Below are 270,010 nucleotides of genomic sequence, written 5' to 3' on the forward strand. Positions count from 1 at the left end.
AATACGAATGCAAAATTCGTTTTATTCTCGCGATCGGATATAGAAGCATTAATAGTTCGAGGCGAGTGCCGGGCTGCCTAGCGACAGGCGCAGCCCCGGAAACCCCCGCCACTCGAGGTAGGCGCAAATATACCCGGAAGTGGGGGTAAAGGAGGGAATTATTGTGGTACCTCCCACTCCACCTACGCCCTCGCGTACTGCAGGTCGGCTATGACTGCAACGCCTCGCGTCGAGTCGGTAAACGATGAGGAAAAAAGGAGTTTTTCATTCGCACATGATCATCCCGAAGGCCTTCGCCGTTTTTCATAACCTCTTACTTTTGCTTGTTTTTAATTCGTCGATTCGATCGGGGTGATTGCGCTTCGGAAATTGGGCGATACGTCTAGCCAGACATCGGGATCAGGTTGTTTACTTGTTCTATTTGCGACAGGTACGCCAATACGCCTCCGTATTAAATATTGAATAATAAAACATCGCCGACTCGACACGGCGATGATCGTATCGTTAACGGCGCCTTTAATAACCGGGTGTCCGCCCACGGTGCAATGCACTTCGGGAATAAACGCTCCTGTACGTCATCAGGCAGATAGGAAAGTGCAGATAGCTGTCTAGTTGGTACGAACATCCACTCCGGCATTGCCAATAAACTCCTCTATCTCACCTCCATCTTGTGTCACAGGATCGCAGGAACATGGCGCTGAATATAAGAGGACAAGTCGATCGAAGATACCCTCATGCGACTTATGTACTTCATGGAAATGAAACTTACGACCGCCGATTCGCGTTTCTTGTAATCTACTTTTCTGCTCTTTCGCTGCACTGTTACAGAGCCTTAATTTCAAGTCAGGAAGCATCGTTTACCAGTCATCGGGAATGACTTTGAGTCACTTGAAGTGTGATGTCAAGTGTGGTATGTTTGAGAGGTTAGTCACCCGTCTGGCCAAAATAAAATCCCCTAGGAGTGTTCATATTGCAATGAATAATATTCATTAATGAATAACATTTCTTCACATTACGTGTCTCATTACCAACGGAAGTTGGTTGGCGTCAGCCATAGAAAGTTGGTTGTTTAGAGAGGACGTTCATACGCATGTGTGTCTAACTTGTCCATCGGACCTTAGCCTAACTATTTTGCATTCAGGTTACGAATAAAGATGTAAGTGGTAAACGTGACTGGCAAATTTACCGTATTTTCACAGTCACAAATTGGTAATGTGACTGCGAATAAAATTACCACATATTGGTCACATCAGAAAATCGCCATTTGGCGCAAGGTCATTGACCTACCAACATTGACTCTAATTCGGTCCAATGTTCTGGACTTTAGATTACTTTTGAATAACTATAGAAAAATAGATTTTTCGAAATTCCTCAGACTCCGGTCCTCTAAGGGTTAATAAGCATCGACGTACTTGAAGCTCATTTGAAATCCTCCGGAATCCCAAGCAGCTCAGAGTTTCCTCGATGGCTAAAACATCCAGTCGGCAAAGTATTTGACCCTGTGTTGAACCGGATAGTATAAAACACGGTTCTTCAGCTACGGTTACACCGATATTATATATAATAAATACCCGCGGTGGATAGTGTGACCTCCTATTCCTTCCATCTTTGGCCTGACTGACGTCGAAACGACGCCTTTATGTGCCGCCAATTAGATTCTGTACTCGTACCGATCGATCGGTTCTTGTAAGTAGGTTGTAATAGTGAGAAACTAATCTGCAAAGCCGATCGAGTTAGAACTATGCGTTGCGATATTCGTACAATGCGGATACTTGTGTATTTATAGCACTTGTGTTTGTGCATCTGCGTGTGCGAGGGTACAAACCTTGGCGGTAATTTACGCACCAAGGGGTAATTACCGCGCAATCAAACTGTCAAAAGGTGAACTCTGACCCGTAACGAATTGACGGTTGTGCAGCGGGGCCTTGTGCAGCCGTCTTGTAACACACTCCGAACTGCTCTCTTGGCACAGCTTTTGCCATATTATAGGTATGTGTGCTTGTGCGATGGTGCATGAGTGTTGACACATATTTTACCTTATATGTCCTAGCTAGGCTCATCATCGTTGGAGAGGAACGTCTCTAAGGTCTTTACAAGTACGGATTTTTCTTATTATAGTGTATATGCGTGTTTAGTCGGTCACCTTTTTGGTCCATAAATGACGATTTGTTACGCAACAATTTGAAGTTAACAATTAATGACCATTTCAACTGATATCGTACTTCAGGAGCTCGACGTACCTACATTGTGCCTTTTGGTTCATTCAACCAACGTTTTGCAGTGAAATTTTATTAGTTATTTTATTCTTACACGGTTAAAAAAAGAATGTCCCAGTAGTTGCATTATTTAACCATGTTTCAATGTATTACCAAGTTTCGCATTCACGAACAGAAATGTAACAAATAATGCAAATCTAAAGTGGACCTGCTGGGACATTGTGTTTAGTTACAATTTTCTGACAGTGTATTTACACTATTTTCAGGCTTGTTTTAAATTTTATTTTTTTTTTATTTCATACTCCTTGTGCTGTCCATTTATGTTACATGTGTTTAAGCTGTCAAGCTACGTTTGTTCGCCTGCAGCGAGTAAGGTTGTTTCTTTCGTTTTTATTCGAAAATTTAAACGACATAAAATTATAAACAACTACATGAATAAATGAATGATCCATTTTTTTTACAGTTCTCTAAAATATTTATATACATTATTATACGCCCATTTTATTCTATCTTACGATCTAGATAAAATGTGGCATTATATTACTAAATCAATTTGCAGTCCACCTCAAAAAAAAATTTTTTTTTAAATAAAACAATGCAATTATTGAAAAATTTACAATCTCATTGTCAGTTTACTTAAAGCATTGTTTATTTTGTGTTACTTCGGTGAATATGTGCTTGAAAAAAAAAGTTGTAGACATATCGATATCTGTTTAAGAAGCGACGAATTGACCGACACGTGCAAAATAATTTCGTTAAAAAATTCTATGTATTATGGGATCATCCAGACTATATAAAAAGATGGAAAAAAAATCCTCCCCGGCGGGGAATCGAACCCCGGTCTCCCGCGTGACAGGCGGGGATACTTACCACTATACTACCGAGGACATGTTTATCGTGAAATTATAGATATTTTTTTGCACTTTTAACCTGTCAGGGCCGAGTGGATTCAAATGCTGTGGAGATAAAGTAAATATAACCTAACTTTGATATTCACTTCTAGAAATTGGTACACAGAGACAAATCTTGAGTCTCTGTGTATGTGATGCATTAGAGGAAGATGAACTGACGATGGATTATATGTGTAAAATAATCATTCGTTGAAATCTCGATTTTATGTTACTTCTTTTTTAATGCTATCACTTCGAGTACGGAAATAACACGAAGAAAACTATTCTCCCCAGCAGGGTTGTAGGTTAGGTTAGAAATTTTTATTCCCAGGACATTTTCCAAAGCCTTTGTACATTTTTCTGGGCAACGTTGACTCTACGGATTAGCGAAACATGCGGTTTTTTTTTTTTTTTTTTTTTATTTGCCAAATAAAATATTTTAAAAAATTTTGGCCACTCACCAAGGCGCTTATTCAACTTCAAAATGAAAAAAAAATCCTCCCCGGCGGGGAATCGAACCCCGGTCTCCCGCGTGACAGGCGGGGATACTTACCACTATACTACCGAGGACATGTTCAACATGTGATTACAAAAATTTTTGCCCACTTCTAACATATCAGAGTGAAGCGCAAATATTATCTAACTTCAAATCGATATCTAGTTTCAGCGGTTGGTATATAGAGGCAAATTATGAGTCTTTGTATATGGTGCGTTAAAGGAAAATGACCTGACGATGGCTTATTTGTGTAAAATAATCATTCGAACTCCAGGTTAAAAATCTTCATTCCCAGGATATTTCTCAAAGTCTTCGTTTATATTTTTACACATTGTCGGACGTGCGACTGATAATAAACGAAACCAGCATTTTTCACCAAATGAAATGTCGACGAGGATATACAGCAGACTAGTGCTGTACGATTTAGCCGGCTTAACAGCCGTGGCGATTAACTTGGCTAATTAGCTGAAAGTTTGCTGGTTAAAGTATTTAGCTGGCTAAAATAGATAACCGGTTAACCGGTGAAAGCGGCCAAAAATAGATAATCGGATAATTTTAACCGACCTAACCTAAAAATGCAGAAAATTAATAAGCAAATGAATTTTTCACCTTTTAAACTCGAACTTCTAACTGAAATACCACATGAATAAAAGTTTGTTATTGACAAGTGGAGAAGTTTTTGAGCGAATCCAATTTTAATATTACTGAATAATGTATTGACTATAGTTGAGAAATAATACGTATCAAATTACTCGAAAATATCCGGAGCTTGATAAGTGACTGAAAAGTTAACCTAAACAAGTATCACGATTTGCCGGACGTTAATTTTTACTCTCAGTTTAGCTAATTATTTTTAACGATCAACTTTTTAGGTATCTCAAACATTTGGATGACAATAATTTCTTTTCCTCTGTGTACAGTTCTGATTTGCCGTATTAGAATTCGAGCCAACGTTGCGTTGTAACTTAGTGTTTGACTAGTAAACACTCCTGGGCTGACTTCTATGTATATAATGTGTTGTAGTATAAATAGTTACATACGTAAAATTGGGTAGCTGGCTCGAACTGGGATGAGCGGTTCGTTAGAATCGCTTCTAATAAAATGGCTTTTCGAATTTTCTGCTGATCAGTGTCACTTTTCTGATATTTTTTACCACCCTAGATTAGTTTACCATCCAAAAATTAATTAACTCTATGCAAGGAAGAGAATTTTCTTCAAAGGACCGTTTAATTTTCGAAATTTGACGGACGGATTAGAATAGCTCGTTATCCGATTCAGAATAGAAAAAAAAAAAAAAAAAATGTCTCAATACTTAGACCTCATGGAACACATTTGCATAAAAATAAACGAGAAGTGCTAGAATATTCGGCTTACAATTAGCCCACGTTTAAACGCCCCGTGAGGTGAGTTACACGCTCAACTCGACGTTTGGCGCGATGCCCGAGTGGTAAGGCGAGTATCGCTCTTATCGATAGTTATCGATACACTGCAAAAGACATATTATGTGTATATGAATGGAACGCAGTTAGAAGAAGTCGCGTATGTAAAATAATCGTATCGTTCAAATCTCGATTTTCTTTCGTGTTTGTTTTTTATGCGATCATTTAGACTTAGGCAAAAACATGAAGAAAATTACTCTCTCCGGCAGAGTTTTACGTCAGGTTAAGACTCTTCATTCCCAGGATATTTCTCAGTTTTCGGTCATTTTTTTTCACTCTGTTGAACGTGCGGCTATTGATAAACGAAAAATGCCCTTTTTTTTGTTAAATAAAATATTTGAAAAAATTCTGGCCACTCATCATGGCGCTTATTTAACTTAAAGAATGAAAAAAATATCCTCCCCGGCGGGGAATCGAACCCCGGTCTCCCGCGTGACAGGCGGGGATACTTACCACTATACTACCGAGGACATGTTTAGGAAGGAATTATAGATATTCTTCCGTGGTTTTAACCTATCAGTGCAAAGCACATTCGAGTGCTATAGCGGTAAAATGAATATCAAATACCACCGAGGACATGTAGGAACCTGCTTTATGTCGGTACATAAGTTCTGGCACTCACATGTCAATTGAAGTAGTTAGAACCAGTTTATTAAAAGCAGACACTATTAGCCGCAGCGATGAACTTGTATATTTATAAACCTTAGAAAAGTACATCGCAGGCGTTGAAACAGTCTAGAAAATAGTCTGTAACAAGTTCGAATGCTCGAAGGAAACACGACGGAATAATAAAAATTCTGCTTGCAAAATTTATTTTCATTATAATTCATGTGGTCACAATGGAATTATCTCTTCAACTTTGAGGTGAGTATAGTAATAATTATAGTAATCAATTAGGCCGCATTGGTAAAAGTAAGAAAATCGAGAAAGTATATAAGCTTTTCGTTGTTCTTTTTCTTGCCTCAATTTTACACTTTCATTTCAAGTGAACTGCGTGCTCGTGCAATGTTTTATGTCAGGATACAGTAGCCCTAGAGATTTGGAGTACGTATTTTGCTTATAATATTTTCTAAACACCCTCGTTCCTATACCTTCGATAGCTCAGTTGGTAGAGCGGTGGACTGTAGTTGGTAAACGAAGATCGTACAAAAGAGACATCCATAGGTCGCTGGTTCAAATCCGGCTCGAAGGAGTTTTTTTTTCATTTAACTATTTTTCATCAGCCGTTTTGTTACATTTTTTGCTCAATCTTGAGCTCCAAATCGACAAGACCTTTTCTCTGCATGAGCAAAAACTGCAAAACCATGAATATTCAAGTTCACCGTCTTTGTACAATTTTGTGAAACTTGTAACAAGCATATCGAACGTGAATTTATCGTTCGAGAATGGTTACTTTTTATTGTATGAGAAAAAATCGCGGTTAAACTTTACCATATTGTAGATTAAAAAAAAAAAAAAAAAAAAAAAAAAAAAAAAAAAAAAACTATACATTTAGTCTTCAAGGGTTAAATTCGAAGCATTCAAAGCGGCGCGGATTGTTTCGTTTTACGTATACTCCGGAGCAATGGTATAAGAATAAGTAAAAGAAAAAGGGTTGATATTAGCCTGGGAAAAGACAAACGAGAATAAAAGAAGCTAAAGAATCGGAGGATAGCCGTGTACGCCTTTTGCCTTTTGAATATCCGGAGGATAGGAGGCGAGGCTCGCGTTTTACCCGTCGCGCCAGAGGAGCATAAAGAGACTCACGCATGCGTGTTCCGTACGTGTGTTCGTTTCTCTCTTTTCGAACTCGGCTTCCCCGCCGCGCCATGCCGCGGCCCATTCACTACGGGGTATTTCAACGCGAACGGCAGACACAGACAGCACAATGAGCCCAATTACTTTAATTGTAGTCTCAGTCTGCTGGATGCGAATATAACGCCCACCTTTATACCGGAAGAGACGAGGGGCGAAACCGAATCCCCCCTCTGCGCTAAACAATTTGCACAATATCAATTTTTTTTTTATTTTTTTTTTAATTCATTTTTTTCTCTTTCTTATCCCCTAAATTTCTTCTTCCCGATTATTCACATTTCGTTTTCGCAGTTTTTGACTTTCTCCGTTTTCCTCGTTCCTTCGATCGCTTGTTCAAAGTCGTTGCTGAACAGTTTGTTTTTTATTTTTATTTTTTTTTTTTTGTTTTTACGGTAGTTTTTTCTGATTTTCGTTCATTTTCAACACAACGCGGTGGAAACGTCAACGGGTTTCGTTGATGCAGTTGTAACTAAGACCATTGTCAGCCGAAATAGCTCAGTTGGGAGAGCGTTAGACTGAAGATCTAAATGTCCCCGGTTCAATCCCGGGTTTCGGCAGTTGTTTTTTTTTTTTTTTTTTTTTATTGTATCTCTTTTTACTCCCTTTCTTTATTTCTTTATTCCGAAATTTTTATAACGATTTACATCGCAGAATGAAGGATTGGCTAAAAGTTTTGTTGAACAGGATTTATATGGAAATATTTTTTGCAGACAAATTGGATTTTTGATGTATTTTTCAATTTTTAATATTTTTTTATTCGGTTCGATGAATTGTATTTAACTGATATTATATCGACATTCGAATACCTGATAGTTGAAATTAACGTTATCTTATATATTCTGGAACAGCGAAAACTTAATATACCTACATATATACACTTAGATTAGATTGCAAAATAGTTTTATGACTGATTGTTAATACTATACCTGATTACTTGGACACTTATCAAAATTTAATTTCCTACGTCACGCTGGCGATAAGTAAATAATTAAAAATCAACTTTCGGTATCCACGCACTAAAATTAATTATCCAACTGATCGATTTAGCTCAATACAAGAAAGGTGGAAATATTGCAGGTTGCAGTGCTGATAGAGTATAAAATGTTTCAAAGTAACTAGTATATAATTTTTTTTTTATTCATTTTCCATCATTCGCACGACAGTTTGGTATAAATAATAATAACATTCTAGTATTCGGTATAAATATTAAAATATCAGTGTCGCACGAGACTATGAGTGCGACAAGAAGTGTCCGAACAAGTTTTCCTGCCGAGTCGTTTGTACGGTCGACCGTAAGAACAGCTACCTTCAGACCTGGTGGAACTCGGGGAACAGGATGTGGTCACCGGCCGATTTCCGCAGACGGAGTTTTCCCCGGAAGAAGATTGCCTCCGCATAACGTAAGCCGTCGCGCAGCAGAAGAGAACCACGAGGACTCCGAGTAACGCTGCAATCTGGCCAAACGCGTTCAGGAATTTTCATCAAAGGACCATCCTAAGGCCAAGTGCCAACTTCGACACCGAGTCCGAGGACCTTTTTCTGAAAAGGATACCACCGTCAGGACGGTCTTCAGTCTGTTCGCTCTCAAACGTGGCCATGGAAGCATTTGGACGTTGCAGAGATGGATCAACTCGGTGCTCGGCTCCAGGTTGTCCACCGACTTCGAGGTCCATCCTTCGTGACAGATGCAGAAGCCTGTAGCGTTGTCGGTCTTGCCGTGATGACAGTGTATGTTCTGGTCAAAGAGTCGATTAGTAATTAAAGCTTGAGGTATCAACTGTAGCAACCCATCGACGATAAGTCGTGGTAGATTCGATTTCGTTGAGATTTAACACCGCGTGTATAATTGGGGTATTTCACGTCAACTCGACCGATAATTTTTTCTCACTATTTTTGACTCTCTTCAATTTTTTTTTTTTTTTTTTTTTTTCGTACTATTCAACAGTCTCAAAAAAGCAGTCGTGAATTTTTTCAGATATTTGTTTTTTTTCTGCAATCGTGAATCTTTTATGTGATTTATGCAAACTTGTCACAGAATTGGCATTTTTTTTTAAAGATCTCGAAAAATTCTCAAAAATTTTACTTCTCATTCCGTTTATTTTTACGATCATCACGTGATGCGGGGTAATTTTTTGTTCTATTTTCGTTTTTAGCACTTTAAACATTTTGAACAAACAAAACACGAGGTTTCAATGATTTCCAAAAATTACCAAAACCTTGTACAAAGAAAAATAATTCTAAGAATTCTCTGCAGAATTTTTGATAATTTTTTGAAAATTAACAAAATAGTAAAAAAAAAAAAAAGAGAAGAAAAAATCACGCCATCGTTGAACGGGTGTCAAAATGAACGGAATTGACGGTAAGATTTTCGAGAATTTGTCGAGATGAAAAAAAAAAGATGCCAATTTTGAGATGGGTTTGAATAACGATAAAAAAAATTCAGAAGAGCTTTTTGAGACTGTAGAACCGTACGAAAAATTGTGAAAAGAATCAAAAATAGCGAGGGAAAATCACTGGTCGAGTTGACACGGAATGCCCGAATTGTTTTCAGTACCGATAAGTACGGCCGTGGTTCCGACCTCCAAGCCGTCTCCGCTGTTCCTCGACTCAGGGCGCGAACTTCAACCTCGTTCACCGCGTTCTCCAAATCTCGACAGGTGTTGCTAGCCGGCACGTAGGCCTGTAGTCAGGGTGAAAGAAGAAAGACTTTTGGAGGATAAATTATACTCTAACAGTATACGGATAGGGATTGGAATGAACGCGTGGATTTCTTTTTGCTGGAAGCCAATCGTGACCTGCACGACTGTGAAGTGGGTTATAGACAGACGCTTTTGCATTACGCTTATACAGGGTATACATGATAGTCGTAGAAGTGCAAAACCATCAAAAGTAAGAGTTATAAATTCCTGTCAAATTAAGCCGTAGCAGGGCGTGAGTTACACGCTACATCGCATGCTGTGTATAGCAGCCAAGTAGGTATAAACCTCTGGATCGCAATAAAAATTCACCCGCGCCACGTTTTGTTGCACCTATATGTATAGTGTAACTTATAAACGTTGCGCGTATATTTATAATGCAAGCAGCTTATCAAAGGCTTACGTGATTTACGTATACCTAACGTACGTGAAACATATAGAAGGAAGAAAGAGTATATCTGTTCGAAAGGTTCTTTCGCAATTTTTTTTCTCATCATTGCACGGAACATACCGGTTTGAAAATGTCGGAAATTTCAGTTAACGAAGCCTAAGGAAGACTACCGAACTTGAAGTTTCGATGCAACGAGTTCTTCAAAAGAAATTCTTTTCACTGATTCAAAGCAGAAATTGCGTAATTGACATATATTTTACTAGAAATGAAGTTAATTCAAACCCACGGAATGTAAAGAATGGGAAAATAAGTTGCGTTTAATTCTTGGTCAAGATTCAAACCCACAACGTCAGGCAGTTCTTTATTAGTATCAGCGATGCAGACTGGAACTGGCTGGCACCGCCGATGCCGACGGTTGAAGAAATTCCTCTTCCCGTGGTACTTCATGTGACAATTAACCGGACGACAGTCGTCCAGAGTGTCTAGATCGACGGTAGGACACGTCCTGGCTTCACCTCTGGTGTAGTATCCTGATTGTGAATGGAGAAAATGAGCTTTTCGGTACTGAATTTTTCATCTCAGATAAGAAGTCTCCTTCTGTCGTGCCAAATTCCTCAAAACCGAGTAAACTTCATTGGAAATCAACGAAAGTTATGAAAAATTTACGACCAAAACTTACCTTGAAGAACTGGACGTACGGCTGATCGCGTCGATACGCTGGTGTCGAATTTAACCTTCTGACGTATCTCGCCAGTCTGATTGTCCCTGGTGGTGTAACCGATCGCGATCATGCATTCCCCGACCCGGTCATGAAGGTACTGTGTAATAAATGAGCCAAGTCTCACAACCATCCGACAGACGATACCTTACCATGCATGGTTGCAACAAGTTGAACGATTTCTGTCCATTGATTCGATTCAATGTCAGGAATAAATGAAGAGGATCGTCGAGAGAAAAAAGCTTCCACATCACCAACAGAAACGGTTTTCAAAAAATGCAAAAACTCGAAGTGCCCGCTATGTGAACAGCTCGTACAAATCATGATGGCGTCGACGATCGCGATCATGAGGCCACGTGCGATGATGGCTGTGTGGGTCTCCGTCTTCCTTCCGTTCGAATTCCCCCAGGGTTTTTGTGAGCTCGGTGTAGGTGGTGTTTAGTGATAATATGTTTGGCCATGGTGGTGGCAGAAGCACACAAACTGGTGTGCTGGTTGGTGCGAGACGGCTCCGCCCAGTCCGCAGGATCACGATAACTACCGGCATTACGTCACCACGGTACACCAGGGCGACACCCCCGCCTTCTCATTATTTCCCTTTTTTCCCACCGTTTCAAAAGCGGACAAAAAGTAATCCATCCCCATTTATACCTGCCCACCCCCAACTATCTCCACCCCGTAAACCTACCTACCAGATCTCATGTCAAGGTAATCAGGCACCGTTTATGAATATTTCAACATTTTCACCAGTTTTACACCCTCCTGAGGCAATTTCATGAATTATTCTCAACAATAGTGACTAATCGTGACGAATAATTCAGCGATATAATCATTTATGTGGTAGGAATCCAAAATTTTGTCCGGAGAGATTTTGGAAAAGGATATTGTGGAACCATTCTCCAATTACTGAAGGGAGCTTCTATCTGTAACGCTAACTGAAACGAAGCTTATCGTCTAGATCTAAACTGCAAAATGCTGATGTTAAACTTACAAGAGTCGGCCAAACCAGAGTCACGTTTCTGGAGACATTTGGAATCAGGACACCCATGTCACCTCCGACGAGTTGAATGTGCTGGGGGTGAGAAGATCGGGAGTCTTATAACACCGGTCAGAATCGTTGGTCTCCGAGTGCCTTGGTATTGGTACGAAACTGTGAGGTACACAACCCTTCCAGCTTCGAGGTATACAAGACGACACGCATAAATTACACAACCACACGTTACATTCACGTGTCACATTTACCTCGCACTCGACGTCATTCGGGCAGATGGTCTCGCAGCACTTGATCATCCGAGCATTTATCGCGCACCACTCCTTCCCCTCGTTTTTGATATCGATGTCTGAAAGACACGATGGACTATTAACGCGTTACACTCTCTACTTCCACGAGTATATGTAGAGGAACTTCCTACGCGGTATCGCACCCTGGTGTAGACATTCGTCGTGACGTCAAGGTCAAGGTACTTCTTTGGCCTAGTATCACCATGCATCGTGATTTTCCCGGCGTCGATAACGTCCCAGGAGTGACATGAACCATGAACCAAGCACTAAAATTTTAACCCGTTCCAGCCCCAGACAACAGTCTGCGACTAGTGAGTTCTTCTGGTAGCTAATTCGAGGAGCAAACCTTTCCGTGCGATGGCCAGAAAGAAACTAATCCGCGCCCCTGCAGGTGGACTTCGTTAAGTTTCTTGCCCATGAAGTTCCCGTGCAAAGAACCCAGAGCCTGCCTTCCTCTTCGTGTGTCGGATATGTCCTGCTGTCAGTGTGCCGTCACTCAGCCGCAGACCGTGCGTAATAATTATTCCCTGATGCACCCGACGATCTTTCGAGTAGCCCAAGTCACCCGTAGCCGAACCGTCGTTGGCCGTTAATCGGTCGGATCGAGATCCGGGTATCCTTCTCCTCCTCGTCCTCCTCCTCAAGCATCGGCTGATCTTATCCTCGAGATAGAAGTGACGGGGCGAGACTAAATCCGTCCTCGTCACATTACGAATCTCAATTTCTTTGCTATCGTGACTTGTTCATGGTTTGGAAAAGAGACCGACGTTGGTTTTCAGTCGCCATTTTCAACCACCGCGATGGGGTGAAGGTGACCGTCGTTCGGACCAGATCGGTGCGACGGTACGCGCGCGGAGAGAGCAACTCGACAAAACTGAACTACGTTCCACAGTTTCAACTTTCAGCTGGTCACGTTGCGTTTCCGAGACTCTCTTTTTGCATCAGGAGAAGAGTGCGGGAAACGCCACGTTGCGTGTAGAATTGCAACGATGTAGTCCGCCGCTCGAGCAGCTGGGCTGTTCAGTATGTTCCAGATATTTCCTGCCCTCACACGTCGCGATCGAAACCCTCTCCCCGATCATCGGTGACCCCTCAAAACCACTTCTTCCCCGGAAATGGTCAGGCCTTGTATTACCAGTTGCAAATATTGGCAGAGGATTAGAAACCAATGTGGAATATATTGAAGATCCTAGGAACTTGTTCGTGTTGACGAGCAATTGTTCTTACAACGATGGAGATGCATGGTTAGTTTATCGAAACCGTAATTTCTTGGGTTATTTTATCATGGTTGATGAATTTCGAGTGTGAATAAGTATGACGGTTCTACAAAGGAAACGCTAACGATATTCACAACAACTTTTAGGAGTACATTCGCAACCATCAAATCTTGAGAGAGAGAGTACTTTGATAAAAATTTCAGAATGTCTTCACCAGGGTTACGTACTTTGAAAAGTTGGCGGTAATTTCAGATGATCATGAATGTATCTTTGTCGAACAGGGTGAAAAACGAGGGATGAAGAGATGATTTTTGGATTGCTACCAAATCAGCTACTCACAGAAAACCATGCCGATGTCCTTACGCTCGATGTGGCGAATCCCGCAGCCCTGAAAGAAAGTGAGAAACAGTCAGAGGGTTGGTAACGGAGCGACGGCGGTGATTGTGGCAAAAAACCGATCCCAGCGAAGCCTTGAAGGAATTAAGAGAAGAGGGCAGGATGCATGGAGCTCGGTCTGCATGGTCTCGAGGGATTAAAGAATCGGTGAAGCTGGAGGACGCGCATAAGTGGTCTCGGTAGGTACCATTTTCCCACCGGTACCAAGGCTAGGTTGGGATCGTCCGCAGTCTGGTCTTTGTTGTAACGACCTATCGGCTGTATCGGCATTATACAGAACGTGGAGCAGCTTGGCGCAGGGCATCGTGGCAGCGATCGCCCATCCTTGGCCAATTTACATGTCAGTCTGTCAGGGTGTAATTTGACCGCAGTTGATTCCTCGCCCTCCGTCTTCCTCCTCCTTGTCCTCCTCGTCCTCCTCGTCCTCTCCTCCCCCGGGACGAGACACAAAAACAGCTACGATCATCCTCTGACGGAACGGCGCGAGGATAATTGCGACCAGAAACTCGCGTCGATTTCAAAATATCGGAATTCTTAAGGCTCGTTCTCATACCTACCCCACCCTCGAGACTCCGGGCCATAGTCATGTTCATTTCTAAACACGGTATTGTTACATCTCTCTGGACAATGATGCCAGAACTTCGCAACCTTTTTGTTACAACCGTATAATCGCCTTCCGATGACCTCACGAGATCGAACAAGATCTCAGCGAGTCTCGTCCTTCACGAATGTCAAATATAAAATGATCAACCCTGTTCGAAAGTGATACACCGAGTCACTTTCTCTTTCGCGAATTTGGACTTGCCAGATCCATGTAACCCAATGAAACTGTTTCCCAGAAAGTTTCGGTAAACGCCTGATGATCCTGGTGCGAAAGGTAGCAGGAAGTAAAGCCCATTCCGTGCTGGTCCCAAAAAACGATGAGAGTAATTTAAAAATAATCGTACGCACTGCACTGCTGAGTGGTTTAGTATTTTTGGACCGCGAGCGAGCATGAAAAAGCAGACTAAAAGATCGCGTGCGCGGACGACAGTTGCAGGTAACATCAGCTATTCCCCAAACCCCAAGAACCGGGAAGGTGCGGAGCGTTGGTTCCATGAGCAGGACTGAAAGTACGCAGGGAGAGGAGCAAGCGGACATCAACCGGTGCCGGAGAAGCTTTTTTTTATTTTCAGTTTAATTACTCCAATAGGACGTCGCGGCCCGAGTGATATCTATACCTATATGTATATATATGTGTATATATATATATTTATATATATGTATGTGTATATACTTTCTGTTTATGAAAATAACTCTAGACCGACAAACGGCGATCTTATCTACTTGAATGACGTCCCCGAGACCTGCAACGCTCCGCCAACTTCAAAGCGGTTTTATTTTAACCCCCACCATGCAGCCGGGGTGTCATGATGCACGACGTTCTGTATTTCCTTGTAATTTTTTATTTGCCCTCCCTTCCTTTTCATTCTTTTTTCGCAGACGTTTGAAATTTTTCACTCACCCTCGCTACCAGATCTCCGAATGCAATCACCGAGTTCGCCAGCAACCAAATACACGCCAAGATATGTCGACATGACATGTTTGCAAGAATGGTAACCGGTGACTGTCTGAAATCACTAATTTCATGCAGATGTCAAATCTTCTTCACGCGCTGGTTGGACAGTTATCATTGGAAATAACAGAACGTCGGGACAAAATTTTCTGGATCTTCTCAATGTATCAAGTCTAAAAAGATACTCCAAATATGAGATAAAAAAAAAATTTCGTCACAGTTTCAAATTTAAATTTCAATCAGTTTGATTGAAACTCGTTTATTTCTTGTCTGCGTTAGAAATTAAAAAAATTATTTAAATACTTGGAATCTTAATAATTTCGTTCACGTTTTTTCAAACGAAGGTTTTGAGATTCTATATTTTTCTAAATTTGTTCCGATTTGCTACTTTCGAGCTTTAAATTCTTCAGGATATGATATCGAATGCAATATATGGTATCGTGAAACCGGTGCTTGAATGTATTACGAAAAAGGCGCCACTGACTGGCATCGACTTTAACGCTGTTCTACGGCGATGGTACGAACCACTTTTCCTGCAGGTCGGTAAGCCACGGCCAGTTCGAACCTTCTGTACCCTCAAGCGTGAAGAAATTCCTTACCCGTCACATTTACCACCGGTTAACCGTTACCTGCGAAAAAACGAATCATTACATTTGACTAAAAACACGTAAGAAATAACGAATCTTTGCTGCAGTTAGTTGATTATAGTCCTTGTCAATTTTGAAAATGCTTTTAGTCAACTTCAACGCCCTTTAATACCTATCGACCGAGCCCTCCATCATTCAAGCCGTTCGCTAGCGTCATCCTTCGTGGAATTAAGGCATATTCCTGTGAAAGATGCTGCCTAGAATAAGGCGCATGAAAGAGTATTTTTAATACGGTGATAATGTCAAAACTGAAAAGCTGTCTAAAGAACTGCTAATTCCAAATTTGAAAATGATAGTTATTGATACTAAGTCGATTTCCCTCCTTTTCCTTTTTGAAAAAGTCTGTTTTTCAAACCCCTTGCAGGTGTTTTGAGGACATAAAAATATCCCGATTGTACGTCTGTGGCATTGAATAGCGAGTGGAGGCGAGAGAGAAAAGAGAAAAGGGCGAGCAAGAGAGGGGGGGAGGGGGGATTTAAAAAGTCATCAAAAAAAAATCCGGGGAGCAGTCGAGTCTTGGGGCAAACACAGCTGCTTGCAAGGCCAGCTACTACCTACCGTCGGGGTCCGACTCTCCTTCGAATCTATAATCCCTGGAGTCAGGCATCGAGCGTGCCGCAGGATTTTTATTACATACACACGCAGGAACTGAGGCCGATAGCCTGGCGTCTGCGGCTACCGGATGAGGTAAAAAGCTGCTCGATCCGGCTGCAGACCTGCTCTCGCGTCAGTAAGAAGGAGAAAATTCTCGACAGAAATTATAGAATTCAACTACACGAAAATCGCTGAACCCAATTATGTTGGGTTGTAGAATTTTATAAGCTGATAAAGTGTTGATCATTCGCTCCAAATATTTCACGTAGTATCTCGGTTGTTGTACGAAAAAATTTTTTATTCCCTCGGCTGTACAAATTTTTTGCTTATGTACCTATAAGATTGCTTTATTTTCAAGCCATCGTTTTAATTAAAATTTGTGCAATAAACATTGTAAGTTCGTTCAATTGATTGGAGAATATCTTTTCCGAATGAATCTCACATCCCTGAAATTTTTAAGAAGACGAAGAACTGCGGCAGCAATAACGTAAATCGATATGGAAGAGAGGCGTGCGAAGTATATCATGAATCGGGGACCAATTTTATTGCCTAACATACTGCTGACGTTATAGCGCCATCTGATTGTGCTGATACTTGCAGGGCGTGCCTTGTGGTTCGCCTCGAACGGATCATTGACACGAGTAAAACCAGGCCGAGATTCTTTTTGTGCGGTGAACCGCACATGTGCGTCTTCCGAGCTTGAGAAGCGAAGATCCACTCGTGTGAAGCGGCTTTTGCACCAATAGTTTTACTCCATACTATACCTCATACTACATTTTCGCAAACCATTCAAAGAGAAACTAAGAAATCGACGATCACTCTTTATCTGCACATTTAACAACTGATTGATGCACAAAGAAGTTGTACAGTTGTAACAGTCCGGTGAAATTTGACGGAGAGATTAAGAGGCGCTCGAACGATGAAGAGCCCAAAGATTCGCCGGTGAAATTCTCCTCACAAATCATTACTACTGAGATATAACTCAAACCACTGTGTAATTGTGTGTATTTACCAGATATTCACACACATACACACACGCTTTGCGGTTAAGTGAAACCACGCTGCAAAAGTACATAAACAATCTAGTTTTAAACACCGCAACGCTGGCGGCGGGTACGAGAGAAACCGTTGAAGAAACTGTCGATTCTGCACAGTTTTGATCCGTGCTCTTTTCGCTACACGCACATATTCGCAGGATATGCGTATAAGGTATAACATCAACGTACGTAATCAAGACAGGAAGACTCGCCTGCAATATGTTCACCCACCTCTTGGGTCGAGCGAACTTTTTGGCGGTCTTCTTTCGCCCGCAGGCCATACGGTGAAAGTTTGATCAGTATTATAAATGCGTAAGTACGCGCATCCTTAAACGCGTGGGTATATAACGATTACTGCGCAAATATATGTGTACCTAAGTATCATCGATAAGTATAAGTCGTGGGATGTTGGATCAATTCTAAAGTATAACGATATTCCCGGTAATTCGAGGAAGCTGATAATCGAACGGCTCCAACACGAAGCCCTTGAAATCTCGTATTAGGCGGTTCGATTCGGTCTTACGCTAATTGGTGGAGGATATCTCCACTCCACTCGATCAGATCGCTGATTCCACGCCGATGATGCGGTCTAAATGCGGTTAAATTCGACTTTCGGTTAACGCGTGGACCCCGCGATTTGGAAATTTTGGAAATCTTTTTCACGTGGTGAAAACTTTTTCCTCAAATCGTTGGTAAGGGATAAAAACAAGCTTGCGGACCGTCGAGCGCGGCGCTCGAGAGACATAAATTGCAACAGGGACTGTACCGGTTCCATGAGCGTCCATTTTGTTGTCCGAAGCAGCCCCAGGACCGGGTAACGGATCGTGTTGCCTCGTCAGGTTTGTACAGTGTGTGTTTTACAGTATGCAGATACTCGTCAGGGTTCGGCGTCGTTGACTATAAAAGCGTCTCGAGTCCGAGTCGTCGCTTCCGGTGAGCGCAATTACGGCTTGTTTTCGAGCATAGCGCCGCCGCTCCCTGACTTCGGGCAGGGATTTTCTCAATCATTCCTCATCGGACTCGATCGATAACGAACTGCTCCCGAGGTAAAGTAGAACCCGGGAGGCGACACACGCATTGCACTCTCGTCGAGGTGGTGCAGATAGGGAAGGAGGAACGCAGAGACTTGGCTTCGGCTCACCTGCACTGAAACCTGATGCGCCCAATAAAAATGAGAACAGGTTAGCCGCGCCAGCAGCCTTCCTGTCCCTCTAGTCCCGGCTCTCTAGGACAGTCTTGACAAACAGCGAGCTCACAAGTTCCTTGGTCTGCATTAGAGTCCCTTCGACTGCTTCGTCGTTCATTCATCCGTTCGCTCGATCACCGCCTGCATCTACCTGCGCTTGCATACTAACGCTGGAAGCCACCGTCTGCACGTGCACTCGACTGTCTTATACCTATGCCTATGTAGATGCAGCGTATATAAACGTACTTTCAACCGTGCGGTGCAATGTCTCTCTAGTATACCAGGTGGCTCCGCTAACAAAGATAAGCGAGGAACAGGGTACCCCATGTATTTGTGTACGTCTAGGAGTCAAACGGATGTTGCGTCACGAATTTTTACCCCAATGGTTAAAATGTCGTGACATCATGGCCGGTACTTTTATAGAGTCATAATGCAGCTCTTTTCTGACAGTTTCGTAATTTTTTCTCGCCCCTAATAAGCAACGTGCTCCACGCTTTGAACTTCTTTGTTCAACCTACCGTTCCTTTCCATCATTTTCAGGTTATCAGAATCGTCCTGTGATGGTCATAAGGTTCAAGTTAAACTATGCTGAAATTTGCAAATGTGAATATCAATAGTTGTAATGCTGAAGTTATATAGTCCGAACTATTCGAGACACTTTAACCATCGTTCAAAAGCGTGTCCATCATCGTTGTTTGTGAAAAGATAAAAGCTAATCGTTATGAAGCGTGCGGTTTTTATTCGCAACAACTTCCTAAACTGGATGTCGGTATGACATCATGACCTCGTATCACATCCACGTTTAGGAATGATTACACCAGTTTACTCATACCGAGAAAAAAGTCGGTTAGATATAAATGGTTGGATGAATGTTTACTCGGGAAACAGGCAAGAGATTTATCTCACTTATGATCTCAAGTGATTCCCGCATTACGGTTGTGTTCTAGGATATCCCGAATTACTTGCTCCATATCGTTCCAGAGTCTGCCTGACTTCCAACGTTTGGGTAGCAGAGACTTGAAATGATGATTTCAAAGAACAGCACTTGACGAGTGAGAAGTTGATCCAAATCGAGAAGATTATCTTGTATGTGATGAATTTCGTCGTCTGTTTTCAATCTCGGAGTATACGTGTCGATTGAACAGGCCTGAAGCAACATCGAAAGTTCCGTGAATAGAACACTTCACGAATTCCTACTGAAGTCCGATGCCATTTGAAGAGACTTGTGAAACTGGTGCATGTCCTGTTACTTCTTACCCATCATCAGCTGTGTCGCGGTTTCATGGCCTGATTAAAGTTCTCATTAATGACTGTGCAGATTAAAAAATGCACAATAAACGGTGTTCCGAGATTCGGACAGAACATTTTTCACCATAACACGTTAAGCATGGAACGTGACCTTTTCTAAAAAGAGTTTCTCGAGTATGCATCGATCTGTACCACCTTCGGTCCAGCTACTTTCGCAATGTTTTCCATTCAAACTCTACGGTCAGGGAGTGCGGACTGCTGCAGTCAGTACTTAGCTCCATTGTCTAGTCAGCGCCCACGTGCTCGGGTGCATTCCGAAATGCGATATCTCCCGACTGCAGTGGTCCGTTGGTTATAATAGTTATATCATATTGGTTGAAAAGATACGTTATACGTTAGGTATGCGCGTGCGAGCTCTGCGGAAATGCTTATCTAATTTTTGCCTTTCCATTGTCCGTGTAATCTATACCATGCATATGATATATGAGTGTACTATACTATGTGGAACCCATTCTCGAATCGGTACAGGAAATTGATAAATAGTGAAATTTCATCAGCCTGTCATCGAGTTCATCGCTTGTCACAGATATTTGTCAAGTTACAACACTGCTTTCAACTTCCTACGTAAAATTCGCGCCAAGTGTTTCCTCCGATTTGCGGAGGCGTATTATTGTGCATATGAATTTTAAACAAGTTATCCACGATTTATTATATATGGTGGCGAATAAATATTTGCAGGTTGAAGTAACGTTTGTCGTTGTCTTTCTTCCTCCGCAGGTTTTTACTGTCCCCTTTTTTTCTTCATCTTTTTCAACAAATTTACAACCACTTGACGAAAAAATATCTCATCATATATCAACCAAAGATACATTAAGTTGATCAACATATTTGAACGTATTGCAAATATCTCGAAAGAAAATTACTGTGCATATATATATATATATTATTACACTCTCTTTCGATCCATAAAATTTTATCTATTATTCCCACTTATGTGAGGGAATTATAATCACATTCATAATGGACAGATTGCGAATTACATGCTCGGACGATTTAAAACGTCAGGTACTAAAAAAAATGCGAGATTTGCAATATACCACATGCAGTATATATCTAGTGTGTGAGTGTGTGTGGAGAAGGATACGCAACGTGGCAAATCCATAGTGAATTAATTATTTCTCGTATGGTGCGTCGCCGTATAGAGTTGGAATCGGTTGGGCCGCGTGCCAGCAGCTGAGACAGCAGTTCCCTTCTGCAACCCATCTTCTCCTCCCGCAGTTAAGGTTGTATGTATTCAATACGTGACACACACACACACACACATTCACCTGGACATACGTACATATAAGGTATACGTAGAGGAACATTAACCAATCTCCTGAGCAGTGGCGGGTCTCGCTGAGACACCAGAGAGTTTCTAAACCTAGAATCACGGCGCGGACATACCACGTGCAGCACGTCTATGGCATCAATGACCGAGAGTGAAACCTTCGTTTCTCCTTCCGCGCGTCGAGTACCTCACGGTTGTATAATGGTGCGTAATTTTATGCGAAACGTAGAAACGTCGCGAAGCGACATTTGGAGAGAATCTATACACATTCACTTCCGAGTAGGTATGGTTGAAGAAATCGATGAACAATCGATTGTACGAATGATTAATGTAGTTAATCGACGTACCAAGTTAGTGTGGAAAATAATTTTTACTAAAACGATGTACGAACTGTCTATGTTCTGTTTTTATATTGTCGAGACATCCGGGTAATCGGAATATGCTCGTGTGTTATAGACACGATTATTTTTAGGGAATTCTAGGAATATTCTTGAGTCCGTGTGTCATGGCGGTTTGGCGATGAAATCTTATTATATGAAAGTTCTCCAAGAATTTTAGGCGATTGTTCAAATTCCCATTTTGAAACTCTATGTCGAAAATGTTTATATAACCCAAGGCGCTTTGCTCGGGGAATCGAAATGACTCCGGTATCACAGTTCCGTCATCAGTGAAAATGATATTACAACTTGATGGCAGATACGTCTGATGTCAGGTTGCCATTATAATGATATTGTATTGATCACAGAGTCATTGTGATCGTGCAAGGGTTATAGTTGCGTCGATAGGAAATCACGATTTCAGTCAACTATTTGAAGCATAAATTTTTCTTGCCGGGGAAAGATCTGGATGGGGTCAGATCTGAGAAATTTTCGATATTCAAAATAGCGGATCCAATACGAGCGAATAGGATAAATTTTTATATTTTTAGTTCACCATATTGGATCTGCCGTCTTGAATTTTGAAATTCAGACATCGAATTTTGTTTCAGCGACCTCGAAAACCCTCGAGTAACAAAATTTCAATCGGATCAATTTTTATATTTTGAGACTGTCATAATGGATCCACTATTTTGAATTTTGAAATTCTGACGTCAGATTCGTTTTTAACGATCCCAAAACCTGTTACCGAGTTCCACTTTTCTAGTCCCCGAATTCTAGTACCAGAATTATCTGTTGCGATGGGGAAAAAAAGAAAAAAAAAAAAATCTAAGTTGAATTGCATAAATTAATTTAAACTAATCCAATTGCAAAAATGATCGTGTCACTCAAACCCGAAGTTATTTCACCCTCGGTAAAAATGACTGATCATACTATACCTATAGCAATACAGGCTACTATAAACGACGATAGTGTGCGGGTCCATCCATATGGATATGAAGAAGACAGGCTGGGCTAGAGAGTTGGAAGTGGACATACATAGGTAGGCAGATCCCTACGTGGCGTCCCATGCGAGTCATGCGACCACCATACCACCATGCACTCAACTAGACTTTACTACAGGGTTGAAGAGTGGGGGTAGCGTCAGCGTGGCGTCGAGTTGGAGGGAGGGGGGGGGGGGAGGGAGGGGGGGGGGGGGAGGGACGCACAGACGCTAGTCAGTCAGTCGCGAGCCGACATCCGCGCGCGTGGCGTCAGATTTCGACCGTGTTGAAGCGATCTTACCCGAAAAGTACGTGTCGCGAGTGATTTTTAAATAAACAAAGTTCAAACCGAGGATCGATACTGTCGATATCGAACGATTCGAAGGAGATCCCGAGGGGAAACTAAAAGTGCATCGGACGACGCCCCTCTTGTGTTCTGCATTATCCGCGCGGCGGTTGTGCGGTGCGTTCTAAGAATACGAATACACACCGACGCGTTTCTTCCTCCTATTCACATTGTTCTTACTATTATTGTTATCATAAATCTTTTCCTTCGAGCAGCCTCGACTTAAGGAATACCGAAGGGGAAAGAAATACGGTAACTGGGGTAGGACGCTGTAATATCGCCAGTTCTATACGCGTGTTTATTTACCCCTCTGTTTACCGTATAGTTTCGGGCGCGACAGAGACGGTCGCGAGTGTTTCGTGGATGTGTGTGCATGTGTGTGTGTTCGTGAATTACTAGCTTTCTAGTAACCAATCGTCGCATTGTTATTGTCCCCCCCCCCCCCCCCCCGCGCGCCATCTTTCACCCGGTGTTATACAGTTTATTATCATTTTTTGTCATTCCATTGATACAGCGAGTTGTTGTTTAGTTGACCGCTGTCGAAATAAGTGTCAGATTGTGCGGTTCCTGTGTTTGTTCATCGAGCACTGACCCGGTGTGTTTGGATGTATTATACTTACGTACATCGTGGATCGAGGATTTGAAAATACCGCTGAGGAAGCAAAGTGAACGACCGTTTTTCAAAATCCGTTTATCGTTAATCGTTTCTGTGAAAGTTTTACAAAAATATTCTTCGCCCGATTTTCATCAGTTTTATCTGATCCGTCAGTGCAGAGTCGAGTGTAAACTGTACGATTGTACATACAAGTGTCTACCTGTGCCAGGACGAATAACAAAACAACATCGCCGATCAGGATGAAGCTGGTCTAGATGCGCGGCAACGCCGGCCACGAACTACGCGAGTAGGCTAGACGGCTCTACTCGATCCTACGAAGGGTGAGTTTCGTCAGTAAATTTTGTACCATTTCCTTTGCCGTTCTTTTTTTCGATTGAAAGGTATCGGAAGTCGAGAAGACGAAGGAAGGAGAAGCATAGATTACACAGCAATCTAGAAGAGTATCAATCGATCATCGTTTCTCATGTATTCGAATCGTATTAACGTCCGTTTTTATCGTTCTGTGTAAGATGCTGTTCATTCATCAAGAATGTTGTTAGATAGTTAGCTGACGAGGCTGCCCGATCGTGCAAATTGTTACACGGTGTTTTGAAACGTGTGTGGCCTTGATGAACGCGAACTTAATATTATCCTAACGTATAACGAATGACTCTGTTTTACTGTGGATAATATGTAATCGTTTCAAAGCTCATGCGGGGATCTAAAAACTTGATTCCGTTTTCATAAAGGATTTCAAATACAAAACTTAGACAGAATGTTTTTACAGTGATCGTAAACAATTAGGTATATTCATTCCTTTCCATTACTCTCCACCACCGTTTTCATCAAATTTTCGTTTTTGTCCCTAAAAAATGTAAACCGTGTATTTATGTATGCATATATTACATATGTGTGCATATGTTTTATATGTATATGTATACAAGTTGCGACAGGGAGGTTATAACATTCGCCGTCTAACAGTCTAGCTGATACATTCACTCCGCTGCACTTTCAGGGACAAATCGAGCATAGTAGTTTAGCCTCTTATATTATTATACATTCCCTGACAAAAGACAGGAGAGTAATGTCCCCGCGAATAAATTGGTTCAGGCTAGATTCAAAGTTCACGACGTAGATTCAATGCCAAAATGAAAGTCATTATAGCTACGATAGTTTTTCATTGTTTGCCGATGATTGAAGAAAAATTGTATCCGTCGTAACAAAAACTAAATGAATCGACAATCTTTCAGTTGTTTTATCACGCTAGCGTATTTTACATCTCGTCGTGAACTCTGATATCAAGAGCTAAAAAAAAACAGAAAAAAGGTAAACAAAAAACATAGAGATGAAAGAAGAAACACTTGTTTTATAACAGCAGTCGGTGTGTTTGCCTGCATGTGTATGGAAATCGAGATTTATCGTATCAATATCGAAGTATAATACGTGCTTATATTTATAGAATGATACTACTGGCGCACTGCCATGTATAGCATGTATGTATGTATGTATGTATGTATGCATAAGGTAAACGTGCATGTATATCTAATCGAGTTGCTGATGGATCGATCGATCGATCGATTGAAAAAACAAAACGTATATGAACTATTACTATTAGTTTTATACATATGTACACAAAACAATCGTTGTGAAAGATAAAGAAAAATGAAACTGAAAACAAAGAAAGAATTAAAGAAAGAAAGAAAGAATATAAATGAAAACAAAATTGCGTGCCGGCAGCAAACGTAGTACATACATACATGTAAATCGTAATATGTAGTCGCTAGTGTGTCCGTAGTACACACGTTATACATCTACTTAGCGTCGAGGTTATTTCGGTGGGCTTAAAATGGCTACGACGCTTTCAAATTCTCGTCACACACGACGTAGTACGATTTACGTTGTACGTACACGCGTGCTTAGGTATAGCTAGGTGAACGTAAAACGTGCGTGTAACGTTCTCGCGGTGCGTAGTATGAGTGTAGAATGGGAAAGGTACAGGCACTGGTATGTACATACCTATGAGTGAAGACGTACATACCTATCGCTGTTGGAAAGAGAAAGAAGATCGATTTCGAACTTCATTCTCTCTGTCTAACATGCGCCAGTAGACATAGAGAGAGAGAGAGAAAGAGAGAGCGAGAGAGAAAAATAGTTGTCTTGAGTGAGGTTCGAAATCAGTTCTACAGAGCGAATGTTCTACAGAATATGTTCTATAGACTCGTTTCTACATGAATATTTGTTTTTTTTTTTTTTCTACAGGAAGGAACTTGAAATTCGCATCAGAAATTATCCTGCACGATTTATTCTACATGAGAATTGTTCTACAGAACATTTTTTTCATGGAATATGTTTCTGCCGAATCATTAAAGGCATATATTTAGTCGTCAATTAATTTTCTTTTCAATTTATATATATTTTTTTTTATAAATGTGTGTTGTGTCGAACGAGTACTGGGTTGAGTGTTCGAAACTAGAAAACTATTCTGTAGAACAGTTCTCATGTAGAATGAATCATGCAGGATAATTTCTCATGCAAATTTCAAGTTCCTTCCTGTAGAAAAAATATTCTATAGAAAAATATTCATGTAGAACATTCGCTCTGTTATACTGATTTCTGTAGAATCGACCCTTTCCCGGTGTCTTATATTCTCTCTTTCTCTTTCTACAGGCCGGACGCCTTAGAGTCGCCTTTCATACTCTATCCTTCTTCTTATACCTCTATACGAGTATAACGTACAACGTACAACGTAATAAAACGAAAGAGTGAGTTTCTTAAGGCAGTCAATCGCAGTCGGCAACACAGTGCAACCCCCCCCCCCCCCAATCTGCATTTATCGCCGTCACGTTCAACATCCCGTTCATACAGCTACAATACGCACCCATCAATTTGCTTCGAACTTTTTTGTTATAATCCGAGTTGGGATCGAGTTTTTATTATACGTGATGTTGGATGGTAACTGTCGAAGTTGGGGTAAAAATGTTGAAAGATGAGGAAATTGAAGGATCATAGTATGGAATTTTCAACGACCTGAACATTTGTTTCATAAGATTTCAAAATTTAGATTGGTCAAAGTGTACAAAAGGTATTGTAAAATTATAGAATCGTTAATGGAATGAATGAGAATCTAGCAATCCAATACATGGAATCGTTGAAACGTTCTCACGATTCTGTTTTGTGCTTTGGTTTTCTATGCTCAAGCTTTTCTACATTCTGCCTTTTTTTCTACTTTACTTCTGCACAGTATATATTTAAATTGTGCTAAACAGATTTTTCCCCTTTTTGAAAAATCCACGCTGCGAACCTTCTGTTATGTGGTTATTATATTTTTTAACCTCCAACCCAACAGCGGTTACGAATACACGCGTTGGTTTTACCGTCTCTTATGCACGCACAAGTGCATTCAATTTGTATGCGGTAGGCATGTAAGATGCGCGCAGTGCGCATGCGCTAGCCGGTTTATTACCGTGGTGCACTAAAAGAAGCGAGGATGAGGAGGGAGACTTGACTTAACCAGACGCGTATGAACGACGCCAGCGCCGCCTGCACGCATGCATGTGCTTGCCCTCTTCGTTTGTTTCGTCTCGTTTCGTTTCGTTGCGTTTGTCGACATGTGCTCGATGCAATAGGGGTAAAAACGTGTTTATAGATGTAACAAACGAACGAGCTCTGTCGGTAAAAAAATCGTTTATGTTTTACCTAAGGATGTGTACGGCTATATGTTGTACATTATATCATGTTCGCACGTGCTTCGAAGAAATCGTCGGATGGATTATATCGTTTATTGTTTATAACGCGATTTAGAAGAGAATGAAAAAAAAAATTGGAAGGAACAAAAAATTTGAAACTTGAAAGAAGAAAATTTTCTTATTTAATTCACTTTATATTTTCATTCATCACGATACAATTTTCGTCTTGTTATCATTACATACTACTCATCGGATATGATAAGTATTTTTAATGATTGTTTTTGAGAGAAAATTTTATCGAGATTTTCTTAGATTTTATCTAGATTTTTCTTTCTTTCAAGAGTCGTGTGTTACACATTATGGGAAAATTTACTTTTTTTTAAGAAAATTATTGAAAAATGAGCATAATCTTCACGGTTTAAATTATTGTTTGTTATTGATTATATTTATCCATATCTTTTGATTTTTGTTTTTATGCTCCATTCTTCAGTTATTACAATATTTATCAAGCAAATTGTAGCGGTGCGAGGGAGCAAAATACAAGTGACTTTGCGCAATTTATGCAATAGACGGTTACAGAATCGTTGCGGTATAGAAAATATCTTTTTTTAGTCTTCCTGTGTCCGTCCTTTGTCGTTAAAGCTGACGAACCATAACAATCGACGTTGTAATTGTATAATAATTTATGGAATACAATTATAACTAATATCGATAATAACTTACATACCGCATTTATAATCAAACTTTTTGTTTTTCGTTTAATTTTATTACCTCATGCGTTGCATCATATACTTATATAGGGCGTCCAGTATTCGTAGAAATTATGGAATCAGGGAATTCTCAGAGATTTTTAATATCTCGTGAAAAAAAGCCGGAAAACTCAGGAAATTTCATGTCGTATATGGAATATATAATAATTTTCATTCTAGGTTAGTGAAAATTTAACCATTTGGTGAGAAAAAAAAATTTTCTTTCAACTTTCTTGCAGTCCTCAAGAACCAAGCCTTGGTTTCTTAAAAATTACACGTGCTAGGAAATTCTTCGTGTAGTAGTTTCGTTTTTCTTTCCTGTAATCAAATAATAGAAATAAGAGAGGTTGGAGGAAAAAGAAGATTGAAACAAAAAAAAAAAATAGAAATATAAAACGGTACAAGGAGGCTAGAAACTATATATATACATAGCGAAATAAATTACAAATGTTTCTTGTCGTTCAAACTGACGTCTGTAATTTGAATTAACGTTTGTGGAAGCAAACAAAGTAATGAGCCGGCGAGGAAGTAAAACCTGAATCATCTTTCACAGATTATATATAATATATTTACGTATACATTATGTATCTGTATATATATATATATATATATGTGTGTGTGTATGTGTAAGATATGATGTTGATAGATTCATTCAATGATTCATATCGTTTGATAGAATTTAAATTGAAAATTCAAACTCGACGTAGCTGCTAATAGAAACTATTCATTCGACAATCCTGTGATATAATATGAGATAATCGTGTTTTGCACATTCTATAACTGTTAAATATAAGTTAATTTTTCATGTCTATAATATGAAAAAAAAAAAAAAAAAAAAAAAAATGAAACAAACTAAAAAATAAAGAATGTGGCAACAATAAGAAAACAATAATAATTTTCTACAGTCGCGTGTTCAAATATAATATATATATATATATATATATATATACATCTCTTTCAATTATATTGAAACATTAAACGAAGTTTGTTTTGTGTATAACGGTATTCCTTGTTAATTATTAGACTGAAGTTTGTAAAGTTATCGTAACGTTGCATTTTTAAAAAAAAATTCATTATTTCTCAACCTACAACAAAAACCGTTGACACAAAATCACCAAACTCAGATTATATAAATTCAACATTTTCAGTTATTCTAAAGGTACAGAATACTAATTTTTGTTTCAACGTTTCGACACGTTACTATAACTTCAGTCTCGTTGTTATTTTCATTGCAACAAAGTTTAGAGGATGTACAAAGAAGAAAAAAAAAAAAAAAAAAGAAAAAAAAATTAATTAATTTTTAACGAGTAGATAAAGAGAAAAGCGCTTGGCAAGAAAGGCGAGGAGAAATAAAAAAAATTTTTGAAATCCCGAATCTGAGGAGGATTGACGTTTCGGTATAGGAGGTGACGGGTTCGACGTTTTCGCGCGGCAACGGCGTATCGTCGAGGCTGTCAATAACAGGGCATGACATTAATTGAATGTTATTGACGAAATCGACGAGAGCCCAATTATTGGCTTCCACCAACGTCCGTACCATCGAATCCACGTATCGTATATACATATATGCATTCAAACACGTACGTACTCAGCCATTACGTAACCTATACATATATATATATATATATATATATGTATAATGCAACCTTTATGCAAATCCTCTTACCTTTGACGGGGGAAGAAAAAAAAATAAAAAAAAATAATGTTGCTGCCTGACGATTATGACGATGATGCTCGTCAATTCTGTACGTGTAACTACGTGTAATCTATATTGAGAGAGAAAAAGTGATGAAAAATGTAAAAGAAGAATTTAATTATATATGTTACATACATATTATGTATGGGGCGCGTTTCATGCGAAATCGGGCGGTTTGAAAAATTTTGATTTTTCATTTCATCGATATTTTTTTTTTCAACTACCCCTCAAAAGAGCCTTTATGGCAAATTTTGAGATATTTTTTTCCTTTTTTTGTTTTTCACTACTTGTTCAAAAGATATGAAATTTTTCAAAAAACTTGCACTTTCTTTGGATTTTTCTTTATAACTTTCTTAATAATGGTGCAAATTGAAACTTTTTTTCTTTTAAATCTTTGTATCTTTGGATATAGCCTTTACGGAAAGAAAATACAGCGAAAAAAAATATTCACAGTGTTTTTGATTCAGATTTTTCATTTTGAAACGTTGAATCTTTTTTTTTTTTTTTTTTTTCAATTTCCAATCACCATTGTTTTAACAACTTTGAATATTTATGTATGTCAAAAAAAGAAACAGGGCGGATAATAGAACAAACAGGGGAACAATGAGAGTAAAAAATATCCAATCAAAAATCCGCCTTTTTTGTTTTAATTCCAGACTTCTATTTATGCGTGTATATACATATATATATATGTATAAGGTACACTGGGTATATTTCGCCTGGAATTGATCCGTGATTGAAAAATAATAATCCCCATTTCTTTGCTTCTCTATATCGGATTACCGATATTATATATTCTATAGTTATGAAATTTTTTTTTTTTTCTCCCTTCTCGTTTCAATGTCTCATTGTAATCGGATTAAATACGATAATAATTTAGATAACATTTGATGTTGGTGGATTATTGATTCGAAACTATATCTATTGGAGTAAATATACACGTGGATAACACTAGCAGATCAGGGGGTACTGATCCGGCGCCATATTGAAAACTATCGTGCTCGAATTTTACATTTCGAAAAATAATAGTGAATCAATTGCTTCATACGCTATATCGACGCAATATTTTTTATTACAGAAAACGATTGTCTATGTATTAACCTCAAGTCGGATAAATTTAACTTGAATATTTTGTGTCATTTAGTTAATTATGTAAAATAGCCTTCGAAAAAGTAGTATTTAAAATGTTCTTAAATCATTTTTGTTACGTCAATTTCATTCCGTTTCATATGTGTTTAATTACAATTCATGTTATTAAAATTGAAGACTTTAAATACGATATTTATACTTGAAATTTATCTATCGTAACCATAATTGCTGATAATTTTAAGTAAGGCATTTAGGTCAAGTGATGAGAATTTCATCGAAACTAGTGGAAAGATTATCTCGAAGTTAACTAGTAACATTATTGCAAGGGATGCATTTGGAGTAAAAAATATTATATAAAGTAAAACTTTATATTCGTATTTTGTAAACTACACGGATCTTTGAGTAATTTTAAATTTGCAAAATAGTGCAATTTCTTTCTTATGCTTGGTTACTTTAACGCCCTGATAGTTCAACATCTTGTTTATGGAAAGCTATAATAATACTATGACATTCTAGAAAATCTCAGGCGTCAACCTTAACGAATTATCCTATATATAAATTTATAAAAAGTTTATTGCATTTCGCTGATAGCATATATCAGCTTCTTTGTAAATATAATGTCTTTTTGTTTATGGAATAAAACTGGGATGTGTTTCTCTGTAATAAGATTTTTTATATTCTATTATTTATATTAACCAAAATTATATTTAATTAAAGGTAATGGAGAAATCTAAAATATCTAGGGAGATATTGTCTATGATCCAGATAGATCGTGATCGATTTTTACAATTAAATTATCACAAATTACTCTCACTACCGAGCCGTCGACACCACCAATCATGGTTGAGCGGTAAAACTTGAACTTCTAAGAGGAGAAATAAACTTGTATTTCCTTACTAATATATATGTATATATACATGTACATTAGGGTGGCGCAAAAAAACCGACTGTTTTTTTTTTTTTTTTTTTTTTCTTGAGTCTCGTGTGACAAAATGTTAGTTTTTGATGTTTTAAGAGCCCACTCCAAAGGACAGCTCGAAAAAAAAATTTTTAAGAGGTCGCTCCAAATTTTTGAAAATGCCAAAAATCGTCATAAAATTAAATTAAAAAAATTATATTTTCAGTATATTGTTTGATTTTTAATTCATGTCGTGGTGTAGTGTTATCGATTCTTCCTTACTAAATTGAAGAAAAAAAATTTATGAAATTTTAATATGAATATTTAAAAGGTCGCTCGAAAAGATCTAAAGAAACGCACCAAAAAATTGAAAAAAAAATTATGAGTGACCTTTCAAAATTCAAATTTTGAACTGAAACTTTCGGAAACTTATTTTTTTTTTTTTTTTTTGTCTATAAAATTATACCGTAACGAGAAAAAAATTAAAAAAAAAACAATTGATTTTTGACGATTTCTGACATTTTAACAAATGTGGTGCGACTGCTTAAAATTTTTTTTTTAACTCTCCTTTGGAGTGAGCTCTTAAAACATCAAAAACTAACATTTTGTCACACGAGATTAAAAAAAAAAAAAAAAAAATTTGTTTTTTTTTTGCGCCACCCTAATATACATATATATAATACATATTGTAAAACTAGACCATCGTTGATATTTATCATCTTTAACGAGCCACCCTGTATAACCTACCATGTAGCTATTTTAATCTGTGTATCTAGGTGGCGAAGTAGGAGGCGGAAGGGTATAACCGTTGTAAACGTGCAAATGCATAGGAGGTGCCGTTTTACATGATTACTTGTGTGTGTGTGTGTGTGTGAGTAGACCTGCTTGCAGCCACCCTTCTTTTCTCTTCTCTTCCTGCTCCTTTTCCGCCCCTTCAAATCCCGTAAAAACTAGGTATATACATATACGCGGGTAGGTGCTTGTACGATATTGCGCTGAGTTATCGTTGCACTTGAAGTTTTGCCGTTATAAGCTTGGCGAAACTTTTTTCGCACTTCCTCCTTCACGCTCGTATTATATGCACGATCTATCACATACACTGTGTGTGTGTGTGTGTGTGTGTGTGTGCGTGTGTTTCTTGCGGATTATTACGTGTATAATAAGATTTTACAATAACACGTTTTACCGGGACTGTGACTGTTACAAGCATGCAAGCAGAGTAGCGGCAGATCTAGAAAACCGGGATCAGTTAGGAAATTTCATTGGTTTAACACGAGCATGTTTTACGCGTTTTTCCATGCAGAAAGTAATCGTTTCTATTACTGTCGAGCTAATTTGCAAATCCGCATGCGCGGAGTACGGAAAAAACCACTTTTAAGTCCTGGGTGTCGAAAGTAGTCTTTTCTGTACTCCGCGCATGCGCCGTCGCGAACAAATCTTACATTACGCGACCCTAATCTAAATTTCGCGTAATGTACTATTATCGGGTAAGTTCTGGAAATTATGATTGCCTACATGGAAAATTTCTGAAGTTTTTGGTCGTAAAAGCCGCCCAAGATTACATAAATTTCGTTGGAAAAGGTCAGGAATTGTTAACTTTTGTCAAAATTATCGCTACCCTTGGCGAGTACTTCGATTCTTGGTAAAGAAAACATGAAACGAATATGACTTTTCTAATGTCTTTTCTTACGTTGCTTCAAGTAAGAGAATGACGGTATTACGAAGATAAGAATGAAGTAAATAGACGAATGGAAAATATAAATTTATGTACATGAATATACTTATTATAGAAATCGATTTATCCTTTCTAGTGGATTAATCTTTATGCACGTATCTAGCAGGTGTAGATATATATATATATATATATATATATTTAGAGTTACCCAGTGAGTGACACTTCAGCGTCCTGACCTTTACGCAACTTGTCGTCGTTTTTATTTAGTTTTTTTCTTTCTCTCTACTTTTATCTTTCTTCTGATTGAATTAACGCCGGGGCCGCGCAGTCGGAATCGCTATACCGAGCATTATTATTGTTCTTATCTTGTCGGATCTTATTTAATACGTGGTATTATATATATATATAGAACTTTCACGTCGATTGGAACCGAGGAAATAATTGGGCTCTTTCTGTTTTAACCTTTTCATAACCTTTTCGTATTCCCGTTTTGTAATTTTTCGTGCGTAAGTCTGTACAGGTTTTTATTTTTTTATTTTTAACTTTGTCAATATAAAATAAAAAAAAATTCTCGCACTTTCTAATGACTATTTTACTATTAATCCAGCTAAAATGAAAATATGTAACAGAAATAGCGTCCCCGATAGTTTCTAGCCCAAATAAAGGCTTTTTCACAAAATGAAAGCAAATATAATTTGATCGTTAACGAGAATATTGTTAATTAGGAACGCCGCATAAATACGCATAGTGCATATCATGTCTACAAAGTACGTGTGTCGGGTGTAAGTCTGTATGCTAAAAATACGCAGGTAGTAGTGGTAATAATAATAATAATAATAATGTTGTCCATGGCGAGAGCACGTTTCTCGAAATATCACGCTTCCAGGAACCGTGACGGGTTTAGAACAGGTACAGCCATCGAGAGAAATCTCGAATGGTCAATATTTCCTCAGAATACAAACAGGAGTGAGAAGGAGAGAGAGAGAGAGAGAGACATATAAAAGTGTTGCGTGCAGGAGTCCTTCGATTTTTGTCCTCGCAATTATCTCGCCTTATTTTGTATTTCAACCCAATTATGACTCGTCGTGTAGTTAAAATCCGGAAACTGACTGGACATTCCGTATGACTGATCCCAGGCTTCCTTATTCATCATCTTCGGGGAACCCATTCTCCAAATTGTATCCTACTCACGAAACTTGACGCGTTGTATGATTGGTCTCGAATGTGCCGCCCACAAATTGTTTCCATTTCGTATCCCCGCTCTCACGGTGTCGTAGCTGACCTCGAGCCGAATCGATCTAGCCCTCGCGGGTCAATTTCCGATCAGCCGATCCCGAGATATCGGAGTTTGAAGTTCGCAGCTAGCGCGAGTCGTCGTAAGTGGAGTTGCGTGAGCGTCGCTACTCGCGCTAGCGGGGCAGTTCGAACCGCGATATCTCGGAATCGGGTGATGGGAAACCGGCGTGCGAGGGCTCGTTAGACTCGTCTCGAAGCCGGCTTCTCTAATGCAGACCCGAGAACGTCGTAGAAGTAAATTCTCTGAAACCACTCTGTCTCCGGAGCCGCAAAAATCGCCCGGGGCCCGATATTTCCGACAAAAACCTCTACCGACCGAGCCCAAGTATAATAACATCCCAATGGAGTATATAGGAAAAAACCGCACCAAAATCACCATTATCATTATCATTATCATCGACGTCATCGTCGTCGGTCGTGTAGGCATCTCGCAATTAGACACGCATACTCGCCCGTATATTCTCGACGGTTTTGCCTACGGCGAGTGATTGTTCGTACCGAGTAGTATATATATATCCTAGGGGAAAAGAGGGAAGACGGAGAAGTGGGAGGCTGAAAAAACTCTCCACGTAAACTCGACGGCGACGACTTGTTATACTCGCTGTGCTGGGCCCGCGGGACGAACGGTGCGGTGTTTAGCCACGTGCATCAAGCGAGCGAGAGAGAGAAAAAGGAGGGGAGAGAACTCGCTTTATACCTGGGCCTAGGGCCCCGGTAGCCGTAGACACGCGGCTACAGTCGGACCCAGAAAAGCTTATACGTACTCGAGCTCCTTGCTGCGACCTGAACGCGTACGCACGGATCCAAGATGGCCGCTCCTTCTCCGGGAACCTAACGGAGCCGATGCTCACACAATGGCCCACAATGGCCGAGCCATGATGCTCTGTACGAAAGTTCGTAGTCCTCTCTCTCTCTTTCTGTCTCTCTTCTCTTCTCTTCTCTTCTCTTCTCGACGAGTCCGCCCTTTCACGCACGATATTGCGTAGGGACGACGGACTTGTACTTGCCGCTAATACTACATGTACGTATAACGCGCGTGATGTTATTATACGTATTATGTCGACGTGTATAAGACACGCTTGATATAGGTGTGCCAATGTATTTGTAACGTTCGTTCTGAACTTGACGCTACTGTAGCTGTAGCTACGTCGACTCGTCCAAGAATAGCCGGGCTATGTTTCAGATTCTAGATCCTAGATTACTCTTGGATCGATTCATTTCATTGCCGTATTATAATATGTAGACCGGACGGTGAACGAATAAATGTGAGTGTGTGTGTGTGTGTTTTTTTTTTGTTCTGTTCTGTTTTTCTAAGTATAATCTATCGTGAGGAAAGTATGTTTTACGTATACCAAGTATAGCCGTATTTTTCATAATTGAATGATAATAAAACCTGACAATTATTTTTTCTCAATTGTAAACAAACGAAAAGAAAAAGAAAAGAAAAAAAAAAAAAATCAATCGTTCCCAATCTTACGATTGCGAAACTTTGTTTAACGTGATATAGAAGAAAAAATAAACGTACGTCATGCACCAAAGAACGAGAATATTTTTGAATGCGTGGTAACCGAATGACGATTCATTTGTTTTGCTTCGCGAAAATAGTTTTACGTTTTGTTTTACGTTGAGAGAAGATAAAAAAAAAAAAAAAAAAAGAAAAAAAAAACACACAAATCGATCGAAAAATTCTTTCAAATATTATTGGAAACATTTTTTTTTCTCATTGGTATATATATAGTTGTCTCTTTTTTCCGGTGTTTCCGTGGTAGAAATTGAAGATTGAATCATTTATCGTACGGACGGGAATTTTGTGTATACATAGTACATATATATATATATATATATATATATATATATACATACAGCAGACTCTCTTGGATTTGGGTAATTCTAACGGTTCTATAAAAGATGATGAAAAAAATTCAGTCTCACAATATTTGAACTGTCGAGCAAACGCTTCAAATTACTGCAAAAAAAAAAAAAAAAAAAAGAAAAGACTCAATACCGTCTGTAATGACTTTTTGATCTCGGGTAACGGAATACTGTTTAACAATAAAAAAAGTTGCAAAAATATTGTAAAATCGTATCACGAAAACGTGGAAAACTGTTGAAAACGAGATTGAAAACATTAATTAATATACATAAACCTAATACGACACACCGCCGGGTTTTGTTCTGTACATGATGAATATATTAAAATGAGTACACGTGATATTTTTGATACAACCTTCTTTTGCAATGGAATATTATATTTAAATACGATTCAAATTCGGGTATTTTTTTTTTTTTTTTTGTCTCTTTTCTTGCCTCGTTTTTCCTTATTTACGTGCGCGAATGAAGAGAAAAACGAGAAAAAATCGAAACAATCGAAACAAATAGTACATTGTGTAACGATGTAGGCAAACTCGGTCTTTCCGGGCCGAGCGTATGTTTGCAGTATGGGTCGTAGGTCAGCCGATGACGAATATTCCAAATACGCGAGGTGAAAAGACTGTTTATATAACAAGAATATGTTACACGTTTTTTCACGAAGCGCGAAATCGAGGTTAGGATCGCATGATGTCAGGTTTGTTCGCGACGGCGCATGCGCGGAGTACAGAAAAGACATCTTTCGACACCCAGGGCTTAAAACTGACCTTTTCCGTACTCCGCGCATGCGCATTCGCAGACTCACTCGAGAGTCGTAGAAACGCACGGAACTACTTCGTGCACGGAAAATAGGCATGGAAAAACGTTTTTTATACAAACACCTTATCACTTAGTTCTTCATATCTTCTCTCTGTCTCCCTATCTCGCCTACTCATATTTTTTTTTTTTGTTTTCCTATTCACCTGATGTTTACTTGTCTGGTTTTTTCTTTCTCGCCTTTTTTTTTTGTTTTTGTTATCTAAATGGCTTGGGCTATAATCTTCGAAGAGTTCTTTCACTTCGTCCTCACTCTGAAGCAGCAGCTAGGGTAGATGATGTATTAAGGTATACAGACAATACACGCATTCACCACGTTAAATTCTTTTCCGGCTCTGGTTTTTCTCTGTTTCCAGTTCTCTTTGATTCTCCTTCTTTCTCTCTTTCTCTCTCTCTCTTTCCTCGTTTTCTTCCTTTATCCTTTTTCTCACTCGCCCCGCGGTGAACATCCGTAGAAACGCGCTTGACAAACTCTGTATTCTTACTCTCCTGCAGGTTGTATGTACTTTATGATATGTACACACGTACCTACGTAAATTGATGTTTGCAATGGCGCACCTCGCATGCACAATACATCATTGCGTATAATATGTATAATGATTATGCCCCCAGTTCACCTTCTGTTATACTTCCTTTTACCCTTTTGTTATATATTATCAAATTATACCATTCTTTTCTACTCTGTTACATTTTGTTTCTGTTTTTTTTTTTTTTTTTTTTGTCAATGTTTTGTCATTCGTGTTGTAATTTTTTTTTTCTTCTCATTCTTTCTTCTTTCTTTTTTGTTTCATTTTGTTCTCACATTCTATTATTTTACATATACGGATATAATATAATATGAAGTTAATGCGTGCATCTGCAAACTACTTCTGTGTAGATGAAAAACTTCAATGCAAGGGCAAGTTTTTATTTCTTTCTACTCTTCACCGAGTTTGTTTCTTCGGTATTAAACATTCGTTGAAGAAAGACGCTTTTTTTTTTAGATATTTTCTTAGTTGGCTGATGATTTTTCGTTTCCGATTTAAATAAGGGAACCTGATTCATGCAAAATCTCTTACCAATTCGTCGCGCGTGTGATAAAATCGAATTCGAACATATAACGACGAGTAATCAATAAATCATCAAATTAATTACATCGACAGTCAGGGTGGCCACACGTCTGGAAACGTCAGGGAATTCTCAATTTGGTCATGGAAAATACTGGAAAATGTCACTTTTCTATCATGGGAATTAGAAATGATTTTTTTTTTTGAGGTAATAAATTTACTTTTTTTCATCGAGAAAACAAATTGGCTAAAACTGTCTTCTTTTTTTTTTTACGTTACATCTTTCCTCAATTCGAATTGAATTTTAACCGAATATAGAGTTAGCAATGAGAAAGATTTAGGCTTTAGTAACTTACTAGAACTTGGAAAATTTCAGGGGAAAACTAGGTTTTAGGTCCTGGAAAAATTGCAAATGTCATGGAATTTTTATCCCGAAAATTTGTGGTCACCCTGATAGTAGCATCGTCCATCCGATCAGAGAATAACTATAGATTGTATCAAACTAGTATAGACTTGAATAAAAAACGTCGAGTATACATTTTTCATTAAAAGAAAAGATCAAAAAAAAAAAAAATCTTTTCCGTACAATTTTTCGAAAATGTTTCGATCAGGCGTTACTTACGTATGTAACCTCAATGCAAAGAATTATTACCCAAGTAGCGTGAATGAAGATTGAGAATCCTGACAGGCGGAGAGGAGGAGGAGGAGGAGGAGGAGGAGGGAGACCTCTGGAGTTGGTTTCTGTGTTGGAAAAGTCTATAACCTTAGAGAGCGAGTTCATTGCCGTTTCTTCACAGCGGGTACAGTAGACTGGATGGCTGGAGAGCGAGCTCGAGGGCACGTTCGGCAATTTTTCCTTTTTTTTTTTTCCATCACTTTATCTCTTTACATTTTTTACCTTCGACTCGACGTAAAAGTAATCATTTTTTGTCAAAAAAAAAAAAATTTTCTTTCTTTTTTTTTTTTTTGCCTCCAACAACAGATTTCTTTTTCTACATATGTAACACAGCACAAATATACGCAGACGATACGTTTCGTAATAATTACGGTACCGTGAAAGGAGAAAAAGAGAATGTAAAAAAGAAGAAGAGAGGCACGAATATAAAACTAAATTAAAGTAACGTACTTGTGTTATATATATATATATATGTTTTTAATAGGATTTATCGAGATCTCGTTTGATGTAAAATATCTTGTGATTTTCAATTTTAATCACCGTTACATATATACGGGGAATTGCAAGCGAATCGAAAAAACGTCCGAGATCCTCACCATTTTTCATTTTGCTCAACATTTTTTTTTTTTTTTTTTGACAACCATTCCGAATCTAAAATCGTACTCTGGTTTTTTTAAGATTTTTTTTTCAACTGATTAATTGCTTACAAATATTGAGAGTGATTTTGAAAAACGATGTTTTATTTTTAAATTTTCGAAAACTTCTTCAAAATTGTGTTTTCTTTTCCAAAACATGTCAAGACTGTGCCCATTATGGACCGATTTTTTATAAAAACATTTTTTTTTTTCTTCCTTGTGTTCAGCACTTTTAGATTTTTTTTTTCTATATCAAACAAAACACTGTTTAAAACATCTAAAAGTTCCCTAATATTTTCAACCCAAAAGTTGATGAGAAAAGTTGAATGTGCCGAAAATAAATAGGTAAAAATCGTTCCGTAATGGAACCGGTCCGAAAATGTTCTAAATGAAAAACAGAAGTTTTGAGAATTTTTTTGTAAATTTTCAGACCGTTTGAACCACGTTCTAGTTGACTGAAAAAATTGAAAGTGCTGAAATCTAATTGAAGAAATCTCAGCCAACTTTTATTCTTTTTGTTTAAACTTGAGATTAAAAATGATAAAACGCGATGAAACGAATTTAAATCAATACTAAGCGGCTTTTATTATATTTCACGTTCACGCGAGTGAATTCTCTGAAAATTTGAACAAATTCTTTGCTCGCTTCAACGTCGTGAGAAAAGAGTGAAAATCTTCTCTGATTCCAATCGGAATATCTTTTATTCCTCAAATCAGAACTGGCCAACTTACGGAGTGCAATATCTCCCGGTATATCCTAGATTCTCTCCTGATTTCCTCTTCCATTCTTTTTATTCCTCTTTATCCAGGGTGGCTACACACCTGGAGAATCTGAAAAACCTGGAAATGCTAGGAAATTTAAAAGGAGTCATGAGAAATCTGGATTTATCAGGGAATTTTTAATTTGATCATGAAAAAAAACTGAAAATGTCACTTTTCTATCGTGGGAATTAGAAATAATTTTTCAAAGTAATAAGTTTACTTTTTTTCATCGATAAAACAAGTTGGCTCAAACTGACTTTTTTTTTTTTCACGTTATATTTTTCCTCAATTCGAATTGAATTTAAGTAAATAATTTAGTAACTTACTAGAACTTGGAAAATTTCAAGGAAAACTAGGTTTTAGGTCTTGGAAAAATTTTTCTTTCCCAAAAATTTCTGGCCACCTTGATTAATCATCATATCTCGTGCCTATATTTTCTTTTTCTCTCTTTCTCTCTCCGTTTTTTTAAACACTGAGGCACAGCTAGAAATTTAACAACAACTGCTGATGCATTTCGTATCTTCTGCAACGCCCACGCAATGACGCCGTGGTCCAGCGGTGCAGGAGAACGATGAGAAAGAGGATGAGGAGAAGGAGAAGAAGGAGGAAGAGGAGGAGGAAGCGGCGATAAGCCGACTCCAATGCACAACTACAATCTCGAGTTTAGCACCGGTTATTGCATCGCCTAAACACGACGCCTACATTCACACATCGCGCGTATATCTTCCGTACGTCCATTCGGAGATGAATGAATGGAAATCTCTTTTCTACGCTGAAACGTTAAAGGTCGAACCGACCGACGATTTCTACTACTATCGTATCGTATATATATGCATTATACATTATATACAATATATATATATATATACACACATAATTATGATGTTACGATTATAACTGGAAACGTGTCGTGGTTACATTATATATATATATATGCTGTATACGCATAATTTAGTTGTTTTGATTACGTTTCGGTAACCTCACAAAATTGACGAAATGAAAAAGTAAATGAAAATAATGAAATGGTTTTTTCAAAGTACAGAATTATTCATGCCCATAAAGAAGAGAGTTGAATTGAATTTCGGAAATGGTTGAAAACAATTCCCGATAACCCATTCAGGTATGTGTTACATATAACAGATTATCACATGTATGGAAATCGTTTGAAAAATCTCTGAAAAAAACCTCTCGAAATGATCTTATTTATAACATTTCATCATATACGTTAGTCGATGAACGAAAGACAATGAAAAAAGGAAGAAAACTAAAGAGAAGAAAAAAAATCCATGCAGCATCGGTCATAATTTTAAAAGACAAGAAGAAGAAGAAGTAGAAGAGGAAGAAAACGACGTCGTGAGCGTAACGGTGTGAGAATAAGGCGCGACAGGAAGAAGAATAAGAAGAAGAAGAAGAAGAAGGAAGGGAGTGACCGACCTGCACATGGGCATGGTGCAGAGTGCGTGAGTACAAACGGTGACCGGCAAGTATTTGAAGGGGAACGACACGGCGACACCAACGTAAATATTACGAACACATTCAACTTAGGCCGCGATACGCAGTCCAAGGTACATACGAGGTATGAGATAGTCGTGGAAGTGACTGTACACGCTCCGAAGAGAACGGTTAGCCTTGAAGTTGGCGATAGTCGGGTCGCCCCGTGTTTTCCGTTATGTAGGTACTTGGCTGTAGGCGAGCGTGTACTCGACTCGACTCGAACTGCGCATGCGCATGCGCAGCGGCGGGTTTCGCTTCTTGGCGCTGCCTACTTGGACAGCTGTAGCGCCTGCACTTCGGTACGGCTTGACTTCCTCCTCCTCCTCCTCCTCCTTCCTTTCCTCCCTTTCCTCCACCTCCTCCTCTTTCTACTAGTCAGACCTGGACCAAGAAGACCGGGCGAGAGTGGAGATCCACGCTCAGCGTCTCACTCACTTAGTCGTCGGATGAAGAGTCAAGTCAAGACTGACTCTGACGCCGCTGCCGCCTCTCCTTCCCTTTTTTTTTTTTTTTTTTTTACCTTTTTTTTCGTCTTCCCTTTCCTACCAGCGATCCAGCATCACGGACTACGTCAGCCTGCGGTACCTTCTACAGTTTTAAATTGAAGAGGATTGGTGGTGGTTGCCTTTTTCGTCTTCGTCTTCGTCTTCTTCTTCTTCTTCTTCTTCTTCTTTTTCAATTTTTCATTCTTCTTTGAATTGTGTTTTTTTCTGACTTTTTTTTCCCATTTTCATCTTCGACCAACATGGGGCGAAAGGAAATTTTTTTTTTTTCCTGACTCGCGGTGCAAAGTTAAAATATTACACATAACCTGAATATAAACACCATTTTTTTCAATTTTATTTCACGCGTATTGCACGGATTGCTCAGAGATTTTTCAAAATCATACTTTATACATGATATATCGTCTGATGGGCTGATATAGGGTTAAACCGTTTTCTCATCGGTGCACCGAGAGGTCATAAATAACAAGCATAGGACCCAAAGGGCAACAAGACCGAAATTAAAGGGGTCATAAACTCGATGAGAGTATCGAGTGCTGCCTACTTGTGCAACTGGAACGTAAGATGACTCACGGCTATGGTGGAGGCTTGCAGAGTTTGAACTCCTTGTACTATTCCTTGCATATTCAACTAAGTCCGCAAAACTGAGTGGCGTTTAGAGGGTAAGGGAAGGAGGCGAGGCGAGGGGAAGCCCCGAAATCGTGTCGGAGAAATGGTCTCGGTGAAAAAATAAAGAGCTAAAGAGAAAAAGCATGCAGAAACTAAAAACAAAAACAAAAGGAAATGAGGGAAAAAGCATAAAACGACGCCTCGAGACTCGCTTTTCGCTCTTAACTTCACGTGCCCCATTGGAAGTACACCCACTTGTCTCACACGTCGTGAAAAATGAGTGAGCGAGCTTCACCGAAGCTGGATAATCTCTGTGTAACCGTTCGCCTGCCGTGATCGACGGGCGAAGAGCTGCAGCATCTTCTCCGCGTTCCCGGACCGCAAGCTCCGATCTTCTTCCGCTTTTGTAGCTTGTAATACTTACGGACAGGAAGACATAAAAGACGAGACTATCTTTGAAAAATAACGAACATCGCAGCCGGAAGAAGATTCAGGCTACATCTTGGCGCCTACTGTTTACGGATGTTAGTACACTTGTCCGTAGTGATTATGAGACGCCGAATTTTTTTCGCTCAGTTGGTTACGTTGGTAATGCAGAATCAGACCGCAGCGCCAACGACGGCCGGATGTGAAAACGGTTCAATATTTGTAAACATAACCGTTGAAGACGGTTAACCTGATCGAGTTTTGTATGCTTATGAGATTACGTGTCGAACGGCTCCGCCGATAAAGAAGCTGCCGGATCGGTAACACAGATTCTTATGACCCTAGACCCACTCGATCCGACTTACCGGCGGAGTACTGGTCACGACAATTTGGAAGTAAACCATCACCGTCGAATCTAACTGAAAAGTACAAAATTCGACGTTAATGGGTTGTGTTGTGTTTAAAAAGATTGAGTCTGTTTCGGCGCTGGCCGGCGGTGGCGCTGCTGTCTGATTCTGTATTGCCAACGTAACAGACTCTTCGAAAAATTGAACCGTCCCAGAATCACCGCGGACAAGTCCATTCAGATATCTACCGCAAAAACTGCGAGTAGAGTAGAAAAAAATCTATAAAAACGAAGCGAGGATAAAGAAAAATTCAATCAATCAACGTTCCTGTCAAAAGTAGAAAAAATTTTGAAGAAAATGAATGGTAATAAGTTAGTCATTCGTTATCGCAATTTGGTTCAAACAAGATTTATGGAAAATTATCTTCAAGGATTTTTTTTCTTTCTATCTCTTGTCCTTCAGCCGTTAATGTAACACTTTATTTTCTGCATTGATATGATAAACTGCAGTAGAGACTTATGAAATTTCAAAATAGCTTCTCGGATTTGAAATTATATCAAAGAAAAATTCAATTTCTGCGATTATAGACGACAAGGTCTCATTTTTTTATCTTCTCGTTATTATTTCAGCCCAACTTTTAAACGATATTAATTATTAATTGTTTCAAATGAAATTTTCAGTTTTTAAATTTCTTCATGGCAATGGCACGAAGGGCACAAAGCATGCAACTGTAGTGAACATGTTAATTCCGCCCGGCCGAGTGCAGAAGCGTTTAATCTTCCCTCTTCCCTTTTCTCTCTCCGTCCTTCCTCCACTCTCTCTCTCCCTCTTTCACCGCGTTTCCACCGACTTACCGCCTTTGCGGCCGTGTGCCTTATATCTCCACGTCTTACGCTCCCTCTCGCATTGTTCTCTGTCGTCTCAATCTCCTCCCCCTTCTCCACCCTTTGTTTCACCGGTTTTCTCATTTATTTTCGTTTGAAATCTCTTTTTTCAATTTTTTCATCCCTTTAACCGCCTCTCCCCCCCCCCCCCCCTATCCTCGACAATCTTCTTCTGCTTCTTATATTTTTTCTTAAAGCTTCATTTTCCATTCTCTCCTCGTCTCCCTCTATTCTCTCTCTTTCTCTCTCTCTCTCTCTTTTTTTGCCACTGAAAAATATCTGGATAATATTTTATATATATATATATATATATATATATGCGAAAACCGTGATGAAAATTGGGAAAGACCACCAGACCAGCAGCAGCAGCAGCCCTGAGATTTTACCGGTTATATCTGGCGCCTCTAACGGGTGGTGGTTTTGCCGTAAACCTGCGCGGGGCAGGTAATTGCCACGAAATTGCTGGGGAACAGATGCCTCACAAGCCTCTCGATTTTCGTCTTCCCACTCCTCTTTGCCCTCTTATTTTTATTTTCATTTCTCTTTCTGCTATTCCTTTTTTTCACCCTTTTTCCGTTGTACTCGTGTACTGTACAAGGCGAATGAAAGGTTAAGAAATTGTTTTATTCTTATACCCTTTTTTATATAGATGAGCGAAAATGGCAGCGAATCATTATCTCCTCTATGTTCAAACGGTTCTATATTTTTTTTTTCTCCGTCTTGTGGTTTTTTATCTTCGTGATTCTTTCTTTCCTTTGCAATTTATTTTTCTAACATCATAAGAAATCACATATCGCGAAATTGGAAGAAAATATTTGACACATTTTGTTGTTTCACTTTAGTCAGGAAAAATAAGAATTTACAATGTGTCCGTATATGAATGACTACAATATTGTTAGCCAGAGAAAAATTTTTTTTGCAGCAAAGAATAAGATTACTTACTCCAAGATTGATCGAAGGAAACTTACACCCGCCTTTTCTATTCTTCGTGTTTTCTTTCTCGCCAGAGGTAAGAGAAAAACGAATAACTCGGCGGTTTCATCTCATCTTTTCAAACCAAGGGGAAAAGATTCTTCTTTTATTAGATTTCCAAGCTAAACCATAATTTCAATGTATCCGAACAAATTTCGAACCTCGATCGCGTCATATTATATATTACATCTCTTCTTTCAGTTTTATCAAGTTTCCTTTCTCTTCCCAATACATGGTATAATAATGGATTGTAAAAACTGTATACAACGTTCAATCTTTCACACATGCCGGTAATTTTTTTACCGACATTACACGCCTGCATTACCGGCACGCGCGTAATGTCGGTAACAAATCTCGCCAAAATGAGATTTCGATGCACTTCGTAATCGAAAACCAGATCAGCTGCCATTTCGTCATTTCACCATCAAATCTCATGGGACTTGGCTCAAAATGTGTGTTTCATCACCGCCGAGTGGCATCATACCGGATAGTTCGACCCATTCCGTGCAACTGTGAAAATTTGGCCAATTTCTCTGGGTGGTAACCAATCTGTAAATTTTTTTTTCCAAATTTTGAAAAAGTCAAAAGACGCTCCACTTTTTGCCAAAATAAGGCATTAACTGCCCAAGTTTCACTCTGATCGCTTAAGCGGTATAGGAGTTTTGCATCCCCGCGTTTTCGAGGTGTACAACGCGTCTTTATAAGCACCTTAAGTTAATTCCCTGGGCTCACTCACTCACCTTCTTGTCATCAAATATAATTCCGTTCCGTTTTCTCGAAGTTACGATTGTTGTTGACGAGCAGAAGTAAACTGCGAACGGCAGGTATAAAATGTCGCGATTGTTATAGCGGCGTGTTTGCTTACCTGGCTGTCTACCTGTCTAACCTGTCTACCTGTCTGCTTATACAACCCTGAAAACCGACTTTGAGGATCTCCCTCTGGGTCCGTGTGTCTCAAACGAGGCTGAAGCTGAGCCAGAATCAGCAGCCAAACGGTGTAACGTTCATTCGAATAAGGTAGTGAAGTCGGAAAATGAAAATTTTTTGTGCAATAGCTTAAACCCAGAATATTTTATAGATTTTTTTCGTTTTCGATAAAACTGGACGGGATTTTTTTGAATAAATAATGATTCTTGTCTAGAAAACCTGGAATTCTCAGGGAATTACGTTTTCACAAATAACTGAACACCCTGTAATAAAAATATGTCGCAACATTACGAAGAAATTCTTAATTTCTATATCGTAACAAAACAGTGTTCAGCAAAAATCAAATTTCTAAATCATTTTGATCCTCGTTATCAATTTTCGTCTCACTTCAATCCTGCAAACCAATCTATAAACAGACAAGTAAATCAAGATTCTACAGAAAGTGAGAGAGAGAGAGGAAATTTCTGACGCAATGTTCTTACCTCATGATTCTGATTGTATAATAATCATTTAATGCGGTTTATGCCAGCAGCTGCAGACTGCGCGTCGTGCGTTATGCCTGATCAATTATAATTGCTTGCGGAATATCGTAAACCTACGCTAGACTAGCTGCACAGATGTTTCACGACATCGTACGTCGTGTTTATTCCATAAGAATCCTGGCATGCGAACACCTGTCGGGAGAGGCCGAAGCCCCGACCAGAGACCTTATTTTCTTCCTTTATTTTATTTATTTATTTATTTTATTTTATTTAAAAAAATTTTCGTTCTTTTTACCACCCGAGCAAATATTTCGATCTCGAATTCCGCACTGCCTCAAATTTTTATTCATATTTCTTATTAATTCCCACACGTTTTTAACGAATTTCGAAAATTGAAGAGAAGAATCGTAAAAGGCGGTATGTGCCTCATTTTTTTCTTCTTCTCTCATTTTCTTTTTCATTTGAGAACACTAAAGAAGAAAATCGTTTGTTTTTTCCTTTTTTTGGTTTTTTTGTTTTTCAACTTTTCATTACACCCACTACTTACGGTCTTCTTTTCTATTATCATATTAAATTTTTCATTTATTTATTATAGTTCTTCTTTTTCAATGGTAAAAAGTTTTATCTTGTATTTGATGGTAACATAAAAAATTTCACCTGTAATCGAAGAATCGTGTGTATATTTACAAAAGAATCTTTTTTCATCGTTCGTTGATTAATTATTCTATAGTTTGACGATTGACGATCTTTGGATATACTGTATATACATATATATATTATACTCTTCTGATTTTTACTTCCTACGTAACTTTTTTTTTTTTCAATCTTTTTTTCGTTTCTTTTCTTTTCTTTTTCTCTTTTGTTCATCAGATCTTTACAGTCTCACATTATCCTCGTATATAATATTATATATATATATATATATATATGTATATATGTACTATACATACCTATTATACGTATAATATTGCGATTACGATCAACTGTTTGCGCAATTACGTAATAACGAAAGAGCATTGTCACATCGATAAATAGTGGTCTCAATACTCTTGCGGTGCGTATATCGCCGACTAGCGATCGACATACATTATATACATATATATATATTATACATATAATATTTATACAGTTTCGTAACGTTTCGACGACGAAGCGTACGTTTAATGCCCTCGCTATGGGAGGGGAAATTTCTCTTTCGTATTTCGTCGGCGTTGTTTTTCTGTAGCGCTGGAATAATTCACTCTCTGTGTCCAAGAAACGGGCAGGTGCGTGTGGGCAGTTAAAAACTGTACCGAGAGAGGAATAGAGAGAGAGAGAGAGAGAAATAACCGAGCAGGGATCGAGCCAACCTGTCTGCCTACTTGATTTTCTCAGCCTCACAGGCTGCACAGTATCTACATGTGCATATATGTAGACATATATGTATACACAAAACTCGTAACCAGTACTTTACAGTCATTATATATACTACTGCACAGTTCGTTCAGATATTACTACGCAGCTGAAATTTCGAAGAGGATGATAAGTTTGTCCGTAGGTACCGTTTAAAATTGCAAAATGTTAACTGCTATTGGGTATAACTAATTTTTTTTCATTGGATTAAAAATAATTTTTATTATTCATTCGCATCCATATATATCCAGCGGCAGGTAGATGAAATTGTAAGTGCAAGTAACGCGTCGATTGTTGAGTTGGTTTTGTTTTTTCTTTTTTTTTTTGAAATCTTTTTCATCCAACGTTGTGCATGTAAAAAAATTTTTAATTTTATTTTACATACATATTTTGACATCGAATCTTTATTTAACTTCGTGTTGTTACGTCTAGAAATCATTGCTTGTCGACGATCAGGAGAATTTGGAATACAATTTTTTATTGTAAATTGTACTTGAGAATTGATGAAAAAAAAAAAAAAAAAGACTTGAATGCCGTTTAGAAAAAAAAAAAAAAAAAAGAAAAGACTTACGGCCAATTTTAATTCTTCTATTTAATTCATGTACAGCAGCTGTTGGTGATATTTTAACGATCGTAAATCGATCGGTTGTATATATATATATAAGAGCGAATATATTATTGTAATAACTAATTATAGAATTAGAGAATTAGAAAATGCAAATTGATTGTTTAAAATCAATTTAATTTCCTCTCCAACTTCTTTGTCTTAAAATACACTATTGAAGGTACAAGTGCGCACGGAAGTAAATAGGAAATTTTGTTGAGAAAATTACAAGTCAATTTTACCGTAACCAATCCGACAGACAACCTTGGCTTTTTTAAAGAGCATCGCTCTTTGAAACGGAATCCGATGTGCAATGCGACTACGGCGTCGAGGAAAAGCGGCGGCGACGGTGGCGGCGGCGGCGGCGGCGAAGGGAAAAGTTGATAGGAATAAAGAGAGATTGCAAGTACGCGAATAGAAATATACACTAAAGTATAGAGAAAATCGTTGCTACTGTATGAAAGGAATTGCTATAGCAGGGAAAATGCGAGGCCAGGCGATATTGCATAATTGCATCGGACGACTTTTTTTGCCGAGGAGATGTGTGACGGTGGTGGAAAAAGTGACGAGCGCCGAGTAAAAGGGACGAGTCGAGTGAAAATGGCGTCTTGTATTGATGTACTGTCTTGTATTGTATCAATTTGTCTTCATCGTAAGCACTGATCGCGAATATATTACTAGATGTAATATAATATATATATATAGCGGTTCTAGATTTAGTTACTATTTCCGCCACCAGATGGCGGGGCGTGACACCAACTTATCCAGAAACAAGAGAAAGTTTTACAGAAATGAAGAAAAAAAACAAAACAAAAGAACGAAAAGTCTTTGGAAAACCATTTTTTTTGGGGGGCTTTCACGGGTATTAATCAAATGGAAATTTGATATTTGAAAAAAATTTTATCTTCGTTTTCGGAAGAGTAGGTGTCGCGCCTCACTCTGGTGGCGGAAATTGGAACTAAATCCAGAAACGCTGTATTTTATTGCTAATTTTGTATCACAGGTTCACAAAAATGAAAAAATTTGTGTGTCTTGGGGGTTGGATTGTATTTTTTTCTTCCGAAGTCCGAATCTAAAGTCAGAATTGGCGATCGATGTGAAAAATGTTGAAAAAAAACCCATGAAAACCATTTTTTAGCAATTTTTTTTTTTTGTTATGGTTCCTGCATTCAAAGTTATTTCGTTTGTTTCTTTCTGTAACATGGGGTCATGGTTCCGAGATTATTCATGGTTAAAAACATGTTTGTGATTTTTTTTTTTTTTACACACGATACCATGAAATGTTGACTGGACGAAGGATTCTACACATCCCGTTAAAGGGCAGAACTTTTTTATTTTTAAGGACCTGTGTATTTATTATACAAGTTAGAATTGTGTTTAATTTGTTATAAAACATATTGTATATATATATATATATATTCGTATTGATGATGATCAGTTTTTGAATCGTTTATCCTGATAAAATTTCGGTGATATCGAGGCGGTTGTATAAATTTTATTAACAAACGCAAGTGAAATATATGTCACATGAAAGGGAAACGCCATAATCGAATGACTCGAATATAGTAGGTATAATAATGTTCTTTGAAATCATACGGAGGAGTAATTATCCGGATAATTGAAATTATTGGAAACGATTGCGAATCGCTTGGCATTTAATGGCGGATCAAAGGAAATCCTTGGTTTAATTTCGAAATGAGTAACCATCGGGTAATGTTTTTTTTTTTTTTTTTTTTTTTTTTTTGCATAACAGCTGGTTCTTGAATAAGTTATCGGTTAGTCGAATCGATCAAAGTCTCTAATGCAATGTTCGAAAACACTTTGCAATTATTTTTCGCACGAGTGTTTTTTTTTTTTTTTTTTTTTTTTTTTTCTTACTGAATTTTCAAAACTTTTTGAGGATAAATTTTGAAACAATAAATCGAGTCGTACGGATAGTAAATAATTGATAACTTTGGGAAGCTTTCGAAGATGTCGAAGATACGACTTTCTGCAAGATATTAAAAATGACAAATGAAAAAAAAAAAAAAATATAATAATTTCTAATTTTGCATACTATTAGAATTTTTTGTCTAATTTATTATTATATTTATTTATAAGCTTCTCTCCGCTGAGAATATTGGAAATTCAACTACTATATATATATTATGAGTAGGTATACGTTTGTTTCTTAAACTTTTGTGAAAAGAAGAAGAAGAAGAAGAATCGGAAAAAGGTATACGGACAGGAAGAAAGGGGGTTTGGAGTAGAGAAAATTTCGACAGATCGCGAAAACGTCACGCCTTGGCCATACATCATTCCTTGAGATTGAATTAAAGGCCTTCCACCCCGGTACCGAGACCATCTCTTCTCTTTCTTCATCTCCTTCTCTTTCTCTTTCTCTCTCTCCCTCTCCCTCTCTCGATGGAGACGCAAGCTTTCCGCTTTCCACTTTCCACTTTCCGTACGTAGGTAGCCGTGAGATATATATGACTAGGTGTGGCTGTGTGCACTTTATAACCACGTTTCGGTGAACTTTGTCCGTGGATGGGTGTGCAAGGATGTGTGTTTGCGCGCGAAACCCTCGATCCTTCCATCTCCTCTTTCTATTCCTTTGGCGCTTCCTCTTCTTCACGGCCTTTTCCTATTTTAACCCTCCATCAACTCCTTCTGCAGGCGTCGCTTCTTCGGCCCCAACGAATTTCTCGCCTCGCTTCGCTCATGGGTCGCGCTCGTACTTCTCATCCTCGGCCTCACCCTGATGAATTTCCAATACATTCGCAGTCCGGAACCCCTTCATGCATATATCTACTCGAATCTTGATTGTTGGCGAAACGAAACGGCGATTCGTGTTGACCCCACTAAAGTGGAAGTAATTCGGGGTAAGTTATACTCGAGCCAATGTCAGTACTTGACGCTCCATCATCTTTCATAAGCAGATTTTTAAGAAACACCTTTTAGATGGATGAATGCTACATCGTAGGATGGAGAATCACTTTAACATTGCCTTTGGAAATGGTGAAAAATATTGTATATACAATATATTTAAAGAAACTCTTAACAACATCGATCATCGTTGACTTACTTAAGCATTCCAATGACACGTTAAGTATTCGTCTATCGATCATGAAAGTTAACTTCTGAAACTATAATTTCACATTTTCAGCGGTACCGTACGGTTTTTCATGAAAAAATTTTCAATTCCAAGCATTATATTCACCGATACTATCTCTGTGATCGAGTTCTTCCGTCTTTTGTACTCTTCAATTTCCCGCATCGTCGCGCTGCTCTTTATACAGAAACGGAAATTCATTTTCCTGAAGAGAATGACACCGTCCAAATTTTCCATGACTGATAAAAGATTTTTGAACATTTTTTTACACTGCGACGAAAATTCCGCAGACGATCGAATTACATGTGCGAACAACTCTACCAACGTCCGACACTCAGAGTTTCTGGTTTTATTAAATGAAATTTTTACATTTTTCAGATTTCTTATTCAACTGCTCGATTATTTATGAATATGTAACTGATTTTGAAAAGAATGTTTTTAAAATTCTCAACAAGTTTTCAGAAACTGGATTTTCCTATTCAGACATTTTAAGACCATGCAGGCCCATGATGGGACTTCGTTTCCATTTTTTTTTTTTTTTGGTTCGCATGGAATTCCAGGCTTACGGTATAAAAGCAGTGACGAGGGCGAAGTTCTGCAAGGATTGGTTCTTCAGGGTATATTGATATTTCTTTTTTAGGGTGTCGGATGATTGAATAGCTTTTGCAAGATTTCTGTGTGTGTATGTATCATACGAAGCTGCGAAGTTACGACACTTGAGGAGACGAAGGTAGACGATGGGCTTGTTGAGTTTTGAATACACGGGTTCGACGAATTAGATTGAACCGTCGATTGCGTGCCTCGATCAATTTCCTTTTCCTTTTTTTGAATAGAGAGTGAGAGAGAGAGAGTGAGAGAGAGGCGGTGCCTTTGGGAGTGACACTTTTATCCCGAAATCCGGACGAATTTTTTCTTACATTCTTTTCTTTTTACCCAACATCTCCCAACGAATATATTCCACCTCTGCACCCTGCGACTTTGAAAATAATATTCCATATACCCAGTTGCAAATCTCGTTATTCTCCATCTATAAATATATAAAAGTATCCCCCCTATATCGGACAGATCTTCTAAGGCACTCGGTATCAGAAGTAGTTACATAAAAGTAATATGTGATTAGAATAGACTTCCAATTGAAGTGAAAATCTTAAATAACTAAAGGTTGAATGAAAATTGAACTGAAAAATTGGGTTTTATTTAATCTTAACAAACTATAATGTGACAAATGTAATTATAAGAATATTCAATTATCATAAAATTGCAGTTCTAGGATCTTAAATCATTAGTTTCTTTTTTCAAGTTACTGTACTGATTACTTCTGCGGGGTTCACTTCATAATTCTGTAATTATTATGTAAATCTTGTTGGTTTAATAAATAAATAAATAGACGGAGACCAGAGACCAGTGACATCTATATCGGGTAGAATAATTTCTTGGTGTCAGTGCTGCGGATCCCGCTGACCAGACTAAGTCGAAACTTTGGAATCCCGGAGATTTTCGGATAGCCTGGATTATCCTGGAAGGGGAGAAAAACTTCTTCTTCAACATTGAGCTTTATATACAAGCTGCGAGGTTCAACGATGGAAAGAATTTCTGTTTACGGACGAGAGTCGACCGAGCGAAAGAGAGAGAGAGAGAGAGAAATAAGGTGTGAGGTATCAAAAAAGGACAAATAAAATGAAAGTGGAAAAGGAACGAATGGTCATTTATTATAATCGTCCTGGGATACGGAGTAAGTCCTGTCAGGATGAAACACCAACCTGTGTGATGGATATGAAACTACGGCATCCAATCCCAAGTGGCTGAAGAAGGGAGGGTGGGTGAACGTAGGGTGAGAAAAGTAAAAGAAGAAGTCCAAAAGGACTCTTCGTCTGGCTGGAATGAGTGTTTATTGATCAGGATTTATGGACTTCCCATAATATCCGCAGAAAGAATGAAGTCTTGTGGTTAGGACACCATGTGGTGGTCATCCTACGTCATGAGAAGTTCATACCTACCAATATTCTCCGTTCTTCATCATGCTCTTCGACACGTCCAAAGGTCTTCGGATATTCGCATTCCGGGCATTTTCCTCGTGGAGTTTCGCCTTAGCATTGGTAGGACTGACGTGAGTACTGAAAGAGGACGTTATACGTCTTAAGAGTGTTTAACGCGAGGTTGCCGCAAGTGCGATTCGAGGACCCGGCTCGACGTGTTGCAATATCGCGAAATTATACGACCCTGGATCGCATTGACCTTTTCCTTGGGTTCAAGCTAACTGTCCGAAGGTTGGACACGTACGCGTTTATCGTGTTATATAATATTTTATCGCACCCCCTCGGAGGGGGAAAACCACGGAAAAAGGATTTCTTCACCCTCGTTTTGGTCTTGGGGTCCTTTTTATTACTAATCAACCTCGCACTTTGACCATTTCCGGTTATTTCTTCACCATTATAATCCAGGAGGAGGAGGAGGATGAAGACGTCGATCATGCGACTCACCTTTGGCTCACGTCAGCCTGTCTTTGACGCTATTTCAATACTTATATGTAGTCACAGACTTGCAGGCATACCTTGACCCTGCAGCTTGTACCGTTGCTTGCAGTATCATCGCCTATTCCGTACGGAATCCCGTATATTCGCGACTTTAACGGTCGTTAACTCTCCGGTTGCTGTTGTTGTCCTCGCTGGCCGCTTAAGCATTGCAGATCTGTTGCTTCTACTTGGCTCCTTGGAATGCACTTGATAGTCACTGCAGCGTTATCCTTTCGAAATGGTTTTACTTGTGCATTCTGGACACTACAGATATCATTTTACTCCCTTTTCAATGGAAGTAAAATGGAATTGGATAACTTCGTGGTGGCAATTTTGTAGGTTAAAGGTAACCGATCAGTTATCGATATCTCGATCTGGATTCTCTTTGTCTTCCCCGTCATTTGTGTACCGAAAATGTGATTCCTACGGTGTTCTTTGTATGCAAGAAAAGTCCTATCACCCAATATACGAGGTTAATTTCATTTTTAGATAGATTTTACAAAACAGTGGTAAATTAACCTCAACTTTTGGAAATATGAGCTGCTTAATCATATTTTTATCATGAAAATTACAGCTGAATCGAAATTTTGATCACTATTGCTTACCTTTCATTGAAAAGAACTGCCCGTGCATATCGTCTGCGGATTAAAGGCAAATTCGAAAGTAAAGATGAGACCGAGACGATAAAGAAGAAGGGAATAAAGTCTCCACGCGATGAGGAGAAATAATTACTCCCAAGCTAACACTGAATAATTTATGTACCAAATCTCTGAAGACTGGATGTCTACCCTCGTTTCAATTTCACAGACTCTTCTTTTCTCCCTTCTTCTTCTTCTTCTTCTTCTTCTCAAGCTTCTTATTCTTACTGTATTCTTCATCTTAAGGTTCAAAAATCTTCCGTAATTTGACATGGGACCGAAAGCCACGTGAAACTTATTAAAAATGAAGGACCTTCGGATCCATTTCAATTGGTGTATACGACCTCTGGAATTGTAGAGAAAAGCTAGCGGAGTGACGTTGCTTTGAGGCTATACCGAATCAAACTTTTATTCCATTTAATTCAACATTTCTCTCTATTTCCCTAGTTCACCGCGAGCGATAAATTTTTCTCCTCCATTAAATTCCGCCTTACAAATTTACATGTCGCCATTGTTGCAGAGGATATCTTAGCGTCCCTGTAAATAGATTATATCCGCTTCTCGATTTCGCCAGCACGGTCAGCCGGCTTTGCATTATCAGATCCAAAATATTTGTCCAGCTGGGCATCGGACGAAGGGTTCCATTCGTTTCATGTTGTCGTTGAAACTCTGTTTGATTGGTATTTGCACTTTGTCGAGTGAGAGTTGAGTCATTGTACTACAATTGCTTCGTTCGGCTGGGATAAGCCAGGATATCCGTCGTCCTTCTCATGGTCTAGGAGCTTAAAGGAGGAAACAAACGGCCTGAATGGTCAACCAGGAAGATTCTGACGCAGAATTACGCCTATCAGTTCCCAGCTTTCAGTCCTAAAACACTGCCTCAGTACGGTACGTGATTCCGATACCTTAAGGTGCTTATAAAGACGTGTTGTACACCTCGAAAACGCGGGGATGCAAAACTCCTATACCGCTTGAGCGATCAGACTGAAACTTGGGCAGTAAATGCCTTATTTTGGCAAAAAGTGGAGCATCTTTTTACTTTTTCAACATTCGGAAAAAAATTTTACAGATTGGTTACCACCCACAGATATTGGCCTAATTTTCACAGTTGCACTGAATGGATCGAATTATCCGGTATGATGCCACTCGGTGGTGATGAAACACACATTTTGAGCCCAGTCCCATGAGATTTGATAGTTAAGTGACGAAATAGCAGCTGATCTGGTTTTCGATTACGAAGAACACCGAAATCTCATTTTGGCAACATTTGTTACCGACATTACGTGCATGTCGGTAATGTATGCGTGTAATGTCGGTAAAAAATTACCGGCATGCATGAAAGGTCGGTAACAAATGTCGCCAAAATGAGATTTCGGTGTACTTCGTAATCGAAAATCAGATCAGCTGCCATTTCGTCATTTCGCCATCAAATCTCATGGGACTGGGCTCAAAATGTGTGTTTCATCACCGCCGAGTGGCATCATACCGGATAAGTCGATCCATTCAGTGCAACTGTGAAAATTTGTCCAATTTCTGTGGGTGGTAACCAATCTGTAAATTTTTTTTCCAAATTTTGAAAAAGTAAAAAGACGCTCCACTTTTTACCAAAATAAGGCATTAATTGCCCAAGTTTCACTCTGATCGCTTAAGCGGTATAGGAATTTTGCATCCCCGCATTTTCGAGGTGTACAACGTGTCTTTATTTATAAGCACCTTCTGGCTTCGTGAATTGCGCAGGGTCCAAATTAATCCGCCGTCGCTCTTAGACTCCGGAAATATTCACCCTCGTGATTACGAATGCTGGTTAAAAACCGGTTTTTTTTTTAACTACCGCGATATTCTTTCAAATTTGTTTGAAGCGGTTCAAAGTGGTTCGTGACTCTTTTTTACCGTCTCGTGTCGTGTCGACGCGACATACTAACTAGACTTCTTTGAAGTCATTTTTATTCTGGATTGGTATTACAATAGCATACCTGATTTTGCACTTGAATTATTATACACGTAACAGATTGTCTGAATGTTTTATCACTTCTTTTGGTGTAAATAAAGATTATGAGATGTCATGTGATGTAATGAGAAGTGGAAAGGAAAAAGAAAGACAGCTCGTTAAATGCTTACTCTGATCGTTGATGATTCAAGATCCAGTTTCGACTGATGATTCTTCTGCATTAAAAGAGCGACTGTACTTTGAATCTGTGTCGTTTTTTTCTTAGCTTGTTATTTTTTACATCTCGTGTATTCGGTTCGTGCGCCGATAATGCGAAAAAGATGTAACGATCCGTGGAAAAACGTTATGCTCTCGATACCATCGCGCGTTCATTCTTCCTCTCACTCGGGATAATCGAATTCGAACTTTCTCCGGCTATTCCACCGCTGTACACGCATACATGAACAATTGTTAATGAACATTTGTCAGAAAAGGTAAATATTTCGCATTTGTCGATTTAGACAGTTTCAAACAAATTTCGAAACCATTTTTTTTATAAACAAAATTGAGTAAATAAAGAAAAACTGATCGGAATATTGAAATCTTTTCATTTCTATGATTTTAAAATTGGCAACTCTAAGCAAATTTTTTATGAAAAATCATCGGTGATTAAGTTCTTTTGGGTCTTTTAATGGTTTGATGAAAAAAAATAAAAATAAAATAGGAAACAAATTCAAAACAAGTTACAACTTCAAAGATTTATCCCTAGATCATGACTGCGAAATTGTAGTAAAATCTTGAACGATTTTACTTACTTTTAATGACTATTACAATATCAAAATAATAGGTGAAAAATTATGAAGATTTCTGACACGCAGATCTCGCAAAGCACCTGCCTCCATACTCTTATATTATAATGTACATAATACCGTAGTATTTTTGCATTATATATACCTATATACGTAGATCGAATAATTTTCCTGAGAGAGATCGGCGAGTCTAGGCGGTCTGAAGCATCAGACGGACGGAGGACTGCCGGTTATGTAGAACCTGAATAACTCAAGCGCAGTTGCAGACGTCAGAGTTCTGCTTGATATTTCAATATGAATGGAATAATGCATTTTGGCGGTGGGTGGCTGGATCTGGTGGACGACGACGCCGGGCGTCGCGTCGCGTCGCGTCGCGTCGCTACGACGTCCCTTATAACGTATAGCACGGTACAGTAAGTCGGGTTCATTTGAATTCAGCGCTTGGACTGAATTTTAAATTAACCCGAATTATCTTAATAAGGATCCGTCGCCGCGACGCTGCCATGCCGCTTCCTCCTCCTCCTCCTTCCCCTCCTCCTCGTCATTCCATTGCTGCACTCACTCCCTTCCTACCTCAATTTGTATGCATTGAATTTAAAGCAATGCGCATTTCCAGCCAATCAATTACACCCCCACCCCCACCCCCACCCCACTGTTCAACCTTTTACCGGACGTCCAGGCAGCGTAAACCGCGAAACGACCGCGAGACACCAACGCGGGAAAAATTTTATTATCCCCAAATTTCGACGCCCACGGTTAGATGATGGAAAGCTGAGCCAGACTCGTTCTCCGATTTTTTAAATGGATTTTCATCGCACGTGAAAAAAAAAAAAAAAAAAAAAAAAAAAACTTTTGCTTCCGTCGAATATGGCGCTCTAGAATTTCGATCAATCAATAAATTTTATTCAATTTTTTACACACTCTCGCGATAATATTGAAAACGGTTTAGATAATAAAGTTATCGAAATTTATACGAACTTACAATCAGACCATCGGGCATTAATACTTATGTCGAAAAATATTCATAAAATGGATAGGATAAAGATTCGTAGAACATTTATATACAAATTGCTGTGAAATGAATAAAATAAGAAAGTAGAAAAAAATTTTATGAAAAATAATGGAATCTATTTATAAATAACAGCTAATAATAAAAAATAATAACGACGTGTAATTTTAATCGTACTTTACGGTACTTCCAGTAATTGTATATACATATTGGTTTGTAAAGTTTTACGGCTTGTCATTTTTTTTTTGTTCTTCTCTTTAGTCTGTCTTCTGGTTCAATAAAGATCCGTCATTTCTGTTTTTTCAGATTTAGCATATCTCGCATTTTTTCCAACCCCCCCCCCCCCCCCCCATCGACCTTCCGAATCAAACCGGCTGCTCGTATAATCTTGTGTTTTTTTTCCCCGATCGTTATTCGCCGTATTTGGCTTCTGTCGTGGATTCGCTGGCTAGCTTTCAAATCACGTCGGGGCTTTTCCACCCCCGGGTGGCTCATCAACATGTACATCAGGCATTGAAATTTAAAGACATTGAAATTTAGCCTCCGGGACGACGAAAATAATTTTTGCGATGTCCCCGTGGCGTATTTACTTCTTTGATTAGGACTTTTTCGTTCTTACTCTCTTGTCGTAAAACGGAAGAGGAAACAAGTCAGAATAGGTCTTACTGACTGAGTCAAGAGTTATAGAAAGAAAGAAAGAAAGAAAGAAATGTCCAGCAATGTTATTTTGTTTACGCGCAAATCGCAGTGGATATGAATAAAAAAATATTTCTACTTTGCAACATGGAATCGACGTGAGTTCATTGAAACTACACAAGCAGCCAAAATCATTTCTCCTATACAGTAAGAACGTTGTTTCATTTTTTAGTTTTTTCTCTTTTCTCTCCTTGCCCAACTTTCGGTTTAGATTATACGACTCGTTCTTCTTTTATGATAATGCATTCGTCATTCGATGGAATCATTCTACGTCAATTCTCTGAGTGATGTATGTCCGATGGTATTTGATTCGGAAATTCGAAAGACATGAGGGATCGACAAGTCATGGATCGACGCGGAAATAAATCAGTTGAAACACCTCGAAGGGTACGAATGTCTGTTCCATCCATTCCAGAGTCTGACGAGACCGATGGTCGATGATCAATGATCGTTGATCACTTCTCTCGGATGGTTTCTTGCTCGCAGGCTGCAGGATCGTATCGTGATACTCAAGCAAACTTGGACGGATTATGACGAAACGGAAATGGCAAATGGGACGGTGATTACTACACTCGTTAACTGATTACTAACTGCAGTAGTTGTAGTAGTAGTAGTAGCAGCCGCAATTGCCAGTAGGTCGAAGTTTTGGAACTTGTAAGTGAGTGAGATTTGTTCGGCTGTCAAGCCTCGAGCGATTCCCGACCTTTCCGACGTCCATTTATCCCACGCTTGGTTCACTCCACTTTGGGCTCGATGGATTCTCGTTCTTTTTCTCTCTGTCAGAAACTGTTTGGAAGGGAGTCGGTAAGTCGGATCACAAATCAAAAAACCCCGGAAGTCCAGGGACCTGTTTCATACTCAGGCGTGATCCCATTTTCCAAGGAGCTAGGATACGTGATATGTATATACTTTTCTATCTCAAAAGACCCTAGAAGCTTTTTACTTTTTATATTTTCATGCCCAACGCGAATTGTTTTCAACCATTTCACTCTTGTCAAATGTACACTGTTAAACCTGACTCCATTCATGCGTCTTTGAACTGATTTTGCATCGGTACAAGCCTTTTCTGCAGATATTGAAGGTAACCAACCAATAAAAGTATCTCTAGATTGAATTTAGGACGATAGTTTTCCCAGGATGTATTCGGATTCGGATCATCCCACGTGTATCAACGTTCCGAACCTATTTGACGTATCATTGTATCATGTAAAAATAGTTTTGGGGACTTACGAAGGATTAGGAGACGGTCATGGTGTGCAACGATGGTTTAAGGTGCTTATAAAGACGCGTTGTACACCTCGAAAACGCAGGGATGCATAACTCCTATACCTCTCAAGCGATCAGAGTGAAACTTGGGCAGTTAATGCCTTTTTTTGGCAAAAAGTGGAGCGTATTTTTACTTTTTCAAAATTTGAAAAAAAAATTACAGATTGGTTACCACCCGCAGAAAATGGACAAAATTTCACAGCTGCACGGAATGGATCGAACTATCGGGTATGATACCACTCGGCGGTGTTGAAACACACATTTTAAGCCCAGTCCCATGAGATTTGATGGTGAAATGACGAAATGGCAGCTGATCTGGTTTTCGATTACGAAGAATACCAAAATCTCATTTTGGCGACATTTGTTACCGACATTACGCGCATGCCGATAATGTATGCGTGTAATGTCTGTAAAAAATTACCGGCAGGCGTGAAAGATCGGTAACAAGTGTCGCCAAAATGAAATTTCATTGAAAACCAGATCAGCTGCCATTTCGTCATTCCATCATCAAATCTCATGGGACTAGGCTCAAAATGTGTGTCTCATCACCACCGAGTGGCATCATACCGGATAGTTCGGTCCATTCCGTGCAACTATGAAAATTGGTCAATTTCTGTGGTTGGTAACCAATCTGTAAAATTTTTTTCAAAATTTTGAAAAAGTAAAAAGACGCTCCACTTTTTGCCAAAATAAGGCATTTACTGCCCAAGATTCACTCTGATCGCTTGAGCGGTATAGGAGTTATGCACCCCCGCGTTTTCGAGGTGTACAACGCGTCTTTATAAGCACCTTAAATACGTATACCTAGGTAACTACGTATACCTAGGTAACTACGTATCGCATTATAGATGATCTGCAGCTGCGACGCCCGAGGTGGAAACCAAGATTGTAGAAAGTTATTTTCGGGAATCGTACCCAGCAACTCATGCTACGAATAATATCGCACGTCACACACTCACACACTCACACAGCGGACAGTATGGCGACCTTTTCTTCACGTCTACACCACCATGATGACGACGCACGAGGTGTGCAGTGTGTTCATACCTACCTACATGCCCATCAACCTGCCTATGACTAGCGTGAAAGTCACCTTACAGGCACATCGCGTGTGCGTTTCTCCGATTCTTTCGACTAACCCCGATTCTCTCTCTAGTGTTTGATGGTGTAACCTGTCTTCAACAAAATTGTTCGTCCATGATATTCGCGCGTTGTACGAGCAACGAATAACGATGAATTGTTGAACGACCTCTCGAAATCATTGCAGGGATGACGAAGAGGTCTGTTTTAAAAGCCACTTACAGTAGCCTCACATGCAATGGATCATGCATATTGGAACTGATCGATGACCCGAGAGAGGCAAATGCCACGCGCATCTTCAATGATCCTGCACGTTCTCTTATAATCGATTGTTATTCTATCCGCAAACGCGGCGTACCAACTCGATGAAATACCTCCAAACGGTCGAACAAGTATTCAATATTCATTGCCGTTTGGGTCGAAACGAAGCGGGCATTGAATCCCTGCGCAACGAATTTTTAAAGACATTTGTGCTTTAGGAGAGAAGAGAGAGTGAGAAGCCAACGGTGAGGAATGGTTGTGCAGGTTCATTTCTCGGAAATATGGTTGAGGTTATGTGGTGCGAAGAGGGCAACACATCGGGTTGAGATAACATAGCTCGATGGGCAGGATAATGTTTTTACTCTCGTTTCGGGGCTTGGTGCCGGTGCCAGAGGAAGACAATCGACGTGTTGATTTACCATCGGGTTGAATCCCCATCCTCTTTTCATCATTCTCGTTCTCTTCGGGTTCTAATATGCTCGGCAAATATTCCCGTCCAGTATTCTGTTTCAGACAACCGCAGATACTATACAAGCTTTACTTGTCTGTTGAAACGATGATGTGCGGAGATGTGGTTGTGGATCAAGCAAAAGGAAAACGAGAGGAGACTGCGAGAATGTTCTCAAGGATCCTCCTTGATCCTTGGAGCGTCAAGTAATGCCTCTGAGAGCCCGCACGAAATCTTCTCTTTATTCATGACGCATTGTAATTTCGGTGAAATGGTATATAATGCATATCAGCAGTGTCTCCTCGCTATGATGGCTTAAAAGTCTGCCCAGCTGAATTATGCCCACCTACAGTTCCCTAATTACCCGGCTGGTTGGATTTACACATCCCTACTGCCGATCCTGACTTGCGACATCTTTTTTTATCACCCCGGTAGCTTTGTACGGACCGAAACTTGAGCAGATTAATTATTTGCCAAAGCAGAAAGGGGAACCCTAAAAGAAAAAAAAGTTGGGAAACGAACCTGACTCCTTCTACAGATCCTTTCATCACCCTATGTTCGAACGGAGAGAGCAATAATACTTTTAGCATCTTTCTCTTTGGATCGAGATAATCTCGTTTGATTTTGAATTTTTTTATCAAGTTGATAAAATAAGGAACTTTTCAATTTATTCCTTTCCTTCTTACTCCCAAGTTTCTCGATTCATCACGCGCGCTGTTACCTTTGAAATTGAAATTTTACTCGAGCCTAGGTATATCCACCTGCCCACCTTTTCATCTAGTCCTCGCGTGACAAGCTGTTCCAGCGACAAGCATCGAACGTTTGTATAGCACAGGAGCAGGGAGTAAATAACGTTGTTGTTATATTGCCGTGTGCGGTGGTTTACAGATGCTTGGCTGCTTTTGCAATCGACGCAGTGAACAAGCGATAAATAATCCGAGGAAATGTACGCGCGTTTAGCAATAAAAGAAGAAGAAAAAAATTTTAATAAATAAAAAAAATTGCGAATCAATGGGACAAAGTTTTTTATACATCATGTACTAATTTTTTCTCTTTCTTGTTTTCATTTTCCAGGTAGAAAAGGGACAGAAAGTAACAACAAACAGCGCCTGGATCAGAGGCATCCGGTGGACTGCGGAAACGGAAAGGGAATCGAAGAGAAGCCCTAGGATGACGCTTTCAGCCATTAGCGACAGTTAATCCCGGAGCTCGTCTTCGCCCGGTCGTTTCTTTCAGTCCTCCTCTTCGCCATCCCTTCCACCCCTCCAGGATGTACACCTTCGCAGTCTTCTTCTTGGCCGTGGCCATAATCTTGGCCGGGACTTTTGCCTGGCCCCAGGAATCGGTGTCGCGGATCCACATCAAACACCGTGAGTTGATTTAAAAAAAAAAAAATGTTCATTTCTTCACGTCTTTGTTATCGATTATCTCAAGTACCGATTAACAGATTTACACGAAATTTTCACGGATAAGGTATAATTTGATCTATAAATTTATACAGATCTACGGATGTGAGAGAAACTCGCTGACGAAAATATCGACGAATTTCATCCTGCCGAGAAATTACTTCACTCTATAAACCCCGGCTCTCTTTTATTCAATTCAGATTCATAACTCTCGCGTTTCTCTTCGCGACCTTAGACTTCTCTCCCTCATAATATAACTTATACACCTTATTATATCCCGTTCGTTAGTTCGTTCGTTCGCCGCTATTCCTCCGGGGGGTGTAATAATGTGCTTTATATATACATACATACATACATACATACATACATACATACATATATATATATATATTTACCCGGTTATTACTATATATATCGTTCTATTCACATAACGCGACCCTCGCTTATGTACAGTCTCCTACTAGCTTGCTGTAGGAAATCGCGAGCTGTGCAAAAAATAAACGAGGATCTTAATTATCTCCTCTCATCGATCAGGCGATTCTTCGCATTCTTAATTGATCCAATTGCTTGCTGAACTTATAATATTTTCAGCGGTTTTTCTTTTCTTTTCTTTTCTTTTTTTCTTGTTTATATTTACAATTATATTTAGATATAGGTACTGCAGCTATCATTATTACTGTTATATACTATCATCGTTAGTATATATAATCATTTAACAGAATTTACTTGCGTTGGGGGGAGGGGGGGGGGGGGGGAAAGAAAATTAAAAGGTTATATCCTACAGCGGAAATCGACTTTTATTTCATTTTTTCGTGCTGAAAATTGAGATAAAATATTACCGTCCGTAATTTCAATGGATTTTTTTTTTTTTTTTTTTTTCTATACTCTCTTCTCTTTCTTTTTCTTTGCATAGGTATCTCATTTGTGCTATGGAAAAATTTCTATACCGACCATGCTGCGTTTGTTATTATTACGGGGTCTCATTTATATATATATGTAAAAGGTATAGAAAAAATAAAATAAAAATAAATGAAAGAAAATAGAGAGAGAAAAAAAAAAGAAAATTGAAAAAGCTTTCGCCCCCAGCTTCTCTCCGTTTGCATAATAATAAAGGTAATATAAATTGCTACCGCTATATGTAAGGGCTATGATGCAGAGAGAGGATTACTCGCTCGCATAGGTTACCTATATGTAATATATATACCTTCGCCGAGGTTGGTAGGGGAGTGGGTAGGTTAGAGGAACGGAATTGAGTGGCGTTATCGTTAAACGATAACGAAACGGGACGCGGTGACGGGATAGAAGGGTGCAAACTATTTTCATCTTACATGTGGTTATTATTTCATATCCAGCAGGCGATAAATTTCAAATGTGCCGCGTCATTAGCGATGAGTCACATCGATCTCAACTGTAGAGATTTGTTTTTCTTTTTTCTTTCTTTTCTTCATTTTTGTTGTTCCTTTTTTTTTTTTTTTTTTTATGAAATAAAAGACAAGTACAAGAACGCGAAATTCTTCAGTAGTGCAAACTTTTTTTTCTACACAGTTTGGCAAAATTTTCCAAGTTTCATTTTTGGATTTGAATTTAATATAGCTGTACGTGTATATATATAGGGGAGGGGTGGGGGTTCAAAATACTCAAATATGACTTCTGCAAGCATTATTGTACATTGTTTTGAATTTTGAAAAATTTCGAAAATTTTTCTTCCTTCCCCCGTCATCTGAAAGTCGTTTTTATTTTCTTTCGTTACGGTTGAAAAAAAAAAAAAGATTCAACGTATTCGAGTCCTTGAAAACTAAGTATTTCCTCAAGTATCCTGTTTTGCCCCCCCCCCCCCCCCCCATCCCCTACGTACGTACTTACACCCTCCATCGTCTATTAACGTTGTAATAGAAAAACAGCGCGGTGCGTGTATGCGGAAGTCGAGGGGTGGGGGTGGGGGTGGGTTGCAGAGCTGGGAAATGACTCACTCGCCGCGGTACAGACTTTCAACCCTCTTCTTCCTCTTCCCCCGGAGGCAGGAAGCGATGAGTCCGCGGAAAGTAGGCACGCCCTGAGGTTAGGCCGAACTGCTGACCGATGTGACCCGCCTTTGCCTTTGCCTTCCCTCCTCTGCGGGCTTCTTCACTCGGAAACTGAACCCCTAAATTGTCCTAACCGATTGCGGGGTAATTTCCTTACCCCCCTGTACCATTGGTCGCTTTTCGCTTTTACCTTTACATGCAATAAATTATGTTTTTTGATTTTTTTGCCATCACTTTCCGTTTCCTGTAATATGATCTAGCAAATTTGTCGTCGAGGAACAAAGTTGGGGGAAAAAAAAAAGTAACGAATAGGACGTTTTTGTGATTTTTAATTCTGTCATGTAGATTATTAATATATATGAAAAATGAAAAATTATACGAAGAGAGATTGAAATTCTTTGAGAATATATTATATTATCTAGTATTTATACGGAAATCGTTTATAAATACTATTCTATTCGGAGAATTGTATACGATCGTTGTGTCATTGTTAACTTTACCGTGCGTTTACGGTTTCTTTGGTGTGAAAGAATTGTCGGTTCTGAACAAAGAAATTATATTACAAAAGAGATGAATATACGTATGTATCTACGTATAAAAACGAAAGGAGAAATAAAGTGAAATAAAAAATCTTACTTGTCAAAGCTTATTGTTGTATTGACATTATATGTATATTTATACCCTCGAGTTTTTATCTCGCGTTATTTGCCGCACATGTCTTATTATTATTATTATTATTATTATTATTATTATTGTACAATTTCTATATTTATCCTCATTATACGTTTTGTTCGCGAGAATTTCCCGGCGAGAAAGAAACGTTCGGACGTATGAAATTCAACGTCGACCTTCGAATTCCGTTCTGGTGGTGATAAATGGTTTTTTATTTTTTTTTCAAATTATTATCATTGTTCATATTATTAGCGCCGTATTTGCGAATCTTACAAGTTTCATTCCGCGTATGGAAACAGGTTTTTCGTTATCGTAACCACGTACAACTTGAAACAATGAAATTCTTCGAAAGGAAACCCGAATACTTTTGTTCACCGAAAAAGGATACAAATAATCTAAAAAAAAAGTGATTTAACAAACAAACATCTTGTAGATGTAACAGAAGTTTCATTTCACAGGCAAGGTCTTAATAATTGCTGATCGAAAATAGATAGTTTAAAAAAAAAAAAACGTATCAGGGCTTAATAGCAACTCGTTTGGGGAAATTTTATATAAAATGGAGAAATCAAATGCGATAAAATTGCATATCTCTATGCATGTAATACGTATACCAACTATGTACATTGTACACATAAGGACATTAATTCAGAGACGGTTAGTTTTCCGGTTAGTATCACCTCCAAATTGGGCAGCGCCGGTGACTATATTCTCCACTAATTTGATTTTGCCCCCCCCCCCCCCCCCCCCCCCCCAATCTCATTTTCGATACATACTCGTTTTTTCTCTTCTTGACTTGCAAAACGCGACAAATTATACAATCCTTGAATGGTAAAAACGAAAAAAAAATTTAATTGTTACAAAACATGATCGATTTTTCCAAAATTTGAGAATGATGAATTGAAAATCACCCGAGAAATTATCGCCACGTTGATAAAGATGGGCGTGAGGGTTGGCCGGAAATGCCTAACCTTTTTAATACATGTACAGAAAAGTTTGTGTGTGCACGACCCTTGGAGGAGGTTTCGACCCTTGAACTATTAGAGCCGCTCGATGCTGGTGCTACTGCCGCTCGAGTCGACTTACAACCTTGCGATCCAAACCTGTGCAACGGTTGGTTTAACGGCTGATTCATCCGGCTAATAAGCGGGCAATCTATCGCAAATCTTCGTCACGCAGTTGGGTCATAACAGAGGAGAGAACAGCTCAGTCAGAACTCGCATATCGATCTCACAGGCATGGCTTTATGTCGAGCATCGTCGTGACCGGGAAGTCGTGACTCCACGAGACTGACTCTTGACTCGTGACTAATTTTCATTACGTGGCACCGTGCTTCCGAGTATTTCAACCCTCCCCCACCCCTCACACTTATCGTGTATTCATAATTTACGCCAACCCTCTGGTCACGTATGTGGGTGGTATGGTTCGGTTCCAACCGTGCATGAATTACGATTAGAATGATTATAGGAACGACGATGGTGAAGAAGGAGTATGACGTCGTGTCAAGCTAGAGACTCTCTGCAAACCAGCAATTAGCGAAGAGAGTAACGCGCTCTTGTCATCATTCTATTCATACTGGTTCGTTGGTTGGTGGTATGGATGGTTTTCCGTCACCGTAAATTCCCGCGTAAAGTAAGAAAAGAGATGAGATGAGGAAGCGAGAGGTAGAGATAGTGGAGCTGAAATCACCGCCTGACTTTGCTGGGTGGTTACATAAACCTTCCCGCTGAAGCAAGGCAACACCTTACGATTAGATCTCTCTCTCCCCCCCCCCCCCCCCTTTTGTTATCGCGATCGGTACACACGTCGCTGATGCAGCCCTCGTACTGTATGTGTGTATTAAGGTGTAGCTGGTCGTCTTCCCAGGGAACTTATGACTGAGGACTACGCCTCCGTCGCCTTCATGGGCATCTATGTTAGGTATACACGATTTTAGGCACCAGATAATACACAAGTCTCTACCGTCTGACCTAGGCGTGTAGTAGAATTGAACCGGCAAAAGTAGGTCGTCGTGTTATTAGACGAACAAACTGGATCTCAACCTTTTTTAATGACGTGTGCGACGATTGAGAGCTGCACCTTCTTCGTCTTCCTCACGCGCATACCAAGCTGTTTAAAACACCCGCGTCAAAGCTAGACTAATATTGCTGAACAAGTGTCTTCGTTTGTCCTGTAACTGGAATCATCATCAAACAAGATTCAGGCCATTCATGGAAACTTTGAATTGTTCAAAGATAGAGCCATTCCGAATGCTCATTGTCTTGGACAGACAGTCAGGAATTAGCGGAATGTCGTTTCTGGACGGTACAACCAATCATTCGTCACTAGTGTCTGTAATTTCTAATGGTACCGCTCCAGCTACTCCAATTCATGATCAAGTCCGAAGTTATGCGCTGACCAGAAAAACAGCTGCGCTAATATTTGGCCCCCAAGATGCATTAACGCGGGTTTAACCATCGGGTAATCCACTTGACCGTAACCCAAGTAATTTTACCTACACACACGTATACGCATGTACCTATATATGTAAGCTCGACTGGTGTGCAGAGTGAATAAGTGTCGTAATTATTATCACTATACTGGAGTTAGAATTTGTGATGTTCTGCTTCTCCTCCCGCGGGATGGTGAACGGCGAGTGACATGCTCGTGTCATCAGACGTGTATGTGTGTGTGTGCCTGCGTGTAATGATGGTCTCGACGCCACTCCAGAAGCACACACTCCATGCCACGCATGGCTAACGAATTCCACCTGCACGAGTTATGCGGTACACTGGGGGACCAGCTTGGCGAGATATTCGCGACAAGCCGAGGACAGCTGACTGACTGACGTCCTGGTATGCGACATCCTTCCTACTACAAACACGTGTTGCCACAATCCTCATGCCCCGCCGCAATTCCGGTGGTATGACGCCTCAGGCAGGACCAACGTTCCGTTGTTCTTCTCGTAGCCCTTTTTTATTTCATTTCATTTTCATCCGGATCCGAGTAAGCTGTGACTTCTTGGCTCTCACTTAAGAAGATGAAGATTGAAAAAAGCTGACGGAAATCGTTTATACTATGTACTCGGAATACCGCAATTGGAGTCACATACGGAGATGAGAAGACCATTTAGCAAGTCCCGATGACACATCGAACCGACTGCTTCCTCGATGAAAAATTTAACTACACAGAACTCTGATCCGGCAATTGGCACAAGTGATATTCAAACATCATGTGCTTGTTGTGTGCAAGTGACGCGTGTGACAGAAATTCATTTGCGAATTAGCACGTCATTCGGAACGTGCAGCGGGTAATAGTATCTCTTTATGCTTTGTTGTAGATGCGGCCTCAACGTTTCTGAACGTACTACAAATCGCGTCCTGATTACCCTTCGACGTATGGTAAAGACAGTAATTCCTTCACGGATGACCTAAACATACTATTCATTATGCATTAGGTATGATCTAAGTGTCTTTGAAACTCTGCACTTAAGTCACACTGACGGTAGATTATTGTACATTGGAATTTGACGAACCTGTAGAAATCATTTATCGATCTATCGCGAGATCCGTGTGACACATCGCTGCACGATGGTCATGAGTCAGAGAGTTCTGAAGATAGTACAGCGAATTCTGAATTAACGACAGTAATTGCCGCTCTATTACATTCTTTTCATTCGTGAGCCGCTGAACAGAGCTCGAGGAATTATTTGATCGATAGCCCGCTGACTGGTGGAGGACAAATTATTGTTCGCCTCCTACGTTCGTTGTCCTTTTTGCTGGCTCGGTGACACCACATTCTCCACGGTCACATATCTGCGAGTCTGGTATACATGAGGTGATGCACAAAGCTCAAGCAGCTTACGTCGCCGGACCTCATGGTATTCTCTTCATTGGGTGCTGGTGGCATCTCTCAGAAATTACGTGACGCTGGCTGGTAGTGGGAGAATGTCGAGAGCAAGAATTCGTGGTTTCATACCGCGTTAACGCAGCAACGTTCAGGTCGTAGGTCAGAATTGCTTTTGTAAAGGCGGTCGGTTGGTCGATTGGTCGGTTGGTCGGTCAGTCGGTGGGCCTCTATTCATCGACCGCAGTCTTACGACTAGGTTCTTATTGAGGCCGTGTCTATAGTACCAGAAAAATAGACAGAGATGTAAAGAAAGAGAGAGAATTCCAGATTAGATTAGATTACATTAGATTAGATTGGATTGGATTAGATCAGAGATCGAGTTGGATTGGATTTGCCACGATATTCTGGGAATTGATTCCTCACTGCAGATAACACAACGACGATGATTTCAATCCATGCCTACACGCATGATACAATTTTAAGAATTCTTTGCCTGAAGCACCGCAGTGCGGAACAATTAATGGAAGATAACGCGTTGCAAATACCTGAAGATAACAGAGATACGGGATTGCGATATAAGAGAGATATCTCAAGGTCGTGGAACGTGTCGCATCGGTGTCGTCGCTCAATTCTCTGTGCCATAGACTGCAGAGTTCGCGATAATAAAGACGGCGAACAAATGTGGCCTTTATTCTCCTTCTGGTTGTTATGAATTCATTGTAAAAAAATTCAGACGAAATTCTTCTATCCAAAAACTTGTGGGTCCTACGGTATTCAGATGGCGGACGCACTGTGTCGTCCAATCATGCGAGTGGCGTAGTCACCAGACGCCACCGACAGATGGCGCGTGGTTCGTTGAAAACGGAATTGTCCCTGGTTCGAAAGAAGCCTGAGGTTCGACGTTTTTGCTTGTGCCATATTGAGTCAATTTGTTTTTTTTTTTTTTTTGCCACGCTCATCGCGCGTCTACCGGAAGAGTAAAGAGTAATTGTAATTTTTTGTAATAAAAAAGAAGCTATCACCGAATCAGCGTGTTAAACGCGTGTTCGTATGACGAATGTACGGATGCAGTGCCACTGACTTGTGGCTGCTAGTGGAGAAGTTAAAAATACACCGCTGTAACCGCAATTGATCCTAATTGAGACTATTCTCGTATAATTTAATATTCACCCCTCTCACTCACTCTCATTTGTCGCGCACAAACTAGTGCTGAGCGCTCAACCAGCGTGCCTACGAAATTAGCAACGAGTTGAAATAAATGTCCCGACATCCACCGCACACGCTTAACATAAATACAGCATTATTTCCCACTGACGATGAGTCTACGTGTATCTTCACAGCCAGGGGTGAACAACTTTTCGCATTCTCGGTGCGCCTAATTCGAGGGGCCCGTTAAACTTGTTACCTGAGTCAAGGGAAGGTCCTCTATTCTTCTTCGAATTGAGTATGAGTATGAAAGTGCGGTTGATTGCTTCGAGAAATTTGAAGTTTGAACTTACTTTATACAGGGTACAAGTACTTCTCGGCTTTCACCTTTGTAATAGGCTCATTGACTAGATAATGTGCGCTAGTGTAACTGCTCGGTTGCTCACCCCTGACACGTCACGTGATGGCAGACTTCTGCATTTAATATCAACTAATTCTTACGGCTAAAATTTTTCATTTGTTGCCACCGGTATTTTACAGGCGTAATGTAGGTACGACGTCCATCATTATTTCACTCGTTGTCATCAGTCACACTCTTGGCGCAATCATCTGACTAACTACCTACTCACCTTATGTCTAACGTTATTTCACTCAATTTCGACCAATTTCGCGATGATGTAAGTGTAATTGGAACGTGCGAGCTAGTCCACGTGACGCCATATTGGTAGGATGATTAATTTCAAGGTTGAATTATTTCGAAACTTTTGTATCAAGAGATTTTTACTAGTAGTGTCGAATTGAACGTTGATTTCTGGTTTTCTTTTTATGTTTTTAGCCTTGAAATATCAACTTTATCATGGTTCAGCCGTAATGACGGATGTAAAAAGGAACGGAGGGTGAAAAAAATTGGGGCAATTTACGTAATTTGAAAATGTGATGCATTTTATTTCTTTATTACAGGTAGTGTTCTGCGTCGGCGAAGCGCACTGCGCAATTTACTCATTAGATTCTATTGTGGTCGTCCCGTAGGATGGCAGACGTAGGTGTATCGTGGTGTCTACCTACTGCTGCCGCGGACACGTAATACATATTTGCAACCCCGAATACATAGACGACAATGCGTCAGCGTCAAATTTGTGGTTCGCAATTCAATTTTGCACACCACTAGAGGGATTTTTCGATGTTTTAACCGTCCACTCGTTAATCCGTTCATCGACTCGTTATCCAGTTTTTACATTGTCTAGATAATGCTGCTGGTGTTTCGTGACGGGCAAATTCAGTACCCGAGCCTGAATCAGTCTGATATGAATTTTCTCACGTTGGGTTTAAAAATTGAATCGTTGAACGATAATTCAGAAGCTATGCACGGACCAAACCATCTTCCTTTGTATTCTATGTTTCATCTGACGATAAGACGAATCTAACGAGCCCTCGCGGATAAATTTCGGACAATCCAGTCCTGAGATATCGAACTTTGAAGCGCGGGACTCGCGCGAGTCGCGGCCAGTTGAGCCGCGCGATTCGCGTCACTCGCGCTACTCGTTACCTTCAAAGCTGGATATCTCGGCAATGCTCTGACCGATTTGAGGCTGCAAAGACTTATTGAATTCACCGCGACGTCAGTTATGAGGTGAATAACAAGACGTTTCTGTCACATGGTTTCGAAAACAAACGAGTAAAAATCGTCTCTGTGATGAAAAACCACGTTGTGTCGAGAACATCTGTATGTAGACATTCGGAGAGAAGGCTTATGGCTAGGGTTTTGAAACCATCCGGTGACCTTTTGCGCGATGAAGCCTCGATTGCATGGGGAAAAACGTGTTCATATTAACCAGATAAAAAATGTTTTCTTATTTATCATGCGTGTACCGCAGACGCGGCTCGTTTCTAACTCGCCGCAACTAACAGCACGGCACTTTGGGCGATAATCCCTCGGGATTTGACAACTGTGACAGCGTAACGCTGCCATTTTCCTAACCGTCAATTCAGCCTCGACGTAGTCGTTGTCATGATGTCACTAGCTCGAAGGCTGCCGCGTCCTTGCCGGAAGCTTTGTCTCCGTGCCGCCGAGATTCTCGTTCTAATTGAATCGCTGATTGGTTCGAGGAGACTCAAACATCCTCCGCAATTAAGCCACCGGATTCAACCCCCTTAGCTTCTCCCTCCTCTTCCCTACTGCGACTGGAGGATCGCAAATAATTGGAGCCCGGTCGTAATATAGGTACCCTGTCAATTCGATAAACATTCTCTTCTGTCTAACCGAAACCGTGACCGCGTGACACTTTATTAATTGTCACGGTTAGTTGCGTGCGATTCGTATTGCTTATTAGTGAAACACGCAAATTTTATTATTTTTATTCTACCGGGTAATTTTTTTTTTCCATGTTTCTTTCCAGCCGAATATATATCACAAATTTTTTATTTATTTATCACGTCGATTTCTTCTTCTATATATATTTCGAACTTTTTCATTCTTTATTATGTCACTTCCTCATAGAAAAATAATTTTTCAAGTCAATCAAAATTTCATTTATCATCCTCATGCAAAAGCTTTCATATATTATATGTATATGGGCTATTCCACGCCAACTCGACTAGTGTTAAACCCCGACCAACTCAAAATCATTTCATTTTTTTTTCTAACATTCTACTCGATAAAAAACGTGACTTGAATTTTTTTCAAATTTTTTTATTAAATCGTTTATTTTTTATAAATATTTGAAGTTGATTGCTTATGCGCATTTTTAAAAATCCAGCGAATGACACAAAACAACCCCCGTTAAGTAAAACGGGCCGAATTTTTTTTCTATTTTTCAATCACCTAATTCGGAATTTCGAAATTCTGAAACCCAAAATTATCCTTACTAACTAGAGTGGTGCATCATCGAGTTGGTGAAACCGAACATTTACAAGTAAATTGATCCTTATTTGACGCTTACGATTTTATCCGGTGTTAATTTTGGGTTTAAAAATTTCAAAATCTCAAATTAGGTGATTGAAAAATAGAAAAAAAATTCGGCACACGTTTTCCTTAAGAGAATATTCCTTTATCTTCCTTTGAGAATATTTTCAGACTTTTAAAAATGGGCATTTGCACTACCCTATATACATATAGGTATATATATAATTACACACACATGTATTGGTTTTCATTCTCTGCCAATCCCAATTAATGTCGAACGGTTCAAAAACAACAAGGATAAAAATGTGAAAGAAATAATCGGCTCGTTCCGTTCGTTCCGTCAATATAAAAGACAATGCTTCGATCGTATACTGTATATATACCTGTATACTATATACCTACGTGTACAACCTATGGTATACATATATAATGGTACATTCATCTGTAGAGACGTGTACTGGGATACGGACTTTGGAAGTACGGCGGGAGTAATTAGCGTGAAAATTGGACGTGAAACGAAAATCATAATTATAAAACAAGTAAACCGTTTGGAAAAAAATTTCAATTTCCTCGTTTCGGACGAAACTTTTTTACTTCTCGCGAAAATTTCTCAATTGTGGGAAAAAAGAAGCACCTCGTAAATGAAAAAGAAAGAAAAAAAAAAAAAAAGCAGAGAAGAAGCAAAAATTGAAAAACGCTAAAAACGCAAACGTTTCTCCACCCTAATTTGGAAGAGCGGAATTATTATCGAGATTGCGTCGATCGTTTTTGGCCGGACCCGTATAGTGATATAAATTGGCGTGCCTCGGGTTACATACTCAATAATAATATCTTCTCTCGGGTTTCGTGCAGGGCTCTGGGCACGTTTTATCGGAATGATAGCTACGTGTTTGCCTTGTGTGCCGTTTGTGCGTGTCGATGTAGCGTTTCCTGCAGCAAATGTTGCGAACCGGATGTGTGTTACAGAGTGCCCTGCAAGTGATGGTGGTGATGGTGGTGGTGGTGCCTAGGCAACACCAAGCAAAAGCCATTAACGGCTTTCGCTTAACTACAAAAGGTTCCATGGTGCAGGGTGCACTTTCCGCCCGACTCCTTCAGCGCATTTCGAACCCATTTCCATTCCCGTTCCCATCCCGTTCCCCTCCTCAAGCTTTTCTTCCTTCACTCCTTCTCACAATCGTCTTTAATTTTAACCTGCAACGGCACCGCTGTACTGCACAACCATTGTGTCTCTGTTGCTGTTCATCCAACTTTTTACATTCCATTTAGCAACTTATTCCCTCGCTTTCCTTTCATGATACGTATTACACGCTATCCGGACAGCATAAGACTTAAAGGCGTCGAAAAGACGTCTAAAGGTTGTCTTTAAGGTGCTTATAAAGACCCGTTGCACACCTCGAAAACGCGGGGATGCAAAACTCCTATACCGCTCAAGCGATCAGAGTGAAACTTGGGCAATTAATGCCTTATTTTGGCAAAAAGTGGAGCGTCTTTTTACTTTTTCAAAATTTTGAAAAAAATTTTACAGATTGGTTACCAACCACAGAAATTGGCCAATTTTCACAGTTGCACCGAATGAATCGAACTATCCGATATGATGCCACTCGACAGTGATGAAACACACATTTTGAGTCCAGTCCCATGAGATTTGATGGTGAAATGACGAAATGGCAGCTGATCTGGTTTTCGATTACGAAGTACACCGAAATCTCATTTTGGTGACATTTGTTACCGACATTACGCGCATGCCGGTAATGATGCGTGTAATGTCGGTAAAAAATTACCGGCATGCGAGAAAGGTCGGTAACAAATGTCGCCAAAATGAGATTTCGGTGTACTTCGTAATCGAAAACCAGATCAGCTGCCATTTTGTCATTTCACTATCAAATCTCATGGGACTGGTCTCAAAATGTTCGATCCATTCAGTGCAACTGTGAAAATTGGCCAATTTCTGTGAGTGGTTACCAATCTGTAAAAATCTTTTTCAAAATTTTGAGAAAGTAAAAAAACGCTCCACTTTTTGCCAAAATAAGGCATTAATTGCCCAAGTTTCACTCTGATCGCTTGAGCAGTATAGGAATTTTACTTCCACGCGTTTTCGAGGTGTACAACGCTTCTTTATAAGCACCTTAAGCGCTATTTTCGGGCGCCTAAAAGATAGCTTCATGTCCAAAACTTGTCCTTGGTGCTTCATAGAAAATGGTGCGTAAGACATCCTTTAAACGTTTTTTTGACGATTTCAAGTTTTGTGCTGTTTGGGTGTATTCTTTGCAGAGAGAAATTTCGACATTCCTCTTCGTTATTTTGACGCTTATACAAGTTCGACTTTCTTCTTGCAGGCGGGCTCGAATGTACGCGGCATTTTCATACAAAGTTAAACCTGTTTCTTTTTCCTTCTTCGTTTAATCTATAATATAATTCGATAAACTGAAATCCGTTTTAAATCGAATTTCGTTATTCATATTGAAATTATTATAATCCCGACACGTGTCAAATAAATCAGTATGCTTATCCATTCTTTCCATTTTTCGTATCTTCCGCTTATCTGTGTGTAAAAAAAAAAATAATGTTACAAACTGATGTTAATTTATCATTTTTTTTCTCTCTCTCTCTCCTCTTCCCCACCTGTTATTCTTATCGGTTTAACAAAATCGCGAACGTTTTATCGAACTTGATTCAAAATCCTTAATATTCCAATAATTTTTACCGAGTTTATAAAAACTTCGAATCATATGAAAGCAAAAAAGAAAAACAACAATTTCACGGTATGTATTTAAATATGTTCTGCTCGATGTATATAACAATTAGAAGTATTTTCATATTCTTTCTTTTCTTTCTTCCCCCCCCCCCCCCCCCCCCCCCCTTCCTTATGTTTCAAATGCGTACATACCAATGGATGAAAAAGGAATGATTGTGCCTGTGGGTTAGCTCATGTCCGCATAGTGAAAGCACGGCTCGTTAAAATCGTGAAGATATTATAATATGCAAACGTAGTAGACATTTACAGGCATACCTTGAGAGTTCGTGCATTGCCTTATTGGCTTATAGACTGCTTATAATTATAGGGGTAATACAATGTATAGTCGCGCTAATATATCATCTTGTGTAAAGTGGCCTGTAGTAGCTTACTGCATAAAACACTACGTGGGGTGGTGCTGCTGCGCTATTTGCGGAGTTGCCTTCGCCTACGAGATCTCGGTCTCTGCCTGTGTATGGGGTAGACGTGTAGAATAAGAATAAGAAGAAGAAGAAAAGAATAAGAACGAGATGAAGGTTGAAAGGGAGAAGAGAAAATGAAAATTGGAATAAAAAACACACACACGTACATTCTTTACTCTTGATCGCGATCGGGGCTGGATCTCGCTGCATTCACCTTCTCCATTTTCTTCTTCTTCTTTTTCTTTTTCTTCTTTTTCTTTACTCTAGGATTCTGTATACTTGTAGCCACACTTACATCTTGCTGGCTAGCTAGCAACCAGCTCGAAGAAAGATATACTTGGGTGATAGGGGGTGATGGAACGTAGGTAGAGGTACCTGGCTTTGAGATATAACCAACCGACTCTTTCCTCCTATTTCTCTCTCTCTCTCCTCTCTCTCTCTCTCTCTCTCTCTCTCCCTGCACACCTGGGTACGTTTATACGTAAATGGGTGTACACCGGGCAATGTTTTATTTCCGCTCATTTATTTCTTACTTTTCCCACTTAGTTAAGGGAAAAGGTAAATAAAAGAAGTTACAGTATGTGTATGCGCGTGTGTGTGTGTATAAAAACATGCGTTAGGAATTTAAAAAAAACGGGTAATTGCAGGGTGAAGAATAAGCAACGAAATTAACGGTGTGTAATTTTATTGTATCGTGGATAAAGCGTTTGTGTAAAATTTTTTTTACAAAAGTCGAAGCATCGAAGTGGGTGGAGAAAATTGGGAACTTTTATCTTCTTTTTTTTCTCTTTTTCGACTGAAAAGTTAATTCAATTATATTGGCAAAAAAATTTACCCATCGTAAAGGATGTAATTGGGGAAACTTTCAACTCGGCTGGCGATACACTGGCGAGTTTGTTGTTTTCATTCACGTTTTTTTTTCTTTCTCAAAAACCTTACGGGGATTCTGTATATATCATCGTATATATTAAAATCCTAAAATTTCATCTTTATCCACACGTTGTTCCCATAATTTTTCACAGTGTTGAATTCAAATCATTTCGTTACGAGAAAAACTTACCGAGTGATATTTCAGTTCTTGATTAAAGAAACGATTCGACTAATTCCGATCAAAGGACTTACTATACAAATATATATATATATATGGGGGGTTGGTTTACGACCCCCCCCCCAAGCCGTTTATTACTTTTTGTGCCTTTTTATCATCAAATTAGATTTTTTGTTCTTCTACTTTGGTCAAATTCACCGAAACTTTACCAAAACTTTAAGAAAAAAAAAAAAAAAGAAGAAAGTTTGGTAAGAATTTTTTTTTTAATTTTCAAGATTTTCCTCAGGATACGGTAAATTGGCCTGAAATAGCCTGAGTGAAAATTTGTTGACCCAACTTTTTTGGGTGGTTGTTCATTACGCCTCAGATATCTCACACTGGCCTATAATTTGGCAGAAAACTTGGAAAAAAAAATTTTTTGGGTAAATTTTTTAAGGGGGTGCCTCCCACCATCCTCTATACTAAAATAAGTTAAAGGAGGAGAGAGAAAAATGAATAAATATACAAATACAGAGTGTTATGGATTTATTTGATGTACAGTGCAGACGAAAATTCGAAAATACAGGATCAGGAAGGGTCAAAAAGTCGGCAATCAGGGGTGTGAAAATTTTTTTGTCGTACGTGGGGATCAATCGGGGATAAAATTTCGCCAACTTTCCTTAGTCGCCGCAGGTGTTACGGTTTCACCGTATACATATAAAAAAACTTCTCGATAGTCCCGAATAAGGCGAGGCGACATATGAAGGAAGACGTCAGACTGCGAGCACGATCCGGTATCGGTTTTGACCGGAATTAAATCCGATACGAATATACAGGGTGAGTCAATTGAAACACCGAGAACGAGACAAACTAAGGTTCGATGTCTAAATACGCAGGTACATTCAGTGAGAGTTAAAGTCACGACATGACGACAAGTGAGAGAACGTAACGAGACAAACGAACCTAATTTTTGTGTCATTTCGTGCTATCGTCTGCTCTTTGTTTTCACATCTTCATTATAGAATCTTATTCACAATGCTTACCTACATGTAAACTTCGAACCTTACTTCGATCGACACAACTGATCGTGAGTTCCTCCCCCATTTTCAATTTCGTTTCAATTGACTCACCCGGTATATATATATATATATACAGATATACACACATCTACATTTCGCCAAAAGACGACGCACATATGTTATTGGATAACGTCATGAGAGAAGGGGAGAGATTCTCTCCTCGTGAATCATGAATGAAGTTGTAAAAAAGTACGCCTCGTTTCCCTCGTTTCCTAGCTCACGGGTCAACTGGCGCTAGTTGACACTGCTAATTTCGCAGAATCAGCGGTGACGCGTTGCGGAGAACGAAGATCGAGGGGGGGGGGGGGGGGGGAGGACGAACAAACAACCGCGGAGTGGAAGTAGAGGTGACCCCCCCCCCCCCCCCCCCTTCCGCACCGTTCAGCGCCCTTATTCCCCCTCTCCGCCGCCCGTTGGCCCGTTAACGAGGGTGCTGCCCTCTAGGCAACAGCAGAGTCACGTGACACCGGCGATCGACTGCTGCAGCGCAGCGGCTCGAACGACGCGCGCCTCAAATTAGCCGAACAATTTTGCTACTCGGTCCTCTTTCTTGCCTGTTATTCCCACCCGTTGCATCCCCCTTGAACCCCTCGCCGCGCGATTCGGCGTCATAAAAATAATTCTCAAAGCTCTGAGGACCCGGGGATAACTGGCTTGCCTCATCCCACCCTTACTGTAATAGACCTTAATGGGTCTCTTTCACCTCTCCACCCTCTGCAACGTGTATTATTATAACACGCAGCCTGTGGACGTGTGTGTGTGTGTGTGTGTGTGTGTGTGTGTGTGTGTAGAAGGTTTTTTGCGGTAGCGATACGAAAATCTGGAAAACATATGCAAATTAGAGGAGATTTTAATTTGGTTGGATTTTTTCTCTCGTCTTTATTCGTTTTTCCCGGTTTTACCGGCGATTGATTTTTTTTCTTTTTTTCTTTTTTTTTTTTTTTTTGTTCTTCCTTTGATTTTCTTTTCTCCCTTCTTCTCTCTCTTGGATAGAAAAAAATGTGTGTAAAAGTTGTATAAAAAAAATTGCTGTATTGGTTTCGGTCGAAAATGAGGTTTCGATGTTTTCAACGAACCTTCTCGAGTTTTTTTTTTTTTTTTTTGTTCATGAAAAACAGACTTTCAGAAGTATCTTGGTCTCTCTCGCGATATCCTGGACGAACTTCTGCGATAATCTTGAATACTTGTCTTGGAAAAGACTGAAATTTTTGGGTTACAAGACTTAGCGATCAAATTATAGATATACCTAACGAAAAATCGCTGTATCGAGGTTTTTTTTTTTTTCTTTCAATGCTTATCTTCTACCGCCGAAAAAATCTACATTTACGAACAATTGCAAAGTATATGATGATGCACCGTTGTTATGAAAAAAAATTTCAGAAAACAACTCATGGATTGTTATTATTGCCGTGATTTTCTTTATAGAATTTTTTTCAATTAATAAACATAATTTTGCCACGTTATGTTATCCAGGGATTGTTTGAATAAAATGTGAAGTAGTTACAAAACTTTTTACATTCGGTATAGACAGATGAAAAGTTTCGCGAAGAAAGTCTTTTAATGATACAAGATTTTTTATCGTATACTTGATGATACAATTTCAGTAATTGAATTGACTTCCGAGGCGTGGTGAAGAATAAAGTTTTTACAGATTGTTAATTTTATTTGAACATTTCATGCCATATCATTTGGATTTGATCTCTCGATTTTTCAACTTCAACTTTTTATCCCATTACCCTGAAAAAGAAACAGAAAAAAAAAAGTAAAAAAAAAAAAAACTGCCAGAAATTATTTAAATCAAGGCTAATTTTTTCTCTCTCTCTCTCTCTCTCTCTCTCTTTTATTAATATTAACGAGATCGTTAAAATTCATAGACGCGTATTGTTGAATTCTTCATGTTATAATTATAGCTTATATTATGACTGTGATATTATGAAAGTTTTTGTGGCTTTTGTGTTTTTTTCGGGAAACATAATAAACACAATTTTACGAATGTAGGTAGATATATTATGCATTTATAGTAAAAAACATAAACGCGCGCAGACACATGCAAAATCCCGAGTATTCTCAGCACTTCTATTTTATCTCATTTCAGTAGTTTGGGTTCAGTTTACTTTCCTTCATTCCATTTCATTTCGTTTCATTTCGCTTCATTTCATTTCATTTTTACTGCGACTAATTTTCTTTTATTACATTACCCTACTTGTTTTCCGCCCCTCTCTCTTTCTCTCTCGCTCTTCACTTTCCTCCTCGGCGTCCCGTATTTTTAATATTTTTCATTTCTCTTTATTTTTCTTTTTTTTTTTTTTTTTTTTTCTTCTACTCGTTTACTGTGATGCAAATTAAGTAACTACTGATAATATGTATATATGTGATCGGAAAAAAAGAAGAAAAAAAAATACGTTTTAGGTATAATGTCAGCTCAACTTGTTCCACTTTGTCCGCATGCTCATCGAATCTTATTTATATATGTAACTACCTACTTTTCAATTCAATCGATTCAGTCAATTCAGCTCTCGCTTCCAGCCCAAAAGATTTTTGATTCGCTTCGTGATTTTTTCTGTTGTTATCCTTGCTCTGAAACGTTTTTCTCAATTTTTTTCAGATTTTTCGGCAATACCGTTTCTGTGTTACGATTTTTTAAATGTGAAAAAAACTGAAAAAATTTACAAAAATTGTATAACAAACAGTCTCTGGCTCGCGAGAAGGTGGTGAAAATTTTTCTTATATTTTTGTGATTTTTTCCAGATTTTGAAAAATGGTTGTTTTTTTTGTCGATTTTTTCAAATTTAAAAAATCGCAACTCAAAAACGTTTGTTCCGAAAAAATTTTCAGAGCAAGGACAACGACAGAAAAAATTACGAAGCAAATCAAAAATGTTGTAGGCTGAAGGGCTAGTTGAATTGACGTGGCCAGCCCTATATATATATATATATATATGTATATCTACGCACTTTCTTTTCCCGATTCCACGGTAATCTTCAATCTTCTTGTATCAATCCCGTTTAACCGAGTCGTATCCGGTGGTAATAACGAGTCTTATCTCTATTGCCGAGGCCAGTTTAAGCTTCACGATCGAATCTTGACTGTTGACTCGCGCTTTGAAGTATATGTATATTGTATATACATATATATTTTATACTAGGGTGGTCGTTATTTAGGGTGTTGACGAATTTTTGCCTCCACATCCCTCGAAATAAACTTGAAATAATTAAAAAAAACAATTGACTAATTTTTTCAGATTTTTTATCTCAACTTCAAGATGTTACGATTTGATTCAATTGAATTTTCTTATGGAAATAATAACATGGGAAAAAAAATTTTCTCTGAGTATATATATATATATATATTTTATTGTAAAGGTAATGATGTTGAAAAAAAATTTTCAATTGTGAGGTTTTAGTCAGTCGACATTTGTGCTAATGTCTGAGAAAAAAATTACATAATTATACAAAGCAATCTCAATAAATTCCTTACCCTCGAAATTTGACTTTTTTTTTCTTATTTAGATGAAGTGTAATTCGTCTAGATTTGTTGTTATCGTGATGTAAATTTTTTTTTTACAGATAGTAGCACTAATGCTCACTAAAACCTCGCAGTTACAGTTTTTTTTTTTTTTTCAGTATTATTACTCTTACAACAATATATATATATATATATATATATATATAGCGAAGAAACAACTTAATTCTTCTTCCCATGTTATTTCAACAAAGTTGAAGTAGAAATTTGAAAAAATCATGCAATTCTTTTCGAATTTTTTGAAACTGATTGGGGGGGGGGGGGGGGGGGGGCCGCAAAAATTCTTCAACACCCTAATTAAGAACCACCTTAAATTGTAATTTACCTACGTATCATACGTCGAGGGGCTTAAGGTTTGCATAGACACGGGGTAACCTTATAAGCACTCAAATAAAATCTATACTTACCTAGATAAATGCTGGCTGCTGGGTGGCGTTGGTGTGCGGAGGCCAACGAAGTGCGCCTTTTTAACCTATATTATCAGCTCTTCTCTACCGTCTATCTATAATGTATATACTTTTACGCAGCGGTTATCAGACAGATTGTTTTTTGGAACAAGTAGGTTAGGTTGGCAATAAAGAATCAGACCGCAGCGCCACCGTCGGCCGGATGCGAAACATGCGAATTTTTAAATTTCGAATTAGATGATAAAAAAATTTAAAAATAAGCTCGGCCCACGTTTTCTTCGACGGCGCGGGGGGGGGGGGGGGGGGGGGGGTGTTATTCGCCTGGATTTTTGAGAATTTTTTAGAATTTTTGAAAATTTAAAAAAAAAATGGTCATTTCCAATCGACTTCAGATATTTGTAAAAAAAAATTAACGGCTCGATAAAAAAAATTTAAAAAATTTCAGGCCGCGTTTTTTACCGAGTAGAATGTCGAAAAAAAACATGAAATGATTTTGAGATGGTCGGGGTTTAATACTGATCGAGTTGGCGTGGAATACCCCATATATATATATATATATATATATATATATATATGCATACGTGTACACTGTTATACGCGTTTTTTGTCACTGAAAGCGGAAAATATGTAGGGAGAAGGAAGGAAATGAAAAAAAAAGAGAAATACAAAAAAAAAAAACAAACAAACACGTGGATAGCTCGAAGTAGAAAATAGAGAAAAGTTGAAGAAAAATATCTCGGGGAATTCACTGATAGTCGAGAGAAGAAAGATTCTCGTTGTTTGTATATGTATATGTGTTTTTATGTAGTTGTGACTTTGTGCAGTATCAAAAGCAATTCCCAGTTTTAGTTTTCACATACCGGTGGTCGAATTCGATTAATTGGAGCGTGAAAAAAAATTTATTCAACTTGAAGGTTTTTGTAACAAATTTTATATCCTGTATCGTTTGAAATGGTATGTATGTACATATATATCATATGCATGCAAATATACGATATGAAAAAAATTCTTCTAAGAAAAAAAAAACATCAAGAAGATTTATACGAAGAATATAAACGAACATGATCTTGCAAGATTTTTCTTATCCTGCAAATGGAAGGGAAGAAGCAATTTTTCTTTCCACTAATACGTCAAACATTGTACGCAAGTTTCTTTTCACTTTTTTTCTTCCCGTCTCGACGGATGGGAATTTTCCTTCTTTCTCTTTTTTTTTTTCCTTTTTTTTTGTTTTTCAGTGTAGTATAACGATGAAGTTTTGCCAATTTTATTCAGAAAATATATCTTAATTATTTCTTCGCGCGTAAAAATGAACGAACAAAGAATCATCGGAAAGAAAAATAGAATAAAGTCTGAAAAAAAAAAAAAAAAAAAAAAAAGGACAACAACAAAATAATTATTTTCGGCTAATCAAACTAGCTTGTGTCAAAAATTGATTTTCATTTTTTCTGTCCTTTTTTTTTACACGTGTAAGATTTCAATCCCTCTGTCGAAAATCACTTTCATTTTATCCCTAATGAAATGAAATCTAATGAAATTTACACGTCGTATCTGGAATATAATAATTTTTTATCCTAGGTTGGTAAAAAATTTAGCCATTTGATGAGGAGAAAAAAAAAAAAAAAAAATTTCCTCTCAACTTTTAGGCAATGGTCAAAAACCAAGCCTTGATTTTTTTAAAAAAATTACATTTTCACAAATAACCGGACACCCTGATATATACGTCAAAAAAACGTACGTATTTAAACTCAAGAATTTCGAGTTCAGGTATCTTCTGTATTATATAAGAACGGACTTTAGACGGGGGTGGGAGGAAAAGGGTTGAAATTGTTGAATCAAGGGCTTACGCAGTGAATGGCTCGGTTTAAGGAGGCGAGCTTTATCTCGGCTTTCCCAGTTCTTGGCTGCTGGCTGGTTATAACTTCACCGCTAATTGAGCGTCTCGGCGCCGTTTATTTTGGGTTATCGCGTTATTCTCGGCGGCTAGGCGCTCCCTGTTCGCGAGTTCCTGCTTCCTTGCTAAACGCGATCAGCCCTAACACACCGACACCCTGCCTCGTTAAGGGGTTGAACCTTCCCGCCTCCCGGAAGGGAGAAAAAGCTGCAATCAAAGAGGAAAAAATTTCTAAAAAAAAAAAAAAAAAAAAAACAAAAGTAGAAAAAAAAAAAACGAAGAAGAACAGAAACGCGGAAAGACGGGGCAAAACTCGTCGCCTGTTTCCATCGTTTTTTACTCCGACGTTCTTTTTTCATTCACTCCCATTTGTATATAGGGTGGGCCCAAAAAAAAAAAATATATATATATATATATTTTTTTTTTTTCGTTAGTTATTGTGAAAATATCGTTCAAAATGACGAAAAAACATTTTGTAAAAGTTTAAACTGTTAATATTATTGCTGTTATTTTTCATTTCCCGTTTAAATGACACAAGAAATTTGTTTGTTTTTTATTTTGAATTTTTATTACTCAACAACGGATCGGCGTATTGTAAAGAGCAGTGTATGTTTTTGTAGGAAATTGAACGATCTACAAGGAAGGTATGTTGCGTTTTTTTCGTAAATCTACTGCTTCAAAAGTTATTCAAAGTTAAAAATTAGTTGTTTCAAATTTGACGATATTTTGTCATTTCCACTATGAAATGATGATTAAAAAATGGAAAAAAATGTAATATTAAATACTTAAAGTTCATGTTATCTTCTTTACAAAATCATCGAATTTTTCCGAAATTCCCGATTAGTAAACTATTGTACAAAATTTATATTTTTTATCAAATTTTGAACCAGTATAGATTCACGAAAAAAATGCAACCGATCTTTTTTTGTAGAGCGTTGATTTTCCTACAAAAAATATGCATTGCTCCTTACGATACGCCAATCCGTTATTGAGTAATAAAATTTCAAAATGAGAAAAAAAAAAAAAAAAACAATTTCTGTGTTATTCGAAGGGAAAATGAAAAATCGAAAATAGGCACCTCTTAATATTAATATTAACATCTCAAACTTGACAGAATTTTATTTCTTCATCTTGAACGACATTTTGACGTTGACCAACGGAAAAAAATAGTCATTTTTTTTTTTTTTCTTTGCCCTACCCTAATATAAAAATGTGACCTTCGGTTGCAGCAGCTGCCGTCACACTTGTCACCCTGAATTACGGTCACCCCTGTTTTTTTGGTTCTCTCTCTCTTTCTTTCTTTCTTTCTTTCTTTCTTTCTTTCTGAAACCGCCCCTTTTCCTCTTCTCGAATATTCTCAAACTCCTGTACAAGGCGGTATAATTTCATTGCGATAAGAGTTATTTCGTCGCGTTTATAATGTTTCACATCCGTGTGCAGCCGTTACGTCCTTTTAATTACCAAATAGGTATAATCAGACATTCTCGAAATGAAATGAAAAGTGAAAGGTATAGGTTTATAAAAAATACGGTCGTCTCTATACTCTGTAATTTCTTAAATTAAAATTATCTTTTTCGCTATGATTTTACTATTCTAATATGAAATGTTATCCCATAAGATTATAAATACGATTCGACCGTTTTCTTTCCTTATTTTTCTCAGTACGAAAATCGTTGTTTTTTTTTTTTTTCATCCTTATTTATTTATTTATCTTTTCGTTCTTGCCTACAGTACATGATTTATCCGACTAAAATTGAATCTTACAACACAATGTTCGATCAGATCTCCGGAGATCGCTTTGAATGAGGAAATTCGGTGTTAAAAAGGGTCAAATTGGTGCATTAGAAGGGAAAAAAAAAGGTAAAAAGGAAAACAAGGGAAAAGAAGGATGAGATACGAAGTTTCTGAGTAAGCAACAATATGTCTCCCGTATTACATATAATTTTATAGAAAAAAAAAAATACGTTTCCGAAAGTTTCAGTTCAAAATTTGCATTTTGAATTGTCGCTTATAATTTTTTTTTTAATTTTTTGGTGCATTTCTTTAGATCTTTTCGAGCGACATTTTAATATTCATATTAAAATTTCATAAATTTTTTTTCATCAATTTAGTAAGAAAGAATCGATAACAATACACCACGACATGAATCAAAAATCAAACAAAATACTGAAAATATAATTTTTTTAATTTAATATTTTGACGATTTTTGACATTTTCAAAAATTTGGAGCGACCTCTTAAAATTTTTTTTTTTTTGAGCTGTCCTTTGGAGTGGGCTCTTGAAACATCAAAAACTAACATTTTGTCACACGAGACTAAAAAAAAAAAAAAAAACAGTCGGTTTTTTTGCGCCACCCTAGTGTATATGCATGTAACGTCGAGCGTGGGTGAAGCAACTGGACGTTGGGTTATGCTGCTTGCTTCTGTAGGCCGCATGGGACGACCCACAATCAGTGGAATTAGTTTTAAACCTGCAGAAGAGAGGCAGAGAGAGAGAGAGAGAGAAAAAGAGACAGAGAGTAAATTAGACGAGGAATGACGTCACGCGTCAACTTGCTTCATATAATTTCATCACTTATACGTTAGTGTTTCTCAAATTGTTTGGAACAACTCCTCGTGGCTTAGAAACATGTCGATGAATTTATTTGACAAATTATCTCGACGTGATATGAAAATTGATTTTTTGATGATCGAACTATATTATCGCGGGGAAACCGGGTATCGAGTTGAAAAACGAAAAGAAGAAAAAAGATAAGAAATTAACGTAATTTGTATTGCTGGATTGGTTAAAGTGGGTCGCTAATCTTTTGAGCATTTCCAATTTGGCCGGTATCTCGATGACCGGGAATCGGAAGTCCGTGGTTCGGTTGACCCGTGTCATAAGAGGGCGAGGAGAGGAGAAAAGAGGCGGGAGCCGGACTCGAGGAGACAATCTGTTAATCTGACAAATAGGTTAACCACCGACGGGCAATTGGACATTGCAGAGAAGAACCGGCGATTGTTTTATCGTTCGAGCCCTTAACTCGTATAGAGATTTTTCAATCACTATAGTTCCGCTCCCAATTTCACCATGCGTAGGTATACCTACATATTGTTCAAATCAAAGATCCATGTATCTTCAGTTGTGTGGGAAACTCATGGATCGATCCTACGTAGTTCGGAACGACAGTGATATTCTTTTCCAACCTTTTGGTCCTTATCGTGGGTCATCCTCGGGGAAAGATTTTATTCTACTTAAACAAAAGCAAAAAACAATAAAACACAACCATATAAATAATCTTTTGGACCATTTGCAAGTTTTCAAAAGGTCGAAACTTACATATCCATGAGTTTTTCATACAATTTATAGGCATCTTTCGTAGGTACAGTTTGGTTGTAAAACATCGCGTTGAAATCGATCGAATCCAGCTTTCGTCGTTTGGTCCAGGGAAATACTCTTGTCAATTGTTTATTACACAATCTTATGGTTTTTTTTTTCATACACTCTAATTTTCATCTGATAGTTTACGAGCTAGACTTTCTAAGTTCCAATCGAAAAATTCATAATTCGACTATCTAATCTCTGACGAAGAAAAGTTGACTAATTTTGTCAATTAGTTTACCGATTAAATCAGACTAACAGAGTTCAGTCACGGATTTGTTTAATCGAGTAAGTATATTATACCCTTCTTCTAACCGCTGTATCATCAAACTTGTGATATTACATGAATATTCATAAAAGAGAAGTTTGTCAATTAATAAAGGCTTAATTGATTCTGTTATGTACATTCGTTTCCCCGTACGCGATACACTGCACGACATGCCTTCTCTCCCCCCTCCTCTGCGGGGGAGAGCGGATGGTTTTAGAAACTCCGTTATTCAAACATCGTCTTGGTGTGTGGAGGTATCCACTCTATGTACCTACTTGCACAGCTGTGCGGTATATCTTACTTCTGTAAATATATTCACGAAACTAGACTCAACGCGTATCAATTACCTTGATTAACCCAAACATTTGGAAAAGCAGAAACGTAAACTCTCTTTTTTTCTCTTTAGCCATCTCGTTCAGAGAAAACATTATTAATCGACATGCACTTGGTGATGTTTTAGTCACTTTTTCACCTTGACTACATCTCAAGCTCCATCTTAAGGACTCTAACCGTTTCAAAATCTCACCATTTCCACTTTCGATAGTTCCATTTCAACTCGGACTTGTACGGGAAACTTTCTCACCCTCGTATCATCCAGACTCCAAAGACGAATCCGAATCCTGACGTCTGTTTTCAAGCTTAATCCTCCTCAGCTCAAAACACATGGATAGAGAGATGGACAGACAAACGGATGGTCTGCTTTTTATTGCAACACGCTTTGTCCATCACAGCTGAGTGGGTGTCGTTGCTGGGGAGAATGACGGGCTTAGAAAACCTTTTTCCTAATTAAAACAGGCTGGTGGTCATTCTCAGGATAGACAAAGCAGGAGAACACGCGTTATAACCACACGGTTCAATGTCCGTGGTCAGTTCCCTGGCTCCGTATACCTCTTTCATCGCTCTCCACTCATCCATCCATCCATCCATCCATCCATCCACCCATGCATCCATCCACTAGTCGGTCCATCTTATTCCCGCTTATAGTTATTGAGCATACAGAACGCGCCTAATTCCGACTGGACGCGTGCCAAGAGTGATCCAACCAACCAACTAACCAGCCAGCCATTCCTCCCTCCTCGTTTCGCTCTACGTTTTGCTCAGTACTCAGAGGCTCCCCCAAGTCGATATATCATGGGCAATGGATGGGAGACGCAAGCTAGTGTGTGCACGCACGTTATAGACTCTGCGGAAAGGCCAAACACGCATTGGAAAGTACGGTATGTGTACTCGTATGTTTCTGTGTGTGGATGTAATGAGACTGGAATACCTGTGAAGCCCACATGTCTCCTCCACGTATACACAGGGTGGATTTCTAACGACCGAATAGCCCATCGTTTGCGTTTAAAATTTAATGCGCAGCGCTAGAATTCGATACAGCAATTATTATTGTTCAACCGTCGTAAACTTTATATGTATATATACAAAAGTTGAGTATTTTAATATTAAGTTAACCTAGATATCAAGAGATTCAATGTGCTGTTCAATTTATCGGATGATGTCTATAAAAATGCGGACAATTTCGGTATATTGAACCAGATGACACTGTGTCGGTATTTTTTGAAAACAATAGAATTGTTAAACGGAAGGCTGGATTGCGCAGGATTCAATCAGGATTGCAAAAACTCGTGTATCGATCTGTAACAATGTACGTTGTTGGTGCATATCCGGTAGGATTTGTATCCGCGCTTGAAATTTTTATCGGGATTGTTTGATCGTGAATGATTGAGAAACGTATACGTATACACACGTCCACCTCTTGACTCCACAAATCGTTCAGTTATGTACACAGCAGCGCGGCAAGCCCGTCTCTAATCCAGCTGTAGGTACGATACAGTATGCGACTAAATTTTGAACAGGTATGAGAATCCCTCGTAAAACACTCTTTACTTTTTGATGTCTGTACATATTCAATTGAACACAGTTTGTAGGTAAAAGCTTGAAAATGTGGTTGAGAAAAAAAGACGCTAATTATACCGACGACGAGATCATGTGATTTGATTTTGGTTGATTTTTTTTTTTTCAGTTAAAAAAAAAAGAAACTGAAATTTTTGAATTCATTTCAATTTTACTGCTTAGACTTGGTGATCTGTTCGTACAATAGAGAATCGATGGAATGTACAAATGATTTTAACCGAAACGAAGGGATCTTGGGTAGAAATTAAGAAAGGTAAAACGAAGCGAGAGAGAAGTAAAATCGTTAAAGATGATGATTTAGTATATTCCCCGATATTCGAAAGGGAAACACTCTGCGCGAGATCGTTAACTCGATACCAGTGCCTCTTAATTATGTGTCGGTTGACGTGAAACTCGCGAAATTTTACTTTATAGTCAATGTAATTGTATTACACAGAATTGCTCGACGAAGTTGAAAAGGACGGTGTTTATAGTCTTTTTTGAAACAAAAAAGAGAGAAGAGGTGAAACGAGGTTGAATGAAAAGAAAAAGAAGAAAAAAAAAAGAAACCACTAGTAACCGAAATCAGTCAGTCCTAGTCCAATCGGTGTACCCAATAATGCTCAGCGTGTAAATTTGCAAAAATTATAAGAAACAGAAAAAACATTGGTTTTTTAATTTTCATTCCAATGAAACGTAAAAGAGGTCCGAGGTTACGACATAACGTTATAGGTTAGGTGCTGCATAAATTCGAGGTTGGAACGATGATCCGACTTGGTTGCGGGAGATTCGCTCTCAGTCCCGAAGTCTGAAATCCTGGGATCGGGATATGGGAGATGAAGTGGGAGGAGAAGGAAGGGAGAGGCGCTGGGTGATGAGGAGAGTCGGTTAACTCGTTAAAATAACACGGTGGGACGCGCTAAATCAAAACGGCACGTTGGTCCCAAGGGCCACAAGAAGGAAGGAAGGAAGGAAGGAAGGAAGAAGGCGCTGCTGACGAGGAGGAAAGAGGTCTTTGTCTGCGAAGAGTAAACCCACCGCCCGACGACGCACGTTGGTCTTGGGTTATGTGGACTAAGGGCGGCGTTCGATGGTGCTTCAGGGGAAAAGGGGTGAAGAGAAGGAAGGCTCTGCACGCAACCTCGCGTGCTCCAAATACTCCCACACCTTTCCAACTGGACGTTTCGCTCGCGGAGAGAGAGAGAGAGAGAAAGAGAGACGCGGCAGGATCATACGACTGTGGTGGTAATACAGCAATAACGCACAGTCGGACCTTATCGTCCTCGGGTAGACATGGCTGTATTTATTAGCTGCTTCGTACGGTGCCGGCATAGCCTTCACCGTCTCGGGAAACAGGTATTATTTGTTCGTCATACCACGCGGATGATCCTCCTCCACCTCACCCTTCTCGGGGGTGAAATGAACCGACGGATCAATCGAAGGATTCCGACCTCTCTCTGCCAGGTTCTGGTGGAAACCAACCCCTCACCTTGAGTGTGCGATAAATTCCTGCAGTTTCGTGCAGTCCGCACACTTGGTGCTCGCACATCGACAGCTGTAGCTTGGGACTGTCGATCTGGAAGGTGGGAAAGCGGGGTTTGAATGGGTTTGACCGCGCAGCTTGAGCTTGACAAATGGGCAAAGGTTGTGGTTGTTTTACCGAGTATTGAATCTGCTCAGGGTTTCATAGAACCGATCGTTTTCACTTGTCGATTGTGTTTTGGTGATTGATTATTGCGTTCAAAGTATGACGGTATTACTCAGTTGCTCTCTGATTTTCGGGATTGACAGTTTTTGGAACAGCGATCGTCTACGGAAAATCATTAAAACACTGCGAACGATGAGGATATCTTTTATCTGTTCTCCGAAGATGGTTTGAAACGATTTTATTGGATTGTCTTCAAAACTGAACTACGACAAGGTTCCTAGGCTGACGATACCGGCAGTCGTTAGAAAAGCACGATCATGAAACTTGGTTTCTTCTTCCAGTATAGCTGCTGATCCAGCACCGATCGATGTCCAAAACCATACCACTGAATTTCTGAGTACATGTCTCGTTCGACTTCGTTGGCATCGTGTCACGAAGGCTAGAAACTTGCGATTTCTCAGTTATTCCCGTGCTGCTTTAACCTCTTTTTTGATTTCGTCTCATCCTTACTGCTCTTGTGAGTTTAGTCCGCGTGGCTGTATTACCAGCGATAAAGTCCTCGACTTTCCGAAGTTGGTGAGCCTCATTTCGATCGACAATTCAATGAATCAAAAAAAAATCATCATTTCTCATTTGCTACGTAGCTTATCGCGTGTCGTGCGGTTTACACTGTGCAACAAAAGATTCCACGTATTATTATTGTTATTATCATTGTCGTTGGTCCCCCCTCCTATCTCTCCAACTCCCCCGTTCGTCTAGCCGGCCACTCTAGCCAACCGAGGTGACCTCAAAACCGTCGACTTTTGGAACGTTGCCCTCGTGCTGTTGAAAAATTCCTTGTTTACGAATCGTCTGGACTGTTTCGGGTCCACTTGGACGACCCGAAACCCTTGACTGTTGAAACGATGCCCTCGTTACGAAAACATGCAGGCGACTTTGAGTCACGGACTTGAAAAGTGATAGTTTCGTTTTTTATTTCAAGTCTCTCTCAAGGATACTCTATCATCCCTCTGGAGTTAATCGAGGAGTCCAACTTTTGTCCACATCATATTTAAATTCTATGTTGATCTTCTGTTCGGATTACAATTTTTCAATATTCTCTCATCAGCAATGATATTTTGGAGCCATTCAACTCGGTTATGAACTTGTATGGACGTCATATATATATACTCTCGGAAAGGCCTTTGAACACACTTATGAATATGAAAGCACGTGTAATACAGAGGTAGAAATTTGAGTGCCTTATATTCCTTGCGCGTCACGACTGCTTCTTCCTCCTCCCTCGGGACACTTGAATTTTCTTGTTGATTTTGATTTTCAACTCGAACGTTCCTTTGTTTTTTGTTATTTATTAATTCGAAATGGCGGTGGTCCGCGTAGATACACGTATATGTATATGCGTCAGTGTCGAATCGAGTATCTACCTCCGTCTATTCGGTTGGTCGATATAGAACAAATCGACGTCGATTTGTTCTCACGAACTATGCCGTTGCGTGTGATCATCATCCAGGTTCTGATTTATTTATTATTTTTAACATACCTCTGTTATCTCTTCAGAAAATGGATGACGAGGAAAGAAGAACAGAAAAAAAAGTAAGAATACACGAGCACTTAGGACCTTGGTAACAGTAGCGGCTCACGGTTTGTGAGCCTGGTTACCGACCCCTCCTATACATATATATATATATATATATATGAATGTGTTGTCGACGCTTTATCACTAACCATTTGGAAAATGACCTCAGGCCGCGATACCGAGGAGCGTAAATCTGCTCTCGAGTGGATAGGGTGAAAGAGGAACGAACAAAACGTTGTGGTTACGGTCCTGAATTATAGATATGCGTTTCATTCCGCGGGGGTCTTGTTTTCATCGTCAAAGTACCTTATATCATACACATACATATATATCTTGGTGTACCGGGACCGAAAAACATTGGAGGTCGAGTCACCGTTTTAAGAGAGGGGGGGAGGGGGGGGGGACGCGAGAGGGAGGGAGAGAAAGTGATGAATATTTTTACCGGGAATTTGTATTACACCACGTCCCGTGGGGTGATTTCATCCTCGACACGGTCCTTCTCATTATTCCCATCACGCCGGGTACCGGATGGTTCCTTTGAATTGTCAGTCATTTCAACGAGGCTCTTTTGATGTTTATAACTCAAACGCATGCGAGACTGTCCAAAGCCTGTGGGATTCCCTTATCTCTTTAGTTGGCTTCGGTCAAAGCCCAGACTGCACTCTCGATTGTAGACCTTTCAGTTTCGGTGGTGAACCATAAAGATGTGCGGAATAACTGGGCCAAATCGCGTGTCTGCTCTATACTGATCGCCTAATTACATGAGGATAGAAGGATGTTCTGGAAGGGTTTCACCGCTCCTGCGAAGGTGCCTGCCATCGATGATAATGAAATCGGCGTGTGTGGGGTTTGGGGCGGGAAATGTCATGGGGGAGAAGCGGGAAGTGAGTCGGCTCAATCGCAGGAAGTAGGAAGCGCCGTTTGCGCGTCCCGACGCGGTGCTTGGCAGCGCTCGTTTCATCCCTGCCATTGGGCGCCTCTCGTTGTGCCTTATTCTACTGCTTCTTCTTCTTCTTCCTCTTCTTCTTCTTCTTCTTCGTATTTGGAGAGCTAAGGGGCTTGAAGGAAACCGAGCCGAGCTCGTTCACGGGGAATTCGTAGAGGCGAGAACCGGTCGGTCGCCTCTCCGTATAAAGATGGGTCTGCGCTTTATCCCCATGACGACCGCGCTCCATAAAACTTCGCCAAGATTCAAGTGGACCGGAATCCGTCCCGATGCCGGAAACCGCGGATACCTACGAGGGTGCGCCGGAATTGGAACGACGTCGTGCTCCATTCGCGGATTCCACCACCGCCTATCTTCCTTCTCAGAACGGAACCCGGATCGCCAGCGGATCCAGATGAAAGATAGGACGTGCATGGTTCCTTTCATCTGTTACAAGATAATCCCACCTTGAATAATGTAGATCGAAACCCCGATGGTTTAGTCTTCTGTAAAGGGTAATTGCAGCCGCTTCGTCGTGCAGATTAGAGGAGCGGGAAAGACCGGGAGATCTGACCATGGTGCTCCATTCGTTGATACAATTCTGGAGTGAATGGCGACTGCACTTCAAAGGCCAAAGATCTTCGTCGTTCGGTCAACGGACCTGCAGGCGTGGCCCGAGCCGTGGTAGCAAGCCGAAGGGTGCGCGGAGGGAGTGAGGATGAATACATAAGAGCCTCTGTCAGGGATCAGAAGCTGAAAACACCCCCCGAAGTCGACCAACCAGAAAGGAGAAAAACATTCCTCTCGGCTGCCCCTGTGGTGGAGATCTGGTTTGTAAAAATCGTTCAGTCGATGGGATGGATGATCGATCTCAGAATCATTACTGGTCTCCGTCAAGTGCCGAGGAATAGTTGACTGGCGAGTTCATCACTGTGCTCTCGAAAGGAGCTGGGATTAAGGTGGAGGGATAAAAGTCTTTAGTCCTGTGCACCCCTTTCGTCCTGCCGTCCGAATGCCCTCCATCCCCGCTGTCCAGGCAGTCTCGTCCCTGGAAGTAGAGGCGCTTTGAGGATTGCGCTTTTCATATGTTTCTCTTGCTCCCAGGACAATTTCACGTACGCGACAAAGCGTACGGGGAAGAGAGAGCGCCGCTTTTGCGGTTGCTACCAGACTAATTCCTCCTATTTTCCCCTACAACCCCGTAGTGATGCGCAAACACGCTCGGCTCACTCGCAATTCTCTTCTCTTACTGCTCGGCCGCACGGAGATCCCTTCTAGCTTTCTGGCTTTCAGGATTCCTACGGATTTACCCAACAGACCCACCACCCTGTTCTCTCTTTCCGCAATGACGGTGGACCTCAATTACAACGCTCGACCCCTACCCCGGACCACCCCCTGCTGCTGCCACGATCCTGTAACTGGTGCTTCACCGACAAAGTTGTACGTCAGGGACGTGTGGCTCAAGCCCTGATCCTTCTCTTCTAGTTTTGCAATACTCACGGTGAAGAAATTTTTACAAGGATTTTACCCTCTTCGTGAGGATGAATTAATGAAGCCGTGTAAATACCTCGCTCTGTTGATCGGTTGCGTGCATGACGTTCAACGATCCCGGGGGGCAGGGGGTCAGGAATTGTTTCGACGATTCTAACATCGGCACGAACATCGCGATCGGAATCATGCTCGCCGATGTATGAAGCCTCTGGTATTATGTCCGGTCAGTCTACCGTGTCGGATGAAGCCAGGACTGAAAGACATTTCATGCCTTACGGGACTCACCATTACCCCCTAAATCATATTATATGACATTTGAATTTCCAACCGCGACAAGGAGTCCAAATGTAATTTTGTGACGTCGTTTTAAGAGTGTGTAACAGCTATCGCCTTTTCTTACGGCTCAAGAGAACTCCCTAACACCGATAGTGCGAAACCCTCTGAAATGTGCGACAAGAGCACATCGACAAGACTTGGGTGCTATCTCTCGTCTCTTGTTTTCTTATCCAAAGTTCCTCGGGCAGCCCTTAACTAATCAGCCCGCATTCATCTTCCCCGAGCAAAGAACGCCGCGACGGTGTTATCACCGTTTCTTATCCTTCACGAGCTTGTTTTTTTTCACCCTACTTCTTGGCACTCGCCTCCCCACAGTGAGGAGGGTCGTGATACGATCCTGACGTTTGACGGGCCGGTGGTGAGAGCGGCGCCTGGTTCGGTACCGGTTCGTACCTACCTCCCGTGATGACGGAGCGCCCTCGTCGTTGTCGTCTTCCTCCTCCTCGTCGTCACCGTCGCCCTCGCGTGACCCGATGATTCACGCGACCAAACAGCTGCGAGCGCCACATCCACACGCCCATGATCAGCCATATCTGCATATGGAGTGAACGCTGGTTGCCTACGTTCACCCTTTTGGCGCCTCGATCCTCTCGCCTCCCGACGTGCATCGCGTCGGTCTGTCTTGCCTCGTTCCACCCACCCCCTTCCAACCACCCTCAATATCCACGGCGCGCACCACCACTTGGTAATTCATGCGCCCCCTATTCGCTCTAGCCTGACAGTAGCATTGCTCAGGGTTGCTTCCGGAGGCTGACAGTGAGCGATGGGATCGTCGGAAACGTGATCATCCAACGTCCTCCTTCCATTCAGCCTCACATTCGACCGTCCTCATCCTGGAGATGAGGTGGTGCTCAATCGAACTCTGCACACCGCTAGACTGTACCGCATGGTACACGGTATCGATACACCGTCCCTTGGTGCAAGGGTGTTTACAGGACTGTTTGTGGCTGGTGGAGGTGCTCTTTTATCTCCTCCTCTTCGTTGTACATCAAGCTTTTGAAAACCCCTGGGATGAAGATGACGGGCAGTCTCAAGACGAATGATAAATCAGTGTCTTTCTCGTCTGCACTGTGCAGTCACTCTTTGTCTACTACCAGAGCAACTTCTTGTTCTTCGTATCCTTTTCCATCCTCCTTAGGATCTGATTGCTCGAGTGGTCGAAGCTGGAAATGGCGACGACATCGAAGATTGTCCACGTACCCTGGCTACACACACAGCACGCACAGACAGACAGACGTCAATGTGAGCACTTACCACTCGGTGGAGCAGCTAGCTCTTCATTCAGGTTCAATACGTACAGGGTGTCCTATTTCAGTACACGGGCAGGATGAAGGAAAGAAGAAATAAACGATTTTAACGAAAATCGAGGCTTGAAGGCAGGCTTGAAAGCAGATACACTGGGCAGCTACATAGCATGATCAACTTTCATCACATCGCTGAATACTTGAATGTTTGAAAAGAGGTAGGTACTGAATTACACCGAGCGACGTTCTGTCCTGTCCGGCATTCGATACCTTTGCTTACAGAATAGTCGTAACGGAAATCGATATCAGTCGAGTCCAAGCCGTAAGGAGAAATGCTCGATGAAGTAAGCAAATAAAGTCGAGCGACGTCGAAGGCAGAGTTGAATCATCTTCTTTTATATCTACACAGGCGAATGAGTTGTGATAACGGAAACGAACAAAAGGTACACCGTCTCATCGAGGGTGAAACGCGGGTGAAACGCATCGAACAGTTGAAAAAAGTCGAGCTATGAATAAATAACATCATATCGTTGTTCCGCGTCTCAAACCCCCCTTTTGTTACCAACGTTTTTCCGTCTATCTCTCCACAAGTAGAGCCTGAGATAATCGAGCCTGTCGAATGAAACGGGGACACCCCGTGTGCACCCACCACCCTTGATTCACTTGAGTGTGTGTGTGTTCGAGTTTCTGTGGGGGGCGCGAGGGCTCCGAGCTACGGTGGCACAATGGTCCGTCCGTGGACAAAAGGGGCCAACAAAGAAGGGCTTTGCAAGCGAGATAAGAAAACGCAAAGACGCGCGGAAGTGTAGAGCCAAGCTTCTGCACCAGAAGCAGAGAAGCAGAAGCGGCATCGGCGACTGGCCCTCTCCTTCCTTCTTTCCTTACTTCGACTCTATACCTGCCCGCCAGTCGAATCGACGTGAAAACCCCGTCACACCGACACTGTAACCCATTTATTGTTACGATAACGAAGGAAATCCTCGCTCACGGTTCACGATAAGACCGTCATATCAGATCGTTCTGCTCAGCTTTCTGCTACCGCTGCTGGTGCTCGTTCAATCAGCCTTACTTAATGACGGAACGTTCCGACGCTTTCATCGGCTGCGGTTCTATAAAGAGCAGAGACCATTACCTACCCACAAGACACTTGACCTGTCGTTGGGACCAAGTTGGATTGTTTCTTTGTTTTGACACTAGTCATCATGCCTTGGTGAATTCCTCGAATCAATCTGTTGATCGGCACCAGATCGAGCCTTCTCGTAAGCTGTACCCGAAAAATATCGTTAATGTATCATGCAAGAGGAAATATTCGAGAGAGCAGTTTCTCCTGGTACGGCAAAGTAGTGAGAAACTAGTCCAGAGTTGCCTGTTGTATTTCGGCACTTGAGACCCCCGCCTCATGCTGCGACGGAGGGATCGCAGTAGGGTGCTTTTATTCCATTGATGTACTCGACGCAGCAACGTAACCGAACCTAACTCAACCGAACCAGTGTGCTCTGACTGTGAGTATAAGTTGGCATGGCACTTACGGGGAGACGAATGCTGTTGCATTCGTTGCAGCTCCAGCAATTCCTCACTTACAAACGCGTCGGTGGACTGCGAAGTTTCCAGTTGGTAAAAGTATATAAAGTACGGTCACTCGAACCGAACTATGCATCCATTTGAAACAGTCGTCAATCCTTTTCAGAAGATGGAAGGACGTACGTTGAAGTATTCCGCGAAAGCCATGCTCGACTTATTTCAACGTTGAAAGAATCTTAAGTAAAACACGGTATAATCAGTGCAGCGCTATAGGTAGTTGGATACCTGCTTTATGAATACTTGAATAACTCTCCGTTCAAACGCTAAAAGATTCCAGTCCAAAAGGGACTCAATACGGAACTAAGTTGTGTACTTCGTTTAAAGCTGATGTAGATTTTCAGCTCATTTCTTTTCCTCCAGCTTCCATGTTAATTTATTCCTTACTATACGATTTCCCTTGGAGGCATTCAAACTTCAAGTTCACCCTCGAATCGTTCGCCCTTTCTAAACTACCAAGAAAAATAGTTTGACAACTCAAATTTCCCTGCAGGCTGGTTATGCCATCGTTGAAACTATACCTCTCTATGGGAATATAAGGCTGGTTCTACAAATCGGTTCACGATTATTGTCGTCGAGACTCGCTTTCGCCCCTCAAGACGTCTGTCTGGTAGCCTTCACTTTCAATATGGTCTACGCACCCCAGGCAAGGATATCGCGCATATGGATGCCGGTGGACTACAATAGTCGCATTGTTCGCATAGTAGATATTATATTCCGATTGTTACTGGTCGGTAAATCAAACCCGTGAGCTTGGCAAAACGCTTTGTTGTTATCAACGAATTTAACAGTTTCGACGGCTTTCGAACGAACGTTTTAACGCAATGTGCTGGTTTCAGTGCGTTTCAACGTTTCCTGGTTATTCTTTTTCAAATTTTTGAATTTGGATACTGGCTCATTTCCATTCAGCAATATCAGTCAATACCATTAACTCTAATCCGCAAAGAATATCACTTTTTGAAAACTTAACCATGTGTTTTTGGGCACCCTTAAATGGTAAGATTGGGTCACTCGTGCCTGACGCTTTAAAAAGTGTCTCAAATTGGCCTAAAAAATTCCACAAAATTCATGAAATCTCATCAACTATCCTAGAATAAGGGCCAATCACGATATTGATGATTTGATCATTTGTTTAAACAATATAATCATATAAACAAAGGAAAACGTGAAGAAGCTAGCAAAAAATGACGGTTTGGGGTAGGCAGGATCGCAAATTTATACATGAAATACATATTAACAATTACCACATGCGAGGGTACGAAAATGAAATGAAAAAAATTAAGGGCAATAGAAAAACAAAAACGACGTAAAAACTTGACTAAAAATAAATCAAGCGAAACGTGTATGTATATAATAGAAAGTATGTATATAAATGGAATTTATGCAGGGAATAAGTGCGCAATTTAATTTTGATTCGACGTCGTATTGAGAAGGGTTGTAAAAGAACCCAGTGCGCGTTCATTGCGATGTGTATTTGTGTATAATAATGTATCGATTTTACCAAAGCATCGCAGGCAAGGGTACACGCATCAAAGTTTAACAGCGGACATTTAATTTCACAAGGGTGAATTTTTTTTCTCTATGCCTCACCCCCCATACGGTACGCTGTTAAGGGAATGGAGAGGGGGGTAGACGTGGAAAACTTTTTTCGATTCGAGTTATATTATGTTGTACGTTTGTAGGTAATTCGTTGAAATGGGTTGCTTTAAAAACAGCGAAAACACTGATACAATGAAATTTTCACGGCTATGTGTGTGTGTGTGTGTGTGTGTGTGTGTGTGTGTGGAAAGTAGTTTGAACTGTCGAGTCTTTTATGAGAACGCGTTCGCGTGACCCGACATCGAATAAACTGTACACAACGAAGAGAATGTTGAAATTCCGTTTTCTCATTTTTTTCTTCAGTTCTTTTTCGCATTCTTAGTTCTTTTTTTCTTTTTTATATATTATTCTCTTTTTCTTTTTAGCTCGCTATTTTATTGTTTCAATTTATTTTACTCCGTGCGTGTTTAGCGAGATGTATTTCCACCCCCCAGCGACTTATAAACGTCAACGTTTTGTCCCTGGAATAGCGTTTGTGTGTGCGTGTCTTTTTTCATTCTTTCTTTATTTCTTCCTCCTTATTTAACCCTATAAAAGAAAAAAAATATTAATACTTTGTGCAGAACTTTTATCACCGCATGTATTATACATATGCAGTGCAAGTACCTAATATGTTACGTTGCGAATAAACTCGAACGGTATAACAAGGAGAAAGTAAAAGGGAAAGAGAGAAATGGCACGAGCGAGTCTCGCGAGCCTGTAAGAATATTTATACCCTCAGCAATTAATTATACCCAAACTTGTTAAACAAGATTTCTTTGAAAGTAAAAACTGGTACTTACTACTGTTAAAGATAAAGAGAAAGATAGAGGGAGAGTTAGAGGATTGAAAAAGTAAACAGAACTTTATAACGATAATAAAAAATGCGTCGTTCTTAGACTTCAATTACATATTCAAGACTTCGATCCGTGATTTCGTTTTCGGGTAGATTTCTTGGACCGAGATGATTGAGGTGGAAAATACCAGATTATGAGACTAGTGCGCGAAATAATTGGTTTCCGCACGGGTTGAGTTTTGCGCACTTAGTTACGAAAAATCGAATTTTCACCACTCAGTTCTATCTTTCCAGTTACACCACAAGAAAACAGATTTTAAATGAATTTCTGCACCAGTGCGGGAACTTCCTATTTTGCGCACTCGGTTAAAAAAAATCGAATTCCGTTCACCGAGTTCTATCTTTCCAGTTAAACTACACGAAAACATATTGCTAATCAATTCCCGCCCCAGTGCGAGAATTTACTACTTTTCGCACTGATTTCGGTACGAAAAATCGCATTTTCCGCATTCGGTTGAAAAAAATAACATTTCAAGTTTTCCCCCAAGTGGCTAGGTGTCTGTACAACCGATCACATGTAAACAAGAAAAAGATAATCCAAGGAGGCGCGATTAGGCAGCTCCACGAACTCCTTAATTCCTGCACCCGAGCAGCCTCTTCCTAGCTAGCCTCGGATATCTCTCGATAGTTTTCTTCTTCGTCAGTTGCTGAGATTGCTGGGAGAGATAGCCGGTTAAGAGTTTCTGCCAATTGTACCGCGGGGGTCGTTTCAATGGCGATAAATTTTTGGGGTAGGTAGAGGGGAGGCTCGATTGCAGATACGGTTGTGTGAGTTTGGGAGGGAGGGAAGGAACCGCAGGCGATAATCAGTGAGTCGAATCGATTCGCTCTGCACGTTTCGCTCGGCATTTCGCGCGGTTTCGTATAAACCTCGAAGGAGTCTGAGTCTGGATCACCTGCGCAAAAAGTATCCCTGATATCCGAAGCTAATCAACCGAATCCCCGCAAAAAATCTAGAAGGCAAACCCTCACACACGGTCAGGGATGATCTCGTCCCTGTAGGACGAAAACTCGGCTCATCGGGACTTCTTCTCATTCTTATTCTTCTTCATTCGTATTTCTTCCACCGATTCTGATCGACCCAACCCGATTGATTCTATGCATCGAACAAATTACCGCCGCGAACATTCGACTCGAGATTCTTTTCTCCAATCTCAATTTTTACATTTTTTTACGATAGATTGATCAAGATTCAGCTCCTGCCTCGATAGATTTTCGTTTTCGCTCAATTGTTACGTTTTCATTTTTTTTTTTTTTCTTTTTTTTTTTTTGAACAATAACGATTTTCCTTACACTATAAATTCGTAACGTCAAGTCAAGTATTTGTAAAGAAATTGCTCTAGCGTTTGAAAAAAGTATTAAACACTGTGAAGAAAATTGTTGTACCCTTGTTTTTCCCACTATCTACTTAGTAATAATTGCTGTAAATTACGGCAAATTATATTCGGTCGTTGCATATTTCAGAGTATGAATATAGTATACATGGACAGGCGATAATACTCTACAATTATCAGCGGTAATTGCGTCAATTCTGTATTAAATGGATAGACACACACACACACACACACACACACATATATATATATATATACATACTAATAAACGTTTCTCGTGGAAAGGACAAAAAAAAAAAAAGAACACATATTTTCATCCTGCGTGCCTGCTTTCGAGAATTATGAACCGACGACGTAATTTTACGAATTAGAAGGAATAAAAAGAATGCATAATATAAACGACGTTTTGGTTATTTATCGCACACGTGTTCAGGCGTATTTGAAAATCTATATATCCTAATTATCAAAAGGATATAAAAGTAATGAAAAGCAGTTATACTGAGACAATTTATTGTATGTAATACCGAGTAAAAATTATCAGAGTTGCCTATACTATAAACCGCATTGCGTAAACACGAGAGACTTGGATTATAATATTTCGAAAAAAAAAAAACACTTGAAGGTATAAAAATGATGACCGTATATTATAATAAGAAAGGAATTAAATTTCCTCATGATTCCCACGTATTATTAACTATCAGACTTAAAATAATTGGTGATAAAGAAAAAGAAAAAAATCTAAATGCCTGGTAAATTCGTTATTATACAAAGATCAAAAGTGCTTCTACGTGTAAGCTATTATCTAAAAAAAAAAAAAAATCTTGACTGTCTAATAGCGAGTGATAAAAATAGTAAAATTTATGGGAAACAAGCAATAAGCGGGATCGAAACGATCCACGTGTTCCTCAGTAACACTCGACTCAACATTTTTATCCATACAAATCGAAATAAATTATTTTTTCAATAATAATTACACGAACAATAATAATTTTTTTTATCACTTTTAAAAGGTATTCGTTTCATTCATTTAGGTATACAATTATAATATTGATCACGGAGTGAAAAAATTTTTCCTTCAATTTATCTTAACAACGGTTCAAATTGTATGTCAAATTCTCTGAGAAACTGACTCGATTTTTACGAACGTTTCGATTATCGTTGGGTATCGTAATTTGAAAGAATAAAAATTGGGTCAAATCTTTTTGTGAAATTCCGTAAAAACCACGTTTCTCAGATTTCTTTGGTTTCAAAAAACCGCGATATTCGAAACGATACATTTTCCTTCTTTTACTTTTTTCTTAGCCTGTGACTAGTTACCCAGATATTTCCGTTTCATTTGCTATTCGTAAATATATATATGCCTACGTTCAGAACTTGAATCACGGCGCGTACACACGTAATATATACATGTAACTGGGGCCTTCCACGCCAAATCGGATGGTTTGAAAAGTTTTGACTCTTGATCTCCTCAATTTTTTCATATTATCTTACGACCCCTCGAAAGAGTCTCTCTGCTGAATTTTGAGATTTTTTTGATTACTTGTTAAAACAAATTATCAAATTTTCAAAAAAAGCGCTCTTTTTTTGGTTTTTTGTTCATAACTTTCTCAATAATGGTCAAAATGGAAGTTTTTTTTTTAATCTTTGCTTTTAGATAGCCTTTACAGAAAAAAATACAAAAAAAAAAAAAACAAATAAAAAATATTCAAAGTGTTTTTCTGAAAATTTAATTTTTTTTCTGTTTTTTTTTTTTTTTTTTTAACAAGTTGTCAAAAAAATCTCCAAATTTACCAGCAAGGCTCTTTTGATGTGAACCGAAAAATATTAAAAACTTGAGGTAATCAAAAATCAAAATCCGATTTGGCGTGGTATGCCCTATATATACGTGCATGACACCGTATGTCAATCCATGAAAAAAAAGCATCAATCGCTAAGATTCAGCGAAGCAATGTTTGCCAAACGGTAAATTCGTGCGTCACGAAACCGAAATCCGAGCCTCGTTCCCGGTACCCGCGCATATTTTCCTTCCTCACGCGACGAAACGGCTTGCTCATACATTTTCTCAGGCCTACGGGTTCAGGCATCGAGTATTTTGGGAATTAACTATATACCCCGGTGTGTCCTTTATATCCGGTGATCGCGACATCTCGGAAGGACCGACAGAAGCGAGCCAAATAATGTAATAAAAAGACAAACAAACAGAAAAAAAGAAGAAATAAAATAATAATAATTAAAGAAAAAAAAAAAAACTACCCCAAGATACTTCAAAGGATTCAAATTTACGAATCGTTGATCGCGAGGGAAAGGATCACACAGAATCCTTATGGAAATTGGCTGGATTTTCAGTATACCGTAGTAGGGGAGGAGGGTGAGGCAATATGGACCCCTTAAGAAAATAATGCCTAAAATCAGAATACAATAAAATGTTTAGTTTTTATATGAACAATTATTTTTAATTATTATCTAGCTTTCTTGAGAACAAAGTACCTAAGCATAAATTCAAGTTTAGAAAATTATTTCAATTTGACGAGTCGAGAGTAAAGCGCAACTTGAAACGTTTCGGGTTAAGAGGTGTGCAATTACTACCTACTCGAGTAAATGATTTCCGAATAATTCATATTTAATAAAAAGTTCGGATGGTTAATTTTATCCTTTAATTTTTATTTAAGAAATTTCAGGGGTTCCACTTTGCCCCCAAATTTATTTAGGTATCAAAAATTTTAAGGTGTCCACTTTGCCCCACCCTTTCCTGGATATCATGGACTCATGGACACGTGTTCCAAAAATCATTAATGAAAATCGGAAAATCCATATATAGATGTAGAAAAATCTTGACGCCTTTTTTCCAAAGTTTTTTAATTATGTATAAATAACAATGATTTTATGTTTTGAGTTTTATTCCGACGGAATTATTCGAACAAATCAGGATCTAGAGGTTTTTTGACTTTTTCTTTTTTATCTTGTTACTCGATTTCCGGTCGGGTTGCTGAATTTGGATTTTATATTTTCGCTGTATCTGAAAGACTCAACGTAGCAAGAGAAAAAGAAACACGTGAGATACCCAACCTTGTTCAACTTTTATTTGTTTATTTGTTTTTCTTTTCAATACGTAAGATACGTGTTTCATTTCTCCTCCGCCGTATTCTTTTCTTACTTCATTATATCACCTCGCTGCTGCGCGCACCCTGTGAAAAGAAATCTCTAATATACACGGTGTCGCGTTCAAATCTCGTTTTTCCCTCTCTATCTCTGTAATCTGTAATAAAAAAAAATAAAAAAAAAATAATGGTGAATGATATCTCGATTGAAAAATACACACGCGATCGCGTCATTTTTTTTTAATGAAAATTCATTAATTATTTTCGAACACCTTGACTAACGAAAAAAAAAAAAAAAAATAACAATAATTTTTTTGACCCACCCTAATGTATCTATGTATATATATATATATATATATATATATATATATATATATATATATATATATATATATATATATATATATATCAGATAAAAGAAAATAAGTTGAGAAGTTTGAGAAGGAAAAAAATGAAGAAAAAAAAACACACATTACATGTTTATACTATATATAATACAAAAACCAAAATTTCGAAGGTTGAAAAACTCGAAAGTTTTGGTTCGTTTAGGTCACTCTGTACATATATCTTGAGAAGGACAAATCGAATTTTCCACCACTCAACTTCTCGGCATGATATCGTACGTGTAATGCACGAACACACAGCCACACACACACATCCATATAAATATAATATATATATATATATATATATATGTACATGCATATATCCATCTCCGCTTGTATAATAAATATGAAATTCTAGTTCGTGCCCGTCGAGCGTTTAGATTGGATGTGTGGAAGGTTATATTGTGTCCCTAAATACACGGAACGAGGGTGACATTCACCAAGTTTAGCGTTCCGCCGCCGCCGCGCCGGCTGTATCGAGGCTTATAGGAACCGTTTGGTCGTCCTTCGTCCTCTGAGGATGTGTGCAGATCGGATTATCCGAGGAAAGGTTACAAGGAGTATCGTTTTTCCACCGCCGATATGATGCAGGTAACGCGAGAATTATACGAAGGTTAAATAACTGCCGCCTGTGGAGACGAGATCTTCGTCCGAATCTTGATTCGAAATGAGGTGAAATTATTTTTTTTTTTTTTTTTTTTTTTTTGTTATAAATTCTATGTAAAAGAAACGCGAGAAGATAGAAAAACTATTTTTAAAAAAATAATCAGGCGAGCGATTGTAAATTACAAATTGATTTATGGACGATAAGGAGATTTGGGATTGAAATTTTTTTTACCATGTAAAATACATTATAATTTGTTGAAAACAAATTTGTGAATTTATTAGATTTTTTTTAATAGTATTTTTCTGCGTAAAACAATATCGAAACACTGCGCGTATGAACGAAGAAGCGTTTTTGTTATTCAATTACATGTATCAAGCATGTACAGAGTGAATTCTCAACAACCAGACGCTTTTTTCATCTGCCAAACTCTACTGCGCATGCTCTAGAATCCGAAAGCTGTTATCTGCCAGGACTACCAACCGTGATAAATTTAGACGACAGTTCACCGCGACGAATCTAACCTCAAAAACTTTCTCAGCTGATCTAGACTCGACCGTTGGTCATTCTCTGCGGTGAATTATCACCAACAAAAGCACTCGTATTCAGTCAAGTATAATTTTTGAGGTTAGATACATCGCAGCGAACCGCCGTCTACGAATTTCAAATTTCCGCCGGTTGGTTACCCTGACAGACAGTCGCTCCTGAATTCTAGCGCATGCGCATTAAACTTCAGCGTACAACGGGGTGTCTGCTCTATAGGAATTTACTCTGTACACAGTATAGGTTATACAGGGAATGTAATCCTCTTGTTCAAAAGTTTGAATGTGGAGCAGAGACGTGGGAGGGAAGATGGGGATGAGGATGAGGATGAGGATGAGGATGAGGATGAGGATGAGGATGAGGATGAGGAGGAGGAGAGCTACTATGATCACTTTGTCTGTGTTAAACCGTGTTGTCTGTTGCGGTGAAGTTTGAAACGAGGGTTAGACGTTCCGGTCTGACAATGAGCGCTCCATAAACTCTGCGGATAGGCAACATGAACGCACAGGTATAACCGCGCCATGGAACGTACATAGAGATCTAACTCCGGCGCGACGCCCTCAAGCCCTGCAACGTCGCCGGGACGCAACCTCCGTTGGATTAATTATTTATTCATAATCTTTGGACAAGGGTCGGGTGACCCGGATATGCAGGCCTATAATGTACGTTTTAGTTATCCAGTTTCCGCGATTTTCTGCATTACCGACCGACACGCGATCAGTCTACAAGAAATCGTGGAAGCTCTTTTCACCCTCGGGTCGTTCGAGATGACTGTGAAATCGGGAACACAGCTCTGTTTCTCTGAGCATCAAGTATACTCTGGATTAAAATGTTTCTGTCTCATTTCTGGCGGAGCTACCAACCGGCGGAAATTTGAAATCTATAGACGACGGCGGTTCTCCGCGATGTATTTAACCTCAAAAATTATACTTGGCCGAATACGAGTGCTTTTGTTCGTGATAATTCACAGCAGAGAATGACCAACGGTCGAGTCTAGATCAGCTGTGAAAGTTTTTGAGGTTAGATTCATCGCGGTGAACTGTCGTCTGAATTTATCACGGTTGGTAGCCCTGGCAGATAACAGCTCTCGGATTCTAGAGCATGCGCAGTAGAGACTAGCATATAGAAAAGCGTCTGGTCGTTAAGAATTCACTCTGTATATGCTTAATACACGTAATCGAACAACAAAAACGCTTTTTCGTGCATACGCGCAGTATTCCAATATTATTTCACGCAGAAGAATACTATTAGACTGGATAAAAATTTTCCTACATTAATTAAACTACCTCAACTTGTTTGATCCAAGTTTCATTCACCGTTCCAAGTGTAGGCGTTCGATCGAGAAGAAAAAAAATCAGGGGTATACTACCACCGTTCTCAGAACGTGTGAGTGTAGTTTGAAAACATAAACAGAGATTATACAAGGTGTGAAGAAAAAACAAAATTCAAAAATAATATTTATCTTTAAAAGATTGAAGTACTTGAAAGATTATTTTTTTTTTTTTTTACTTTTTTTTTCTTCACTTTGTAGCTTTCAATATGCCTTGAAGTTATTTTCGACTAAAGTTGAGCTACGGCTCCAAGTGACTCGGTGTATTTTCCATGGGTTTAATAATATTATTACAATCATCGAAATCGCTGTGATTATTCATTAAATTTTCATACTTAACGAGTGAGAAGACAATTTTGGGTTAAAAATAAATAAGTAAAAAAATGTTTATAATAATGAAGAAAAAATAAGTGAACCAAGAGTTTAACAGTGATCTGGAAATTTAACAGTGATTTTTATATTCCAACAAGAAGGATCTTGTAAAAGCTTTTAGGAAGATTTTCTGAAAATTATATGATTTCGATGAAAATCCAACGAACGATAAACCAAAATTTCAATCCGATTCGTTCTAGTGTGATAATTTTTTTTTTGACCTATCATTACACGCTTCAATGTGTTTTTTTTATTTATTTTCTCGCCAAAGTGCTTACGAACAACGATTTAAAAAGAAAAAAAAAAAAATAAGCAATCTTAAGGAAATGTTCAAAGTCTGAAAAATTCGGTAAAATTATCACTCTTTAAAATTGTCCGATTTTTTTTTTTTTTCCCCCGATGCTTATAAGTACTCAATTTGTTTTATTTATTTTTATTTTTTTTCACTTATTGTTAGTTGTCTTAATTTCTTATCACTTAAGGCTACATCAAATTGGCGCATTTTTTCTTCACCGCTAGTATCGATCATATTTTTCATCTATTCCCAGAGACACACTATGCAGCTTTTTCTTTTCAGCCAACGAAGCGTGACATTAATTGGTCTGCAGGATAGCGAAAAACCAAGCGACTATTACGTCGCGGGACGTAATTTAGCTGTTTGTAAATTGAAATAAAAATCGATTGCATCGATTACATGTAGATGATAAACGAGAAACTAGTTGAAAAGAATAAGAGAAAGAAAAAAAAAATAATAGAAATAAGGAATAAAAAGAAAAGATTAACGAACTCCTGTGGCTGTAATTGTTTACCGTCTTTGTTTTTCTGAAAAAATCAGCTAATGACTCGATTTGTCAATTCGCTAATTTATTCTGCTTAATTACTGTTTGTTGTCAATTATCGTTATTCAATCTCCACCCGTTGGGCTTGTGGGAATTTCTCTCCTTTTGGGCGCCGGATGTAACAAGTCGGTATCAATTTGACGGTATCTGATGCTGCGAATAAACCCGATCAGCATCGATCTCCCAGCGCAGATACAACAATTATGGGGCATTCCACGTCAAATCGACGTGAGTCTAAAACTCGGCCTCTCCGATTTGACCCGCTATTTTTTTATATGATTCTTTTCACTCTCGAAAGCACTAATTTGTGTTCTTTTCAAGAAATTTTTCCGAAATCAGTGAAATAATGATCTAAGATTTTTGAAAATGATCAATACTGATCGACACAATTTAAAAATCTGAAAAATTATGAAAAATTCTGACGTTACGTCTGAAAATGTTTGATTATTAAAAAGAAATTTTTTTTATTCATGTTTTTTTTTGTAAAAAGTTCGAAAAAATAAGAAAAAGACGCCGATCCACTGTGGCTGAAGGCTACAAAAATTTTATACCTGGCACGTGATTTTTTAGAATTATTTCATATATTTAAAATGTGTCGATCGATATGCTCGTTTTCGAAAATTGGAGCCAATTCCGATGGTTTCGAAAGATTTTTAGAAAAAAATTACTGCCTTCCGGAGTCGAAACTATCGTATAAAAAATCGCGAACCAAATTGAAGAGGTCGAAGTTCAGACTCAGGTTGATTTGACGTTGAATGTCCCATACATATATATATATATATATATATATATATATATATATATATATATATATATATATATATCATTCACTTACGGAATAGAAAATGGCAGAAAAACTTCTAAAAATTGAAAATGTTATTTTTGTTCGAAACGAACGAAACAATCTATCGGTCGTCAGGATTCCAGGGGGTCAGGCCAGTGACCCGTTCGTTTGACCTGGAATGCCCTATATATACACATACACAAACACAACGGACGAAGAGCCGGCTGTGAAGATAAACAGATAGACGCAGATTAATTCATTGAGAAGCGGGATGAATTCCGGGATACACTAATTGGTCGTCCCTGCAGGCATGTGACAACCGGGAATCCCGTAGGATTAGTCCTGAAACCTCACCTCCTCCCCCTCCTCCTCCTCCTCCTCTTCCTGCAGGACACTCCAGACACGTCGCGCCACTTCCGAGACCCCCTCTTACTCCCTCCTCCTTCCCCTATTCTCTTCCATTTCTCCTCGCTCTTCATCTCGCTCATCGATTTTAACCCCCTTCATCTTCCCCTTGTTTGTTTTTCACCCCCCCGATTCGGGCTTTTCGCACTTATACTACAGTATCACGGTTAATTTACAAACTTACTTTCACCTCACCTACCTTGGGGAATTGAGAATCGGGGAGAGGGGATTTAGAAGGCACCCACAAATAATGTACACCCAAAGCTGGAGCTTATTTTAGGTATATACCATATATATATATATATATATAGATATATAGATATAGATATATATGTATATGGGGGCTTTTCGTGTCAACCCGACTAATGATTTACCCTTGAAATTTTTTTTTTCTTCTCCCTTCAAGAATTTATTTTACAAGATTATCCAACCTCGAAAAAGAACTACTGAATTTTTTTTCTTTCAGATTTTTTTTTTATTGTTTTTTCTTCACTCTTTTCTCTCACTCCAACCATTAATTTTTTGCGATTAGTTGGTACGATCTGGAAATCGATGGTTTTTGTTTTTTTTTTTTTTTTTTCAACAAAATTATCCAACGTCTTATTTTTCATTTCTATCGCTTTTACACCCGAGCTCATGACGTGACGAATTTTTTTTCTGTGTTTTTTACAACACTTGAGACATTTTCAATAGACGGAACACCGTGTTTCAACTTTCCGAAAACTATGAAATGAAAAAAAAAAAAAAATTTCGGTGTTATTTAAACGGGAAATGGAAAATCGAAAATAAGCACCTCTTAATATTATTAATAACAGCTTTGGCAAAGTTTTTTTTTTTTTTTTTTTTTTTTTTTTTTACTTCACCTTTAACGATATTATCATGTAAAATTACAATTATTGGTTCAAAGATGAATAAAATGCGAATTCGACAGAACAGTTCCTGATTTATTATAATCACTACATTTAATTACACCGTGCAAACGATAAAAAAAAATTGTCAATCCTATGAATAAGGTTGTGTGATTCTGAAATTTTTCGTCTTTTATTATCCACACCTCTAGATTCGACTAATTTTCAACATTTCCCATTTTTGTTTTTCAGGTGACGTGGTGGACCAGAGATTCCTGGGAAATGAGAGCCACGTCGAACACTTTAAGCTGTTGGAACGGACGGGGACTTCCATGTTGATCGGTGCCAGGTAACGATTATAAAAAAAAAATTACACAGTAATTTTGGCTTTGCAAAACCAAAAGGGCGTATACGTGTATATATATATATATATATTTTTCTTTTTTCTAGTCAATCGCTTTGTAAACATATTCTAAGCCTACAAATGAAAAAAAAATTGATTACTTTGAAAAAAAAAAAAAAAAAAAAAAAAAATGTCGAGAAAAAAGTTGGAAAATTTTTTTTTTCATGCTGCAGAGCGAAACTTAAATTTTTTTTTTTGTACGTCCTTTTGGCTTTAGGAAAGCGTATGTTTTGAGATACGCCCTTTTCGCGTTGGTGAATCAAAAAAAATTTTTTTTACAGATCTTTCCATTTTGAGCGATTCTAAGTTGAACGGGGAAAAGTTTTTTTTTTTTTATACGCCCTTTTGGCATTTGGCACGCGATATATGTACATATTGAAAAGCTAGAGAGAAAACGAAAAAAAAAAACACATCAAAAACAAAGAAAGCATTTACTTGATACCGTAATAAACTGTAACGAGATAAAAAGTGAGGTAGAAAAAAAAAAAAAAAAAAAAGGAAGAGTATCTTTAAATGCAAAAATCATCTCCCTTAAAAGTCTTGGGAGTCTAATTTGCAATAATTTGCCATGAAGCCTGAGGCGACTCTGGAAGCACTTTATTATACGGATTTAGCGAATCACGAATGTCATGCGAGAATTGCTCTGAACAGCGTCCGGTTAACGGAATCTGAAACTTTTTTCTCCCCTCTTGTGTTTCAGGAACACCATTTACAACATCAGTCTTCACAACCTGGCGGAAATACCGGATCAGGTAAATGTGAAAAAAAAATTTATTAACAGAGACGCTCTCGTGTGCAGAGCAACATATATATAATATTTTGAATATCGAGGGAAAAATTTTGGAAATTTTGCAAGATACGCAGAACTTTCCCACGAATTCCTGAAACAGAGATTCAGTCTGGATATTTGGCAATTTTGGTACCAGAATCTGATTGAAAATAAAAGCAAAAAAAAAAAAAAAAAACAAACTCGAAATCGAGCCTAACTGTTGAAAAAATTTGACACCTTATTATAAACAGCCTGAAAACGAGCTTCATACATTTTATAAATGTTTTTACAGTAACTTTATAATTAGAATTTATTCTTATGATTCACATTTTTTTTCGGAAATTTGATATTTTTTTTTAACAAGTAATCAAAAAAAATTGAAAAATTTACCCGAAAGGCTTTTTTGAGGGGTACTAAAATATACAAAAAAATTCAGAAAATCAAAAATCAAAATTTTTCAAACTATCCGATTTGGCTTGGAACGCCCCATACGTATATTCAATGCCGCGTCTTCGAAGTCAAGTTCCTTAAACCTCGTTACAGTAATGTAGAGAATTTCTATTTTTCTATGAAATAAAATTTCAAAATCGCTATTCAATAGATAGATTTTGCAATATGATATTGCAAAAAACGGTAACACAATTAATAATGATTTAAATTATATTGATTAGCTTGATGTCACAGGTTTCATTGTTTTCCGCAATATTGGTAATTGTTTTTATTCCAGTATTAAATTTCAAGGGTAACCAAAATCTATTTTCATATTATTCATCAGGACATATTATTTATGATACAAATATTATTTTTCAAGTGCTCGTGAGCTGCTGTTTCGAAGAGATTTATTTCTGATTTCTCTCATCCTTCCGTTATCCGGCATCTTTTTTTTTCCCCCTCGACAAAACCGATGACCGCACAATTTATTATACTCTCTGTATAAAAGTTTAAATTAAATATTTCGGTATTATTTATTACCCCTCGTTGTTGTCGTTGCGAGTTTTTCTTTTTGCAATTTTTTTTTTTTTTTTTTTTTTTTGTTCTGTTCCTTCTTTATTTTTTCTGTTGCTTCGTGCTGATATATCATAAATATACAGGCGAAAAATATTTCTACAGGTTGAAAAGAATTTTCCATACATCGTGGAATTTGAATATGTACTGTGAAATTTTTTTTTTTTTTTTTTTTTTTTTTTTGCAAAACTCTTTCATCAGATAAAAAATTATCGGAGATCGAAAACATGGCGAGATATTGTTTTTAATTTATATCTTACTTTGCATTATCACGATATGTGTATAATTGTAGAACAAAGAACAATTTAGCAATTTGTTCAAACTTCTTGCCATTCCTGCTTAGATATACAGAGTGAATTTCTAACGAATGCACGTTCCGTCGTCTGCTAGAATCTAACGCGCACGCGCCGTAATCCGAGAGCAGCTGTTTGCCAGGGTGACCAACTGTCTTTAACCAAAAAATTTTGAGGTTATAAACAGTTCATCTCGGATCGTTGCGCGTGCGCATTGAATTTTGTCAGACGACGAAACGTGCAGTCGTTAGGAATTCACTCTGCGTACCTACTTTCATTTTCCGTCATTCGTCGTTGTTCACGCTATATCCTATCTTATCCAGGGCAGAATAATCGTGCGGTGGGGAAATTGCAGGAGAAATCCTATTGGAAATAGAGGCGGGATTATTACCGGCGGTTTTATATCGGTCAAACGTCTCAATGCTGATATCTGCAAAACCGCAAACAAAACAGGCAGCAACAGCAGCGATCAAAGGTTGACTAACGCTGATATCGCAGGCGTGTTGTGTTACTTTCCCTTACTTGCCGTGAGAAGAATCGTCTCTTCGTCTTGTTTCCGGTCAAATATCGGGAAAGCCTGCGGAGGAAATAAATAAATGAATAAAAATAACATCGACAACAATAGAACGATCAAATTTAAACAAATTTCAGGTGTGATTTGACACGGGTCGTTGATCGATTTCTATTTTATTAGATGCGCAAATTTCACGCCTTGTTTGTTAAAGATGTAGAAGAAGAATAAATAGTATAAAAATAAATTGAACACAATTTCGACGGGTTAATCGAAAGTGTGACAAAAAATTTAAACCGCGCTTCGTGCAACGCCACTTCAAAATATTATGTAATTTTTTCGAAACTTGTGAATTTTTTTTAATCTTATGATTATACGAGGATAAATAAAGTGCTGTAAATTTTTGCAAATGTACTTTTTTATTTTTACCTTGCTAAATTTTTTTAACCGAAAATCGCGAAAGATTTACAAAATTTCGGACAGAATTCTTATTCCAAATATGAATTCGAAAATGGGTAAGAAATTCGCGAAAACCTTTTCAATTCGATTAAGTCATTAATACAAAATATAAATATGAATTATTAATTCATATCATTGATATGTCGATAAAATATACTCTATTCCTATAATGAATTATATTGTTTATGTGTGCAATGCATAATGCACGTAGGTACAAATGACTTGGGCGAATTCTGCAGTAGCGTGCAAAGCCTTTCACTTCCTGACTGCGGCGATATTCTCGGCCATTCGGCATTCGGCATTCGGGCTCTACATAGTATAGATAAATAGCAAAATCGTGCATAGAATAACGGACAAATGCATAATCATGCCGCATGAACCGTATAATCCACGTGCAAAACGCAGGCTATTTCGCAACGAACTAGAATTAAATCTAGATTTACATGTGGATATAACAGAGGAATTTTCCACCGAGAGGTGCTTCACTGAGAAAAAAAATTATACCGTGATTAAAATATTTCATGATTACTCACATTTTATCGAGTCATTACCAGATTTTATACTTTACAAATAAATTTTTATTCGATTGAGCGATTTCACATACGATTTCAAAAATTGCATAAAATTTCTCAAGATTATAAAGAGATTTTTGTGAAATCCTGAATGATTTCTCATTACTACCAATGATTACTGATCCAGAATTTTTATTTTAACCTTAAGACCATAACTCTAAATCTCGCTAAATCTATACAGTTTTATAATCCCACAAGTATTTTGAATTGTATTTTCCTTAAATCGAAATTTTCAGTGAATTTTAAATTCCTCTGATAAACTCGCGTAAAATTCCTCTGATATGATTTCAATAGAAAACAAATCTATAAAATCTTTTGAATTCCGCAGATGACTGTGTATAAAAAAAAATCATTAACGTCTTCAGCTGTAATAACAATAGTAATAATATAGAATTAAAAATTTCTGATACGGTTTTACCCATTCTTTCTGAATAATATAATAATAAGGATAAGGACGGGGGTAAGGATAAGGATAAGGATAAGGATAAGGATAAGGATAAGGATAAGGATAAGGATAAGGACAAGGATAAGGATAAGGATAAGGATAAGGGTGTCGAAAACCTTAACCGTATTATATGAGCTGGTTGTATTGAAAAAAATTTAAGGTGAATTGAAAAAAAAAGAAAAAAAGAAAAAGGTGAGTGAAAAATTGTGGCTATGATGAAAACAACAACCGCAGTAGAAAAAGGGATCCGAGAATCCTGCGCCCCGGGGTCAGGATATTACAGTCTAGCTAATCTACATGTCTGGGCGGGGCGAAATCGGTCTTGCAGTGAACGAGGAAGGAATCAGAGCGGCACGGTGCTGCCTCGGTGTGACATCGGATAGCCGATATACATATAGAAGCCTCCGAGGCTAAGGCTCGATAATCTCCCTGTATTTTTGATCGGCGGCGAGCTCGGGCAAGGAAGAAAAAAAATCGATAAAAATAAAATAGAATAAAGTAAGGAAAGGAAAGGGGAAAATTGAGGAGGAAAAGAGGACATCGGGACTAAACGAACGGACATGGAGCAATCAACGACCGCTAAGAGTTATCCGGAGATCTTTTCTCTTCTCTTTTCTTCTCTTCTTCTTTTTTCTCCTCTTCTAGCCTATCCACTTCTCTATTTAAGATCTCGTAACGAGCGACTGATTCACGATCAGAACGATTTCAACGCTCGTTCTGAATAGGTATGGCAATAATTGTGTAGTGATTAAGTGTTGAGGTGCCACCTCCGTTATATATACTAGGGAAAATACAGTTGTGATAATGATAATAACATTGACAATGACGGCAAAAATAACAATAGTAACATTAACAATGACAAATCGAAGATATTGAGATGATGTTTTTTTTTCTTAGATCATAATTTCCGGTATTGTTTAGTCGGTTGAGAAAAAAGTATAATGGCGGAATAGTTTTATCGGCAGAAAGGTCATTTCGTAATACTGATTATTCGTTTTAATTTATTAATTTCCGTTTATTTTATTTACCTGAAATTCTGACAGATCAAGCTTCATCTATAAAACTCTAATAACAATATCCTGAATAGCTGCTGCAGGTTTGGATGAATGAAATATAGATGATATTTTTAAATTGGAATAAGACGAAGAAAAATAATTAATTGAAGATCTCCTAAGAAATGATGAATCTCGTCAAATTATTATACGCGTCGTTGAAATTGAAATTTATAGGAGTGATTTGTTTCATCGCGCTGACTGCCGCCGCTGATTTGGCTAAAAATAAAACCCACCGAGGTCGCGGGATGAGATGTACCTACACCTTATGTGTATATATATATATATATATTCGTTCGCCTCGGGCGATTAAAGAAATCACTGTAAATCAATCCCGCGACGTACCCTCGAAAATTGGTCCTGCTGCGTAGGACCCTTTCCTTCTCTTTCCTTTTCACGCACCGCCACAATTCTTATCTCAACTCTGCGTTTCTCTCTCTCTCTTTCTCTCTCTTCGAACTTTTTTCCCTTCTTCCTTATTTTTGCGCGTTTCTTTCTTTTTTTTTTTTTTTTTTTTTTCAATAACAACAATTTTTATCAATTTTATTAGATTATTTGTATATATATTGTAATAGCGTCTTCAGCGTCTGACGCTCCCAACGCTCGTACTATTTTTGTTTTCAATTAGACCTCAGAATTATTGATATTAAGTTCCGATCTTTGTAATGTAGGGAGGGGGAGGGGCGGGGGAGGGGGGGGGGGGTATCTGAACTTTAATCCTAGAGTTTACTTTGGGGAAGTCGAGGGACGAGAGAGCTCAGTAAGCGTCTGAGGCTCGAGCGTGAAGAACCTATCAGAGGGTCTCGAAATCTCCACGCACCTATATATATATGTATACCCGCTGCTACAATTAAATTAGTCATTAATAAGAATAGAAGGTAATCAGAATTATGAGCGACTCTCCAGATCACCTCTACCCTCCACTATTAACTTCGGCATGTATATATATAATATATATATATATATATATATATGTATAGAGATAGATAGATATTTTTTTTTTTTCTTCTCAAAATTCAAACCGAAATTATTGTTTGAAATAACGAAAAAGAGATACTGTCCAAGTTTCATCTCTGAATGTTAATATTCTTATAGTTGCCTCATCGCGGTTTTCTATATTATTTCCAATTTTAATAACGTGGGGGAAATTTTTTTTTTTTTTTTTTTTTTTTTTTTCGAAACTTAGGAATTTTATAACTCGTCAACGCATTAGTATACCGATAAGACCGGAATGTATTTTTTGTAGGGAATAGAACGATCTAAAAAAAAAAAAAAAAAAAAAAAACGTCTTTCAAAAGTTATTCAAGTTCCTTAAATACATTTTGACTTTAATAAATAACTTTTAAAAGTGTAGATTTATCATGAAATGATAGGAAACTTTATATTATATATACTATATACCTATTATTGTTTCAATTAATAATTTTTGCACACCTTTTTACATGCCTGCTCAACTTTTACCTCTTCGTTTCAACACCTTTGCTAATGCTCTTGTTCATATATACATATATATATATATATATGCTTAGTTTTATGCCTTGATGCGGAATCGTGTTTCCTCTTTCCAACTTTGGCTTTATCTTTTAATTGAATATTAATATTCAGTGAACGAACGGGAAGTGGGGGGCGCGTGGGGGTAGCGGGGGGGGGGGGGGGGGGCGGAAAAATAGAACCGTGAATTAACTTCGTAGTCGGAAATTTTGCGAGCTTAACATTAAATCGGTTCTTCCTGTTTTTGTCCTGACAATTTTCCGTGTATTGTGTAACGATTCTATATACATTATATATATATATAGAATGAATTTCAATTCGTTATCAACGTTCTGATAAACCTCCGGACGATTATTTAAAAATCGGAATTTTGTTGCTTTTTTTTTTTAATAACGTCTTCGTCCCCGACTTCAATCGTTCACATCTCATTTACTTTTTTATACATATACACGTTCGAAATTCATTTTATCATATTCTCGCGTGATTGCACAATCACTCACCGATTATGACAACATTATATATCCCGTATTTTTACCTGTAGGTATATACATATATATCTATTACTGTTAATAATTTTCAACAGCACGTTGATCCACCGATCGATCGATTTTTTTTTTCCGATTTATAAACACTCAACACAGTTCTCACGATTTTACTCAATTTTTATTTTATATTATTTTGCGACTTTATCTAATTATTTTCTCATCTTATTGTATGTTAAAAATTTTTCCTTCATTTCTCATTTACTCTCTCTTTCTCTTTATCTCTTTCACTTATATATATATATATATATAGCACCTAAACACGTCAGGCAAAACTGTGAGAAAACTTTTCGTCCTCCTCTCGTTCGTCCTCCTCCCCCCCCCCCCCTGCCTATATTTGCTTCTTTTCTTTCTCTTCATTTCCTTTCTTTTCTTTTTTTTCCTCTACCATGCTTGATTTTTTTTCCTTCGTTTTTCGCGAGATTTTTCGTGCGTGTAAGATATATCGACTAGTTTGCAGCAGCAGCAGCAGCAGCAGCTACTCGTTCTCCTCTCAAATGGTATCCTCTTGGCACCTTTGATTAGGTTACCCAGAAATTAGAGTCTCTTTCCCTCGTCGATCCTCTCAGGTCTGATTTTAGTACTCTTTATACGTACCCAAAAAGTCCTTGTAGTCGTGATTCAAGGCTTGTTGAATTTTATTACTCAACATCGGATTGACGTATCGTAAATAGCAATACATATTATTTTTTTATGAAATTTAACGATCTATAAAAAAAGGTCTCTTGAACGTTTTTTTCGTAAATCTATCGCTTCAAAATTTATTCAAGGTTAATAATTAATTACGTCAAATTTCACGTTTTTTTTTTTTTTTTTTTTTTTTTCATTTCCACTACGAAATACTGGTTAAAAAAATTGAAAAATTTTCCGAACCGTCGAAATTTTTCAGAAATTTCCGATCACTTGACAAGAAATAAATTTCAAACGTAAACTGTATTGTACAAAATTTATATACTCGTCAACTTTTGAACCAGTCGACTTACGAAAAAATCGCCGTAGACCTTTTTTTTAGATCGTTGAATTTCCCGCAAAAATATGTATTGCTATTTACGATACGCTGATCCGTTGTCGATTTATAAAATTCCCCAAAAAAAAAAAAAAAAAAAAAAAAAATCTCAAATCGGAGCCTCTTAAGTATTAAGATTGAGAGCTCAGGCTGTTACAGAATTTTTTTTTTTCGTTATCTTGAACGACAATTTCACGGTGGCTAACGAAAAATAAAAGTATTCATTTTTTCTCGGCCAACCCCTAACGTATATACAGTATATATATATATATATATGTATGTCTAAAACGCTTTTCACGCGTCATTCATGATCATTTATTCAGTTTTATCGATAACAGCGTCTGACGTTCTCATCGGTGTCGAATTCATATTACACATACATATATATATATATATATATATATGAGGTATTCCATCCCAAGTGTGTAAATCCGTGACCCTCACCCTCACGGATTTTTTTAATTTTTTTTTTTATATTATTGCCTTGAGTCTAAAAGACACCCTCATATTTTTTTTTTTAGATTTTTTCAAACATCTCTTATTTCGAGAAAAAATTTTTTTTCAAAAAAAAAAAAAAAACGCCATTCTTTTAAAATCTGAAAAAATTCTCAAAAAACCGTGATAACATATAAAAATTTTCAAGCTATCACCCGTAGTGGGCAGATTTTTTTTAATGTGTTTTACGAGCTATTAACCTTCACAAAATTCCAAAAAAATTCTCAAATAGCTCACCTTGAGCAGATATTGAATTATTTCGGTACTCAAAATGAATACAAAATTCATAATTGATAATATAAAATTCATTTTGAGTACCGAAATAATTCAATATCTGCTCAAGGTGAGCTATTCGAGAATTTTTTGAAATTTTGTGAACGTTAATAGCTTGTAAAACACATTAAAAAAAATCTGCCCACTACGGGTGATAGCTTGAAAATTTTTATATGTTATCACGGTTTTTTGAGAATTTTTTCAGATTTAAAAAAAATGGCGTTTTTTTTTTTTTTTTTTAAATTTTTTTCCTTGAAATAAGGGATGTTTGAAAAAATCTAAAAAAAATATGAGGGTATCTTTTAGGCTCAATGCGATCATATAAAAAAAAAATAAAAAAAATCCGAGAGGGTGAGGGTCACGGGTTTACACACTTGGGATGGAATACCTCATATACAAATACACTAATCGAGAATGAGAGAGATGGCGGTGATTATTGATCGGTCGATTATCTCAGCACACAAACACGCTCGCGAATGGATTGGAACGATAGTTTCTACCAAGAATTGTTTATATACAGAGGCTGCGGAGTAGAGGTGAACAAAAAGTTGCTGAGAAGGATTGCGCGGGCATAAGATAGATTATAGAGAGAGGGAGAGAGAGAGAGAGAGAGAGAGAGAGAGAGAGAGAGAGAGAGAGACGAGAGTTTACGCAAGAAATTTTCCCCGACTTTTATCTTTTATCGTTTATCCCCGTAAATTTTTTTGCGAACAATGTTTGTTTTTCATTTCGCCAGCTTCGGGTTCTTTTGCAAGTTTTTTTTTTTTCTTCCCTCTTCTCCTTTTTTTCCTGTATACTTTTTTTTTTTTTTGTTTTTTTTTGATTCCCCTTTTCATTCCAACAGAGGTCCTACCGTAATTTTTAACGCTCGGTTACCGCGACGAGAAACGCGCGAGATAATTCCGAGTGACTTTTTGCTTTCCACACGCGATCCGCGATCTGTTTCTCATAGAAAATCGGTCATCGATCATCGAATCCCACAATCTGTTATTGTACTCTCTTACGAAACGTGACGTGTTTCATATTTCTTGAGAAAACTAGAATGTCCCGGTTTTCCTCGCAGAAATTTTCATCTTTCGATTATTGCGATTATGATTTTTTTTTTTTTTAAGAGATTTGTGCGGTGAGCGCTGATAGTCGAAATCACTTTTTAATACGATATTTTACTTATTCCTTTTTTTACGAACAAAAAACACATTTTTCACAGTTTCGTGCCAAATCGAAAAAATCTAAAACTGATTTGCCCATAATAAGATAGCAATTAGAAGTTGTGATTTTTGATGTAGTTTTTAGCGAATGTGATACTTGCTATGAAAAAAAAAAAAAAAAAAAAAAAAAACCTTAAAAGATGTTGGAACGGAAGGGGTTGGAAAATAATTTTTTTTCAAAGAAATACGTATGTCTTTTTATGTCGGCAAATTAACTGAAACAAAATCGGTGTCACGAAAAAAAATTTTCAAAGTAATCGCCGCTCGGTTAAATGTGGAATGCCCCATATACAAACACTAATTACAGAGTCCTACACCCCCCCCCCTCCCCCCCGCCGCTCGCCCCGTGAATTGGTTCGAAAATAGTTTTCCTATTTTTTTTTTTTTTTTTTTTTCACTCTCGTCGCTACATTTTTGGCAAAGTTGCATGGACTTGAAAAATCGAGGGTGTCATACTGAATTCATATTCGTGGGATATTTATACGGATATTTTTTCTTCTATTCACTCTCGAATCCTCTGCGACTCGGTGCAGATCGTAAAGTGTGAATTAACTTATATAGAGATTGACTTTTCGAACTGGCGTGTATACCAATCTCTGGTTCGAGTGAAAATTTAATCGGTATATACATATATATAAATATACATATATACACACATATATATATATATATATATATATATATATACGGCTCTACTCTGGCATCGAATCGATTTATCGTTTTCCAATTTAAATAACATATAAGAGAACGAGCCGAGCGCGCTGCCTTATCTCCATTTCGCCTTACTTTTCCTCGACAAAAGATTTCAAATATACATATACAATCCTCGGGCGATATACGCGAGGGACGGACGCCGCGGAGAATGAAAATGTATCTGTAACGTATCGGAAAGCTGCTATTTAAGCTATACTATTTTCTTAAATACTTACTCTCGTATCTTCTCTCTCTTCTTCTTCTTGTTCGTTCCGTCTGATCCGCCTAACCTAACCTAACCTAACCTAACCTAACCTAACTTAACTTAACCTAACCTAAGCTAACCTAAATGTTATTGAAAAACTTTACGGATGGATCCAATATGGCGGACGAAAATTTGAAATTTGATCGAATAAACTTTTCCTCCCCTATTACTTTTTATTAACAAACGATTATGGTTTTGAACCACTTTATATAAATTAATTTGAAAATAAGTTTTTTTTTCTTTTTTTTTTCTCGAATTTTTCTTTCAATACTTTTTCACTGCCGAGTACTGATAGTTCTGTTTTTCCGTCTTGTACTTTTCGTTTCGATAACTTTTTGAGGTCCAAATTTGGAGCGCTGTAAGTTTGATAAAAATACCCGGAAAGCTACGCCGGTCTTCTTCTTTTTTCTTTCTCTACTTCTTGTTTGATTTTTTCTTCTCTCTCTCTCTCTCTTTATCTCTCTTTCTCTTTATCTCTCTTTTTATACTCTTTAGTACGGAACTTTTTCTTATCCTTGACGGCCTCGAGGTGGCCGACCTGACTTGACTCGTACTACTTCGGTATCCGGCTATTAGCGGGCTTGTAATAATCGAACTGTGCAACGGATTAAAGCCGGAACGTGTCTCACTTACAGACTAGACAATCAGTTCGGCTCGAATCCCCCGTCGGTTTCGGGAGAATATCTTAAGCTTAACCTAAAAAGCGCGAAAACTCGGCGAGATAACTGCGCCGAAAGATGAGAAAATCTTTGAATGATACCAGAGATTTTATTCCTATTTCTATGGATATATAGATGCTGCTCGAATGAATTTTCGAAGGATCATTTCAACGGGAGAGAACAAAGGAGCTTAATTTGCACCGAACAATTACTCATTTTGCGATATACTTTTTCACCGTGTAAAAGAATATTCTATGAAATCAATCAGCACGGATTAGAGATTGATTTTCAATTTTATTCAATTACGATAAAAGTTTTTCCTTGGAGTTCACGAAGTTCAGGAAGTTCAGGAAGTTCAAGTTTGCAACGTTAGCGAAACGAAACTTTGAAGAGGAAAAGAATCGCCAACTTTTAACTTTACAATGACTTTGAGGGCCCAAGTTTTTGGAACGTGAGATATTACGTTCCGCTTCATTACGGTTTACTGAATTTCAACCAATTTCCAACCAAGTTCCGAAGTAACCGCTTTTCTGAAAATTGCATCGTTACGTTAACGTTACGAAATTCAACCTTCTTACTGTTCTATAACGCTGTTTCACCGTTTAAACCTAAACTATACACGGAGATCAGAAAGAAATAGATGCTGAAGAATATTCTATTCTCAAAGATCACAATTTTACATCCATTTTTAATATATTCAGACAACTTTTCAATACTCAAGTCTAATTATTGCTGTATAACGTGAATTATTATTGTTAGAAACAAATTGATTGAAAAAAATTGTGACAATTGAAGGAATAATTCAGTTTCGAAAAAGTTATCCCGCCACACGTATGTACATGTTTGACACAAGTTATAAATTTTTTCGAATCTGAAACCGAATTTTAACACTCCAAGATGCCAGATCCAATATGGTGGAAAAAAATTTCAAGTCAGATCGAATTCGCCAAAAAAAACTCTGTCCAAGGATTCTTGGGACCGCTGATTAGAATTCCAAAATCGAATTCTAACAATTCAAAATGGCGGATCCAATAAGGCGGACAAAAATTTCAAATTTCATCGAATCCGGAGAAAAGAATCTGTCCAAAGATTTTTGGGGTCGCTGATCAGAATTCTAAAATCGAATTTTAACACTTCAAGATGGCGGATTCAATATGGCGGACAAAAATTTCAAATATGATCGAATCCTGAGAAAAGACTCTGTCAAAGGATTTTTGGGATCAATGATTAGAATTCTGAAATCGAATTCTATCACTTCAAGATGGCGGATTCAATATGGCGGACAAAACTCTAAAAAGTCACTCTATACGTAACCATACTAAATCCGCCAAATGAATTCTGAAATTTCGAGTTCAGATTCGTGATGAGCGTTCTGAAAACCCCATGAATCCAGATTTTTCAAAATTGCTCCACAGCGCCTATATTCAGACATTCCGTCGGCGTAAATATTAATCCGCAAAAAGCGCCAAACCTTTAAAATTTACAAAACCAACACTTATTCACCTCCGTACAAAATAATTATTTATAATTCCCTCAAAAAGTATTCTCCAACTTTTCTATTCGTAATTCCGTACCCACGTGAAATATCGATTATTTGACGAAACCCCCCCCCCAAAAAAAAAAATCTCCTCCTCTTGCGCACTCCATGGGCATGCCTGTCATATAATTAAACGAACGGCGAGAGGGTCAGGCGGAAAGGAGAGAATATGCCGGGCCTGAAAGGGTAGATAGGTGGAAAAGACAGATGAAAATCTGACATGAGAGAGATGGGTGGGTAGGTAGGTAGGTTCAATCGGGCAGAAGGCATGATTACTCTGGCTCGCGGTAACGCGCAGCACTTAACGCACCACCCCCACCCCCGACGCTATTCCCACCCCCATTCTCGTTTCTGCCGCACGCGTTCGAGGGGAACTTGAGTGGGTATCGACCACTTTCACGAGACACCCAAAGGGTGTCCCGTTTGCTTCCTCTTTTCGCCTTACAAGTGCAGTCTGTGCATATAATTATTAACTCGATATATGCGAGTTGTGAGAGGAGCGGTAATGAATGAATGAAAAATTAAGGCAGACGAAGAGAAGGAAAAATATTACGCGGAAGGTTTATTTTTCTTTAATTTAATATCGCTTTTTTCACGTCGTAATTAATTGGTGCGCAGAAGAGAAACTCTCTGTCTTGCTCGTATCTAATTGCCCCTCGTTATATTCGATGGGAAAAAATGTTTACATAAAACTGGTTATTACTGGTTAAATTATATATATATATATAGCGTAGCTAATTACTTACAGTTTTGTTTCTTACTTACCGGGTTCTGCAAAATATTCGCGGAGAAATGAGCTCCCATTTATTTTATCGTTGAAGGTTTCTTGGTAAGAAATTGTTATATTTTTCACACTTGGAAGACAAACAGTCAAATGTTAAACGTACGTTTGATCCTTTAACAAGAAAAATCAGTTTGGTGTCCCCCTCTGATTTCTTTGAGACTCATGTATTTTGTAGAACATTGAAAAATAAGAGACACGTATTTTTTTTATCTGCGGAAAAACGGTTTAAAGGGGTGAAAACGAGCCTCAAATATTTACACTCAACGGGGTGATTTCTCGAAGCGCTTCATGTATTTGAATGAAATCAACATTGAAATGTTTTTTTTTAACGAATAGAAAAACTCGAGCGTTGGTTTCATTCAAATCCATCAAGCGCATCGAGAAATCACCCCGTTAAGTTTCCATTTTTGGGGATGGTTTTCACTCCTTTAAACCGTTTTTCCAGAGACGAAGAAAAAAAATACGTGTATCTTAGTTTTTAATTTTCTACAACATACTTGAGTCTCGACGAAATCAGACGGGGATTCCAAACTGACGTTCCTTGTAAGTAATGAACAAAAAACAACCAAAAAAAATCAATTTTTCAAGCATTCAACTTTTTCTTTCTTACATTATATTCAATGTATTGAAATTAATTATTAATTTTTTCTCACCTATAATGCCGTATAACGTATAACGTAGAAAAATATATCGTTCGTTTAAGTATCAATTGCATTTTTATTTTCCTCATTGGTGTAATGAACCAAGAAAAAAACTGCGTCCGCGGTATTATTTTCTATTCTAACATATTAACGTCCCTCGAGAAAAAAATTACTCGATTTTTAACTGTCCTCGGTACGTATGCGACCCTCATAGATGTAGGTACCCAAGAACAGAACAGAAATATCCGATTACCCTTCAGTCCAATTATTCAAATTTCAATATACCCAGAAGTCGTCCCGAAATAATCGTGTTCTATCTGTACTAGCATGTACCATACATACACACACACACACACACACACATGTATATATATATATATACAATCTAAGCGAGCTTCTAGGGTGAAAGGCAAGGTGGGAACAGAGGCCTGTTATTATTGAATTAGATTTCCGTTCATCGAACTACCCTGAGAACGATCAATATACAAGGCATAAGGCAAGGCATGATTGCGGGCCTAAGTAATCGGACGTATAAGTTCTTGCATCGCGTGTCTTTGACGGCTTCTTTAATGGACCTACAAAATGTTCTCGCGAGTTTTTATATATATATATATATATGTATATATATATGTGTGTGTATATGTATTAGGGTGGCGAAAATAAACCGACTATTTTTTTTTATTTTGAGTCTCGTGTGACAAAATGTTAGTTTTTGATGTTTTCAGAGCCCACTCCAAAGGACAGTTAAAAAAAAAATTTTTAAGAGGTCGCTCCAAATTTTTAAAACGTCAGAAATCGTCAAAAATCGATTTTTTTTTTTTTTTTTTTTTTTTTAATTTTTTTTCTCGTTACGGTATAATTTTGTAGACAAAAAAAAAAAAAAAATAAGCTTCCTAAAGTTTCAGTTCAAAATTCGAATTTTGAAAGGTCGCTCATAATTTTTTTTCAATTTTTTTGGTGCATTTCTTTAGATTTTTTCGAGCGACCTTTTGATATTCATATTAAAATTTTATACATTTTTTTTTTTTTTTTTATTCAGTAAGAAAGAATCGATAACAATACACCACGACGTGAATCAAAAATCAAACAAAATACTGAAAATATAATTTTTTTAATTTAATTTTTTGACTATTTTTGACATTTTCAAAAATTTGGAGCGACCTCTTAAAATTTTTTTCTTTTGAGCTGTCTTTTGGAGTGGGCTCTTGAAACATCAAAAACTAACATTTTGTTACACGAGACTCAAAAAAAAAAAACAGTCGATTTTTTGCGCTACCCTAATATATATATATATATAGGTATTTATACCCTTGTACCTATATACTCGGCACTCGTGCAACGAATCACAGCTGCTGAGGAGGGTGGAGAATAGTTGTTGTAGGTATAATAAGAGGGGTGGAAAGAGAACGGTGAACAACAACATACGGACCAAACGGAACAGCGAATCGACCCCAAATTAACCCTTTGACCCTCGCAGACCGGAATACGCAAGCGATACTATCGGCGATAATTTATCGCAACGCTTTTGCGATACGCCCTTATTGTGTGAACTTGGGTTGAGAAATTGAGACAACAAAGTCGACGACTCGCGAGGCTTTTCGACAACTTGTTATACACTTAATCGATTATTCGTACAAGCGGAGTAGAAAAAAAAACGACGTATTTGACGGTTTTTTAAATTTTTATTGCGTCATTTTTTTTACTCCACATTTATCGAAATCAAGTTCTAACAGGAAATATGTTTTATTTGAACTCGCGCGAAAGTATTTACAAACGAAAATAACAATAATGATAATAATCGGACGAAGGGGAGGGGGAGGGGGTTTGATTTGAATGAATATAAAAAAAAAAAAAAAAAATGAGAATATAATTGAAATTTTTGTTTCACCTCAACTCTCGTGTTTTTTTGATTTATTTTATTACTTTTATTTCACCCCGAACGAATCGGAATGTTTCACGCGTTATATTATACATGTATAGAAATATATCATACGCGTTGAACTTTTTTTTTTTTTTTTATAATAATTATAATTACGAGACGAGAAAAATATACATAGCATACTTACATCGGGTGAACATGATTCTGTTGAATTGAAAATTTTGCGTATATAAATCAAATCGTCCGACGGTAAAATTTAATCCGACTCTTAACGAATCGTCGCTTTGCTTTTTAAACTTTTGGAAGACACGACAAACCCGCTAAAGTTCGCGGGAGTTGATCATATGATATAATTTTTCGCGAGTCGAGAGGGTGGCAATTCTCAGATCAGTAGAAACAAAGTTTCCGGCACAAGAGCTTTTCGCAACGTTTAACTCAACTGATCTACACAAGTTAGTAAGCCAGTTCAAAACACTTTTTAATCTCGGTCTTGGTGAAAGAGTCTGCGAGAAGTTATGAAGATATATTTAACTGACGAGGTTGAGAAAAGTTGCGTGATTCAATTCGGAGTAAATTGAAATAATTGATTGTTAAAACGAATTAAACTGAAAAAATATAAGTGACAGTTTTTCAAAATCCGTGACTTCTCTTTGACGAATGTTCGTTTTTACCAAAAAAAAAAAACTAGCTGCCCAAAATCCAGGAATGAAAATTGTTTCCGTACCGAAGATTGTACTTCGTTTTCATTTCACTGGATGAGTACCTACGATGTCAATATCCAAAAAAAAAAAAAAAACTCGATCAGTTCAAACGATCCAAAGTCATTATATACCTGCCCTAAGGTTTCATGTTCAAACCGCTCGAATTACAAAATCAAACGTATATTACCAAAAAGCAGAATTTCCGTTTCAAGCATGCGGTAGGATTGCTTTTTCTCTTTCTCCGGAGGTAAAAATGAAAAGCGGCTTAAACGCCGTGGAAGAAGGATATCAGTAAGGCCCTCAGTGATATCGACGATATTATTCAATTGCGTTATGCCAGATAAACGTCGGTGATAAATCGATTTATAGACGGATTACCTTCAGGCATATACAGGGACTACACCTAAACCAACCTGGTTGTACTGTCGAGGAGGAGAAACGGCACCGGAAGCTCAAAACCGCGCAATCGAATCACGGGATGAATATTCAGGACGATTTTGCTCGCGGTAGAACTTTCCTCTCTCTCTCTCTCTCTCTTGAAAGCTCTCGGCAACAAGCCGGCGAGTAGGAACCTCTATATCCCCGCAGCGAGACCGTACGGTTATTCAAATGACGACAAAAAGTCGCTTTCCTACCTCTGTCTGCATGTATACCTAATATCGCGAATGTATACTGGGTGGTGAAAGATATCTGAGGAAAATGTGCACCCCGATCATGCACGAGCCCGAAACCGCGAGCGATTTGGCCCCAGATTGTCCCAAAACAACGAACACTCATCTCTCCCTGGGTTTCCTCGTCGAGTACAATTTTTCAACACCTCAGACAATCCCTTCATTGGAAAGTATTGATAAAAGGGGTAAAAAATAGATGCAGACTAATTTTCTTAAAGGATAAAACAAACGTGATAAAGATCGACGCACTATCTTTGAATTCAGAATTTTATTTCTCAATGCACACTGTTTTCTTAATCATATATTTATTTTTCTGTTACAGAGAGTGCAGTGGCCCAGCAGTGACACGCACCGAGACCTCTGTTATCTGAAGGGGCGCAGCGAAGACGAGTGTCAAAATTATGTACGGGTATTCGGCAGGTACAGTCCAGACAAGTTCATCGCCTGCGGTACCAACGCCTACAACCCTCAGTGCATGCACTTCGGTTTTCAGGTGAGTCGAATTTCGAGACGGTTTTATCCCAAAAAATATTAACAATTTTTCGAGAAACTCTTCCATTCGATGTTCACGTCCTGGCTGACGTCGAGACGAATCCAACGAGCCACCGATGATCGATTTCCGACAAGTTGTTCCGGAGATATTCCATTTCAAAGTTCTCCAGTAGCGCGTTCACTGCGCTATTAGCGCGTCATTCGCCCGACGCTCGGCGTACTCGCCTGACGCTGTCATTTCATTCAACGATATCTCGGGAACGACTGGTCCAAAATTGATGAACGAGGGCTCATTGGATTCGTCTCAACGTCAGCTTCAACGTGGAACGTAAGAAAAGTCACGTTATGGTAGAAGAAGGATCTCATGTTTCTTTCTTATCTCAACACCACTTCGTTTGAGCTGGAAATATACAAACGTGAGAATTGTGCGACGTACCGAAACTTTTAAACCAAGTGCGCAGAATAAGCTTGGAAACATTTACCGGCTGAACTCGCGGCGGAGTTAGTTAATACTTCTCAAGAAATAAACAATCTGTGAGTTCCGGTCTTCGGTTTCCAACAACTTCAACAGCTCGCAGCAGCATTCGTCGGAAGTCTGTTGAGGCCGTGACGAAAACTCGGTCCATGTATCGAAGTATGGCAAATTTCTTGCCCTCGACTCCGCGGATTCCAATGCTTGTACATACCTACAACTTTTGTGGAAAAATAATGGAGAATAGTTTCTCAAGAGTTCTTTCTTCTACGCTACGCGACGCCATCCTGGCACCCATTCCTGCGTCGTAGTACGAAACTTGGGAAAATTTTCCAACGCGATTCCGCTGACCCGGGATTCAACCCTGCGGCAAATTTAGACGGGGGAAATATCGAGCCACCCTGCATAAACTTTGAGAAAACACCGAAACACAAACACATTTTCCAACCGCTTTGCAAACTTTTCCACCCCGGACGCGGTCGAAGTGTCGTTCTACAAAGGAGGTTGCAGATTCGCTGAAACAGCGGAACGCGTCACGACTTCCAAATATTGCAAGACACCCTTTGAGTTCGCGCGGCAAATGCACACGGGGGACAGAGGCATTAGGTTATAGATGTGGGCAGGGAGATTGTGCCACGATTCTGTTGGCGCCACTCCAAACGCCTCTCAGGTTCGTTGGCAGGTATCTAAGATCTGAACCAGCTTGAGTTTGCTTCGTCTGTCGGACGTCTGGCTGCTGCTGCTGCTACCCCGCAGCAGAGATGATTTCGTATAGATTGCTCGCTCAGGTCAGTGAGGCTACGAAGTTATGTAGGTTAGGTTTGCTCCCGCCATAACTATCCTCGGTCATTTCGTACTTCACCTGCGAAAGGAAAGTCACTTATATGTCTATATATTCGAAGAAATGAATTTGCAAAGATGTCGGAAAGTTGCTGAATTCAACGACGGTTATTTCAAATTTCGTTCCCCTTTTTTTATTGTCAGGAAGGAAGCGAATCTCACGCGCTAATTATCTAGACTGAAGTTAATTAATTAATTTTCTAAATTATTTTTTATCACATTTTTAACGCTCGTGCTTTCATAAAAATTTCTTCACAAAAAACTTCCTCCGAATGTGCAATATACGTAGCAATTCCTTTTATGAGAGTGCATCGGACTGACAGTGTATTCAGAGTTCTCTATCGTTTCGCTGCTCTGACGCGAGGAAAAAGACACGTTTTAAAGGCTTCCTAGACGTGGCCTGTAAAATGAATGAAAAAAAGCTCACCGTATACGAACAAGAAAGCAAAGCGAAGCTTTCTTGAACCTCGCGAGGTCACCTGCTTTGAAGATTTTGCAAGAAGTTGCTTTATTTTCTTCTTCAGAGTAAAAATGGCCGCAATTTTCGGTTCAGAAACGATGAAAAATTCTTGTCAAATTCCAAATGGTATGTAAAATAATGATCCACATGATAAAATTGCCTCAACTATCCGCAAATTCCGTCGATATTGATCGAATAATAATAATAAAAAAAAATCAATCGCAAGTTAAATGCACGGTCGTATAGATCTTAATGCTTTCTGCACGTGCAGCAAGGCCAAAAATCAGTTTCATCTAGCATGAAGCTATTTTGAAATGTGTAAGATTTAAGTAAGAAATTTTTTAAAATATTTTCCGTTTCCTTATCCTCACAGATGCAATTTCATTTCAACATATTTTTCGATCGTTAAATTAATATAGTTTTCCTAAGAATCAAGATGAAGACGTGGTTCTTTGGTGTAAGAAAATCGGGAACACAAAAATCCGGAAAACAAACTGTATATGTAATAAAGAGGTAAACAAGCGGCATAAAAATATCATCCCCGGCGCGAAAAAGGCGGCGGACATAAAAAGAGCTAAGAATGACCAGCGGTCAGGGTGAAACGTGCCGATATACGGTAGATGCCTCAAGAAAATTCGATTCCCGTAGGGGTTGCGTAGCCGGATGATCCAGGGGCGAGTGACTCGGCTTAAGGGATGATCGTGTCGCCGTGGGGGCGGCCTCTCTTCATCCCGATAAAGAACGGCGAGCGAAAAATAATCTGCGGTCTGAACCCACGGGGCGAAAAGGGGGACAAGGGGGAGGCTTCGCGACGCGGGGTGAACCACCCCTCAGGGTCCATTAGTCTGCCGGAGCTCCCGCGTCTCGGATGATTTAGGGAGCCGCTGGGACCGATAAGATTCGTGCCCGCTGTAACTCACCGTTGGCTTGCACGTTTCGACCTACGTTCTCAACCCCCCTCCCCCCCCCCCCCCCCCCCGTCGCTGGCTATATCACCGTCTCCATGCGTGTGCACCTTAGCCACGATGCTGCTGCGGCACCGCGGCGCATTTTAACCCTGTGGGGTGAAAGACGGGAGGAATTTCGGGAGATAAAGAGAAACAAAAGAAGAGAGAAAAAAGAGAAAGCAGAAAAATGCAAAAACACCCTCACGCGTCGACCAGTCTGTTAAAGGTATAAATATTCCCACCACGCTCTCCGCCTCTGTGTTAAACTCTGCACTACATCACGTAACGGATACACCTACGCCTGACGCATATATATATGTATATATATATATAAATATGAAGTTACAAGGGTAGCCAACTTAAACGTACTGTGTGTATATATATATATATGCGTGTATTTACGAAGTGAGAACTAACCGAGAAACGTGGAGGAAGTATTTATGCATGTATGATACGGACTCTTTCTCACTTTTTTATACCGTGTGTCCGTGAAGAAAGTTCTGAGAGTTACCACCTCATTGAGCAGTCGACGCAATGTCAATCGCGAATGTCGAAAAATGTCCCTAGGAGCCCACCGTTAGCTGTGGGATCCTAGAGATATTTTCTGAGTAATAGTAAAAATTGTCGTTATTTTTTTGGTTCTTTGGTTTTTTTTCTGTGAGTAGCTTGTACGTCTAGCCATTTTTCGGGATACATTTCGTTACGAACAGAGCAACAGTTTTTTTTAGATATAACGATATTTGTAAGCCGAAGTGCTGACTAAACTCTTACAGATTGAGGTTAGGTTAGGATATATTAAGTTTTAGGTTAGGCCAGATATTGTTAATCTTTATTCAAATATATTATCATGATACATTCGTATTACAATAAATTTGAGAGATTTTAGTAGTAGGATAGATGTAACAGTTCTGGTACAAGATGGCGGCGTTCCGACACAGAGTCATCCACCGATCACTGAAAAAGTTTTCCAGAAAATGAAAAAGAAGTTTTCTATAACTGAAAAAAAAAAGTTTTCGGAAAACTCTTTTTTTCATTTCTAGAAAACTTTCTTAGAAATCGAGGGATAACCCGCTGTCGGAACGGCGCCATCTTGTCCCAGAACTGTCACTTCTATAGGTACCCTACGGTCGCGCGGTGATTCATAAAATCGAAGAAATCGAATCTAAAAAGTCTGAGAGAAAAATTTCTATAATAACTAAAAGCTAACAGACAATAATAAGAAAGTCGTCGTACCACGTAACCTACATGCACCGGGGGCGAAGCGGCGAGGCAGCGAGAGAGAGAGAGAGAGAGAAAAATTATCGAAGCTGCAAAGGCATTGCGGGTGGATTTCCCGCATACCGAGGTGGCTGGAAGAGATTCCGCCGCAAAACGGAACTCGACGAAGAGGCGCGCCGAGTTGTACGAATGTTCTCCAATGTTCTTATCTCTCGGTTGTACCTGGGCGGCGATGCAGCCGATTGTTTGCCAACGTTTGAATTTATCGCGTATCCCAACCGTTTCGTCGCCGCTCTTGCGCATCGCGCGCGGGCTTGAAACTTCCAAGTTCCACGTCGTCTCGTCTCTGCTTTTCTCCCGATGCTGCTGCTGCTGCTGCTGCTGCTGCTGCATCACCACGACTACCGAAGAAGCGACGAGCTGCTACTGCCAACTTTTATAATTAAACGTAATTAGTTTTAAAACTTCTGAGCCAAGATAACGGACAACCGGAACTCTGCACCGACCGCGTGCCGCAATTTAGCGATGAAAACGTGAACGCAAATATTTATACAACGAATTACCGTGTATTCGGGTATATATACATGGGATATTCCACGTCATTTCGACCTACGTACACTCTTTGACCTCTCGGATTTGGCCCGGAATTTTTCATACGATTCTTCTCACTTTGGATAGCACTAGTTTTTTTTTTTTTTTTTTTATTTATTATTAGGGGGGAGGGGGGGATTTATTCGTTTTTCAAAATTCAAAATCGTTTTATTGATTGTGACACAATTTAAAAATCTGAAACGATTCTAAAAAATCATGTGTCGGGTGTGAAAATTTTTAAGCTTAGAGCCGGAGTTGGCAATTTTTTTTTTTTTTTTTTTTACTTTTTTTCAAACTTTTTCGTTGAGAAAAAAAAATTACAAACGGGAGTCATTTTACTATAATTATACATCATTGCTGAAACATTTTCATATTTTGTACCGTATTTGTGAAATTTTTTTTATTAGATTTTTCGTAACCATTTTACAATTTGCTATTTTTTCATCAGCAAAATGAAGAGGGAAAAAAAAAAATTTCTAGCGATATATCTGTAAAAAAATTTTCAACAATCTGGCGTGAAGTATGAAAATTTTTCAGCAACCAATCATAGTAAAACGACTGCCACTTCTCGAAATTTTTTCTGATTTTTAAATCGTGTCGATGAATAAAATGGTTTTGAAATATTCTAAAAAATTCAAACCGTGTCGAAAGAATCTAAAAATGAAAGAAAGAAAAAATATAGTGCTTTTCAAAGTGGGAACAATCGTATAAAAAATTCCATATAATATGCCAATCGACGCGAAACGTGCGGATCGAAAGATAAAGCCTACCAAGACCAAATAAAAAAGAAAGTAAAAAAAAAACACGGAATACGTTGGAGAAAAATCACCGAACAACAATTCACACGTTTTACATTTAAATCGATGTATCCGAACCCTTCGATTCACCGCCATACATATAATAGAGCCGGAATCGTTCCTCCCGGAAAAACCTGGTCGAGATTTGAATTTTCCCGCCACGCGAAACCGCGACGGGATTTCTTGTGAGGTTCGCGATTCGATTTGAATATAACTTAAGTGAGTTAATATTCGCTTTTAACGCGAGCTTGAAAAATCTGAGCTGGTGTGTAACGTCGATGGGTGAGAAAATGTTTTTATTTTTTTTTTAACGCAATTTCTACGGCGAAGATGAAAAACAGGTGAAAAAAAAAATTAGAAACCGATGAAAATTATTATTATTATAAATATTATCGCGGACGATTTGGACGAATGAAAGTAATATCTTTTCTTTAATTGTTGATATCTCGATTTGCCTTCTTAGAATCTGAATCAGAATAATTTTCACCTTATACAACCGAGTGAAAAGTTTTCTTTCACATTCTAGTTTCCAAGTTATCTGATTCGGACGATCATACAACCGATTTATCCTTAATTATAATACCGTGTTTAAAAAATTCGCGCACGCCGTTCGAGCGGTGATTGCATATGTAAATAAGCGGCAAATTAAGCTACGGAAAAGGGTTAGAAGAAATTACCAGATGAATAAATAAGTGAATAAATGAATAAATAAATAAATAAATAAATAAATAAATAAATGAATGATATTCGTCTCGCGTGTCGAAAAGGAAAGGCAAGGGATCGCCGGGGGTGAAGGCAAAAAGGGAGGGCTGTGAACGTGATGGGACCGAGTAAATTGGACAAATTTCACTGATAACCTTTCTCTGTTTTATACCTTTGTTACAGAACGGCGTTCACGTGCCCGATAAAGACACCGTCGAGGGCCGAGGACTCTGCCCCTACGACCCGGAGCACAACAGCACAGCCGTATTTGCTGGTAAGCGATATTTGTAACCGTATCTATCATGCGGGTGTATTTTATATTCATATATAGTAACCGAGCGAATTAATATCGCTCGCCCGTTTCAGCACGCGATTTTAACAGGTATATCAATATGTATGGGGGGTAGTCCAGGTCATTTCGTCCAGTCGTACGCTCCTTGACCTCTCGGATTTTGCCCGAAATTTTTATTTTTATTTTTTATTATTATTGTTTTCACTTCGGAAAGCACTTTTTTTTTTTTTTTTGAGGATTTTTTCAACGCGGTTAGAATTTCGGACGATTTTTAAAAAACCGTTTCATTGATTGTGAGACAATTTAAAATTCTGAAAAAGTTTTAAGCTCGGAGCTCGGAGTGACGAGATTTTTCTTTCTCACTGTTTTCGAGCTTTTATCCGAAAAAATTAAAAACTTGAAAAGTAAAATTAGAAGCGGAAGTCATTTTACTATGAATGATTGATGATGCGTTTCCATATTTCACAACAGATTGTTGAGAATTCTTTTTTCAAATTTTTCCCAAGACATTTTTTGTTCCTCTTCGTTTGCTGATGAAAAAAAAAAAAACTTGGAAGTTTCAAATCCGTTTATGAAAATATAGAATATATTTATACACAGCTTGACACATAATTTATGAATTTTTACGGTGCCTACGGTAAGGGGGGTAAAAAACACCTGAGAAAGATCGAGGACAACGATTCCTCTCGTAATTAAGTGAAATGAGGTTAAACCTCTCAACATATATATATATATGTTGTGTGTATATATATATACCTAATATATATACCTAATATATATTTATTAGGGTGAATCAAAAAAATGGACAATTTTTTTTCGCTAGTTACCGTGAAAATATCGTTGAAGATGAAGGAGGAAAAAAATTCTGTAAAAGTTAAACCTCTTAACATTAATATTATGAGTTCAAACTTTGACGGTTTTTTTTTTTTTTTTTTTTTTCTTTTATTCGTCATCTTGAACGATATTTTCACGGTGACTAGCGAAAAAAAAAAAATGGTCATTTTGTTTGGCCCACCCTAATATATTTATATATATATATATACATTAGGGTGGCGCAAAAAAACCGACTATTATTTTTTTTTTAGTCTCGTGTGACAAAATGTTTGTTTTTGATGTTTTAAGAGCCCACTCCAAAGGACAGCTCAAAAAAAAAAATTTAAGAGGTCACTCCAAATTTTTTAAAATGTCAAAAATCGTCAAAAAATTAAATTAAAAAAATTATATTTTCAGGATTTTGTTTGATTTTTAATTCATGTCGTGGTGTATTGTTATCGATTCTTTCTTACTAAATAAAAGAAAAAAAATGTATGAAATTTTAATATGAATATTAAAAGGTCGCTCGAAAAAATCTGAAGAAATGCACCAAAAAATTGAAAAAAAATTATGAGCGACCTTTCAAAATTTAAATTTTGAACCGAAACTTTCGGAAATTTTTTTTTTTTTTTTTTTTTTCTCTTGTCTATAAAAATTATACAGTAACGATAGAAAAAAAATTAAAAAAAAAAAAAAACAATTTTTGACGACTTCTGACGTTTTACAGAATATGGAGCGACCTCTTGAAATTTTTTTTTTTGAACTGCCCTTCGGAATGGGCTCTTAAAAAATCGAAAACTAACATTTTGTCACACGAGACTCATAAAAAAAAAAAAAAAAAGTCCGTTTTTTTACGCCACCCTAATATAAATATATATATATACATAATATGAGAACAGACGTGTATAAATTTTTGTTACACTCTTCTGGTATAATGATAAGAAACCGTATCTTCTTTCTTTGCCTCCTTTTTTTCTGCTTTTTTGCTTTCTTCTTTCCGTCTTCCTTCCGTTATTTCTTTCTTTTATTCTTTTTTTTTTTTTTTTTTTTTTCTTGCAACGTTACCGCAGAATTACGGAAGTCTCGAGCGGTTGAATGATAGTTTATCGCGAGGCAGAAACGCGCGCGCGCTACGAATCCTCAACTAAAGGATAGAAACGGCAGATTTACGACAAACGACGACGACGACGACGAAGAAAAAGGTGAAGAAAAAAAAGGAGACCAAGAAACTCCGGCTCTGCCTTCTCGTACAAACCAGCTCCTTTCCGCAAGGATCTTCAGGACTCCTTTCTTAAGCTCCTGTGCAATACAAACGTCCCCACACACTCAATTTACTTCTGCATGTATACAGGGCATTCCAAGCCAACTTAGGTATACATGGTTGATCATGACGTTACTTAACTTAACCAAGGATTTTATGCTATGTTATTACGACCCCTGAAAATCTTTGAGACAAAATTTTTTCTCATATTTTCAATCACTCGTCGTTTATATTATGATTTTTTTTTTTTTTGTTTCTAAACCCATCAGAAAAACAGTCGAATTAATTTTTACAAACCAAATTATAAACAACTTTCATGCAACATTCAGCGTGAAAGAAGTTGGTTTCTATTTTCTTTTTTCATCGCGTTTTTTAGTATGTTTAAAAATAAGGGGACAAATATCATCTACGGAACAAAAATCTCAATAACTTGAAAACCGTTTGGATGAAAATTTAAAAAAAAAAAAAAATCGTTGGTCTGTATTCGAACTGGAGGAACAAATTAAAAAAAAGTCAATAATCAAATCGGCGATGCGATATGTAATGGAAATAGATTTTGAAACTATTTAAAAAAAAAAAAGCAAAAAAATCGTCCTTTCACTTAAAATTTTACGAGAAAATGTTTGTTTTTTTACGCTCGGTGCATAAAAATTAATTTCGGTGGTTTCGAGATGGATTTAAACATATGTCGAGAAAAGACGGTTGATTAAAAGGATTTTAACAATTTTTTCGACGGTTTTCAGGTGTCGTAATAGCCCGAGAAAAATCCTTGATGAAATTAAAAAATTTCATTATCAACCGTATACCGAGTTTTCGCGGAATGCCCCATATGTGTTCATGATTCGTGTATACATACGCATAATATATATCATGGCACCACGTATCTCACGCTGATCGTGTGCGAATTTTTTTCCAAAACTGCAACTTTCGTCCGTTATTGGTAAAAAAAAAAAAAAAAAAAAAAAGAAAATCATAAAAATGAGTGTATGAAACTGTTCCAAACGAAGCGACTATTTTTTTTCGATCCCGTACGAAAATTAGGTCGCCTCGCAAAAGAAAAAAAAAAAAAAAAAAAAAATTCTGGTCAAGTTTCAACTCGATATGTCCATTTTTCAGTTAGCGCTCGCGTGAATGAAAATTTTTCGATAGAAAAAATATTTTTTGTCCCAACTTTATGTTCTATAACTCAAAAAATATTATCGATCAAAAAAAAAAGATCAAGGTGTCATTTTGTAGGGAATTAAATTCACTACAAAAGTAACTTTTGATCGAATTTAAAAAATGAGCCACTTTATTTCTAGAGTCAATTAAACCTAATTTTTTGTCAAAATTTATATTCATATTTATTGTTAAACACTTACAGAACAATGATTTTATGTATAAGACTCATTTGTTTCAATTTTTTTTCACCAAGTTTTACGATCCAAAGAAATAGTTTTTTTTTTATACTTTAAGTAAGTAAATTAACTTTAAACTACTTGTATTAACAATCTTCGTAACAACACTTTTCTTTCGTTTTCACATTTTTCGCATTTAAACTTTTCATCAATTTTTATCTCTGGTAAAATATTGTTCACAATTATTATTTCAAGATTCTCATACTGTTTATGAAAAATTCTTATTTTCTTGATAAAAATATACAATTTTAATAACAATAAAATGACGAGAAAATATCAATTGACAAAAAATGCGATGTTCTGGCTTTGCAGAAATTTTTCTTTCGATTCTGTTAATAATTTTTCAAAGGTTAAAAAAAATAGTCGCTTCGCTTGGCACAGTCTAGCGTATACAAGTGAGAACAGAGAAGCAGCAGATGAAGGGTGATCGAGTTTGCAAAAAAAAAAAGAAATCATTTCCTTCAATTTTCATAATCCTCTTATTTCATCATCCAACCCAAAGTGCCGGTGCATCGATTTTCTGATTCGCTTTTCAACATTTCATCCCCCTCTTAAATTCTATTAACCCTCCCCCCCCCTCCCCCCACTTTTTTTAACCCACGCTTCCAGCAGCCGCATTTCACTCTCATCTCTATATATATATATATATATATATATATATATGTCATGTATACTATCTTCACTCATATTACGATGTAATTACGTTATATTATATAGGTACCTGCATTCTGTTGTAAAATTGGATTAAAACTGTCAGAACTTTCCGCAAGACAGAGAGAGAGAGAGAGAGAGAGAGAGAGAGAGAGAAAGCAGGGTGTCCAGTATTCGTGTAAATTATGGAATCAGGAAATTTGATATCCCGTGGAAAAAGCTGGAAACTTCAAGGAAATTCATGTCGTATCTGGAATATAATAATTTTCATCCTTGGTTCGTAAAAATTTAGCCATTTGGTGAGTGAAAAAAAAAAAATTTCAGGCAATCGTCAAGAACCAGGCTATGATTTCTAAAAAATTGTATGTGCTAGCGAATTCTTATAAATTCGTCTCAAAATGAGCTTTGCTCTAGTCAAATATATATAGAATATTCTTGTTCGTATGACTATCGTATTTTTTCATTAATTGTTTACATGCGAACAAACTGAATAAACAATTTATTCTCGTCCGGGAAAATCTAAAAATTTTCCGGGAATAACGTTTTCACAAATAACTGGACACCCTGAAAAGAAAAAAAAAAGGCACAACTTTATAATGAAATTTATAACACAGACGGTAATATAACGTTACATGTAAAAAGCTATAAAAGAAAAAAAAAAAAAAAAAAAAAAAAAAAATCAGTCGGTGAAAAAGAAACTGCGCGTCGGTTGAAATATAAGGGATTTATCAACCCCCTGTTTTGCACTCGTGTTTAAGGTGGTCAACTTTACGCTGCAACGGTGGCCGATTTCTCAGGTGGCGAACCTCTGATATACAGATCACCGATCCGCACCGAACGTTCGGACTTGAACCAGCTGAACGGTAAGTAATTGCTTTTTTCACCCCGCACGTCTGTAATTTGTCTCCGTCTTTCTTTATTTATTTTCATTTACTTTTTTTTCGTGTTTTTTTTTTTTCTTTTTTTCTCCCCCCCCCCCCCCCCCCCCCCCCCCTCCCTTCGTTTTTTCAACTATTCATCAACTTCGACTGTGAATGATTACTGGAAGAGAGACGTGACGCGAAGCTGCGAGGCTACAGAAAGCGCCGAAATAATGCTGCGGTATTTGAATAACTTGTATTCTCTCTTCGCGAGATAAAGTATACTGGAAATAACGAAAGGATTCTGGGATAACGTTTTTTTTTCGCAATTTTAACACCATCAAATTTAGTCAATGTTTTACATAAACTGAATTCATTTTAACATATCTATACACCATAACGTGAATCGATTTTTAGAATCAGTTTGGTCCAGTCGAGTCTCATTTACTAAGTAATTATAATAAACAAGACATTATATAAAGACATGACGCGCATGTCGGTAAAATCGTCGCCGGTGATGTCGGTAAAAAATTACCGGCATGCGTGAAAGGTCGGTAACAAATGTCGCCAAAATGAGATTTCGGTGTTGTTCGTAATCGAAAACCAGATCAGCTGCCATTTCGCCATTCCATCGTCAAATCTCATGGGACTAGGCTCAAAATGTATGTTTCATCACCGCCGAGTGGCATCATACCGGATAGTTCGATCCATTCGGTGCAACTGTGAAAATTTGGCCAATTTCTGTGAGTGGTAACCAATCTGTAAAATTTTTTTCAAAATTTTGAAAAAGTAAATAGACGCTCCACTTTTTGCCAAAATAAGGCATTAACTGCCCAAGTTTCACTCTGATCGCTTGAGCGGTATAGGAGTTTTGCATCCCCGCGTTTTCGAGGTGTACAACGCAACGCGTCTTTATAAGCACCTTAAAATGCAACACTTTTCGGCACAATCGATGATAACCAAGTTATTCGAGGTGGCATGCTGAGTCAAGTGGATCACCCTGTACTATAAACTGACTGTCGAACTAGTTGATCCGGGATTTAATGTGAAATTTGACACAAATTTGCGAAAGTTTCGACGGTGCAGGAGTAATAATAACGAACGATGTGCAGTTGGCCAATTATCGCGGTTCGTTCGACTGTGGATGATAATTAATTGGCGAGTCGCTCTCAAAACGTCAGTCAGCAGTTCTGAGTTAATCCTTTTTTTGGTACGCCAGATTAAAAAAAAAAAAAATTGTAAGAATGTTAAAAAAATTGAGTTCCGAAAAAAAAAATTTCTATTATTTATGATTCGTTATTTCCAACCCCCCCTCCCCCCCCCCCCCTCCCCCCCCCGGCCAAGTTTCGTGCCGATTCAATGAAAAACCGCAAACTTAATCTAAAATGGTCGCAAAATGGTCTAAAATGCAACTCTGACGTCATGATCGTAATCAGCGATCCCAAAAACCCGTAGATCACCTATGATTTTGAAAATTTGTTCAATAGAAAAATGTGTCCCTCAAAGGGTTAAAGAATCCCTTTGTTGAATCGATCGATTTTGTTGCAACCAAACCGACGGAATCTGTATTTTTTTAATGGCTGACCGTTGGTAACGATTTATGTTTCTGAAAATTCAATGTTCTCTTGAAATTTATTCCAGGACCAAACTTCGTCAGCTCATTAGCCTACGACGACTACGTTTTCTTCTTCTATCGTGAAACCGCCGTCGAGTACATGAACTGCGGAAAGGTGAGTGTAATATCTGACATGCAAAATCCACTAATTATCCACCTGCTTGATTACACTTGTAATTAACTCGGTTCGGTTTATTAATTACCCAGATCTGCTAGCTTTACACTTGTAATTATCATCGTTGATTTCACACGCTCTTTTCAATTTACGGAATAATAATTTCCCGTTTAACAATTTTCCCCATCGTCGATTTACACGGGATCGTTAAAAACATTTTTCAAACTGTAATATCGCGTCAATCATTTATAAACCCGGAAATTTAGAGGTTTCTAATATTGACGAACCGTCAATTTATATTATACGATGGAAAATCCAGCCACTTAATATTAGAATTCCATTCAGGGTTTTTTTTCCCCCCCTGGTAGCTCTAATACACGATATTGTAAAACGAGTTCGATATATCGGTACATTAAAATTGAACGATTTTTAAATCATTTAAACGTTCTATTCCGAAGAACCAATCCAATCCTTCGAATAATTGAGGACATACTTCAATATTGCGCAATTATAATAAATTCAGTGCTATGTTGAATTATTTATCTGTTCGTTTTTTCTTTCTTTCATGTTCTTTGTTTTTTTTTTTTTTTTTTTTTTCTTCTCTTTTTATCTTCAGCACAAAATCAAGTATATATGATATATCGTGTAAAGAGAAGAAGAAGAAAAAATTGACACAGATTATTTCTTTACAGTTTTAGGAAGTACGAAATTTATTTTTCTATCTTTTTATTAGGATTTTACAAAAAAATTCTGTGCCGGAAAATTTCTCGTTGATGAGGGATTCAGAACAAAAGAAAAAAAAATTTGAAACCTCTTAATTGTTGAGCTTCTTTGTGGTAAAAAAAAAAAAAAAAATTTGACACTACGAATTTGCTCGTCACTTAATTTAAGGGGTATTGTAGATATATGGTAATATGCATATATATGTATATATAACGGAATGACCAAGCTATTTTATAAACGGGACGATTTTCTCTCCCTATTTTCATTGGATTAATTTTCTTTTTTTTTTTTCTTTTTTTTTTCTCTGTTCTTTGCGGCTTCGATTTTAGGCGGTGTATCCGCGAGTCGGCAGAGTCTGCAGACACGACAAAGGCGGACCCCATGCTTTTAGCGACAGATGGACGAGCTTCCTAAAAGCCAGACTGAACTGCTCGGTCCCCGGCGACTATCCCTTCTACTTCAACGAGATACGTGAGTACATGATCCTTTCATATACAAACTTATTCGTGTCGATATGTTCAAAACCATATATTACGTAGGCGCACCTTAATATAACATATATGTATGCAGCATGGCACCCTTAATAAAGGGTAAAACACCGTTTGGAAGTAGGGCCGAAAATTAGCCGCTCTTTTTTTTTTTTTTTCTTTTTTTTTTCTTATTTTGTAAGAGAGAGAGAGAGAGAATATTTTTCAAATCGAAATGAAATTTTTGCTAAATTTTCGCGTAAAGTTTTTTTTTTTTTTTTTTTTTTTTTTTCACGTTCAACGATTAATTGATTTTATCAACGAGTCGTGTGTCAGATTTCATCAAACTCGTTGGAATATAGTTTTTGAGAAAGAGTTTCAAAAAAAAAAAAAAAAAAACGCGGTTAATGTTCAAACAACAAAATGAAAACTTCTTGGCGATACTGATTTAATTTGTTGTTACTGTTCTGGCCGGGTTTTTCGGTTTCTTTGCGTTCGTAAACGCTGATGATTCGTTAAAAATCATTATCTCGTTACTACAAGAGACGACAACTGACGGCGTCATATATGCATAATATCTAATTACACATGCGGCCGGATGGGGACTGTCGATCATTCTGCCGGCACCATCTGCTCGTAAGAGAGACAGGGAGACAGAGAGAGGCTTATACCGTCGGAAAATCCCACCCCCCAAAAGTCATCACGCAGTTTTATTATCCGTTTGTTAATTTCATGAATTATTCAACGGTGTGATTATACCCCGTTTATTCAATCGTCGTTACAGATCCTCCAATTCATTCAACCGGTAATTTCGCTGTAACGACTCATCCGTCCATTCATTCATTTATTCTATTCGTTTACTTTCTTTATGCGCGTTGAAGATCCCTTTTATAACTAACAAAACCAACACTTGCTACCTAACTCTATTTTGGTAGTAATTCGTTGTTTCGTTTGATTTCGATTTTCCACGGAGCTGTTTGATATTTCGAAAAGTTGCATGGAATTTGATAATTATTTTGTAACAAGTTAGCGCGACAAGTCGAGGAATTTGATTTAAGAAATGTGTCCTTATATAAAAAAAAAAAAGAACATTCATCTTACCGATCAAACAGTAACAACGAAATCAATGGACAAAATTTTGTTCAAAGACAGTAAAAATAATACGAATAAAAACGAATATTATGAATTTTCTGTATAAAATATGTCTAACCTACAGCTAATGGCGGGCTCCTAGGGACATTTTCTGACAGTCACGATTAGCATTGCGTCGGCTGCTCAATCAGGCGGTAACTGTGTATCAATAAAATTCGAATGACCTGAACAACAGTCAGAAAATGTCCCTAGGAACCTACAGCTAATAGCGGGCTCCTAGGGACATTTTCTGACAGTCACGATTAGCATTGCGTCGGCTGCTCAATCAGGCGATAGCTGTCTGTAAATAAAATTCGAACGACTTGACGCACGCACATAAAATGCGCACTTTCCTCATGGACACACGGTATATAGTTGAACCGTGAAAAATACGTGAGAATTTTGTCTGGGACAAGAATACGAATTTTGCAGACAGCGCGTGTCCCAGCCGACCCTCTAATTTCACGTCGATGCAGCCTTTCCAAACGCAAACGGCGGCGAGGGGTCGTAAATTATCATGAAAACTTTCAATGTTCATTCATTACGTTCGGGTTCCGGCATAGAGCATTCAGAAACAGTATAACAGAAGTCGACAGTCGAGTTGCAGAAAGTCGGGAATAAGCCCGAGCCCATCACTTCCTTCGGTGTTTACCTAGCTAGAATCAGACTCGCTAATCTTCCTTTCGAATAGCGCGGCACGTTCTCCTGCCGGAATTCGGATTTCAGTGTATTTTCTGCCATCCTATATAGAATCCCGGATTTTTCGTAAGCCACGTAGCCGTGCGTATTTTTTTTCTTCTTTTCCTTCTCATTCTTCTCTTCGCCGATTTAGTTCAGTGGAAGAGTATTAGAAAAAGAACAACAAAAAATAACTGAAATTGGAATTTCTAGATATCACCATTTTCATTTTCTAATAGTCAGGGAGGATCATTTGTAGTCTAAATCCAGAATTTTGATCAGTTTTTTCGGCAGCTTCGGTCGCCATCTTGGATTTATGATATAAGTCGGAAAATATTGATCACAGAAAAAAAATTGTCATGATGCACGTTTTCGACGTACTCGTTTTCCCAACTGAGTGCGCAAAATTCAACTTTACGTACCGAAATGAGTGCGCAGAGTAGGACATTCCCGCACTAGTGCGGAAACTAAATCTAAGTATCTAATTACACTGCAAGACAAGATATTTCGATTCCATTCCCGCACTAGTGCAGGAACGTACTATTTTGCGCACTTGTTTGGGTACGCAAAATCGAACTTTTCGCACTCAGTCGGGAAGAATTAAATTTCCTACAAGTTTAATTGTAACCATTTTTAGTAAAAAGTTGAAAATGGGTGAGTTATTCAACAAAAATAAATTCCCCCATAAATTCAAGATGGCAGCTGAAGATGCCATAAATTCCGGTCGAAATTCTGTATTTAAACTGTCAATATTCTATTCCATTATATTTTTTTCTATTTCCGTATACCTGCACTCTTATTCTATACGCGTCTCGTGTGGTCCGCGTTGATCGACCGAACGAAAGGATCGAACTCATTTCCATTGTTCCCGGTATTTACCGCCGTTAAACCGGCCGTGAATTTCATCTAGGGATGTTAAAAGAGCCAAGGATTTCCGGGAAAGAGGGAATCGAGAACCGAACGATGCGATTGAGCGAAAATAAATCTTTCGGATGATGAATAGTTCGCCAATTGTCCATATAGCCGTAATTTAGGACCGAAACGGGATTCTTGACTTCCCTTATTAACCCGTTTCATTTGCAGTATTACGGGAATTTGCTAATATCACTTCAAATAACCGCCGTTCCTTTCATTTATCACGAAATTCTTGCCGCAGCGCGGCCGAGGAAAGAAAAAAAATAAATAATCCGATTTGAACACATCGAAAAATGTGTATCCAATCGCAACGTCAAGTCGTACGAATTTATACAACCAAGTAAAACTGACTGAATTCTAGAATACATAATGTATAAAAATTCATTTCAAAGAGACATTTTTCTGAGTCAACAATCTGCAAGTCGTGGAAATTTTTCAAACAAAAATGTTGAGCGTTACAAATTGTGGACTGAGCCTCAAAGCCGTCACGGTAGGTACCTAAAAGAGTGAAGGGAGATTGAAAATCGTGACTTGAATGAGGAGAAATTGATTTTAGGAATTGAGTCGACATAAGAAGAAGAAGAAGAAGAAGAAGAAGGAAAAAGCGAGTATTCAAAGTGATTAACCTGGGAAAAAGCCCGCTGGCACTCTAATTTGAGCTAATGAAAATGGCTAGCCCAAAAACCAATTGAACAATGCGACTTCTGTGCCTGATAGAAATTATTCGAAGCTCTCGTTGCAAGTCCAGACTCACTCCGGACTCCAGCGACTCGTGTTTGACGTCAAAATGATGCTGTAATATCGTGTAAACACCGGGTGTGCCCTGTTCTTCGTCATCTTGGGATGTAAACTTTGGCTGGTGGCTGGCGGACTTAGCCAACTTCACAAATAAGACCGCTGCTCCACGGCTTTTAGCTCCGGAGCAAGCAAAGACGGCTGGCTTGCAAGCTCGCCGTTATATACGCGAAACTCACCCGCTTGGAATATCCGCTTTATGCCCATGCAGTAGGTAAAACACTCGACATACGAGGGTGGAAAGACGTGGCGAAAATCCTGGCGCATGGATGCATCCGACTTTACTTCCCTCCTGAGCTGCGGTATGGAAAAGAAAATTGGTTTATCCAGCCAGGCGAATCGCGCAGGGTAAATACACGCGCTGCGCGTCATTTTCCTTTACCAGCTGCGGGAGAAAAAGATTCTTCAAATTTTAATACCACGTAAGAGAAGTCACTCTTGGCTGGTTTTTGATGCTTGGAAAGACCAATTGGTTACGGTAGTAGGTACGTTGTGAAATGGGAACATTTTATTGGCCACTTTTTAGTCAAGTGGTAAGTTAAACAGGTCGCTTAGGTCACTTTAATTGTCAAATGAATACTGAGACTAACCATTTTTGAATCTAAGTAACCCAAAGCAGTTGTCCCAAAAAGGAGAAATATTTCAGGATCCTTTCTGCCGTTCACTTTCTCGAATCACCCAATTGCATGTAGGAATTTATATCCCTGAGATTGAGATCTCAATATTGAAATAATCATCCTTCGGGAATGTAAATTTTACGGTAAAGGATAAACTCACGTCTTCCACCAAAAAGACCATCATGATCAATTGGAGGTCGAGGACATTGAGGACTGTGTTACCGCAGCAGGTTTTAAATCAATCCGTGAAAGTGGATAGAAACATGGTTCTCGATACATGTGTATGTATATATTGTATATGCAGTATACATATATATATATATATATATATACAGAGTGACATCTGAAAGGGAACGTAGGAAGAGGAGTAATCAGAACGATGGACGATCGAGAGGAGAAGAGAAGAGAAGAGAAGAGAAGAGAAGAGAAGAGAAGAGAAGAGAGACGTACAGAATCGCGTCGCCTAGACGACAGTTGCAACCCAGCGTGATTTGGCAGAGGCCCATACGCCACCGTTTTGTCTACCCTCAGTCCTGGCTCTTGGCCAAATCCGGAGAATTATATAGGTTGGCACACGTACGTCGGCCTCGGCAATATCCCGCCACTGCTGCAGGGTACATTTAACGACGGTACCTGCCCACCTGCCAACACATCACCGACCATCCGCGTCCAGCTTTCCCATCGGATATAATTCTTCGATTCGGGATCACCATCCCTTGTTTATTCATGGATTTATTTTCATCCACGATTTTCCTTTTCCACCTTATCGCCCTTTTATAGAGACGCAATCTGTAAGTTCCTACTGATTCAAGTTCCTTTCCACATTTGGTGATGATTATCTGCTGGTGACATCGTTCTTCTTCAGACCATCGACGAGTAACATAGGTAGGTCAGGTGATGCTGATGGATTGGTTAGTCCAGGTTTCCAGCAATGGACTGCGAATGATTTTGATGCAAGTGTATCAGGTGATGAGTACAAAGCTTCTGAAGCTTACCCGAAACTCATCCTACCAATAAATAATTCACCGCAAACACGATGAATCGTTCTTCGTGTTCAAAATTATTTGGTTATAGACAGTTTTCAGTACCGCAATTTCGCAAAGAGCTTTGACAGAGTTATTCCGAGAGAAGGTTGGAAGCTCTTTGCTTTCGAATATGCGGGGGTTATTTTTAACAACGTGGTTGAAATGGCCCGTTCGGATAATGCAAGACTGGCAAGTTTTCGGTAACGTTCCTTCACCATTTGAATGTCCAACTTTATTGCAGAATCTACAAGCGACGTGACGGAGGGTATTTATGCCGGAGAACAGACTCAGCTGATTTACGGCGTCTTTACAACCCCCGTGAATTCGATCGGTGGATCGGCAGTCTGCGCGTTCACCATGCGAAGTGTCCTAGAGGTCTTCCAGGGCGCCTTCAAGGAGCAAGAGACCATCAACAGCAATTGGCTCCGCGTTGTTCCAGAAAAAGTACCTGAACCCAGGCCTGGAGCCTGCGTTAACGACTCGAGAACACTGCCAGACGTCACCGTCAACTTCGTCAAGGCCCATCCCCTCATGGACGAGGCGGTTCAGCCCTTCTTCTCGCTTCCGGTTATCACCAAAGTTAGCTTCAAGTGAGTTCAATCTCGGTATTATAATCGCACTTTTTTCCATTCCTCCTCTCTGTGCAGACCCAATTATCGCTCCCTCGGTTCTTCCTGATTAGGAAAACGCTTTAACCATCTTAATATCTTTCCAGCTATAGGTTTACCAAAATCGCCGTCGATCCTCAGGTCAAAGCGCTCGACGGAAAGGCGTATGATCTTCTCTACATAGGAACAGGTAACTTTTAACAAACTGATTAATTCCCATTTCCAGGGTATCAAACACGACTTGATTTAATACCTTTTCACTTGTACCTCTTTCAGACGACGGCAGAGTCCTCAAGGCGTTGAACACTCAGGCTGTAAACACCCGTGACAAAGTGGCTCAAGTCATCATCAGTGACGTCCAAGTCCTGAAATACGGTACTTACTACTTATCAGTGATGAATTCATTTTACCGGAAATTGTTCAACAAGCAAATTATTTTTGTTTTAACTTCCATCTTGCTTTTTCTCATGTTCAATGATAACCGAAACATATAGTTATGAGTAAAAAACGATGAAGATGATTTTCGTAGCTGTGGCCACCACTGTTGCTATACTTTCTTGTAACCATTGCAATAAATTCACGTCAAGGTCTTGGTTAACTTGAAAAAATTTATCAGGCTAATGATACTGTACCTACTACTAGTGGTAGTAGTAGTTGTAACCATAGTAATGATCATTTTTCGATTTTCGTTCAACAGGTCAGCCGGTGAAGGACTTACGGGTCGTCCACTTAGCCGGGGAGGCGAGTAAATTGGTGGTAATTGCAGACTCAGAGATTCGAGCTGTTCCGCTTCACTACTGCGACACCTCGGCAGCAAATTCTTGCGCCTCATGCGTTGGTCTTCAGGATCCCCATTGCGCTTGGGACGCGACGACGAAGCTCTGCGTTGCCGTGCCGAACAAACTGCACGACAACGACGCGGGGAAAACACTTTTCCAGGACATCGCGACCGGAAAGCACAAGGAGTGTGGATACGATCAAGGTACGGATTTTTCGCAACGTGTGAAATACACCTTCGTTGTTGGTTCTTCGTGATTTTCTATTGGGTACTGTGGTGGTGATGGTGGTGGTGGTGGTAGAATTGAAGAGGAGACGTAAAAAGACTGTGTAAAAAATTGGAATTTAAAAAGAACAAGGAAAAAATTTTTTGCATAATGCAGAAGTGTTTTACGCGTTTTTTCATGCATGTCTTCGGAATGTTAATTAACCGTTTCAGCGATTGTGAGAGTGAGTCCCGACTGCGCATCCGCGGCGTATAATAAAGAGCATTTTTAAGTCGTAGATGTCGAAAGGCGTCTTTTCTGTACTCCGCGCATGCGCAGTCGCGAACAAACCTGACGTACGCGACTCTAACCTCAATTTTACGCTTCGTGAAAAAACCTGTAACGTACTCTTGTTATATAAACAGTCGTGTGTAACAAGAAGGCGACGGTCTTTTCACCACGCGCATTTGCAATATTCACCTACGAAATGGTCAATCTTATTTTATATCTTTGTTTCTTTGAATGAGAATTTTGCCGGTTGTTTTTCTTGGTTTTTTTTTATTTTTTTCTTTTTTTTTCTTTTCGCAGTCGAGAATTGTATTACTGTTCGTTAAATAATCGATTTCACGTTTGTTGGATCGAATAATTTACAGACGTACGCAAATCTTGCACCCTATGCGTGTGTGATATTCATGTTTATCCGACTGCTGCATGTCTCGTTATATTAAGTATTCAGACTTATGATATGTTATTCTTGCTTATTATTTCACAGCTTATTCGTAAAGCCTTGCTCATCGTTAACAATGCTTTGAAAAATATATCCATATTTTATTTGTAATCTATTGTCTTTCACATATCGCCCTAATTTTTTTATCCGTTTCTAATGCTCGTTACTTCACCGTCGTTATAATTATTATTTGTACCTCACACTGTACATTACAGATATTTAAAAAAAAAAACCTGTTTTCTACCGTTTCTTTTTAATCCTTCTAGTTTAATTTCTTTTCCTTTCTCCCATCGTTTGCGTGAGTTTTACAAATAGTTAACGCTGAGCATGCCAGGTAATGATCATTGTAAATTGTCACAAGCTAAACACTGTTTTAAATTTTTTATTCGATAGTCAATCAATATTATTTAGTTATAAAATGATGAATACATGAAACAGACCTTCGGAACGGCATTGAATAAAAATACTTATTAACACCGTCTAGTAGTTTGCCTATATGTTGAGTTATTTTATTGTTCATTAATTTCTACCCAACGTGCTCCTCAAACTTTTTTTTTCTGTTATCAATTTTTACTTTCCTCTCTCGAGGAAGAGGGGAATAAACAACGGGAACGGTATGGCAGATCTTCATCATTATTCTTCTTTTTCGTTATTTCACATTATTACTGTAATTATTATTCAGGAGGTTGAAAAAAAAAGCAGAAAATAGAAAAAAAAAAAAATGTGCAGTAAGAGGATTATTTATCTTTCTGTAAATTTTTTTTTTTTATTCATATATAAATATATATGTGCACAGCAAAAAATTGTAAAAAATTACTGCAGTTACGTGGATCCTAAATATTGCTTCAGAGTTGGCGAAACCCGCGCAACCTGTGGTTCCGCCACGTGCCGGGTGCTGCGAGCAGCCCGACGAACGTGACAACGAAATAGTCATCGAGTTGGATCGAGAAAATCAGTACAGTCGTACTCAGCCCAGAGCCAATGAACCCCAAGGTAAAAAAACAAAAAACAAAAAAAAATGGAAATGGTCAAAGAAATCGGAAAAATAAAATAAAATAACGATAAATAACGTAAAAATAATGAGACTAAGAAAAAATGAAGGAATTAGACGATGGCAGTATATGAAATAGAATTCATCAATGAGGAGCTGAGAATGCGAGCTGTGTGAGTCGTTTAAGCCATTGGTGAGTCATTTTGGTTTGACTGTAAACTCGACGCCTTAAAAACACTAATTACAAACCATTGTTTAGACGTAGAACAAAGCAAAACAGTGCAATTTTCCTGACACCAGAATTGCTAGTAATCTCAAATGCAAATTCCTTTCTCCTGAAAAATTGGGTCAAATTAGTTACTTACGCAACTCGCATTCTCAATCCCTTAATTATACCATTGATGCAAAAAAATGTTGTACAACAGCTTTTACATTATTATCATTATACGCATACAGTGTGAGTATATTATTCACACGTGATACGCTGTTGAGTGAAACGTGATAATTGTTCGAGCCAGTTCACCACCGCTAAATGTACACATTTATATACGCATACATTTCTGATATATGTTCTGATATTGTGCCGTTTCCTCTTCGTTTTCTCTCGACTCTTCATCGTTCACGGATGTAACGCTGCTCCATGTATAATACTAACGCAAGTCATTCGTTTTACAGTCGAGACTTTAACGTTTCGTGTGCAGTTTTGTATACCTATCTCCTCTCCTACCTTATTATACGTGCGAATTTTACCTACACCTTAAATGCTGATTGCACAAGGTTATAAGTGCAGCAATATACCAGCTCTGTTCAAATTTTATTAGCGATAGAGATTACGTTGTGGCAATAAACTTGCCTTTCGCGCCTCCTCCTGCCGCCAGGAACTTTTTATATACAACTCTTGACCGTGCGAATCGCGTGCGATGCAGGTTATGTATGCAAATTTCTTTAACGTTATCTTTTTTCGATTCAATTCAAGCAGGGGCTTTTCCCACTCCTCCATCACACTCTGGCACGAAATTCATTTTAAATAAGGGTGAAAATTGAATCTTAAAATCGCATTTCTATTGGTTTCATAAAAAATGAATTTTCCCCAAAAATATGGACGAGGTTTGAACGTAGAAGTAACAAATATATTGAAATATGAATAAATTTGGAAGTTTGAAGTTTCGTAATTTTCGTACAGTATACAGAGTGGATTTATAACTACTACAGGGTCCGTCGTTTGCTAAGATTTAATGCGCATGCGCTAGAATGCGAAAACAACTGTTTGTCAGGGTGACCAACTGTCTAACTTGAAAGATATTGGTAGTTGTTAGCTTAGATCACAACTACCAGCATCAATTATGAATTTTTTTTAGGTTAGACAGTTGGTCGACCTGGGAAACAATTGCTCTCGCATTCTAGCGCATGCGCATTAAACTTCACCAGACGACAGACCATGCAGTCGTTGCTAATTCATTCTATATACGCATTTTTTTCTTCACGTAAATTTATCCGTGACTATTTTGGTTACTTAGTTACCTGATTATTGCTCGAGTTGGTCAAGCAACGACTGCGTAATAAAAAGCTACACTGTTTTACCGATAGGAAAGAAGAATCGTGGGCTTTGTGTTTTATGCAGAGCTCGTTGAATCCCCAGGGAAAAAATGATATTAAAAACGAATTTCAAACGAGACTCGATGAACGATTGAAAAACCTGTTATTCGTGTGTACAAAAATATTATTTAGCCGTTGACGATTTTCGCGACTTTCTGCAGTTTTTACAAGTTTTAGGTTAACGATGCAATATTATTTCTTCCACGCGTTATTTTTTCTTTCTTTCTGACGTTCAAAGTTCCTCAAAGTCGTTACTCTACTTTTTCTCTTTTTTGCTCGATAGGTCCATTTTTTATTGATATAATTATTATTATTTTTTTTTTCGTTACATCTTTTCTCGAAACGTTGGTAGTTTTATATGTGGGCTTACGTAGAGAACGAAAAATATGTTTTATTGTTCACTAATCAAATTGCCTCATTTCGATAATATTCTTTATCTTCTTTTCTCCTTGTTAACTTAATATTCTGCTATTCTATCTCATGTTTATTACATTTTTCTCCAATCGCCTTATTAATTGAACATGTCTGTTATATGCGTCTGTTAGAAAAGTAGTTTATATCTATAATTGTTATTAGAGATATTTGCATTTTACTCACAGCTAATGGTCGTTAATTCTTAACGAGTTTTGCATATATAGGATCGCTTCGATTCTTTATCTTAAACAGTACGAAACGCAGTGAATTAAATTTTTTTACATACGTGTGTAAGAAGGGAAAGTAATGTTTAAAAATTTGAATATCGCGAAATATACTTTGTAAAACTAAATCCCTCTTCGTGATTTTCGTTATTTTCAATTACCTAGTAAAATCCTATTAAATCTACCGTAACATTAAAGAAAAAAAATTTAAACGGTCGAGAGAATCGTGAAGAAAACGAACGCAACAAACGTGACGATAGAATAATTTGTAATAAAAATAAAATGATAAGTTAAGATAATTTATTAGAAAAAATTTGACATACCAACACTGTAAAAAAGAATGCGGTGCGAACTTGTAATTTGGAATATTTTTTGCTCTCAACCTAACATTATTAATTGTTTTCTCTGACGTTATCTAACGTTCAAGTTCTAAATTGACCAGAAAAATTGTTCTGTAATAGTCCATTGGACAATTTGAAAGCCGGGAATTTTTCACAACAGTGTAGGTGTTGGGAAATCGAACACACCAGCCTATTGGAAAGTGTCCTCATGACGTCAGAGCCTAGTTGTCGGCGCAATTTTATCAGCACATAACCTCATTTTTCAATTTTACTGAAGTCAAATCGTAATTCTTGGGCTTTCAAATCACTCATGTCACATAAATTAATTAACCATAATCAATAATATATCTGTTCCATTATTCAAACGCGAAAAAAGACGGCCATAGGTCAGATATTAGTCTGGTTACATTAGTTTGACTTTTTCCCACCAGATGTCACATTGCGAAGTGACAAACCCAATATCAAATAACGAATTTCTTTTTCAGGTGTGATCGTAACGCCGGTTGTGTATTCTGCGCAGACGTTGACGGGCGCGTTACTGGGAACATGCTTGTTTTCCCTGATAGCCGGTTTCGCGTCCGGTTTCTGGTTCTCCCAGAGATTACGAGGCTCCGGTTACCCGGATCCGCCGGAGCAACGACAGCAGTTGAACCGGTTGACGGAGGGCCCGGAGTCCCCGGGCTACAACAACAAGTCTATAAACCTGGTGCTGAACGTGCCGCCGAAGAACCCGAATGGAAAGAACGCGAACTCGTCGGCGGAGAACAAGCCGATGCAGAAGGTGAAGAAGACCTACATATGATACAGGAAAAGGCAGCCCGTCTGAGCCCTAAGTAATCGCCTGATGGACTCGAGCTCCTCCGAAGCCGGAAGCGAATCCGGAACCAAGAAGCCCTCCTCCTCGAGCACCAACAGGCGGTCTTCGTCGGGCGAAACGACAACGGCGCCGTCAAACGGTGCCGGAACGGCCGCACCGACGTCCTCGGCTTCGGTGACCGTCGTCACTTCCGGCGGTAGGAAGAAGAGGAAGAGGGTGAAGCAGCTGGCCTGCGTTAACAGGGACCAGAATTTTTTCGAGACTTTTACGTCGACGGAGAAGGTATGCGACGAGGAGGAGGTGCGGCGAGGTGCGGTTAGAGATCGCTCTCGGAACTCTAATCGCGATCACTACATGATAGCCACCCTGGGCCACCAGGGCGACGAGGGCTCGATGTTCAACCCCCAATTTTTACCCAACTTCAACGACATGGTCAAGTGCATTGCTCAGTACGAGGCGAAGAACGGGCGAGTTCGAATTCCGGAGACGATTTTCGCTGGGAAAGAAGAAAAGGAAGAGGAAGAAGAAGAAGAAGAAGAAGAAGAGGAGGAGGAGGAGGAGGAGGAGGAGGAAGGAGTCGAGGAGATATATCGGTGGGATTCCGAGGGGGAGAAGGAGGGCGATCGCGGTTTTTACCAACGTCGGAAAAACCTGCGATCATGCAGCGACGAACTCGTCGCGAATTATCCTCAACTACGAGTCTGCCTGGAGGACGAAGACGCCCTTGAATCACAGTCCGAATGCTCAACGGCCGAACTTCAGATCCGCAGCTTCTTGGGGAACAGCGACAACGACGACGTCACCGATGATCGTCAGAGCACAGCTTCTAGGTACAATTTGGACCGTTCAACGTCACGGGATAACGATAATATCATGATGATGACGATGATGATGATGATTCGCGACGAACCGAGAAATTGATGAGGAATGCCGCGGATGTAATAAAATACCGCTTGTGGTTTTTTATCATTTCTTTCTCTTAGTTTAGTTATTATTTTTCTTACTTTCTAGAAACAGTTTCATACGGGTACGACCAATATGCTCGTTTCGTTAAAACTGAATCATTAAAATCCTTGATTATACGTTTTCTTTTTCTCTTATTACCTATATACTTCAAACCGATATGAAATTGAACTTGGTAAACATATAGATATAGTCTGGCAACTGCACAGGATTCCAATTATTTACGCTGATATATCAGGCCTTTCGTTATATGAATATGCAGAACAGGAAATAATCTGATTATCTTATCTCACGTTATCTTCATGAATCCCCCTCCCCCTTTCCCAAAATGAAAAAAAATAAAAAATCTATTATTAAACAAATCACTTGTCACGCCGATTTCGATAGAAATAACGATATCTGTGTTTTACATAAAAACAGAGAAGTAAGCAAGCATGTGCCAAATCGCTCGTTAAAAAACCAAATTTAGTTTAACATGTATTTTTTGTAATTTATTTCATTTCTATGGCGATAACGAGGCTCTGGATGTTTTAAAAACCGAATAGAAACAGAAATAAAAAAAATATGAGCAACCTCTGGGGAAAACCGATGGTTTTAATGGAAACCTGTGTAGAATCCAGACTGTAAAAGATAATAAAAATGTGAAAAAGAAGACCAGTCGTCTGAACGTGAATACGTTATACGTATAATAAATAAATAAATAGATGCCCAGAACAATAGATATATTGTATAAGTATTGAAAAAATGTGATACAATGGAGAACTGTGTTCACGTTTAGTGCCGCCCCCCCCCCCCCCCCCCCCCCCCCGAAACCCACAACCGCCAACCACCCCGTGTTGTTGATGTAGTAACGTGTGAATAAAACGACGAGAGAAAAGGACGACGATTACGATAATTGTAACGCGAACAAAAGAAAAGAAGGAAAAAAAGAATGAAAGAAATAGATGTAGTTGACAGTGAATGAAAGTAAAACGGAGAGTGAGAGAGAGAGAGAGAGAGAGAGAGAGATTTAGAAAAAATTACGAATATTACGTTGAGTAGTACTTAAGCATTCGCAGCAAACGAGGCGTGCCTTCCATAATAATCTTTATTGTATATTTCTCGTGAGTTTGTACGATGCAAGAAAAACGATAACAGTAAGATGATGAAGAGGAAAAAAAAAAAACTTTAAAAAAAGAAAAAAGCAACAACAACAACAACAACACGTGACTCGTGTGTACTGTAATAATGTTATGCGAGGGTAAAGAAGCTTGAGAACAGCTTAAATAAGAATTAAGCCCAGAACCCAGCCTCCGAATCGCTTCGATCACCAAACCTACCCGCCGTCGTCGATCGCCTATAATACAAAACTTAGATTATACACGTATACGTACGAAATAGGATATAATATAATTAGTGTATATAAATTAAATATGATTGTGAGTGAAAAAGAACGAAAGATGAAAATCGATTCTTGTTATAGCAATTGGTTAATATAAATAATATGCGTACACACATTATGGATATGTGAGACATACATATATATATATATATATATATATATATATATATATATATATATATACATATATATATATTTTACAGCGTACATGCGGAAATAGAATGAATTTATTAAAAATCTTAATAACAGTAATAAGGACATTCGATTGAAACAAATTAACTAAGCAACAATTTTTAGAAGAAAAAAAAAATAAAATAAATATATATTATGTATAATCAAGAGGATAATACTGCTGTTACAATTATACCGCTGAAGCTGCAGCTCAATCGCAGATTTAATTATGTAAGAATAACAATATTTAATAACGATATTGATTATACGATCGATAAAAAAAATTTAATAACAATATTATAGTATTTAAAGAAAAAAAAAGAAAATAAATTATGTAAATATCCGACGAATTATTAGGAGGAAGCGGAAAATACGGTTAGTTAGGCATTATCGTTGAATAGTTGAGCGTCGGAATTTTTGTGAGAATTCTGTGAGAGTGAGTAAATGTTGTTACTTTTTTTTTTCTTTCTTTTTCTTTTTTTGTTTTTTTTTTTTTGTTTTTTTTCAAGACACGCCGAGTGGAAATAAAATTATGAACAAATAACTATATACAGACGAATAATGTAAATATACTATTATTACGCTATATTATTGTACGTTTTTAATCGACTGGGCAGTCGTTGTAAAATGTAAATTAACAAATTATATTATAACAAATCGTCGTAAATTAACGCCATTAATGCGATGGTGAATTTTTCATTCTTTCTTTTTTTTTTTTTTTGCTACTTTTTGTTATTCTTACTCCTTGTTGGAAAGATATTATTAGCTATAATAATAATAATAATAATAATAATAATAATAATAATAATAATAATAATAATTACCATCATTACAGGTGTGTATAATCATCTGTTCGAAAATTACGTTCGAAGTGTGTAATATATTATTATTAATGCTATTATTATTATCATTATCATTATTATTATTATATATATACAGTATAAATATGTTATAGTTATAATTATAAGCGGCAGCTATGGATATACACGATATCTACGTTATTATTAAATCTCGCGTTTGAAATTAAATTACGCTAATAATACCTAGTATTAATTGTAAGTATGATGACAAGTATATCGTAATGAAAAAGTGAATAATAATAATAATGATAATAATGATAATGATAATAATAATTGTAATAATTATATAAATTACGCAGTATAAGTTCGGGATTTTTTAAAAAACATTTTTGTCGTAGTCGTTAAAAATAAAAAATACAAAAGAACAATCTATTCGATCCTCTGTATTTCAATACAGTACAGAAAAGTATCTAAAATTTGGATCACACGTTATCGAAACTGTTCAAAAAAATTTTAACGCAATTGAATAATGGTGGCAAAGAAAAAAAAAAAAAAGAAGGAATTCTGCCGAAAGCTGTGAAAAATCGGATATCGTTGAATTGTTGAAAAAATCTCTTACGTTTTAATAGATTTCAGTGACAGAGGATCGAAAGGAATTTCGATGAGTAATTACAGATTGGGTCTTAGGATTTGAGAATATCGATAGAATATTTTTACAACTTATACTGCGTATTGCGTACATTCCATTGAAAAAGAAACGAAGAAGAAAGAAATAAGTAACAAAAATAACCGCGTGACTGCCAATTATGCAGAAAGTATAATAAAATTTCATATGTATTAAAAGTATAAATTTTATAACATGTATGGTACGTATGCATATATTATTGGAATCTGCCTACATTTAATTATTATACATACAATACGCAATGCCTAATTATTCATTATTATCCTTCGTAAGAATCGTTGATCGGTTCCGTAAGTGACTTTAAATTCTTCGTATGAAGAAACGTATTTTGTGTGTGTGTGTTTCTTTTCTTTTTTTTTCTTCCTTTCTTTTTAATTTGTTTTTTTTTTTTTTTTTCTTTTTCCAAATTTTAAAACTAACATTCGATCAGTAATATTGTCCCGGAGAGAAATGTTTTCCATTTATCTTATAGGTACTCAGTTGTATCATAATATACTTATATATATATATATATAAGGACACGCAGCGTACCTATATTGAAAATAATGTAAATGTTCGTAGAATGCCTTTTAATTATCATTATTGTTATTATTAATATTATTTTCATACAATTTTTTTTTCATTGTTTTTTTTTTTTTTTTTTTTGCTCACCTGACTTTGACTCTAAATTGAATAGAAATCACGCGGTGTAACGAGATACAAGCAATGTACCTGTTGCGTAAAAAATTCATAGTAGGTTACGCCGATGGGCATAGAATTGAAAATGATTGGATATGGGAAAATAGATTTAACGGAGTTACGTACGTTTGAATTTCCAACAGTTGCTCGGTACGTTTGCATACGTAATTGCGTAGCTTTGTTGAACAAATTACAATAATGATATATTGATGATAATAATGTTGATAAAAAGCTTAGACGAAACCCCCTCCGATTCATTACCGTATAATAATTTAATGAAGATATTGTAAATTTAGGTGTCATTGAACAAATTCGAATATTATTATTACAAAAAATAACACGTGATTTGTCGGGAGTGAACTAAAGATAAATAAAAGATGTCTGAGATTGATATTGAGATGAATGAAATTTTGGATGGCGATAATGATAATTATGATTATTGTCATTATTATTATTATTGTACTGATCATGACGGTAGTAATGATGCGAAATGCTTGTAATTAGTGTTTAGAAAAAATTACGAGGTCTAACAGGCTTTCTGCACTATATATATATATATATATATATATATATGTATATATTATTTTTATGAATTTTCAATCTGGTTATTGCAATATTATTGCATTAGTATGAGTCAAAAGTAAAAAATATAACGTGAACAATATATATAAAAATATATATGTGAACAGCTTTAAACTACTTATGATTACGTATATTATATAGCATTAGTACAAATCGTTATATTATATTGAAAAATTATTATATATACGTTTGTAGTGGCCTTCAATTATAATTATTGTCGATACGTAATAGGTATACATGATATGATGATGTATAAGGAATAATGTGATTTTCATTCTGATTACACTTACGCGTGTCACATGCGCATTATATTATCTATGATATATAACTAAAGTGGCTTACGATTAGACATACTAGACGATGGCGTCAGATCCGACATCAGTATACATACCGTGTATCCATGAGGAAAGTGTGCATCTCATGCGCATGCGTCAAGTTGTTCGAATTTTATTGGCAGACAGTTACACCCTGATTGAGCAGCCGGCGCAATACCAATTGCGACTGTCAGAAAATGTCCCTAGGAGCCTGCCATTAGCTGTGGGCTCCTAGGGACATTTTCTGACAGTCGCAATTGGCATTGCACCGGCTGCTGATTCAGCTGGTAACTCTCGACCAATAAAATTCAAACGACTTGACGCACGCGCATAAGATGCGCACTTTCCTCGTGGACACACGGTACATATATTTCTTTAATATAGACGATCGATTCGAAATTTATTTTCACTCATATTCGTCCCCGGTGAATATACGTTTTTTCTTCACGCCAAGATTCTTCTCCAAGAAAAATGTCGAGTTGCGGGATTTTACAAGTTTTATCTTCTCTTGAAAACGATTCCCATTCCACCCGTATTTTCTTACTCCTTTCTTATCGGACTCAATTTGAAAGAATAGAAAAACAGAAAACAGAAATTGTATCCATTGAATCTTCATCTGAAAATTTTTCCATATTTAATTTAAATTATTCTATAATTTAATGTATGTTTACTATCTTTCGCTATTCGCGTGAAAATTTTTTCGTCAAATCTACTAAAATTCTTTACGATGGAGAAATTTTTACTAAGTATAATGGCAAAGTTAGTTTTCTTCTTATTTTTTTTTATTTTTTATTTTTTTTGCTTTAAACACAAACCTAGGAAAACTCGAGAAAAACAAAGTAACATTCCTAGTACGATAAATATCTTTTGCAATATTTCATCGCCGCCTAATCTCGATTCACAGAATACTTCTACAAATGGGTTTACCTCGCGAAATTAGAGGAGAAAAAAAACTTCACCGAGGGTGGTTGAGCATTACATTGTTAAAGAAAATATTTCCATTCACGGTTCAAAAGAACGCGACGCAGTATTAAAAATATTCTCGCGCGACATTGCAAAGACGGATGAGGAAAAAAAAAGGGTTAAATAATTTGCCCCCTTCCATTTGCCCCATCGCATACGATAAACGAAAATAAGTCTTCAGATTCCGCGTGACGAAATTCTGTTTTTTTTTTTTACTCTGCACTATTTTACCCCGCGCGGAAATATTTTTATAAATCAATAAATGAGACGTGAATAAAATTATAGGCTCGATTGCGAGCTGTGTAGAAAAAAGAAAAAAAAAAAAAAAAATATAGAGAAGCTTTAAGGATTTAGGGAAAAAGTAGATAGGAAAAATGCAGTTTAAGACGCTGGTTGGCAGTCCGAGTGCGCAAAAACGCTGTGCCAATAAAATTTCCTTGGTCTTCGTTAATTTTCGAGAATATTTTTATTAATTGTTCATTTTTCTTTCATCTCCCATTCATTTTCGTCGTTTTTAAAAAGAAAGAGAAAAATCTCTTCGTCGTTCTCTTATACGAATAAGGGTGGCTATTTAGGATAATTTTTCACACCGTATAGACAGAGCCACTTTCTTGGTCCCGTGACAGCTGATTGATGTATGGCTTGTGTCCCTTCTTACATTGCGATTCAAACACTTTTGAGGCGTTTCGTTTGATAAATTACAGCCGGTCTGATAACCGAGAGTGGTGAATTTGAAACGGCGATTTTATAAAACAAAAGAAAAAAAAAATTATAATCAACTTCCGATAAAAAGGAAAATTCGATTACGCGAAGTATGCAATCGATGCGGAAGAGTATCTGAAACCGATTATCGACGGTAGACGGTTGAAATCGGAAGTTGGGAGAATCGTATTTGGATTTACAAATATAGATTAAATAAAATAAAATTAAATCAATCACATTATGGAAATGGATTAGAGTGAAAAAGTGGGCCGCCATTAATCATTCAACTTTCACGGCGTATCGAACGTTTATAGTTTGAGAATATTTAACAAGATTCTTCCGATACACGATACGAGCATTAAATTCATTCCCATGCTATAGACGTGATCGTTACACGCATTTTTTGTATCGTACTAATCAAACTACTACTGTACATTATTAGAATGAATTTTTCCTCACTTATATCGTTTTTTTCATACATACATTATATATAGAAGTTTGAAAGAGAAATTAGCTGCGGTTTGTTACTGAATAATAACAATAATAATAAATAAATTAATAATATTGATGATAATGATGATTATAAAACGGCTATACTACATACATACATGCATATATTATTAATTACAAATAAAAACAAATTTTTATATATATATATGTATGTATATATATATATATATCATATATAAATATACATATATAAATAAATAAATAAATTTACTATACTACATATTTAATCGAAAGGATTTTTCTATATTTTTTTATTGCTGTACATATTATACGCTCTGCTTAATTATGCCCAAGTTTTACTAATTATTATACAGGTTAATATAATATTATCATTACATGGCAAACCGATGTTTTATAAGTATTTCTTCACCTCAGACTCTACCTGTATCATATATATGATATGTAATATTAACATTGATTAAGTATAACTTAGGGTAGGTTAGGAACATATTATTATAATGTAATTGTATGCGTGCATATATTATATAGATTGTAAAGATGAGAATTTAATGAAAATAACGAGAAAACAAAACAAAAAACATGCATATAGATTAAATTACGACGTTTGAAAGTCGAAACGATCCTCCACCAAACTCCGCAGTACGTTTTTTTTCTATAGCGTATTGTATTTTACACGTAAAATGTAAAATGTATACACACACACACACACACATATATATATATATATATATATATATATGGTTATATATATTATATATATTCACACACATGTATATCGTCTCCGGTACGCAAAGTGTTCCATTTTGACTAAAGCTTTTCAAAATATCAGATTTTTATCTTCCCAATCGATGTACGATTTTACTCTCACTTTTTGTCGATTTTTTTCGAAACAGTAAACGAGTATAATTCCATAACGATCATATGAGTATTATCAAACTGAGTGAAGGGAAAATGGAGAACGGTAATGAGAATTTTTATTTTCTTCAAGAGGAGAAACGATGTTAACTCCACACAAGACTGAGGAGCTTGTAAATAGATGACAGATAATATAGAGCTAGGGAATTAGCCGTATTTGATATTATTAGCATGTAAGAAATGAAATGAGATAGAATATGTAATATTGAAATAGGTTAACAAACGAGAGATGCAATTATTGTACGTGCAACAATAATAATTGCAACCGTGCACTGAACAATGATTATTATTGTTGAACAAGATACTTCGTGAATATTGAATTGTACATAAGAACTAACATTATTCCATGGATTGAGAATGCTATGAAAAGTATCGGGTTTCGTGACTGAGTTTCGATTGAAATTATTGGTCCGATGGATTGTCATATTTTTGCCACTTCAGCTTCTTCAATAGTGAAAATAAGATAAATACTTTACATGAATGAATTATAAGGAGTGTGATCGTCTGTTTGCCAACGTTTCGGTAATAGTGTCTTGGATACTATGCTCTGTTTGAATATGGAACAGTTAACGTTGTATGAGCACCGAACGTTACCAGCGTGAGCGGGGTTTTTGTTTTTATTTTGTAACGAAAGAGTACGCAAGGAAAGTACATTCATATGATGAATGCAGCGATATGTACATCAATAGGATTAAGATGCGGCGATTGATATGTCACAAATTATGTAATTGAAGAGAAAATATATATTGCAGTGTAATAAGAGCATATTGTATTGTTTTAGTAAGATGAATAAAAACAACAATGATAATCTAGAAGTGCATTTATATTGCGAGCTATTCCTGATATGAAAATGACGTCGATATTAGGTATCACAAAACTGCAGTTTTCGTGGATTGAAATTCTTCTTTATCGGATCAATTTGTCTAAATCTTCTATGCCTGATGAAACCATCGGAAATTCAGAGGAACATCTGGGACGGCAAATAACGAACACATGTGAAAACACAAGACAAGGGTCTTCTTTTTCAACTGTCAGTCCTGATCCGCAACTCGCAGTAACTTGAGACTGCGCACAATCACTTCCTCTCGCGAAATTACGTAGGTATAGTGCACCAAGAAATAACTCTAATTATTTTCTAAATCAGCCAAATTTTCACCCGAAAAATCGGAAAGGGTGAGCCGTGCTTTTTTGCGATTTTGGGAACTCGGAAACTTTTCGTCGTAGAATCATTGCGCAGGAATCTTTTTCGACTACTGAGACCACCAGAAACTCAGAACACACGTGAGAAATAGTAAAGCATTGACGGCAGAGAAATTATGAAGCACATACCAGCAGCAGCAAAACTGACATAACCAACATTCCGTTTTTTGGCTGTAACTTGAAAGGCGTTGCTCGCAGCGTATTAGGACTGCGCTCAATCGGTTTCTCTCGCAAAATGACGTCGGAATAGTGCCCTGAAGAATTGATTGCAGCACTTTTCAAAGTCGTCGAAATTTTCGCCAAAAATCCAAAGGGGTTAGCCTTACTTTTTTGGTCATTTTCAAAGCCGAAAAATTTTCGTCTCCGAATCGATTAGTATGACCCTTTCTAGAGTAATTGGACCACCAGGAACTCAGAAAACACATGAAAAAGACCGTAGGACCAACAGCAGAGAAATGACGATGGAAATTTCCAGTTTTTCGGTTGTAACTTTTGAGTCGCTGCTCGCAGCGTATTGGGACTGCGCTCAATCGATTTCTCTCGCGAAATTACGTCGGTATAGTGCCCTCAAGAATTGATTGCAGCACTTTTCAAAGTCGTCGAAATTTTCGCCAAAAATCCAAAGGGGTTAGCCTTACTTTTTTGGTCATTTTCGGAGCCGAAAAATTTTCGTCTTCGAATGAATTAGTATGACCCTCTCTAGAGTAATTAGACCACCAGGAACTCAGAAAACACATGAAAAAGATCGTAGGACCAACAGCAGAGAAATGACGATGAAAATTTCCAGTTTTTCGGTTGTAACTTATCAGTCGCGGCTCGCAGCGTATTGGGACTGCGCTCAATCGATTTCTCTCGCGAAATTACGTCAGAATAGTGCCCTCAAGAATTGATTGCAGCACTTTTCAAAGTCGTCAAAATTTTCGCCAAAAATCCAAAGGGGTAAGCCTTACTTTTTTGGTCATTTTCGGAGCCGAAAAATTTTCGTCTCCGAATCGATTAGTATGACCCTTTCTAGAGTAATTGGACCACCAGGAACTCAGAAAACACATGAAAAAGACCGTAGGACCAACAGCAGAGAAATGACGATGGAAATTTCCAGTTTTTCGGCTGTAACTTTTCAGTCGCTGCTCGCAGCGTATTGGAACTGCGCTCAATCGATTTCTCTCGCAAAATTACGTCGGAATAGTGCCCTCAAGAATTGATTGCAGCACTTTTCAAAGTCGTCGAAATTTCCGCCAAAAATCCAAAGGGGTTAGCCTTACTTTTTTGGTCATTTTCGGAGCCGAAAAATTTTCGTCTCCGAATCGATTAGTATGACCCTTTCTAGAGTAATTGGACCACCAGGAACTCAGAAAACACATGAAAAAGACCGTAGGACCAACAGCAGAGAAATGACGATGGAAATTTCCAGTTTTTCGGTTGTAACTTTTCAGTCGCGGCTCGCAGCGTATTGGGACTGCGCTCAATCGATTTCTCTCGCGAAATTACGTCGAAATAGTGCCCTCAAGAATTGATTGCAGCACTTTTCAAAGTCGTCGAAATTTTCGCCGAAAATCCAAAGGGGTTAGCCTTACTTTTTTGGTCATTTTCGGAGCCGAAAAATTTTCGTCTTCGAATCAATTAGTATGACCCTCTCTAGAGTAATTAGACCACCAGGAACTCAGAAAACACATGAAAAAGACCGTAGGACCAACAGCAGAGAAATGACGATGGAAATTTCCAGTTTTTCGGTTGTAACTTTTCAGTCGCGGCTCGCAGCGTATTGGGACTGCGCTCAATCGATTTCTCTCGCGAAATTACGTCGGAATAGTGCCCTCAAGAATTGATTGCAGCACTTTTCAAAGTCGTCGAAATTTTCGCCAAAAATCCAAAGGGGTAAGCCTTACTTTTTTGGTCATTTTCGGAGCCGAAAAATTTTCGTCTCCGAATCGATTAGTATGACCCTTTCTAGAGTAATTGGACCACCAGGAACTCAGAAAACACATGAAAAAGACCGTAGGACCAACAGCAGAGAAATGACGATGGAAATTTCCAGATTTTCGGCTGTAACTTTTCAGTCGCGGCTCGCAGCGTATTGGGACTGCGCTCAATCGATTTCTCTCGCGAAATTACGTCGGAATAGTGCCCTCAAGAATTGATTGCAGCACTTTTCAAAGTCGTCGAAATTTTCGCCAAAAATCCAAAGGGGTTAGCCTTACTTTTTTGGTCATTTTCAGAGCCGAAAAATTTTCGTCTCCGAATCGATTGGTATGACCCTTTCTAGAGTAATTGGACCACCAGGAACTCAGGAAACACATGAAAAAGACCGTAGGACCAACAGCAGAGAAATGACGATGGAAATTTCCAGTTTTTCGGTTGTAACTTTTCAGTCGCGGCTCGCAGCGTATTGGGACTGCGCTCAATCGATTTCTCTCGCGAAATTACGTCGGAATAGTGCCCTCAAGAATTGATTGCAGCACTTTTCAAAGTCGTCGAAATTTCCGCCAAAAATCCAAAGGGGTTAGCCTTACTTTTTTGGTCATTTTCGGAGCCGAAAAATTTTCGTCTCCGAATCGATTCGTATGACCCTTTCTAGAGTAATTGGACCACTAGGAACTCAGAAAACACATGAAAAAGATCGTAGGACCAACAGCAGAGAAATGACGATGGAAATTTCCAGTTTTTCGGCTGTAACTTTTCAGTCGCTGCTCGCAGCGTATTGGGACTGCGCACAATCGATTTCTCTCGCAAAATTACGTCGGAATAGTGCCCTAAAGAATTGATTGCAGCACTTTTCAAAGTCGTCGAAATTTTCGCGAAAAATCCAAAGGGGTTAGCCTTACTTTTTTGGTCATTTTCGGAGCCGAAAAATTTTTGTCTTCGAATCGAATAGTATGACCCTTTCTAGAGTAATTGGACCACCAGGAACTCAGAAAACACATGAAAAAGATCGTGGGACCAACAGCAGAGAAATGACGATGAAAATTCCCAGTTTTTTGGCTGTAACTTTTCAGTCGCTGCTCGCAGCGTATTGGGACTGCGCTCAATCGATTTCTCTCGCAAAATTACGTCGGAATAGTGCCCTAAAGAATTGATTGCAGCACTTTTCAAAGTCGTCGAAATTTCCGCCAAAAATCCAAAGGGGTTAGCCTTACTTTTTTGGTCATTTTCGGAGCCGAAAAATTTTCGTCTCCGAATCGATTAGTATGACCCTTTCTAGAGTAATTGGACCACCAGGAACTCAGAAAACACATGAAAAAGATCGTAGGACCAACAGCAGAGAAATGACGATGGAAATTTCCAGTTTTTCGGCTGTAACTTTTCAGTCGCTGCTCGCAGCGTATTAGAACTGCGCTCAATCGATTTCTCTCGCAAAATTACGTCGGAATAGTGCCCTAAAGAATTGATTGCAGCACTTTTCAAAGTCGTCGAAATTTTTGCCAAAAATCCAAAGGGGTTAGCCTTACTTTTTTGGTCATTTTCGGAGCCGAAAAATTTTTGTCTCCAAATCAAATAGTATGACCCTTTCTAGAGTAATTGGACCACCAGGAACTCAGAAAACACATGAAAAAGACCGTAGGACCAACAGCAGAGAAATGACGATGGAAATTTCCAGTTTTTCGGCTGTAACTTTTCAGTCGCTGCTCGCAGCGTATTGGGACTGCGCTCAATCGATTTCTCTCGCAAAATTACGTCGGAATAGTGCCCTAAAGAATTGATTGCAGCACTTTTCAAAGTCGTCGAAATTTTTGCCAAAAATCCAAAGGGGTTAGCCTTACTTTTTTGGTCATTTTCGGAGCCGAAAAATTTTTGTCTCCAAATCAAATAGTATGACCCTTTCTAGAGTAATTGGACCACCAGGAACTCAGAAAACACATGAAAAAGACCGTAGGACCAACAGCAAAGAAATGACGATGGAAATTTCCAGTTTTTCGGCTGTAACTTTTCAGTCGCTGCTCGCAGCGTATTGGGACTGCGCTCAATCGATTTCTCTCGCAAAATTACGTCGGAATAGTGCCCTAAAGAATTGATTGCAGCACTTTTCAAAGTCGTCGAAATTTCCGCCAAAAATCCAAAGGGGTTGGCATTACTTTTTTGGTCATTTTCGGAGCCGAAAAATTTTCGTCTCCGAATCGATTCGTATGACCCTTTCTAGAGTAATTGGACCACCAGGAACTCAGAAAACACATGAAAAAGATCGTAGGACCAACAGCAGAGAAATGACGATGGAAATTTCCAGTTTTTCGGCTGTAACTTTTCAGTCGCTGCTCGCAGCGTATTGGGACTGCGCTCAATCGATTTCTCTCGCAAAATTACGTCGGAATAGTGCCCTAAAGAATTGATTGCAGCACTTTTCAAAGTCGTCGAAATTTTCGCGAAAAATCCAAAGGGGTTAGCCTTACTTTTTTGGTCATTTTCGGAGCCGAAAAATTTTCGTCTCCGAATCGATTAGTATGACCCTTTCTAGAGTAATTGGACCTTCAGGAACTCGGAAAACACATGAAAAAGATCGTGGGACCAACAGCAGAGAAATGACGATGGAAATTTCCAGTTTTCCGGCTGTAACTTTTCAGTCGCTGCTCGCAGCGTATTGGGACTGCGCTCAATCGATTTCTCTCGCAAAATTACGTCGGAATAGTGCCCTAAAGAATTGATTGCAGCACTTTTCAAAGTCGTCGAAATTTTCGCGAAAAATCCAAAGGGGTTAGCCTTACTTTTTTGGTCATTTTCGGAGCCGAAAAATTTTTGTCTTCGAATCAAATAGTATGACCCTTTCTAGAGTAATTGGACCACCAGGAACTCAGAAAACACATGAAAAAGATCGTGGGACCAACAGCAGAGAAATGACGATGAAAATTTCCAGTTTTTTGGCTGTAACTTTTCAGTCGCTGCTCGCAGCGTATTGGGACTGCGCTTAATCGATTTCTCTCGCAAAATTACGTCGGAATAGTGCCGTAAAGAATTGATTGCAGCACTTTTTAAAGTCGTCGAAATTTCCGCCAAAAATCCAAAGGGGTTAGCCTTACTTATTTGGTCATTATCGGAGCCGAAAAATTTTCGTCTCCGAATCGATTAGTATGACCCTTTCTAGAGTAATTGGACCACCAGGAACTCAGAAAACACATGGAAAAGATCGTGGGACCAACAGCAGAGAAATGACGATGAAAATTTCCAGTTTTTTGGCTGTAACTTTTCAGTCGCTGCTCGCAGCGTATTGGGACTGCGCTTAATCGATTTCTCTCGCAAAATTACGTCGGAATAGTGCCCTCAAGAATTGATTGCAGCACTTTTTTAAGTCGTCGAAATTTCCGCCAAAAATCCAAAGGGGTTAGCCTTACTTATTTGGTCATTTTCGGAGCCGAAAAATTTTCGTCTCCGAATCGATTAGTATGACCCTTTCTAGAGTAATTGGACCTTCAGGAACTCAGAAAACACATGAAAAAGACCGTAGGACCAACAGCAGAGAAATGACGATGGAAATTTCCAGTTTTTCGGCTGTAACTTTTCAGTCGCTGCTCGCAGCGTATTAGGACTGCGCTCAATCGGTTTCTCTCGCAAAATGACGTCGGAATAGTGCCCTGAAGAATTGATTGCAGCACTTTTCAAAGTCGTCGAAATTTTCGCCAAAAATCCAAAGGGGTTAGCCTTACTTTTTTGGTCATTTTCGAAGCCGAAAAATTTTCGTCTCCGAATCGATTAGTATGACCCTTTCTAGAGTAATTGGACCACCAGGAACTCAGAAAACACATGAAAAAGACCGTAGGACCAACAGCAGAGAAATGACGATGGAAATTTCCAGTTTTTCGGCTGTAACTTTTCAGTCGCTGCTCGCAGCGTATTGGGACTGCGCTCAATCGATTTCTCTCGCAAAATTACGTCGGAATAGTGCCCTAAAGAATTGATTGCAGCACTTTTCAAAGTCGTCGAAATTTCCGCCAAAAATCCAAAGGGGTTAGCATTACTTTTTTGGTCATTTTCGGAGCCGAAAAATTTTCGTCTCCGAATCGATTCGTATGACCCTTTCTAGAGTAATTGGACCACCAGGAACTCAGAAAACACATGAAAAAGATCGTAGGACCAACAGCAGAGAAATGACGATGGAAATTTCCAGTTTTTCGGCTGTAACTTTTCAGTCGCTGCTCGCAGCGTATTGGGACTGCGCTCAATCGATTTCTCTCGCAAAATTACGTCGGAATAGTGCCCTAAAGAATTGATTGCAGCACTTTTCAAAGTCGTCGAAATTTTCGCGAAAAATCCAAAGGGGTTAGCCTTACTTTTTTGGTCATTTTCGGAGCCGAAAAATTTTCGTCTCCGAATCGATTAGTATGACCCTTTCTAGAGTAATTGGACCACCAGGAACTCAGAAAACACATGAAAAAGATCGTAGGACCAACAGCAGAGAAATGACGATGGAAATTTCCAGTTTTTCGGCTGTAACTTTTCAGTCGCTGCTCGCAGCGTATTAGAACTGCGCTCAATCGATTTCTCTCGCAAAATTACGTCGGAATAGTGCCCTAAAGAATTGATTGCAGCACTTTTCAAAGTCGTCGAAATTTTTGCCAAAAATCCAAAGGGGTTAGCCTTACTTTTTTGGTCATTTTCGGAGCCGAAAAATTTTTGTCTCCAAATCAAATAGTATGACCCTTTCTAGAGTAATTGGACCACCAGGAACTCAGAAAACACATGAAAAAGACCGTAGGACCAACAGCAAAGAAATGACGATGGAAATTTCCAGTTTTTCGGCTGTAACTTTTCAGTCGCTGCTCGCAGCGTATTGGGACTGCGCTCAATCGATTTCTCTCGCAAAATTACGTCGGAATAGTGCCCTAAAGAATTGATTGCAGCACTTTTCAAAGTCGTCGAAATTTCCGCCAAAAATCCAAAGGGGTTGGCATTACTTTTTTGGTCATTTTCGGAGCCGAAAAATTTTCGTCTCTGAATCGATTCGTATGACCCTTTCTAGAGTAATTGGACCACCAGGAACTCAGAAAACACATGAAAAAGATCGTAGGACCAACAGCAGAGAAATGACGATGGAAATTTCCAGTTTTTCGGCTGTAACTTTTCAGTCGCTGCTCGCAGCGTATTGGGACTGCGCTCAATCGATTTCTCTCGCAAAATTACGTCGGAATAGTGCCCTAAAGAATTGATTGCAGCACTTTTCAAAGTCGTCGAAATTTTCGCGAAAAATCCAAAGGGGTTAGCCTTACTTTTTTGGTCATTTTCGGAGACGAAAAATTTTCGTCTCCGAATCGATTAGTATGACCCTTTCTAGAGTAATTGGACCTTCAGGAACTCGGAAAACACATGAAAAAGATCGTGGGACCAACAGCAGAGAAATGACGATGGAAATTTCCAGTTTTCCGGCTGTAACTTTTCAGTCGCTGCTCGCAGCGTATTGGGACTGCGCTCAATCGATTTCTCTCGCAAAATTACGTCGGAATAGTGCCCTAAAGAATTGATTGCAGCACTTTTCAAAGTCGTCGAAATTTTCGCGAAAAATCCAAAGGGGTTAGCCTTACTTTTTTGGTCATTTTCGGAGCCGAAAAATTTTTGTCTTCGAATCAAATAGTATGACCCTTTCTAGAGTAATTGGACCACCAGGAACTCAGAAAACACATGAAAAAGATCGTGGGACCAACAGCAGAGAAATGACGATGAAAATTTCCAGTTTTTTGGCTGTAACTTTTCAGTCGCTGCTCGCAGCGTATTGGGACTGCGCTTAATCGATTTCTCTCGCAAAATTACGTCGGAATAGTGCCGTAAAGAATTGATTGCAGCACTTTTTAAAGTCGTCGAAATTTCCGCCAAAAATCCAAAGGGGTTAGCCTTACTTATTTGGTCATTATCGGAGCCGAAAAATTTTCGTCTCCGAATCGATTAGTATGACCCTCTCTAGAGTAATTGGACCACCAGGAACTCAGAAAACACATGGAAAAGATCGTGGGACCAACAGCAGAGAAATGACGATGAAAATTTCCAGTTTTTTGGCTGTAACTTTTCAGTCGCTGCTCGCAGCGTATTGGGACTGCGCTTAATCGATTTCTCTCGCAAAATTACGTCGGAATAGTGCCCTCAAGAATTGATTGCAGCACTTTTTTAAGTCGTCGAAATTTTCGCGAAAAATCCAAAGGGGTTAGCCTTACTTTTTTGGTCATTTTCAAAGCCGAAAAATTTTCGTCTCCGAATCGATTAGTATGACCCTTTCTAGAGTAATTGGACCACCAGGAACTCAGAAAACACATGAAAAAGACCGTAGGACCAACAGCAGAGAAATGACGATGGAAATTTCCAGTTTTTCGGCTGTAACTTTTCAGTCGCTGCTCGCAGCGTATTGGGACTGCGCTCAATCGATTTCTCTCGCAAAATTACGTCGGAATAGTGCCCTAAAGAATTGATTGCAGCACTTTTCAAAGTCGTCGAAATTTCCGCCAAAAATCCAAAGGGGTTAGCATTACTTTTTTGGTCATTTTCGGAGCCGAAAAATTTTCGTCTCCGAATCGATTAGTATGACCCTTTCTAGAGTAATTGGACCACCAGGAACTCAGAAAACACATGAAAAAGATCGTAGGACCAACAGCAGAGAAATGACGATGGAAATTTCCAGTTTTTCGGCTGTAACTTTTCAGTCGCTGCTCGCAGCGTATTAGAACTGCGCTCAATCGATTTCTCTCGCAAAATTACGTCGGAATAGTGCCCTAAAGAATTGATTGCAGCACTTTTCAAAGTCGTCGAAATTTCCGCCAAAAATCCAAAGGGGTTGGCATTACTTTTTTGGTCATTTTCGGAGCCGAAAAATTTTCGTCTCTGAATCGATTCGTATGACCCTTTCTAGAGTAATTGGACCACCAGGAACTCAGAAAACACATGAAAAAGATCGTAGGACCAACAGCAGAGAAATGACGATGGAAATTTCCAGTTTTTCGGCTGTAACTTTTCAGTCGCTGCTCGCAGCGTATTGGGACTGCGCTCAATCGATTTCTCTCGCAAAATTACGTCGGAATAGTGCCCTAAAGAATTGATTGCAGCACTTTTCAAAGTCGTCGAAATTTTCGCGAAAAATCCAAAGGGGTTAGCCTTACTTTTTTGGTCATTTTCGGAGCCGAAAAATTTTCGTCTCCGAATCGATTAGTATGACCCTTTCTAGAGTAATTGGACCTTCAGGAACTCGGAAAACACATGAAAAAGATCGTGGGACCAACAGCAGAGAAATGACGATGGAAATTTCCAGTTTTCCGGCTGTAACTTTTCAGTCGCTGCTCGCAGCGTATTGGGACTGCGCTCAATCGATTTCTCTCGCAAAATTACGTCGGAATAGTGCCCTAAAGAATTGATTGCAGCACTTTTCAAAGTCGTCGAAATTTTCGCGAAAAATCCAAAGGGGTTAGCCTTACTTTTTTGGTCATTTTCGGAGCCGAAAAATTTTTGTCTTCGAATCAAATAGTATGACCCTTTCTAGAGTAATTGGACCACCAGGAACTCAGAAAACACATGAAAAAGATCGTGGGACCAACAGCAGAGAAATGACGATGAAAATTTCCAGTTTTTTGGCTGTAACTTTTCAGTCGCTGCTCGCAGCGTATTGGGACTGCGCTTAATCGATTTCTCTCGCAAAATTACGTCGGAATAGTGCCGTAAAGAATTGATTGCAGCACTTTTTGAAGTCGTCGAAATTTCCGCCAAAAATCCAAAGGGGTTAGCCTTACTTATTTGGTCATTATCGGAGCCGAAAAATTTTCGTCTCCGAATCGATTAGTATGACCCTCTCTAGAGTAAGTGGACCACCAGGAACTCAGAAAACACATGGAAAAGATCGTGGGACCAACAGCAGAGAAATGACGATGAAAATTTCCAGTTTTTTGGCTGTAACTTTTCAGTCGCTGCTCGCAGCGTATTGGGACTGCGCTTAATCGATTTCTCTCGCAAAATTACGTCGGAATAGTGCCCTCAAGAATTGATTGCAGCACTTTTTTAAGTCGTCGAAATTTCCGCCAAAAATCCAAAGGGGTTAGCCTTACTTATTTGGTCATTTTCGGAGCCGAAAAATTTTCGTCTTCGAATCGATTAGTATGACCCTTTCTAGAGTAATTGGACCTTCAGGAACTCAGAAAACACATGAAAAAGACCGTAGGACCAACAGCAGAGAAATGACGATGGAAATTTCCAGTTTTTCGGCTGTAACTTTTCAGTCGCTGCTCGCAGCGTATTGGGACTGCGCTCAATCGATTTCTCTCGCAAAATTACGTCGGAATAGTGCCCTAAAGAATTGATTGCAGCACTTTTCAAAGTCGTCGAAATTTCCGCCAAAAATCCAAAGGGGTTAGCCTTACTTTTTTGGTCATTTTCGGAGCCGAAAAATTTTCGTCTCCGAATCGATTCGTATGACCCTTTCTAGAGTAATTGGACCACCAGGAACTCAGAAAACACATGAAAAAGATCGTAGGACCAACAGCAGAGAAATGACGATGGAAATTTCCAGTTTTTTCGCTGTAACTTTTCAGTCGCTGCTCGCAGCGTATTGGGACTGCGCTTAATCGATTTCTCTCGCAAAATTACGTCGGAATAGTGCCCTCAAGAATTGATTGCAGCACTTTTTTAAGTGGTCGAAATTTCCGCCAAAAATCCAAAGGGGTTAGCCTTACTTATTTGGTCATTTTCGGAGCCGAAAAATTTTCGTCTCCGAATCGATTAGTATGACCCTTTCTAGAGTAATTGGACCACCAGGAACTCAGAAAACACATGAAAAAGACCGTAGGACCAACAGCAGAGAAATGACGATGGAAATTTCCAGTTTTTCGGTTGTAACTTTTCAGTCGCGGCTCGCAGCGTATTGGGACTGCGCTCAATCGATTTCTCTCGCGAAATTACGTCGAAATAGTGCCCTCAAGAATTGATTGCAGCACTTTTCAAAGTCGTCGAAATTTTCGCCGAAAATCCAAAGGGGTTAGCCTTACTTTTTTGGTCATTTTCGGAGCCGAAAAATTTTCGTCTTCGAATCAATTAGTATGACCCTCTCTAGAGTAATTAGACCACCAGGAACTCAGAAAACACATGAAAAAGACCGTAGGACCAACAGCAGAGAAATGACGATGGAAATTTCCAGTTTTTCGGTTGTAACTTTTCAGTCGCGGCTCGCAGCGTATTGGGACTGCGCTCAATCGATTTCTCTCGCGAAATTACGTCGGAATAGTGCCCTCAAGAATTGATTGCAGCACTTTTCAAAGTCGTCGAAATTTTCGCCAAAAATCCAAAGGGGTAAGCCTTACTTTTTTGGTCATTTTCGGAGCCGAAAAATTTTCGTCTCCGAATCGATTAGTATGACCCTTTCTAGAGTAATTGGACCACCAGGAACTCAGAAAACACATGAAAAAGACCGTAGGACCAACAGCAGAGAAATGACGATGGAAATTTCCAGATTTTCGGCTGTAACTTTTCAGTCGCGGCTCGCAGCGTATTGGGACTGCGCTCAATCGATTTCTCTCGCGAAATTACGTCGGAATAGTGCCCTCAAGAATTGATTGCAGCACTTTTCAAAGTCGTCGAAATTTTCGCCAAAAATCCAAAGGGGTTAGCCTTACTTTTTTGGTCATTTTCGGAGCCGAAAAATTTTCGTCTCCGAATCGATTGGTATGACCCTTTCTAGAGTAATTGGACCACCAGGAACTCAGGAAACACATGAAAAAGACCGTAGGACCAACAGCAGAGAAATGACGATGGAAATTTCCAGTTTTTCGGCTGTAACTTTTCAGTCGCTGCTCGCAGCGTATTGGGACTGCGCTCAATCGATTTCTCTCGCAAAATTACGTCGGAATAGTGCCCTAAAGAATTGATTGCAGCACTTTTCAAAGTCGTCGAAATTTCCGCCAAAAATCCAAAGGGGTTGGCATTACTTTTTTGGTCATTTTCGGAGCCGAAAAATTTTCGTCTCTGAATCGATTCGTATGACCCTTTCTAGAGTAATTGGACCACCAGGAACTCAGAAAACACATGAAAAAGATCGTAGGACCAACAGCAGAGAAATGACGATGGAAATTTCCAGTTTTTCGGCTGTAACTTTTCAGTCGCTGCTCGCAGCGTATTGGGACTGCGCTCAATCGATTTCTCTCGCAAAATTACGTCGGAATAGTGCCCTAAAGAATTGATTGCAGCACTTTTCAAAGTCGTCGAAATTTTCGCGAAAAATCCAAAGGGGTTAGCCTTACTTTTTTGGTCATTTTCGGAGCCGAAAAATTTTCGTCTCCGAATCGATTAGTATGACCCTTTCTAGAGTAATTGGACCTTCAGGAACTCGGAAAACACATGAAAAAGACCGTAGGACCAACAGCAGAGAAATGACGATGGAAATTTCCAGTTTTCCGGCTGTAACTTTTCAGTCGCTGCTCGCAGCGTATTGGGACTGCGCTCAATCGATTTCTCTCGCAAAATTACGTCGGAATAGTGCCCTAAAGAATTGATTGCAGCACTTTTCAAAGTCGTCGAAATTTTCGCGAAAAATCCAAAGGGGTTAGCCTTACTTTTTTGGTCATTTTCGGAGCCGAAAAATTTTTGTCTTCGAATCAAATAGTATGACCCTTTCTAGAGTAATTGGACCTTCAGGAACTCAGAAAACACATGAAAAAGATCGTGGGACCAACAGCAGAGAAATGACGATGAAAATTTCCAGTTTTTTGGCTGTAACTTTTCAGTCGCTGCTCGCAGCGTATTGGGACTGCGCTTAATCGATTTCTCTCGCAAAATTACGTCGGAATAGTGCCGTAAAGAATTGATTGCAGCACTTTTTAAAGTCGTCGAAATTTCCGCCAAAAATCCAAAGGGGTTAGCCTTACTTATTTGGTCATTATCGGAGCCGAAAAATTTTCGTCTCCGAATCGATTAGTATGACCCTTTCTAGAGTAATTGGACCACCAGGAACTCAGAAAACACATGGAAAAGATCGTGGGACCAACAGCAGAGAAATGACGATGAAAATTTCCAGTTTTTTGGCTGTAACTTTTCAGTCGCTGCTCGCAGCGTATTGGGACTGCGCTTAATCGATTTCTCTCGCAAAATTACGTCGGAATAGTGCCCTCAAGAATTGATTGCAGCACTTTTTTAAGTCGTCGAAATTTCCGCCAAAAATCCAAAGGGGTTAGCCTTACTTATTTGGTCATTTTCGGAGCCGAAAAATTTTCGTCTCCGAATCGATTAGTATGACCCTTTCTAGAGTAATTGGACCTTCAGGAACTCAGAAAACACATGAAAAAGACCGTAGGACCAACAGCAGAGAAATGACGATGGAAATTTCCAGTTTTTCGGCTGTAACTTTTCAGTCGCTGCTCGCAGCGTATTGGGACTGCGCTCAATCGATTTCTCTCGCAAAATTACGTCGGAATAGTGCCCTAAAGAATTGATTGCAGCACTTTTCAAAGTCGTCGAAATTTCCGCCAAAAATCCAAAGGGGTTAGCCTTACTTTTTTGGTCATTTTCGGAGCCGAAAAATTTTCGTCTCCGAATCGATTCGTATGACCCTTTCTAGAGTAATTGGACCACCAGGAACTCAGAAAACACATGAAAAAGATCGTAGGACCAACAGCAGAGAAATGACGATGGAAATTTCCAGTTTTTTCGCTGTAACTTTTCAGTCGCTGCTCGCAGCGTATTGGGACTGCGCTTAATCGATTTCTCTCGCAAAATTACGTCGGAATAGTGCCCTCAAGAATTGATTGCAGCACTTTTTTAAGTCGTCGAAATTTCCGCCAAAAATCCAAAGGGGTTAGCCTTACTTATTTGGTCATTTTCGGAGCCGAAAAATTTTCGTCTCCGAATCGATTAGTATGACCCTTTCGAGAGTAATTGGACCTTCAGGAACTCAGAAAACACATGAAAAAGACCGTAGGACCAACAGCAGAGAAATGACGATGGAAATTTCCAGTTTTTCGGCTGTAACTTTTCAGTCGCTGCTCGCAGCGTATTGGGACTGCGCTCAATCGATTTCTCTCGCAATATTACGTCGGAATAGTGCCCTAAAGAATTGATTGCAGCACTTTTCAAAGTCGTCGAAATTTCCGCCAAAAATCCAAAGGGGTTAGCCTTACTTTTTTGGTCATTTTCGGAGCCGAAAAATTTTCGTCTCCGAATCGATTCGTATGACCCTTTCTAGAGTAATTGGACCACCAGGAACTCAGAAAACACATGAAAAAGACCGTAGGACCAACAGCAGAGAAATGACGATGGAAATTTCCAGTTTTTCGGTTGTAACTTTTCAGTCGCGGCTCGCAGCGTATTGGGACTGCGCTCAATCGATTTCTCTCGCAAAATTACGTCGGAATAGTGCCCTAAAGAATTGATTGCAGCACTTTTTAAAGTCGTCGAAATTTCCGCTAAAAATCCAAAGGGGTTAGCCTCACTTATTTGGTCATTATCGGAGCCGAAAAATTTTCGTCTCCGAATCGATTAGTATGACCCTTTCTAGAGTAATTGGACCACCAGGAACTCAGAAAACACATTAAAAAGATCGTAGGACCAACAGCAGAGAAATGACGATGGAAATTTCCAGTTTTTCGGTTGTAACTTTTCAGTCGCTGCTCGCAGCGTATTGGGACTGCGCTCAATCGATTTCTCTCGCAAAATTACGTTGGAATAGTGCCCTCAAGAATTGATTGCAGCACTTTTCAAAGTCGTCGAAATTTTCGCGAAAAATCCAAAGGGGTTAGCCTTACTTTTTTGGTCATTTTCGGAGCCGAAAAATTTTTGTCTTCGAATCAAATAGTATGACCCTTTCTAGAGTAATTGGACCACCAGGAACTCAGAAAACACATGAAAAAGATCGTGGGACCAACAGCAGAGAAATGACGATGAAAATTTCCAGTTTTTTGGCTGTAACTTTTCAGTCGCTGCTCGCAGCGTATTGGGACTGCGCTTAATCGATTTCTCTCGCAAAATTACGTCGGAATAGTGCCCTAAAGAATTGATTGCAGCACTATTTAAAGTCGTCGAAATTTCCGCCAAAAATCCAAAGGGGTTAGCCTTACTTATTTGGTCATTTTCGGAGCCGAAAAATTTTCGTCTCCGAATCGATTAGTATGACCCTTTCTAGAGTAATTGGACCACCAGGAACTCAGAAAACACATGGAAAAGATCGTGGGACCAACAGCAGAGAAATGACGATGAAAATTTCCAGTTTTTTGGCTGTAACTTTTCAGTCGCTGCTCGCAGCGTATTGGGACTGCGCTTAATCGATTTCTCTCGCAAAATTACGTCGGAATAGTGCCCTAAAGAATTGATTGCAGCACTTTTTTAAGTCGTCGAAATTTCCGCCAAAAATCCAAAGGGGTTAGCCTTACTTATTTGGTCATTTTCGGAGCCGAAAAATTTTCGTCTCCGAATCGATTAGTATGACCCTTTCTAGAGTAATTGGACCTTCAGGAACTCAGAAAACACATGAAAAAGACCGTAGGACCAACAGCAGAGAAATGACGATGGAAATTTCCAGTTTTTCGGCTGTAACTTTTCAGTCGCTGCTCGCAGCGTATTGGGACTGCGCTCAATCGATTTCTCTCGCAAAATTACGTCGGAATAGTGCCCTAAAGAATTGATTGCAGCACTTTTCAAAGTCGTCGAAATTTCCGCCAAAAATCCAAAGGGGTTAGCCTTACTTATTTGGTCATTATCGGAGCCGAAAAATTTTCGTCTCCGAATCGATTAGTATGACCCTTTCTAGAGTAATTGGACCACCAGGAACTCAGAAAACACATGAAAAAGACCGTAGGACCAACAGCGGAGAAATGACGATGGAAATTTCCAGTTTTTCGGCTGTAACTTTTCAGTCGCTGCTCGCAGCGTATTGGGACTGCGCTCAATCGATTTCTCTCGCAAAATTACGTCGGAATAGTGCCCTAAAGAATTGATTGCAGCACTTTTCAAAGTCGTCGAAATTTCCGCCAAAAATCCAAAGGGGTTAGCCTTACTTTTTTGGTCATTATCGGAGCCGAAAAATTTTCGTCTCCGAATCGATTAGTATGACCCTTTCTAGAGTAATTGGACCACCAGGAACTCAGAAAACACATGGAAAAGATCGTGGGACCAACAGCAGAGAAATGACGATGAAAATTTCCAGTTTTTTGGCTGTAACTTTTCAGTCGCTGCTCGCAGCGTATTGGGACTGCGCTTAATCGATTTCTCTCGCAAAATTACGTCGGAATAGTGCCCTAAAGAATTGATTGCAGCACTTTTTTAAGTCGTCGAAATTTCCGCCAAAAATCCAAAGGGGTTAGCCTTACTTATTTGGTCATTTTCGGAGCCGAAAAATTTTCGTCTCCGAATCGATTAGTATGACCCTTTCTAGAGTAATTGGACCTTCAGGAACTCAGAAAACACATGAAAAAGACCGTAGGACCAACAGCAGAGAAATGACGATGGAAATTTCCAGTTTTTCGGCTGTAACTTTTCAGTCGCTGCTCGCAGCGTATTGGGACTGCGCTCAATCGATTTCTCTCGCAAAATTACGTCGGAATAGTGCCCTAAAGAATTGATTGCAGCACTTTTCAAAGTCGTCGAAATTTCCGCCAAAAATCCAAAGGGGTTAGCCTTACTTTTTTGGTCATTTTCGGAGCCGAAAAATTTTCGTCTCCGAATCGATTCGTATGACCCTTTCTAGAGTAATTGGACCACCAGGAACTCAGAAAACACATGAAAAAGATCGTAGGACCAACAGCAGAGAAATGACGATGGAAATTTCCAGTTTTTTCGCTGTAACTTTTCAGTCGCTGCTCGCAGCGTATTGGGACTGCGCTCAATCGATTTCTCTCGCAAAATTACGTCGGAATAGTGCCCTAAAGAATTGATTGCAGCACTTTTCAAAGTCGTCGAAATTTCCGCTAAAAATCCAAAGGGGTTAGCCTTACTTATTTGGTCATTATCGGAGCCGAAAAATTTTCGTCTCCGAATCGATTAGTATGACCCTTTCTAGAGTAATTGGACCACCAGGAACTCAGAAAACACATTAAAAAGATCGTAGGACCAACAGCAGAGAAATGACGATGGAAATTTCCAGTTTTTCGGTTGTAACTTTTCAGTCGCTGCTCGCAGCGTATTGGGACTGCGCTCAATCGATTTCTCTCGCAAAATTACGTCGGAATAGTGCCCTAAAGAATTGATTGCAGCACTTCTCAAAGTTGTCGAAATTTTCGCCAAAAATCCAAAGGGGTTAGCCTTACTTTTTTGGTCATTTTCGGAGCCGAAAAATTTTCGTCTCCGAATCGATTAGTATGACCCTTTCTAGAGTAATTGGACCACCAGGAACTCAGAAAACACATGAAAAAGACCGTAGGACCAACAGCAGAGAAATGACGATGAAAATTCACAGTTTTTCGGTTGTAACTTTTCAGTCGCTGCTCGCAGCGTATTGGGACTGCGCTCAATCGATTTCTCTCGCAAAATTACGTCGGAATAGTGCCCTAAAGAATTGATTGCAGCACTTCTCAAAGTCGTCGAAATTTTCGCCAAAAATCCAAAGGGGTTAGCCTTACTTTTTTGGTCATTTTCGGAGCCGAAAAATTTTTGTCTTTGAATCAATTAGTATGACCCTTTCTAGAGTAATTGGACCACCAGGAACTCAGAAAACACATCCAAAAGACCGTACGATCGACAGCAGAGGAATTACGAACAAAATCGCTCGTTTTTCGGCTGTCACTCTTGGTACTTTGCTCGCAGCGTATCCGGACTGTGCGCAATCAATTCTCTACGCAAAATCACGGAGATATAGTGCATCAAGGGATGAATTAGATCATTTCCGAAACCAGCTAAAATTTGACCCAAAAACCCAAAGCGCTCAACTTTGGGGTCAACCTTGCCGTTTCTCTGAACTGAAAACTTTTCCTTAGAAATTAGATTCAATCGACCCTCTCTCGTCTTATCGAAGCACAAGAATCTCAGAAAAGGTATTAGGAACATCGTAGGTCCAGCAGCTGAGAAGACACGATAAAAATACGACGAAGTTTTCGTAGGTGTTATTAATTTTATTCCAGATTACATGAAATAGTAACAATACAGTATCATACATCTTATATCCTGTAAATGTCCCTGCATCTCAACGCAGATCAGAACTCAAACTGCGCTCAGAATCTACAACAATAACTATGTTAAATATAACACCATTCGATTCTGCTCATTGTCAGCGTAATGTATGTCGCAGTGTTCATCCGTATGTAGCAGTAAAACTCTCCATGTTATGTTCGTTCATAGCATTGCTCGTTTCTTTATCTTGCACTCTGATAGTATTAAATATGTTTCACTAATTATATCAAAAATCATAATATTATGACAATTGTTTATATAATATTCCATTATTATTACAATGTATTAGTTTAATAAAATTATACTCAATAAAATTATACTATCCGGAATCGTGGTCAAGCAGTATTTACTAACCCCTATTACCCCTTATTCTAGCATAATTGTATAATGAATAAACTGGAGCCGAAATTTGGTAGCTATGAGTTCGTGATTATTCCCATCCACGCATTGGAAAACCTGGCGCAAACTGATGTTTTTTAACCGTGAGTTCCGCATCGTTGCTAGCAGCGTGTCAATAACGTCGATGTGATGCATCAAAGAATCAATTCAACTATTTTTTTCCAAAATTGGCCAAAGAATCCCTCAATATTCTTATGGGAATCGGGTTTTAGTGAAATTATCTGGACTATTCATATATTGTCGATCTTACCATTTTGAACAAAAGTCTTCATGGGCACGACCTTTCGGAATGAATAGTTTGGGCGCTAGAAAAATGTCTCTCCTATCCCCAGTATTCCATCGTGCAAGAAAAACTATGAGAAAAATTACCATTACTACTAAATATAACTCAGGCATCTAACCGGATATGGCCACTTGAAATCTATGGACTCGTCACCTCCTCCAACCTCAAAGGCTCGACCTGTAGATGACGTCACCTGCTGGGACCTGGTGCAAATAGATGTTTTCAGTTATTCGATGGAAAAATGGACATCAGAGGGTTCAAAAAACGTCAACGCGTTTCAAGTATAACTTTCGTATGTTTATTTGAAATGTGGTGACGTTTTTTATATTCTTATACACTACTATTGCTTTACTATATTGTCTAGGAGTTTCAACGATATACCGTCCTGGATGGCGAGAGTTATCCTTCGGTGGTAGTTGCAACTCCCTCCACTCGGATTCTTTGAGTCGACCAGGGTTCAGTTTTAGAAGGAAAGTGGACAGGGTATCGAAATAATCAGACACTTGAATACTTAAGCTTGATTGACTCCTAGCATCCGGATGGAGAGCGTTACAACCACTACCGAAGTGTAACTCACGCTGACCAGGACCACGTGCCGTTACAGTATTAACGCGATCATGTCAATTTATAGTTTATCGTTAGGAGTTTGGTTTAAAAGTCGGTGGGGGTCGTTTACGACCCAGTACACGTGTTCCGGGGTTAAGATTGGAGTTAACGATGTTACCCAAATCGATTACAGGATCGATAATAAGAAGTAGAAGAAATCTATTCACATCTATGGCAATGATTTACAACGGACCCAAGAGTACATTACCAAAGAATAGAAGACAGAAATCTTCAAAAGTAGTTGTACCTAACTGAGCTACGGTCACAAAGAGCTAAAGACAATGAAAATCGACATATTTGTACCTGCTACACCTACAGAGCTTAAGTGTCAATCCTAATCCTAATCCAGTATTACAATGCTGTGAGAGGGTAGAAAGATAGCTTATAGATAGAATTTTGATGGTTTTTACAAAGTAGATGCCTTCGCTTTTTATCAATTTGGCTTAGATGTTCATCTGTATTATCAAAAGCTTCTAAAAAAATACGTCTAGATCATCGCGTGATCACAGCTCAGAAAATACGACGAAATTTGTCCATTGCGTGGTCGTAAGTTTCGAAGGATGAATTGACGCAATTTGGGACACTTAGGTAGTGTCGAAATAAATTAATTCTATGATTTTTCCAAATGAACCAAAATTTTTCGAATGCCGTAAACTTTTCTTTTATTTATTTTATTTTTTTTGCAATTCTGAGAGTTCAAAAACTTTTCGTGCCAGAATCGATTATTGCTGGACCCTTTTTTTACTAGTTGGACTCTCAGAAATGCGAAAAAGACATCTGGAACATCGTTGGACGAAATCACAAAGTTTTGCGAAACAACAAAAAATCACGCAAGTGTTCGCAACGATTCTCTGAAGGGGAAAGGATCGTGAGTACGTACTTCGATCCACTTGAATTCATCAATGGCAAATATTCTGAGTCTGATGCAAAATGTCTCGAGCTAATACAATAAATGAAGACAAAAAAATTCGTTTCATTTTCGAAAATGTACCCACGCCTGTCTCTGTTGTCCTCTGAGGTACCACCAAGAAATTTAGCCGGTGTGTTAGCTCGGTGACGCTTCGGTCGGTATGGAAGGAATCTCGAACAACAGTTGATACCGCCTTGGGTAGTTAGGTGAAGTTGGTTTAGCCCATATAGCCACAGTCGTGAAGATGGCTGTCTCCGGTCGGTAACTCAAGATAAACCCTCTGTTGGTCAGTTAGCAACAGCGCACATTAAGCTAGACTCATTATAGATTGTATTCTAGTTTAGGTATATCATGGGCATCAATGTAAAACATCTCATCAAGAGCTGTTTTCTTTCCAATTTTGAATCGAAACTTTCAGAAGCAAAATGTCAACTATCTATATAATTTTTTTAACGATATTTGATGTGGCTGGTAATGTAGATTGCGATGATTCCGCACAGGAACTTGACCCTTACAGGACCTTCACATTTTTTTTTTTTTGAACTCTTTAGTTTGAAGTTCTAGAACTTTGCTGCCTACGTCATCGGATTCGATAGTGAAAAAGACGATGCATTTTCGAGCCCATACATCGACTTCCGGTTCTGTAGGAGTTAATAAAAGAAAATTAGACCAAGACTTGGCGCAGGGGAAAAGAGGGGAAGAAAGTGTTTTTTTCCGTAACAGAAATGTAATACAAATAAAAACCGATTATTTTGTAGTCTTTTTGATCGAAAATTGTTCCAATGAAATCTTACTCGTCAACCTAACTCATTTACACAGAAATCGTATTGATCACACACTCCATTCCCAATCAAGATCCGACTATCAACAGTTATCCGTAATCATATATTCAAATGACTCTCAATCTAAGCTGAAAGAACGGATTTTCACGTTGCGTGATAAAATGGCGAGATCTGAAGTCCGGTTATCCGTTCCAGCAGATAACGAGGTCTGAGAGGACTCGCTGATGGATTCTGCGATCTCGATGATATGACAATAACCAGCAGTGGTCGGATTTTGACGAGTCAGTCGCCGCGTCGCTTGTCTGTCAAACCATTGAAAGCAAGTCCATTAGCCCTCCAGTTCGTCCCGTCGCTCTCCGTCCTTCCGTCGTCGTCGTCGTCCATCCTTCCCTTAGCCATGATGAGGGTTTCCAATTGACCAGATTGTGCATCTCTTCGCCAGTTTGCTTATACACAAACAATGGTAAACATCTGGTACCCCGATCCCTATCGCTACGAGAGAAGAAACCAAGCCTCGACCTGGACGATTCTACTTCGTGTCACAGTGTGAATTCACTTTTGGAAATAGTGAAGTCCCTACGTATGTCGACTTGACAAGTATGAAGGAATTGGCGTGCTTCGACACTTTCGAAAATGCATCCATGTTGGAAATAGCACAAAACATAACCCTTCATTATAGGTACTGGTTTCAGCTAACATCAGACGCCGATTGGGTTTTATTTTTGTCCCCGCAAAGTGGTCGACAATTCACGAGGACCGGGTAGCCTGACAAGCAGGATGGCAAATAATGCTGGATCATATTGGCGATGCTCGTGCAAGATGAAGGCGATATCCTCTGCTCAGCTGCCTCAGGAGGGTTTCATACGGCGTTCGCCGTTGAGGATATTCTCTCGAATCCTGTGGCGCAGAAACAAAACTTTGGTCCCAAGGCGAGACCGCATTCCACGGGGTATTTCATTTTATTAGGCTGGAAGGTGTCAAACACACATATATATCCATATATTGTATATGTATAAGTAGGGGTATAGGTACCATAAGAGGCTGAAGCCCACCTAACGTGCCTGAAAAACACCCACACGCATGATTTTCGTGTCGGTATACAAGATACATAGAGATATTGGAAAGGGCGTTGTTAAAATCTTAAAGTGAGGCTCCAAAGTCCTCGAGCATTGTGGCGAGGTGACAGTTTTTTGACAGATTCTGTCTGATTTGGTGTCGAGTGACAACCCAACGAGCCTCTTTTTTATTCCCCTATTTTCCTTCTCTCCTCCTTCACTCCCCGCTCCTGATCGCTCTCGTAGTTTTTTAAATCTTTTTTACTCTCCTGACTGACGTTGCCAGACTCGAAATCCGAATCTCCCTCACACACTTACTCGTGACTATACCAATAACCGTTTTCTGATTATCCACATAGGTATGTACACGGTACCTAGAACTTACCATCAGCATTGTGATCGGACGCTGTCTGTCATCATGATTTGATGATTCCTAAGATTTTATAACCTCAAAAAGTTTACCAAAACATGGCGTTCAACCTGTCTTAAAAAATACTCTCAAAAACTGCTCTTTTGGTGCACATTCCTTGCCAACGAGACAACGTATCTTCGTCGTAGCGAACTCTGCCAGCAGATTTCTACGCGACATTAAAATCAGGCATCGTCACGAGGTGTGAATGAGGTAATTTCAGCGAATAATCGCGAGCTAACCGAGCAGATAATCGCACATCGTTTGAATGATAAAGGAAAAGGGTGTGCGTTGTATCCGCAGCGAGACGCGAAGGTGACGAACGGAGACGCGGACACCGACAGTCGGGGTTGGAACTGAGTGAGTACATACAGGTATTGTGCCCTGCACAGAAGGGACGCACACAGGGAGCGGCGGAATAAAGACCAGGGTAACTGCAGTAGGCGACGAAGCCAGGAAGAGAATAGCGCCGAGCCAGCGGGTGTGTGGGACGACGAGGCTTATTGGCGACAATGCGCGGGGCCTTTGGGCGAAACGAAAAGGCGTATAATGCTCGTCCCTGTATGAGGTGAAAATTATTCTGTCAAACATTCGACGCCCGGATTAGCCAGCCTCGGTTCTCCTCTCCCCTCGTTGACAGTCGACTCCGTTCGACGATCGCGTCCAAACGCCATCCAGGAAGCTCTAATTTCCTAGACTTACCCTGCAGGAGTGACACGTCAGCATCCTGGGCTGTTTTCCTAAGTTTCAACACTCGTTCGCAGCGTTCTTTTAAGTTATATTGGCACTGATTACAGGAAGTTGGTAGGAATCGTAATGTTTATAGTCTTATAGTCTTAACCTGCAGGTTGCCATTGTGATGTTAACTTCAGAAGTCGTACTTAATCTTCACAAGCGATATGGTCATTAACTGGAATCAACGATATGGGACTTTAATTTGAATTCGAATCAACAATTGGCTCTCGGTGTGGTTGAATTGTGGGGTACAAAGTACAGACACTGTAAAAAATTGACGGTGTTAAAATTAACCGAAAGCAACCGATGTGGACTAATAATACAGAAAAATTTTCGTGGTCCATTCAGAACTTGAACATGACGTAGCGTTAAATTGACGACATTTAAGTAGTGTTAGATTGACACCAAAAAATATTCCGTACAATTGTGCACCGCATTTTTTTTCAACAGTGCAGAACTCGTTTCCAAGAATGCTTGTCGATCTTTGATGAGTAGTAGGTACTGATTACTCGCCCTTTTCGTAGTAAAATTGCGATGCAGTTCGAGCAGCAGGCGTGAATGATATTTTGTACGGTCGCTTGACGCGGAGCTATTCAGAGATGATATTTGTGTTGGCAAGGCGAAATGTTGGCTTTCCTCAAACATGAGACGCCCATTGCACCCCCATAGAATCGGGACGAAGGCCAGTCCTGGCCCCCGGAGGGCATGTCGGCATGGGGATACAATACAGCACGTGAGTATGCCTACATACACGAGTCTTTACCTGGTCAGGATAAACAGACAGACGTTATACGCAAACAGCCTTCTCTCTGACGGACGGAGAGACGACGGATCGGCATATCCATCCCTTGTGACTATTATACCTTTGGTGCATGTATATATACGGCTAGAAGGATCAAAACATCAAAATTTATTTGGAAATACGAAATGTATGACAGGACTATGGGCAGACACATACGTATGCCGTAACCGTAACATTCACCAATACACAGTCTATTGATTCCGTTCTCGAATTCCATTGCCATGTAACTGTTGATCCAATCCGCGGATCGTTGTGATGCGCAGCATATGTTTTACCGATCTAATCGATCTGTCTAATCGTTTGCTCGGTGATAGGAGGGCGCCTATGTAGTTACTCGACCACATCAGAGTGACCGAATCGTGTGGTCAGTGATTGAATTTAATAAAACAATCCGCATAAGAGAAATACGAAATTCGTTTGACAAACTCGTCGTTAAACCTATCGTGGGTCGTTAAACTTTCATCTGTAAAATTATGATCTCTGAAAGGCTCCGTGTTTGTATCTACAGTGCAGAAATGGGTGGCTGAGTGAAGATATTTCTAACACAATACAGTATTTCAGGTAGTACGATTTGGAGAGACGATTGTTGGCCGGTAGTAGACATTCACGCGAGTTCTTGAAGAAAATAAGTGGATACATAATGTAAGTGATGAGAATGAGAGGATAGACCCACGGGATTGTGACGCGGCGAAATCCTGCAGCTGTGGTAAGCACAGTTAACCAGTAGGTAATCAGTTCACGGAGGAGTTAACTCGTTAAATGCCGGCAAAATACTTGAATAACGAGTGAAAACGAGCGGCGGCGAGCGTTAGGGTGAACCCGCAAGATAAGCGGCTGGGTATCCTGGGTACCGAGGTAACCCGAGATCCTCAAGATTCCCAGTAAGCTCGGAGTTACTTACAAATACAGGACATCGTTAAGAGGGTGCCCGCTGCGCGGGAGTCCTGGAAAAGTACGTCAGTTTTGAAAACCCTTTATGTACACAAACCAAAGGAATTCAATTGGCACCTTAAGATTGCCAAAAGAGCTGAAGCTTACCACCTCGCGATGGATATTGATTTCGTCTCTACGGATGTTTAGGAATTGTCATAATAGTCGATGTGTCGCATAAAATCTGTGATTAAGAAACTCCATTTTTCTACGAATTGTTACGATGATCATCAAATTATCACTTCTTTGTAAGGTTGCAGAATTTTTTAGCTAACCTAGATGATATTTCATGAGATTTCGAATTGCTTTTTATTCAGCCTATACTGTGAATCTGAGCCAGTGACAACCGCGTCGCGATACATCTGATCATTGTTCGCATGGTTTTTTGCTCAATTTGAGAATACGCAGTTTTGGAATCGTGGCTGTTTTATGCTAATTTGTGATAATTTATGCAGATTCAACTTTGCACTAGTATGAAGCGAGCGACTTCTCTTAGAAATCTCACCGATCTTCAGAAACCTTATCGAAAGAAGGGCTTTTTGATGAAGATTATACTAAAACTATAGAAAAGATATTGAGGGCTCTAACACCGAACATCTTAATCGTTTACAGCATCGACGTCATCAATGTTATTTTGAGTGGAAATGCGGAAGCGTCTTTCGTTCCAGGGTTGTCTAATTGGCGGGTATGGTTTCCAGTAAGTCTATGGGTCTACTGACCTCTAGACATAATTGGGTTTCAGAGCGCTCGATACAGGTAGTTTGAAAGGAAATAAGGGACAATTTGTGTGACGATAAAAGGGTTTATTGGGGTTCTTCAATTACTGCACAGTAATCAAAAGAAAAAAATTAGAATGATGCTATACTCGATTTCGATGTGGACTTACAGATATCAAAGAAGCATCAGGTAGAGCCACATTCTCCATGCGATTCTGAACAAAAACATGGCGGAAGACTTGCGTTTCATGGAAAATTAAGGAAATGACATGAAATCTGTTGATTTATGCGACTATCGCCATTTCTATATATTTGCTTGAAGCCAAAATGTTTTGACATGTTTATACCAAGAATTGGATATGAAATGTGGCTGTTATTCCGTTTGTTACGCTTCAAATCCGTGGAATTAGACATTTTGTTGAAACCAGCAAGCAAAATGCAATCAACGCGAATTAAGAGAACATGGCAAACTGCCAAAAAGATGCTTTTTAGGTTAGAATATCGTGCTTCAGGATACATTTAAAGAAACCTTCAGTTTTAAAGCGCTTTTACGCGAGTTGAAAAAAATAGGATACATTCAGAAGAAAACTGGATCGACTGTGAAGCCTGCATGATGTTCGATTCGAGCACTCTGTGCTGTTTACGAGATGCCTCATCGTACACCGTACACCTTCGCATCTTCACGTAGGTCCTCGCGATATGGATAATCCAACCAACGTCCGCGATAGAAACAACGCAAACGACGATAACAATACCTATGAATAAAAATAACAACAACAAAACCGATATGATCACAAAGGTCCCCCCTCCCCCCCTCACGACCCACCGATCCACGGGTGGGAGCGAAGCGAAGAGATCTTGCCGGAGGGTGAGACACACAGAGACGCGGGAACGAAAAAGGGGAAAAACACGGAGAGGGTCCCAGGATGATTGGGGAGAAGAGAGCCAGCCGGCAGCTGCGGCTAGGATCGCCGCTCACGCCCAGCCGCCTTCCGCCCGGCCAATCGCGCCCCGCGAGGTCGGCCATTTTGGTCCATTGAGAGGCTGCGCGGCATCGACCTCCCTTCGTTGCTAGCATTAGAGGAAGTTTGCCCGTGTCGGAGCCAAAGCGCGCGCACTGTGGACTATATCAGCCGAATACGATCTCGTGGTGAGCTAGGAAGAGAGGGGGATGGGGGGCGATAGCGTGGGGCGTGAGGTACTGGGGCGTTTGGGGGGGGGGGGGGGGGGGGGGCAGCCGGCGCAACGAGCGATGCGCGGCTGCAGCAGGCAGCGCCGCGTCGGCGTGACGGTGAACCCGCGGAAAAGCGAGATCGCCGGAGAACGAGGAGAGCGTCCGGGCGATTTCAGTTAGGACGACTTCTTATGTACCGTTGCCATCGTCGCCGCCGTCGCCACCGCCAAGTCTCTCGATAAGTTTCCGCGCACGGCTGTATAGGACTACCGCAGTATAGTAAACGTGAAACGTCACCCTCGCCGCCCCCGGACTTGTCCGCCCCCACCGCCCTCTCACGAGCTGTCTCTCTCTCTCTCTCTCTCTCTCGCTCTCAGTGAGAGAGCGTCGCGACGCAACGCCGCGGATCACGGAAAAAGAAGAAGAAGAAGAAGAATAAGAGAGGATCGACTCTTCGCGACGGAATGGAAAACGCGGAACGCGAATAACTGACGTCGTGTAACACCGCGAGGAGAGGAGAAGATCGAGCTGTCGATACGTCGTGGACAACGATCGAGAGCATCGACTGTGCCGAAACCCAAACACTATATACGAATTCTACACACCAAAGCTCGTCCTGTTCCTACGCAGCTCGCTTATTTGCCGTCTAGTATCCGCGAGGTGACAGTTCCGCTCGTACCGTTGACCATGTACCTGCGCGTCGTACGTAACACTTGGTGAGCGTTATTTCGTGATACATACATAAGGATACGCATGGTGATCCATACACCTCGTATCGTTCTTCTTGCACTGTGGCAAGCCGCGGGTGTTGCACGGGTTCTTGTCATACCTTAAGGACGCGAGCTGAATTAGCTGACTTTATTACCAAGGACCCAAAGGACCTTTAAACCCGGGTAAACGACCCTGTGTGCAAGAGGGTGCAAGTCGATATACCTGCGTAGTGTGACTCGGGACGTGATTCGACGCTTCTCTGCGGTCATCTTCAATCCGGAAATCAGGGATCAGTGGAGGACGTTGAGGACGCGCTGAAACGGTGAGTGAATAGTTTCGGTAGCCTCGATGATCAACCGATGCATCGTGCGGTGCAATTGTTCCTGTCTCTCGCGAAGGAACCGTAGAAGACACTCAAATACGAATATCAATCAGAACGCGAGTACTTGGTACATTAGACTAGCTCGACCTGACCAATTACACGTTGTTTTGTCTCGAAACAGTGGAAACCGATCAATCGAAGATAATGGTCTGAAAATGGATTTCATTCGTTTCAAAGCCTTGAATGTTTGCAAAAATTGGTCGATCTTTGATCGTTTATTGAGTTACGATAGGAATTAGAAAGCCTGTTAGGAGTCGTATAATAAGCATAGAATTTCGTTTATCGAGTTACACGTGTGTAGTTCAGAACAGGACGCGTAAGGCATATCTAGGCTATTGATCGAGAGGTTTGAGACTCGAACGGTTCCTCGGCGTGGAATGAGAAACTAGGAAAACAATGTGAGATGAGGAATAAAATCAGTCGGGGAAAAAAAATGTCAACAGAATTTGATCGTTGACAATGAGAGCCAGCCCGAGCAGTGCAGGGGCGCGTGAATACATCCATTGTGCCAATGTAATACCGACCTATCCAGTCAGCTCAACGAACACACGGATACGTATAGCTACACTTTCATACACACAACCGTTGACATCTGCCCTCGTGATCTTCTACTGCCATACATATAATACCCACAGGTATGGCACGATATTATGAGATGTAGAAGAAAAATTCTCAGGAGCGTTGATCAGGGTCGCCATTAAATCTCCATCCAACGAAATTTCCTGACCTTTCCATGTTTTCCTAAAAAAAAATCTTGGAATTTTTTTTTGCTGACCAATATTTTTCACGTAAACAAATATTTATTTTGTCGAATTATACTTTGGTAATTATCATGTGTCATATATTTTATACTTATATTGTTTTTATTAGTATCATTTATACAGTTATTATGGCTCATATATTATTTTTATTCTTGAGTATCTTTGATACGACATCGTGATGGTAAGGAATTTTTATTCCATCTAATTTAGCTAAGGCTTAAAAAAATTGTGGAACGTATTTGTACGAAGTAGTATATAGTATGGATGGAATTTTGGAATTCCATGACCAGTTTTCACCCTGTAATTATGTAACACGTGGACACTGATATTTTGTACCCACGGTTGTCTCTACGTTACGTTTGTGTACAATACGGGCAATAGACTTGCCTGGTTTAAATATTTGTATCAAGTAGATGCGCGCCTGATGTGTTCATTTATCACTTCACCGCACACGACGAGAAACAAGATGAAAAAGATGGTTTCGCGGTATCGGGCACTGGCGAAAATAATAATCATAAATTTAAAGGACTAGATACTTCTGCAATTATAATTCATTCTAAAACGCGATTCCGCAGAGAAGAGAAACAGATTTGTAACGACTTAGTCCTCTCATGTTTGAAGTTATTTGAACTCTGACAAATCAGAGATGACAAATTTCGAGGTACAACGAAGAATGACTTTTAAAAAAATTAACGAGTATTGTTCGGAACCGACGATATCAAATGTCTTACTGATTATTATGCAGAACAAAAAACGCATAAAAAAACAATTTGCGGGCTACGTCCAAGATCAATAGGATCCTAATTTGCACGCATTCGAGCATCGCAATTTATAGTGTATAAGGTATTCCGAATCCAGACAGACGAATTTCGCATGTAAAACGTACGACGTCATATGAGGTCATCTCGTTTGCACAAATTATTCGCGGCGTCTCCAAAGCGATTAATCTTGCAAATGACCGAGAGCCAGAATGTCCCGAGGCTTGCGAAGGTTGCTTGTATTAATTATCGTTACCAATCAGCGCCGGCAATTCACGCGTTGATATTTTATTCGGAACAGCGGTTTCACTCGTTGTTACCTCGTCGCCATTATTACTGCCTCCGAAGCACATCCGTCCACCGACTAGAAGTGAAAACTCTGCAGAGTCATCGACAGTAATCATCACCCAGAGAATATATCACGGTGGCTTGCACCGCATCTTCCCTTGCACTATAGCCTCCATGGTTCTGACGATTCTGACGATTCGTTATCGCTTATTACTTATTACTTTGTTAAATCATTGTTGCGCAATGATTCCAGCTAACAATTAGAAAAATTAGAGACGAATAAAGATAAGGAAGAAGATCATCTCACCGGCCAAACGCATGTGAGAACGATGCCAGTATAGAGCAATTCCTTCGGAAATGCAGTTGGATTGAACCGTCTGGATTGAACGGTCGCAGCACTTCTGTTTTCACCGTATCTTCTACGTATTACAGAAACTTGAAAAAAGATAAAAAAAAAAAAAAAAAAAAAAGCAAATTGATAGCAGGTTTATTCGTTTCACACGAGGTTGAGGATCCGTCGGGACGAAGGTGATAACATTACCGTAACGATGCATTTTTAAGAAGAATCTTCACTTACCGCATCTTTGAGAATGTCCAAAAAGCTTTATTTTGAAAAGTCACATCCTTGAGAATTCACTATATAAAATTGCGCAACAGTGATTTTTTCCCTGAAGTAACTAACTTCAGCCTCATGAGGATTCAGGGTTAAAAGCATGATCGTATTTCAGTCATTCACAGACTAAAAACAACAAAAAAGAATTCTCAATTCATTGCCAATAATACGAAACCAGCTTACATCGCAGAGACTTTGACCTGAACTGCGATACGATCACTCGAATTTCGCACAATTCTTCAAAATCCACATTCTCCAACAGACTACTGTAACATATATATAACATTTCCGTGATAGCCATGTGCCAGCCGAAGTCAGTGCAATCGGTTGCTGGTTTTCTGACGATCGGCGTTTTCCATAGCCAGCCACTGAAACCCAGCAGTTTAATAGAGTCAATAAAAAGTCAACAGGCAGGCACCGAGCAGCAAACGAAGTGAAATGCTCGCGTGCCTGAGTTAGTGGAAATTTAGTTAACACTGAAATCTTTCGTGACTAATTTAGTGCCTCCTGCTTTGCACGACGACTTGATCGATCTGGGGCAGCTTCGTCGTCGACAGAATACGTACGTAATATAAGAACATGTCCAACCTACTCGGCGATGCCATGGGCAGAGAAAATTTCGAGCATGGTATATTACGGCTGCTTTGGGCGCCGCCTGTTTATCGTTTCATTCTTCACTTCCAGCGTGCATAAATGTTGTTACACCAGCCTCGACGTCTCCTGATAGCATCCAGAACTTGCCAGCCAGCAATAGAGACCTTTCGTTGATTCGTGACGTGACCTTCTTCCCTCGTCACATTTTTTTATAAACTTTCTTGCCTCCCCCCATTCGCTCCGTGAATTTTCTTAATATTTGTAAACTAAATCCATTTGAAATCCAAGGATAACAGAGCACATAAAGTAGGCCTCGAGCTAAAATTGCTCGATTTAATCCTAGAACGGTAACGTTGTTTTTTATTTTACCTTTTCCGATTAGGGGAGGAGGATGAAAAAAGTAAAAACCACCCCTCGGTTATATCGTATCGTTAAAGGTCCTATAAAGCGTCTCATTTTCTTAGTTTTTTTCAATAAAGTAGTTCCAAAAAAGTGGTTAAAATAAGCTGTTCTCTTGTGGCGGGAAATTTACATTCACGCGCGATGTTTTTTCGTTATTATGACAAGTTAGAGCAAAGGGCGTACTTTTGACGAAGAATGCACAGAAAAAAAAAAAAAAAAAAAAAAAATAGGAGACAGAATACACACCGCAAAAACAAAAAAGACAATCTTAAACATATTTTTAAGCATGTATATACCGAAAAAGAATAGCATCTACAAAAATCTGAATATTAATACAGTTTACAGGTATATGACTTGTTTTTAATTACGCATAATGATTTTGGGTAGAATTCGAATGAAACACACACACACACACACAAGTAAATGAAACGGTTATACGTATAGGTATACATATAACTATCATATTTGCGTGTGCATGAATGCGGAACGTGGGAGAAAAGTTATAGGCGTCTCTATATAAAACCATCGACCCGATTTACCGCAAGATGAGTGAAAACGAGCTTGACAAAAATAGGCAAGACATTTGAATAGCCAACCACTTTTTCCGGGTATCACAAGGGTATAAAGATTGGAAAAAACAGTTTGGATTTACTATATTTGACCCCAGTGCATGAGTTGTGTGTAATTGACTTGAACAAAGAAAAAAAACTGTCTCAATTAGCAGATGACATCTTACAAGTCAGCATTAGAATGTCGGACATAACCTTCCAATTTCTTCCAATTTTTACGAATGCCGACGCAATATTAATAATTATAATGTCAGGTCGAACGAAAAAATTATGCTTCCCGTTTCATTCTATAAAAAAAACTAACCAACGATTATATTTAAACACGAAATGGTCATTTTTATTATGTTTTACATCGATCTTGGGCGACGATTGATACCATAATGTGATTATATAACCAAAGTGATGTATATTTAGAAAGAATGATTCTGCTAACTATGTTCAATTTGTTTTTAAATACTCAGGGATGATTGGAAATGGAATGTATGTTACAAGCTGCTAGTTTCATCAACCATTCCATGAATAAAAAACTGAATGACTCCGACACAAGATGTTACTTCTTTCCATGCATCACATAAACCGAATGTATCTGAATATTACTGTAATTATCTGGAATTATTACGATCGAAACAACTATATTCGAACGTCAACTAGTTGTCACTTTTATACTTGTCGGAAACGATGATGCAACATCGATCATTCAAACGTAGTATTAGACTTAAACAATACACGACGAGCACAGTTACACTAAAAAAAATGATTCATATCCAGAAGCGTTCGACTATTCGCATAGTCAATTCACTAATTTCGAATAGTTGTGTCGACTATTTTCTACACTTGATGTTGTGCTCTTTCCACACATACAGGATACCTGGTTATCGTCTCCATAGTCGATCCAACGACGTCAAACAGTTTCTTTATTTCTACGTCAAATGAGAATGCATTGGAGTGTGTTGGGTTAGGTTAGGTTAGGTTAAGTATATTAATGCCCATAGCAATGTTGGACAACTAGAGTTTGAAGTACACATGAGTTTCACAAATCACAGTAGGTTAAAATCGAAGACCTAGATAAATTCATATGTAACAAGACAGCCAAGAAAGAAAAAAAAAATAGAAATCAAAGTGTGTTTAACCCTTCATAATTGTGTATCCAGAATGGGACTGTTAAACCCTTTTTCGATATTTAGGGATACGTTCAAAAAGGTCTAAATCGACCAACTCGCCCCATTAAAATATCACTTTTAATCGTCACTTTTACCAAATAATACCTCAATCAGCATAGGATCATCGAATAGAACAAAAGCTACTACACACAATCGATCAGAAAGTATACAAACATCGTGCAGCGACACGTTCACCGGTAATCCAAGACGATGTTTACCAACAAATTCACTAAAGGAGTCATAGTAGCGGTATAAAAAAGCAGATTCGATTAATTCTCTCGGGGCTGGAGGTGGTGGACGGTGTCCGAGGACGATGAGCGTCGCTCTCGAGGATGACGAGGAGTTGAAGGTGGAGGTGGAGGACGCATCGCGAGGAGTTCGAGCCGACGGGGGGCAGCCGGTGTCCCGGGGGCCGTCGGACGGACGGATACGGGGGACAATGAGCGCGAGGAATGCCCCGCGGTGAGGGACATGAAGACGTCACTCAGGAACGGGATCGACGGGGTCAGGTCGACCCGACCTACCGACCGAGTGCGGCCAGCTGCACGTCGCCCTGGGCCATCCAGAGCTGAGACTGGAGACTCCAGACTTGCGACGGCTTCGTGGATGGAAATAGGTTAGGTAGTGTATAGGTGCATGGGCACATAACTGGGTGCCAGGCGCGTTAAGTGACTCAGCAGCCCTTCGATCCGCTTCGTCATAGGCCAGTCAAAATAGCTTTGATATAAAAGTATTCCGGGTGCGGGTGAATTTTTACATGCGTGGGGTTTTCGGTCGTAGGGAACTCGAGTCGGATGTCATTTTTGAGCTGCATGGTTAATTTGAGGTTTTTTGTGTTTTTATCAAAAACCGTTAGCGGTAGGTTGAAGATTAATTGACCGTCGCGTAGGGCGGAAAATTTTACGTCGAAGTGGGGATTCATATTGCGGAACGGAGTTGGCGTTGTTGATATAATTAAGGAACAACGAATTACTTCGCAAGGCGCGATTTTTATTGGGCGAAAGTTTAGAGCGCGGATTACGATGTGCGAAACGTTTGTTTCCAAATTCGAGGTTAATAAGGAGAAAAGAGAGAAATTAATCATGCTGTATGAAAATAAATATTTTAAAATAAGTGGCAGGCTGAACATTCTTCTTTCTGTTTTCTCTTTATATTTTTCAAAATCGCAAAATTTATATTCTAGCCTTATTTTTGTTCCATTGTCTTTCGCTTGTCCTATAATCTCGAATTTTTGTATTCAACAAGCTTGCACCGTTTAAACAAAAATTGTCAAGAATAATCACGTTCTGTTCAATAATAAACAAAATGTAATGCAACCTCGTCATTATTACATACCCAAATTTGAAATATGTTTTCAAACCTTTTTTTTCCTTTCAATGTTCACTGTGACCTACAATACTTGCAGATATTTGTACCCATAATTTGATATTCTTTCGTTCATAAATTGAATTTAATTCAGTCGATCTATTAATTCAGTGACGCAGCTGACTTGAGGGAATACGTAATAATAATTAGCGATCAGCATTTCTTTTACCTGCAAATCGAATATTCGTGAATTAATTTAGAAAAGATCGCAGAGCAAAGTGAAACACTTGAATAAATAAGCAAACCTGATTACGGCTATTCAAATGATATTCTCTCATTACTATTTACTTATGTAATAAAAAAAAATATATACATGTATTTCATCCGCTAGTCTACGAAACAAAAAATAAATAAAAAAAAAAAAAAAATTCCTTAACGAAGTAGAGAATCTCTGTGAAAAAAAAAGTTCATTCCAAAAATTTGTTTCTCCTTCAACCTTCGTGACCCGGTCACATTTTGACAAGGTAATCAAAATTCTATATGAATCCCAGTGGATCAAGTCTTCGTTGGGGAAATAAAGTCAGACCATACCGTAATCTTGAAAATAAAATTAACTGAACCTGATCAGAGAGAGAAAAAGAGAGAGATAAAGAGAGAGCGAGAAAGTACGTTTATTTCATCCCGGAGTACAACTCATCCCTAAGGACCACAAGCATAAATTACAAGGGAAAAAAGAGGACTAATAATAACCTAAGACTAAATTAATTTTAATAATAATAGAGAGAAAACAATAAAGTCTAAATCAAAATCAAAATAACAGATCAGTAAGCGGAGAATTGACAAAAAAAAATAGTAATTATCAGAAATAGAGCTAGAAATAATAAAGTAATCTTTATAAAGAGAGAGAAAGAGAGAGAAGGTTGAAATGGCTTTGGATCTAGGATCGGTTTGACTTGACTGACTAACTGACTGACTGACTGACTCACAAGGTTTTCGGTCATCGTTTCTTCGCGAGGTATAAAAGTCGAGGGTGGAGGAGAGTCTCGGGTCTTCGCTCCTGGATCCAAACGATGTAGACACACCAGAATAAAGACCCCCGCAGAGGTTAATAACGAGTCGCATTGTCACCGTGGAAAACAGCTTTCAACTTTAGACGGGCCACCCTCGGGGCTCGCCGTTTATACCCCATAGACGAGCCACCACCGCATAGACTCAGCTCCCAATTATCAGTTTCAGGAAACACGGCATGAGTTGGTCGTGCGCCGCCGCAATGCCGATGGCAAAGGTAGGCAGTTAAGTCTCGAATTTACCTGAACAGTTCAGTTCGACCCTCTCATTAACGGCGAAATTTTTTTGAATTACCCGTTTACAGACAAATTTCCGACGAACGTACTTCTTGGCAAATATTTTCTTCGTCATATTACTCGTTCGATTTATCTTTTACGAGGATTTTTATACCTGCTTAGATATATGTTGGAGAGAAATATAGAAATCTCAAGCATCCTTCGATGGAGATGATTTGAGAAATTGAAAGAAATTAAATAAAAAAGAAAAGAAAAGAAAAGAAATTGCTATCGATTTTGAGGTTATGTTCCGATGAATCGTTGACAGAATTTTTTTGTAACATACAGGTGAATCGAATTGAAAACGATTTTCGGAAATGGAGATTTAGTCATATTACATAACCTATTTCGCGGTTTGTTGTCTAACCTAATTTCTTCCGTCTCGCGTCTAGTTGATTGTGAGAAAATGTAGAGAAAATGTATAATAATTTATCAGAAGGATTAGAAAATCGAAGGGTTATAGTATGGAATTGTAATAAACGCGAAAATCTACGAATATTTATTCGAATTTTTCAAAACGTGATCTAAATGTAGATAAAAAGCCAAAACCTAAAATGGTAAAAATTCTAAGGTTCCAATCACACCACGACTTTTTTCTACACTTTCGAACTCATATAAAATGCAAAAAGTAACTAAATTATCGTGACTCTTTGATTTTCACAATAAATATTTCAAAATTTTTACTCCTGCCAGGAATAAAAAAAAAAAAAGAGAAAGTCAAAATAAAAGGGATCCTCTTTACGTGAGTTTAGGTATATATATTTGCTTGCAGCGGGTTCTCGAGGTTCTATAAAGCACGGAGGAAGGTTTCTTTGAGTAAAACCCTCTTTTCTAGTTCTCGTCAAATTACGGTCAGTTGCGTCTTTGCACCTGTCTGAACCTCTATATGTATACCTAAACGCATGTATAGAATATGGGTGTAGCAGCCTGCTGCCGCATGCCACGCTTGTCATTTCTATACATATATAATTTAGATACCACGCATCCGTAGTCCAGCGTTCCTGGTTTTCTAACGGAATTTTTATCCATACATATATATGGAGCATTCCACGCCAATTCGACATGGGTTTTACCCTTGACCTCTGAGGTTTGGCTCGCGATTTTTGCTACGAATGTTCTCACTTTGAAAGGTACTCGGTTTTTTTTGTTTTTTCTTTCAACTCAATTTGAATATTCTATTCAAATAAAAAAATTTTTTCAATCTTTGAATTTTGGTCGGTCAATAAAATCGTTTTTAAATATTTTAGAAAATTCAAATTGAGTTTAAAAAAAAAAAAGAAAAAAAATCTAGGTACCTTTCAAAGTGAGAACAATCGTAGAAAAAATCGCGCGCACAATCTGAGAGGTCAAGGGTAAAACATAGGTCAAATTGGCGTGGAATGCCCCATACATACAAGCTATTTACCATCCATTATATCTGAATTTTTCTCTATTCCGTTATTACACATATTCAACCTGGTGTATTTACTGCATGATATTAAAATATAATGTGTATTAAACGACTGTTTAAAACCCACGTAGGACACCCGCTAAACATGACATTAGAAACTCACCGTCGCACCGAGAAAACTATTAATATTAATATGGAAATATAGGCAAATTTTTTCCTCAGCATATTATACATATTACAGTACTAGACTCGAGTTAAACGTCAGAGTAAAAACTTCAGACGCCATTTTATATCTATGTACATACATACCATACAGGTGTAGCATCTTGAGAAAAAAAAAATCTCAACTTTCTTCCAATCGTCGAGAGAATTTTAGCTGCCTTTTGAGGTCCGTGAAATATTCTGCCCTCCACGCACCTACGTTGAGAATTCTTTTGTGAAATTTTTCCAAAATACAAACACCGTGTTGCGTTAAAGTTTTTTTTTTACAATTATCTCGAGATATACTGAATAGTTAGCAAATAATTGTAAAGTCTACAAATTAAGGAGGGATAAGATTTTCTGACAAATCGGTTGCCGCTATTTATTTTTTGCAGAATTATTCTCACATTGCGAGAAACACGCAAATTTTAATAAAATTTTTAAAAAATTGAAAAAAAAGAACAAATCCAATTTCTCAAACATGTCCAAAACATCTCAAAACAAATCGTTCAAAAAGCCTTTCTTTACTAAAGAAAAAAAAGGGAATTTTGGAATAAAGGATAATTGGAACGTTCACTTGTTTTTATCGTGATGAACTATCTCAATAAAAAAAAAAAAAAAAAAAAAAAAAAAAAGAGAGAAGGAAAATAAAAACCGAAATGTCAACAGAATGAAACAAGAGAAGATAAACGCGATGAATAAGAAAAAATAAAGATGTTGGTCAGAAAAAATTCTCACCAAGTATTGCTATTAAGTGGAGAAAGAGACGGAAAGAAAAAAAGTTAAAAAAAAAAAAAAAAAAAAAAAAAACAACGTATAAGTATACGCATAAGAGTTGGCCGGAGGGAATACCTACGAAGCTCAAAGAGATTTGAGGATTCGAAGTCCCAGCAGCAGCAGCAGCAGCAACAGCGTTGAAGAGTCGCGGCGGCGGCGGCGGCGGCGCGAGAAGAAGCTGCAGACACAAGAGGTGTCTCCGGAGGCATCTCCGTCTCTCCCCCTCCCCGTCGTTCCTCTCTATGTTGAACGCCGCAGGTGTATGGGGTCCGAAAAGTTTCAGTAGGGCCCAACGCGGGGCGGCATATTTCATCCATTGTCGCTCCTCAACTCCGGCGGCGGCACTTTTCAACTTTTTATAGAGATTTTTATACCGCTATATCTATACCGCGGCGCGGGAATATAGCAGCGGGAGCAACCGGCAGCACCAACGAGAAGAAGAAGAAGAAGAAGAAGAAGAAGAAGAAGAAGAAGAACAGCAGTCAGAAGACGAAGATCTTCTCTCGCGCGGGGTGAATGTGAATATGAATAATAAGAACGGGTTTCGTTCGTTCCTCGCTCCGTTCCGTTCCGTTTCGTTTCGTTTCGTTTCGTTTAGCTCCGTTCAGTTCGGTTTCGTCCTCCCGCGCTGCGTTGAGACCCAAATATAATATAACAGGTCTGCGCTGCAGCGGCGTGTCACTGACTGCTGGATGCAACCTCCAGATGAGCAGCTTCTTTGACTAGCTCGTCGAGGGGTGGAAGAATGAAATTAGCCGGACAATCGGCATCGCGATATAAGGTGTACAAGGTGCCGGTGGAGGTGGGGGGGGGGGGGGGGAGGTCGTCGGTTCAGCGGCAACCTCGGGCCTCTTTAATTGATCCCCGAAAACGCTGTGACGGATTAAAAATTTTTTTCTTCTTTTTCTTTTTCTTTTTCTTTTTCTTTGCGACACGTTTTCATTTCTTTTTTAGTCCTTTTTTTGTCCCTTTTTCTTTCATACTTCTCTTAACCAGCTATCTGAACTAGCTGTGACCAGTAGCTTAAAGAAACTGTGCTCAAGAGTATACGTACCATGAGGTGAAGCTTATACGCTTCTGTGCTACGAACTGATTCAGTTGTAATAAGCAGAAAGAGAGAGAGAAAGAGAGAGGAAATAGATTGAAGAAAATAGTCTTTATTTATTACAAATTATTTTTTGCAAAGGGAAGTTAGGAAATGAGAGAAAGAGAAAGGGAGAAACATAGTTTAGGAAAAAAAAAGAAAAAAAAAAAAAAAAAAAAAAAACTATGAGTAAATTAGTGAATGCCTGAATGATTTGTCAGTTTTATTTACACGCCGTTACAGTAATCGTTACAGACCTCTTTTTTTCTTACAAAACAATCATTCTACTGCATTGCAAAATTTCTTGCTATGGATTTAAGGTTTTATATATTATTAGGAAATTGAGAGGAAACTTTTGTACTGAATTTCATAGATTAATGAGAAAACGGTTCTATCGATTGTGCTAAGTCTATCTACAGATTCTTTTTTATCATCTATAGATCGCAATATTGAAATAAAAAATGTCACTGCGAGGTTTTTGTGCTACTATGTGTAAAGAAATTTATATCACAATACCAGCAAATCTAGACGAATTGCACTTCCTCTGAATAAAAAAAAAGTCCGATTTCGAGGGTGTGGAATTCGTCGAGATTGCGTGGTACGATTATGTGAATTTTTTCCCAGGCATTAGTACTAATGCTGACTAAAAACTCACCTTTACAAACTTTTTTCAACATTATTACCTTTACAATAAAATATTTAGTGAGAAAAAAAAGTTTTTCCCATATTATTTCTAAAAGATAATTCGACTACAAAGCGGACAATCTTAGAATTGAGATAAAAAATCTAAAAACAAAACTAGGTAATTGTTTTTTAATTGTTTGAAGTTGATTTGAGAGATGGGGCAGCAAAAATTTGTCAACATCCTAAATAAGGACCAGCCTAATATATATATATATATATTGTTCCAAAGGGTGAAACCACCCGTTTAACCTCCCTATCAATTAATGATCTAGTAGTCATCACAGTTAAAAAATAAGTAAGACATCTTATGTGATAAAATGAATAAAGTTATTGTTGTAAAACCAGTCCTGTTTTGGACCTTAAACTGAAAAAAACTTCCTCGCATTAAAAACATTTTCTGTCAATATTTTATTTTCCCCTTTGATTCATTCGCTGATTATTAAGCTCTCGAAGGCGTATTCATTTCGCGACGTTCGACCAACGTTACAATATATATATATATACTTTTTTTTTTTTAATTTTCTTCAACATTCATCAAAACCCGTCCAAACTATATTTCAACACAAGTCTCGAGACTCGGAAGCAAATATCGTCCAGACGCAAAGCTCCGAGGTCAGTAAATTGGTATAATAAAAATACTGCTCATCCCCTCACTCCATAGGGGAGGTGTTCACCCCCTAACCGAGTGTCTCTTTTACCGAATAAGGCGACGGCGTGTAATAGTAGAAAAAACACGGCTGGCTGGCACGGCAGGAAGCAGATATCCTAGGCGCGTAAGTCTAGGCGGTAAAACCTCTCCGCCGAGGAATGCCGGGCACAAAGGTGTTGAGCTCATCGGAGGTGGGTGAGTTTCACGAGGTGCCGTTCGAAGCGAGCTGTTTCACCGCGCTGTAACGCGAGCCAGGTTATAACTGTCGATATATTACTGTAACCGTCCGCGTCCCTGCGCGCCTATTAAAGTGTGGGTGCGTCCGTGGGCCAGTTAAGGGTGAAAGGACGGGCATATTTTAAGTTTATGGGCGTTCGTCGCTACTGTGCTCTGCGCGCTGCGTTGCGTTGCGTTGCGTTGCGCTGCGCTGGGCTGCGCGGCGTTGCGCTCGGCTTCGAATCGGCCCGACTGCCGCGGCCCGCTTGCTTGTCAGGCCCAGCTCCCCGGGCCTCGCTGGGGCCCACCGCTCATGTGTCATCCTCCTCTGTGCCACGTCCCGAGAGCCGCGCGCTCGCCTCGCCTCGAGTTGCCTCGAGTTGACTCGACTCGACTCGACTCGCCTCTACGACCGATCCGAATCAACGATGGAATTTCACGCGCGTTTATCCCGCCTCGACTGGCTGCTTTTACCTTATCTGTACGCGTAATAACCGCCGAGGCTAATGCGCGTGCTCGATCCTACCTTCGATGATTCTACGATGCTGGTAGATACAGGAAATTGGTTGAGAAATTTACGTTTTTTTTTTTATTTTTATTTTTCTCCATATACTTGTACTATTTTACTTGGAATCTTGTAGGATGTGCGTAGGTACAGTTTCGAGATATTATATATATATATATATATATATATGTTTTGTACTACTTCGTGCAGATTCAAACTATATATAGACATTTCGGTCGACAATTGAAGAGGATAATTGAGTAAGGCTTTAGGTGCGATTTGAAAAATAGAAAATAAAAAATTCTCTTTCGAAAGTACGTATGTGCCAAAGTGACTTTTTTTTTTTTTTTTTTTTTTTTTTTCAATGGCAGCTAAAGCCGATTTTTTCATTCTCCTTTTCAACTATACGCGATATTTACGAGAAACATGAACTGCGTGAACTTTTTACGCGTCAAATGTATAAATGATTCGTGATTATGAACTTGAAAAAAAAAACACCGTTTTTTGTATAATAGAGAAAATTTGTTAGTAATCACTTATTTCGAGGTCGTGAACGTACAATGGAAGGATCAGACTATTGAGTTTTTGAAGACACGAGGATCTGATTTGTCATATGATTAAAAATTTTATAACGTCAAAATATGAATTCATATAATAATATGTGAAAGCCAAAACACGAGTAGTTGGCGTTTTATAATTTATTTTATTTTACTAGAACGTTAATCTAAAGTTTCTAGAATATGTATTTTAGCTTTACATTTTTTATTTATTTATTTATTTATTTATTTATTTATGTATTTCTCTCACTTCAACCGTTTAAGTCTTAAAATTCAATGCAAATTGAGTTTTCGAATTTGTAGAGTCGATCGAACCAATAACGTTTAATCATAGTTTCGAGTCCTCGGCAATATACTCGAAATACTTACGGAATGAACGATCAAACTTGAACTAAAAACAAAACAAAATAAAACAAAACATAACAAAAAAAATCGAAAATGCTATCGAGATTGATTAATTAATTTTTATACTCAAATATAGAATCTACAGTCTTATTAAATTAGATTCGAAGGATGCTCACCCGAAATTCACACATCAAATGCATGCTTGCTTGCTGCAAAAACGTATGAGGACGATTTCTACCCGAGAAAGGATCTCGCGAGTTCATTAATTTCGATAATTTGTTGAAGCTCGCGCGACAATCTTTATTCTATAATTATGCATATAGGCACATATATACATACATATATATATATATATATATATATATATATAAAATATATATATACGTACTTACACGAATATGCGTATATTACCGGTGTATTTATAGCCTCTGCACCTACCTGGAGGCGGACGAGGAGACGCTGCTCCTGCAGACAGACGCAGGACCTCCTTGTGCAGGACCGACGGGGTGTGTGCATGCGTGTTGCTGCTCTTTTCAACCTTTTTTCCCCGAGATATTTATGGATGTAGTTTGTGACCCGCGCAGGCTTCGCTTCACCCCTTAATTAACGATTGTGCCACCGAACGTCGCGTCGCCCCGTATCGCTCGCTCTCTTATCCTTCTCCTTGCTCCTCTCGTCCTCGTCCTTCCACAGCCACTAACGGCATATAAGTAATTCGTCTGTAATCCACGTCGGAATGAATAAGACTTACGAGTTCAATTATATCCGTGAAAAGTTCGACCATCCTACTCTGAAAACTCAAGATCCTTACCGAAAAAATCTCAGCTTTCACATTAAAAACTCAAAAATAAGATAAATTTTTGGCAGTGCATGAGAAAAAGCGGTTTTCTGTCTAAAAATGTGTTTTTGAGATTGGATTTGAAAAGTAATCCAAAAATAAATAATACATTCGGAAGGGTGAGAATTTTTCACATGAGATATATATTTTTTCGTAATTTTTTTAAATCGGTAACGATACGAAAGTAATTCGCATTTAAACCTCAGTCAGGACAAAATGATAAACTTTTTTGTGATAAGCATTTCTAGTGCACGGTAACTCCTAGGAGACTAGAACTTAGTTAAGTTTCCAATCTTAGTACACAATAAAAGAGAATAAATTTTTTGACGGCCAGATCATTCGTTGATAAATGGTGGATTGACCCATATATTTTCACGAATAATCGTTATTTCGCAACTATAAGAGCGTCTAAATTTCAATAAGCATACCTGCTCAGATTTAAAAAACTCGTTACGAATTTCGAAAATAGAAATCTTGTTACCTCAAGCTCGTGAAAAATTAGGAACGCCAAGTATTGGAGTCATCATGTTTCTTATTTTTGTTTTCGTTTTTTCGAGTACCGGATGTCGATACTCATAGAATTTAGAGCTTCACAAAAACCACTGGCCAAATCAAAAACTTAAGCACAGCTTCTAAGTTCTGGATTCACCAGGTAAACTTACACCTCCCGAGGTAGATTCCGACCGATTCAAGGCCACCGATGTCGTCTGCTACGCAGGTTGAATAGGTTGAATAGGTGGTAGCAGACGACAACGGTGGCCTTGAATCGGTCAGAATTCACCTCGTCTGTCTAACGTCGGTTTGTTTTCCGTCGCGTAATTTGCGGAAGCCCTGGCTGGTCAGCGGGGAAAAATGTTTTAAGTAGGTCGTGTACTGATTAGATCGGTCAAAACAGACGGAGGCTTGAAGGGCGTTGACGCTTTAGCCAAACGGTATACATATATATATATATATTTTCGTCGTTCGCGTTAATTCCAGATTGGCATTCTTGCAGCTTCCCGAGCGTCGATCCCCGCGAAAAGAGCCGAAGGAAGGGGGGAAGGGGGGGGGGGGGGGGGTGAGAGTAGTTGAATACTCGAGGGTGAGAAAAAAGAAGAGGAAGATGGGTAAAGGAGAAAAAAAAAAAAAAGCGCGGGGTCGAATCGTTGCAAATTTGTCGGCGGTGGTTGAGCGCGAGGTGAGACCTTGTAACGCGAAACGACTGGAATCGGCGAGCCGTGAAGCTCGGCTAATGCTCTCTAAAAGCTCGACCAATGGCGCGAGTCTCGGAAACGGTGAACGCCGAGAGCAAGCGGGAAGAAAAAAGATACGGAAAATCCCTGGAGAGTTGATATCGCCGAGTAATTTGGCCCGATTCGAGTCCCCGGTCGACACTCTTCATCGAACATACAACGACGAGCAGGATATTTCGGGCGGGGCCAAACCGAGGGTGCGGAAGGTTGAAGGTTGGGGTCGAAAACGGCGACGCGCCCCTCGACGCATTTCGCGAATCAGAAATGACGAATTGGGAGGGCGAGACGGCTCGGTGGTTCCAAATCGGTTCCGGAATGATCCTCGCACTCCTTCGGGAGCCCAGTTGGGCGTGAGAGTTTCACATTCCGAGGTTTCAACCCTCGGGTGCTACGTGTTCACCCCTCCGTAAGGAGCCTTGCAGAAGTTATGCAAACCTCTGGGATTCGATTGTCGTATCGGCAAACAATGAAATACCGATTAGCGCTCACCCCCGATGATCGGGACCTCGTCTTCCGACTCGAAACATTGGCGCAGATCGACTAATAGTTCAGTGAAAATGGGTCTGAATTTGAAATATTTGGCTCGTGGATGGATTTTGGTTTGTAGGGGTAGTCGACCCTCGGAAAGTTGAATCTGAAGTCATTTTTGAGCTACATAGCCGGGGTTTCGAGAAAACGTCGAAATCTCACGTTTTTCACATTTTCCTCAAAAACTGATGTCGGTAGATAAAAAACGATTTGACCATAGTGTAGAGCCGAAAATTCTACATCGAATTATGTCCTCAAATGTCGGAAACAGAGTTGGATTAACATATTAAGAAAATAGACATTATTTTACAAAAGTTCCCCAGATACCGTCGATAAGTAGAATCTAGTAAGAAAATGGAAATTGTTTCACAAAAGTTCCCCAGATACTGTCGATAAGTAGAATCTAGTAAGAAAATGGAAATTGTTTCACAAAAGTTCCCCTGATACCGTCGATAAGTAGAATCTAGTAAGAAAATAGAAATTGTTTCACAAACATTCCCCAGATAAAATGTATAAGTAGAATCTAGTGAGAAAATAGAAATGATTTCACAAAAATTCCCCAGATACCGTCGATAAGTAGAATTTCTAATTACTTAATTTGTTACTCCGACTCCGATTCCGACATGTGAGAACATAATTCGATGTAGAATTTTCCGCTCTACACGATGGTCAAGTCCTATTTCATCTATCGTCAACAATTGTTGAGGAAAATGCAAATAAACTCAAACTTGGTTATTTTCTTGAAACCCCGGTTAGACAGCTCAAAAATGACTTGACAATCGAGTTCCTGAGGGTCGAAAACCCCTGTAAACCAAACTGCAGCCACGAGCCGAATATTTTGAATTCAGACCTGATTTGACTGGACCATACCTAACGTGAATTTTTCATCAGAGGGTATCGATTTTGGCACCTCGATTATACACCCCATACATGAAACCGTGAAGCGTGGGTTGATCGCGGTCTCGAATTTTCATCCATTCGAATCGTTGGCCGTGACACCCACAGATCGGAGTTTAAACTTTTGGTCGTCATCGTGAGATTCTCTGCAACCCAAAGAATAGAACGAGACGAGAGAAGACCGTGGCGTGACTCTGGCTAAAAGCATTGGCGTCATTTTTCAAAAGACATCTCCCGCAAGGTTGACACGACTGTACGAGTGTGTATAGGTACCAACACCGGACTTGGCGAATAAAACGTAGCTGATCAGGGTACGAGGGCATAAGCGATAGAGATCGAATTCCTGGTGAGTTTTGACAGGAGGATCGTATACGAGAAGAGTCGCAGCAGCAGGTAGGAAGAGGCGGATTCCCGAGAAGTTATTCGATCCACTTTTGGCACATGCGCGAGTAAATGATTCTGCTGTTTTGTCACCGGAGGAGACACGGGAGATGAGCGAATCCCGTGGTGCATGGGGGTGAAGGAAGGGCTTGCGACCACCATAGACTGGCAGGAGAATGGAGCCGCCCGGCAACAGTAACAGTAATTTCACGGTCTCATGTTTGTTGTGTTTGTTCACGGATTCGTACCGGGTAAGTTGGCGTCCAGGTATAAAGCGCATACAATGTCGCCTAGGTACCTCTCGGTTACCGTAAGCGCAGCGCTAAGTCTGCGGTGGGATACCGGGGTTATTATGTACCTTGCATTGTAGGTACCAACTACGGGAGGTAAACTTTTGGAAAGGACATTTTCTCCAGGAAAGTGTTCAACGGCCCGTGAGGTGATGCAAAGTAGAAAAAAGGTCGCCGGTATGGGCACGCTGTGGTAGTTGGCTGCAGCAACCAACGTGTCGTCGTCCTCCCTCCAGTTCCTAAGTAGGTAGTTTTCTCGCACCCTCAGCGACGAACGTCAAGCAGGGGTACCTACCCGGGCATCAGAGATCGGATCTGGTGCTGCCTTCTCCTCGCAACGCGTTCCCATTTCGTCAGTGTGACACTAAAAGCCGCAACCCCTGTAATCTCGGAACTCCGAGAGTCCTCGAGTCCTTCGGTTCTTCGGGTCAAAGAGAGTGAAGCACCGACTATCTCGGTCGCGGTAACCCGAGCGCGGCCATTCAGCTGCGGTTTTCACACAAAATTGTACAACCGATGCGGGTTTTACTTCACCCTGCTTTTCGTCCCGGTCGGGTCCTCCGCTTATCTCGATGTGGGTCTTCGGACTCCCGATGATCGCCACTCTCCGGAAACTGCTCGCTTTTTCTCATCGGTGACGGTGCGTGACCAGATTTCAGGCATAGCTGAAGAAATCAACGTCTTCAACGATTCGGGTCGAGGCATGATTAAGAGTTAACTTCACTTTAGGATTTTGGAAAATTCGGTCTTTTTTTTTTCTTTCTTTTTTTTTTTTTTTTTGCCTAAACCATGTTTTAAGATCATAAAAACAATATCCAGTTGAAATTTTTTAACGGTTTGATACTCAATGTTGCCACCACGCTGAGTGCTCGTAAAACTTTGGACGCATTTTTCTCGAAAGCACGTTTTTTTTTTTACTGGGAGAACAGATTATTTGAACACCGTTGCACGGATCGATTTGAAATTCTGACAATAGGTTTGCAATTACATTCTCCATGGAAGTACGTAGTCTTTTTTTTTTTTTTTTTGATGTAAACTTTTTTTTTTTTTTTTTTTTTAGAAACAATTTACTGCTTATTTTTTGGCCAAAAACCGACACATTTTTTCAAAAGAGTCTCCGCTCATCAAGTAACCAATTTCAAGTTTATTTTCTAACGGACACGCGTGTGACTTTGGAATTCAATCTCCAGACAGATTTTCGCACGCGAGGAGTTTGCGATGTCCTTCCCGTTTCTCTCACCTCAGGTACCTCATGCGGATGTTCCTACCTTCGAGCTGCTCGCCGTTAGTACGTCATGACGGAGAGGAAAAGGAAGCCGGTGTTCCGAGTGATTTAATCATCCACGGTTTCCGTACATGTCGAGAATATATATTACCTCGTTCAATAACTCACCGGCGGCGATGGCTGTGTGTGCTCAAACGACGGATCTGCGAGAGCTTGTGTGCTTGCACGACGAGCGAATAAATCAACACTATACACCGTGCGCTCAAATGCTCGTGTATTATGGGTACGAACGTGCATTGAAGGAGACGGTCGCTCGGACTGCATGGGGTATAGGGTGGAAGTCAAAACTTGGAAGGGTCGATATATCGAAATTTCAAATATGCAAAAACAAAATGGCGGAGAATGAATTGTTCTAAATCTTGATTTTGGAAAGTGTTGCTGATTAGAATGACTACTGATCAATGGCTCAAGATTTTGAACAATTCATCTTTCGTTATTTTATTTACGCATGTTTGAAATTTCGATATATTGGCCATTCGAGATATTGACCCTTCCAAGGTTTGATGCCCACCCATCGGATATTTTGTTTAAAATAAAATCGACCTTTTTTTTCAAAGAACATTGAAAAATCGTCAGAGTATCCCTAAACAAAGACCCTGTAAAATATGAGCCCTTGATGTTGTTATTTAAAGACAAGGGAAAATTTTTTTCTCGACTTTGGAAAGTTTTATCACTCGTCAACGAATCACTGTATAATAAGAAGCAATATTTTAGTAGATTTTTGTAGGAAATTAAACGCTCCATAAAAAAGATCTGCATGAAGATTTGCGTAAGGAGAGCCATTTCGAAGTTATCAAGCCTCAACTATTGAATTGTTCACAATAATATTGCATAATCATGAAAAGAAATTATTTCACAAAACTTTCCTAGATACACGATTGGAAAAAAAAATGGCCTATCAAGTAGAATTTCTATTTTCTTAATTCGTTAATCGGACTCCGATTGCGAAATGCAAGGACATAATTCGATGCAGAATTTTCCGCTCTACACGATGGTGAAGTCATTTTTCATCTATCGACAGTAGTTTTTGAGAAAAATGCAAAAAACGTAAAATTTCGCTTTCGTTTTCACGAAACCCCAAGTATGCAGCTCAAAATGACTGCAAATTCGAACTCCCGAGGGTCGAAAACCCCTGTAAACCAAAATTCAACCACGAGCAGAATATTTTGAATTCAGACCAATTTTGACTGGACTAAGTAATGGTAAACTGTCTTAATACCACCTTAATCTCAGGATCACACATGCCCACTGTTCAATTTCTTCTTCTTCTTCTTCTTCCTCTTCTTCCAAGTGACTATTCCCCACTCGGTGATGTGCCAAAGTGTTCAATTTCGCGCGAGCATAATTCGTCTACTTACGGTCTATTCACAGCGCTAGTCCTCGAGATAGGATGGAAACGGGTCCAGATGCATGTCCTTTGAAATGCGCAGGCCTCTCGCTCTCTCGCTCCACTTTTTTTCTCTCGGTTACGCGCGCGCGTATAGCGATTACGAATGACCGGGTCCATTCAGCCCAACAGCACCTTCTCCTCTTCTCCTCTTCCCCTCTTCTCCTCTTCCCCAACCAGAGCTTCGGCATGTGTGTTATTAGTTATACCTACACGAAGCGATACGAGGTGCGCGTGACATGCGTGGATGCACGCATATTTCTGAATCCTTTTTCTTTTTTATTGTTGCCTGCTCCTCCCTCTCCTCCACCCCCTTATCCTGCTTCTTTTTCATCCTCCCCCAGCAAGTCGCGTTTGTATTTCGAACGGGTTTACACACAGACCCACCTGGGTGCCAGGGTATAATAAGTATATTCACGCACACACAGGCGTGACTGTAAGCCGAAAGCGGGGAGATGCGACTGCGATAGCTGTGTCATTCGCCGCCGCAATCATGCGACAACTATTTTCCTTTTTTATTTTATACACCCCTCTTGCACTCTATATGTATATGCAGTATGGTGTGTGTTTTAAGGGGGAACTTTGGTGATATCGAGTTTTTTGTTTTTCAAAAGACTAAAAAACATGTGATCAAAAATTCATTCCAACAAAATTTACGAACTTTTGGAAGCAATACGCTGGAAATTTTCGCTGGAAATTTTTCATCACATCTTTTTTAATCGTTTCAAAAATCAAAAACTCGATATTATCAAAATTTCACTGTAGTCCCCCCTTAAATATTTTTTTATTTTTCGTTTTAGAAGGGCAGTTCTTAAGTTATCAAGGTGGCTAGCGACGTACCAACTTTTTGAAGACTTCGGTTTACTCGTTGATGATGTACATGGAAAGTGTAAAAACAGAGAGATAAAAAAAAAAATACAAGTGTTTTTTAGTTTTTCAAAACTGTATTCGGTGAGCTGAAAAAACCTCATATCAATATCTATAATAGTATTTTCATAAGAAATGGTCTTTTTTTCGAACACGATTACAATTTTTTATTGTTATTATTATTAATATTATCATTATCATTTTTGGGGTCGAATAAAGAGGAACGAAAATTGATTATCGATAGAACGCTAAATATTTTATCAAACGTTTTACCGCGATTAATTCAACCTGTCGTTACGTCACTGCAATATACCTACGTGTGTCTTAGATGGTGAACTAGACTTCGAGCTGCCTTCGAGGCGTCCGCCCTCCATTCATAACTTTCCTCTATAAATCCTGTACGTCCTTAGAACCATCCGTGAACCCAGTCGCTAACCCCACCGAAGATCCTGAACGTGAGAACGCACCTCAGACTTCCCTTTCTCTACCCCCTTTCTTTCCCTCAGGTTCGACCATTTTTCTTACAGAAATATATATGTACATACCTTAGAGCGGTATAAAAAAAATTGTTATTTTTTTTTTCCGTTTGTCGCCGTGAAAATATGGTTCAAGATGACGAAAAAAAAATTCTGTCAAAGTTTGAGCTGTTAATATTAACATTAAGAGGTGCCGATTTGCGATTTTTCAAATACCGTTGAAATAACACAGAAATTTTTTTAATCTCATCATGAAGGATATTTTTACGGTGATTAACGCAAAAAAAAAAACATCATGAATTGTACATGTGCCAAAAATATTTTGTAAGGATTTTCTTAGGGATTATACTTAAGTAAAGAAGCCTCGGTTGAAAGCTTTCGACGTCACGAAGAAACGAACGATATTTCGTTTAAGAATCTTTGAATGATTTTGAAAAAAAAAAAAAAAACAAACGATATAAACAAACTATTTTCAATGCGATTAAATTACTGCGAAACTAAAATTTCCGACTTTGCGTTTGAATGAAAAATATTTCCAAATAAAAAAACGATGTCAAATTAATTACTGTGGCTCATAAAAAAATTCAAAGTCTCCAATCATCAGTTCTCATTTCAATTAAGAAATTTCGGCTCCGCTCATCGTCGCTCCTTAAATCTTATCTCCCAACTGCGGCTCGGGAAAATCTAAGAGTCTCTAATTTAATAACGCACAATTCTATCCATATAACCGATTAGGATCGCGGATGATCGTCGCATTATCTCAACCGGTATCTATATAAAGCAATAAACGTCTGGTTAGCTGGTTATTAGCCGCAGGAGGCGGCGAGAGGCAGGATCATCGAAGGGAGGCACCGAAACACGTCCCCAAGCAAAGGGACCCGGGCACACTCGCGAAACCCCTGCGACGCGTGCGGCTCGCGTTATCGAGCCCCCAGCATCCCTTCTAATCTCATACTCGGGTGATAATCTGAGTGCACGATACTCGATAAACCAAATCCTTCGCGCAGCCCCCGTGCAGTGGCGTAAAACTCGCTGATATATCATTGATTTTGCTCGTTCGCATCAATTTACGTTTAAGAAGTTTCGGGATATGTTTCAATTTCCGCTCAAGATTGCTGTTTTTTTTTTTTTTAATCATTTTTATTTTTATTTTTTTCTAATTCTCCTTTCTATTCTGTGCCGATTATTTCATGCTTTGCGTCATTGAGAAGGGGCGCGAGGGGGGGGGGGGGGGGGGGGGGGGGTCGAAAACCTCAGAGCTTCAAATAATAAAAAAAAGTTCAATTTTTTTTTTTTTTTTACGTATTCCATTAGCAACAGTTGATCCAACTTTGTTTAAAAATGAAATTTTCATTCGCCTTTTTCATATATGGAATACTTTTTTACCCTTTTCGTTTTTTTTTTTTTTTTTTTTTTTTTCCTATTCGCCAACAATTTTTTTCTGAGATGTTGAGTTATTCCGTTGAGATTTTTTTTTTTTTTTTTCTTTTTACAACGATCTCGTCGACCGATTTCAAAATTATTACAAACATTCGATCAATCGTCATCTAATTACTTTTCAAGGATCAAGTATCCCGATTCATCTATTTAAAATAAAAATTATACCTTCTACCTTTCGATTTTTGTCCTTGACCTAATCGGCGAACAAACGAAACAGACGTATTTAAACACATTAATTATCGAATTTCGGGTCGGTTGTCACCCGGTATTTGATAGGTGAAAATGACCGTCTGTTTCTCCTCCCGATATCGTGGAGTCGCCGTCGAAGAAGGGGTCGAGAGAGCAACGGGTTGAGGGTGGGGGGGGGGGGGGGGGGGCGGCGAAGACTGGATCGTGGCTTAGATATATCGAAGTCTCTAGCCCCGGCCGACAGGTTGACGTGAGATTGAATCTGTCCCGAGACCCGGTAAACCTATTCCTCTATTCTCCTGACTTCGGCGATCCCTGCCCGAGCCACACCCGAAGCTCACTGCAGTCTAGTCTGCACGGTGTCGAATGGTAAAAGCCTTTTTATGCGTGTGGGTGGCCAGATATGTATACTCCGGCACGATACACTCATGCATGATCGCTCCTGCGGCTATGGGGTGACCCCTTTTTTAAGATTAAACTGTTACAGAGATGGTATAATTTCATCTCAAGTAAGCGCTTTTTCCAATTTTTCGCGTCATATGAAACTCGAACTACCTTCAACCGTTTCTATACTTTCAATTCTCCGTGCAGAAGATGTTTTCGTTTCATCCAATACGCGGTTGTGCAGGTTCGAAACTGCGTTATAAATCGATATGTATCAACGTGTGATTCTCATATGTGGATAAAAAGCACGCGGTACGAGATCGTGACGTCAGAGCCCGGTTATCGGCGCCATTTTATCACCACGTAACCTAAGTTTTTAATTTTAATGAAGGCAAATCGTAATTCTTGAGCTTTCGAATTACTCATGTCATATAAAATAGTAAAATACGATCAATAATCTACTTTTTCTACTATCCACACGCGAAAAAACACGGTCAACGGTCATCTGTCAGCCTGGTTTCATTGGTTTCATTTTTTTCCACCAGATGACGCGGTGCGAAGTGACAATCTCAATACGGAAATACGCAGGTATGCTGGAAGTGTGTGGGAACGAGAGGCCGGGTCGTGAGGGCCTTTATATTAACTCGGATATCTTTGAAATATCGCGTTTCAAATCTTCAACTTGTCAATCGAAACGTCAGCGCCGACTTCTTAACTTGTTCCTTTTACCGGGACAATCTTATAATAAACGCACACAGTGGTAGGTACGTGAAGGCGGACCCAAACCCCTGCTTCGATTTACACAGAGTTACAACTCAACGCAACGTTTTTGTCATTTTTCAACCGATACAATCGTTTTACTCGAGCTTTTGAAGTTGTGGTTATTATCTCGTCTTTCTTCTCCAACTTATTGATCCGCGAATAAGATTAGGAGAAATTCAAAACTCTTTAATGAGGAAAAAGTATCGCGTAGAAATTCTTTTGCTAAATTTGAGGCAAAGCATTCGATGAGCTTTGAATGAAAATTTTTCGAGAAAATATCGCGTCAAGTATTATTAAACACATGAAAGGCTGTCAGTTTGAAAATTTTATCTAAAATCCTTTGTTTAATATTGAACATAATTTCTTCCGGATCGTCGTGATACAATAGAATATGACAAAGTGCAAATACTTGATGGTGTTTTACATCGGTTATGGACTAAGCAACAACACCTGAAGGCTGTTGATAGGGTATTGAAAAATAATCGATGTTTGTCGAAAAGTGCTTATACAAAACAAAAAAAAAATTGACTCGAAGATAATTTTACGAATGCAATTGAATATAAGGTCCGGACATGAGTTTTTATTGCGCCCGAGGTCTGAGCGAAATATGTACTTTTCAGCCATGTAGAAGGGGCAACGAGACGATTTATAACCTCAAATAAGCGGTAGTCGCTCTGAACACCGCGTGAGTTCTGTTTCTCACTAATATCATGGAATTCGTTAGTCACTTCCGATATAGTTAACATAAATTTGCAAAATTGTTTTTGTACTTAATTTCTTTTACCTAACATAATAAAAGAATACCATGACCGATAGAGCCAAGAGACTACGTCCCTACCTGTAAAAGATGGAGGGCAAAATAAGGAGAACGAGATTACAGTTAAGAGTTAAAAGAGTCAGTCCGAGAGTTTGTCGGACGTAACAGTTCAGGTGCAACAGATTTTTCCACCAAACGCTTACGCTCAGAATCTGCCTAACGCAATTCGGACGAGTTCGAACAATTCTAGAATTTACGATTACCCGACGAAAGACGTACGCGAGTACCTGATCATTACCCACCTTTTGGGCGCCTTGCAAAGCGACATTTTGGTGCCCCCCAGCGTGATTGGCCGGGATCAGACGGGCGGAAGATTAGGGCCGTTTGGTAGTGCAGGGCCAGTTTTAGCCAGGCTTACAGGCGCCCCGTTGTCTTCGTCCACGACGGCTTCCGTCGATCCTCTTCGTAGCAGCACCTGTGGATCACGAGGATAGCAGACGCGAGAAAACCGAGCCTGCAAAATTCCTTGACACGGGAGAAATGCTCGCTGCAGGTGTCGCTTCGGGGATGACAGTCACAGCGAATGACGCCTCTTCTCAGAATCCCTTTGGCCCCGGTACCTTCAAAGCTTAACACGCGATACCGTTTATACCCTAATTAGCAAAATTCATTGCCACCCGAGTGTCATTCGGCAACGGAATCTGTCTGTGTTTCTGTCCATCACGATGACGTCCGTTGGTTGATTTATCTATGGCTCTTTTTATACTTACCGTCGGAACTGTATAATCTTTTTCTTCACGGATCAATTTCGATAATTATTCTTTAATCAGATTTTGAAAAATAATTAGGTATTCAATGCAAAGTACTGTATTACATGTCAATATACAGTTTAAAAAATAAGATTGCGTAATAAAAATCAATGAACAATGCTTCGAAACAACGATAATTATCCGTAAGATCATCAACGACGTGGTTCAAAAAACGATTCTTCTGATTTCCGGGATTTTTTTTTTTTTTTTTTTTGATTTTTTTTTTTATCCGATAGAGATAATTGATCGTGAGATCGCAGCGGGCGTCTCCTCGTAGTAAGAATAACTAGAAGCTGATCTATACATATAGTCGTATTTATACGTACTACTTATCTATAATACAGATTCCAAAGGAATAGAAAAAAAACAGCCGTAGAAATGGGAAGAATAAGATGTGAATAAAAAAATGTTGAAGAAAAAATAAAGAAAGACTGTATCTATCGGTCTTTGCTTGCCACGGGCCCCGGATCCCGATGATCGCGTCTAGGGATGCAATAGGGAGCTCCGGAAGCCAAATTTGTCGAGCTTTCGAGGAATAATGGGAAGCTAAGAATGGGCCTGGTATAGCGTTCGTCAGAGTGCGCGGGACAATGTGGGCATAGAAGAGAGAACGGGGAGCCCCAGCGGGTGCGACAATGGCGGTGCTGACGTGTTTATATAGCTGCCTACCGTGGCACCAGAGCCTTCGACGAGAGCGTGTAATTTAGTTATAGATCAGTTTGCTACAGTTTGCCATTTTTATTTGCTCGAGAATGGTTACAGCTATTCGTTGTTAAAAACTCACCTATGTTTACCCAGGTAACGATGATTGACGAGGCACGCACCGCGTTTGTTTAGGGCACCCGGTGATGCGCCCCAACCTTTTTCGCTATTGCACTCCGAATCGAAGCGTTTCTTCTATCCTTTTTTCTTCGAGAAAAGTTCCGCCGGCATAAGGCATATTGCTTGTTCTTCTTCCACCGATCTATGTCTTGCAGTTGCGGACTTCATGCGGACGTTTTTCAGGCGTGCCAAAAGCCAGGAATACGTAGAAACTAGCGTCGTTCATCAGAGAAGCACAGTTTCGCGTAAACGCCACGCCAAAGTCGCGAGGTGGATGGAACGACCTCCGCCATTACCGGCCGACTCGCATCGGCTGCTAGTCTGTCCCATTTGTATCGTCAACAGGACGTTTGGCGGTACTTTTCCGCTCTTGGAAATGTACAACGCCTGTGCAAACACTGAGAACAAAAAGATGTAAAACATATAATTAGCTATTAGTGTATCCCAGTCTTGCTATTGACTATTACCGAAAAAATAACTGTTTTTACTGATTTTGGTACTTTATATAAACGTGTAATCAAAAAATTCTATACATCTCTTCTCTCGGTGCAGTTACGACAGAGTTCGGAGAACATAACCTCGCACTGATCCTTGCTGCCAATCATAATCTAAGACAGTATAATCTGCGGATGTCCTTAGCAGTGATGCCAACTGCAGCATTGACAGGTTGAAACTTATCGTTAGCGAGAAAATTTAAAACGTCTCAATTTACCGGTTTCTATTCAAACAGCTTGTCGTTCCTCGGCTCGTTATTTCCTGGCATAAGCACAAAGCGCTGCCGGTGTTCCTTGACAAGCGCTAGGTAGCCACATAATGCGTTAAGTAAGTAGTTGTACAAGAATAATCAGCCCCGGACACCGACGAGCAGCACCTATGCCCGAGCTAGGCAATAACACCGCTAATCCCAAATCTGCGACATCTCTAAGGACGGATATACTTTGGACTGGCGTAGTCCAGCGCACGGTTTGCCGGGTTTTGAGTCTAATACGTAAACGGGATGCACGCGGAAAGAAGGACGCGTGTATATATACAGGTGCCTACACAGGAACTCGTCGAGAGCCCCGTTCAACGTCGGATTAACCAATTTAACTATTAAGCCCGGGTTAAGCCAGGATTTGTGGCTTAGAGCGCTGATGGTGTTTGCGCCGAGTGCACGCCAGCCATTAGATTCAACCGTTTCCATGCTTCGTTCACGGATGCACCCGCAGGTATATAACCGGCGAATTACACTCCGTGGATGCAGCCTTGGTGGCAGTCGTCGTTATAGGTTATACCTGTTTTCCCGTCACAATTCCAGTGTGACCAGCTACGTCACACGTCGCGTACCTAAATCATCCAGAAGCACCGGTGAACCGATTCCACGTCACCGAGGAGAAAGTCATGCGCGATTACACCGAGAGACTCTAATCCGGTAGCCATTTACATCGATGTAGGTACCCGGAACGCCAGGTACCCGGAACGCCAGGTACCCCATAGAATCCGAGAGATTACGGTGCACATTTAGTACAATTCCATGAACTATACATGATACAGTAGTTAATGCGCCGTCGTCGACTTAAGACGCAGTCGGATTCATCGATTCCCTCATTACCCTCAACATCCTAACACGGTCAAAGGAATCCCGAGAGCAGAGTTTGACGAACTTGCGTTGGTGGGTACCCTGGAAGGTTTAAAAACGCCCCGGAAACGTGGCGGTTTTCAGCCCCAGCACGCGGCATTGTAATGGGAGTCTGCAGGCGTGCAGTCTGTAACCCAAGAGAGGCTGCTAGTTGACTATGTTGTGTGTAAAAGCAATTTGCTAGCGATACTCCACGCCCATGACCGCCTCGTCGTTCAGGATCACCACCACGAAAAACTCCCCCGCGTCGTAAATTTGAGAGTGCATTCGAAGCCGGCCTAGCGTGTTATGGAGGCTGACCCCAAACCCTCCTCTTCACAATTACCATGCTAGTTTGATCGCGCCACACGACAGAATGCTTGTCCATTATGAGAAGATAATGGACTCGATTATGTTTTCACTTTGTCGTTAGACTCTTGTTGTTATTCTTCTTTTACGGTTCAGTGCTCCAGATTATGTGACGATGGATTGAAGACTTTGAACTTGTTGTTTTCTTATCGAGCAAGGGGACCATTTTGATGACTGATCCTTGTACCGTTTGGCTATAGCTCCAGTTATTCCAATTTCCGGTTATGTGTCCCGTTTTAGAGCGTGCGGCAAAACACTTTTCACACAACTTTTCGTAAAGGTGAAAATTAAGCCTCCGACGGTTCTGGTGTATACCGAGACAATGCAGACTGTCAGAATCCCCGCAAGGGCCATAAAAGCAAACAAAGCACCCGACTATGGTATTGAATTACTACACGCTGACGGACTCGTTTCTATACTGACCTCGCTGTAATAATGGAAATAGGAAATATGTTCGTCCATTAGTTTTAGTTCTGAGACAATGTAACGATAATAAAGGAATCGTGTCCCGTGACAATGACGATTTATCAAGTGGCTTAATCCTCATATTTTCATCAAAACGGATATCGGCAACATTCCCAAACGATGTAGTATAGAAGCGATGTTAAATTTAAAAAAAAAAAAAAAGGATGCTCATCTGTCGAGAACTTGCCTCGCGCGTATGTATATTTATTTTTCTTTTCTTGTTTTTTTTTTTTGTACTGCAGGTGAAGAATCCCGTCGACGGATCGAACGTCGTCTAGTATTTTTTTCCCCCTTTTTTCATATCATATCCCCAGGTGAAGGTGTTTTCAGGGTTTCGAACGGCGCAGAAGCCGCGCTGCCATGCATGCAGTAGTCGGCGTATGCGTAAAATACCGACGCAGAGTTATATACAAGCCGTGGACAATATGAGATATACTGTTATGGCCCAACTCGTTTCTAAGGTGACAACGAATAATTCAGATCGGTATACGGGTGTCAGGATAGCCGCGAGGCCACAGGATCCCCGCGGCCGCGGTCCTTTATTCACACTTTATTTTCGTTTTGTCCTCCAGGCTCTCTCTCTCCCGGACGCCGGTTTCACGAAACGCCAAAAAGACCGGTACGAACACCATTTTGCACATGTATTCGCACAAACATGCCTGCAGTGCTGCAGTGCAGCTATATACAGTCGACAGCATGCATGCCGGGAGTAAAACGCTCCGTTCAACGCCGCCCACACGCAGGACGCAAACGTGACCATGCGACTTTACACATGGTGCATATGCACACGTATGGTGGCGTAGAGGAAGATGGACGAAGGTCCATGCACGTGTCTGTGTCTACGCATCGCACCAGCAGCAACCCTGTTGGCCCTCTAATGATGATCTACGGGCCGCTACCGCGCACCGCTTTCTATAAGCCTCCTAATTTCTACGCTATAAATTCGTCCGTCACCCAGCTATTCCCTGCCTCCGCCGCCATTGTGAAGGTCCAGTTTCTGTGTGTGCGTGTCTCGGTACGGCGTGGACACAACGACTCTGTTTAAAATATTTATACGCACATCGGTATGGGTGCGTATTAATTCGAATCATTCGTTACGAGGTCCGAAGATTCCTCATTTTGGAACCGACGGCAGCACCTTCGGCTTCTGATCGCCTGATCATCCAGGGACGAGAGAAATGAAATACAAGAGTTCCACTCTCTCTCTATCTCTCTATCTTTCTCTCATCGGTCAACCGCGGAAGCAATAACCTTCTCGAAAATAGTGGAACAGGTCCCCGTGCATGTTTTACAGTAACGAAGAAAGAGGAGCAGGAGGGGGAGGGGGAGGGGGAGGGGGAGGGGGAGTAGGCCGCAACTCCGATCGATAAGACCCTCATCATGTTCCTCCGAGGACCTGGAGGGCGGGACGAGGTGGCGCCACGATATTTTGTGGAGGGAAAAGGTCGTCTCGTATTGGCCGTGAACTCGCCGAGGGCGGTAGCTCGACTAACCAACATTGGTAGAGACCTGGAGAGAGAGAGAGAGAGAAAGAGAGAGAGAGAAGGAGGGGGGAGAGAACGCCGCGCAATCGCTGCAGGATGGACCTGATCACTTCTGCTCATGACCCGCTAACAACCACCGATATGCAATGCGTGACCATCAGCTATGGATTTTCTCCTGCATCGCTATGCGAAAGTTTTTTTTTTTTTTTATATGTTACGCACAAAATGTGGAACGATGTAAAGAATCCAGACCATTTACAACGATGCGAGTTTCGTCGCTGTAATACCCAGGCTATTGCCTGGGGTTACATGGGGAGGTTGATTTGGTCCCATGAAAAAGCACATTGATTATGACCTCAAAGGACCCTGAAACCATCAGAATGATTCGAAAACCATGAACAGTTGAAGCATCCGGATATGCGTGGTCGGAGACCTTGTCAGCAATGACTCAAATCATTACTATTGTTGTTGGTTTGCGAAAAGATTCTCCATTGTTGAGAAGCTTGTTTGATGTCCACAACAACTGTTTGGATACCATGATGATGAACCGACGATATGCGCGTTAACTAACCAGATCACACTGAAAATGAAGATGAAAGGTTCAGGATAAGAACCACTTTAGTCCACTCGCAGTGATTTCGAGACAAAATGCAAATTACTGATTGCTTTCTCGTTAGATTATACACGAAAGCAGTTCTTCTGGCAGGTTTTTCTTGGACTGATACTGATTTTCGGTATCGCTGACGCGTTTTCGATAAAATATGGACTAAAATGGTTCTTGGATCCTTGGACCTGCAGCATTCACATCGAAAGAACGAAGGAAAAGAAGTCATTAATGACGAATCGCGTGAATCAAGCGTAGAAGAGCATGATTCCTTCGGTATAAGAAATTAGCTAATCGGATCGTCGATACAGTCGTACAATCTAACCTTAAAATCGGGTCTTAGTGTACTTATATGTATATATATATATACATGGTAGGATTTAGGCGCACCTAGCTGAATGGAGGAAGAAAATGAACCGTGTGGCTATGTGTAAAGTAAGAAGTGCGCAGGTATTCCAGGAAACACCGGTGTGGACTGCCATGGTGTTTACCTACTCAAGGTTATTTAATACCCCGAAAAGACCTTCGTACAAGGCGACAATGAGACCTGCGGTGATGCGGCACGGTTAGACAATGTGTCGCAGATTGCCCATGGGTTTTTCCCGGGGGATAACCGACCGTCGGGAACCCCCCGCGTTCCCATTGTGCCCCAAAGGAGGCCCAGCAACGGGCAAACAATGCCAAAGAATAAAGGCAGCGCCATAAAATGTGATTAATTTTTTAATCATCCTCCCTTTTGGTTGTTCATACACTGCAGTATGTTCCTTCGGTTTTATGGTTTCCGGTGCCAGTCCCGAAGAAGTGATGAGTTTGTTATTACCGGACAGGCTGCAGGCTATCGTTACCGATCATCGAGGACCCCGTTATTGTCTACCAGGTTTATTAGCCTGCTCAGAAATCGACGATACACTGGCGTGTTTAATGAACCTTGTAAAACATATGCATACGAAAGATTGTTTTATGTCGTTTACCCTTACAGGGGTTTACTCATTACGTAGGTATAAATACGCTTTTGTGTAGTGCACTTGACAAATTGCAATTTTCTATTGCACCTATATAATGACGCAGAGGGACTATTTAGTAATGAGAAATTGCACGGTCTGTATAGTTTCGCGTTAATGATTCCTCTTCAATTTCAAAGGTTGAAGGTATATGACTTTCTTCAACTTCTTTCTTACCAAGAAATTTTAATTTTCACCGACAACGTAATATCTCGCGGCGTTTTTTGCTGTGATAAAAGAAACAACGGCTCAAGTTTTATCCGTGATGTTATACTTTTCTGATTGGTTCTTTTGCTCTTTGACTAAAACTCAACGCCTACGTCGTGAATCGGATCCAGAGAACGTTGAACCTGGTCTGAACTTAATCCGACATATTCGTAATTGTACACCGGAGATGAATGCATTTGCAAACAGAGAGATTTTGAAGATGCATACAATCTCTCGCAACTTCTTTTAGCTCAGAAAGTTAGTCAGCTCATTAATCGAAGAGTAGATACAAGATACCTGCAAAACGGATACCTTAAATATTTTTCAAGATCACTTTCAACGGTTTGGGGTAAAAAAGTGGAATTACCGATTGATCGACGGACTAGAATATCGATTTTCATAGAATTTAAAAATGTGTGAAGTCCGAGTATATAAAATTAAAAATACTCAAAGTCGAAATACAGAAAGGTCAAAACATAGAACAGCAAAATCGATAATCTGTAAACGATTCTATATTATCGAGAGGAATTCTGACGATTGTAGAATTTGGTCGAGAGGCTATCGTTTCTACAAGTTGCGTTCCTACAACCGAGCGATTCGTTTCTACATTTGATTGTCAATTTCGTACATTTTGATTTAATTAAATTATATCATTTGACCGCCACTTGTAGAAACGAACCTTTCGAACGAACTTTTAAGACTGCAACTTGTAGAAACGAGCTGTTAGGTATAGGCACTTGTAGAAGCGATCGTCTCGCATTCGGTATTCTAGGTTATGATCTCTCTATTCTTGTACCGCCCGACCCACTTCGTCTTTGAACATTTGAAACGCCACAAATTAACCTTCCGCTTCTTTAAAAATTCGATATTCGATCCCTTGAATTTTTTGATCCTTCTATATATGTACCCCCAGGCCTCTTAACCTCCCAAATAGACGTCAATTAGTACACAGCCGGCAGGATATAACACGCGTATGATAGTAAAAGAAATAATCGCCGATGCAGCTGGTCTGCATAGCGACGCGTGTCTCGGCGTGATGTTACAAACCGGAAAAGCTGAATCCTTTTAGCGGGTGCCTCAGCCTGTGGCTATGCACAGGATAAAAAGGGGCTCAATTATCAACGCCGATTACACCGTTGCATCATGCCGACGACATTGTGTATACCTAATACGCGATAATTGATACGCTTAATTGGAAGATCGGGACGCTTATTCGAATTCCAGTAAGTAAATTTCTCAATTTCATTTCAGCCGGTAAGACAGTGATTGTCGAATGACCTTTTAACGCGGCGAGCAGATGATCAGACGTCAGACACGTGAGTCCGTTAAATAAGAATTTAGGGCCGTCAGTCGGCGTATCTCGATGCCTCGAGCCTCGCTATTCCTAGTTTGTTTAACCGTTTAGCACCTCGTGCCGTCAGCCAGCATATTCGGTTCCTCGTATAAGCCGTTTTTAAAGACTTCGCGTCCGGCTTACACGAGCCTCGTCACGAGTCTCCTCTCAACTCTCTTTCTCTCTCTCTCTTTCGCTAACTATTATCCAGTCGGCCAGTAAGGGCGCAATCGAGGACTCGCGTCGTATCCTTTACGAGTACGGCAGCGCCTCCAGATGTGGGCCGGACGTTTGGGCCCGTCGGCCATTCATGCCAACCCCCAGTCAGCTGGCCCAAAACCCCACCACTCAGCGCGGCTTCTGGAGGAGGGCGAAGGGCCCGGAAAGCTTATTAGGGCCCACGAGGTGGGGGAGACTAGCAGTTTGCCTCCGAGCCATAGAGTGCAAGGTGCCTCGACGAGTGATCAAGTTAACAACTTGCGCGTTACTTCGGCTTTCGTTTATTTGCTGTTCTTGCTTCGCGGATCGTCTTCGATATCGTTTACGAATCGCTCGTGAGTTCATCGGCTGCTCTAATAAGGATTTTCATCGATCAGTGAACAGGATTTAAAACCTATCATCGTTGCCAAGTTTTATTCCTTCGACTTTAACTATATAACTAACTAATAAAGTTATACGAATGTGGTGTATAAGCTTTTAGTGTTGTGTGAATAGTTTTTTCGCGTTAACTTGATTCATCTGTAATTTTACACTCTGTGAATTGTGCGACTAGACATGACTTCAAGGAATACACAAACGACTCGCAGTTCCGTACTCTGAAGACGTAAGTTTTCGCTGGTTTTGTTTTCTTTTTTTATTCTTTTCATCTTCGATGAAAACCGGGTGTTCCAAACCATTTTGACCGTCGACCATAATTTATTCGATGTGTTTTATAACGTGAAATGAAAATTTCTGCAGTGAGCGACGTGAAAACGTGCGACGAATTGGATCAGCCAGAAATTTTTCCGACTGAAGTGAAAAGCCGCGGCGATTTCGGTTTCATTCTTTGTACAGTATTGTTGGAAAAAAGAATGGTAATTTTTCTTATTGTCGTCCCGTCGGTCATGGGAGCCGCTGGAACGCGTTACCTTCAAAATCTCACGTTCCGTCGGGCGAACAATTGTTCCGCAGGCCGACGTTGCTCAGCGTCGCCGACAAACTCTGCGCCAAAGAGTTTTCACCCTGATCCTGAAAAGTAGATTTCGTTTTTTTTTTCAATTTCACCGATACTCTTGGTGACTTTTAGCGAAAGATCTTGAGCAGATAAGTAAATTAAACGAAAATACTTATCAGCTTGTCTCGTTTAATCGATACTATCTAGTTATATCTTCGTCAAGTGATCGTTGATCAACATGCGTTTTTTTTTTTCACTGGAATAAATTTTGTTTTTCTGTCTTTATAGTGTCTAGAAAACCGAAATTCTGTATTATAAAGAATCGTATAAATTATAAGTTGTATGACAATCGCAAGATTTTATTAGTTAGAAAATCACTCGAGCGATCATTTATTTACGCTATATATTTTCATGACTAGCGTTGTCAAAGGGTTATAATTATTTACCGTGAAACTTTGGTTACATGTTTTTTCCAAGAGATAATATGCCGGTATTCACGTACAAGTAAGAATAACTTTAAAGTGAAACACCTAAATATTCCACACTTTCATGATTGGAGAATGAAAAATGAATGATTTTCAATTTTTTAATCGGCATCATCTAGCGAAATGGACTAATATTGATTAGATTAATTAATTAGAGAATTTCCCATACATTTTCTTTTCTAAAACAGTAGTTCTTCAAAAATTTCTATCGCATTCTAAGAAAGTTAAAGTATACCCTTAATTTTTTCCTGATAGATCAGTCTCTTACATTTGAAATAATAACACATCAAAAAATCAGGGACAGAGTCGATTTGATCCAGCGTGTTCTCCATAGTCAAAAAAGTAGGTGTGTTCTCGAAGGGTTAAGATAGATCAAGTGACGGTAAACGTAGATCATCTTTCCGTCAATGAGGTGCCGACCTGAACTTGTCCGAACATGTTTGGATCGTTGAAGCCAAGACCGAAGGAGAGAGCTAGATTCTGGCATCAAAAAATGGCGGTTCCCGTTTGAAAAATCAAATTTGAACTCAAAATGACGTTGAATATGAGATTCAGGGTTAAATCAAAGGTCATCATTGAATCCGTTGTTAAAAATGACCCAAGATTGATCTATCGAATTGGTAATTTTTTTTTTTTACCGAATCCCGCCAGATTTCTAAGGGTTTTCATACTTTGCCTTCAGCTTGTATTTTCCCGCCAAATCACCGGCTAGAGTGAGAGGGATTGCCTGCAGCTGTTTTTCTCTCTGTCTTGTCAGGGCTTCAACTCGGCGCGCAGAGTCCGCACTTTATCTCTACAAGTCTATGTCACATTGGTCACATTGGCCAAGCTGCGCCATCCAGCGGTCGACGAGTAAACGAAATATCAAAGCGCGCGCGCCATCTAGCGGTAGGCAAGTCAAACGTCAAATCGAACGATTCGAATAAAGTCAGCTTGAACAACGTATAAATGAATAGAGAACAATCCTCAACTTTGCAATAGAACTACAACTGTGAAATATTTCAACAGAAATTTCCAGGACGAAGAAAGTTTAACGTATAATAAACGAGACAAACGTATTCTGACCGACGGCTCTGAATAATTCATTGTTTCGACAATGGCGGCGGTATAATCGGAAAATAGACATATTTAATAAACAAATACAAATCCAAAAAATCATATCGCTTGCATTAGCATGTTACGACATGTGAACATGTAATAAGTATTTTCTTTTCGTCTTGTTCCACCGAGCTTGAATTCCAAATTGAACACGCCATTGATGGAGAATTTAAAAAAAGCGAGGACAATATGTTTCCAATGATTTAAAAAAAAAAATGTGTCGGTATTCAACACACCAAACCGCAGCTCATCCATATTTTTCCCACCGCGGATTTATTCGTTCACATTATTGCGGTTTCTGATTCGTTTTGCCCGCGGATCCAGTCCTGTGGACAATAATTAATTAAACCTTGTCTAACGCAGTAAATTTACCTCTATATATCGAAATTGAAGTGTCACGCTGTGGCGAAACATCATCCGTCGGCCATTCACTGATAAGTGTGTAGTAATTACAGTATATCGGGATCCAGGGAATGACTAGGGTTGGAAACCTCAATCGGTACAGAACTTCGCACTCGCCGGCCGCGGCTGCAATCGGTTTAGTCGATAAAATCGCATGCATTTTCGGTGCGGCCATCTTTTCATCCTGCATTCTCCTTTAACACCTTCGTTCGCATTGACAACCTTTATTTCCCTATTTAACTTACTCTAATTTGAAATCCGAGCCTCACTCGAAAGTTTTTGGGCTCGCTGAATCCGAATTTGAAGTAAAAATTTTGAAATTCAAAATGGCGGACAAAAATCAGAAACTTTACTCTATTTAGATGAAAAATAATACTTCGAAATTTTCGAGGTCGCTGATTACGAATCTGAATACAAAATTTAAAGTTTTTTTATGGTGGATCCAATATGGCGGACCAAAGTGCAAAAAACAGGTACCAATATTTATCGAAATAAAGCCATTTTTTGCAATTTCGTCCGCCATATTGAATCCACCATTTTGAATTATTGAATTTCAAGTTCAGATTCGTAATCAGCATTTTCAAAAACCTCGAGTACAAGTTTTCAGAATAAAAAATTTTTCTGCCATTTTGGGCACTTTTTGTCGAATTCTCTCCGCCAACGAAGAGGTTAATTTCGATCCAAATTCACTCTAAAATTATTCGCCAAAACCATGCATTGGCGCCAGTCCGTTTTCCTTTCCGACTAACAATAAGCCAGAATCAATTCACTGCGGTAGGCACGTGAATTCGTTCCACCGATTCCATCCTGTTCTAGCCGTACGAATATCGATATATCCGAATGTGCATATCGTGCAAACTGTATGCTCATAAATAATAATTGCTCACGCGCTAACGTCGACGTATTTACGGTTAATAAATTCACCACGAGCGACGGGCGAACAGATAATTGAAAATTTTAACGTCAATTGGTCCAATGCTCACGTGCAGTTATAAGCACTCAATAACCCTTCTTTATACGATCCTGATTGAATATAAAATATATATGGGAATATAAGGATCGTAAGAAAACCTTTTTAATCTCAATTATCGATTGATATCGATCGATACTTGTGAGCTAGAGGAATCTAAAAAAAAACAAAATTACCCAATGTTGAAGAAATGATTGATCGAGCTGTCTCGATTTTTTTTAAATATCTTATATACTTATTTTGATATTGTAACGCGAGGAGAGGATTTAAAAATTTGTCGATACTGAATCTGACGTTTATAAGGTTTGAAAAAATTCTAAAAACCTGTAATATACAACATTTTTAATTCCTTTCAATACTCTCAGCATGTTATGCAAAAACTTTTTTGAATTTAATTGTAAGACGTATTTTTGAAACACTTATTGAAGTTATAATTGAATTCCACAATAATTAATTGAATAAATAGAATACGATTGTATTCTTAGCGATTCGACCGATCTTATTAACTCAATCGAATCGATCTATCTCTCTAGAAATGAAACTGTAGAATCACACTGAATCAGTAAGATGAAATAAATTCATTAATTTTCGAGAGCAAAGTTTCTTGTGCTTTCACAAGTATAACATAACGTACAAGAGGAATCATAATTTTGGTTTTAATAGAAATATCATGATTGTTCAATACTCACGGAAAATTTAAAAGAGATTTCGATCTACGATGAAGTCTGCAGCCTGTGACAACCGTTTGATCTTCTTCCAGCTCAAACTGCAAAAGACAAAGTTATTCGAATCCCAGTTATTTCACCAGTATCATATTTTAAAAAAAAATTATTCAGCTACAGTATAATTAAATCAGTAAAACGTTCCATTCAAGGCACATCAGGCCTCGAAAATAATGTTTGAGCTTTAAAAAATTCCTCAATAATTCCCTCGATTTCAGACGGAAAAGAATAAATTAGATTGTTCAAAATGATTTTGCGGTCGCCTGCTGAGGATATGAAAATGTCCAGTACGCAGTGCATAAATTAAAAAAAAAATTTCTTTTATACTTTGAAAAATTGAATCTCGTTCAATTTCGTATATTCAGATATGAAAAGTTCGTCACCTGCACAATTACATTCGTTGAGGGCACTTTTAGTTGAGGATTATCATTAATATATAATAAATATTTTTACTCTCGGTAATTGGTTAAAAACAATCGATCTAACAATAAACTGATGTCACGAGTAAATAAAAAAAATCAGATTCAGCATTGCAATAACAAAAAAAAAAAAAAAAAAAAAAAAAAATATATATATAGCAGGTACCAACAACTAAAATAACCAAATTCGAGGATTACTTTCATAAAATTTTCTTAAAATGTGGAATATTTCTCAGCGCAGGTGGAGCAGTACGAGACGTACTTCCCGACGAAAGGAGACGGTGCCGACGGGGAAGACGTCGACGCCGAGGTATCTTGCGGGCCAGGACCTCTTTGTTACTGTGAAGAGAACTTGGACCGGAGATTCGGTAACTGCTGCGTCAAGGACCGCGGCAGCGGGTCGTGGCAGAGCGACTCGCGCAAGGAGATCGGCATCGAACGGAACGAGGAGCCGCAGATCAGAAGCTGCAACGAGGAACGGCTCGACAGGGGAGCCGCAGCGGTGGCGGGGGACCTGGCGTGCCTCGCGGGCTACATGGCGGGCTACCTGAAGGCGGCGGGGGCGACTTGCGGCCCCACCGGAAGCCCCCAGTATCACCCCCACGGCCACCCCGGCATGGCCGGTCACCCACACCCAGGCGCTCCCCACCCCTTCGCCCTCGCCCCTCACCCACACCCTCACCCTCTGGACCACGGGCTCGCCGCGGCCTTTCCTCAAGGTGAGTCGATCCGCGTTACTATATGTAATATACCTGTATACTGGTCGTGGGAGAAAAGAGTCGTTGAAGAGTAACTAAATTTGTCGTCAAGGACGAAGAAGTGAATTTTTATTTGTCTCAATTTAAGATCTGTTGGTTGAAAAAAAATTTTGTTCGAATCTGATAAACAGATTTTCAATTCAAGATCTGTTGGTATGGAAAAATGTTTAGATGAAATCGAGTGAACAGATTGTCAATTCAACATGTGTTGGTTTAACAAAATTTAGTTGGAATCTAATACAGATTTTCAATTCAAGATCTGTTGGTCTAGCAAAATGTTTAGTTGAAATTCAGTAAATACATTGCATCTAGCAGAATGTTTGGTTGAAATCGAGTAAACACATTGTCAATTGAAGATCTGTTGGTATAAGAAAATTTAGTTGAAATCTACTAAACTTTTTGTTAGACCAGCAGATCTTGAATTGACACAAATTGATCTTCGCCGCTGGTGACCACACGTTTAGTTCATTCAATGACTTTTCTCTTTCTCTCTCAGTGTAGCTACACGTGTTTTTAGCGAGGGGGTATGACTTTTCGAGATCGTGAGCCATTTTACATGAAGCGATTTCTAAGAAATCGTTTGAAAATTACTTGAAATCGCTGACATATGCTTGAAATCGTTCGAAAGCCAGGCACAAATCCACTTGGTTTTCAACCAAATATACTTCGAATCGTGTCAAGTCGCTTAAAATCGATTGTCTGATTCAATGTATTTTAACTAACAATAAGTAAATATCATATAAGCACTTTTCAAATAATTAAGGCTCTTTGAATTACCGAAATATTTACTTTATTTGAATATCTCGGACTTTCATTTGTCCCAAAGATTTGTTTTCTTACAATGTTTTTGTTAGTTAGATGTCAGTGTAGTTGGTGAAAATTAAGAGACATACGAAAAACGTGATGGATTTTCCAATTGTTTATTCCAAAATTTTCTAGGAACACCTGAAATTCGTTTCTTTACTGTAGACCCACTTCGTCAGGCGATCAGTTAAATTCACGAAAATGAATACAGTGAAGAATCACTGAAGTAAGCAAATTACGTATGAACAAAAAATTAAACATACTTCTACGGAATAATAATCCATTTTGCTAAAAATTTCAACAAGTTGTAGAAAATGAATAATCAAATTTTTTATGAATATCGGAACAACGTGTAAATTCATATACGTGTACAAATTTTCGTACGATTATGATAATTTTGCCTCCGGTAATATGTCTGAGAATTAATTCCGTCGCTACCATGGATATATTTGATCGCTTTTCTGAACAGCGATTACATTGCTTGATCTCTTCGTTGTCCAACTACTACAAGTGAATAGAACATCTGCGGAGTGAAGAAGGATAGACGTGCATTAGTCCTTTCGGAATGAGACTTTAAACTCGTTTTAGGTATGCCTTTCAACTGTGATACGTTCTTTTTATTTCTTACAAAATAGCAGGCAAGACTGTACAAGTGTTCTTAGTTTATTTCATTGAATTGAAGTGTCAGGAACGTGCCAAATTTAGTTTGATTAATGAACCCTGGATTATATTATACACACGTACAAAAAGTACCGACGTCAAATTGAGAAAACTAACACCGAAACTTGACGATCGTACTTTTGTCTATCGTAACGAAGACCAGTATTTTAAATTCGCGTTTTAGGACTTCGGCTTATAGCATAGGTCTGATAAGGTATCTTCAGTACCTCCACAAGAATTTGCGTGGCCAGCAGTAGCAGCAGCAGCAGCACGCTGTCACATTATTGTTATGAACCTAATTGAAATCACATGACGCTTTAGGCATCGCACCAACTTATGCAAACACAGACACACACACGCAATACGCCCGTGCCTATTTGCCTGCCGTATTGATCACCTCGTGCGAATCGATGCATCGACTGAAGCCGTAGAGAACCGGGTAGCGCCGGGGCTTCTCGGTACCATTAGACTGCAGTGCTAACGACACATTGTAACGTACGTTTGTTTTGGTAGATGCCGAGGGTCGAGTCGCGTAGCGTCGGCGAAAATTACCGGTTCCCTCCGCCTCCGGCAGACGACTAACGATCTAGGCTCTAGCCACTTGAGAGGCCAAACTCCGATCCGAACGAAACTCGGTGGAAGCGTGTAGAATTGGATTCTGTTAACGGGTAATCAACCCTCACGTGCCAACGTTAGGTTATCACGGCAGATTCGTAAGAAAAAGCCTGACAGCAAGTGTAGCTAATTCGTTCCTTCTCTCATTCAGATCCATCCAACCAAATTTTCATCATTCTTGTACAGTCGACCGTCTGCAGAAACCGAGCAAACAATTCCCGGAACGGGAAGCTAACACAAGCGAACGCAGGAAGAATTCAAAAATTAAAAATTCACTTCCGCGTGTAAAAATGTGGGGAAATAATAATTGCCGAAGGTTCGTACAGTCGGAAACTTTACCTCACGAGCATTCCTCTCGGTGGTAATAAACCGTCATCTCTCTCCGTCGCTCACCCCTCTATCCCGCAGTTTGTCTCCCCGAAAAGAGAGACGCGGAGAACTCGGAGCACTCGGAGCACCCTCGCGGGTCTCCGAAGACGACGCGAGCGAAGAACGCGGGAGAGCCAGTTAAGCCGCTTACGGGGGTGGCGGCGGGTATGTACGACGTACCTTCCACCTTCCCACCCACATCTACGTATATCTAAGGTAGGGGGTGCACAGGGACGAGGACTGTGTTACACCCACACGCACAGACACGAGCGGCGTCACCGCCGATGTTGGTTCTCGTTTATACGCGCGTCTTCCTCCGCGTTCCCATGGAAACTCTCTTCGCCTCGATCCTCGTAGTTGCGCCTTCATAAATCCCCTGCCCATCCCCTTCGGTTATGCCCCCGTAATACTCGAGGAGAGAAACGACTCCGCGCGCTCTCATTCCGCTCCTCAAGCTTTCCAGACGCGGTATCAACCAACGTCTGTAGGAGATAAAAGGGGCGGACCAAATATCGCCCCGCAAAGGTTCTCCCGAAACATGGCTGCGAGAAATCGAGCGGACACTGAGACAGAATCCATAACCTATATTCGCAATACGTTGCACCGACAAATTTTATTCTACCTATACCTCTTTCTTCTGCGCTGAAGAAAAAAAAGAATTGCCTGCATCTGGGTATTTTGTTTTTATTTTTTTTTTTCTCGCCTAACACGAGCTTGACTTTTGAATTACAAGTTTTGTTCGTTTGCGGGTATATTTAACAATTTACGGGGATGAGAAAAATGAGCAAACGTCTCGGGCGGAAATTTCTTACTTAAAAAATGTTGATTTTTAAACACAATTAGGAGAGATTCGTTTTACGATGGATGAGACAGAAAATTTCGGTAAAAAGTATAATAAAAGTATCAGTTTTTTTTTTTTTTTTGTTTTTTTTTTTCTGAAATGATAATTCATTGAAAAGTCCACTTCTTGTGGCAGTTTTCGTTCCGTAAATTGACGCTTTATACGGCAGCGAACAAAGTTGCGGAATAAAGTCTTTATTCCGCAGTTTTGATGCGCAGTTCGAAGTGCGCATCCCAAACTGCCGAATAAAGTAGCTTCGTCGAACAGATCGCGACATAACCTCATTCTTCGTTTTGCTTTTCAATGCCCATACCGTAAAAAATATTGTATGTGGCATGCCCGTAAACCGTTTTTTGGCTCGAATAATTTCCGTACTCGGTTCCGGCTCGCCTTCAGCTCGTCCTGAAATCTTTATCCTTGCCAAAAAAAAAACAGGCGGTTTACGGGCATGCCACATAAACAGCTATTTCCGTATACTTCGTGTTTACAATTCGTAATTGAATAAAATTCGACCTCGTTTCACCGGAGTTTCAATTACACTCGGCAATTCGTACTCATCTATCGACGAGATCGAACGCGTATGTATACAAGCAGCGACGATGTAGACCTGTACCTATAATAACGAGGAGGGGGTGGAAAGTGGCGCGTGCACTCTGAGCAGCTATCCGTGTCATGCGGGGACGTACGAAGGCGTTGGACCCGCGATGTTTATTTTATTGAGAACGAGAGGGAGTCCCCGCGAGGCGGCCGTGGGGGAATACCGCCGTTGAGCACATAGCCGTGGGATTCCCCGCAGTTGGCGTAGTTTTCATTCCGCACACCTCTGCAGGCCGCAGCCAACTAACCAACGAACCCCGAGGGTCCCTTTTCGACGGGCACACCTCGTGTTTGTTGTTTCAGGGAATTGCCACTCAACCGTGCTACGAAATATAGTAGATATAATATAAGTTAGACGAAAAGTGGGTCTAGACTATTCAAGGAATATGAAACTGCTGATGGTTAGAAGGATTTTTAATTTTTCTTGGGTAAGACTTAGATGGAAGTGACAAGAACGGTACGTCAAAACTTTTCATTACTTGCGATTGCTAAAAGTTTACTACGAAATAAATAACTGGAAGTTTGGTTAGACCAAACGTGAGAGGTGCTTTTTACTTTGGACAGTACAGCCGAGTATACCTTGAAAGTTTGAAATCTTAATCATTCCAACTGATGGATAAAACAATTTCAAATCGAGATTTCGTTGAGAGGATGTTTTTGGGTCCGATAGAGGTATACAAAGAAAAAGTGAACAGATGTCAAGACGATAAATGAGCATTCGCTTCAGCCGAAGAGGCATTTCATTAATTTCATCTGACCAAAGTGAAGAGAAGAATAAAAATGAAAGTGTGTGTATCTTCATGTATGATCAATTGAACAACGAGAACAATACGCCGTTGCTACAAGGGAAGTAAAAGCTCATTGAAAGTTTCGAATTCACCCCTCTTCCCGGGGGCGAATTTCCGGTTGCACGCTCTGTTCGTGCAGGCGAGGGGTGATTCTTTTCTGCACCGTGGAGATAAGCTCGCACTGCTACAATGCCCGATATAACCCCGTCAGATCAAGCGCGTTCCAATCACTCAATTAGGCGTCAAGTTGGCGGCCACGTGCCACGGCACGCGACCATGATAGTTGACCGCGGAACCGCGGTTGGGGCCCGACAGGGCCCGAGGCGTCGAAGACGAGAACGACGAGGATGGAAAACGGAGTGCCAAGTCTCGCGAGCTAATTGCAGGATAAACACTCCGCGTTGAGTGAATAGTCGAGTTCCAGGCGCCGGATATCCTCCTCGGTGGAGTCGAAATTCCGGGCTTCTCCCACTTTTCGAATATGCCTACTCCGGTAACTTGACGCCCATGAGCCGATTAGGGTCCGCGTCTTGCTCGTGCATAGCTATGGGTTGTTGTCCAGCCTCGACTTCCATTCTTGCCGGTCTTCTGTTACCTCTGCATCTAGGGATCCGCTGGTAGGGCACTATGGTCCAATTTTTTCTAACGAAATTATCAACAAGTTTATATAAAAACACTAAATCAACGGAACTGTTCGCTTGGTGAAATCATCGATCACCTTTATCCGTTTTCCGTGAAATCACGTGAGATCACTTTCAATTTGGATCACCATCGTTTGAAACTATTTGCATAACCAAACTCGGGAGTGTAAAACTGCAGACGTTGATTTGAGCCGAAAGAGTCTAATCGCCATTTTGAATCCAGGAAAACCGAATGTTAACGATACATTTTCGCGTCGGATTTCCCCTTAGAGACATACAATTGTCCAGAGTCTGGTGCAAAGGTGGAAACGAGGCGAAGACTCCTTTCTTATTTCCTTTTTGTTTCCCGCGGCCTATGGATACGGAGTTGGTCAAATGTTTTCATAGCTGATGGCCTCTCGAAGCGTTGACAGCTCTCTTCTTTCTCTTCTCTTCTCTTCTTTTCTCTTCACTTCGATTTTCCCTCTCCTTTTCCACCACGTCCATGGAAAGCGGCACGTGCTGCCGTCCCACGCTTGCGCTTCAGGCATCATAATCTTTATCTCGCCTCTCTCCCTTTCTCCACTTCCCTCGTCACGAAACCCGAACCACTTTTCTCGCCTATGCACATTTTAGCTTTTAATTAATTTTCAATTCGACACTCGGAAGCCTCGCCGCGCACTTCTCTGCACTTCTCCTTTGCCATCATCGTCACCGCCAACAACTAAAATTCTATGAATAATCAAGCAGAAGCTGTACCCTGCCAAGGATTCATTTTATTGTTTGATGCATGAAGGTATAGCTGCGCGAACGACGAACTTAGAGAGGGACGGTGTAGCTTTAGTTCAACTCACGGGGGTGATAAGTGCTGACCCACGTCACGTCCCATGACGAGAGTGAGTCCCATCAGCTCGGATAGCTTTGGTAGAATTTTAATTCGCAATGCCACGATCTTCTTCCATAAGGATTTCACTTAGGGAACTAATATGATAACGAATAACAATAACGATAAAAATTATTGGAAAACTGGGTTGTAAACCACGTATATTGTGGTGAGGGTTGAAATCTAATACATCGTTCGGTAATTTATATCCGTCACTTTGTATAATACATCCTTACCGTAAGTTACACGGCTCGTTTGATCGTCAGCTTTTCCTCCCACCATCGTTTCGCAACCCTCTCCCGTAGGAGGAGGGTTGAAGCAGAGAGTGAGTGGAGCGAGTTAGGTGTTTCCTGCCGATGTACAGCCGGAGTGTCATCGTTAAAGAATTGCGTTAGCCGCCCATTAACTTCTGCATGGCTCTGTGGCGCGGGGTCTACGGGGCTCAGGGGGGGTGAGCCATGGCGCCGTGAAATCCAATAAACGAAAAAACGAATTCGCCATTAGCGAAACTCCGCACCACCGTCCGATTTCTCCTCCGCTCAAAGCTCAGTCCTCGAAATCACAGGGCGTCACGAAAATAAAAAATCAACCATAAAATTCACCAGTTGTTTTTCACCGTCGAATTGAGGTGGAGTGAAAATCCATATTCCGGTTAGTTCGTACGTCAGTCTGTATAAAATAAAATTGAAAAATCGCAGATTGCATATTTCGAAATATCAAGAATAATTCACGAGACCTTTGACACTATATTCTCTGATGAATAAAGACCCCGGATAAAAATTAAATGTCAAATTCGAATGTTTATACTTTTTGTATAATCGTAAAATATCACGTTTTTTACGAAATTATCTTTCAAATACGTCGTTACACTCACCAAGTTTTGACTTCCGCATTACAAAGCCTAGAAAAATTCCACTTCAAATCCTTGCGACTTACTCCCTGTACCAAGTGTGCAAATTTGGCAATAGGTATACTGATATAGATGTAGGTGTAACCTACAAGGGCGATGGGAGGGTGGATATATAACCATGGAAGTCGGGAGTCGCGTCACCGTATAGCCTCGGTAACCCCAAGAGCCGAGATAATAAATCGAATGATACTTGGCATCCCGGCGGGTGTTTGCCGACCCATTACGGCTGCTTAGCCGGGCTACGTGGCTGCACGGGGTGAAGTGAAGACCTCGCTGTACTCCACGGCTGGTGCCTACCAACCCGTGCAATGATTAGATGAGGACACCCTCCTCCACTTATCGCCTGCACGGTATAAATATATTTATTGGATTGAGCTGGGTATGCAGGGTGGGTATGGGTGGCGTGTTGAGTCGCTGAGATAGTGGAACAGCAGAAGCGACTATTGGGTACCCGAAATCACTGCAGTGATATGTGACTTCTGTAAGACCCCTGAAAAGCGATTAAGTCAATGATGTGATAGTCCAGTTTAAAATTCTTGGTCATTGTAGATCCATTTCCGTAATCCATCGGAGGTTTAAACGGTACTGTCGAATAGTGTTTCGAGTGGTTTTGGAGAAGTTGAACGTCCATTAATTAGAATTCTCAACAGTTTGATTTCATTAAACGGATCAATATTTTCGAAAGCATGTTCTCGATGGGACGAAGAGTACCATCGAGCCTGTCTTACGTTCAATCTGGAACCATGGTTTCCACCAAAACGTTGAAACCGCGATTTTTCAACGCGTCGTTGAATCCCCAAGTCCGCAAACGCTGACTCCTATAGCTAGCACTCTAAAAAATTGGGTTGGGTCAGGTTAGGCAAGATTAGATTAGATAGCCGGAGGCGCTCGGCCTCGACTCGGGAATCCGGTAGCTGCCAAAGGCGTCGTTAGCAACAGCTCACCGACGCTATACGCCCACCGGGTAAGCAATCAACTGGACAGAGGATGAAGAGAGCCGCGAGTCGACGAGGTCCAGAAAAGCCACGGAGAGAGATAGAGAGAGAGAGGAAAACAGGAAGGTGCAGTAGCAGCAGCAGCACCAGAGACCCGGTCGTTGGATCGTAGATCAATGACGCGGCGCCCGCGCCGTACTTCACTTCGTACCAACTCGATGCTGCGTTTCTTCCTCGAATAATACCGACACATGTACAGAGTTTGAATACACGGGTGGTAGTCCTCGGTAGAGTCATGCATGTAGATTGTGGCCGTAGGTACGAGGGACTCGCGTGTGGCAGCGTACATCAACGCGACGCTCCTTTTTCTCTCTTCCTTATTCTTCTTTTTTTTTTTTTTTTTTTTTTGAGATCCTAGAAGATAAATGTACCCAGTCGTCTCCCCCCGCCCTCCAGACTATCTTTATCCCTCTCTCTCTCTCACTCTCTTTCGACCTGTTATATCTAAGACTTCTGAGAGGATCGGTGAGGAGTTATCCGGGGCGATCATGCCGCGGAGGTTACTCGACCAGTTCGTTAGGCGCGAGCGGCGATTGTCGTCCGATCCCGAAAAGGAGGCCCGAGATGACATCTCCACCTTATGGCTGTCGAGTATATCCGCCACTCCTCTTCTGCTGGCTGGCTGACTGGCTGGCTAGGCACTCGTGAACCTAACCACAAAACCTAGTTCCCTCCCGTCAACTCGCCTCGGAACCTCAGGCGTAAACGAGGAGCCAGTCATGGACTCTACCATCAACACCAGCAGCAGCAGCAGCAGCAGCAGCATCGGCAACATGGCCGCTACCAGAGACGTCGATTCGATTCGGCTATCCAACTCTCGGGAGAGCCGGCGTTAATGCCCTACCTCCGAAGATACATGCGTGCATTATACAGCGTGTATTCCTCCATCCTAGAACACATCGCCTGGTGTATATAATACCTACAGTATGTACGAAGCTCTCTCGGTAGCTGCCAAGCTTTGTTCCAGAAAATATACCCCTAATTATGCTTCGCGGTTGAAAACGAATATATTCAAAGACATTTTTGCGTCTAATGGTCGCGAGACGGTTGAAATAGAACAGAAGCTCTTACCTTCCTCTTTCACATTCACATTCACATTCACATCGTCGTCGTCGTCGTTAAGGTCCAGAGAAGTTCAAGCGGCTGTGAAAGACCAGCTACTAATAAACCAAATCGGAGTTATTACGCTCCGGGGAGCAACTGTGCTCCAACGTAAGCAGCAATTCTGGTGTAGGTTGTTGGAAATTTATCAGTCATATACAGGGAACGAAACGTTGGATTAGCCTCGAAGTCACATGTAAATACAACGCAACAGTCTTGTTTCTCATGGTCGTATCTCACGAACCCTAAAGTCGATTCGTACTTCACTTCTACGGTCATTATACTCCATCAGTGGCCATAAATTTTCCGTTTTAACAAAGCCGGCTAATATCCATATACATATCTCGAAACAAACAAGATTGCACAGATTTGCACGGTCTGACTATGCATCTCACATCTCTCTTTCTCTGTATGTCAGATGCATTCGCCAAACAGTTTCAAAGTTTCCGCTGCACCATGACAGTTGCATCACTCGAGCCATCAGGCATGATAGCAAGTTGAATCTCTCCTCTTCGCTGTAGCTGGTCATTCGTTTTTCTAGTTTCTTTTCTTTTCTTCTCCTTGTTTTATATTGCACACGTCACAGTGTGCTGCTGCATTGTTGCAACGAAAGACAGCTGAAAGCGGATCGGTTCAGTTCTCGTATCGCGTCGCTTGCGTTGCGACGCTTTCTCTGTACAACGCGGATGGTTGTGTATATAGTATATTCCAGGCGTCGTCCCTTTTCCCCTTTCCATCGTCCCTCGCCCTCTCTCGCTCTTTCCTCTCCCCCCCCCCCCCCCCCATTTCACCCCTCTCTTCCTCTCCCGGGTAAGCGGATTACGTTGGTCCTGAAACGAGCCAAGCGAGGCTTGATGGCACGAGAGGAGGGCTGCTCAAAATTACGCTATCGCGGACTCGCAACGCTCCCGAACCAGCCTCCCCCATTTCACCTCCCTCCCTCCCTCCCTCTTGCCACCCTTATACGGCTCTTTGCCATCCAACTGCCTACCACCACCCGACCCGGCCATCCTGTTCTCCTGAAAACCACTCGTTGCCGACGATGTCCGGACGACCGGGTCGCGTTTCCAACATAAAATATTACCGAGACCTCATAACTACTCTGATGCTTGGATGCCGCTATGTCCTCCTATCGTCTCTTCTTTGACGTCACGTTCACGTTATAGATAGGAACTCGTGGATGTAGTCCCGGTTGTCTCTCGCTCACGTCACGTGAGTCAAGCTCGTGAGCTTGATTTCTGGGATCTTGGGACCATGAAGGCGTTATTGGTTGCGGGTTGAAAACTAATTGTACCGTACCTTGTGTATTTGAAACATGAGATCCAACGTCGTCGAACAACATTGGCGGCAGCTTTTAACCGTATGCGTTTTTTCATCATCTTTCAGGTATGAACCAGCGCAAGCAGCGTCGGGAAAGGACAACGTTCACTAGAGCACAGCTTGACGTTTTGGAAGGCTTGTTCTCCAAGACGAGATATCCGGACATATTTATGCGCGAAGAAGTCGCTCTCAAGATCAACCTTCCAGAGTCCAGAGTACAGGTAATTAAACTTTAGCACCCATCGTTGATCTTACGATTTAAGCACAGGAATTACCATCAATATACGTAACTCGTAATCATTATTTATCATACGCTACGCGATCATTGAACAAATCTTCCAATTACTTGAAAAAGAATGTTACTTAATTGGTCATGAGATGTCATTGGACGGTTCACTTTGCCATCTTTAGAGATCATTTCTATTGGGATGCTCTGATAAGTCCAATCTTATCTTTATTCATCTCACATAAAACTGAGATCTGATTAACCGAGAGAGATACGTGTGTGAAAAATTTGATTCACTTGACACATATTGTTGGTATAAAAAAAAAAGTAGTATTCGAAAATTATTATCATACTCTAGTGCATAGATTCATATAACTTCTCTATATACTTGATACCTACACGTATATCGTTGGTGTATCTATATATATATATATAATATATATGTATAAATATACGATGACGCTCTTCTGCGGCGCCGAGCATCGCGACGCTTCGTGCTTCCGCAACGTTTACCGAGATTTAAGGTATTTACACGACGACAACGACGATGATGGCGAAGCGGCCGTCATACACACCCCGGCAAACCGCCTTTGTCAATGTCATTGTCACACTGCTGCTAGTTCGCTACGATGCCATTGTCGCGGTTACTCGAGGCTGACACAACCCCCGAAAATAAATCCATACCCTAGTATGAGCCACTACATATTTACTCGCGCGCACACACATTCTTCTTCTACAGAGATACAGTTTTCCTGTAATATATTGAACCAGCTCCCATCATCACCGTATTTATTACCGACCCCCCCCCCCCCCCCCTCAATTCACCGCACGTTGCATCTTTATTTTCGTTTACTATTTTACGATATGCACATTGTTGTTGGGGGCATGTGTGTCGGTTCACACTGTTAAAAATTTCTGCACGGAACTTCCTACACTTCGTTGAAAATTTTATTCGGCTATTTACAAGTATAATAAATTTACTAAAGAAGATACGATTGAGTAAATTCAAATTACTTTTTTTTTTTTAGTGTGTTTTTCCTACTAGTTAGGATAAAAAAAATTTCAATCTAAACTCAAGACAAATAGTCACAGCAATTTACGTCGTTGCAGAGAATTTGTAAATTTTTAACCTGATTTCGTAAATTTACAACTCTTTTGTATACAGTATAAAATATCTAGTAAATTCACAATAATTTTTAACAATGTAAATTCATGTGCACAAGTCGTTTGCTGTATGCAGTCTCCTCTGTGTTTAGAAATTATTTATACTTTTAATGCTTATTCTCGACGAAGTCGTTACGTCAAGTTAAAAAAACAAATATTGTAGAAAATTATTAGCAATATGGTGTTGATCTCGTTAATCCAAATACCCACGCATCAATTGTGTATATAAAAAAGCAGATTCCGCTCTCGCGATTTACTCTAGAGTTATATAAAATATGGTGTTTAAGGCACAAAAAAGTACGCGCGTTATACATTCGGCGAATCTATCTCGCCTCTCGTCTGCTAGGCAGAAATGATTTCGCTACCAGATTACGATCACCGCGTTATTCCCGTCGGCACAACGCGAGAACGTAGCAGCTGCATCGCGGCATGCTTGATGAACGAATGTAACTAAGCGTATTCATTCATCCATTGAGATTCGCAATCGAAGGTATCACGTTTTCAAATCCATTTAGATATTTATACATCGATTTTCAACCGTGGGTGACTCCTGTCCGGGGATAAATTTCATTAGTCAATAATTCCTGGTCACGCGTCGGATATAAGATTCATGTTTTTTTTTTTTTTATTTATTTATTTCTTATCCCTCGACACGCATGAAAATCGAGTAGATTTTTAAAATGTTTTTTCATCGCGCGGAAAATTTTCGCATAGAAAAAAAGATCGTATCATACGGTGTGATTATCACTTAGTTATAGGTTTGAAATTTTAAACGATGGAACGAATAGATTTTTTATTTTTTTTAGTTCTAAACAACACGAGATCTGATTTACATTTGTTCCAGAGTAAAACGTTCAAACGAAAAGATGTCTGTGAAATCAGATTACGTGGGTATATTTTTGACAAAAGGATAAAGAGCATTTCAAGAACCGCGCGGATTCCAAAAAAAAAAAAAAAAAAAAACAGCCAAACCATATTCGTATGGTAAGAATTGGGTGTATAGGCTGACGTTTGCGACGGACGAGCGACGGTATGCTAATGAAATAAAACATCCAAGATCGATCCTGCCAGCTGCGATCATTTACGCGAGACAAAATTTCTGCACCGTCCTTGCGGCCTCTGTTTGGTATGGATACACACGCCGGCACGCGGTTGGTTTGTTACACGTTGCACGGGAATCGTTTTGCTGGATGTAAACCAGATGGTGGTGCAATTTGCACCTCAGCGTGCAAACACAGCTTCCCGATGATGCCGGGGCCCCGCAGGGGGCTCGACACCCCATCCCAACGTCGATCCGACGGGACCCTGGCTATGCCTTTCAATTTGAACTAGGGGTGTCACTGGGTAAACACGGGGGCAAACGGGGTGCTAATGGCTCCACTCTCACCTCTCTTCTTCGATCTCTTGCGGTTACTATACGGCTCTCGGATATTTCTGCAATACGGTGTGATTTTTTCTCTCCAACGAGAAAGAAATTTTCAATCAATTTTTTGTCAGGTCTAATTTTGTTCACTTTACTAAAAATCTCAATATCGAATGTTTTCTTTCTCCTATCCAGAGGCATATTTATTTTCGATTACCGTGAAATACAAAAGTATCCATGTTTATCGCAACTTTTCCCCTCAGTTTTAAACAGCTGTGTCCGATACGTCATAAGCGAGGTTAAAAAAGGGGAAAAAAAAAAAAAAAAAAAAAAATCTGGACAAATAACAGTTATACAAGGCGACAAGAAACGCGGGGGAGCTGCAACTGCAACTGCAACAGTAGGATTTGCCGTTGAAGAATCGAATCGTTGAACGAAGGGGCGCGTTGGGTATAGTTTGGACATGAAAACGGACAGGTATATACGGGGTTCGGCTGTACGCGAAGCAAACGCTGTTTCCGCATGTATGGTTAATACAGAGATTCATGGGGCCACAGGAGAGGAGACCCCTGGCCACATTGTGCGGGGATTACCGAGGCGTGCTCGGGCGCAACGAGGGTTGCGGCCTTCCAAGGGGAATCGAGCCTAGCACCGACATTCGCCGTCGGCTTTCAGCCTTAGTCTGCCTGCCTTCTCTTTCGTGTTTGTTGTTACAGTCGGCCACATCTATGGTGCCCCGTCCCCTCGAGGGCGCGCAGATCCCCTCTCCCCTTATCCTCCCATTCCATTCCGTTCCGTTCCATTCCGTTCCGTTCCGTTCCGTTCGTTCCCTACGTTCAGCGCCGTTTCCCGAGGGGCAGCGGCAGCCTCTACGGCACCCCGGGAATCGCCCCACGCGCATGCATCGTAGCTTGTACCTCATCCCATACCGAGAACTTGTTATTGTTGAGATTTAATGAAATGTTACGCCCGCCCGGACCCGATTACTTTTTCATTGCCTCGATTAACGCTCCCGCTTGTAAGACCGAGACCGCGAACCGATCCCTAGGGAATTTTGCGAGGCTTTCTCTACAACCGGCCTGTTATAAATATCGTTATAGGGTATGGGAGGGGGGAGATATACTCATTTGTAAAAATACTTACACGTACGAATTTCAATACATCTGAAACTGATATGTGTACCGGAATACGCGAACTCTTTATTCATGTTCAATGTCATCATAATGCGTTTTTTGAAATCAAAACTGATTTCACTGATTAATGGATTTTCATTTACGGTGACGACGTTCGGTTTGTTGTTGACCGTTATTTGCGAAAATAAATATCTCTTAGGAGGAAGTTTTCATTTTTGCTAAACAACTCTAACTTTCGATGGTGCAACAGATTTTTTTCAAACCAAAAGCAGTTCGAAAGCAGAAATCTTATATATATACATCAGAGTGTTTAAAAAAAATCATCATTTTGTTAATGATCTAATATTGTTTTGAACAATTTAATGGTTGCGGCTTGATAACTTCGAAACAGCTCGCCTTACGCAAATCTTCATTCAGACCTTTTTTATAAAGCGTTTAATTTCCTACAAAAATCTAACTCGCTCATTATTGTACAGTGATTAAGCACACAGTGAGAAAAAAATTTTCCCATATTATTTTAAACAAAAATAGAAAATTGAGAATCGCCATATTCTAACAGAGTCTTTGTTTAGGGCTACTCCAACGATTTCAAAACATTCTTTGAAAAAAACAAAAAAAAAATGATCGATCTATTTTCAATCACTCTAATACACTCATATACATCACCCACCCTAAACACCGTTGAAAAATTTCTGTTTTCAGGTGTGGTTCAAGAACCGTAGAGCAAAGTGCAGGCAGCAGCTGCAACAGCAACAGCAAACATCGCCGCCGAAGGGTTCGCCGAGAAATCCGCAGCAGTCAGCCGCGTCGCAGAACGCTGGTAGCAAGCTGTCGTCTTCAGCGTCGGCGTCGAGTCGCCGATCGTCGCCAGGGTCGCCACCCCGCGGCAAAGAGCCACCAGCCTCGAATTCCCCGCTGCTTACAAACACTTCGTCGTATCCAAGGCTGGGGGCGACACCGACGGGAGGCAGCGGCGCCAGCAGCGCCCTCACGACACCATCGCCTCCGTTGACGCCCGGCTCCAGCCAGCTACCACCGTCCTCCTACCCGCCACCGATGAACCAAATCCACCACGGAGACTACGGCTTCCCCTGGAGCTCCGCGTCGCCGGGGTCCGTCAACCCAGGACAGTGCTACGCTGGGCAGACGGCCTACAACGGTTACCAGAACACCTACGTGCCCTCGGAGTACTACCACCAGACCCAGATATCCCAGATATCGCAGATGCACCACAGTCCGCAGTCCAATTTCCACCACCACCCCCAGTACCACCACAACATGTCGCTGGCCTCGGGGCCCATGTCCCACATCGGGGGTGCAGGGGCCCACCTGAACCCAGTCCCAGGTGGCACCGAACTCCACGGCATACCGACGTCCTCCGACTACATTTTACCGGACCAAAAGTACCAGGCAATGGTTTAGCCCCGCGCCGATCGCCAGTCCAGCCTCTTTTACGACACGCACCGCAATCGTACGGCTCCTGATGCTAACTGCGACCATGCTTCTAGGATTAATTACACCGACGAACTCGACGCGGAGATTATCGACCATGACAACTGAACATTTTTAGCCCCATAGTCGAGATTGCGGAACGGAAGATGAACGCTGGGTGGAAATGGAAGGGGGGGAGGGGGTTGTGTGTGTGTGTGTGAAAGGGGGTTGAACGAAGAATTTGGGAAACGCGCGGGGGGCCTCAGAGGCTTGTTTATTTTCCTCACTTCACTCCAGTTTTGGCCTATTTTTCTTTTCTATATACATGTATTATACTTTTACAAAGCGGTAAGTCAGATAATTGATTGACAAACTTTTTCTTTTTCTTTTTTTTTCTACATTGTTTTTTTTTTTCTTTCTTTTCTTTCACTATTCTTTAAAAGCCTTCGTCCCGTCGCGCTTGCTAACCTACGTATTACCTGTCCGATCACTGGAATCATTCGCTGCAACGACGACATCTTGTTTTACATTATCTCGCAAGATAAGTTCTGTTAGAAAGGATTTCGCGTGACGATTGATTTGTTTATTCTTTTGTTCGTTTTTTTTTTTTATTTTTCTTCTTTTGTTTACCTTCCGTTTATCCCACTTTCTTTCACCCAATTCTCGTCGATCTACACGGACGACAACACGACGCCACTCTGATCCAGGAGCTCATTCGTTTCTCGTAAACGCGAACCAATGAAGGAAATGTGAAAAAAAAAAACTTGAAAAAAAGAGAGAGAAGAAAAAATGACGCTTAAATTATCAAATTTTAGGTTAGCTGAGGCGGCAACAGTGTTTTAGCATTTTATGATAGATTCCATTTGTGTAGATATGTGTTTGTATGTGATTGACCGAGTGTTTTTAATGATTCTATTATAAACAGCCAGCTCTTATCTCCTAAATTCCGACGGTCTAAGTGACGTTTTTTTTTTGTTTCTCTTTTTTCTCGTTTTTCTTCTTCCTTTGTGTTATTTATTTATTTGTTTTTTTTTTTTTTTTTCATCATTGGTTTTCACAAGTAACTATAATTTCTTTTTCTTTCAAACGATCAGAGTGGCGTTTGTGTGCTTTACGCGTTTCTAAATGAAATTATTGAGTCGTCGTCGTCGTTGACGGGCAAAACCTCTTCCCGATCCCCATGCAGCAATATAACAAATTTTACACGATATTACTATGTATTTATTGGCAAATGTTATCCCAGCTATACGTATATATATAGTTATTATATCATTGTGAGCATATGAATAATGATATGATTAAGAATTGGGTAACGAACATTACTATCATTATTATTACTATTATTCCCATTATTACATTGTCATTAAAAAAAAAAAAAAATTATCAATATTATAAATATATATAAATATATACCTATATATATATATATATATATATTATATTTTTTTTTCTCACTCTTCTATTACCGACTTTATCGAATATTCATATCAAAACTTTCGGCCAGTTATACAATCTTGCCGATATCGTAGTACCTACTCACCTATCTACCTACCAATCGAACCACACACCGGCTGACTTGTAAATAATAATTATAAATGTTAGTCAGGATAGAAAATGCAACAAAAAATGAAAAAAAAAAAATGAAAAAAAAATAAATAAATAAACGAAAGGAGAATTGAACGAGGACGAGCTAATAATCGAAAAAAAGGAATAAAAAATTAATACATCGTATAAAGATAACCGCTCGAGGAGATTCCTCAAATTCATGAAAAACGATACAAAGGTACGACATACTACGATTGTTATTAGTGTAATTATTAGTTAGTATTATTCTTATTATTATTATTATTATTATTTTACAAAATTATCACTATGATTGTCATTATTATTCTATTATGATTTTCAAATCGTCGGCGTCGAAAGTACGAAACGTAATTCGATAACCGTGTGTCATAATTCTGCAGAACGGAGATCTAGGACCAGCGAACTCGATCACCGTCGTGCAGAGATCGTGCAGTTTTTTCACAACCGAGGGACGATAAACAAATATTACGTTGTATTGACGACGATGAGGAAAACAAAAAAAAAAAAAAAAAAAAAAAAACTGTGCGAGAGCAAAGCAACACATCGACTAAAAGTAAAACGATGAAAATATTTCATTTTGAATAATCAGTATATGAATGAGAAAATCGGTATCAGGATTAAAATTAACGATAATAATTTTACCGTAGACATCGATATCTGTATATGTAAATAATACGAAACTCAGTCACTCGATTTAGTTATATTTCAATCATTCAATATAACGTCTGGATAAATTTGAGAAAAAAGTATGAAAATCCATTTGGTTATACGAACGGCTAAAGGTATGTCGTATGTATATGATGAGTATGGCTTATATCTCCGCGTGAAAACGCAATACGTAAACGAGAAAGAAAAAAAAACAAAAAAAAAAATTTATTATTCTAATTTTGGTGCAATTTTTTTTTTTTTTTTTTAACTGTGATTTTATATTCAAAGAATACGTGACTACAAAACCTCACAAATTAAGTTATTATAAACGATTCTTTCCGCCGAGTTACGGACTTTCTCTGCTGTCTTGGCTGCAGTTTTTACAAGAGAAAGAACAAAAAAATCAATAAACAAATAAATTTAAAAAAAAAAAAAAAAAGAAGACATTTCTCACCGTATGTACATTTTCCCGAATAACTCGAGAATAATTGAATTTTTCGAAGTTTAAATATACACATCGTCATACGAATTCAAAAACTGCTGATAATTCTTTTTTTTCTTTTTTTTTTTTCTTTTTCTTTCTTTCTTTTTTTTTTTTTTGTCGATCAATGACATATTTTGAGAGCTTGATTGGTCGAAAATTGATATTAAACTTGCACTCGTTAATTATCGTAGAAATTGATAGCATTTTAAATAACTGTGTGATCGTTGGTAGGCTTTGACTGAATGATTTTCGAGTTATTTTGGAAAATTTTATCGAAAATTGTCAATAATTTCTTTCTTTTTGTTTTTCTTTTCTTTTCTTTTCTTTTCTTTTTCGTTGAATTAATGAAAACGCTGTGCAAAATTGGAGAACAATCGTAAATTCTAAACCTTGGATATTTCGCGTTTTCACGTGGGAAAAAAAAAATCGTGTTTACCTGTTACGATAATTAATACGATTATTATACGTACATATACATATTATTAATACCGATAATAAAGTCAGGCGTATAGTAGGTACGACATAAGAAGGGAAAAAACGATAAGAAACGAAAAGTTTGTAATAATACCTATAATATACTACACGCATAATGTATAGGTAAGGAGAAAGAGAGAGATTACCAGATTAATACGACCACACACGCCATTGTAAATAGTCTTATACGTACGTGTAAGATAAAACGCATATGTAGTATATATATAAGAATATATTATTATATTATGAAATAGTAATAATAACGATGATTTTACGCACCATTTGCGATTATTAAAACTGCGTTACGCGAAGAAGACTTGTAAGAGACAGAGTTACAGGAGACGGAGAGTAAGGAGGGAACTTCTGAAATAAGGAGTTCATCGAAATGGAATGGAAATAAGTGCTTAATAACCGAAGTGAGAGAAGGAAAAAGGAAAACTTGAGCTAAGAAGAAATGGAATTACGAACTGTAAATAATAATTATCATTATTTGAATAATAAAACATCGCATATTAATACTCAGAATTTATTTAATTCTACATTCACCTGTTTTATTCAACATACGATTTCCCATCATCCTTCTAATTTGATTTAAGTCGGTTATTGCCCGGAATTTTACGTGATAAAGAAAATTTTTATCATTCTCGTCAAGTCTTATTCAATGTAATAACTTTTTTTTGTATTATTTATTTAATTTTGTTTTGTTATTAATTATTCGCAAAACATCGCCGACGAAATCCGACTGGAAGACCCGAAATTTTAATCGCGAGTTGAAAAATTCAATTCGAATTGAGGAAAAATATAACGTAAAAAAAGTCAATTTGAACCAATTTATTTTTGTCGACGAAAAAAAGTAAACTTATTACCTCAAAAAATCGTTTCTGATTTCCATGATAGGAAAGCGACATTTTAAGTTTTTTTTATGACCAAATTAAAAATGACATTTCCAGGTTTTGCAGATTTTCCAGGTGTGTGGCCACCCTATTAACCAATAATGGCGTCGAAAAATGAATATATAAGGAGCTGATCGTATACTGAGGTAAATTCTAAGAGGATCAACAGCAAATAAAAGTTTCCGAAAGCTTTTAGGCATCTGCTTCGTTAGGTGAAGTTAAAATATAAACTGTAAAATGAGATAAAAACAAAAACACTTTTATCCGATTAATCGCACGTTCATCTCAGATTATCTCCATTGTTAGAAAATTTGCAAATAGCTAATTCGCGGGGAATGAAAATGGACTATACAAAAGACTCTCAATGGAATGTCACTATAATAACGTAAAAACCGATTGACGTTTCGGTCCTGAGTCTCTCCTCGGAAGAAATTTCTTCATCTGGTATGACTATGGAAACTCATAAGGACAAGGAATTTTGTTAATCGGAATATTACTGGCGCAACGAGTTTTTTCTTTTGTCTCTTCCTTATGATGGATATATCTGCACGTTTCGGAAAATTCTGTGCAATCTGTGTTTCTGGTCATTTTCCTCACATGGTGTTTAAATAGTATCTTTACGGCATAGGCATTGAAAAGTACACTTTTTGTGGCAGTTTTCGTTCCGTAAAGTGACGATTTATACGGCAGCGAACAAAGTTGCGGAATAAATAAAGTCTTTATTCCGCAGTTTTGATGCGCAGTTCGAAGTGCGCATCCCAAACTGCCGAATAAAGTAGCTTCGTCGAACAGATCGCGACATAACCTCACTCTTCGTTTTGCTTTTCAATGCCCATACCGTAAAAAATATTGTATATGGCATGCCCGTAAACCGTTTTTTGGCTCGGATAATTTCAGTACTTGCTTCCGGATCGTCTTCAGCTCGTCCTGAAATCTTTATCCTTGCCAAAAAAACAGGCGGTTTATGGGCATGCCACATAAATAGCTATTACATTTCTAAGGAAGGCCTCCTCAGGACCGTAACGCAATCGATTTTGTCATTATTAGTAAGCTTCCATTCACAATCCTTTACACATATACGATAAGGTCGAAAAAACTTGAAAAAAAAAAACAGTGAAAACAGAGTTTTCTGTATTCTGAGACTCGTTCTCACCTAACGACGCGGAACTCGAAACGCGTGCCTGGAGCAGCTGGATACCCATCGTCAGGACATTTCATCAACCTGGCCGTAACGCGTACTATATAGTATGAAATTAATTAATTGTCCCGCCCCCAGCGATTTTCTTTGATACCCTAGCAACGTGAGGATCTATTCCGAACTCCTCGCGGGGCTGCGGTTTACCCTCGGGGTCCAGAATCCCCGCCTTTACTTGGAGTTGCGCCATCGGATCCGCGTCGAGGGTGCAGGATAACGATAAGTCCTTTGCCTGACGCTTACGTTCGTCCAAAGTTTTTCAATTGCTCGCCTCAATTCGCTGCGCATTTTCATCTATAGTCTCCGAGGCTTCAAGGCGCAAATTATCAAATCTAAGCTAAAACTTTTTGTTCGTGTACAGAGACGGTTGATCGATGATTTCTCTTGCTTGCGGGGAGGCAAAGGAATTGATTAATTATTGGGAATAATCACGACATATTATTTACATATATATGTATATTAGGGTGGCGCAAAAAAACCGACCATTTTTTTTTTTTTCTAGTCTCGTGTCACAAAATGTTAGTTTTTTATGTTTTAAGAGCCCACTCCAAAGGACGGCTCAAAAAACAAATTTAAAGAGGTCACTCCAAATTTTTTTAAATGTCAAAAATCGTCAAATAATTAAATTAAAAAAATTATATTTGCAGTATTTTGTTTGATTTTTAATTCATGTCGTAGTGTATTGTTATCGATTCTTTCTTACTAAATTAAAGAAAAAACTTTACGAAATTTTAATATGCATATTAAAAGGTCGCTCAAAAAAATCTATAGAAATGCACCAAAAAATTGAAAAAAAATTATAAGCGACCTTTCAAAATTCAAATTTTGAACTGAAACTTTTGGAAACTTATTTTTTTTTTTTTGTCTATAAAATTAAACCGTAACGAAAAGAAAATGTAAAAAAAAAATCGATTTTTGACGATTTCTGACGTTTTAAAAAATGTGGAGCGACCTCTTAAAATTTTTTTTTGAACTGTCCTTTGGAGTGGGCTCTTAAAACATCAAAGACTAACATTTTGTCACTCGAGACTCAAAAAAAAAAAATGGTCGGTTTTTTTGCGCCCTAATGTATATATATATACTGTTATCTCGACGATGTTGATGGAATTCAATTAAACAACAAAATGATTAGCGGTCGCGCGATCGCAGGATTTGAATTTTGATTACCGCTGATGGGATTTCCTCGCACATGCACAGAGAGAAAATATCAGTTACGATCACTGAATTACCCCAAGTTGTTTTTTTTTTCCTAAAAATAGAAAAAAAAATTGAGGACATCTGTATCCATATTTTCTTTTCTTTTTCTAATTTCAAATCAAGAATCTTCGTAGTTCGAGGACAGTTAATTATAAAAAAACATTAACAAGAATTCAGCAGATAACGAAGAAGACAGAGGAAAGTGATAAGAAGCTACAAGAGAAACAGTTTACCGCGCCTGTCTGAGCCTCTAATTTTGGCCTGGTCTCGTCACGAACCAGATTCGGGGTTACACGAGCTATTGGTTTCCTATTATTATCTATTAATAAAGCGTCGGGCTCCCTGGGGCTTCCTGGATTATAGGAAGGGACCGCACGTCCCGAGGGAACGCGAAGTGCGGGGGACTTTAGTGCGGCGAGGCATGCACGCGGTGGAAAATAGATTCCGCTTCTGCAGGTCGTCGATGGTCGGTGGTGCGGATCCTCCGCATCTGTACCGAATACCTCAATCTACATTCTACGGTATTATGATATATACATGGAACAGTGAATCATACATGAAATGTCTTGCGTTTCTTTGGAATGGAAACTACATTAAGAGACACTTCTTTGTCTTTATGATTAGATTTTAGTAGATTTTAAACGGCTGTAAGCAGTCAACGAAGACACTGATGAAACATGAATGAACCAATAAACCGATGTTGCCGGTGAGTAGAATGAGGATATTTTGACATCAAACGAGTTCATTTTATACCCAAAAGAATATTCGAATCAGCACAATCCTTAAGGGGACTGTAAGGGTTCTACGCTCTAAGTTTGCGTGACTTTGATTGTTTATAACAATGGTAGAAATGAATACAACCGGATCATACTTTTAGGGGATATTTGTTAATAATTAGATTGTATGGCATGGCTCCCAAGACAATAATATGGACGATCCAACAAGGTAAAACTGGATCTTACCACGATTTTGACTGGACGGGTAAATCGATCCAAAGTCTCTTTGTCTAGATCTCTCTATCCGACTCTTCTCTATGGATCCCCCCTGACATGTATTCCCTACAAAATATTGTCACGATTTGATGATAACAAATGTCCTGATTTCTTCCTAATTTTGCATTCTTTAGTCGCCATTTTTGTAATGTTCATTTGATTTTCAATTTTTCAAGGGAGATCGATAGAAAGGGGTCCAATAAAGAGACTCCGGATTGGATTACCTGTTCGGTTGGAATCTTGGTACAAACCAATTTCACCTCGTTGGACTAATTACGTCGAACCGTCCATATCATTGACTTGGCAACCGTGCCATGCAACATAGTTATTCACAAACATGCCAATAAACACCCCTAAAAGTATGAGCCGGTTGTATTAACTTGTAGCATTGTTATAAACAATCGAAGTCACGCAAAGTGTCACGATCTCGAAGCTCTACAGTCCCTTGAATCAAGTGTTTTGCACAATGAACTACCGAATGAATCGATTCTATCAAACCATATACCACAGTCGTATCACACAGCAGGTGATCAGAAAACAAAACACTCAAGAACTTGAGCAAGGATGCAACTGTTCACCGAGTAATCCACAGACTTTGATTTGGTTAATCAATTTATTACGGTACCTGAGCAGGACCTCCTCTTGGTGCGCAGAGATCGAGAATGCTGAAGAGCGGTTTGATGATGAGAGGGTGGTGGTTCAGTGCGAGGCATAAGATCATTAGTCCGCTTATCTGTAATATGAAAGTCCTTCGACGGATCATTACCTCGACACAGGTGCTCAGCGTTAGGGGTGATCCCAGGAGTTTGGGAGTTTGGGGTCCATTCTGGCGAGTCGGAACGGGCACGGGCAAACAACAAAGGGTCGAGACCCCCTCGGCAAGTAATAATGACCGTCAAAACTACTCGGCATTCATTTCGCGACCCTGCTAATTGCCCCCGCTAAATAGACGGACCCGTGCTTTGACGATTGGGCATCTAATCCACCGGTTAGCTTCGCAAGGAAATTACCTAATTGGTAAAAGCACTTCGACTCTCTACCTTTGCTATCGCTGCAGTCGTCTAGTGTTCATGAAATCGGGTTCTCCAATCCCTGATGTACTCCTCGTCCTTAAGCCTTCTCTCCTTGTTCCATGTATATATGTCTCACGCACTTTTGTATATTCATCACTTTCAGCCTCAACACCTCGGTCATAACAAACAGACACCTTGGAATTTCAGTTGTTGTGTTATTCATGCAGTTGTACAAGTTCATCCGAACGGTAACATCAGCTTTGCCACTTGCATCGGTTCAACTCGATACCATCGATATCTGAGGATCCACTCTCGAGTGTCGTCAAATGTGTCACAGTTTCCAGATCCAGAGTCAAGTCTAGCGACGGAAGTAGACAAACGGTGAATGTGCTTCGATGGCTGCACGCAACACAGTTCTGCATCCGATATATATACGGAGATGTTCGAGGTGCTCGGCTTGGGCCACTGACACAGTGAACGGCACCGCGTCGCAGCTTACGGAAGCTCAGTGTTGTTATAATGGGATCCGGCTAAACGCAAGCCGATTTCAACTCTTCGTCTGCGCCTCCTACCGCCATTCGTACTGGGACCAGGTCAGGTTCAAGGTCAATACCGCGGGTTAGATTCAGGATGAGGTTGCCGACCTCGTTCGACGTATCTTGCGGTGTATTTCTCTAGTTTTTTCTCCTTTCATGCGTCTTGTTCTCGTAGTTTTTAGCCAAAATGGAGACAAAAAAAGTCGAAGACTATGTTTTGGCAGTTAAAAATGTCGCGTGGATAGTTCCGGTCCACTTGGATTGCCAATTCCGATAACGAAGCGGGATGATGATCAAAGCGCGACTGCGACTGGCTAAGTGGATTTGGGCCTTCAATTTTTTTTCACCGATTGCTTAATAATCTAAAAGAGTACGACTCGACAGCCGGAATCGAATGATGGGAAGGAGGGCGCGTCGGGCAGCAGGAGCCACGACAGCGTTAACGATTTGATTGAAAAATCAAATTCAACTCGGCTGCTGACACTCTCCGATCCTCCCCCGTCTTTGCTTTGATCTCAAATTCGCATTCACGGAATCGGGATTCTTGCGGTAACACGTAAACTCAGTCACGTGACTAACTGGCTACCCACCAACCCTTCGTTCTTTCTTGAATCAAAGTAATTCGGCTGCTCGTTTCTTTGCGTTGTTAGAATTCAAAAGCTATTCGATTTTCTGTCACTTAACATCGACCCACGCACTAGAGCTTTGAAATTTATAACGACAGCTAGAATGCCGTTTCACCATTTCAATTGAATCGGAGTATCTGATTGTCGAAATCAATTTCTCAAATCCTGTTTTACACTGTAGCGATAGTATTGTGGTGGTATTACGATCGTAATAAAGAACCCAATTACTTTCACAAAATCAAAATTCATCACTTGTGCTTCGTATAAAATTAAAGAATCCAAAACAAATTTGAAAAACGGTCCTAAACGTAAAAAAATTGTATCCTCGCTTTCCTGCACCGACAAGCAGAGTTCGCTTGGCAATTTCGAGGTCGTTGATAGCGGGGCATTCGCATCGGTACTAGGATGAGGCCACGTGTGCTTCCTGCAGGATGGATGCGAGCGGAAGTCGTCGGTCCATTTTTTAGGATTACGTAGATCCGCGCCGAATAGCCAGGAGATCCAGGTTGGGGGGATCCGAGGTGGGTGACTCGAGGGGTGGTAGAATAGTAGGGGTATGTTTGGATAGAGGGATTCGAACAATGCGCTCGCGCGCCCCTTGACTTCCTGGCGGGCTCTCTGATCTCGCCCGTTCAACGCTGGTCCAGAAAACTTTCCGAGCATTACTCCGTATAGGTATAATACATATATATTATATAAAAAGGAGCAATCTTTAAACGGGTGTCTGGACGAAAAAAACCAAGATCCTTGCGAGCAGTATCTCATGATTGTTATAGATTCAGATATATAACAGCTATTGTAAACCGGATATAACATATCAGGCACTGAATACCAAAGGATGGTGGAATTAATTGCTGCCCTTTTTCTGCACGAGTTCATCGCAATTTGGAAGACCTGTGTTGTACCTGACGCTTCAGCATCGGGAACAATACAACGGACAACCGGCGATACTATCCTTGTGCTTATTGATCCGGTTAGATCGTTCGGAAAGACTGTGTTTTTTTTTTTTTTTTTTTTTTGTAATTTTCTTTTTCTTGCGTACTTTTGAATACCTTACAATGGTGGGTATTCGATATAAAAAGCAAGAAAAAAAAATATTAAGTACAAAAGAAGAACCCTGTCGATTACTATATTATATATGTTATACATCAACCATCAATTACACGATCTATCGATCAAACCGTACAGTCAAGTGCGTGCAATTTGACGTGTGCGATGGTCACTGATCCTTCACAGGGAAAACCGGTGCCTTTTACCTGGTCCAGTTCTTTGCCAGAGAGCGTCCCGACGGAATAACGAACTGAATAAGAGGAAAAAAAAAGTACAAAAAAAAACACCGCGTCGAGACGTGCGCAAGAGAGAGAGTGAGAGAGAGAGAGAGAGAGAGAAAAAGAGAGGATGCGGGGGCGGCACCGCGAGCTCGAGCTACAGAGTGGATATCCCGGCTGCGGGGAGCATCGCCGGGAGGATGAAGGGCAAAGGGCGGAGGTGGGGGCGGCGGGGGGCGAAGGGACGCTACGGGACGCGGTCCTATAAATAATTAGCGAGCCTCCGCCGCTCTCCGGTCGACGGTCTGCGCCAGGCGGGCCGTAAGCGGCTTAACTTCCCGTCATCCCCGCGCGTCGCGAACGTTACGGAGGCCGCAGCGCGCGGCGGTAGAGCCGAGTCGGTAGGTACGCGCTGCGTCCTGCGCCCTACGCATTGCGCGCGGCTACGCAGCGCTGCGTCGGCCAGCGCGTGCGCCAAGCCTCGCGCTCTTCGCTAATTGATTTCGTTTGGGAAACGGTACGTACGTATACGTAGGTATATAGAATCTGCGGAATTTCATCCCCGATTACTTATAAATGGAGACTTGGATACGTCTGAGTCCCAATTTTGTAAATGATCTTTGGGTATAAAGGATCAAGCCTGTGCTAACAAAGAGATTGAGAAAAGAAACGCATTCGTAGAGAGCGCGAGGACTGCATCGATCTTGAAATTGCGCGTTTTATATGGTTTGTTACAAATCGTAAGCCAAGGTATAGAAAACAATAATTAGGTTAGGTTAGTTTTTCTGAAACGATACTAAGAAGGTTACAGAATTAATTTGCGCGTTTGACACTTCGGAGTACCTGCAGTCCCAAAACAATTGCTCGGGAAAAATCTAACACGCTGCAAGCAAACGTTATCGCCGTCAGTACGCAGGCTCGAGCGCTACGAAATCAGCTTGTTGTGGGCGCGCGGTCGATGGTTCTTCGATATGTACGCAACCAACTTACGTTGCATGCACAACGCGCTATGCTAACTGGGTCGCGCCTGCGCCACGTGGCCCTAGGCAGGGGTTCCCCCTTCGATCATCGAGGATTAACTTCGAATAGCCAATGTACCGGCACTGCCATTAGCAGTCAACTACGCTCGCGGCTCGCCCGGAGAGCATCCTAACTGATTTTGACCGATCGCTAATTCAAACGGTCCATTAGCAGGCCGTTTCTTTTTCTTTGCCGTTTGAATCCATGCAAACAATTTGCAAAGAGAAAATTAAGGAATTTTACGCGATGAGACAGGCAAATTTTTTCTTCAATTAGCGAATCCTGCTTACATTGCATGGCAAGTTTCTTGAAGGTTCGCTAAATACGATTTGTACCTTCGTGCACGTCGATATGAAGCTTGGTATCAACATGCGTGACGTGAAAAAGACTGACCAATGGATAATGGACAACATATCTATACGTTCAAATGAAAAACATGAGGTTGAATTTTTTCCGAACACTCCAACTGACGCATCATGCATTGCATCTACTTTCCGAGCTCGTGTGACGAGTATAGAGAATAAACACAAGCCTGAGACACGTGTATGACGAGTACAAGGCGTCAGTGTTGGTGGGGCACTGAGGACGCGAGCGTGGCTAGAGATATAAAGTGAATCTCAGGTTTCCAGCAGTCTCTGGGGTCGAAAGAAACTCTACACCGAAGGACGCCGTCAGCGGGTGGCCCACGTGGCGGCTCGTCTAACCTAACCCATCGAGGAGCACTGGAACCGACTAGAGCCCAACTCGTGCATTAATGGCCTCGTAATAGCCTATTTGTGATCGCTAATAGCGTGTTCCCTCTCTCTCCCCCTTGGGAAATCTACCCTGGTATTCACTTCCAGCCCAGCTTTTCGGACGGCTCCTTTTGCCGTCTGATAAAAGGCCGTCACCCTCCTCCCGATCCCCGGGACCCGTCACTTTCACCGACTCTCTCGATCCAGCCTCTTGACAGAGACGCGCGTCTGCCCCTAACTTCATGCAAAATTCGCGTCTCTCGAAGCGGAAAAAAAACGTCGTTGGAAATCGTATTTTAAAACTAAACGACGAACGACGAGGGGTACGAACGATGATTTCGAAATGACTTTGAACTCACATTGCGATATCAGACTTCGTGCTCAAGGTAAAAGGTGAAGACATCTTTTTGCCATAAATTGATAGTCTTCATCAATCAGTATAACCATGAGACTAGCTTCTTTTTCTCAGTGCCTTAGTCCATTCACTACGAAGGAAGTTTTATTTTTCTCCATAAATCGGATACGGTTAACCAACCGTGCGACGCGATCCCTGCTGTAGTTCCTGATCGGTCACCGGAACTGTGGAGGTAAACGTCGTCACACGAGTTAGATGTCCAAATAGAGGGTGCAGGTTGGGTGGGTTAGCTACGGTCCAAGGCGACAGGTAGCTGAATGTATCAGAATGCGGTAAAAGTCTCCCACGTATCCGGCGGAAGACTGAACGCAATAGGAGAATCGGGAAGCGCGTGAGAGGAGGACCAGGTTATATTCATCCCGCAGGACGACCCCGGGAACTCATATTACAGGACAATGGCGCTCGGGCAGGTAGCACTGCGGAGTCGGAGAGTAAGGCTCATGCTCCTGCAGCCGGGCGCCGATTAAATTCTCGTTAGCAGGTCAGCCCATAGCCTTCCAGCCTCCGGACTTCAGGGTCCGGGCCCCGTGCCGTTCGGACTAACATAATAAATGTGAGAGAGCACCGGACACGTCAGACCCAAAGGAACTCCCTTCCCGTCTTACGCGATTTATTATACCCACTCATTCAGTCTTTGTCGTTCCGATATATATTTTTTTAAACCAGGCTCAACCTGCTGTGAACGTATTTCCAGCTTAACTTATATGCACGACGTACGACCATCACCCTTATACCGTTTCATTGGTGGCTTCACTGTTTAAAACCACACCGATAATGTAGACCCATGTTCCAATCATTCTATGAGTGAATTTTCATGTCTCATTAAATCAAGGCATTCGTTTTTCCCGAGTAAATGACTGCGTTATTTGTAGAATTCCTTGTTGCTTAATTTTGACCGTTTTCCGAAATCGGAACAGCGGATTTAGTCAATCGCTGAGATCTTGGTCGAATGACAGTACAGACAGTGGACGATTGTGATAACCTTATTCAAAATCTAAGACTGTGAATAGTTTGTGAGGAGACAAACAGTGAGCGATCGTTTAACCAAGTACATTGAGTGACCATTGTGGAACGGAAGTCAAAACTAAAGATGTACAAGAAAGAGCTCGAAAATTTTATGCTAGAAGAGTATCATTGATGTTTGAGGGGCTTTATCGATATAAAATCGCAGAATTGAAAAATTAGTAAAGGAATGATGAATCGCCAGCTTGCTTTGCGGAAGTCAATTTTCACTTCAGAGTATAAAGTTGAAGAATTTATAGTCAGGAACGCAATGCTCAGCATATTTGTACGTGGAGATACTTTCTTCCCTGTTGACTCGACGAAAAAAGAAGATGGCTGACTCCACTGTATACTTAGCTTAATGTGCCCTTCGGTACTTTTCGCCTTCCGTATTACCGCGAATTAATTTCTTCACCCCGTCTCTCATGCTCTACCCCTTTTAGGTTTTCTCACAACGGATAGCCAGATCAGTTCACCTCCATCTTCCATCTTAGATCCATCTTAGTGAGGCGTTTCTGGCTAGTCTGGATCGAAGTTACCAACTGAAGGTAACGATCGAGTGATCGAACTCTCCATGAAAGAAACTTGGAATTAGCATGCCTTTCACCAATGAATACCTGTATTCAAACGTACGTTACGCACGTCGTCTTCGAAGCAACATAGATCAACGCTCAGCCCATGGGCTCTCGCAGTGACAATCGCATCACCCTCGCGATCGATATCTTCCGGTCCCCGCGAGTATTACGGTGCAGAATGTTCTGAATGGGCCCAGGATTGGGCCCGCCGCAGGGGCTCGTCGAGGAATACACTCCTCCCGGCATTGTCTGGGATTTAAGTAAAATTACGTGAGCATCGGTAACAGGCATCGTGACTACGATTCGAGCGTCGATTCGACCGGCATCTATGCGTTCATCTCCCACCGAAGGTCGCATCAAAGTAAAAGGGTCGCAAGTCACGAGAAGGTTAAACGTAGCTTCACATTTTACTGACTAGTTCAGAGTTCAGTTACACTTATTGATCGATCAATCGGCAGGACTGATATTGATTCGATTGAATTGATGAAAATAAAAATCTGATCCACGTATGGACTCATATAATTGCTCCTGTGAACTGCAGCATTGGAAGATGGAATAAGAATTGAAGGATGGATTCGGTTTTGCGCCCGTGTGGTTCTGCGAGGGATGCACGTATTCCCAAAAGGGATCGACCTCGTCGTAGAGTTGGACACCTGTGGATGTGGGTATAGATCGTTGTTGTGACTCGGCATCGAACGTGGTGTGGCCAACGAAGATGACCGGCAAAATGGGCTGGGGTGTAAAAAATGAAAGAAAGAGACGGTAGGAGAGGAGAGTAAAAGAGGAGCCAAGAAAAAAAAACAAGTAGGTAAAAATTCTAGGAGCGCCATCGTGACACGCCCGCGTTTCTTATTCTTCATCTTCTTCTCCTTCTTCTTCGCTTCAGTTGGTGTCTTGGACTTCTATTTTTCATACGTACCATGCCCGTTGATTTTATCTGCGAAGACCCGATCAATCATAATCGCTGTGGGTATCAATAAACGGACAGTCGAAGCCACCGACCCTGAAGAGCCAGCGTATTTTGCTTCAAAAGCGAAATGATGAAGTAAAACATGGACCAGATGGTACTGGCGTAACTGCAGAAAGGGAAACCTGTAACCACGAAACGTTTTCGTTCTGCCAACAAGTTCAGCCGTGTTGGCAGACCGCCTTTGTGGAATCTGCTCGTCGTCATCTAATATCGATCCTAATTGACAGTCAGTCTGTATCAGTCCATTTGTAGCGAGTCCCTCCGTTCTTTTTCACGCTGTAAAACAACCGCGTTATCAGCATCCACCCCCGTCCCAACGGCGACGCCGACGCTGTGCGTCGCCTCGGCCGAGAGGAGTGAAAACGTCGCTAGGGCGTGGCTATCCACAGCCGAACCTCCTGGTTCCCCGTTTCCCTCGAAGGTTGGTACTCTCGTGATGCTTCGTTTTATCCACATCACCGTTATCGCAGATGATATGACCGACCTGCACTCATCAAGAAATTTGGCCAAGGATTAACGATACTTGGTAATAAATGGTGACGGAGTTTTACCACCATTTTTTATCTTCACCCTGATCCAATGACGAAAACTTTAAAGTCGGCGATATACTCACTTCGAGATAATTTCTCCGTTAGATTTAATGACAAATGGCATGTCATTGTCCAAAAGTTCAAAGTGAAATGAAGAAAACAAAAAAAAAAAAAAAACCTTCTACTTCATCTACGCGAATGTCTTTTCTCACGCTCTTGGAATGAATGAAGAAGAACAGTATTCAGAATCATTTTTCTGAAATAATGTTACAGTGGTCCACTGAAAAAACACATGCACATCTCGCCCCGCATAATCCCACTAATTTACCAAGCATAATTAATCACGGATCTTCACGCTGGCTTACATATTCAAAAAAAAGAAAAAGAAAAGAAAAACAACAACAAAAAAAGAAACGAAATATTAAAGCAAACAAGCGCAACCGTGGCGCTCCCGTCATCCTGCATAATTCCCGTCCAACTCGAGTGTATGTATGTACATACATACTTACGTCATTGATAAGCTTGAGCAACCGTTTTCGTGTTACCGATGCGCTACCATAATACGCGTAGCGAAGAATCGACAGGGACAGTCGAAGCGTGCATGGCGTTTTGCATACCTTCCTATCATTGAACCCAGAAGTGACTCGGTAATTTATCCTCTCTGGCTAGGCATACTGTGTAAGCCACACGTCATCTTCACATCTACTTCCCGTCAATGATCAACGAGCCACCCTTTTCTCTCCTAGGTTCAAGCAGAAGGGTACAGTCCAATACCAATTGGAAGAATGATTCCGGATTTTGGATCTTCGGTTTGAGAGACTGTCGGAGCTTGGCGAGTCACGGGACTCCCTGTATAAGTCTACGTGTGTGAGAGAGAGAAATAAAGAGAGAGAGAGCTAGGGTAAGATTGAATGAGGGGGAGTAGCGGACGATGACTGGGGGTTATTTGCAGTGGCTGCCTTTTTTCGCTGCCTTTTTGTTCGAACAGTTTGTCGAACGGCTGAGCCGGCGCTGATCTTCGAGCTGAACTACATTTGGTATAAAACCTAGTCGCGTGGTTCGTATTAGCCGGTTTTCTATTTACTTTGGGCGGTGGTTGAGGTGCACAAGGCCATCGGAAGACCGACTTAATACACGCTTACACGTATCAACCTCGACGGTAATGCGCGTTCAATGATCTCTTCGGGTCTGAACCACAGTTCTCGCCGCTTTCCAACCAAAATAAACAAAGAAACGAAAAAAAAAACAAATTGCTTAATGTTCAACACGTGGGTACCGCCGAAATGGAACCACTCGAAACAACATGAAGACTCATCAAGAACACGTTATACCAAAGTGATGATATCTTAGTAGTTCATTAATAATGTCTTACCATACTTGTCGTCACAACAATCCTTGGCAATGGTAACCCTACTAATTACCATCAACCATGACAGTGTGAGAAGAAAATTATTGCTGGTCCCGGAAGACAGAAACGATTGAATATACGAATGAAAAATGCTGGTGTGCGATTTGGCAGTTTTTATTTAGCCAGAATTTCTAAAGTTGAATGGATAAGCGACGGCTTTACGATCATCCGAAATCATCAACTTCATGTTCAGTCTTTGTCGTTATGTTCAAGATGAATTATTGTTTGAAAATTAAAATCTCGTTTCATTTAGACGACTCTGATACAGAATTTCA

At 39.6% G+C, this 270,010-nt stretch overlaps 4 protein-coding genes and 5 non-coding genes across 9 annotated transcripts; 5 read left to right on the top strand and 4 right to left on the bottom strand.

The window, feature by feature from the left end:
- Positions 1 to 3,031: 3,031 nt before the first annotated feature.
- On the bottom strand, positions 3,032 to 3,103 carry Trnad-guc. The gene has a single exon. It is a non-coding gene; the product is annotated as a tRNA-Asp (tRNA).
- A 501-nt stretch (positions 3,104 to 3,604) lies between these two features.
- Trnad-guc lies at positions 3,605 to 3,676 on the bottom strand. The gene has a single exon. It is a non-coding gene; the product is annotated as a tRNA-Asp (tRNA).
- Positions 3,677 to 5,439: 1,763 nt separating this feature from the next.
- Positions 5,440 to 5,511, bottom strand: Trnad-guc. Its single transcript has one exon. It is a non-coding gene; the product is annotated as a tRNA-Asp (tRNA).
- A 620-nt stretch (positions 5,512 to 6,131) lies between these two features.
- Trnay-gua lies at positions 6,132 to 6,233 on the top strand. The gene is made up of 2 exons: positions 6,132 to 6,168; positions 6,198 to 6,233. It is a non-coding gene; the product is annotated as a tRNA-Tyr (tRNA).
- A 1,086-nt stretch (positions 6,234 to 7,319) lies between these two features.
- On the top strand, positions 7,320 to 7,392 carry Trnaf-gaa. Its single transcript has one exon. It is a non-coding gene; the product is annotated as a tRNA-Phe (tRNA).
- A 657-nt stretch (positions 7,393 to 8,049) lies between these two features.
- Positions 8,050 to 12,023, bottom strand: LOC124411799. Its single transcript, XM_046891247.1, has 6 exons — positions 11,632 to 12,023; positions 10,602 to 10,740; positions 10,268 to 10,452; positions 9,390 to 9,515; positions 8,388 to 8,570; positions 8,050 to 8,289 (listed from the first exon to the last, which is right to left on the bottom strand). Exons 1-6 carry the CDS (start codon positions 11,686 to 11,688, stop codon positions 8,050 to 8,052), a joined length of 930 nt encoding a protein of 309 aa, XP_046747203.1. The 5' UTR covers positions 11,689 to 12,023.
- Positions 12,024 to 23,322: 11,299 nt separating this feature from the next.
- LOC124411793 (semaphorin-1A-like) lies at positions 23,323 to 157,972 on the top strand. Its single transcript, XM_046891231.1, has 15 exons — positions 23,323 to 23,773; positions 63,777 to 64,072; positions 113,311 to 113,407; positions 114,162 to 114,213; positions 131,735 to 131,905; positions 138,115 to 138,205; positions 143,104 to 143,208; positions 144,847 to 144,935; positions 145,988 to 146,129; positions 151,528 to 151,876; positions 152,002 to 152,084; positions 152,171 to 152,269; positions 152,592 to 152,876; positions 154,454 to 154,597; positions 157,656 to 157,972. The coding sequence occupies exons 2-15, from the start codon at positions 63,973 to 63,975 to the stop codon at positions 157,970 to 157,972; spliced, it is 2,124 nt and encodes a 707-aa protein (XP_046747187.1). The 5' UTR covers positions 23,323 to 23,773; positions 63,777 to 63,972.
- Positions 157,973 to 158,014: 42 nt separating this feature from the next.
- Positions 158,015 to 159,419, top strand: LOC124411801. Its single transcript, XM_046891248.1, has 2 exons — positions 158,015 to 158,512; positions 158,558 to 159,419. The coding sequence occupies exons 1-2, from the start codon at positions 158,015 to 158,017 to the stop codon at positions 158,906 to 158,908; spliced, it is 849 nt and encodes a 282-aa protein (XP_046747204.1). The 3' UTR covers positions 158,909 to 159,419.
- A 76,489-nt stretch (positions 159,420 to 235,908) lies between these two features.
- LOC124411804 (homeobox protein OTX2-B-like) lies at positions 235,909 to 252,305 on the top strand. Its single transcript, XM_046891253.1, has 3 exons — positions 235,909 to 236,312; positions 246,921 to 247,075; positions 251,443 to 252,305. The coding sequence occupies exons 1-3, from the start codon at positions 236,129 to 236,131 to the stop codon at positions 252,160 to 252,162; spliced, it is 1,059 nt and encodes a 352-aa protein (XP_046747209.1). The 5' UTR covers positions 235,909 to 236,128; the 3' UTR covers positions 252,163 to 252,305.
- The last annotated feature ends 17,705 nt before the right edge of the window (positions 252,306 to 270,010 follow it).

The sequence above is a fragment of the Diprion similis genome, chromosome 10 (assembly GCF_021155765.1).
Source record: "Diprion similis isolate iyDipSimi1 chromosome 10, iyDipSimi1.1, whole genome shotgun sequence".
NCBI lineage: Eukaryota > Metazoa > Arthropoda > Insecta > Hymenoptera > Diprionidae > Diprion > Diprion similis.

Coding starts and splice junctions, on each gene's coding strand:
- LOC124411799 (XM_046891247.1), bottom strand. CDS start 11,688: ATGGGTGTCCTGATTCCAAATGTCTCCAGAAACGTGACTCTGGTTTGG. Junction 10,741..11,631: donor CTCTGGTTTGGCCGACTCTT/GTAAGTTTAACA, acceptor TTTATTACACAG/TACCTTCATGACCGGGTCGG. Junction 9,516..10,267: donor ATAAAGAACTGCCTGACGTT/GTGGGTTTGAAT, acceptor CCCTGACTACAG/GCCTACGTGCCGGCTAGCAA.
- LOC124411793 (XM_046891231.1), top strand. CDS start 63,973: ATGTACACCTTCGCAGTCTTCTTCTTGGCCGTGGCCATAATCTTGGCC. Junction 114,214..131,734: donor TGGCGGAAATACCGGATCAG/GTAAATGTGAAA, acceptor TTTCTGTTACAG/AGAGTGCAGTGGCCCAGCAG. Junction 146,130..151,527: donor CTTCTACTTCAACGAGATAC/GTGAGTACATGA, acceptor ACTTTATTGCAG/AATCTACAAGCGACGTGACG.
- LOC124411801 (XM_046891248.1), top strand. CDS start 158,015: ATGGACTCGAGCTCCTCCGAAGCCGGAAGCGAATCCGGAACCAAGAAG. Junction 158,513..158,557: donor AAGAAAAGGAAGAGGAAGAA/GAAGAAGAAGAA, acceptor GAGGAGGAGGAG/GAAGGAGTCGAGGAGATATA.
- LOC124411804 (XM_046891253.1), top strand. CDS start 236,129: ATGGCGGGCTACCTGAAGGCGGCGGGGGCGACTTGCGGCCCCACCGGA. Junction 236,313..246,920: donor CGCCGCGGCCTTTCCTCAAG/GTGAGTCGATCC, acceptor ATCATCTTTCAG/GTATGAACCAGCGCAAGCAG. Junction 247,076..251,442: donor TTCCAGAGTCCAGAGTACAG/GTAATTAAACTT, acceptor TTCTGTTTTCAG/GTGTGGTTCAAGAACCGTAG.